The sequence below is a fragment of the Apteryx mantelli genome, chromosome 2, assembly GCF_036417845.1.
Source record: "Apteryx mantelli isolate bAptMan1 chromosome 2, bAptMan1.hap1, whole genome shotgun sequence".
In the NCBI taxonomy this organism is placed as follows: domain Eukaryota; kingdom Metazoa; phylum Chordata; class Aves; order Apterygiformes; family Apterygidae; genus Apteryx; species Apteryx mantelli.
This window is the reverse complement of record NC_089979.1, coordinates 153,348,765-153,632,754: the sequence shown is the minus strand read 5'-3', so window position 1 is coordinate 153,632,754 and position 283,990 is coordinate 153,348,765. Positions and strand designations below refer to the sequence as shown.

General features: G+C 41.0%; 1 protein-coding gene and 1 long non-coding RNA gene across 3 annotated transcripts; one reads left to right on the top strand and one right to left on the bottom strand.

Moving 5' to 3' along the window:
* Positions 1–74,740: 74,740 nt before the first annotated feature.
* On the bottom strand, positions 74,741–206,824 carry ZEB1 (zinc finger E-box binding homeobox 1). The gene is made up of 9 exons (XM_067291855.1): positions 206,716–206,824; positions 102,342–102,542; positions 96,266–96,328; positions 94,335–94,496; positions 90,550–90,752; positions 84,686–84,791; positions 81,413–83,220; positions 79,763–79,943; positions 74,741–77,201 (listed from the first exon to the last, which is right to left on the bottom strand). The coding sequence occupies exons 1-9, from the start codon at positions 206,771–206,773 to the stop codon at positions 76,663–76,665; spliced, it is 3,321 nt and encodes a 1,106-aa protein (XP_067147956.1). The 5' UTR covers positions 206,774–206,824; the 3' UTR covers positions 74,741–76,662.
* On the top strand, positions 205,690–207,992 carry LOC136991301 (uncharacterized). Of its 2 annotated transcripts, none has more exons than XR_010883525.1 (3): positions 205,690–205,758; positions 206,907–206,993; positions 207,650–207,992. It is a non-coding gene; the product is annotated as an uncharacterized lncRNA (long non-coding RNA). The 2 variants fall into 2 exon arrangements; XR_010883524.1 differs by lacking the exon at positions 205,690–205,758 and adding an exon at positions 206,187–206,273.
* The last annotated feature ends 75,998 nt before the right edge of the window (positions 207,993–283,990 follow it).

Below are 283,990 nucleotides of genomic sequence, written 5' to 3'. Positions count from 1 at the left end.
GAGTTACATTCCTCCCATGTAATCGTGAAGGCACTCCAAAGGGTCCTTCCCAAAAGTGCACTGGTCTTGAGTGTGGCTTAAAAAAAATTTTGCTAAACTTCTGGTATTGCAACTAGGACGGACAAACTGAGCCTGGAAGAGGCTCAGGCCTAGGGTCATTTTAAGTGTTGTTTTGTCAAGCAGTTTGATGCTATTGCTCCTGAGGACTTCCTGCATGATCTTCTACACAGCACATTTAACCTTTCCTCTGATGAGGGGTCTTGTGATTCAGTTAATTTGCAAATATGGCAATTTTCTGTGTACAGTGTTAACCCCCAAAATAGAAAACTAGCCACCTCAGTTTTAGCTGAGGTGAATTTAATTCACAGTAGTCACATCAGTGTTCACTTCAGATCTACAGACCTTCGACAACCATCCCACAGGATATATTGTTTTCTAATATAAGAGTCATTCTTTTGCTATTCCTTCCATCCTCTTATTACAGTAGCAGCCAGTGCACAACTGGTATTTGTGTGGTATAAAAATAAAACTTTTAGATTTTCATGTATAGTGCAAATCTGCTTAGTCAGAATGGACTGGTAATCTGTAGTGTCCAAGACAGAGCTGTCCTCTTTAAAAAATCTATATATATACCCACAGGACAATTAAAAACTTTCATTTTTTAGATCAGACAATGGAAGAGAAATGCTAAACATTGATTCATCTAATTTGATGAGTTCATCACGTAGTGCAGCCAAATAGATGATATCAAACTGTTAAAGGTGAATTACCTGTCAGACCAATTTATCTGTACTCTGCGTTTTCTGTGCCAAGAACGCGATGCTGCACTGGCTGGGGGGCAGGTCTGCGTCTTACGTGTGGGGTTCTTGAATGCTTTGCCAGGTAAAAGGAAGTATCCCACCTAGAAACAGAACTGAAAAATTCAAGGCCTTGTGTTTCCAGGTGCCCCTCTCGCACCAGCCGGGGCTGGGCAGCGCCTGGCTCTCAGGCTCTTGCGGGGCCGGGCTCAGCGAGGCCCCGCCACGGTGCTGAGGGACCCCGCTCGCCTTCGCAGCGCTCCTCTGTGAAGCAAAAGGGAGAGACGTCTGTGCAGGAGGTAGAGGGTCTCCTCCGGCCTCCCTTAAAGCCCTCTGTGTGCCTGAGGCTGTGGCCACCTTTCCCCTTGCCAGATACCTGTTTCACAGCTGAAGTGCTCTTCTCACTGATACACCAGTCCTGCGCAGCGTTTGCTCTTTGAAGCTTTACAGTTAAGGCTTCTTTTCCTATTAATCTCTCCTTTTCCTGTATCCACCCACCTGCTCTTTCAGCTGTACCGAAAGTCAGTGCGACGAGGCCCGTTTGCTTCCTTATTTGTGCACTGCCGCTGAGCCCGGGGCTGGAACGCGCCCGCGCGGCGGCAGCGCCTCTCCGCCTGTGGAGCCTCAGCTGCCTGCGAGCCAGCCCTGAGACACTTTGTCAAAAAGAAGCCATCAGTGCTAATGCTAAATGGTAATGTAGATTAAAAACAAACAAACAAAAAAGCAGGGACCAGGAGGATAGGAGAGTGGTCCCTCCCACGTAACAGAGCAGGCTGCCAGCTGCTCCCCTCTTTCCCAGAGCGCCTGTTCTTCTCCTGAATTGCAGAAATGTATATAAACTAAGCAATTAGGCATTATATTTGGCGTGATACTGAGGCAAAGCGATGTAATTCCATGTTACCGTTTAATCACTGTCTGTATCATTTGTGCGTAGGCTGATCTGTGAGCCAGCTGTCAGTGGCCTGCGCGGTCTTCAGGCTTGCATTAAAACGCTGCAGCTATAGATGGGATCCTACTTTCCCCCTTTTTCTGCCTCCTCATTCAAATGCACAAGGCTAAATAACTTTCTGTCCGCCTGTCCTATTAATTTCATGGAGTACAACAGCTCTCTGCAGTTGGCCAAGTGCTCCATGTGTCCACGGGTACAGCTTCTTTCCCTGTGTATACACAATTTTGTTAAGAGGGAATAAAAATAGTTTATAATAAACAATGAGCAGTGGGCGGTATCATTAGCTCTTAAAAATCATAACTAACTCCCCAGGCGGTTGTCCTAATGGATTCTGGGCTTTCTTTGCATCCCTAGGGTAAAAAGAGAGCTCGAGCGTGCGAGGCAAGGATGCAGCGCACACCGCAGGCTCCCTTTTGCCAGCACCAGTCTTTTGCCGTAGGAGAGGGATTATTGGTGCGCGGGCGCGAGGTGGGGACCGCCGCGTTTCCTTCCTTCCTACTTCCCTTGCAGTTTGCTAGGTGATGAGCTAAGGCTTGTGGTATGCTGCAGGCCAGACAGGATGATTGTAATGGTCCTCGCTGGTCTTAAAATCTGTGAATGAAGCTGGCATTTAGCCTTCCGTTTAGACATTGACTTCCTTGTTCCCACTTAGTCATTCATGCCCTATACCGAATGAAAGTAGTTCTCCTGGCCAAAGTTTAATTCCCATTTCCCTCTTAAAGTAATGGTGTTCAGTGGAGTAAATCCCTCCTAAAGTAGCGGTGCTTAATGGAGTAAACCTGCGTCTTCGCCGCGGCCGCGCTCGCAGCCCTGCTCCGGGGTCCCTGGGAAGGGGATGGATGCGGCGGCACCGTGTAACGTAATTTGCTCTGTGAAGCAAAGGGGAGAGACGTCTGTGCAGGAGGTAGAGGGTCTCCTCCGGCCTCCCTTAAAGCCCTCTGTGTGCCTGAGGCTGTGGCCACCTTTCCCCTTGCCAGATACCTGTTTCACAGCTGAAGTGCTCTTCTCACTGATACACCAGTCCTGCGCAGCGTTTGCTCTTTGAAGCTTTACAGTTAAGGCTTCTTTTCCTATTAATCTCTCCTTTTCCTGTATCCAGCACAGGGCGAGCGCTGTGCACATTGCCACAGCCGGCGCTGCGCAAGTTGTGCGTTCATAGCCGCGCAGGCTGCCCTCTCCGAAATGCTTCGCGCCGGCTAGCGAGGCATCCCAGCACCAGGAGCGGCTGCCAGGGCTCTGTCGCTCCGCGCCCAGTGCAGACCTGGCTCGGCACCGGCTCGCGGCGGGACGGCTCCGCGCGGCGCTGATGCCCCCGCTCCGTGCCGCCACGTGGGGAAGGACGTCTGTGGGGAAGAACCGCACAGCGGGGGCCCGGGCAGCTTGCCGGCGCCCCGGCATGCCGGCTGCTCTCCGGCCGCGTCCAAGGCAGCGTTGGGCTCGCGGACACCCGGCCTGGGAACGGCAGAGCCATGTGGCTCCCAGGCCCAGCAGCAGTTTGTCTAGTCTGCTCTTAAAAACCTCCGCTGGCAGAGACATAGGCTCTCCCAGACAGTCCAACCGAGCACGTAACTCTCTTCTGCTTAGGAAGTGTTTCTTTTTGCCCACCTAAGAAGCCCTTGCTGCAATTTACTGCAGTCCTTTTCCCCACTTTGTCCTTATCCTAGTCCCCAATGTATACGCAGAGCTATTTTTTCCTTTCCCCTTTATGCACGCAATAACAGCCTACAAAACTGTGAAAGGTTGCCACGTCTCGGTTTTTCCCTGCTCTAGACTAAGCAAACTCAATCTCTGTAATCTTCCCTTGGATGTCATGCAGCCTGCTGATGAGGGCACGGGGCCGGGAAGCAGGAGTTCACGTTCCCCTCGAGGAGACGCCTTTGGCGCCGACCCATTAAATAAAGGCAAGTCGCGGGATATTCTTCCCTTGCCCTTCGCCCTGTGATGCCGCCGTCCACCTCGGCGCTGTCCTCTGCTCCGTGGGGTGCCCCAGCCCCGCCGGCAGGAGGAGCAGAAGTTGTGGTCTGTGAATCCTGGCAGGATTTCGATACTGATTTGCAGTCGCTCCTGGGACTACAGCCCGCAGCACCCCCGGAGCCGGGCAGCAATCAGCGCCGGTTTCGAGGCACTGAATCGCGCTTCCCAGGGCCATTAGGCAGCGCTTAGGCACCTCCGTCCTTGTCGATGCAGCAGCGTGCGGTGAGGCCAAGTGCCGCAGCTACAGCACCTACGTGCTCCCCACAGGCAGTGGGCTCAGCGCTCGCCCTGGCAGGGGTTTGGGCGAGAAGGGGGTGCAGATCGAGTGGCCTCTGCTTGCTGCCTGAGGGCACCCTCTGGGTGGAAGATCCCCCTGAAAGCAAAAGCCCTGGGTTAAGAGCCGATGTATCAAAGTGCTCCAAAATTTACATGGGGAAGGGACCGCTGGTGCGAGGTGCTGCTCCAGGGACCGGGCCTTGGGCACGGGCATCCCTGGCTGCCGCAGCGCTGGCGAGCGCCTCTCCGCTGTGCCCGTGGCACTGCAAAGGCATGGCTTGCAAAATTCCTGGAATTTCAGAACTTCTGGAAAAGCAAAGAATTGCTTTCAAATCTGCCACTGCAAACAGAAGCCCCAGCACAACCTGCTGCTTCCCCCCATAGCACACGCAAAGCCCTGCAAACATCCAGGCAGGACCAGTGCCCCAAACTGGGCAGGCTGGCCAGCAGGTCCCCTGAGCCTGCAGTGCCCCTTGCTCCTCGCTGCCTGCACAGCGTCCCTCTGCAGCAGCTGCTCCCCGGCCCCCGCCGGTTCATCCTGCCCCAACCTGTACCTCCATGAATCCCACCGTACACTAGGAGCAGCATCGCCAGCTGCGCTCCAGCATGACAAAGGAAAGCTGGAATAACTTTTCTACTTATGGCATGAATGTCAACACTTGAGGGACGGTGCCACCAGCTAAGCTGTGGCAGCTGGGAGAGGTTTTTGGAGACAGGAAACACTGTTTGAACGCATTTAGGCATAGCTTCGTTATCATTTTCAAGATAAAGCTTGTTGTGACAATGAATTATTTAGCTTGGATAGGTTCTCAGCAGCTTAAATTTATGTACAAAAAAAATCAAGGCACTGAATATTAGGAACTGAGATTAAAGAAAAACTAAGGTATTAACTAGTCTAGCAGATTTGTTTGACAAATTAAAACAAAGTACCTGCCAGGCTCTGTACCAATGTATTATTCTACCCCGAACTGGTGGTCGGCACCACATCTGGGTACCCCTGGTATCACCAGGGAGAATGTAGCTAACCACGAATTTCCTTTCATTTCCAAGCACCCAAGAAAATGCTGCACACTACCTAAAAGCTACCACTTAAACCCTGAAAGGAAAATATTTTAAAACCATGCAATGGTCAATTGTGACTGATTTCCACTCAGTACACTGTTGTATGGAAGATTTTTCCCAGGCACCTTCCTGATAAACAGCTCAATGCCTGCAAAGCAGCGCCTTTGGAGTCCCTTTTTGCTCAGCCAAGGTGTTCCCTAGTTGAGCCACAAAACCCTGGGAGGAGTCGCAAGAGCTGGAGATCGCAGCCACGGCACAGCAGATGGTGGAGTGGTGGAGACTGAGCTGTTGGTCCTCTGGCAGCACCATATGTCCCCCTCCCAACCGCCCTGCAAAAAGACCCCAGCAAAGTTTTTAGCTCTCCCACAAAGACTTGTTTCACCCCAGGTAGGTAGATGGCCTCTTGCACTAATGCACAGTGTCACATTTTATATCTAAAGCACTGAAAAGAGAGGGAACAGGTGATTAGGAGGACTCTGGTCCTCTTTTTGCAACCCTTCCTCTGCCCCAGCCCAACCTGGCAGAACAGTGCTGTAACCTTGCCCCAGGATAACGAACCTGGCTCTGTCACACGCTTTCCAAGGGAGGTGAAGTATCTAGTCAGTTCTGGTCTGTGTTACCCGTTAAGCACAAATTGCTTCAGAATTGCCTTGACCCTGATCGCATCACTTGTCCTTGATGCTGGCCATCATCTGCATTGCCTTGCCTCGGCAGAGCAGAGCCACGGATGCTAGCGGGCTGCAACCCCCCCCCCCCCCCCCCCCCGCTCCTTTCTTTGCAAAAGGGATGCCGTGCAGCATGGAAAGCAGCACCCCGGCTCCTCGCCGAGGAAGCCGCACGGGCTGCGACGAGGCTCCCTGGCAGCCCTGCGGGAGAGTTAGAGCCCCTTGGACCGGCGAGCGCCTGCCTGGGCAAAGGCCCCGCGGGGGGCCAGAGGAGAGGCCCGGCCGCATCCCGGCTCCGGGTGGAAAACCGCGGCGCGCCGCGCCAGGCACCACAGGCCGTCCCCGGCTGAGCCCGCGCGCCCCTTCCTCTGCCTGGCTGTCCCGCAGGGCTCGGCTCCCAGCAGGATTTACACCACGACTCAGTGTATCAAAAATAATCATCCAGTTTTCTGTTGGGCCATGTTTATCCTCCTGCCGTAAGTTTATTTTCCAGGCTGCGAGGACCCCTGGAAGCGAGCAGGCTGAGCACGTGGAGAAGGCAGCAGCTCACGGTCTCTTAGTTTCCCCAGCTTTCTCCCCAAAAGCGCTGCGAGAGGGCTCCGCTCTCCTTTTTACAGGGTTTTTGTAGCCTTTCCCTTTGAGAGCGCTGTGCGGTCTCAGGCACGAAGCAATCTGTTCACAGCATAATTATTCTCCTTTAAGGCCTCAGAAACTGAGAGGTTCCCGGCATTTTTCATTGTCTGGACAGGTGTAATTTTTCATTGCTTTCTTGAGGACTCTTGCACTCCACAACAGTAATGGAGCAGCTCAGCTCAGTCTGCAGTTTATTTTTATCTCTTGATGGACATCAGCTGAAGGTGTTCCAGCTCAGATAGGGAAAATGGGAATGGGTAAGCAAAGCTAACAGGCAAATTGTTGCAGACGCCAATAGCAAATCTAACATATAGTCTTATGGATGGATATACTGGCTATAACAGGATTTATGGTGGCTATAACGTGATTTTGAAAGTCTACAATATTGAAAAAATTGTAAAGAATTGTACAAAAAAGTGCAAATAATTGTACATAAATTTACAAAAAAAGTACATAAAATGTACATAAACGTACAAAAAATTGTAAATAATTGTACAATAGAAATATAGACTTTATCAAATACTAAGATATAAATAAAAGTAACAGGAGAGAAGGGATCACAAGTTACACTAAAATGCATAAACCCTCAAATCAGTAATCTCATGTATGCCTCTAACTTTATTTGCCTCCAGCTACAGATCTCGAAGCCAGATCTCCCCATAGATGGTCCGCAATGGTGTCAGCTGACCTGCTGATGGAGGAAAGGAAGAACTTCATCTCTGGGCTGCACACTAAGAAAACAGAGCCCAGAAATGGTTGGCAGGATCTGCACATATCCAGCCGGTTACTGCTTTTTTTCATGTAGTCAGTTTAAAAGAAAAGTAATTGTAACACAAAACACTCTTGTGAGCATCTGGCAAACAAAAAGAACTGCAAAGGGCTGAAATTTTATTTCAAATTGGAAATGCATGCAAGTTAACTGAAAAAGAAATGTTTTCAAATACTTCTGAGATCTAGCATCCAATTTAAGTTATCAGAACAAATGACCAACAGTCTATAAGCCTGGAAAAATAAAAACATCTGAGTTTTGCCAACCCTCTCTGGTGATTTGACAAAGAATCAGTATTCTAGTTGCAAGCTCTTAAAGGAAAGGGAATTAGCTATGAGAATAAAAGATCCTATGTTGGAAGACAAAAATTAAATTCTCCTTTTATTTATTTTTCTGGTAGCCTTCCCAGTGGAGTTTGGGAAAGGAAGGCGGGACGCCGGCCTTCCCCCCCTTCCTGCTCACCCTTTCCCCTCCACAGCGAGAAACCGAGGGGACACACACTGGTTGCAACGGTGCAGCCATGCGGGGGAAACGGTGCTGTGCAGGGGAGCGCAAATCCCCACTCCAGAGTCACCCAAGTGCCTTCCTACTTGCAATTACTGCTCCCTTGTATTAGACAAACTGCACCTAGGTTGCAGAGTAAAAGTCAATTGATTTTCTTCAGCACAGTCTAGGGCAAAAAAATTAGTACGGTGCTGCTTTGCTCCAGACAGAGTTTTTTTTTTTTTTTTTTAACCCAACCCTAAAATTCAAATTAGCCTCCAACTCAAAGCCTTTACCACCAGGGCATGAATGCTAAACAGCCTGCTCCCAGTCCAATCTGTTCACTGCCTGGCTAATGATTATTCTCCATAGAAACCCTACCGGAGTCAGTTATTATTCTCTCCTCATGCACTTGTATCTCTCTTGTATTTATATAAGATTAAGTAGCCCTGTTAGGTTTTCACCTCTCTGATTGGAGCTTATTTTAACCTCAATTAAGCCATCAGCCCAGCTTTCTGAAGGCAGAGCAATAGCAAAGCCATTATAATTCTCTCCACCTTTTGTATGAAAATGATGTTGAGGATTGGTTGCTTTGGGGATTGCTCGGTGGCAGGTAACCAGCGCGCGGAGTCAGGGAGGATAAATGGTGCCAGACTCCCAGAGGTGCCGTGGCACTGTGTAATTATTGTTCCAGACAGCTGAAAGCAGCAGGGTTTCTGGTTCCCCTGCTTAGTTTCAGTCTGCCATGATTGCTGGCACAGAAAGATGCTGATTATAAGTAAACATTAATTATGCCCTGCTACCCCACTGCTAGCATCGTTGTGCCTGCAACCAGCAGAACTACAGGGCTGCGCTTGGCGCGCGCTGCCGAAAAATCATCTCCACAGATTTCAAGGGCCGCATTTTCATCTCGCCTGGACAGAGGACACCACTTCTGCGTATTAGCCTCGTGCATAGCTAGAGTTATGCACTTTTTGTTCCACTGGTTATGGACAGTACTTCAATGCAGTTGCTGCAATAATGTATAAAGTACTTATTGTTCTTTGATGAGGGTAAGCTCAGGTGATGCAGCAAGCAATTCACTTACCCGTTCCTGAATAGAGGAAACATTTTAGTGTCTTTAAAGGAAAAAAAAAACATGAACAAAAAAGCAGATAGGACTTATCAACCATCCTATATATCAGGGCAGTTTTTTTAGGTGATGTGTTTTTTTTTAAAAGACAGCCTATTCCATAGTCTTTTTTTTATTTGGCTTTGGGTTTTGTTTTTTTGATTCTTTGTTAAAAGACATTTAAAAATGCAGAGCCCACAGCGTCGCAGACAGTAACGGCGGCTTCTCAAGTTCTGTGGACAGTTACAAAGTGATTTCCGTGGCGCTCGCAATGCAGCCTCCGACGCTGATGGAATTTCACTACGCTGTGATTGCGCCGCACTGCAGTGAAATAGGTTCAGTTTGATTATCCGGCTATTCCATTTCGCCTATATTTACAACCTGCCTGACCTCTGGGGAAAGGGGAGGACAGCCAGCCAATCATGCTGGAGACATTTCAAAAGGTCAAAGCAATACAGCATTTACTACTATAATTCACAGACTCTACAATTCTGAGACCGTGTTCTCATGACAAAAATTGGCAGAAGAACATAGATAACATGAAATATTTGCCCATTCCTAGGGCAAACATGAAGAATAGAGAATGTTTTAAAAATTAGCCCCCTTCTCCTTTTGGTGCACGAGATGCATGTTATGAGCAAGTGCATAAAACGAGTGTGTGGACAACACCACACTTTTTTAGAAGTTGCCCTTAGCAGGTGCTGAGGGGTTTATATTGGACTGACTGCCTGGGACCTGCCCTCCCCTCCTGCACAGCCCTAGCTCTGACACAAACACGTTCATAGCCCCACAGTGATGCTTTTGCGCATGCTGCCATGGCCACGGCAAGGCGGTTTTGCCCTCCGTGTCTCATTTCACCATCCTCCGGCAGCAGAGAGGTCGCCCAGGCCCTCCCGCATGGGGCGACCTCGGGCCAAAAGCCCCCAGTGCCCCCACCACTGCAGGAAAATGTGTGCAAATCTGTGAGTGCATGTGCCTGTGTGTTTGCATGTGTGTGCACGCATGGTCCTTGGGATGGGCGCAAACAAGGCCATGCCCATGTGCTGAGGCTTCATGCCGTCTGCTGAGCGCCCGTCCAGGAGGTGCCGGAAGGGAATTTGTTGCTGAATGTTGCTGATTAGGTTGCTCTCTACCCTGAAGACACAATCTGCCCCTTTCAAAACACAAGGAAAATAAACTCCAATAAATTCTTTCCAGCACCTTTCTGAAAAGTTTTAATTAAGCTTCATATGCAGTCCTCCTGTTCTTAAGAATGAGTTCATTAATGTCGTAAGCAACCACCACACTTTTCAAGCAGTTAGCTTATAAAATCCAGTATGGTGACTCCAAAGCACTATTTTAAAAGTCTTGCACAGATTCAAGACCCCCAAAATCTGGAAGGAAATAGAGTATCTTCAGGTTCATTGCACTCAGTACAGCTACGCAATCTGTATTTGGCAGTCCCTCCAAGCTTGGATGCTGGGTCTGGAAGGCCACACAATCCAATTTTGCACCTCTTGTCCATTTGTATTTAGACACTGTTTAGTCTTAAATCTCTGCTGAAGTTAAGCTGCCAGAACTCCTGAAGCCAGAGACAGTATGAGTTATGACAGTTTCATTTTTAAAACTGGACTGGTTTTTGTTTGTTTTAAAGTGAACACTTTGTATGACATCTCATGAGAATTCCCATCTATCATCCTACACATTATTGGCTTAATACAGGAGAGAGTGGAGTTTGAAAGGCAGCCATAAGATCTACTTCTCATAATCTTTTACCTTTGCAGGAAAGATCTATTTGAAAGGCAGACTAATAAAACATACCTGGTTGAAATAAGGAATTGCATCAGATCCATGAGCAAGCACCGATCAGACATACTAAGTGGTTCTTTTTCAGAATCATCTGATTTAGATGCTGCATCGAGCTCAAAAAGGATCACTTGAGGTTGAGGTTGCCTCTTCCGAGGTCATCCCAAGCTGCAGATGGTCGTGGTGGCTGGCGGAGGTGTCTCATCTCTGCTGTGCCCGTCCTATGAGCCCACCCGGGGCAGGCGAGGTCTCGGGCCAGGATAGAGGCGAGCGTTGCACTGGCTGGTGCTGGCTAGACTGTTTTGGGCAGAATATAGCTTCCTCCCCTCCAAATGTCAGAAACCCACCCCACCACTACCTTCTACCCAGTCTTTGCAGAGATATTTGCTGATACACCGAAATTATACCAGCTTGCAGGAAGGGGAAGAAGAGGAAGTAAGACCAGTGTGCCTTTGAAGATAACAAGCCAAAATAACAAAGATGAAAAAAGGAGCAGGCCAAGAGACATGACCATGCCCATCCAAGCATGTCCAAGCCTGACACACACACGCGTATGTAAAACCACATGCAAAACACACAGCATCTTCTCTGCAGCCCAGCTCACCCTCTCAGAAGAAAATACCCAGCTCAGGCCAAGGAGCAGGTATGTGGTTAGGAGCTGCTTGAACGTAACCAAGCAGCTTCTGCTCACACACAGCTTCAAATAAGCTTTGCATTAGAGGAGGTAAATACTGATTTAATAGCGCAGCACCTGGCACCAGCTGTATGGGCTGCAAGACCAGGGAGCGGGACGCTGCTAGGCAAGGGGCTGAGGGGCATTTCACACAACCTTAACGCTTGGCACAGGTTTGGCTTTTTCCTAAGCAGAAATGACTACAATTCGCTTTCACTTTTAGTTCTTTTTAATGGTTCCATTTTTGCTCCATCTCCTTCCATTTCTTTTTCCTCGCTCTTCATTTTGTGTTTCTGATCCTTCAGCAAGAAACACTCACCTCCCCCCACCCCTTTCCCGAATCATCTCTATATTTATAACTATCTACAGTTCAAGCCGTCCAAAATTCCTTAATACAAGACTCTTTTCCAGTGGATTATAAAACCATATAAAGCTGAAAAGCTTGGCAAGTTTTTCTATGCGGGATTTCTGCTCTGGTTCGTAATCTTTGAGAGGAGCCATTGCAAAATCTGCCTAGACAAGCCTCCGAAGGAGGTCAGGGGAAGGCAACTTATAGACACTTCATTAGAAAGCATTAGCACATCTGTTGTTTGAGGCAGAAATTTAGAAACCTGCAGTGAGATCAGCTCATGTTAGTGATGGGCCTTTGCCATCTCCACAAGCCCTGACCAAATTTGGCCAATTTGAGCCTCTGAAACATCTCGGATTGTGCACAGGCACTAAACGCCAGCTAAGTTTGCTCTTGCACTGACCGTGCTGGAGCCAAGGGCCGGGGAGGCAAGAGCCGAGCTGCCCACCGTTTCCTCCGCAACACCCCGGCAGCGAGAGGGGATGTCGGGAGGGCAGCCCCCCCCACCTCCCCGGGGAGGCGCGACATGACACGGGGACACGCGGGAAGGGGCTGCAGGCTTGGAGCGCTCAGCTCTGCAGCCTTACTTAAAAGCCGTACATATATACAAGATAAAGATTTCCACCATAACTGGGCCATTGGAGAAGTCCAATATTAACTATATTTACAGTTGGAGTATGCAAAAATTATGGCTGCTATAAGAAACATGGTTCACGTCAGCAAAAATGTCAGAAGTGTGTCATTCTCGTTCAAAATAATCGCTTAATTTGTAACACAGTGTTGCATTGCCAAGGTTTGCACACCTGTTCAAATAACAGAGCTGCCTGGAAGAGTGAGAAGACATCTTTATAGAGAAAGCTTGTGCGACTGGCATAACCTCATCTTGGCTGGTCTTTATCATAGATTGTCTATAATATTAAATTACCAGGATACGGAGTAAATAGGAGATTAAGCCCAGCAGGCTAATGCTGGGGGTGGGGATGTGAAGAAGGGCAAGACCAAACATCTGCAGAGAGGGGCGAGCAGAGCAGTCTGCATACAGGGCTCAGCAAAACCCTTTCTAAAAAGGAAGCAAAAGATAAAAATAGCAAGGCAAAAAATGAAAACAAAACAAAAATACCCACACAAGGAAACAAATGCATCTCCAAGGCAGGATGAGAGAGTAATTCAGGAAATGCTTCTGAAGATAAGACAGCTCAGTAAAAAAACAAAAAAACCAAACTCATGCATTGATCACGGGAGGATTTCATTTACCATGATGTCAGCTGCAGCTAACCAAGGTGAGGGAAGGGCACCATGTTGCTTTTACAGCTTACAAAGGCAGCGGCTCTTGCAGAAATCAGCCTGCAAAAAGGGGGAGATTGTGACCAGGACAAACAAAACTCCGTGAAAGCGGTTGCCTGCAATGCTGGGCACATGCACCCAGAGCCATGCTGGCGAACTTGGCCTGGGGGGCATCCAGGGGAGCGGGGGGCTGGCCGGCCACAGCCCCTCACGCTGCTCTCCTCCCCAAACCAGTGATGTCCAGAAGCAACATGAAGAAACTTTATACGGTTAACACAAGGTTATTTATAGAAAGCCTACAAAGGAAAATATCCCCTTGTGCTTCTTGCTAGCAGGGAGCCTTTCCCAATTCATTTCTATCTAATTCAAAAGGTGAGCAAAGGGAAAAGCTTAAAAAAGGAAGAGAACAAACACATCCAAACCTCTAGGCCATTTACTGCCCTCTGAGTAACTACAGCTATACAGCCTTGACATTCCTGATCTTCTACAACAAGCTGGGCATTAAAACAAGATTTTCCATGTTTGCTTTCTTCATTTTACAAAAATTAGAAAGGAACAAAAAATCGTAGATGGTACCAAAACACGCAGACATACGCACAGAGCATCATTCCTGAAGATGCGTCCCGTGTCTAACCCAGGGCTGGCACTTGCAGCCCGAGCTGGTCGCAAAACGCCCGCCACGCTGGCAGCACCACGCGGCTCCCCAGCCACGGCCCCGGTTCGGGCAGCCGGGCAGGCGAAGAGCCGTGGGAGCATTCAGGCAGCCCTGCAGTCCTGTCCTGCGAACGGTGCCACAAGTGCTTGGAGGCACCCGCGTCCGCAGCGTTAGGGCTCCCGGGGCCTTGCCCAGTCGGAAACATCTCCCGCTGGACTCTGCCGAGCCCTGAGCCCTGCACGGTCAGACCCGAAGCCCAGCATTTGGCTGCCTCCCTCCAGCCCCTGCTCCTCAGGAGAGCTCACAGGAGGCTTGCTCTGTGCGCCCTTCAGACTCTGTAGAAAACACACCAGTATTCAAGAGTCCCCTTTCCCACCAAATACATGCTTTGTGGCAGCATCGATGCCGCTGAGCAGTGTCACCTTCCTCAGCTTTGCAGCAGTCAGAGGACATACCTGGCATGGATGAGACCTTGGAACATCCTAGTCTATAGGAAGCACATGCACATTATAGGGAAAGCATATTTAAACAAGGCTGGGGTTTCCATTTTGGATGGCTGAAGACTGGGCGTTGCAGTGACTGGCGTTGCAGCATCCAAATCTTTTTGGGCACCTTAGGGTCCTGCAAAGAAGCAGCAGCACAGGGGACTAAAAACCAAACTACAAGGGCTTTCTCAGTGGCTGGCGAGGGCTGAATCTCCAGCCTCACCCCTTCCCATCACAATTTTATCAGCTACTGGAATTGTGGCTGTACCCCCTGCCAAAACAAAATGCACATTCATGCTCAAATTATTAACAGATGTAGGGAACATCTCAGAAAATACATAAAGCCCTAAACTGGTCTTTCACTGAGAGATTAATATTACAATGTCATCCCAGCACAGTGCTGCTCACAGTAATCTGCTGAGCCAAAGAAAGTAATTAACAAAGTTAAGACTGTGCTGTAAGTCCAAACAAGGGAACAGGAAAATGGAAGTTTATCTTGAGCTATCCTTAGCTCACCTTATTTTGTCTAGACATGGCAGGTTGTCAGACAACCCTCTAAGTGCCTTGGGGGCAGGCATGCAGCAGACCAATGCCTTCAGCTCCCAGCTGAGCAAAATGCGACTGATGATTGCAGAATTTAGCTCAATATTAGCCTCAACAAAACATATATTTTAAGCCTGCATTCTTCAGTCTCTTGATGCATTAAGCCACAGGCCGAATTTGAAAACAAAACGAGCAGAACTGCAGACAGGCAGCGATCTGCTGCTGCTCTCTCACTGTCTGGCCTGGGCATTGCAGAAGGGTCTGACGAACAACCCGCTCAGGGACTGCCTCACTGCCTAGTAGCTGCTTTCTTAACGGGAAGTGTCCACTTACAGGCATTACAAAGCCCTTGAAATTTTGCCTTTACTATGATTTAGCACCACAAAAGCCTTATGCATACAAAGAAGCCAACCTCAGGAAGGAAGAGGGGAAGATGAATAATAGAGCTATGGACTCAACAGTTTCCATAGGAAAAGTGAACACAGAAGGAAAAGGGCTGCTAACACTGAACTAGCCAATGTACTACTTACCTAAGAAAGATTTTTGTCTTCTCCCATGTGCTGGTGCTCTTTGAAAGTATGTTGTTGCAGCAGAACTTGCTCAAGAAACTGGGTGCTGAAGAAAGGATTTGACATATTTTTACTTAGAAATTAGTATCTGAATTGCAGCAATAGAAGGACATCAAAGTGGGCAAGAGATGGTTACAAAGAAGAAAAAAGGCAGAAGCCAGATGGAGCTGTAAAGGGTCAATAAGTATGAGTGGAGTTTGAAGCAGACAATAGCAATTACATTGTCATTTTGCTCTTATACCAGTACTGTATTTTGAAAATACAGTGTTTTTCCTGTTCTCTGCTGCATAGTCCACAAAATATTCAGCTTGCTGTGCCAAAAGCCTTCAAGTTAACAAGCCATATACTTATATCATTAAAGAAATAAGAGGCCACTTCATTCATGGTATTTAAGCCTATATATTTTAAGGTCTAAACAGGTTTTGAGCGACAAGGCTTAGTAAGGTTATTCCATAATTACCTACTATGAAATTCCTCCAAAGCTTCTGACTGACTGCTGCTACAGACACATGCTGGCATAGCCAAACCATTCAGTACAGCAAATTGATCCTTCTGCAAGTCTCTGTATTTGCACACATCCTCACACTCACACCATCCCTATCTCAGATCAAAGGCAACTCTGGGTCCTGGTTCACAGCACTGCACGAGCTGAAACTAGAAGTGACATGTTTAGAGAGTGGTCATTTAGAGCTAGTACAGGTTTCATGAATTTCCACTCTCCTTGATATTAAACAGGTGTTAAACAGTAGGCAATTTTCTAAGTTTCCTTTAACTGGAAACTGTCTTGAAAGCAACAAAAACCTCACAGAAGAGGTTTTGCGAAATGTCAGAAGGAAACATCTGTTATTCCAAACTTAATAGGAAGGAAAGCACTCTAGTTAAAAATTTCTTTTTTGCACATTTTTTCACCGTGCTGGGAAGTGCTCCTCTGGGACTCTATTCTCACTCTCTACTGCTTGCAGCTTTGCTAGCCAAAAGCTTGCTTTGCAAGAGCATTAGGATCTAGAGCAGCTAAATACTCAGTCAGGACTGGAGCCTCCCAGGGAGCAGCCTGGCTGACACAGCCCAGCGTTACAGAGCGCTTGCCCAGGCTTGGCAGGTCATGCAACAGCTTAGCACCCTTTTTGCCTCCTTAATTTGCCACACTTCCAGCAAAACCTGACTTTTAAAAACCACCAGTGCGTGTCAAATCGTGTTGCTTAGGAAAAAATATCTCAGGGTCTGTCCCTTAACTGAAGTTTGCTGAGGCTATCAAGAAGGTTTCTAAAATATAGGGAACTGGGGGTAGGAATGAACAATGAGCATGTCCAGTAAAGATGGGTTCATCATGTTCCTTCTCAGCACCTACTACTGGCCACCAGCCATAGGCAATCGGCAAGTCAGACAATTGGTTTAACCCAGACTGGGGCTTTCCCAAGGGATGAAATTGAGACAACTCCTGAAAAGCCATCATTTCAGGTGCAGGAGCAGCCCTAGCTGCACAAGGGCACAAGGACAGTGAGGTTTTTACATCAGAGTATAGTGATAACCTAGTAAACCACCCCGGAGCTCTCTCAGGCTGCCAGTAATGTGATAGAAGAAAGAAGGGTTCAGTACTGTCCAGAGGTAAAGTGGTACTTAGCAGAGATTCATGGCACTGGTGTTTCAACTTCCTCTAATGCCCTTTCATTTGCTCCAGCTACCCCAGACTCACATGCTCAGAAACTCTTGCAAGAGCATTTCTGTGGTGAGGCATGGTCCTAGGAAGATGCAAAGGGGTTGCTTTTCTATCTAGACACAGGGCTTGGGGTATGAGTCTGATGTATGCCTTGGTATTATTCATATGCAAAAACAGATCTGAAATAGATCATCATGTGCAGGCAGACTCAGATCTTGTTTCTACAGTCATTTCTTTATTGTTCAACTTGACCTGAGAGCAGCAGGGGCTGGTAGGCTCTCACATAAGGGGGAAAAGGTTAGTAAGAGAAAATAAAAAGCTTTTCCTTTACATTCCATGAACAGGTCATGGCCAAAGCAGAAAACAAACTCAGTCCTGGGGGATTTTCTTGAACATCCTTTGGCTTAGGGCAAGCTCTCAGAGCCAGAGATGCTGGTTGTTCGCTGTTATGCTGTCAGCTTTAAGCCATTCAGTGTGACTCTTCTGGGTAGAGTAGATGATAGCTTTTGTTTCACTTCTCTGCTATCTTTGGCACCTGCATGTGCTAGTTTATTGGTTTAAAACATACAGATTAAGGGAATAAGCTAATCAACAGACATCAGACTCTGCGAGGCTGGACCAGATGGCTGTACAGTACTTACTGCCAGCTCAGCCATGACACCTGAGAACATATCCGTTCTCACAGACCATGGCAGCGTTGATGTAATGGCAAATTTGCCTAAGCCATCTCTGGAGCACCACACTCGCAGGCAAGCACCACTGCCCAGGCCGGGATGAGAAGTCAAAACCACGCTCCTATTCGGTTGGACCCACCTAGTTCTAGGTTCGCGCGGTTCCGTCTGGCCTCTCTCTGCACCTGCGTTGCGATGTCCTGACATACTTTTAGGCCTCAACCAAGTAGGCTTGCAATGTCTGTCCTGGCAGGAGCCTCAGGTGAATTCAGCCCAGTGTCTGTGACACAAACACCTATAAATAGGACATGCAGGCATTTGTTTTTCACACGTTTTCATGGGGCCCTATTTAGCCAACAACAGACAATTGGCACGGGACAGAGTTTAGGTATGAAACGAACCCTTAACGGGCATCGCTGCACTGGTTTACAGGGGCATGAAGACCATTTGCTACTGTGCAGGCTGCTGACAGAGTCAGGGGCACTGGCTGTTACTTACTTTTACAACCCCCCTCCCCCCCAACCTTTAAACAAAACAAAAAATCTTGTTTGTTCACTAGTTGCTTATTGATCTGGGGTTTGTGGGTGGAGTGGCCATGGTGCCCCTCTCCCTGTTAATGGGAGCAGGTTAATATACACTATAAAAGGCTCCCCGCTGCCCCTCAGTGAGAGGCGACATTCCCGCGCAGCCGCAGCTGCAGCTGCCAAGAGCCCGGACACGGGGCGTCTTGGCTGCTCGAGCAGCGCAGCGGCACTGCCAGCTTTGGCTGCGCTGTAGGAGCTGCCCAAGGCAGAGACTGCCGTGCATCGCTAATAGCTATTGAGCCCCGTCACTTCACTTCCTCAGGCCCACGCGCGTGAGGCGCGGAGGGCCCCTTCCACGTCGGTGGCTGGCCAGGTCCCGCAGCCCCTTGCCGGGTCAGGCCCCTGGGACACGCTGGGTCGGAGCTGGTTCGCAAAGCGAGGTGGGGGCAGCCTCACCTGCAGCCGGCCCTCGGCCCCGGGCAGACGGCGGCCAGGCTCTGGACGACGGCAGGAAGGAGCATGTGTGGGAGGGAAGGGAAAGAGTGACACATACATGCATTTTCTTTTCCAGGCGTGGGCTCAAGCAGATAAGGTCTTTTTCTTTTTTTTTCTCTGAGTAATCTCTGGAGACAGCACGCTCGAATTGTTCCAGTTCTTCACCCAGACTGTTGCCGTGCAAGATCCCAATGGTATTTGCTATGAGCTAGACTCCTGAAAGGCTTTGCGTGAAGTCCCTTTTCCCTTTTAAGAAAGTTATTCGACATTCATCTGATAGTCTGTTCCAGGAAGGCTTTGCTGGATAGACTGAAAGTTATTATGTAAATAAATGTAGTTTTACATTACAGAACTAACTCAGCTCTGCCTGAAGACCCACAGCTGAGCCTGCAGGGGAAACCCAGAAAGTGCCTCTGAAATGCAGCAAGTGCCTCTGTAACCCTCTTACAAGAGCTCTTCCCTCCCATGCAGAACTGAGACCACTATTTTGGAAGACCCTGTTTCTGAGACTGTCAAACCCTGCACCTCATGCTTCACGGTTGATGCCATGCCACAGCCACTTCCTTGCTGTGAGGTTCATGGCCATGTTTCAATGTAGCAATCGCATTCGATCTCTCCTTTCCTCTGCCTGCTCCATTGCAGCGCTGGTCTCCGCTTCCTCTCTTGAGCTGCTGTGGTTAGTGATGCTGTGCACTTCCATCCTTAAGCTGGCTGCGTTCCAATTGTAAAAGGAGTTTGCAGCCTCAGGCATCACGGATTAACTTCACAAGTTACAAAATAAGAATAACTATACCATTTTCATTCTTTTTCTAAAAATTCAGAGTGGAGCAGGAAACCTGTCCTCAGTAATTGCCTTCTCCTCTAGGGCAGAAATTATATATAAAAAAAAGGAGCCAGATTCTCACCCACAGCCAAGCTTTCAGCTTCCTATGAACACAAAAAGATGTTGCAAAAAGCCCATCTGCAAAATTTAGGTTGAGCACAAATACTACAGGCTGACCTGCCTGGGCATAAGCTCTAGAAACAGATGACATGTAACCTGAAATACTATTTCAGCATGTATTCCTATTAGAAATATGGCCAAAAGAGAAATACTAGCTGGAGCAATGGACAACTGCTTCAACTCAGAGGGAGGTCAAGCTTGTGCTTTCCATTGCCACCTGCCACTGTTCCACAAGCTTAAAAGCAACAACTCGTTCCTACCTGTGTTTCGCAAACCAGTTTCTCCTGCCTTCCCCCCCCCCTCCCCTAGGCTGTCTCATTTTGACTGCTTTGATTTTCTGGACCCTTTTGCAAGCGTGGCTGGCAGTAAATACTACTGAAACATGCAGTCGCTTACCTCAGGAGCATACTCCCTTACAAAACCCCAAGTCCTGAGCAGAGTCACTAGCTTTGCTGTGGATGGTCTGAAGTTCGAAGAAGTCGTCAAGCGTTAACCTTCACTAATTGGGAGCCCTCTTTTAAAGGATATGTTTTTTAGGCTATACTGACATCTGCAGGTGTACCCTAATGGATTTTGGAAATTAGACATGCTATGGTTGAAAAATCCGACTCCAGGTTTGCAAAGAAATGATTATTGTAGTGCTCTGTCCGAAGGAAGGACATGAGCAGTGCAAGTTTCCACGAGAGGGTGCTATGTATTTCAGTGGCTAAGCTTCGCTGCCAAACCTTTGCTAATACTGTAATAGCAGACTTAATTACTTCTTGCTGATGGAATTGTTCTCGGGCCAGAAAATCAGATTGAGCCAACAAAGTAAAGCATCTGCAAGCTGCAGCTCTTCAGGGTTATCAGAGTTATGTTTAGGTATATTTTTGCTAGTATGCAAACCTGTGTTGACCAATGTTTGCCTTAATTTATAGTTAAACTACAGCCAGAAAAATCTGCATTTGGAAAAATGCAAGGATTGTAGGTGAGAATGAGAATCAAATAAACTTAGATCATTATCATTTGAACTTAGAAACACCCATCAGAAATTGTATTTAACCAGAATGTAATGTTCTTGACAAATGTTTCCAAGTTTCCACAGTTCTGTTCTTACAATAAAGGAGTGTTACGTTTCTCTTTGCTTGCAAAACTGCAGCAAGATATCATACCTTCTTCAAAACCAAAAGGGATTCACAGTCTCTTTTCTTTAATGAAGTTGCATGTAAATAACTTAAAACAGTTGAAACATGCATAGAAAGCCAAGTGCCAAGACTGACCAGGGTTTCTGAACAGACCTGATTCGTGCCTAAAAGTTCCAGAACTAAAAGAAATTGGCTGAAGCCTCACTACCCATGACAGCAGTATAGCATAATATTTTTGCAGAGGTGAATTATTCTTAGAAAATTTCTTCATAAGGTAAACACACAGCAGTATCCTCATTTTCCTCCCAGAGATTTTTCTGGCTCATAAAAGTATCCTACTACCAATATAGGACTTTCTACTTCATCTTATCCTCGAAGTACTTCAAGGTATGGGGACTAGAGAGCCATTGTGTTACTTCTAGATATTCTTAAAGTATTAAAAAATACATCCATGAGAACAAAAAACACTCATAGTTTAAACACAGAAACTTACAGCATCTAAGCTGCAATTCATTCATCTCATGTCAGAGTAAAATCCAGGCTCTTTGTCCATTGCCTAAAGGGCCTCAGGAGGCACGCGGGAACACAGGAGCCCTGGGAGTCCCTGAACCCCCTGATGGGTCTGCAGTGGATTGCTCTGCACCTTCTCCTGTGCTCACTGCCCTCTTTGTGTTCTCTACCCAGGACCTGCTGTCACTAAACCCAAGCAACACCTTGCAACTCATGTCAGTGGCGACAGGAAGAGATCTTAGAAGAGGTTACTTTTTAAGATGAGATTGGCATGGTTTAGTTTTAATGCCCTGATATAAAAGGAATTACATGTCATACAAAATAACCCTGTCTGCCAACACACAGAACAGCAGGAGAAAGCAGGGAATTAAGACATCCCCCTATTACATCAAAGGCCAGATTCTGCCCACTTTGCCTTTACAGATACTCCCACTGAAGTCAATGAATCTATTGGGGCAAGTAAAAAGAAGGGCACTGGACTGCAGGTGTGCTAATGTTAGAAGCTCCCCCCCCCCCCCCCCCCCCAATCAGGCTGTTACATCTGAGCGTCGTCCCAGAGACAGTATTGATGCAGAGCTGCCTTTGACTGTACTGTCTCAGAGAGCTGATCAATCTGCAAGTGTCCACAGGGCACCAGAAGAGGAGGCATCTCCGTCATGAGCAGAAAGGGGAGGACTCCAGCAGCCTTCTCCTGTGCTAAGGACTAGGTGCCCCAAACATAGGTGTACAGGAGGAGGTGAGCCAGCTAATACAGATGTTGCCTGCACAGTCCTCAAAAGGAGCACATCTGAGGGACTGATGCCTTGGAACAGCTCTCAAATAATTGCAGCGGAGCTTAAAAATGATCCCAGAGCCCATTAGTACAGAGTTCTGGTTGCAACTGATCAGTAGTGTGTAAGCACGAAGAATGAACTCCTAGCAACACCATGTACTCAACAGCACATCTCTCAGGGCTAGATTCAAAAAAAGAAAAAAAAAGCATTTACGACCTCAGCTGCCACCTAGTACCCAATACCCTGAGTTAAGGCCCTAAGCTCTCTGCATAGTGTATGAATGCAGGGAGGGTCAAGCATCTACAAATAAGGAGCCATGAAAGCCAACCTGCAGGGTGGGGAGTTACCATGCACAGCAATTAGGAAACACTCAGGACAGGTCTGTCTTGTGCACCTCCCTGTATCCCAGAATAAGGTATGTATGTCCTGCAGTAAGAGCAGTGACTTATCTCCAGCTGAGATTCACAGACTTGGAGCTAAAAAGCCTATATACAGCCCAGCTCCTAGGTACAGGTCTCCCCCCTCACCCGATGGATTTGGACATGCCCCTCCCAGCCTTGGAGGGTTTTGCATTGAAGGTTCAAGGTTTGGGGCAGTGAGGCTCTTTTAGCCCCTCTAGCAAGAGCTGCCTTTTGCAGCTCAAGAACAGGACAAGGCTGGAGAGCTGGAGCCAAAGTGATCCAAAGGGACAGAACAGCTGACCCAGCAAATCAGGCACCACAGCTCTGCAGCTGGTTTTACAGAGTGCAAGCAGAGCTTCTGTCCTCAATTCATGCAACCACTATGATGAACAGCCTCAGCTGGAGAAACACTGGTCCTTCTCACTTGGTTGAGCTGAGGAGAGAGGCTTTCAAACAGGATGGAGGCTAAAACCCTTGACTATCAATAAACCTTCATGCCTTCTCTCAGTTCATCTTGGTTATCCTGACAGGCAGAGCTATTGTTTTAAGTGTGAGCTGTGGAGCAGCTCAGCAGCCTCTGGGACACGCCCCAGAAGTCCTCAGCAACATGAGGGTTCATCACTTGGCTGTAGCTCCGCAGTGTGGATGCTCATGTCCTTGTGCTCAAGTTCAGCAATACAACAAGCATACCCTCAAAACAAGCAGAGTCCACATTTCCATCACAGCTTTATACATCTAGAGAGGAAACAAATCTTCCGATCTCTTTATTTCCAGAGAAATGAAATGATTTCTCTTTCTTCCAAGAGAAGCCCTGCGGCAGGTAAGCCCTAGAGTATGCCTGCCATACATTGCATGCAGCACAGTCAACAACCATGAATATGAGGCAGCCAGGAAGCAGATGAGGAGGAGCAGATGGGTCCAGTTCTTATGCTAAAACTCCTTCAGACCATCCCAGCAATGTTAAAGACCTTGGAAAGGGACTGTGTTGAGAGGGTTGTAGTACAAACCACCTAAGAGAAGGAAGCAGGACTCCTAAGGCCATAAAAGTCAGGGAGAGCCTTCATTTTCTTCTATTATGAAGACCGGGCATTTAATGAAATGAGAAAAATTCACTACATGCAAGGTCCTCCCAAGCCACTGCAACATGAGAACAAGTAAAATCCTAATCCAAGCCCTATTTACTGAAACTGATGGGGAGAGGAGAAAGGAAAATGAATCTGAAAAACTTATGTTTTGGATTGTGTTTTCATGATGGTCTAAACCTGAAGTCTGATCTGAGGGCTTCTGAAATTCAGGGAATTCAAAACTGTGTCCAGACTTTGTATTTGGATCCATTCCAATTTAAATCATAAAGGAATAAGTCTTCTGCTGTCTGAAGATTAGACACCTTTATTTGCCAAACTGTCTGTCTGTTACCAAGTATATGTTTAGAACTATTAAAAAAAAAAAGAGAGAGAGGACAGTGGAATGCATTTATCTGTTTTTTTAAGCAACAATTAAACACTCCAGGACTGCAAATGCTAAAATGAGGAAATAAGATACCAGGCCGGCTTTGAAACTGGGAGTTTTCCAAACTATTAAAAAAACACCTAGCACATTGTCAAAACAAGCTATAGGTAAACAGCCATACAACAGGTGAAAAATGTGACTGCAAGGGGTGTGATGACAGTCCTACTTCCAAAATACATTAATTTCAATGTACTTGAGTATCTGTTATATATTTAGCTTTTTTCTGCTAAAGACAGTAAAGCAGGTGAGCATCACTTACACCTAAAAGACCATATGTTTGCAAGGGGCTGGGAGGTGCATTCAGCAGAGAGGGAAAGCCTCTCATTTCAGGGGAGGGCAAAGCAGACTGAATTTCTTCTTTGCACAAACTACTCTTTATAACCATAAAGTTATTAATGCAAGTGATTTTAAAATCCTTTATGCAGAACACACCACCTGGGCTCACTGCCTCCTCTGTCATCTTGCTCCAAAGAAGTCAGACAAGATTCTTGCTTTGACTTTCATGGACAAACAAGGTAAAGAAAGGAAAATTAAAGCTGCAGCTTTCTTCCACCCTTTGTACTGCATCCTCTCCTAAACTGTCAGGTGGGGAAACTGGAAATCCAAAGATGGCTCCCAGGCAGGTTTCTACTACTAACAAGATGATCCCAGGTGCTCAGCTGGAAGGCTAAAGTCTCAGCTGGAAACAGGCAAAGTAGAGATAACCTCCTTTTTGAAATTCCTGTTTGTGGTGTCCCCATGCCCAGAAGCACAATGATGGCTGCTTTTACTCCCACTGTCTGAGGTACATTCTCATGCTTTGAGGAAACGACAGACTGAGAAAGATGATTACTCCCCTCTGTTCAGCACATGTGAGATCACACTGGCAGTGCTGTGTCCAGTTTTGGACTCAGACATTGACATACTGGAGTAAGTAAGTCCAGTGGAGACCACCAAGATGGTTGGAGGCTGAAACACGGGATGTACCAAGAGAGGCCAAAGAGCTGGATTTGTACAGCCTGCTGTCAGGGTTCCTCTTGCTGTCTACAGCTACCTAGCGGGAAGGAACAGGGAAGATGGAGTCACACTTCTTGGTGCACAGCAATAGGGCAAGAGGCAACAGACACAAGCTGGCAAATGGAAAATTCCAATTAGATAGCAACCCTGCTTTGAGCAGGGTTTGGATGAGATTACCTCCAGAAGTCCCTGCCAGCCTAAATTATGATTCTAAAATTGGATACACTCACAATGAGGAACAACCCACCTGCTTCACGCACCAGGTTTTGATGGGAAAGGCAAAGAAAGCGAGAGAAAAAAGAGAAGATGCATTTTTATTTGACTACTCTGTTTCCAGGATAATTCAGCCAGAAAGGCCCAGAGCTGAGCTAGAACTCACCCACTTCTAACTGCAGCCATATGAAGTTTACCCCATTCAGAAAACAAAACAGCTGAGCGCATCCTCTCTTTGTTTATCACTGTACTGCTGAGCCAACCAGGCCTCAGCCTGGAGAGAGGTTATAAACGGAAGAGTTAAGTTCAGCTCTTGTGCATTAATCGGCCAAATGATTTGGTATTAGCATAGGTGTAAAAGCAATACTTCAAACTTGATTTTCACTACAGCTGAAGAGACTGGTTAAGTAGTAACAGAAAAATATTGCTGGTTGAGAAGGTTCCCAGACTGCTTGTTGAAAGGGTTTTGAAGTGTTTAGAAAATAAATGAGATGATGCTTTTCTTTTCCAAGTCTAAGGAATTCAGGTGCTACACTACAAATCATGGTCGCGCTGCAGACAGAAAAATTATCTCTGAAAAGCGTTCAGAGGGGACTGTGTTTATATGTATGTACTGAAGCACAGAAGTGTACATTGTAACCTTGCATTGCAAATATGTGTAATGGTAACAAAGGAGAAAATCTGTAACAGAAAAGCCAATGGATTTACTGCTTGAATGGGTTTTGTTTAGAAGTAAAGCACTGCTATTCCAAATAGCACTTAAAGTGTTTTTGTGTGTATTAAATGTTTGTTTATTAAGGAACCATACACTATTCTGTCTTTGATGTTAACTGGGAACTATTGACACTTTCAGTCAATACCTGATATCTGCGTAATGCTTTCTGGAAGGACAGCATTCAGGCCTGTGTCTCAGGAGGGAACTAAACGCGGATTCCTGGTGCGGGGCAGTGGGATGGCAGCCAGCAGCCAGCACCGAAGCAGCGTTACAGCAGCGGCCGAATGGAGGTGGCCATTAGCACAACTTAGCACTACCTCATTGCCTCAGTTTCCCCATTTCCAAATCAGGACTATGTGACTCAAGTTACGGATGCGCCTTTGCGGGCAGACAGGCATGGGGGTGCTGGGGGTGGGGGGCTTCTGCCCGCAGCATTGCCCACGGTGGAAGCACCCTGGTGAAGGTGCCGTGCGGACAGGACAGAAACGCCGGTCATGGTAAATCAGCTAACGCCCGAGGAGACCCCTCTCCCTGCCCTCCCTGTCCCTTGCACTAGTCTCATGAGAGGGGCTCGCCCGAGCAGGTCTGCGGGATGAATCCTCCTGTTCCCGCACAGCGAGGGAAGCGCCCGGGTGGCGCCGTTCAGGTCTCTCCGCATCTCTCCCAGCTGCAACCGCAGGGTCCCGCCAGCAGGGAGGGCAGAGGAAACGACCACCGGGGCCCGTGGAGCGGGAGGCCTCGCCGCTAAGCCAACCTGCCCTCGGTGCCCAGGGCGATTTGGGGGTGCCCGTTAGCACCACAGCCCTGCCCCACACCGTCCGGGGTACACCACGAGACGCGGCAGGCCTGGGGGCCATCTCCCCTGGCCAAGGGCTCCTGGCAGCCGCAGCGCCTCTGGAGAGGCGACCCATGGCAGCAGGGGGCCGCCGGGGCCACCAGCTGCCGGAGGGTCACGTCTCGACGGCCTCGTCCCCGGGGCGCCCGGCACTGCCCAGGGCCCCCGTGGCCACACTGGCCAGGCCGCGGTGGGACCCGTGGCCGCAGGGGAGGTCCCTCACCTCCTGGGCCGCCATCTCCAGCGGGGCCGGGCGCTGCGGGGCCTGCTCTCTGGAGCGGCGTGTCCCTGGGGGCTGAGCCGAGCTGCCCGCCTCCGGCCCGGCCATGGGGGACTCAGGGGCCCCCTGAGTAATTTGGGCTCCTCGTTCATGTCTCCGAGAGAGCGCTGGCAGCAGCCTGTGGTGGATCCTGTCCCGGCGCCTGCCCCACGGGTTTGCCCCTGCAGCTGCCGGCTGTGCCACCTGCCTCCCCGCACTCCCTTTGCCCCTCGGTTGCGCCCTGCCTCCATCCTTGCTCCCCTCGCTCACCTGGACGCTGTGCGGGGAGGTCACACCCTCTGCAGCCGCCACGGGCAGGAGGCTCCCGGCCGGGGCCCCCTCGGTGGCTCCCCGGGCCGCGCGCGCTGCCGCCGGGGTGCGAGGCACGGCTTTCCCTGCTGCCAGCCGGTCAGGGCCTGCCGCCGGGTCCACCTCCCACTGGTTACTCATTTCTCCCGCAAGGAAGAGCCTGGAGTGCTCTGCTTTTAAGCCTTTCCTGCGCCCTCAAGGGAGGAGGTAATGGAAGAGCTGGCAGGAGACGGGCCGGGCTCGTTGGCCGGGGTCCCCCTGCACCGCTGCCGCAGGGCCGGCTCGGCCCCCAGTGCGGGACCACACCAGCACCAATAAATATTTATCAGTGCTGCCACCACTAATCCATACGCTTCCTAAATAAAGAACATTAACATAAATAAAGCCAGGGAAAGCATACATATATATAAAAATAGCAGGAAACACTGGACACTTGCAGTAGCATCTCTCCTATACTGGGAGCTTTCCTTATGCTTAAACACAACAATAAATAATAAGCATTTCAACTAGCAGCTATAAATAGTGTCTCGTGCACTCTCTCACATGATTTACATGCTTGCCCCGGAATGAGTGGGCTGGGATGAGTTGCAGCCTGTTCCTCTTCCAACATGGCAGGAGTTCGCCCATTACCTAAGCGTCCTTGTTTTCATACTTTTTAGTCCAGGGCTTCACGCATGGCTTGTTTGCTCCTCAGTTCCTTCCTGTGTCCAGTCTGCCTCCTTGCCAGCATTTCCAGCGACAGAGATGACACCTGATGGTGAGCTGATCAATTACTGGTTTCCTTCCTCTGAACTCACCCCAACCCACACACACCACAGTGCATCAGCTTTGCAGATGTTCCTGCTTGTTTTGTTTTCATAGGATATTTGAAAACATTTCAAATCCGCAACTGCTGGATGAAAATAATTCAGGCCTCAAGCAACGGTGATTATTTTAATCATTATTTTCCCTTGAAGGGATCAAGGCCTAATGCTCCTTAGCGTGCACCCAGAGTATGCTCACTGAAGGCAAGCGGTACATGTTCATATATAACTGCTAGCGTCATATGCTCTGAATAGCACCTTTAACACTGTCAGATTCTGTTAAAGCCAAACACCACTTTTTGTCCGGTTCAGATGCCTCCTGTCAAAGAGGACACACACACACATACTGTATGCACTCTTTTGTCACACACATGCATTTCTAGGTGTTTTTCTCATGCAAATATCACGTTTCTTCTATTGGTTACTCTTGGTATAAAGCAAAACCTATTGAGACAGAGAGTATCACATAGCACCAACAAGAAATCGGTATTATTTAGATTGTTACAGCAAAGGCACTATTAGAAATTTCACCTGAGTTTTCCCCTTACATGCATGAACTTATATAAATGGGTCTTTGTTGTATGGGTGGCTAAATGAGAGGATTTAGTATAACTTTCCTTGCTGTCCTGAATTCATTGCTGTGGAGTAGCATTTGTCTTCTTTAAAGCTTTCCTGCTACCTCAACTAAATGGGAGGCCAGAAAAAGGGAACTACCTTAAGCAAATATTCCGTTATCCCAGAAAAGGGTTCACAGACTTTTTAATTTCATATGCCAACTCCCAGCCTTTTGAACTACATCTCCACAGATGAATGCCGTCTCTTCTGCAGCCCCTGTGTTGCTGGAGTTGGTTCAAAGACATATGGGGAGTGAGGGCCTGTTAGAAGGAGAGGACAGCACCGCTTCTGCTGAAGGCAGGAAACAAGCCAAATGAGCGCTTGTGATTTACAGATGGAGTCGAGACTGTGCCTGCTTAGCTCACTGCTCTGTCAGCCTTGGCAATTCCCACAGACAACTGTGGAGTCACAAACATTGGCTGAGAAATGTTGGCCTAGGAGAAGCCATCAGCTGCTTCGAGGTTTCATGTAGGGAAATATAGAAGCAGATCCCCAGTTTATCACAGCCACCCTTTGGAGCATTGAAGATTCAAGTTTCTCAAGCAGCAGTAACAATTGTAAAGAGGATATGTCTGTGCTGAGGCCTCCAAACAGCTGCAGGGTGCTGCAGAGGGGCTGGAGGCACTCCCACTCACGATGATTGTTCACTTGCAGCTGGATAATGCACATGGTTGCTTCCAATGTCCACAAAAGGTTGAAGAATACAGAGAAAACATCTCAGACAACTGTTTATTTGTGTTAAAAAAGGGAAAAAAGAGGATCTCAGTGGAGTGCATCAATTCATGGCCAATCACGTGTCTTTGGGACTGGAATAAGTGGTGCCTCCACCAAAGGAGGTGAAAACGGATATCTCCTTCCAGGCTGGGTCGTGACACCACCTCATGCTGCTGTCTCATGACAAATGACAGGACAGCCTCTCCTTGTACTGAGTTTAGCAGAATTAGGGTCTCAACCTCTTTGTGCATCTGTCAGTAGAGGGCAATGTAGTTACAAATAATTGACCTGCTCCTGGTCCCCACCCAGCAGAAGGCACAGACCTTACCTAGTACTTTATATTGCCATGTGTGACCTAACAGCATATCCTGCTGTTATGTGCCGTGTTTGACATACCAGTAACACTATGTCATACAGCTGATGCTAGAATGAAGGTCTAGGATATTTGTTTATGAAAGCAGGTTCCTTTGCAATCATTACTATTTGTGGCAGGGGGAAAGGAGGGGACATTGCATTGGAATGGGTTTCCAGTGGGCGTTTGTTTACTGTACTTTCGATGCACTGGTTTGTCAGCCCAGGGGATAAGTTATAGCTTCCCAGCCTGCCTGTCTGGTTACAAATTCCAGTCTGTTCCTCCAAGCTGAATATAGAGAGCAGCTGGCTGAAGCTAAATGAATAATACTGCCTCACAAAACAATAGTGCTGGGCTCAACGTGTTGCACAGACATCTATTTTGAGTTTGGATATTTAAAGACTAAGGAGACATGACAGGCACATTTATGGGGCAGCAATTACCAGCAGCCTGCAGACTGTGCCTTGGATGTGAACAGATTAACACCTTCATCCCTCCATGTGTCAAATGCTCTAATAAAAGAGTTCACCTCTACAAAGAAAGTGGCTCTGAAGAGTTGACAAGTCCTTCCACTTCTTGTATCTCCAGCATTTGCTAGCATGTAGGATAACTTAAAGTAGAAAGTCTCTGTGCTACAGTCAACTCTGTCTAGAATACAGAGATGAAATGTAATGCCGTTATTTTACTCCATCCTGTACCTTTTAGCAGTGGAAAAAAGGCAAAAAGATCTAACAGGCCTTTATGGCTTATAATTTTCTAATTTCAGGGCAAACTCTTATCTCTGGAAGAATGAAAGCACTGCTAAGGACATCCATAGCACACAAGGTACTTCAAGAGCAATTATTGCTTTTCCAAAGCTAATGGACAAGGGAGGTTATTTTCTGTTCCTCAGGGCAATCAGAACTAGGATATGAACAGATACGCGGGTTACTTCTGGAGATACTTTATCTCTTTCTCTTTTGCCATCTGACTGCAGCTACGAATTCCTGCAAATACAAAATGGGTGGTTACAGAAGGAGATTGGATTCGTATTTCGGGGCAAAATCTGCTAGCCTCTATTGATTTCAGATGGAGCTAAACATGTGCGGTTTGTATAACTGTGCTCTGAGACTGCAAGTATGTACTGAAAAGCATGGCTGTCAGGACACTGTCATGGCAGATAAAATGCACTCATGCAAGACAGTGATAGGATGAGGCCTTAAAATGTATTTGCTGTACAACACAGTGCCATAAAACTGGATATTAGCAGTCATGGGAATATGATCTCCCAGAGTTTTTATAAGCTTATAGTAATTTGGGTACCTGAAAGCTCCAAACCCTGATTTCCTTCTTCAGCGGGAGGAAAAACCACTCTCATATAAATGGTTTTAAAAGGAAAAGTTCAAGCTTTCTTAACAGGCCCACTGACCAGTGATCCTCGGCTCAGGGAAAGGCCCTGATCATAGTCCCAAATGACACCATAGCTCAGGTTTAGGATTTGAGATATAAATGAATGTAGGGTAAGAAGGCTTCTGGTCTAGACTTCAGCTAATTAGCAATGTAGCCTCGCCCTCAGATAGCCTGTGCACTGATGCATCAGTAGTTGCATGAAAAGTAATGCAAAATATCTAGTAAAAGAAAGTGAGATAGGTTAAAAAAAGAGAGCCAAGAAATCCAAAACAATTATGCATTCCTGCATTTGCAGTCTTTTCCGAAGTTTTGAAACCAGCACATTTCTAACAACTCATCATGTAGTTGTGCATGCAGCAAACACAACTAAAACAGTGAAAACAAGCAGTGGACAGAAAAATCCCAGTGAAAAATATATTATCACACACTTCTGCCTCTTGTTTCAAGATGGCACATAATACAAATGCTTTGATTGCACCAATAATGTCCACATTAATGAAGCTGATCATTGATTAAATGCTTTCCAATATGAGCAGGACTGTTTTCAATATTTGGCTTAGGCTTTTCGAAAGCTGAAAAGTAAGTATATAATAATTTTGTGAGAAACAAAAAGATTCAGTAGAGTGTGATTTCAAGAAAAAGCAGAATTAGCATTCAGCAGAATTAAACATTCACAGCTTTATTTGCGTTGTAAGGCTTAAAGCATTTCATTCAGATAATTAAGGAGCAATCCAACAACGCACACCTAATTTAGCAGGATAACCTCCCTAAGTTCCCCATAAAGAGAGAAAGGCTTCTTTAGTGAGCAAATCAAAGAACCTAGCCTTGAACTGTGCTCCAGAGCACTCTGTTCTCTGTCTTGACAGGTAAGAGACTTGAGGAGATTAGCTGGCCAGTTTAGCCAGGATATCCAGGGAATAATTTAGGCCGGAAGGGACCTCTGGAAGTCATCTTGTCCAACCTCCACTCAAAGCAGGGTCAACTAGACCAAGCTGCTCAGGCTCTTGACCAGTTGGGTTTTGTATATCTCCAAGGATACAGACTCCACAACCTATCTGGGCAACCTGTTCCAGTGTCAGATCCGCCCTCATGATGAAAAAAGTTTTCCTACTATCTGATTGGAATTTCCCATGTTCCACCTCATGGCTTCTCCAGGCTGAACAAACCTTGCTCTCTCAGCCTCTCCTCGTACATCATCTGCTCCAGCCCCTAACCATCTCGGTGGCCTCCACTGGACTCACTCCAGCATGTTGATGTACTGTGGAGTCCAAAAGAGGACACAGTGCTCCAGACGTGGTCTCACACATGCTGAATAGAGGGGAGGAATCATTTCCCTCAACCTTCTAGCTACTCTCATGCTAATACAGCCCAATATGCAGCTGGCTGCCTTTACCGCAATGGCACACTGCTGATTCATGTTCGATATGTTGTCCACCAGGACTTCCAGCTCCTTTTCTGCCAAGCTGTTGTCTGTCCATTCAATCCCTGCATGGGGTTATTCCATCCCAGGTGCAGGACTCTGCATTTGTCTTTGTTGAACTTCATGAAGTTTTTCTCAGTTCATTTCTTCAGCTTAAGGTACCTCTGAACAGCAGCTCTGCCCTCCAGCATATCGATCACTCCCCCCAGTTTGGCATCATCTGCAAACTTGCCAAGGATAGCTATAGGAACTAATTAGTGAGACAAAGCGCACCCAACCCCCTCAAACAAGCCATGCTCTGGGGCTTCTCTGCACAGTGCACTGTAGGTGGGGGTCACACACAGCTCTCATGGAAACCAGCCGGTAGTTCAGACATTCAGCACTTCGTAGTGCTGGCTCTGCTGGTGCAACCTGTCCTGCAGTTTGCAGATAGTCCTTCTAGGTGCCTGTCATTTTTCAGAAATGTAGGACAGGATTGCTGTGAGTCAGTGTCTAGGGTATGTGTTCTGCTCCATCCAGAGAATTTATTGTTGCAATAATGATAATACTAGGATGGTAAGCAGGAGACAAAATGTCATCATGTCTGTTATCAATCCTTTTACCATCAGCCTGCACTGCTAAATTTTTAACAACCAAGGGCATCAGAAGTAACTGAGAATCTCTAATTGAGCTGACAGTTTTCCCTGATTTCAGTAGCTTCCTATCCTGCTTTTTATCCTGATTTTAGGGCCCTTTTGCTGTGACTAGCTGTCTTCCACTGATTGCACTGACAAGATTTCAGCTAGTCCAAATCCTACAGGCTAAAATCTCTGTCTGTTTCTGTCTCTGATAATGTTTTACTACTCTGGTAACTTTGCCAGAGCCATGTCTCCAATTTGAATTTGATCTAATAAAAGTCACAGTGTCTAGACAGTGAAGCAAACTCTGCACTGGGAAAGCAAGAGTTCTGAACTCTATACTGTGACACAGCGCGATGCAGCACAGCTCCTCGCCATGGCCTCCTACATGAGCATTTGGAAACAGCTCTTTGTGTCCAGTGGAAGATACCAAAATCTCTTCTGTACAAGGGAGAGCCATCAAGCAAGAACAAACCACTTCGCCTTACCTCATGCTAATGTTATTCAGCACAAAGGGTTATGCTGTTTCCCAGGGATGTGATTACAAAGCCAAGGAGACGCACTCACACTGCCTATTAATAAACGTTCAGTTAGTCAGACAACTTAAATCTCCTCTTTATAGGCTGATTTTTGGCAGTGCTCGACACACAGGGCTCCAAGCTTTGCCCTGCAGGGCACAGACGAAACGTGGCATTGTGCACAGCAATCACTGACTCCACACTAAATCGGCTCCCACCTGCTGCAAGACCCAAGGATTCATTTGGTGTTGCTTGCTTATAAATAGCCTACACCTAATCCAAGTGCTAAATTAAATTAGACTTAAAATATTCGCACAGTCTACACCTGGTTCCCTGCTAATGGCAGCTAAGAGCTACGACATTAGTAAATGCTCTTTTTCTCCAGCAAATCTCTATCCCTTCCTAGGCAGCTCTACCCTGAGCGAGATATTCGGGGAGCTCTCATCCAGCGTGGTTTAAGAGAGGGATGCACTCTGCCTCTGCCTCTCGCTGATGCTAATTCTGCCATCCAAGGGGGCCACCCCTGAATTCTCTTGTCACTGTTTTCCCTCCAGAGATTTAAGTTTGCTATTTTTTATCACACACACAAAATGTACTGGGTACTTTAGATATTAAAAAAAGACATATCTTACATTTTCAGAGATGCTGAGAGCAATCCCCAGTAAGAGAGTGGTTACAGGGCACCTCTGAAAATGCAGGCCTGTTCTTATTCAAGGTGTATGGTAGGTCTTCCTCTTTTTGTTTTTCAGTAACGCACTGAATAAGGGCTTGATAATGTGGCCTTACAGTTTAAGCATTGCTGCATAATTGTCTCCATATAATAATATGATAAAAGGTGCTATATTTTTAGCATCTAACTTTGGCCTAAAAGGCAACTTGCCCTGCTAGCAAGAAAACTGCTGCAAGAGTAAACAGCTACTGCTGCATAAACTGTCCAAAAAGCAGCAGCTGTATCTGAGCAAGTTAAATACACCCCCAGTTCTAACTACTGTGACTGGTCTTACTGGTCTGGGAGTTCCAGAAATTCACAGAGCATCTGCTAGCAGAGTTGAACAGTGAATAGTTTTGGCCAAAATCAAATAAAAACCATTTCCCCAAACAGAAGGAAGATGTTGCAACTTCTAGAGAATTGATTTTTATATTTAAAAGAAGAAACAATTCCCATTCTTATTTTAACATTCATTTATGCTTATTGTAATGGTAAGGCCAGGTAATTCGGCAACAAAGCCTTGCACTCTGGCCTGAGCAAAATATTTGGGTTTTATTCTTTCATTACAGTTTTGGCTGCCAGACTGAAAAATAATCCATTATTCATACAGCTGTATTCAGGATCTCTCAGTCTACATGTCCCATATGGCAGGGTTTTCATGTTTAGGCTTTGAGAAGTAACGAGAATCAAATATTTTATGCAATTTTGGCATGGGGAGAGGAGAGAAAGCAAATGTTTATCATTCAGGTGCTGGTGAAACCCATGTTAAAAAAAGCCCTTGAAAGCCACTGTAGAGGTAGTGTTTAATGTGTTTAACTCAGGACTATATCTTCTAGCAAGGTGGAACTGAGTGAGAGGTGTTAAAAACAGCCTTTACAGACTCTGTAAAGTCCTGCATACAGTTTCTTTCTGCTGTTACTTATGAGCCTTGTTCTTTACAGTGTGGAAGCTGTGCCAAAAACTGTATCCCTGTAAACGGGACTTACGACTTGATCACTTTGGAAATGATAAAATACCAATAACACTTAGGGCACCCAAGTAAATGACAAGCAGAGTTATGAACAGCAAGTATAAAATATTAATGATTTTCAAGTTGCCTGTTATTTGCTGAGTATTGTACAAAAATAGAGACACTGCCTGTTCTGGCAAGCTTATAGACCTTGCTTTTTAACTAGTAGCGTGTAGCCAGACTGCTGCAGCTGAAAAGAGAATCATTGCTTTCACCTGCACTCTTCACCAGCAAACCTATGGATTAAAGATCTGCTGCCTAAACAGCAGAGCCATCCAGTAGGAAGGATGAAAGGGAAACCAGATTTCGAAGAATGTTTTTCTATTCCCTGCTTTACCTCAGAGAACATGGGCAAGCCAAAGTCTCATGTTCCCCGTTTCTAAAAGGCTTGTGACAGCATTTTGCTAACTTGCAAGGATGCTGAGGATAAATACATTAAAGATTGTGAGACTATCAGACACTAAAAAGGGAGAAATATCCTAGATAGACACAGAGTAGACAGGCTGCCCTGAAAAGCCCCGAGTGAGGAATATGTCTCACTACTTACAAATTATAGTTGACACTTTTGTTAGGAGTAAATATTTTCTAGCAATAACATTCTCAAAGGAGCAGACCCACAGTCTGTTGCAAATCATGCACTGGAGCAGGTGTCATATTTCCGATGCTTTGGTCCATCACATACATTTTTGGAACTCTTAAAACTCCCAGGTTCGCCAAATCTAGATTGAACACTCTATCTATATTGCGACATATATATATATATTTTATATATATATATGTATGTATATATATATATACACACATAGCTGAAACCCTGGTTATGTCTGTCAATACTAATTAGAAAATACTAATGTGCTTAAATTTAAGCCCACTTAATTTGTAGAAAACTATTCAGGTGCTGTCACGCAAGCTGGGAATTTGAAGAATATTTAACTTGTTGATTAAGTACTTAACATTACAGATTAATGGCAAATTGTCTGTCCTACATTTCTTGCAGTCACATGATGACCCATATAAATTTTTGAGTGCTGCCTCATACCTTCCACTGTGATCAGAATCATGTTATACCAAATTAGCTAGGACTAGAAGAGGTGCAAATGTGTATTCCCATGCCAGGTTACCCACTAGCAGCTTGCTTGTGCTGCTCACTTCCTCACACCGGTGAGATGAAGATGTTCACTAGTCATGCACACGAGATCCAAATCCAGTGGGAGGAAGAAATAGGAGCTCCACAGAACTGTTCCTCTCTCCTGGTCTTCAGTGAGGTCTCTGTGTGTGGTAAGAGAGCAGGAAGGCCAGGAACGACCTACATAGGAAAAGACAGGCTCTTCCAAGAGCCTGTGTCTTGTTAGAGCTCCCAGGTACTACGAGTCAAGGTGAAATTATCAACACTAGCTCCCTCTGTGCCCAAAATGTCTTCCAGCTCAGAAAATCCTTGCCCCAGCCTCATTTTGCACATAAAAGCAGAAAGGCGAAACCCTGTCCCCTTGAGGGCCTGAGGATTTGTGTGCAGGACAGCAGGGCAGTATCACAGAGCAGAACAGAGCATTTGCACTGCCAGCACCTGAGCTTTCATGGTGAGTTTTTGATTTTTTTTTCCCTACAAGTCTTAGGATCTGGAGTCAAGTGTTTGCAGATTTTCAGCATAAAACAAACAAAAATACACACAAGAACTCCCCACTGACTTTCTAACCCTTCTGAAAGAGAACTGCCAGAAAGATGATCCAAATGCAATGAAAAAAGCTTAAAATGCAGAAGCTCTCCCACCTTTGCCATGGGCTATTGTAAAATCTTAAGATTTCTAGGCCAGTGGAGATGCTGAATGTTGATGCTGTCAGTCTTGCTTTGTAGAGCACCACACAGGCCAGGGAAGGGAAGACTGGCCACCTCTCTTTCCTCAACAACTGCCTGCAATGAGGGCAGCAGGAACACCCCGAGGCTCTGCCTGTCCTTGCATGTCCCCAACTCTGTAGCAGAGCAGTTCTGTACTTCTCTAACCTAGACTTAACGGTGGAATTGGTCCAGTCTAGAAAGCAGAAGTAAAATAAGCCCCTTATGATGAATAACCCATGGAGTCTGGTATGCCATGAGGCGTATTTCTGTCCCCTAAGCCACTGTATTAACAGCACTGAGCTACAAAGCTCCTATCCAGCTGTGTTTTTTCTTGCAAACCTCGTTTAGGGAGGAGGAAACTGAAGACCTTAGATGCCCTCTGGCCTTACAGGTCTCACTTGATGTGTCTTAGGCCAGGAACAGTTCGTGTTTAACCCCTGCATTGTTTCAAAAGCTGGAAAAATCCAGTGTGGTGGTTGAAACTCATTAAGTGGTTGGAGCACATCTTAACGGCAGAGATCACCCACTGGAAATGTCCTCCACCTCCATGTACGGTCACAGAACCCATCTTGTCTCCTTCAGCTGCTGACATGCCATCCCCATAGCTGCTGCAATTACTTTGCTGTGTGACACCAGGGAAGAATATCATCGATTTTTGTTTGTTTTAATGGAATTTAGCAGCTAGAAAGAAGGTAGAACAAATACTGCATCATCAGCCAGTTCTCACAGAACAGCACTAAGTAGTCCTCAGACCATAACTGGGAAAATATCTGACACAGATGACATGTTCTGACATACGTAAGGACTCAGTGTGATGGAGGACCTCGTGGTTCTATTTAAGGATTAGGATTTTGGAGGTTAGCTACACCCACCTATGCATTTACTCAGTCAGCTTGTCTGCAATTAAGGAAATCAGATTACCGCCTGCTTATTTGACTGCTGGATTTTAAAAATGCAGTGCGTCATTAAAATAATGTGTTATTACAACATGATACACAGGTTTACAAATGACTAGAAATCTAAGTCTTGTGACAGTGACACATGGAGTATGTATGTGCTGTTGGATTGGTTTAGTCCTAAACACACGTGTGAACCGAGCCAGTATATTGTTTGCTGCAGTGTTAAAGAAAAATGCTCATCAGTTATTTCTAAGTGCTGATTCTAGTATGTGTTCACTTCACTGGGGGTTGTTTTTTTAACCGTATTCCCAGGGTATTCAGGATGTTGGTAAATATTCATTGGCAAAAACATCCCCACATGACTGGAATTCACTCCCAGCAGGCATTAAATTGGAACAGAGGAACAAAGGATATGCCAGACTTGATCAGACCATTGGTCTGTCAAGCCTGGTACCCTGCCTCTGGCAGTGGCCCATTCTTTACGCTTCAGACAAAAGAAAAAAGAAAAAAAGAAAAGAAAAAAAAAAAAAGCACCTGTCTGCAAATGCATCCCAAATACTTAACTCAGACTTGTTACCTCATCTTAAAGTAGTTGGGGCTGGAGTTAATGAGAACCAAATAACTATGCACAGTATTTCAGGGAATGATTGTTTTCACCTAATTTTTACTGCACTTTATTGATCATCTGATTAGGAGAGACCTTACTTTAATATCTATGCAGCTTCTGAGTTTCCCTGAAACCCTTGAAAATGACCTGTGGCTTCTCAGGGGTAATTCTGGTGGGTGAGCTTCTAAGAAATCAGTCAGATTTAACTCTGGCAGTTTGATACACAAAAGCAACCTTTCACTTACAGCTCGACAGTGTAAATCGCTGAGATAGGAGAGTGGGCAGTGCCCTGGGGTCAGTACATTGGATGGCTTTTGCAGAAATGGATTGGTAGGCTTAGTTTAATTCCAACAACTAGGCTCTGCTTTTATTATCATAGTTTATTCCAGATTAAGGCTTCTCTATGTCACCCCACTCAGGACCAACTGTGCTGGCCCATGTGGAAGCCTGCTTTGCATATGACAGTCTAGAAGAGAAACTGTGGCAAGTGACTGAAACTGGGAAGCAAGCAGGTAAGATGGAAGGTGGGCTAGTATATTCATCAGGACAAAATTAACAGGTTTCTCTCACACTGCAGCAATGAGATATATCTGCCTATTGAGTATATGGTTTTATTGGCAGTATCAGCAGAAAAGCTGAGACCTCAGTGACGTGGAAACAGAGTGATGTTCTCAGACCAGACGTACTGCCCTCTGGAGCAGGTCTGGGACATGCTGATGAGAAAGGCACTCAGCACCCAGGCTTGGTCTGTACATAAGGGCTCTAGAGAGCTCAGAGGCCTCCAAGGCTTTGTTCTTCATAGGCAATACATGAATAACACAAGTATGCAGCATCTTTGTGTGCACATGTGGAGGTCAAGCCTCTTTCATTTGTGAACAAGCAAAACACCTTTGTTTTCAGGTGAGGAAAAGGGGGCTTTAGACCTACTTACTTTCTTCAAAGTTTGAATCCCTCCTGCCTCAGGGCAGTCTCAAGCACTTCAGCTGGAAAACCTTTGATCCTAACTGCACTATATTACACAAGAAATAAGTGTGATGAAATCCTTGCTTCTGACCCTAATAAATTGTAAATGTGTATGGTGTGTGTCAGTGCTGTATGAAACTATTGAGTATGAAAAGTGATGCTCACAGAAGAGAAGAGTGCAGGGAATGTTACCGGCACTAAATGCCTGACTGCAAAGGGAGTAGGGCACTGTAAAAGGGACCAGTGCTTTGACCTTAAAAGCTGTTCTGAGCACATCCAGTTTGCATGGAAAACTCAGTCAAGAATGGACATCTGTGTTTTCGATCTGTTAACTTGTATTTGACAGATTGGATTTTGGCAGCTTTAAAAGATTTTAAAAAAAGCAGCCCAATCAGGGCAACTCCTTGATCTAAAGTAGATAGCTGTGAGAGGATTAGAGATGAAAGTGAGACTGAAACGCCAAGCAAAGTGCTGGAGGTGGATCCAAAGCTCTGCATACAGCATCAGTGCTCACTTTTCCTCAGCTGGTAGCTATTTCTTTGAAGACTTGGGCCACCTGGTGAAAATACAGTCAGCTCCATAAAGGTTGCTGTAGCCAGAATGACAGTTTGGTCTCAGAAGAGAGCGAAGGTCTAACTTCCACCATCTCTGGGTTTCCCTCTCCTCTCCAGCAGCTTAGCAATATTCAGTCTCAGCAGTATTTTCCCAGCCTCCATTTTGATCAAATGTGTGTAGCGGGGTGCCTTGCCTTCTCGCTGAGCGCTGGGAGAGACTGTCTGGCCTCTGTGAGGTTGTTTGCAACATGCTTCTGTGGAAAATATTTCCATCTGTGCTTCAGTTGCTGGATTGTGCTGTGTTCAGCTGCTTGAATGCAGGAACGTGACCTGGGAGAGATGGGGAAGTCCAGCAGCACGCTGTACCTCACCGCTCCCTGGGGCATGCCCAGGGCTGAATAGGTTCACTGGTGATTTCAAGCTCTTCCCTTTTGGCAGAGAGAGGCAGTTCTCACTTGTGCATAGCCTCCATTGACTTTAGGGAATGTTTACTTGCTGAAGGTAAGGAAAAAGAGGAGCACATATATCTGAGAATGATGTGGTGTAAAACTAGCTGAGAAGTCTGAGGAAAAGTGCTGCGCCTCCAACAGGTAACATAAACGTCCTAGACTGTACCTATTTCCCAGTGAAATTGGTTTGCTTCATTCTCTTAAGAAAGGACTCAAGATTTCTGCCTGACTGAGCCCGTAACAGGACAGCAGATTTAGAGAAAGGCACTTAACAACTTTTTGTTGTTAGGATGCTGAATGCCAAGAGAGAGATGTGTGCAGTACTCATGCCAAGACATTTATGAACATGGGCTACTGTTACCACCGAGCCAGGCAGAAATACTTATCATCATACTGGAACTTCTAATGGCGATATGCTGATGATAACAGTATGCTAATGACAAATGCTTTTGCAGACATTCTCCCTTCCTCCCGGCAGAAGCTGAGACCTCTGTGTCGGTTGTGAAAATACAAACATCCTGGTAAGCATGTACGCCTGTGCTCTGAAATGGGAGGTCAGAGTACTGCTGAATGTGATCCTGAAATATGTCAGTTTGGTGGAAGGGGCAACTGCTGTAACACCCAGTGGTATTGTCTTCCACCCGTGCAATGAAGGCCGGAGCCAGATGGGAGGCAAGGATTTGCAGGCTGCACTGTTCCAGCAAATCGCCCTGCAGCTGAGTGGCAGCAATGCTTGGGCCTTCCAGCCCTCTGACAGTCTGTGGCCATTCCAGTTCAGGGTAATTAAGCAATAATGACCGACAGAGAGGGCATTTCTTACAGGCTAGCATGTGATGGCAGATGTTTTGAGGCTGAAAAATAATCCAGTCAGTAAATAGCAATAGGAAATGCCAACTTGGTTGGTCATTGTAAGTAAACCATTTGTTTAAAATTGTGGCTGGTAAAAGGGCAGGATTACATTCCCAACATCTGTGATGCTTATAATGAAGTGAGGAGAAAGAAAAGCACCATACCAGTCCCGTTCTAGTCTTCAGCAAGGACAGAAATGCTGAACCTTTGGAATTATTTTTGATTACTTCTCTAGAACAGCATGCAATGCACAGCCCTAATGGAGTTTCCAAGCTGCCATGTGGCTTGTTCAGGTGAGCAGTGAATGTCTGAGCAGACATATGGTGAGGTGAAGAACCAGCCTGAGCAGGTTGAAGCAGACACTGCCAATTCACTTTCTGCCACTGCTGGGCAATTAGGCACATCAGGACTTCAGTGATTTTTTTTTTTTCCCCCTCTCCATGTCTGTGAGTGAAAAGACATGAAATATCTGCAGGGCCCATGATAACTTGCCCTGCCATTGTCTTCATCTGCTCCCCCCCCTCGCGCCCCAAACAGTCATTAAAAAATAAAACAAAAAAAATACTGTTTGAGCTGAATGTATCTCTGTACCAAGGGATCATGTAATGCCCTCTACAGTATTCAGGTCTTGCCTTGGGATTGCATATGGCTCATGGGTGAAGCAGCTACACAAAGAAGGCTGTTGTATTGACAAGTTCCTTTGGCACAATAAAAGTCTCTGCCATAGGAATAAAGCTCCTTTGTGCAGGCAACAGAGGGTTTTCAGGGGCCAGCACGACGTGGTGGAAGGAACATCCCTCGAGACTGGGCAGCATCAGGCATTCACCATCTTCCTCTCCCAGTGTAAGGCATCTTTCTCAGATGTTGCTTCCTCTAACTGAAATACATAGCTGTGTTGAGCTCAAAGAAACGAGCTACCGAAAGAGGCCTTCCTGTGCACGCCCCCCCCCAGGCACGAGGTGGGACTTCGTCAAGGCCACACATGTAGCTCATGCTGCTGCGGGAGGGAATTCAGAGGGTGCAGTGACACCCCCATGTGAGAGCGAATAGCCTGCAACAGCAAAGCTGAGTACCCACGTGGCTCGGTGCGTTTCAAGGCCGTGGTCGGGCATGCTCCTGCTCCCTGCCCACTGCACAGCACTGTAGCCTGGAAGCAGTCATGCTGCCAGCCAAGGCATGGCCAGGGTGCCTGCTGTGATATCCCATGGGAGGAGAACCCTGGTGAGCCTCTCCCCAGTCGTGTGACCTGTCCTCTCCACACATGGTGGCATGTGACAGGATGCACATGGAGGCCTTGCTGTGACAGGGTTATCTCTGGAAAAAAAGGGCGAGGGGAGGCTGGGAACTGATGCCAGCTGTTGTCCTGGGACCTTCTGGCAGGGATAAAGGCAGACCAGGACACCAGGAGTTTGTAATCCCAGCCACATGAACCCAGGGCCAGGGCTGCAATTCACATGATGGCTGGAGATCCTGAAAGCCCCAAGCAAGCGCTTACAGCCTTTGCAGAGATGCCTGTGCCTAAATGCTCTTCTGATGCTGCTCCAGATCCAGCTTATGAGCTGAGGGCGCCCCTGCTGCTTCTCCTTCCCCAATGAAAAGCACTCTGTAAAGACAGGAGCACTTGTGAGGCCTGTGCTCTAAACCACATCTAAAAACAGACCATGCCAGCAGAATATCAAACCAGGCATCGGCTACCTCTAAAACCACATATAAGACCTGAGTTTAAGCTGAATCTGCCAAATGTGCATGGCCAAATGGCTCATGTGACCACATTTCCTGTTGTTCCCTGGACCCAAGCGCTGCTGTGCCCTGAAGCAGAGCATTCATCGCTGAGAGCTCTGCCGTGAGGATAGCGCAGCCTCAGCTGCCTCTGTACAGTCCTGCCATCGCTGCACGTTTCCAGCAATGTGGCTGCTCCTTGGCAGCAGAGGAGGCACGGCACGGCTTATCCAAGCACCTGCGCAGTGAATGGAGAAGCGTGGCAAGGCCTGATGCCTGGCTGCTGTTGAGAACACAGGGCATTTTGCTGGCCCGTAAGGTAAAGGACAGAGAGGAATGGTCCAAAATGAGTGTGCTCAGCAGACGAGCTGAAGCATTTTAGCAAGAACTGCCCACCCTGGCTAATGGGAGCAGGCTCTGAGGGCATCTTGGCATCTTGATGAGCAGCACAGCAAACGGTTTTGTCTGGGTCAAATTACAGCAAGGCCCATGGTAGATGGGAGAACCCTTGAGAGGGGTTTCGGGGATGTTAGGGATGCAAGCAGAAGGAACAGGGTTGGATTTCAGGCTTCTCCTTCACATCATGGAGGTTCAGGGAAGGGAAGCTGAAGCTGGGGAAGCCAAGCTGAAAAAGGTCTCTTGGCCCACTGTGGTTGCTCGTGTCAACTTAGCATGACCTACTGCCTAATCGCCTCTCCTGGCTTCAGGAAAAGACTGCCATTTCCCAGATACCTCTGGGTGGCAACTGCCAGGGTTTTGTCTTTAAATGGTGGCATCTGTGCACCTCTGGAATGCCGGGGATTTTGTGCCTTAATAAAGACAGTGGCTCAAAAGCGATCAAGTGCGCGGGGGAGAGGGACCAATTAGAGGGACCCGTGGCAAGCGAGAGAAGCTGCAACGCTATTCACTCACTGACACCTCGAAAAGGGCTTCTTTTTTGTATGTTTAATATGCAAATATTTAATGGGGTGTATTAGAGCATAACAGCCATAACTTGAGACCTTTCAGTTGAGATTAAACAGGTGTGGAGGCTTTCTTTTTGGGGCCTGGAACAGCTGTGAGCCTTGCCTCCCTGGTACATGATTACAGTATATTGCTGAGGCCTTTTCCATGACCCTCCCTCATTATGTCGCACACTCCCTCAAAGATCCCTTTTTGTCTTTCTACAAGGTACCGTCCTAGCAATTCAAAAGGAGCAGGAAAAAAAAAAAAAGACTTGTGATTTATTAGCTCTGGCATAGAGGGCAAGGTTTCAACCTCAGGTGTGAATCTGAGAAAAATATTATTTTTCTGACAGCCAGCCCTCTCAGAGTGAATTAAAACTGCTATTGTGAGGAAATGTATTAAAGCCATTTCAGCTTTTATGACAACATCAACGCAGTTACTTTATAGAGCGTCTAGGATGTAGACTCGCCCCAAGGTGCTTTATAATCATTGGTTTAAAGGGAGAGAATTTGCCTGCAGAGATGAATCAATGGGTGTATTTTATGAAACATTAATGACTGCTTTTGTAGATGTAAATTTGGGGGTATGTTCCTGCATCTCTCAGTGCTGTCCTGCAGCTGCAACTTAAGCTCTTCTGCTGTTAGTGAGGATCATAATCCAGCAGCACAGTTTTGCTGGAGGAGCTTTACATCATCTTCTAATGTAAACAATATTGTAAGAGAGTCCGACAGCCCCACAGGATTTTCATTGAGCAATGATTGATGTGAAAAGGGATGGAACTGCAGTGATTCTGCATCAGTCACAGCTCTCGCTTGGCTCTAAAACTGACCCTGTTAGCACAGTCTGACTTGGATCATTTGTCTCAGAAGTACCAAGGGATTTTAAAACAGCTGTGGATTCAACCATTTCAAATGGGAACATATTTTTGGTTTGTGGTAAGAACAACATAAACCGTATGTGTTTCAGAGCCCAGGCCTCAGCATTCCTGGCTTGTTTTGTCAGTGCATCTTTGCTTTCCTCTTCAGCTTTCACACAAGCGGCTCCATGGCTGCTTCTTTTTTTTTCGGTTTTGTTTTTCCACTTCAGGTCTTCCTCCCTTCTTCTCTCCCTCCCCCGCCTGAAAAGAAAGAAAGAAAAACAGAGAGAAAGTAAATAATCTCTACTTTTTATAGCTAGGCGAGGGTTTAAGCTCCAGCGATGCTTAAGCAAAGGAAGTATTTGCTTTTCAGTCTTTGATGCATCTCCCATCTGATGCGTTTTCTCCTAAATGTTGTTGATCATACAAGTGTCCACTGGTAAAAGCAAGTACAAGACGTCATGGCAGAATCGTGTGCAGTAACTGTGCTCTGCCAGCCACCTCCGTGTGTCCAGATGGGTATCCCATTTCACTAATGCAAAATTACTCTGATTTTCTTTTCCTTTCTCCAGTCCTTTCCGCCACTCCTCCCCTTTTCCTTCTGCAGGTTCTTTCCCTAGTGACATCTGTTCCAAGGAATGATAGACTGAGATCTGGAGCAATTACTGCAGTTTGCATTGCCTGAACCAGCTTGCAGTGTGTATTAAAAACACAAGCACTAAAAGTCAACAGGGTGTAAAAGGTAACACAGCCCCCCACCTCAAAGCTAATGACGTTTTGCTGTATGAACAAGAGCTGTGGATCTTAATTTGCTGGGTCCTTTCTCATTTGTACAAATTTCAGCTGTTGCTTAATGAAGCCAGCCTGGTTCCCATAATGCGGTATTATATTATCACAGTGCTCGTGTTAAAGATCTTATATTTCACCCCAAGCACCTGTGGCTGCTCAGCAAGGAGGAAAGCTCTAATGTGCCAACTTGGATTCAGATTTTGTAGCAGGAAAACCCTGATTTTGGAAATGCTCCTCTACCTTCCTTGAGGCCAATTGCAGCATGGACTGGGGAGCCAGTGGCCTGCTCAGGGTACCTGCTGTCTGAGGCAGGAATGACAGTCTCTGGGCTACAGACAGCAGCTGTGGATTAATATCAGAGAGAGAGTGAGAGCCGAGTTATTTCCGCAATCCGTTCACATAATGGATGTGAATGTCAAGATGCCGCCATCTGAAGTATGAGCACCTTGGAACAAAACAAAAAATTACTGGCGGTGTCAGCTTTCAGGAATGTACGAGCAGAGGTGGTGGAAAGCTGCACACACAGCACTGCCTTTCCTCAGCAGCTTCCTTTCTGGATAAAGCATGACCTTAGGCCCTCTCCTCTTCCTTCACAGACAATCTCACAGTGATCGGTTATAAACTAAAGCCTTGCACACACTTTCTGCAATGTAAACGGTTTTTTGGCAGGTGCTTCTCAGACAGGCACTCTGCTCAAGGTGGGTTTGTGACTCAAATGAGTGAGGATTTGGCCGGAGACCTGTGAATAAATCACAGCATCTGCAAATCCTGTTTCAGGTTTTCTGCCTCTCTTTGCTGCAGACTACTTCAGCGCTCATGTCAGACATGGCACATGGACTAATTCGGCAGTATCCCCTGTACAAACACCACCTTTGGATCTGGAGCTTCAGGACCAAACTGAAGCTGGAGCATGGTTTAGAGCTAACCCTGAGATGACTCTAATCATGCTGGTACTGAACTGAACTCCTCTGTGTCCACCGGCTTCCTGGCTGGAGGTTTAAGTACTGTTTACATCATCACCACCATCAAAGTTGGTCTGAATAACTTTCTCTGACCGTGAACTTGGATTATATTGGAGAGCCATCTGCCCTCTACCTGTTAATGTACTTCTCTCTCAACCTGGGAGCACAGGTAGAGAAAGCTGCACTGCTTGCATAGCTCTTGGACGTGGCTAAACAGCAAGCATTGGTCCCCAGGGCTGTAACACTGGCTTGTGACATTAGTATGAAATTTCTATTTGTATTTCCCTAGGAAAGTGTTCCTGATTTTGCATTGGGTCGGTGTGTTGAAGAGTACTGCTCTCCATTTGGAAGGAGCCAGGCCCAGACGCTGTAAGAGTTTTGTTACAGGGCGATAGGACAGAAGCAGAGAGTTTTCCCAAGAGTTCCTATATTTGGTGCCTAGGACTGAACAGCAACTGATGTCTCAGAAACAAACCAGTCTGGCTGCAATGTCAAAAGAGCTGTGAAAATAACTGCTTCCTCCTTAGTAAGTGTTTTGTCAGTGGAGAACCCTCCAAGTTTGGATAAGTATATATCACTGCTTCCTCCCTCCCAAGTCAGCTATGAGGGATCACTGATAATGTAAACATTAGATGCAAAATAAGTATCATATCCTTGGATCAGACCCGAGGAGCTCATCCATGGCCTGTCAGGATACTTCAGGAGCTGAACGCTATTTCCAGTTTCCAGCCCTGTCACCAACATTCCCATCATGTAATGAAGTTTCACTTCCAGGAGAACAGGAACTCCCTGGCATTCAGATCTGATTTGAATTTAGGTTCAAGGTAGTAACAAGGTCTGGGATCAGGATTTGCTGGAATAATTTAGTAAACCATGTGAGGTCACTATTGCTTCTTATAAATACATCTTAAAGAAAACTTACCTGGCAGTAACTTGACCTGGAAGAGGGAGGTCTATCTTCTTGGCATGCTGTGTCTGGGTAGCTCGACCGTCTCTACAAAAATTTGAGATCTTTCATTCTCCAGCTGGTTGTTACTACTTATAATCTCTTAATGCAAAAAGTATTCCTTCCAGAGGCCCCTTTCCTTGCCTTTCTTATCTTTTTTTTTTTTAAAAAAAAAAGATTTATTGCATGTTGTTTTGTCTTAGGAGCTCAGGCCCACACCCTTGCAACCATCATAATTTGGTCAGTTCACCAAAAGCCTTGTTATGTTTTAGGTGCCTCTTCACTTCTAAATGTTGTGTTATATTATACCATCAGAACTTCAAACACTTGGGAAACATTGATTAAAGGATCAATGTTGAAAGCTTTTCCTCATGACCATGTCCTGTAGTATTGCTTTGAGTCACTTTTGCAGGGAGTTTACAAGTAGAACAGAGGAAGAAATGGGGAAAAATTGCTACGAGGATTCCTGAGCAGGGCTGGTCCCAGCCTCTCTCAGTGGTTGTTGTGTGGCTCTTTACTTTTCTGAAACCAGCCGTGGGTTGGTCTCTGCCCCCACTATAACTTTACTGCTTTTCTCAGTGCCATACATACATTCTCCATATCCCTTGTTGCCTTCCTTAGTATCAGAAGAGACTTAATGGCTCCTCTCATCATCACCTCAAACTCTTGCCAGCTGCTTCTCTCCGACATCTGAGGTGATGTCCCTTCTCCCACACCTACTTCTTGTGTTATCTGAAGCACCAGGGGATTTCTGCTGCTCTTTGAGCTTCTCTGGCTGCTGGGGCATGAAACACCGCCTCAGCATTTCCATGTGCTAGAAAGGATGGTTTCACTTCTCTTTTAGGTTTCTGGGTATTTTAACCTCTGGAGACTAGCTGACTGTAGGCTCCACTTCCTGCTCCTTTACCATAAAGAGCAAGCTCTGAAAAGATGCCCTGTCCTTGTGACCAAGCGCTGTGGGAAACACTGTACTGCCTTTACTGTGGTTAGGGGAGCGAGGGGAAGAAGCAGCCCAGCTAGAAGAAAGCAGTACCTCTGGTGTCCAGTGTCTGACCGTTATGGGCAAGACTGTGCTTACCTGTGATGTGCCCACTGCTTTGGTCGCCTGATGGTCCAGCGCAGAGGTCCAGCATCTGCTGAGCCCACAGCAGCCACCCCCATCTGTATGCCTGGGCTTCCCTCTGGAGGGGTTCTGGAGGCATGGAGGGGAGGGAGACGTCCCAGCCCCATGCCAGGGTGCATGCAGGATGAGTCCCAAGGGACCAGGATCCTGGGAGCACTGCACCATCACCTTCCCCTGCAGCACACCCTGTCCGCAGAAACTGGAAGACAGCAGATCTTTGGTGTTCAGGCTCAGCTTTACTGCCAGAAGGGAGGGTTGTTACCATGATGTTTCCATCACCAACACTGGATTTAAAGAACAGGCACCAAACACAAGTCACCCTAGAAAGCAAGGGAAGACTCTATGGGAACAGTACCGTTCATTTATCAGAATATATGGGCCTTCGATGAAGCATTTAGTGATGTAAACCTACTTTACAGTTCAATGCAGGGATTATGGTTGTCTGGATCTATGTGGTTTCTCTGAACAGTATTTTATCTTTTCTATTACGATAATCTGGACCCCAGTCGTTATCAGTGTCTCCTTTCCATTATCATTGTGCCTCTTTTTAGCAGCATGACAAACAGCCTCAGAAATGTCAATTTTAAAGAGTGATTAAACCTTCACCCACACTTTTAAATTGGGACAGCTGAGAAAGAGCTTTTACATAAGTTGAGGTAAAGCATTACAGACATCCTATCTTTTTTTTTTTCTCCTCTCTCTCCTCAAGAAGTTGCAGTATTAGCTTCTATTTGATTTTTTTTCCAGCTCATGACTCCACTTCTGACTGGAAGCGGCAGTCTTCAAGCGTGGCTCTGCTGATGTCTGTAACATTAGCACAACGCTGTCAGGGAGCAGACGGCATGTGATCGGAGAGGCTAAACTGGGATGCTGTGATTCAGTTAACTGGCTTCCCTATTTCTGGCTCTGCTTTGAGGTCCAGGCTCTGGAGTTCTTGTTCTTGGAGGCCATGATACAATGCTGGAGCAGCCCACCCTGGCCGGGGGGGAGGGGGGGGCATCTGAAGGACTGTTCAGAAGCAAACACCTGAAGCAGGGTGGCCAGTACAGAAGGGGAATCGGGGAGGGAACACACTGAAAACACCCCAGGGAACAAACTGGATTGTTTTACTAATTCCTTTGCAGAGTTGAAGAATTTCCTGCTTCTCTCAAAGTGAGGAGCACTCTGCCCCAGGAGCTGCTCCGTACCCGCCCCCCAGCTCTTCTCCCACTGTTCTTCCTTATTCTGTGCTTTTTGCAGTAACTTTCCCAACACACTGTCATCTCTAACTCTTCCTCCCACTGCTTCGTCAAATACTTGTAAGTGGTGGGAGGTGTGGGGGTGTCCTTAGTGCTCCTGGAGACTTTATTTAGCAACCTTTGAACTGTGAATATTGTAGAACTTCAGCAAAATTTTAATCTCCCCTTGGAAATTGTAGTTTATTTTCTACAGAAAGAGAGTTTTAACTGAAAATTCAGGGCTATGTCTCCTGTTGGGCTATTACTTATGATGAGTGCAATCACTTAAGTGAATTTTACTTTTAAATTATGGGACAATATCATAAGAAAGAAGCAAAATCTCACTTCTGTAAGAGAGTTGCCCACGTATGCCTGTGAACAAGTCTTCCTGTGCAGCCTGCCAGAGGCCTGAGTCTGAAGTGCACAAGAGACAGAAAGCAGAAACAAAACTGTTGCTCCCCAACCTGCATTGTGCAAAGTGCCAAGAAAAAAAGGCCACACTGTCCAAAACATGTATTTAAGTCTATTCTGCCATTGCAAATATTACTGCTGAAGACAAAAAGGAGTGGGGTTAAAGTCACTCTTGTTTGCTGTTCAGTGGGTGGCTCAGAGCACCACCGTAACCCTGAGATGGGCTTAGCAGGGAACGGGCAACTTTGCTTCAGTAGGAGGAATATGGGTGAGAAAGGACAGAGGGACCAAGGACCAAGGAAAGAGGCATATAGAGCTGCTTAAACTGGAAAGAGTCTCTCCTACCTTCCTTTCCCACCCCATCCTTGCAGCTGGGCACCACAAGGGGATGTGGTACACACATTGCTACCTACCTGTTATGGACCACAGGGGTTGTTTCTCCATCTCACCATGAGTAGTTCAGGTAACAGCATTGCCGGAAAAAGTAGTTGCTGGGAGCACATTCCTGCAGGTACGTGGTAAAACTTTAACAGGGAAACAAAAAATGACAGCCTTGAGCCGTGATATTGGTTGCAAGCAGCCTGTCCCTGAAACACACAGCGCGTGCCCACAGAGACGGGAGGGAGGGTGGCCTGTGGTGCCAGCAGGCCGTTGCTGTGTGACATCTGCCCAAACTTCACCGCATCCTCTGCCGTAAAGCCTGTGCTGAACCACCTCCCCAGCCGCCTTTCGTGTCTCAGGCCCCTCTCCCCTCTGGTCTCTCAGTCTGCAACTGCTCTTGCCACAGGGACAGTTCCTGGGCTTTTTCCCCCCTCTCCTTAGCAATGTGTGTATTTTCTTTTCTCTGTCCTGTGGATCTCTGTGTGTCTCTCACTTGCAGTCTGTACCCTGTGAGAGGGCCCATGGCCCTCTTCCCCCATCCCCATCCCAAATGCTGTGTCCCAGGAAATGGCACTGGCTGCTGCAGAGCCTTGACCTCCCAGACTGAAGTCCAGTCCCATCATTCAGGCCTGTCTCCCTAAATCTACTTTTCCTTCAGTGAAGCCTCCTGCTTTCTGGAGGACAGCATTAGATTCATGAGAAAATGTTATGATTTGGGTATTCCTCTTCCGCTATCTGCAGACTGGAAGAAACTCCTTAACTTGACCTGCTAGGACCCCTCCATTGTCTTAAGCCATGGACAACTGCCCTGGTTGCTCCCCTTGTACACATGGCTTTCTCTCCTGAATGCTTCGTCCTCCTGCTCTCCTTCCACCTTGCTCTTTGCCCATGGTTTGTCATATTCTTCTCTATGGGCCACCGTATGGTCTGACATTAACAGCATCAACTGAATTTCAGTCATAGTCATCATCGTTGCCTTCCGGTCATGGTCATGCTGTGTCCATGAGCATCCTCTGCACCTGCCCAGAACCACTCCATATCTGACACTCACATTTGCCTCCTCCTGTCACTCTTTCATTCACACCTGCTACAATGTCCCTAATAAGCAAGGCTGAAAGATGCCCAGATCTCTCCTTCCCACAACTGCCAGCACTCCCAGCAGAAACCCAAGGCTTTCCGCTGTTTCATGACTGTCTGTGCTTCTCCCTGGGGCAGTGAGCAGGGAGGTCTGGTGAGCAGCACCACCACTCTCCCCTGGGGAACATTCACCCTCAGCACAACCTGGGGCAAGATGGACAGGAACAGCGGCAATCAAACCTGGGCAGGGCATGCGACTGAAAGGAGAGTGGGTGGTTTTATAAAGGAAAGGGCACAGGGAAGAAAACCCAGTGCAGGGGGATTGGACTAATCAAGCTTTTGGCTAAGCAGTGGGAAACCAGGTCCCCTGGGCTCCATTTCCAGGAGTGTGACTGGTTCCTGTGTAGCCCTGGGGAAGTTTCAGCATCCTGCATGTCCGGTTATTCAGCTGAAAGAAGCAGGTCATGGTGAGGATTTCTTAGGAGGATACTCTAAGCTTGACAGCTCTCTCACTTGGATGGACAACACAGGTTTCCTGATCAAGGTGGTGGGACACTGCCAGGAAAATAGAAGGAAGTAGATTATCCTTAATCCCTTCCTGGCCTTCTGTTTACCAGGTTCTCCATTTGTTTTTCCCACCTTCCCTCCTTCCATCAAAAATTGTGTGTGTTAACATGACCCATTTTGCTTTTTCAATCAAAAAAAATCTGTTTTTCAATCACATTTTTTCAATGTGAGACACCTGGCAGGAGTTCGGTCCTCTTCTTGATCTGGACTGATTTTGTTTTCTTGGCAGCTTTCCCACCTTTTTAGAAACCTTTTCACCTCTCCCCAGCTAGTGCTTTTCAGTCCATCTCAGAGCTTGCGTTTTGAAGGACTCCCCCCGTATTCCTTTTCTCCCTGTCGCTATCCTGAGCTCACAGGCATCTTCAGATTAGAGGAAGCAGGGAGGTCTGTGTTGTTTAAATTTCAGCAATGCTCTGATCTCGGCAGATTTCAGTGAAAGCCGAAGCACTTCACCTGCACTCTGGGCCCTTCCCTCAGCTGTGACGTGCGCTCAGACTCGGTCATGCTTGGACGTAACTACTCTTTCCATATGACTGTCTGGGCTTATTGTCTACCTCATGCAAGATCCACTCTTATCTTTTTATTCTGATACTGACCACATCTCTACCATCATGCCCTCTCCCTTGCCCCCATGTCAGCAGATCATTCCAGTTCCTTTCCTAGCAGAAGCTGGTACTTCTCCAGAAGTCTCTGCCATCGTGCTTCTCTTTTCAGTCAAAAGAAAACAGAGGTGAAATGGAACTGTGAATTACTTTGGGTGTTTTCTTTTACATATTAGTGTTCTCATCCTGAAGAGCATTTCAAAAAAGTTACAGAAAAGTTTGTAATGACAAATATAAAGCAATCATGCAATTATCACTGTGCTCATTTAATAATCTAATCTTAGGAAAGAAATTGCCATTATAATCAAGAAAATGTATCAAGATAACAAAAGTACTAAGCACCCCAACATCAAGATATCAATTAATCTTGTTTTATTTTCAGTCATTTGCTATATAACCTAGGATATATGCAGCAAGTTCATGTGTGAGCTCTTTTTTTCTTCAAAAATAATAGCTTGCCACACTCATGCAGAATAATCCAGTCCAGGAGTGTTTCTCCAGGGGCAGCTAATGCTGGAAGTTTCAGAGGAAGTTCTAAACTTCACTTGCATGAAATAAGGCAAATTTTTCCTGCCTCTGCTGGGCAATGGAGTTGTATGCTTAAGGAAAAAGATTGTCTCTTATGTAATTTTACAGTCCCTCGTCCCTGACATTTCTGGTGCTGTGAGGCTTTCATCTAATTCCCTTTTTTTCCAGTGCAGTGTGGGCTGGGGCCTGCCCCTGCTGGGGGAGCGAGCTGGAAGCTTGCAGCAGTGCCTGGAGCAGTCAGGCAGGGAATATGGAAAAAGCATTTTTAATTCATCTTTCAACAGCTTGGTGGTGAGGAATCAATTGAAGCTGTATCAGGAATCAAAGTGATTTTTATATGCCATGACTCCAGAGGAGAAACACATGCTGCAGCAAGTAAAGGGTCTAAAATAATAGACACTAGGGGGAAATAAAAGCATGTCAGTGGGTAGACTGTTAAGCCCATACAGCCAAATCCTGAGAGGTCCTAAGCCCTTGCAAGCCACTCCTATCAACTTCAAGAGGACTTCAGGCACTCCTCTCCCCTCTGTATTTGGCCACAAGACTTTTAGTTAATGAAAAGGTCTCTGCTGACTGAGGGGAGATTAAAAGGTTTTTGAGCACAACGAAATGATTTTCTTGGATTTGTGCAGCAGGCAGCATGGATCGGGATTCATAACAGTAGTAACTGTTCCCCTGGAAATGGAGGTCATGATTCTTGGTATTGGGAATACGTTGCTGATTTTGGACTTGCTAGAGTGAAATGGTGTGCGATGTGAAGAATTAAAAGAGCCCACTGTCAGAAATGCTAGTAGGTAGCAGATGCCTGCATGGCTCTCTGGAGGGAGGCAAATCTCTTCATTCAGATGGCTTTGGACTTCTGCTTCTTGAACAAACTGCACATTGTACAAAACAAAACTTCCGTTTAAACTTGAGAGGTTTTTTTTTTTATTTCCATGTGGTGTGGAGGAGTTCCCATATGATTCTTCTCAGGGATGCAAAGTGGTCACTAATAAAAAAGCATTTCAGCACTCGTGAATCCCGCAGAGGGCAAATCTTTACCACAAGACTGTCTTAATATTATTATTACTTAAAGACACTGAACAGAAGTGCACTAACTCAGGGTATTATTTTCAGTAGTTCCACCAATGTCTGCAGCACACCTGCTTGCTGTGGTCATTTCAAGCCAGCTCCTGCTCTGTTGTTATTGGCTACGTACCAAGAGCCAGCAAAGCAAAAATTTTTTCACTTAAGCCCAAACTTACTGTTCTCCTGTCAGCTTCCCTGTAATGTATTACTTCACCATGTCCTATAACCCCTTGCATTTCTTTGTAGAGAAGTATAATTAATTGTGAGCCATAGCTTAGCTCCAGGGGTTCAAAATAGTTTAACGTGTTTACTGAAAACATTAACTTTTTTTTCCTCTTTAACTTCCAGGCAGAAAGGATGATAAGGGTTAAGCAAAGCACCTCTGCTTCCAAAAGCCCCGAACCCTACCGGGGCTGGAAGGAGCTGGGAGGAGGGACAGACAGGCAGGTTGCCCTGCTCAGCACCGAGGCTTTGTCTGGGAGCTCAGGAGGCAGCTGAGAAAGAGGGACATCTCTCATGCACAAATAGCCTCAGCCTTAGAGCAATAAAAAAGAAAAGAAGATGACTTTCCAGAAAAAAAGAAAAGAAAAGAAAACATGAAAACATGGCCCTCTAGAATACAACTGCCTAGGCTCTTGCAGGGCTATGGATACAAGGCTGTGGCCCTGCACCAAGCTCTCTCCACATGGGATGGATGGTGCAGTCTGAATTCCTACTGGTGAGGGCCCTGGGAGGCTGCGGCACACAGAGCAGAGCTCACCGTTTGGGTGCACAGCAGCAGCAAACCTGTCATCGGCGGCTCAGGGCACAGTATTTGCACCCTGGCTCCAGAGGTCTGTGAGCAAGAGACCCGAGACCAAGCCTGCAATCCAATATCATTATATTCATACTGCACAGTTAGGCTGAAGGCATCATCCCCAATTTCTGTGCTGGCCTGGCGAGCTGAAGACTGGGGGGGTGGGAGGAGACTGAGGGACCCGAACCGCTGATTTTCCTACTCTGTGTGATGGGGGTGTATGTGACAGTAGATCTCTGCAGATCTCTGTGTTTTGGCAGTATATTAAGTTTGATGTTGCCTTTTGTTCCATCAACATCTTCGGGTGCCCTTCTTGCACGGGCTCCCTCATGGTGAGGGCTTGCTTGTGTAGTGACATGTCTCAGGGGACCAGGCAAACAGAAGCATCTCACTGAGAGATCAGGACACAGAGGAGAAGTTAAAGTGACCTGCCACTTTTCTTCTTCACACATTAATTCATGAGGATTTGTCAATTAAATGAGGACAAATCTCATTGCTGGAGGAAGGTATTACTTACTCTTCACACCAGTAGGGCTTCTGCAGGTAATTCTACCAGTGCTGCAAAATCCCCCTTCATTTGTGTATTATTTTCAGAAGATCCAAGGTGCCTCCAGAAGGCATCAGCCCTGAAGGATGCAGTTAAGTCACCTTTTCCATCCCCCTTCTGCTGCAGAATCACTTCTTACATTGCAGAACATGCTCCCAGCCCATGTGAGGGCAGCTGCCACCCATCTGGCAGGCGGCTGCTGTTAATCCACAGGAATTCTCTTAGGAGATAGGGGAGGAGAAGGAAATTGCATATAGATGCAGAAATAAATAAAAACTCTTCAAAGCACCAGCATATTGCTACTTTTCAGGCACCCAGAGCCTTTCAGCCTTGTAAGCAACCAGTAACTGCAGAATTATGGATATATATATATACATAGAGAGAGAAACAGACAGACAGACAGGCAGACAGACAGACACACTTAGGGTTACACTTTCAAAGGCATGTGAGGTTTTCTGTCCTTGTGAGCTTAACAGTAGTCCTATAGCTGACGTGCCACGGGAAGCCCTGCTAACCTTATACAAGTCCAGTCAGCACCTCTGAAGTCAATGACAGCTTTGCCCCAGCAATAGCTCTGAAGAGCCACGTTGGCTCTTACGTTGCTGGAAGACAGTCCATTTCATACCGTTCAGGTTCTTTGAACTAACACCAGTCCCCAGACTTAGAGCGCCTGAAATATCTGCCATCAAGCTTCTTTATTTCTTTCTTACTTTTCCCAAGTGAACTCTTCTATAACTTCATTTTTAAATTGTTTTTAATGGAAAAATCTGGTTCCGTAATAAACTTGAAGTCTAACTTTGCTGGAATGTTATACAACCAGTCCTGCTGGGATTGAAGTAACAACAAATCGATAGAGATTAATGGTTGCATTTCCTCATACTTAAATTCCTCTTCTGGTGCAGGCCAGAAAACATTCTCACATGCATACTAGGAGGAAAAAGGTCTAGATTAAATAGCAAGAAAGGTGCACAGCTAGTTGGAAAAAAGATTGGGGATTTTTTAAATCCATATGACATTTCATTGTCGCAGGAGGAGGATCAAGTAATGTACCTAAGAGTTTTGTCACAAATCTGGTGCAGAGCAGGCAAAGGCAGAGCCTGCAAAGACAGGCAGACCAAACGGTATTAGAAAAGGCAAAGCTGGAGTATAACAGGTTGCGTCAGCTAAGAAAACACAAAACCTCACAGCTCAGCTGTGATCTAATGACAATACAGTTGACAGCTGGATGTGAGACAGTTGGTTGCAGCTTAGGTAGCAGCATGAGGGAGTATGGAAATGGAGGAAAAAACGCCCTGCCTGGCACAGCAGCTGCGCAGGAGTGGGCTGTGGGGCCCCAGATCTTGTGCTTGATGTTTTCTATGCACACATAACGAGAACCAGTGTGCACAGCCCCGAGATTCCAGCTGCTGGATCCGACTGCACCGTTTTTTTAGCAGGACTGGAGTTTTGCTCACCGCCTATGATATTGCCCCAATAACTTGAATGCAAACCTGATGTACTGAAACGAGCTTTGTGGCCAAGCCGAGTCTGATCCTTAGCAGGGGTGAAAGGAGGAGCAGCATGAAAGGCAGTAAATGTCCCCTACAGTTTTCTTAACTGGGAATTGCCTGCTAAACATCCAAATCATTATGCCATCTAACAGGGAGGGGATAGTAAGCAATTTATCTAAAAGACCATGTTGTTTCACCTAAACTAATTCATCCTGCCTCTCAAACACAACACCCTGTAGCCAGTGTAGACTGGCAACCCTTTAGTACACAAACTAAGATAAACGATCCTCTTGTCCATTAGTCATCTACGCTGTTCCCCTTAGGAGGACAAATTTTGGAATCGAAGTGATCCTGAACAACCTAAGGAATGGTCAAAAATCAAATAGATGATAGGACAAAGCGCTTAAGAGGGAAATGTCAAGTCGCCAACAAATGAGCACAACCTGCAGCTCTCACAAACAGTGACCTGCCAGGCAGCAGCGTGCAGAGACAGACCCATGGCCTTGAGAGGACCGGCAGCTGTGGGAGTCCTTAATATTGTGTGTCCACAAAACAAGAAAAAGCAAGTGCCATCCTGGGACATACCTGCAAGTGTTTTATGTAAGACAGAAGAAATTATTGTGCTCTGCTTGGCACTGGCACAGTCTCAGCTGGAGATCGGTATCCAGTTCGTGGTACCATGCTTTAAGGACAATGGAAGTGGGAGAAGGTCCAAAGGAGCTCTCCAGAATGACAAAAGTTTTAGAGGGTGCAGCCTGTGACAAAAGGCTGATGGAACAGGGATCTTAGGTGTGGATTAGGGAGGATGGGAAAAACCTGACAACAGTCTTAAATGCATCACATTTGTCATCTAGAGGACAGAGAGCTTTCTTCTTTTCCCTTCCATTAACTTTGGACATGAAGAATGAAAACCACCTAACCTAATTTCCAGGAAAAAAGAAGGAAGAATGATCTAAGATTAACACTGGAACAGGGTCCCTGGGGAGGCTGTGAAATCTGCCACTGAGGGACATAGGAGCAACTTGGAACACATGTTGGGGTGGGATACTTGGGTCTGTCTAGCCCATCCTCTGCCATGGGAGTCTATCTTGTGAAAAGCCTCCTGGCCCCGTGGTTCTATAATCTGTCATTTTCAGTAAGTCATACTAAATCCTGCTGTTCACGTGAGTTCTTTCACACATCTCCCAGACCAAAATCTCCCACAACAACACAGATTTCTTTCCGCCCATTATAAACTGGGGATGGGAGGTGTAATGTCTTCCGCTCTCTGCCTTTATTTGATGGAGTGGGTACAGCAGGACTGCTTTTTGTAGTGCTAACTTAGACCACCTGTTAGAGCATTTTCAGAGCTTTAATTTCTCCTTGGACCAGAGGACCAGATCTTCCTCATGTCAAAGTCCCTCAAGCTCCCCCTCAGGATCAGGTTTTGGGACCAAGATTCAAAACCAACTGCTTTTAAAAACAGCCAGTTATCTGGGAGATTGTACAGTTTATTCATGCAATGGTGTGATTTGGCTGAGACGAACTCTAAGACACTATGGCTCTTGCTCTGCAGCACCAGTATGGCTTATGAATACTTACTCTAGGAAATGCAAACTAGACATGCAGAGCTTGATTCACTTGCAATGTGGGCATCTCATATGGCACACCTAAGGCACCTGCCTAGGGCTGGCAGATACTATACAGGACCTACAGAAGATACACATGTTTCTGGACCGGCAGTTGGAGGTCAGGTGGGACTTTGTAGGGCAAAACAGCAACTCATCTGTGCTCAGGCAGCTAAACTGAGCCTATAGTCTAATCAGAGAGAAGTATTGGAACAGCAATGCATTTATGGGATCATTTATAGTGGGGTTCTTGGTGCATGGAAAAAAAATAACACAGTGCCATAGCAGTGACACTGCCGAGCAGAGAAGGGGGTTCCTGTCCATCCTGCAATGCAGGGGCTCCCAAACCGAAGGCTGCAGCATGCAGGCGCTACTTGTACCGAGACCAACTGCAATGCAGTGCCTGGTGGGACTCGCAGCAGGGTGCACGTGTCAAAGCTGAGGAAGGCAGCAGGCCAAGGGGATGGCTGGGATGGAGGCTAGTTCCCCAGCACGTTACTGCATCCAGATATCCTCATGGGCACTGCCTCCCCTTTCCTTGCTAAATCCATTGCTCCCAGACCCTCTGTTTTCCCTGGGTATGGAGCTGGCACAGCTCTGCATGGCCCCCAGATCCTGCTTCTGTACCACAATGATCGAGAGCACAATCAGGCACACTTCCTTCCACATTTATGCTAAAAGCACCCACCCCACACATATTTCCACTGTATTTGAGGCCTTGTGTAGTCTTGGCAGAAGTGGATGGATTTTGCCCAGAATACACAATTTAGTGCTAATTATCTCTTCCTGCTGGGCTTTAGAGCATAGAGCTTTCAGCTGAAGAACAACAGCTACAAGAGCTAATGGATTGCCCTGTTACCAGGAAGCAAACCCCTTACATAGCATGGAGAATCCTGCCCAAGGCAGGGAGAAAACCCAGTTCAGCAACAATAGAAGGACGGAACTCGTTAATTCTTCAGGGAAGAAGAGAGCATAATTAGACCTATAATAACCTTCCGTTAGTACTGCTCTGGGGATACCCCAACATAAAAGATCATCTCACCCCTCCCAAGGCATAACAAATTATTTTGTGAAAGTAAGAAAATAAAACTCACCTCTCAGAGTCAGTAAGGGGCTGCAGTGCAGAAAAGGAAGAAATAACTGTGGCTGAGATTCATTCCCATCCATTTCACATAGAGAAAAATTCCATACTTTCTGTTCTCATTTGAGGTGAGTATATAGTACATGAATTAAACCTTTGTTTTCTAAATGCCACTTCTCACATACATTTATCCCACATCTCAAATGGCCTCTAGGCCTCTGCAAAGGATCCATGGACAAACCACCTCTTTTTTCTGGAGATGTTCCCTGAGATGAGAAAGAGCTTTGCACCACTCTGCTGGCAATTCAGTCACAGGTAATGAATTAACAGCATATGGGAGTCACGCTTGGAGCCAATAATAATTTAATTCACCTGCACTGGTGCTCAACCATCTTGCAATAACTGTTGCAGAGCTGCTCTCTACCCAGCTGATTTAGGAAGCTTTATAGACCTACATGTGGTGATCATTTGATTCTAACACTGACATGTTACCTGAAGGAGAGTTCATAGTACCTCCTAGAATAGCAAGTATTTTGGCTGGTGGTGACCACATCTTAGCTTCTCTTTCAAATGCAGTTTTTTAGGCAAGGATGCTCACCTACTTGAAAATCCTTACAAGTGTAAGAAATAAAATACTGAAATATATAGCAGATGCTTCAGTACCTTGGATTAGGTCCATTATTGACACAGAACCAACTTTATAACCTTCTCAAAGACACTTTCTCACTTGCTCATATGGTGCACAGATGTAGGCTGCTGGCAGCAATCTGTGAGGCAGGGCGGGCAACTTCCAGATTTTCAGCTACCCTTTGTCTCCATTTCTAGTGTGAAATTTCTGGAAAGTTTATTCTCGTTTGTGGCTCTGTAGTTATCACACTAAAATAGGCTCATTATTGCTGTATTTTGGCTCCCCTTTGAAAACAGAAGAAGGCAAATGCAGCTTGATGAATGGAACAACACCGGGAGTTGGAGGCAAGGGGAGGTGTCTGGCCCCGGGAGCGTTGCTGCAGGCCAGTGAGATAATCCCGTGGCCTGATTGCCAAAGTGCAGAGGTTTTAGTGGAAGCTCTTTCAGCGAGCATGTTACTGCCAGTGGCAAAGGTCTTTACGGCTTGGAATTTCAACTACCGGCACTGAAAAGTAAAAGACTACAAGGAGTGAGATTTTTTTCTTCATGAATCACTTAAGGAAACAGCTGTACAAAGAGCTTGACACTCCTTTGCTGTGACCATCGCAAGCATGCTCCATCACTTTCAAAAGCAGTTTCCTGCCTATAGAACAAGTTGTCCAGTGGTGACTCACTGGGAAACGCTATCAGAATAAGAGAAATACCAGTTTGATTCCAGGGCAGATTTTCTTTTGTGTAACAATGGTAAATAATTCTGCTGCTTTATGACTAGTGATATTACTATGATGTATTGTGCAACAGGCTCAAATTATTCCAAAGTATAACTGCCTCCAGTTTTATCTGGCTGTAATATTTATCCTTAACTCGTTGTTTCTCGGAGAATGTTGGTTATCAGGAACAAAAAGCACTTTCAGGGCTGCAGTCTGCTTGCTTATAAACCCTTCTCACCCAAACACAGTAATAAGCATGTAAAATATATATTGAAGTCATTCTTCATAATGTTTTGTCCCATAACATCTGGAATTGAAGTCAACTTTGACATTGAAGTCAACTTTTTACTTTTACAAGCAATGCTTACTGAGCTAGTTGTATTAATAACCATACATTTGGTTTAATAAAATGGCAGAACGTACTCTTCCCATGTCACATGTGGACAGCCCCAGTTTCCAGGTGGGAGGTGGCTCCGCGGGCGATGCATGGGCAGGCACCGGGGGGCACCAGTGACCGGACACCCCGTCCCCAAGCCCCTGTTTGCCCCAGCCTTGGGGCTGCAGTGCCGGCATCACTGTCCCTCTGGCTTGGTTGGTCTACCCCTACTTCTTGCACATTTTCCACAGGATTCACGATGCCTCTTTTTGGTGCAGTCTCTACCTTAGCACTGTCCCAAGAGCCAGGAGAGACCCAACCCGACTGCTGCCCCCTTTGCTTGGTACAGGAGGAAGGAGCCTGGCAGCAGCCACCTGTGAGAGATGAGCACCACATCTGCCTCTTGTCAGGTAATACTGAGGATGCTCCTCAAACTCCTACCCTACCCATCTCCTCCAGGGACACCACACTTTTTTCCCCTCCCTTACTCTTTTTCTGGTAAAAAAAAGTCAATTGAAAAAGTAATCCAGAGGCAACGCCCACATAGAAAATATAGCTTTTGCAAAAATGATAAGCGACTCAAAACAGATCTGGCTGGTGAAGAATCAGGCAAGGTTGCTGGGCTGTAAAGGCTGACCAGGCCCAGAAACACAAGTATGGTTTTGTGCAGGATCATCAAGTCCAAAGCACTGGGCTTGCTGCAGGCACAGGGAGAGTTGCATAGCGCATGTGTGATTTAACTTGTTGCAGCAAACATGCAGCAAAGTCATGCCCTGTATGCTTTTCAGATGAGGTTTGGGATTTGAGCATTAAGTACAGATAGTCCATATAGCACAGGGCATCTGGCAATTCAACGGCAGATGACCTCCGTGCCGGACACGATGCTCCAGTCTCATCTGCACTGCAAGAGCTTTGCTCTTCCAGGGCTCCTACGCTTTACCGTGTAGGCATTACTGAAATTAAATCTCACAGCATGCCTTCAGGTAATGATTTGTATTTATCTTTCCTCTATAGATGGGGAAACTGGAGCAGAGAAAGAGATTTTTTTTTCTTCTGTAGAGAAATTTCAATTTTTTTTGTACTTAAATGTGATGTTCGTGGTCCAGGATTTCTGCCTCCCATTCCAATTATTCCAGCACTTGGTTAGAATACAGATAGAAAGCTATCCCCATTCTGCCACCTGGCTTTGAAAAAAAAAAGAGAAAAGGTAAGAAGGAAGACCCACTTGAAGTCCCAGTTCACAAAAATAAATGAACAGAAAAACAAAGCCCCCTGCGTGAAAACCGAAGTATATTCTCCAGTAGGGCAGCACACTGCAGAGCCAGGAAATATATAAAGATACCAAATAAAAATTGCACAGAGCAAAACACTGCAAGAGATTGAATGCTTAGGTTAAACCGTTAGAAATCTGCAATTATAGGGAGCTGAGAGGCCTATTCGCTAAGAGAACTGTGCATTTAAAAAGCAGAAATGACTGTATTTTCTGTTGGAACTTACTAAGGCTGAGACAGGCTGAGAGCTCTTTAAAGAGGGTCCCTCCTCCCTTCTTTCAGAGTTTGTCTGCAATTCAGATGAAATGGAGATACAGTGGTTTTCTTTGTGCCATAAATTAAATTTTATTTTGTTTTTCCGAATAACAAGGAAGACTCCAAGAAAATTTTTTAAGGGCAGTTTGATTACAGGATCAGATTTTACCACTTGGGTTTGCTGCGGAGCACCTACAAAGCCAGCCACTGCAAAGCTGGGACAACAAATACTGGCCGCATGTAAGGCAGGCCAGTTTCTTTGGTCCGTGGAAGAGTCGACACACCCAAGCCTCTTCCAGGCAGAACATTTTTCCTGAATGTCTAAAACTTCATCAAAGTATTGAAGAGGAGAGGGCAGCAGGGCCACCCCCACACCAGCCACATTGTTTCTCTCCTGCTGTTTCAGAAACACCTGATCCGTGCCCGACAGGACCGAGAAAGCACAGACAGCTGGCCCTAGCCTCTTGGCCCTTGAAGGGGCAGACCAGCTGCTCACTGGCAACCAGGCAGCCTGGCCATATACGAGTTTGTAAGGCCTCAGCACAGACTGCTCAACTCATGCTAAGGCAGAGACAGTGAGGCTGGGCTTTGACCTGGGATTGTTAGAAGGTGTGGTGGCAGTCAGCTGATAGCTATAAAAAACATTAACGTGGATTCAGGTCTGAAAACACTGCAGGGCCATCCTCTTTACAGAAGATATTTCATGTAGAGATTGGGTGAAGACCAGTGAGGACAATGACTATGGATACCTTTCTCTTTTGTTGTCATGGCTGATGGAAACAGTGAGTTCATGTATTCACTGGTATGATTTAGATAACAAAGGCCAGATCTAACGTAACAGTAAGTGCCTGTAATAGGTCTCAGCTGGATCTCAGATATGTAAGTCCAAAACTGAGACCTAACAGTATTCTTTAAGATTACCTTGGGTTTACCTGTGCTGAGCCCTATCTGTTGAGCTCTTATAACCCTCAGGCACTTAAGGACCCTGCTGCCATGGGGGCCAGGACCACTCCATTGCAAGTGGTCCAACGCTTCTTTCCTGCTCAAGCCAACGAGGTGAAGGACACCTGCTTTCTTGATCCCAAAACCTCCAGAGAGGCCTGACCTGCTGACGTACGCTGATGATTTCCACCTCCTTGTGGAACACAGCCACAACCACTGTTTTCCTTTAAAATTTGGGTGAAGAAGGTATCTGTCCCTCATTCAACAGGTTGTAGCTAGCATGCTCCCCAAGGAGGCTGTCTCCTATGCCCAGGGTTTCTGAAGTTGCACAGACTGGTCCTTCGGACACTGGGCAGTGCACAGGCATCTTCACTACCAAGGACTGCTCTTCCTGTAGAATTGGAGACATGTTCTCTCTAGTGCTTGAGCTTGTTCATCTTGCTCTTTTCTCCCTTCCTCATGCTCCCCTTTCGCCCAAATCCTGAATTACTTTCTACAGAGAAAAATGCCCTCAATGAAAGGAAAGAGAGTGCCCAAGCCCTGCCCTGAAAGAGCCTGGGTCAGCTGGGGTACAGTTTTAGTCACTAAGGTGATGGACAGATTTAATAGGGTGTTGGCTTCCTCCTAATGACAGGAATAGTCTTACCTTTTGGATATGGGCAGCAGTAGGCGCTGTCGTTGGAAAAAAAAAGCTGTGAGCCCTGTGGGAAAAGCAGAGTTTCTCAGGGAGAAACCTGGATTTTGGACCATGAGCGGGCAGAGGAATCCAAGTGCACCCTGACCCCAGAAAGCACTAGCTGTTTTGGGTCATGTGCCAGTGCACCTGATTTTCCCTTTGCACCGTGTAGCTTCCCAGCAGAGATCTTCAGACTTTATTCCAGGGTCAGACCCTGCAGTCTTTATTGTGTCTGGCCTTTTGGCTCAGTGTGATGACATCCTGCTGCCAACAGCTCATTTGTAAGCAGGCGAAAACCAACTTATTCTAATTCTGATTATGCTAAATGACTAATAGCACTAATTGTGGCCTCTGCTCTTGTAAGAGCTTGAAAGTGAAAGAAAGATGTTGACGCAATAGGGCAAAGGACACTTTCTAGCTCTGACAATAACTCAACAGCCTGGACCAAACCAGCCCTGTGTGCTTGTGGAGACTACTGACAGAAAGTGCAGCTCTGCCTGCAGACCACTTTGTCTATGGTCTTGCTGGCCTTTGTCATTTACTTTAGTTTTTGGCTATCAATATAATCTTAAGCATCATCCTGCATGGCTTGACTGAGCTTGTACCTCATCAGAGCGTACAGAAACCCTGTGGTGGATGAAACAAAACCAGAAAGGTTTAATGTCATTAATCGAGCCCTCCTATTTATTATTTTGACCCAAAGAAGTATCGTACAGAGTACAGACATAGGGCTGAGGAGCAGGGAAGCCCTGTTTCAAGTCAGCCAGCACAGGAGGTGATTCTCAACTCTGCTCAAAACCAGAATGACCTGTGTGCACCATAAAAGAAATAAAGAAGTTCTGAGCAAGAGCTGGAAACCTATGCAGCTACATGTACAGGAAACAAAGAAAAGTTTGTTTACTGGTTACACTGCACCTCAGAGAATCAAATGTCGACACAGAACTAAAAGCAGAGCAAACCCAACAGTTTAGGTTTTAACTGTGCACTGTTACTACTACGGTCTGCAATGAAAGAGTCTCTCTCCCTAGTTTTCCCAATGCGATTGCTGGGCTACATGCCTTGGCCAAATAAAGCCTGTACGGGTTGTCACTTCTGGCCAAGCCTGCTTTAAATTAAAGTAGCAGAACATTTCGTAGAGACAAAATCAAAGGCCAATGAATGTTATCAGTAAATATAAAACAGCTTTAAAAAGTGTTTCAGCTAGATCTACTAAATTGCTCTGTTTGAACTAATTCTTACTTTCAGCAGCTGTATAAAAAAATTGCAATCCCAAGACCACCATGCAGGCACTGCCTTCCCTGGAGGCACAGAAACCCTCAGCAGCTTGGGCTGTAGCTCAACACATGCTTGGCAGCCCTGCCGGTTTATGCCAGCTGCAAAGGAGCAGTCTCACTCCCTAAGCTCCCTTTCTCTTGCCCCAGCAAAAGCTTTAGTGTTACAAAGCGAACTGATCCAGTTGAAAAATAACCCAGGAAAGATGGCTGGTCTCTCGTTGGCTGGCTCAATCCTGACCCAGCTGTACCAGCCTGAGATATGCACAGTGTGCAGAGGGGCAGCCCAACAGCTGGGAAGGCAGGAGACCCTCCTCCAGCAGCAGCACTTGCTAAGGCTGACTACACGTGGTTGTTGTTACAGTGTGTGGTAATACAGGCCTCCGGATGTTTAAACATCTGCTTCTAGGCGTTCCCAGAAGTCCTCCAGCATCTATGTGCCAACTAATCCATCTGAGTGCACAAACCAGGTGTTTCGCCTGCATCACTTGGAGAGCACGGTGAGACTAAACCCACTCAAACCATTTGCACCAAGCTGCACGCTAGTGGGGGAATAACAGGATGATCCAGGAGTATATCCGTGTTACAGCACTCCTGAGGGATATTTGAAACTTGCACTCAGTCTTTCCATCTACATGAGAAGGTTTAAACCCTTCTGGAGGACACAAAGACTCTGTTGTTGGGTTAGTTCTACTTTGCATGAGAGAATTTCATATTTGTTGGGCTAGAGAGTGAACAAATAAACATAATTCTTAGCTTGTGATGGAGACCAAGGTGTCAGTTCTGCTGGCAAGGTCCCCTGTGTATAATGGCCCGACATTAGAACAAGGACCATATTTCAAGTTTCCCTTTTAAGGAGAGTGCACTAACCCACTACTAATTAGATATTCGTATTTGCTCTTGTGCAGTTTTTCTTTTCACTTTTTTCCTCTCAAATCAGCAAGAGAGCAACAGAACTGACAAAATCCTCAATCATCTTCCCTGCCTTTCTTGGCTGGACAAGCAGTGGCACATGTTGTGGGTGGTTCAGAACTGCACTTAGGATACTAAGGGATTGAATAATACCTGTCTTTGCCTAGCAGGGGCATTGATTTGGTCCTCTGCCCTAAGCAACCAACTTCCAAGTCATACAAGGACATGCAAAGACATGCAAGAACTTTGTCTTTGACACATTTCCTCCTCTGTCAAATTTGGTCAGGAATAGTCAGCAGGTTCAAAACGTATTGTAAAGTGAGCAAAGGGAACACATAGCACAGGCTCACAACTTGAATTTGCTTAGGAGACCAAGGCCAGAAACAAGGTAGGTTACAAGCCAGTGATAGCAAGGGAATGCTATTTTGCAAGGATATTTAATTTATTACTGCCCTTTTTTGACTGAGGAATATGCCATTACCCCAAATTCAGAGCAGCCCACAGACCATACAGAAGAATTATTTCACCCCTTGCAACAGCTTGTAATTCAGCAGAGCATCTCTGTGCACAGCTCTACCCTGCCAGCATTGTGTGCCTGCCAGGGGAGCGAAGGTCCTGCTTTCTGCAAAGAGACCTGGAGTACTGCAGGCAGGCAGAAAACTCCATGACAGGTAACAAACATCACATGGGTAATGGAGAAAGACCTAATGAGAACTGAGGGCAAAGCACAGTTCAGAAGCTGTGGAAGACAGCTAATTTAGTAGAATTCCAAGAAAAATTAGCATGTAAAATACGAAGTTATTAAGTATGAGAAATCTCATATAAGTTTAAAATTTGTATTTGGAAGGATTCTATGAATAGGCTATGGTGAATTAGATGCAATGGTTTGGTTGACTGCATAGGACAGTTCTGCTGTGACAATTAAGCTAGGCTATCTCCTATTTTGAGGTTTAAAGTGCTTTCTTCTCAAGCAGTAGCAGTATTTATTAGAGCATAGCAGATTCACATATAGACTTTTATTTACGTAGAGCAGTGGCAAAGGGCGCACACTTGTTTGGGCGCACTGCGCCCACACCCAAAACTGAGAGGCAACTGGATAGAAACTAGGTAGGAGCAGAGGATGGACTTAAACAGTGCTTTTAAACACACAGCTTAAAATTAAGAAATGTAAATGACATTTGACCTATATGTGGTTCTGTTTTTGGCATCAGATTCTCCAGCTATTTTCAATTATTTTTAGATACAGTGAGCTGAACAGGTTCAGATTTAAATGAACCCAATACATTTTCATTATTACAGAGTAAGTAATGTAGTGCTGTCAGTCTTAAATAGAGATGGTGGGGCCACAGAAAGGAACTAGATGAAATGCTTCCATAAATTACAGTAAAGCAGCGATTAAATATTTGTTTCCCCTAATGTTAAATAGCATCAGATTATTCTTACTGCAAAGGAGAACAGGCAGATCCTACAAGGATTTTACTTACATGAGTAAGCAATTACTTACATGAATTGAGCTGTTTCTGTAAAGAAGGATTATTCATACATGGAACATACAGGATTATTCATATGTGGAACAATTTGTTGCACTGAGATTTGTTTTTTCCTTCACTCCTCCTCCCTTCCCCCCCCCCCCCCGAGGATACAGCTCGAACCCTTAATGGGGAGTCACTAGGACCCAGAAAATGTCTCCCTGACTTGTGGCCTGCATGAAGAACTATGATGAACAAGACAATGATTTGGGCAATAGGACCACGTAGAGAATCAACAAAGCTTTTATTCTTTCACCTCTGTAAGAGCCATTGGTAGAACCCAAACTCACCTTCAGCCTGGCAGGACATTTGCTATCATGCTTATGGCAGCAATCCCTGCATCAGACCATGCAGGGAGCAATAAAGCACAAAGATTACTGGTTTCTGAAAATAGTTCTGGAAGTAAATTGCTAGTGGTCACTGATGATCTGGCCAAATGTCCCACCATCTCTCTTGGCATCTGATGGACCTGAATCAAGCACTTACTTGTTTACAAAGTCTGAGTCTCTGCTGCTTGAGCTGAAGAACCAACCTCTTGACTGCAGTGTAACAGGATAAGCTTGTCAAGTGTATAGCTGCTAAGCGGTGAGCTCTGCTGTGCCAGTGAAAACTGCAGGAAGGCTCAGCTTGTCATATGCTTTCAGAACAAACTGCATGCTAAAGTAGAAGGCAGCTCACCTGGTCATGTTAGAGACCTGGGTCTGTTCCCAGCTGAACCTGCAACAACCTTGTGCAAGCTATATTATCATTCATCAATTAAACTATTACCCATTTTCACCTAAGCCAGGAAAACTGGCCTCATAATCAGGGTTGGGAAAGGTACAGAAATTTAACAGTCATTACAAATGCTAGAATTCCTTGTTGCTTGGTTTACAAAGTGCCTCTCGCTAAGCTTCAGGACATACCAAGAGCACTTTACACAATATATCATCTTGGAAACCAAAATGCCAATATGAAAATTCCTGTTAAAAAAAAAAAAAGACAATGCTATGTTCTGGGGAACTTGAGTCACTATATCAGGAAATTACAATTGGCAAAGTGGGAATTCACAGATTGAGGGGTCACTGTTCTCCTACACCAGGTGGTGCAAGCTAGGAGCTCCTACAAAACATGACTGCTGGCTCCTACCAAAGGAATCTTTGGAGCTAAGTGGGAAAGAAAGCTGACTTGAGGTCAGCTTAGTCAGCTTGTCTTGATTGAGATCCCCGTTATCTCTGCAACCTCAGCTGAGATTGCTTGACCTGGTCAGGCTGTAACCATGACCACTTCAAACAACCTACAGCCATTAGCAGCAGCAGCAGCGGGCTGAGAGGTGCTGCAGGCGGCACTGCCAGTTCAAACAATCTCAAAGGTTAAACCTTCCTCCCCCTCACTCCAACACTTACTGCTCACAGGGACTCCAAATAAAGCATGGGGAAGTGAGATAGCTGTTCTGCTCCTGGTTTGGAGGAGACCAGGGACAGAATTACATTTAGCCTGAGTGAAAGGAACTGAGGGCAGCTGTCCTTAATTGGGCTAATTTGATTGAGGGGAAAAAAAGAAAACCAAACAATTCCAAGTACCCTTTTTGTGTATAGAGACATGACCTTCCAGAGCTGTTTAACTGGCAGCCATTGTTATTTTCAGAATTTTGCATGATTTTCCAGTGAACTATTTCTTGAACAATCTGGTCCAACACACAGATTTTATTCTTACACACTGAAAGAGCAAAATGCTTACTGTATACCTCTGTCATTACTTACATGTCATTAAACACAAGGGAAGTGCTTCACCAGCCACATGTAAAAAGTTTCATTGAATTCAAGTGTTTGACTGATATTCATCAACAGGCATGCAGGATTTGGCCTAAAGAAAGAGCTCCTAAAGAATAAGAGAATGAAACAGAACCCCTGTCATTTAAACTGCTGTCAAATGTGCTCTGTAGCAGCTCACGCACACATCTGTCTTGTCTTTGGGCCCAGGGCTGCTAAAAGAGAGCAGACTTCTGGGTGTAAGAGGAACAGAAACTCATGAGGAATCAAGCAAAGTTAGTGTATGTGTATTTCTTTTTTTCTTTTTTTTTTTTTTAAGGTTTAACTCATTTACCTCCTTAATTCCTGAATCAATATGCAATACAAAGCTCATGATCACTACACACATTCTAGTTTACACAAAGCTGAACAAAAAACAAGGACAAGCCCCATTACAGAAAGGTTAAAATCCAAAAGCAGAATCAGAGAATTCGAGACTCACTGAGAAAATCGAAAGGAAAGACCAACATGGCATTCTCATATATTTATTATATGAAGATTGCTTCCTATTGTTGTCATCATTTGTAGAGATCTTTTGGGGGATTTGCAAGGGTAGAAGTGGTGTCTTGGAGAATTTTACATAGCTGTAGGTTAATACTACAGGATGTTCAGATTCAGCATAGTATAGGACCAAATCTTGCCATGAAATGGACTCCTGAAATCAGCATATTCTGTGTTTAATCCCAACAATCAGACTACTCTCTAATTACAGTTTAAAAGAAAAATGGATTTTTTTGTGAAATAATGGAATATCTCATAATATATGGTTTCCAGTAGAGATAAAATATATACAATATGTGTAAGAAGCATAGCAACACAGTTCAGAAGATTGTGTGACAGATTAGTGACCACAGATTGATAAAGAGCAGAGGTATAAAAGCAGAGATTTGTAAATATTTGCTGAAATTTGAGAGTTCCTTTGGTCATCACCCTTTTGTATTCATTTTTGTGAAAATCAAACTGTGTGAATAGTATTAGAACAAATGCCCACGAAAAATATGAAGAATAAATGATCAAATAAAGACTCAAAAGGTTCTAATTTTGAATTTCCACATGAAATTTAGAGATTATTATAGTGATAATGAAACAAGCTATTCTCCCAAGGAAAGAGGAAAAAAAGTAATTTGTATATTTAAATACCAGAATGTGAATTGCAAAACATACTCAGAAAAAAACTCTTTCTGAACAAAGAATTGTATGCAGACATATAAATTGCTAGCAAATAAATTAAGAATACCACACTTTCAGGAAGTGCTCAGGTCTGCACGTATTAAGTTCTTTTACCTTTTCTACTCTGTGCTCAGAAATCATCCTCTATCTTCACTACTGTCTCCATGAGCAAAATGGACTTTTCTCATCTTCAAATTATCTTAAACTCGAATGGTCTTCTGGACCCTAGAAAGTATTTTCATTATGGCCATTTCTGCACTATAGACTTCTATGCTGGTTTGGAGTGTGAAGCCCTGATCTTCATAGCTTTGATGATAAAAGCCCCTAATGGAGCATTTTGCAGTGGCAAAAACCGTGCTTTTAGTAGTGTCATATTTTCTCTTGTGTAAATGGCTTTGCTTTCAAATTGCAGGTATGTGTTGTAGCCACTACCATCCTAGGCACCCTTTGCTACTACGAGTATCAGCAAAGCGCGCCTTGTAGAGCTGACGACTGGGTGTCATTGTCCGCAGCCCCTGCAGGAACTGCATTAGCATAACTATACTTGAGAGTGTGCACATAACACTTTGGTTGTCAGTTTAAGCAATTTTTACTCAATCTCTCAGAAGAATACTGCTCTTTAGGATAATTATGTTGCATTCTGGACAGATATACCATGGTGCATTCTTCTTGTACTAAAATTTAAAATAGCTATTGAAACATACTGGAACTCTGAAATTAGCCAAACTAACAAAACTTCTTGATTCCCTTTTTTGGTATCCACTAATTCATCTGATTACTTGTAATCCAATACCATTTTCAAAATGCTTTCAAGCTCATGCATAAGATACTGCTGAGCATCTCTATGTCGCCAATTACACATATGACTGCTCCAGATGACTGGCAATCAGGCAGAGACATCCCTATGGAGAATTAGAGAAAAAGCCACCAGAATTACCACTGGGATGACATACAGATACTACTAGAAGAGGACAAACCAGTCACCTCTCTCCAGAGTATTTTCTACTCTTCTCTGTAGCCTTAAGATCCTTTTTCAACTCCTGTTTTCTCAGGATCTCAGAACTGTGTTCTCTATCCTAGGCCGCGAAAGTTAATACTTAGTTCTTCTGTAACATTTTTCCTATAGTTATTCTATAATATTTTTCCTATTCTCAAACTATGTGATAAAAGGGGACAAATAACCATGTCACAATTTTGCAACTGTAATTCTGAAGCATAGCAATTAATTATAACCTGGAGCCATAAAATGGGTCAGCAGCTGAACCCAAAGCAGAGCACGAGTCTCAGGTTCCTGCTCTATTCCACATCGTATCCAAAGGCCACTTCTCTTTTAGTCAGTACGGGCTGGAGACTGTCCTTTGCCTGGTGTCTGCTTAGCTGAGACAAGCCGTGAGTGGTGGGTACGAGGAAGGCAAAGGCACAGACCATAGCCTAGGCACACAGGGTGGCTGATGAGCTTTTCAATTTCTGACCACAGAAGAGGTCACAGGACAAGGGAGCTTTATTAAAAATATTGTCACTTCTCTTTTCTAACTTTTATTTATTTATTTTTTAGGACAGAATACAAAGGCCTCTCACTTTTACTTCCACATTTTCTCATGTGTGAGACCTTTTCTCCTTGGAACTGCTGTGTCATTAATTTATAGGGAAGCTCTGCGTTGCTGCCGCTAGATTGCTTCCAGTACCGCAGTGGTTGCCCCTACAGCCATCTTGGATCTCTCTGCACTACACTGTAGGCATCTCACTGATGGAGCTGGGAATAACATCTTGGGTCTCTTAGCACATCTTTGTTCCAGATGAATTTACTTGCCTAAATAAAGATGGATCAGTTTTTGTGTTTTTCAAGAGGATAATATATGATGTTTTAAGGTCACAAACATCAGAGGCATCTCTGAGTTTAACAGATGCAAAATTCAATACACCAATCCATTTTGAAGATACAAATGTTCATAATGGTTTCATAGTCTAAGTAATGAATATAAACTTTCTCCACAAAAACAATGACACTTCCTGAATCAAAACCGCTCGGACTTTGTTCTCTATCAAAGCATAGTTTTCTGTTGCTTCATTTAAGGTTTTGGCAATCGAAGGTACTGACCTCTCACATGCAGCTTGCATTTATGCGAGTGACCTTACATTTGCTCAAATCCTTTGCTCTGTTTCTAAACAGAGCACAGATTTTCCTTCCATCACATTTTCAACAAATGTTTCAGTAGGTTTATTACTATAGACAAGTAAGATGCGCCTTGGTTATGAAAAATATCTCCATCTGAAAATAGGTTTAAAAAGGGCATTTAATTACATAGAACAGAGACAGTTTTACCTGCGACAAATCCTGAACCACCTGATCAATTTGTTATAATAATAAGCAAAGGGCAGACTTACTGATGTAATCTAAATAGTTATTTTTTTCAAAACAGCTGTCTTACTTTTACCTCAGTGGTATACTACTGAGTTAGGAGCTTACTCCATTTAACTGGTACTGTACTGCAAAATACAGATAAAGTGAAATATTTAATATATCAGATAAATCTTTTATATGTATCAATGTTGAAGAGAGAATAAGATTGAGAAGTATTCAAAACTTAAGATATTTGAATATAAAACAACTTATAAGATGTTCATGAAAAAACAAAAGTTAACTGTTAACCCCTTTTAGGGATCATTAAAAGAGCAGAACTTTGTTTAAAGAACATTTTCTAAACTTTGTGTAAACTGCAAAACATTTAAAAAGCTATTTCTAATACAACCTTAAGACCTTTGTATTTACATTACTGAAATTACATATATCAGTAATATTGGTGCCATATCTTTAGAAAGTTCAACAGCAATATATACATCAACTTTTTCATTAGCTTATTGCTAAATCAAAAAAAACACTTATAGAATTAATTCCTTTAAAAGCAGTCTGACTGAAATAGAACATTATAATATATATTAGGCAGATGCAAGAGAAAAAAAAGTAATCACAAAAACACATGGTTTGTTTTGAAAGCTTAGCTGCTCTTCTAATGTTTGTAGAAGCAACAACCCAAGGTAGCAGGGATCTTCACCTGCACACAGTCAAACCTTTCTTTCACTTACATGCTCCTTACATACAACTGAAAGTGAGTATCTCTACTGAAGCAAGAACCAGGCCTGAAAACATCTCATAGAAATAATTTAAAATACATTTTTAAAATTACTAGAATAATGACAGTAAGTCAGACTTGTTGACGCATTTTATTGTGAGATGGGGAGTCTGGTAAAAAACTAGAAAATGACCATGATGTAACAAGGAACTTAAAAATGAAGTTTCAGATTTGTAACATACATACATGAATACAGGAACAAATTGGCACAAAAATGTTAAACATTGTTCCCAACACTGTTTATAAGATTATTCTAATTTGGCTTACTAAGGAAATGAGAGTTTTATGGTTAGGCTAATCTCTTAATAAAACTGCAGAGCATCATGCTATTAGTCACACAGTGAATTTTAAAATTTAAGAGCTTTATATTAAAAACTGGGTAAAGGTAAAATGAATTGATTGCAATTGTAAAATTAATACATTCCCATTTTAATTCTTCTGTTCTACAGTCCAAGGCAAGTATAAATGTTAACATAACACTGTTAAATCAAATCTCAATGCAAGAGAACCAATTGCATCTCTACTTTAAATCTTATCAACTTTCCAAATTTTCATACTAAAATATATTATTGTATTAATACAAACTACAGTATTATACACTACACTGTGTAATAAATAAAGAAATATAAAAATAAGACACATAAATATAAAAGTTTTCTAAAACTAAAAAGGTACATATGTCAGTAAGAAGGGTATTAATACTGCCAGGTTTGAAGACATACAGTACAAAATGTTGCACAGATCTATAAACTAAAAGAAATAAAATAATACTGATAGGTAAAAATCAGCTAACATTGTTAATAAATGGGGTCCATAATAACTAACATTTGAAAGTACTTATGAGCCAGATAACATTTCATGTATGTGTCTGAAATTAAAGTAAACCAATAAAGCAATAAAGCAGATTAGAAAATTTCCCTTGTAATTATTGTAGAGAAATTCTGCAAGTCAGGTATTAACCAAAAATACCACCAAATAATTAAATAATGAAATATACCAGTGTTCTTACTTCTCTGATGGCTGAGTGTTTTTTCCCCATGATTAGTTTAGAAGTTTGATACAAATCAACAAATGCTAGTTATCGTAGGCCACACATTGGATAAAGGCTGGTTAGAGCCTTTATAATACTGATAAATGGCACTTACAGCACACAGGTCTTGCATAAGGCCAAAGGAGATACAAAGCTTCATATCATATCCTTCATATTGTTACTACATACTCAAAACACAATTACAAACACTGATTTTGACAACTTTGCTGTCCTTTCCAGTATTAACACTGTTAGTCCCTGCAATCAGAACTCAACAACAATCTTTTCAACTACATTTTTAACCACATGAGTAAGAAACTTCAGTTCTTCTATCATCTCTGCTTTCTTAAGGCTAACAATACACTTTAAATGATAATATGCTCTACTACAACATCTAATGTTATAAACCGCTACCTTCTAGGTTGAATTTACAAAGGTAGCCAAGCACTGTTTGCAACTGCATTATGGGTTTCTGCAAAAGGGAATTCTGTAGTGCAGAAGTTCTCACATTTTAAAAACATAATAAAATACTGAAGCGGATTTAAGAAATGTTTTACCATAAAAAAAAAATCATATAAACCTCTCCCAATTGTACAGCTTAAAAATTAATCAACTTAAGAATGAAAATTAATACTGATAAAACAAACAATGCCAGATGCTTGTCTAATAAATCAGGCTTCCTACAACCTGGTAAATCTTTGCTTCCAGAGTCACTGTATTTTTCTAATCTGCTTCATGTTACAAACTTGTTCCTAACTTTGAAAGCTGTGTGAAAAATTACTAAGTTTGAGGTTCAGGCACACCTGGATTTCTTTTTTTTTTTTTCTTTTTTATATATATATTTTTTTACACAGTAGTGAACAGAAATCACAGTATGCAGGCTACTGCGTTTCCATGAATAGCATGTATAATATAGAATGAACTTCATTACCAATTTTTTTTTCCTTATAGAAAAAACTATCATTTAAGCTTTATTTGTTTTTTCTTCTGATACCTGCCCATTATTCTGTATAACTTCTGGTTCTGCATTGCTTCCTTGATTTACAGCTTCATCATTCTTGTTACCTTCAGTTTTCCCTTCTTCTTCTTCATCCTCTACTTCTTGTAGTTTTCTACATTCTTTTTCTTCCTGAAGTCCTTCCAACTCTTTTTCTTCCTCCTCCTCTTCCTCTTTTTCACTGTCTTCCTCTTCTTCCCTGGTTAGACTCTCTCTCTCATCTGAGTCGATCTGCGATGGAGATGCCCTGGCGCCAACGTGCTCGTTATTGAGGACCTCTTGTCCCGTCTCTTCCTGTTCTGTGCTATCGCGCTCTTCTGCCTCTCGTTTGCAATAGGAGTAGCGATGATTCATGTGCTGAGAGTAAGACCCCGAGTGTGAAAAACGCTTTCCACATTTGTCACATTGGTAGGGCTTTTCCCCAGAATGCAGTCGCATGTGTTCAATCAAATGGTGTTTATGTTTAAACGCTTTTTTACAGATTCCACACTCATGAGGTCTTTTACCTAAAAAATAAACCATAGACATTTGGAGCTTTTGTATCTTAAGTTTTAAAATTTATACTGTTGTTTTCCATATAAAATGCTACTGGTAAATGTATTGCCAGTAATTAATAATTTTATTTAACCAGATGGTCTACTCCTACCATTATCAGGCTGGGATTCTCACATGAGACCAAAGGAGAACAAGGGTAACTTGTGAGCTTTTTAGGAAAGCTGTACATCAAAGGATAAGCAGATTCTCAGATGCAACTTTTAGCACAAAAAATGTGTGAATATGTATGAATTAGAAAGGGAGACATTTTTTCTTGCAGTAAAAGTCATTCAAATTCAAAATCATTTTAACTCTTTTTTTTCTACATTGACGAAAATTTTAAATCAAGTAAACTTTTATATTATTTTTTGTGCACAAAGCCCTTGCACCGTGTTAGAGGTAAAAGGAAAATCATCCTAAAATCTAGGCTGGCACAGATGAGTGCCTCATGTACAAAACCTACTGAGTACACGTATATTAAACAGAAAAATCTCTGAATTTGTTTAATTCTTTTTCTGCTTTGTTTCTCAGCTTTCTTCCTTTTGCCTTTCTGTTGCTGTTTTTAGAGTCTCTTGTAAACACAGCAGGAACCCAGTTATGTTATTTTGCTTTCAACACTCAAAATTGTTAGGCAAAACAATTTTGCATAGTCTCAGCCCAGACATAAAAGATACAGACAATGAGACAGCAGCTTTCTGGTTGCTCTATACAGAAGAGCAATACTTCCATGTCTAACTTTATCAAACAAACATTACATCTGAACATGATACTTAATCTAAAAGTAGAACGGAAAGAACAATTGTGTTATGAAAATAAGGAGTTAAGAGAGTTTCAGAACAGGAAAGATATGAAAATAGATACTCTTAACAAAAACAATGTGAGAAATTTGATCAAATGGTAAAGAAAAGGGGATTCTGTATCTTTTGAATTCTGTATTTAAATGAGATGAAACAGAACAACATTAATATGCAGAAATATTATGTAGACAACAAACCAAGAAAAAGAGAAAATTCTTTGAAGATATCTCAGAAAAGATTTTTTTAAAAAATACATAAGGCAGCAATGGCTATTCAAGAAAGACTGAAGATACCAGTCTGGAGCCAAAAGGAAAAATTAGGTGAAATTAAAAATAAATATCAAAGCTGAAATGGTGTTCTTCTGGGGCTAGATTCTAAGTCTAATGAATGTCCCTTAATTTCAGATGATTGCCAATTTGGCTCAAATTGAAAATCCTTCATGCTAGATACACTATCTTTCATGTAAAGTGTCATACGTGTAGATGTTCCTTTTCTCTTAATTATTGTTTATAGTTCAACAAAGTAAGTTACAGAATCACAGAATGGTTGAGGTTGGAAGGGACCTCTGGAGATCATCTAGTCCAACCCCCACTGCTCAAGCAGGGTCACCTAGAGCACATTGTACAGGATCGCATCCAGGTGGGTTTTGAATATCTCCAGAGAAGGAGACTCCACAACCTCTGTTGGGCAACCTGTGCCAGTGCACAGTCACCCTCACTTCAGTAAAGAAGCTTTTCCTCATGTTCAGATGTAACTGCCTATGTTTCAGTTTGTGCCCGTTGTCTCTCATCCTATCGCTGGGCACCACCGAGAAGAATCTGGCCCCATCCACTCTACACCCTCCCTTCAGATACTTATACACATTGATAAGATCTCCTCTCAGCCTTCTCTTCTCCAGGCTGAACAGGCCCAGCTCTCTCAGCCTTTCCTCATATGAGATGCTCCAGTCCCTTAAACATCTGAGTAGCCCTTTGCTGGACTCGCTCCTGTAGCTCCATGTCTCTCTTGTACTGGGGAGCCCAGAACTGGACACAGTACTCCAGATGTGGCCTCACCAGGGCTGAGTAGAGGGGGAGGATCACTTCCCTCGACCTGCTGGCAACGCTATTCCTAATGCACCCCAGGATACCATTGGCCTTCTTGGTCACAAGGGCACGTTGCTGGCTCATGGTGGACTTCTTGTCCACCAGGATGCCCAGGTCCTTCTCTGCAGAGCTGCCTTCCATGAGGGCAGCCCCCAGTCTGTACTGGTGCATGGGGTTATTCCTCCTTAGGTGCAGGACTCTGCGCTTCCCTTTGTTGAACTTCATGAGGTTCCTCTCTGCCCACCTCTCCAGCCTGTCCAGGTCCCTCTGAATGGCAGCACAGTCCTCTGGGTTGTGAGTAAAGTAAAGGGTACTCCCTTTACTTTAGAAAGTAAATTAGAAATAAGAAATCCCTGTTTACAGGTCATGGCTCACAGCTGACTGTCCAAGAGCCAGATGGAAGAAAAATACCATATTCCAATTCAGGATTTAGTTCTTAAAAATGGAAAGAAGAAACATGGAATAGCATTGTTTGTCAAATAAATATACAAAACACACCCTTCTGAAGAACTTTGAGTCCAAATGATAATAAGGACTATTACATTTCGTTCTGCTCTCCCAACACATTCTGAGAATTGGATTCCAGTTGAGGTTATCAGTTACCCACTACCACTACACTAATGATTTGAAACTCCATTTCCTACTACCTACCTGTGTGTTCATACTTATGTCTCAATAAAGAACTGCTCTTCTGGAATATTTTGTCGCATAAGTCACACGCATACATCCCATTTTCTGTCTTTCTCATCTTTTTCTTTGGGGGTGTTGAATCAGAATCATTCTGATCTTCTACGTTCGATACTCCTTCTGAGCTAGTGTCTTGCCTTTCATCCTTAAAAAAAATTACAGAAAAGGTTGAGCTCAAAAAAAAAAAAAAAAAGCACTGTTACAGTAGAAAAGTTTATAAGATGTGACCTGGAGCTGTATTGTTATTTTCAAACAATTCAGTAAATGGACAAACAAATTTTTTAGACTTACATAGCCAAGAAAAGTCTCCTGCCTGTTCTGGTCCCTGCCACCATGTGCACACAGAACTCTCAGTGGGACTGACTTTAATCATACTCAAATTTGACTGTTGGCCAGATCTAAACTATACTGATACATCATGTTTTCAGGTCCAGAAAATAAGTGTGATGTTCAGGAGGGAAGGAAGATTATAAAGTACTTCAAGCAGTGTTAGGAACTTCAAAGATCAAATTAAATATTTAGCTGTATTTTTAAACTAATGTTTATCACCCACATCTTGCTATTTCACATGAGTTAAGGCTTTTTTGAGGATGTTTTCACATAAAACTATTTAAATCATCAATCAGATTTGCAAAATCAACCACCTTCTTCCTCATAAATTTACCACAGATCCTACTTAAATGAAAAATCTGGAGATTTCAAATGTTTCATGACTGAAAACAGTTTTTTCAAAAATTATAACTGTAATCTGTTTCTAACCATTTCAAGGGCTGAGATTCACCTACAGGAAGCATAAAATTATTTTCTACTGATATCAGCAATATCAAAACACACAGAATTAATTCTATCACATATCAAATTTGAATATAACAAGGCTTCTCAGTCTCTAGCTATAAAGAAGTCTGTGTAACATGCTGAACAGCCCATTTCTAAGTTTCAGTTAAAAACACTACACCTTTGCATGAGTCACTTTTATATTCTGCTCTGTCCCTACCTCGATATGCATAGGGAATTCTCAGCAGAATGAACTCTGATCAGATCACATCTGAAAGTACCCAGGAAGGAACAGAACAAGACACAGGAATGGAGAAGATAAATACCTGTCCTATTTCCAATTGAAAATGCATCTGAATTTTGTTTACAGTGTCATTATTGTATGGGATGAGTTCAGTTACTCTTCAAACCCAGAAAGCAATATGAGAAAGTATCACAGCAGGGAGAACAGCAAGAAGTTCCAAATTTTCTGGATGTGGGGAAAAGGAGGAGATATGGAGCCAGCAAGAAGTGAAAGCAATGGCTTTACTTTGCTTTTGATTAGGATTGAACTGGCTTTAAAATACTGAGCAGTAATGTTCCAGAAGACACTTTGGAATGACTGAATACAGTGAAGAACTGACCTGTGTAGGCACAAAACTATAGTTTGTGTCAGTCTGAACTCAAGCTGACTAGCTTTGCAGAGGAGTTAGCAGTAACATCCATTACTCAACAACCAAGCCAAATAAACATGCTAGTTTATTGTATTTAATTAATCTTGACATTCTTCCATTAGCTTAGTAAGGATACTGAATGAACATGCCAAATACAACATCCAGGAATACACAGAAACTTAAGTACCTGATTTCCATTGGCTTGAGTCTGTTTTGGTGGTGTTTCTTGAACTGCAGGACTAACTGTAGTAGAGTATGTATAAGCCACCTGTGGAATCAAAATGGTTTGCTTATTGGCAGCGAGAGCTCTTAAGCATGGAACACTGTTCTGGTCAGTAATGGCAACAATTGTAGGTAACTGGGCAGTGACTGTAGGTATAGCAATATTTATGGGATTGGCACTTGGTGGGATTACATTTACAATAGGATCAGAGTCTGTAATACTGTTGTCCTTTTGTGGTTCTTTTTTTGCACAAGTTAAGTTCAAAGGTTCTTCTTGGACAGAATAAACACTGTTCTGGTAAACACTAGTTATGGTAGATCTTTCCAATAATTCTCCATGTTGCTTTGGTAGCGAAAGGTCAAGAGGTTCTATTTGTGGCTCTTCTTGTACACCTTCTGCCGTGTACGTATAACCCTGTGAATTTCTTGATGAAGAAAGGTTTAGTGGCGATGGGGATGGTGTGCAACTGCGTGAACCATTTTGAGTTGATCCCTCTGATAAAGTCTGAGATTTTATACTGACAGGATTTTGTGAATTACTTGTGCTGTCCTGGGGTTCGCTCACATTTGTAGGTCCTGCTTGATCATCGTTATCTGCGGGACTGCTTAATTTAACTTGTTCAGGAGAAGATGGTCCAGAAGACTGCACAGAAATTTGTCCAGCTTGCATTTTTTCAAACCACTTTTTTACCACATCTAGTGGTAGGTTTACTGAATCAGCTATTTTTGAAAGCTCTTCTGCGCTTGGTTGTGCATTTAATGCATAATATGCTTTTAGGAGCGATAAAAGGTTCTTTAAAGGTGGCTGACCAGGAGATAAGTTGCTCTCCCCAGTGTCTGATGGGATAGGGGATTCGGACTTCTCAGCTTCTGTTCCACTGGACTGAGGAAGCTGAGGAGGATTTTTCGGTTCATAGTGCTTTAATTCTTGAAGTGCATTAAGATCTCCTGGACAGTCATCACAAAGAAGACAAGTGCTATCATTGGTCTCTCCTTCAAAGTTCTTATCTTTCTCAGACTTCACTGTAAGATCTTCTGGTAATTTTTCATTTTTGCAACTGTTTGTAGGAACGGGGTTTTCCTTTTTTAGATTTTGTGGAACAACCTGAAGTTGACTTGGCTGCTCCAAGCTGTAGTTGATGATAATTTTGGTTGTCCCATCCTGGTCAACCAAAGGAAGACTGATAGCTGAAATGAGGGAATGGCCAGCTTGTTGTATAGATGCATTGCTGATTGTTTCTTGTTCTTTGGATGCAAGATTAGCATGATTGTTTTCCAATACTTGCCTTATTACATTACCATCCACTGCCACTTTAAGTACATTTTGAATGTCACTTAAGTTGATGCTTATGGGAGACACCAGACCTACTGTTGGTAGAACAACAGCTTGCACCACACCCTGAGGAGAACTGGTTGCCTGCAATGGGCTACCACTACTAAAAACCCCATTCTGCAATGGGGTTGAACAATTAATTCCTGAAGCAACCACTATGGGCTTGAATTCATAATCCACAGGTTCAGTTTTAATTTGGTTAACAGGAAGTTGCTCTTGCAAGGGTTTATTTTCTATCTTTTGTCGTATCTGTGGTCTTGCTGGGCTACCTGGTGATGCGGAAAGGGAAGGGGAGGAGCACTGAGACGTCTTGAGCCCTGACCGAGCTCGACCATTCACGGGCATCAAACCAATACACTTCTTACTGCTTATATGTGAACTGTATGAACCAGAATGAGAAAAACGTTTCTTGCAGTTTGGGCACTCATATGGCTTCTCTCCTAAAAACAAAAAAGAGAAAAAAGAAAGAAATGGATATGCAAATAGTTTACCAGGTTACAGTGTAATTTTATCAAGTGATAGTAACTAGAAGAGAATACATCAAATTGACCCCTCAAAGAGCTCTAGAGAAAAAAAATCCTTTACAATGAATTGAACAGATCGAGTAATTATGTCCTCTATAGCTCTGATCTTAGGATTCTTTCTTAAGTTTCATCATGATCCAATAGTAAATATAGGATGGGACCCAACAATCATGATAAATTCTTCTATTTCCCAGTACTGTCTACACTATCATATAAATGAGCTCTGTATTATACTTGTGGATTTCATTAAACTCCATTCAAGTAGTAACACTACAACTCCAGAAGTAGCATAAACTACTGCATTATAAGCTACTGCAGAAAGGAAAGAAATTAGGCTATGATTAACCAAAGTAAAAATATAAATGGCATAAATGCAAATGATAAAAGTATGAGAAGCTATGCATATTTTATTGCAGTAAACTCAAATACAGTATATCCAGTATAATATCTTCCTATAGTAACCACCAGCTGAATAAAAACAAGCAAAGTTTAAAGGGAAGCCAGACATGCAGAAGACAGATGTATGTTTGCCTTCAGAGATAAATCTTGGGTTAAACTATCAGGAAGCTGCATACAACTATGCAATTGTTACACCTATAGGCAGTGCTGGCTTTTCAGAGCATCTGTGTTATGGAGGAAAAGGAAAAAGGCAGAACAACTGGCTTTCTTCAGACTGAAAAGTATGTTGACTGTGGCTTCTCCACTCACAGACACAGATGCCACTGCCCTATGGAAATGAAGATGATGTTTGCTGAAGTAGAACATCCAAACGAAGTATACTTAATTGCTACTACCATGGCTGAGCAACAGATAAGAAAGGAAAAGATGGCCTAAAACCTTGTTTTTGGACTTACTGTTAATGGGTAAATTCAGGTTGAGAAAAACTGAGAACCTCTTTTAAGTGACTAAACTTAACTGTTAGATTTTCTTATAAATTGAAACATATACTGTTGTGACATCCTTAATGCGATTTAGTCTTGAATGATGAAAATCACAGCCACAGTTGGAAGTACAGTTGCTGCATACTTACTATTATCAACTAAAATTTTCTGACAAGAGTCATAACATGCTGAGTGCTCTGCAAACAATTGGGAAAGAACAGACGAGTGAAAAAGGACTGGAAAGATGCCTCCATTCCTTCTGCTACAAGGGAAGCTTTCTGTAAGTATCAGATCTTAAGCCACAGCTGTAAATCCTCTTGAGTTATCCTATGTATTTCCTGCAGTCAGCTGAAGGCTTTGTCACTAGTTACAGAGTCTCAGAGGAAGAAAAAGGAAAGCACTAGTATTTTAAACTTAGACTTACAAGTGATATCAAACCAAAGTTATAAAGAGTACAAATCACAGTATTAGCTACATAATCCAATGCTTGGTTTATTTACCACTGTGGATTCGTAGGTGCTCCTTTAGATGATGTTTATATTTAAAAGCTTTTCCACATTCAGTGCACTTGAATTTTCGATTACCACTGGACTGCGTCACATGTCTCTGTAAGAAAGAATTCATAATTATTGCGCAGAACAGCATAGCATATTAGAACAAAACCTTCTATTTTCACATTGCAACAAAGATGATACAACACAAAATTGAATATATTAATCACAATTTTATGGGTGTGAAGATGGTATGTGTTATGCATAAAAGAGCAACAAAACTGAGCCAGGTGTATCTTCTGAATAAATCTGGTACTGTAAAAAGACCCTTATCCTAACTTCAGATGAGGGTTGCACTAACATGTTATGCGAGTAAGAAGTTCCCAAATACATACTAATTCTACCTGTGAAAACAAAAAAACAAAAAAGCCCCCTAAACCACCAAATATGCCAAAGCATATGGCACTCAGGACAAAGAAACATTAAAGCATAAAATAGCCTGTTTAAAGTTTAATCAGTTCACTTCATTTTTCCATTTGCATGCTTCCAGCTCTTACTGTTGGCCTTAGATCCCATTAGGTAATGGTGGCACATGATTGCTCAAAAGATGGCTCAGTAACAACAAAGGCATTCTCAGTCACAATTAATTCTCAAAATAAATGCAAAAAACTAAATTAAAATAAATAACAATATTGAGAGATTTCTCAAGTACATAACATCAAACTATTTCACTATTTGTATTGAAGCTCTGAAATTATTTTTGCTATATTTTGCCTTGTGAGAGCTTTTATTGCTAAGTTCCAACTTATTTTTAATTTAGCTTTAGAATTATACTAGCTTTAAAAAATAGCAAAAGCTAAGAAAGACACATTTAAATTTATGCTGCTGTATTTTATTACAAATTGCATAAATCTATGAATATGTACTTTTAAAGTCAAAAATAACATACTTTTTAAAAGATGGAGCTGCTTAGTTTCCAGTATGAAATGGAGGTTCAAACTCCGTTTTAAGTAGAGCTAACTTTGCAAAAGGATACACTACCATCATTTGGATGCAGCTGCAGATTTTTGGTAATTGTGGCAAATATTTTCATAAACTCATTAATAGAGCTATTCATGTACTCTGGGGAAACGGTTTGCATATAGGCAGTTACCACATATCAGCTGATGTATGTGAACTTCCTTGTATGTGGAACTGTGGCCTGGAGCTCCCACACCTACTGCTGTGGTGGGCAGCACTGAACAGAAACCTAGTGCTGAGACTATTCTCTGAGTGAAGGCATGGCAACTTGGGACCGAGATCTGTGTTGGAGAAGTGGGGCTGAGTAAAAAGGCAGGATGATGCTCATATTCTGATTTATGACTTTTGATCTTAAGAATATTTTGCTGTACAGTTTGCTGGATCAGAAAGCTTGAGCACTCTGGTATGAGATACGCTATCCAAATTATCAACCCCCCTGCTCTATACTCTGTCCTCCTTTATACGTTACAGATGCTAGCAGATGACATAAATTGAAACAAGATGATCTAAACTGTTTCTAACTACTCTAAATGTAATAGTCATTACAATGACACAGGCTGGTAGGGTTAGTAAACAGCATCATCCAAATCCCAAGTCAGTTCAACAATAGCTCACTCGGTCACCTTTAGCAAATGTCCACTTCCCACTGATTTTAAATACGGGGCAGCAAAGCACACTGCAGGAGAGAAAGTAACTTGGCAAAAGGTCCCACTGTTTTTCTCCAGCATCTTTTCTATTCCTGTTTCTGCTTCTGCCTATGTCTAACAATATTCATTTAGCAAATGGAATTTTACAAAGGACTATTAAATAGGTGATTGATCTTTGCATCTTCAAAGTTTTGCATAATTATTCAGTATTTAGCAGATATTTTTATTATTTTCATAAAAGATTTCATGATATTTCCTGCACAGACCATATTTGAAGATGTAACAAATGGCCTTTTTTGCCATTACTGGTCTGAATCTTTTTCAGCAAAGGTCAATGTACGGTGCTTTTCCATAGAAAATCCAATGCAGAACTGTTTATTTTTAAAATGGTCCATTTCTCGTTGATCTTAACTGTGGGGAACCACACGGCTTGTCTGCATTTGTTTCTTCTGTGTAACAAAGGGGCCCAGAGGATAGCTTATTTTCCACTGGGGGCTATAAGGAATAGCAGACATTTTGAAAGAAGATGCTAAGTAGCAGCAACAGTGGTATTGGTGCTCCTAAGGACAGTAATATATCTGATTCTTTGTAGAATCAAAGCCATTATACTGATCTAAATATTGACCTTAATATTGATGTTACCCCAATGAAAATGTAGTTATGGCTCCCCAAAACATTAATAACTCCCTGAGAGAAAAACAGAAGAAAAAATAAATTCTTAAAAGTAATTTTAAAACTGATGAACTGGAAATTGTATTTTAGTCAGTGTTTCTAATTAGAAACTGTATTGCAGATCATAATGACAGGACAAAGATAAGACTGTATGTCACTTAAACTACAATTTACCATGATCTGGATTACTTTTAAGTTCAATCTTAACTTTGACTTGAATTTTTTTATTCTTCTTTCTGAAATATGTACATTTCTATAACATTTTCACACATTAGTTACTGAGATGCATTGAACCGTAATTCTAATTTAACATTTTTTCACTATATAACAAATAAGGCAGGGAGATATTCTGCTACTTCATACTAGCTATTTTTCTAAGCAGAAAATTCCTTGTGTGGAGTGCAGTAGTGTCTCAAAGAACATCCCTAGCCCAGCACACTCTTCCTTGTTTCTAACACAACACCTTGTCCTCACTCCCAAATACTGCCAATACAAATACAGTAGTATTTCCTTTTCCTCTAGTCAAATGCACTAAGCCCCTAAACAGAACAGGCACATTTGCAAAACTCCTCGGTGGGTGAAAGAAATCTACATCCCTTGGGACGAGCATTTGTTCAAGTTGGTAATTTCACCTCCCAGCAGCTCCTGTCCCTGTCCGTACAGCAGCTCCTGTCCCTGTCCGTACAGTCTTCTCCCTATCTTCCTTCAAATCTCTGCAGTGAGCTCTCCACTCTCACTTTTCCTGATTAGCGCTTGACTCTTACTGCCTGGTTTATCAGCTGTCTTTTGTTAGTCTGCATATCTTCTGAGCTTTGTTTAACTAAGTACCTTGAAGATGACGTTCTAGAAGATTGTGCCTGTCTGAGTGCGTTTTCCTTTTATGAGCTAACTTCACTGAGTCTAGACCACCATGTCAGGATTTACTTAAGCCTGCAGAGAATCAGGTACTACTGTTTGACTTGAGATTATACAGTTAAGGGATCTCAGCATACAGCTACTGCAGATGATGGACTAGATAAATAGTAATACTAAATATTATTGTATGCTTTCCATCTCTCAAAAATGTTTCTATCCCAGTCTCAAAATTCCAAATTTCTGATTCCAATGCCTGGAAGCTCACACTACTCTTATCAAATTTTGAATGAATTTTTCCATTTTCCTGGTCATAGCTATAAGCTGTCTTGAGCTTTCTGCTGGATAGCATTTGCATATATTTTGCCTTATCTTATTATATTTGTAATTCTTTATTCAGCTTTCTTTAATTGTTGTCTCTCTTACAGTTTGTGGGTTGTTGTATATTTTTTTAATCAGGGACATCCTCAGAGTCACTCTTCAGGATTTTTTTTTTTAAATAATTGAGAAATGACTCTTCTCTAAAGTATCATCTTTTGTATTCTTTCATTTCTTTTTCTCAGTTTCAATTTTTTTCCCCTTTTCTTAAATCCATATTTTTTGTGCCTCTGATGTGCGACATATTTTTAATGCACCTTATATAACTGTTGTTTTCTGCTCATTAAAGAATTAACCTCAGCATTCACAGAATAATACTCTATATTACTTTTAGGACTGAAATAACAAATATCAGCATTAAGATCTGTTACTAGCCACTAACACTGCTCCGCATCAAATGTTCATTTTGTTTTCGACTGAAGTCCACTCTTTTCATACTAGAGAATGGTAACTAATGAACGGTAATCCTGCAAAGTTTTTTTGAAAAACAGGAATTACAAGTACCAAGGTCTTGAAGACCCATCATTTCTCAGCTATGTCCATGGCAATGTAAAATTTTAATAGACTAGCTACAGATCATTCACTGATTGTTGATTAAAAAAACTAAAACAAATATAAGAACAGTTATTCAGTGCTTTCAAAAGTATAAAGGCCATTAATATATCTGAAACATCTCCTGCAGCAATAAAATTTAAGTATCCCTTTATAACTAATTTTTCTGAGTTTGTTTATTTGCTAGATTTTTTTCTCCTTTCATTCAAATTATTTGCAAAAATAGCAATTCTCTTCTTTCCAACCTCTTTCTTCTTCTGGTTTTAGGCTTCTAGCTGAAAAAATTGAAAATAAATTATCCATATTACTAATTAAAATATATTTTGGTAGTTTAAAATGACCAGAATATATGAAAAGCATTTATAGATTTCATAGATAGAAATACATGCTATATATAAGATGAGAATACCTTTAAAGTGGAAGCCAAATCAGTAAGAGAATGAGATAGACATGGATGGGAAATACTTTTAAATAAACAAGAACTGCCTTGTCAGATAATACCCGGCTTGAGGTTATTCCAGACCTTGTGAGACAGTAATATCCTTGAAGCAGGACGGCTGGTACTTCTTGTAATAATTTTTCCTATTTAATTTACCTGTGAGTGTGAACACTCAGGTATAAAAATGCACAACACATTTTTAACCCTGTTAAAATTGGCTTCATGATAATTTGTAGAACAGAGGTTAACATGCAAGATGTAAAAGAGTATTGCCTGTATTCTAAATTATAGCTTTTCAGTTTAATGAAAGTTCTGCTCTTCTGCAAGAAATAGTAAAGGAACTCCCCATTTACTTTCTTTTCACTATTCATTGTTTTTTATGTTCTTCAGCGTTTATCTCCTGTCTCTTCTCTGAAGAGTCTCCATCTTTTCAGTCCATCATCAGAAGGGATCACACTTCCATGTCCCTATCTCTCTAAAGCGGTGGTGGACCATATAATCTTTTTTTTTTCTAGGATAATTCCTGGCTGTTTCAATGAGTTTCAGTTGGTTCCTGAGCCTGAGAGTGCCTCAGATAAGCTATGGAAGCATGTAATGGAGATGGATAATGGGAAATAATGGAGATAAAAGAAGAAAAGAAAAATAAGGAGAGGGGAACAGAACCTCAGGACCTTCAGTAGTAATGAGCTGGCTAACTTAGGGAAGGAAGGTATTTCAGGGGACCATACCCTCAAGTCAACAAGCTCAGAATAACTTCAAGCCTTTTTGTTGCTTTATTTAGTATCGAAACGCTGTATTTTATTCACAAATAATTATAGCCTTATAACAAGGTTCGTATTTACAAACTACATCTCACAGTTCAAGCAAATGAATTGACACAATGTTTTGTCTCTTTAAGGCAAAAATGGACACATTTAATTCTGAATTTGCCAAATAGGATTTATGAAATAAAAATTTAGCTGTTTCAGTTAAGATCTAAGACTAAATTTGCAAGAGGCACAACTCATGTATTATTAGCCAATGCACAGAAAAAAAAAATCTATAAGTGCAATAAAGTACTTCCAAAAATAAAAATTTATACGCAACTGTGCTACTAAGATGAATGAAAGCACAGGAATTCAGACTTTATCCTTTGTTAGCTAGGGAAAAAGTCTGACTTCAGCAATAAGTTTGTTAAGTAAGTGCTACAGGTTTGGGACGTCAGCATATAGACAATCCAATATTAACATCTTACGTGCTCAGTATTTTGCTCACATACCAAATCGCAGTGTTGTTACACAGGACGATAAATACTTAATTCAAATGCCACTTACTTGATCTCTTCCTGATTTGTGTGATGTCATGTGGCGGTCAAGCTGTGTTCGATATGCAAACGTGTAACTGCATAAGGAGCAACTAAAGTTATCTTCATTTTTTTCATGGCGATATTTAATGTGTTCCTTCAGAGAGGTAAAACGTTTGTACCCTCTATCACAATACGGGCAAGTAAGCAGTTGTGAAAATGCATCTGGTGTTCCTACACAGGAGAGACAACATACCATGTTTAAACAAACTGTAAGCTCCAAGTTTACTAACATCAACAAACATGCTTTACATAGACCTATATGACTGTAAGAAAGCTGCTGGAAGCTGCATATGTTTTAGGAAAGGAATAATGACTATTTAGATTTTTTTCACAGGTATTAAGTTACTACTTATGGTACAGTTGCCCCAGTGTACATTGGAGAATGCCAGCACAATATTATTACTCCAAACCACCACAGTTAGTCTACTGGACTGCCCTAAACAGCACTAGAGCATCTGCCTATGTATTTCTGATTAAAAAGTAGTCTGAGAATTGTAAAATACGGTTTCAGTCTTTCTAGATCTGATTAGCCCAGTCACTGGCAATCTTGGAATCATGCCTACAAAGTAATTTGTCACTGAAACATTTAATGGTCATCCTGTTTTCAACTCCTAAGGAATAAATAATATTTGCAAGCTGTAGAGAAGAATTTCTTTTCTCCCTACTCTTTTCCTAAATGGAATTATAAGAGAAAGGAAGACTTGAATAAATGAACAGAAACATGGCTTATAATTCTTATAATTATACGTAAACATGTACCAATTAGTAGGATGTACTGTCCACAGGAAAAGGGGATGAGTGACAGAAAGGACAGGTATCAAGTATGATGCTATAAATATGATTCTAATACAATCTGTGGAACTTATTCTAGTGGCTTTCATGAAGTTGCTTCTTTTTCAGTAGACAACAAAGTGAAATCATATTGAAGCTTATTATTAGTCTGACAAGAATATTTATGAAAAGCCACCGTTTATGAAATTTTGACTCATTTCTTCCCACCAACATATATTTATACTCCATATATAGTAACTCGTCCTATTCTTAGAAAAATAATTTTTAAAAGATTAAAAAAAAATCTTTCTTTACAGATTATAGGAGTATGCTATACCGATAATATTCTATACAGATAGAGAGTTCTATACAGATAACAAGAGTGTGCTTACATAAATGCAGGGTTTGCTATATTTGATCAGATTATCAGTCTATAAGGCGTGATACATTCCACTGACCCTTCTGATCTTTCACGCTTCAAGGGAAATGGAAGGCAAATTTTGCAATAATGCACCGATCCAACTGTGCTGAGTTAAGAGTAGGAGGGGAAGGTGGAATGTCTTCCCAGGTTATCACCTTATGCCCTGAAGCATAAGGTGCAAATTTGTATAGACTGTCATTTTAACTATAAGCATAAGTGTATAACTATAAGCACTATTAATACTAAAAAAATTAACCAGTACTTTAGAAAGTACTGAATTATTTATCTGGATCACCTCTTTCAGCAGTTATTACCATAGATTGACTATATGCTCCATAAAGTAGCAATTCCTTTTGTTTGTGTGGAATTTACTGACTTAATTTTTATTGAACATGCCATTGCTCTTGCAACAGTGGACAAGGCAAATGAGAAAAGTCAGATTAGTTTTCATTATTATTAAAAAATAACCCCTTCCCTTTCACACAGGTTCTTTTTCACTCTTCATAGTAACAGGTTAGGCAACGCTCCTATTTCTCTGTTTTCTGTGTTGTTCTGCCCCTTTAAGTCTCTGCTTTTCCTGGATTAGCTAGAATGCCCCAAAATTAACATGTCCCCAGATGTGTAGACAGAGTATGCTTCCCTCAATTCTTTTTTTTTTCACTTAACAATTCATTTCACATGACATAAAGAATATTTTACTTCAGCACAAATACACCTCGGTGCAAATTTCAAAAGCATGTTGGCTTGAGTTCTGTTTCCACTGAAGCAAATGAGGAAATGGCAGTTTCACGAAGCATGGTATTAAAGACCTTAATTCTCTGTTGCTGCACTTTACCAGTTCCCTGGTTTGGAAGTATATGACATTAGCAAATATCACTATTTTGTTGACATTTTCTATTCTAAATGATTAAAACACTGAACATCATTGTTCGACATCATGATTCTCAGAATTCCTCAGTGTGAACTGCCTGGCTGAGGTACAATTTAAATTATTAATATACATGTGTATTGTTAATGATTACATGGAAATCATATTGCAAGTCTGTAAAACTAATTTGACAATCTATGCCACTGCAATCATAGATTAAAATTTTAAATGATTTAAATTATAATTTTAAGAGGCCACTGTTGAGCATACATCTTACTTGAATTTTGGAAAACTTCTAATGGAAAACACAAAATATTAGGTTTTATTTCTGTATATAAATAGGCAGGTACACAGTTTAAATTTCACAATTTCAACGACTTAATTTTTTGCTAAAATCTCTAATAGCATAAAACCTCTGAAATAACAGAACAAATTTGTTAACATTACCCCATTCACTGTTCTCCCTTAGACTTCAAAACAATAATACAGTTACAATGACATTTTGTATTCCTTTATATACATTTTTTTTAACAATTAGAACACAAAGTATCCTATCCCTTTATGCAGGAAGTTATACTCTTTTGAAAAGCTTAAATCTATTCCTATATAGCAATGAACTCCAATCAAGTAACACAGTCTAGCTGAAACTCTGCAGTTTCTGTGTTTCAACACCTCAGAAAGCAGCGTAGTTTGCAAATGAACAGGTGTGTTTTCAAATTTGTGTCTCATGATGAAGAAATGAGTAAAGTATGACTCGTCTTCTCACTTTAAAAGAAGATTTTAAGCTTGAAATTTCCTTAGAGAAAAAGAGATTTCTATTTAAATCTAAAACCCTACTACTAAATTTGCTTCCTAATTGTTTAAAAATAATCAAATATAGAACAATGACTTGTAAAATACAAATACATAACACTGGAAGAATTAGCAAACTAAAAGTAAAGACAAGTCATCATAAAGTAAAAATGCTTATTTCATTATGAAATAATATTTTCAAAGTCTATTAGAAAGTCAGCATCTCATACCGGGCTACCATTAAGAAAAATAACAATTCATATTCTATTTCACATAAAGATTTTTGTATAAACAAAATTTATTCTTTCTCCTTTGCTGTCTTTTCAAGAAAATAACCAAGGATTGCCATAAACTAGCTAGCTAATAAAAGAACTTCTACCTGAAAGATTCACTTTGGCTTTTTGTTTAAAAATGTAAAAAAAAAAAAAAAAATAAAATACCATATAAAAACCCCTAAGTTATTCTTACAAAAGACCACATTCTCTTCATTCAGTCCAATTATATTTACTATGATGTTGCGTTCTGTTCTTTCATGTAATGCTGCTGAACGCATTTATGACAGTTTGATTTTATATTCCCCATTACTGAAGATTATCATTTAAGCATTTATATAACTGACCCAGTTACCAAATCAAACTTTCATTCTGGTTAAATATATCAAGCAATTCTGATGACTTAAATAAAAACAAAATACCAGATTTTAAATCTAATGTCCAATTTTAGAATATAAATAATATTTTTGAATGATGATCCCACCATCTCATAGTTATTGAAGTTAGAAGTTCATTTCTTTCAAAAGCTACATGTGTATGCATTCTTGTCTTTTAAAATAAAACAGAACTTACGGATCAAGTGCTTAGTGCAATTCATTGCTTAAAAACTGAACTGGTGACATTTTTACCATTTTCATCCTGACCGCTAGCTTCTGGTGTGCCTTGTCTCTGGTCCTCCTCAGGTGCTTCAGGGTAAATAACAGCTGTATCTTCTTGCTGAAGGAATTCTTCGACATTAGGGTCATGGTTTTGTTCATTTTCTGCATCAGAATCACATTCATCTTCTTTTACTAAGAGTAGAAAACAAGATACAAGACATCAAGTGAAACCTTTAAAATGTAATATATACATAATCTACAGTGATTCACGTTTGCAGATGATCCTCTATCCAAGGATTTCAAAACCCTTTACAAATACTAGTATAGTATTCCTAAGGTCAGGCCTTTTAAGCTGCAGCAATATGCCAAGTTTTAAAACAGAGATACTGTGGCATAACAACATTAGATAAACTCACTAAAATCATAGTTTGCCTCTTCAACTTAGTGCATTTATATCATTTTGGATTTATCTGTTCCCCTCAACTTCCCTACACATCTTGAATGTAATATTAATCATGATTCAGTCCTTGTATTTTGAAGGACAGCTTACAGTTTCAGCTCCTTTGGCCCCTATGTTTTTAAGAGTGAACTTTTGGCCTTCAAGACATATTTTTTGATGTTATTTAAGTCTTGTTCATTACTGCAAGCCCGGAGGACACATTTAAATATTGTGTAATGAGTTTGTTGGCTGAAATGCATCAAGCCTGAACTTTGAGCGGCTTGCTCTCCACAGCTAGAAATAGATATCAAAGAGGTTGCTTCAGACCAGGTTAACATCCTTCAAAATTTTCTAAATCAAAACTTAAAAAAAAAAAAAAAAAAAAAAAAAAAAAAAAAAAAAAATCAATGAACAACATTCTTTTGAACTGTATTTCAATGTTAACTAAGAAGTTAAATATTTTACTTAATGTTTCACATGACAAATACTTACTAGCAAGTATTTGCTTAAATACATTTTTCATAGAGTTTACTTTTAACCATCATGAAACATTCTGAGAGCTTTGTCTGTGGCACACTAAATCATGACAGATTTCCTCCCCTATTAATAATGTGAAATATATTTTTAATATGAAGGGGAAGCTTAACCATTCATCTCTCAGTGTGAAGTCGCATACTCAATTTGCAATTTGACACAATTGGGTGTTAGATTCTTTTTATGACATGAGACAGTCCTTCTCAGACTCTATCGTAACACAGTGTAGTTCTTTGTCCTCTTTTGTGGATACCTCACTTTAGAGCAACTAGAAAGAATCCGATAGTCTACAGTTGTGAATATATCTACCTACATTTTTTTAAATAGGGCTTACTCCTATAATATCTAACTATTTAGTGTCAAGAGGATTTAAAAAATAATGTATAACAACCTTTTAAAAGAGCTGCATGTAAGCGCTTAAGCTATATGATAAAAATTTTTTGAAAGTTATTGAGAAAAATATAACAAAATAACAAAGCATCTGTTTCGGCCTGATTCTGAAGCTAAGGATGCACATTTTATTTTACTTTCTGTGTAATATCAGCACAAATAGAGGAGGTGATAATAAGACACAGTATTAATTCAAGTTTATTTTGGTATATTCTTGGAGTAGTTTAAGACACTCTCTATTGACCTGCAGTGGTTTTCTAAACAACTATGCGTGAAGTCAGTGATGTTGCTCATTTTGCTCTTGTTCCTAAGCCATTAGCAGACGAGGGGCTGCAGGGGCACCGCAGCCAGCCTCTCGAGCAAGAGGGCTGCTTTGTGCCCTTCGCCAGCTATGCCTCCGGCTCGAGCAAGCCTCAAAGGAGTCCGGCCTCTTCTTTGTCAGCTAAAACAGTGCTGACAATTTAAAGCCTCAAGCATGCAAGAGCAAAGCAGTTTATAAAGAATAGTGGGAAAACCTCAAAGATTTCACAAGGATACTTACTTAGCCAAAATTCAATAGCACTTTATGCATAAGCGATGCAGATTAACAAACAAGTACCTGTACATCCAACTTCATCTGTCTGAGCTTCAGGCCCCAGGACTTCCTTTGTTTCTTTCCCAGCTGAAATATTAAATTTCACAAAAATAAGAACGAATGTTAAAAAAAAAAAAAATCTTAATACATTTGAGGAAGTGTCTCTTAAGCAATTGTTTCCTGTTCTGAACTCGAAGGACAACATTCTTTCAAAAATACAGATTCCTTATTATTACAACAGCATGTAATCAGCTGCCGTACAAAGATGTTCCATGGTCAAAGAAACAAAATTTTGAAAGGGAACAACAGTAAACACTGTTATTTGAAGACAGGCAAAAAAGACTGTCATGTTTCCAAATTTTGTAGTGTGTTTTTCCAGCAAATATGAAGTGAGCTACTTAAAAAAAAATCCTATCCACAAATGCAGCTACCTGATACACCAGAATATTATTTTCAGAAGCCAGAGTATCATAAGATTAGTACCTTTATTTTTTCAAATTAGCAGTTTTGGGAAACAATTGATAATTTGCTGGTACTGCCTGCAAACAGCTACGTAATACTTTCTCTTTCTTGAAATCTCTCTAGAAACGACCTATAGACTGTGGTGGTTTAAACAAACCTTGACTTTAAACACATGCTCCCTACTTCAGATCACCTGCGTACTAGAAAAAAGTTTCATAAAAGGGCATATAATGATTGCAATACCAAGGAAGAGTTTGCATGTTTTTATCAGACTTCCACGTAACGCTGAAGCTTTGCTAGCTCCCCACAACCGGAATGGTCAGGCATGGGACACACAAGTGTTACCTCACTACAGATTACTGGCTCACCTCAATAAATGACTAAAGCTGTCCCTAACTTGCAGTGCTGGGCAGCCTGTATCAGCAGGCTGATAGAAATGGGTAAATTTGTACTGGAAACGCCTCTGCTGCCATTTTTGTCAGTAACTGGCTTCTGGCAGAAGTGCGTAGGAAGGCTCTGGTGGCAATTTCATACTTCACTAGAATTGTAAAGAATATTGTTTTTTGACTCCTTTATTATTAGTATACTATGTCAGGGTATGTGCTTGCATTAATGGACAACAGCTATGCGTCAATGGAAATTAAAGCATTATATCATAGTTTCATTTTGAGGACTTCAGACGCTTCAGAGCAACACTGCAAAAAAAGGCCTCAAGTGAGAAAAGAAGTTAGAATACACTACTGGTGTGATCTGAAATGGCAGTCCTTATATATTTATATACCTTACTTCACAGTATTTCAGTACATTGTCATAGCCATAAAAAAACAATTGATAGAAAAATCATTTGGTATGGCTATTCAAAACCCCAGTTGCCAACTTTTTAGTTACAGGAGAAGCCAATTTCTCCTTAGTAAGTTAGATGATAAATTTTAGGACTACTTCAAGTTCTCAGTTAAAAATGTCTTCCTCAAAGGAAAAGACTGTTAATTCATCTACCCTGATAAAATCCAACAGACCCCACAAGGCGTGGAAGCTCTATCTGCAGATGCAATCATAAACAAGAAATATGCTTAAAAGGAAACTGTAATACTTAAATCTTAGTCTATTTTAATTACTGTCAAGAAAAAAAATCAGTACATATTCTATTGGTGAATGCTGGATTGTGAAGTAGTCATATTTTGGGCTCATAATTCCACAGATTTTGTTCAGAATCTGTAAGACGGTTGATTACATACAATGCAAATTTAAATCCAAACCTTAATTTCTTAGAAACAGTTATGACACAAGACCCACTATTTTTCTTCTTAAAAGGGGTTCGTGACTTTTCTCCCTTGTAAAATTGGTTCTGTGGAAGGGGGTGGGGGGAAATATCAGTAAGTTATAAATTACAGAAATTTAATTTATAGTCTTTATAGCAAACTCCTCTGGCTGCAGAACAAATAAAAGCTATACTTCCCATGATAATGTCAAGGAATTTATGGTATTCAAGATTTCATCTCAATAAAATTAAAAACAATCTCAGATCTAATAATCATAAATTCTTTGTTTGGTACTCTCTTGTCCTACGACCTAAAAGTGGGGTATAAGACAGGGCAGAGACCTTCTAGAGCGGGGTTATCTTCCTTAATGCTGTACGGATAATTAACAATAATAATAATAATAATTAGTTAATAATTCAATAACTGTCAAGTAAAGCTCCATCTGTACAGCAATGTATGTTCAGCTTAAGAAGTCAACTTCGCATTTATGTACTCAGAAGCCAATTACCATGCTGTAAACACAGCTCCTGTGAAGCGACCTGGTGGTAGGGGAATAGATTTTAAGACATTCTTCCATCAAACAGAAGTCAAAGCTCTGAATTGAGAAATACTTTGAGCTTTCTGCTGAATGATCACTTAAATGCAGCTCTCCACCTAGTAGCATTTGGGGCATGAATATCCATCTCCATATTTCATCTGGACATAGATCATCGTAACACATGTTCTTGGACTTGTTCTATTTGTTCTTCTTAATTCCCATAAAGTACATATGAATAGTAGTGGCAATGCTGAAAAAGCCCCTCTTGCTATTTGGAAATAAGGACAAATAGCCATATTCTTAAAAATCTCTATAGGACCTGTTATGGTCACGAAATCAGAACCATCCAGCCATTCAGAAACTCTGAAATCACATAAGGCAAGGCCTCACTTTGAGGATGAGTGCCTGGACCTTCAATAGCTAATTCTTGAACTGTAGTACTACTCAAATCTGTTCTTTTCTGTATCTAATCATGACTTATGAACAGCTGCTTAGAGATATGGTGGGACTACCTAGGGTCAAATGCTAATAATTTTCAGATGACAGTGTACTAAGAGTGAATATGAATGACACTACCACTGTGTCATAGGCTGACTGTAAAGATCTATGCATGGATAAGATACCTGACCAAATTTTAACTGCTTGCAAAATGGAAGTTTTGATTGGAGGCAGAAAAATAAACTTTATTAAAGTTTCTGCCACAATGTTATCTTCAGAGATGGGAATAAATTCCAAAGCCCATCAAGAGTTTCCAATTTTAATTCTTTCAAGCTAATTGCCTGATACAGAACTTGCATGTAGCAAATGCTGTTTACTGTTATGCCTGCTTTGTTGTTCCTGTGAGTAAAAACTTGGCCAAGAAGATGACACACTTTTTTAGCCTTTCTCCCCACCCCCTGCCTCAAGGTAATTAATATATAAAAGTGCAGCAACCTTCCTCAGCAACCCAGGACACTGAGGGAACACAATCCATCTGTACCACCTCGGCTCAATCTAAAATTTTATGAGCTAAAGGAATTCTTGAGCTCCAAAAGGAGCTTACACCAAAAATATAACTTCACTAAGTTTTTAAAGTTTACTACAGTGTTTGGACAATTTTTCTAAATATTTAATTTTTCAAAACTATCTTAGCTCAAGGTCTAAGATCTCTTGTTTTCCTAAATATTTACAATTTATAAATGGTAATATACTTGAAAAATTATTATAAGAAGTCAATAGGCATTTAGCTTTTGCTTTCTTAATTGCAGCATAGGCTTTAGTTTAAGCTAAAGAGAAAAAAGAGCATGTTATAGAATCATTACACGCACGAATGCTGGCACACCGCCAAGCACTTGTGCAGGATACACGTGGTTTACTTCTTCAAACTTGTATGACTGTTTCAGTTAAACCTCCTGAGATACACACCTTATATTTAAAACACCTGTTCTGAAGGTCTTTTAGAAATTCAGTTAGAATGACTGGAAACGGAAGGAAACTAATCTGATAAAGAAATTTTACGTATGTTGTTTCTATTTCTGTGCATTTCTGAACAGAATAAATATGTAAAAAGCCCACTCTGTCGAGTCCAGCTAAAACCAGTAACTTTCAGTACTACTTTAGTCACGAAACACAACTTATTAAAATTATTGTACTATACGTTTTCTAAAAATAATCACCCATCTTTGAGGGTAGTAATGCTGCACTAGCATCTGCCCCAGTTTCTTTCCCTTTAAGACAAAGATCATGTATACAAACACCCTTTTCTTAAGGTTTCTAATGTACAACTGAGACTGATGACACGCTTTTGAGCTAACATGTTTCCTTCTATGAAAGGCATACAAAAAATGAACAGAACTTTGCGAGCAGATAAAACAAAGTACCACGAATCCTAATTTAGCCTTTATTTTTCTCACATAGCCATTGCCAGAAAATCAAACATTCAAAAAAAAATTGTTATCAAATGAAAAATCCCCAGACTGCTACAAAGAGAAGTTTCAGAATAAACATATTTTTTACATATGAAATTACGCTATTTTCAGCAAGTATGTATAACAATGTTTAAATTTTTTGTCTGACCAAACACTGACGAAAGCCTGTTGTAATAAACAATGACCAAGGCAGAGAAAAGCATTTGGTAAGTGCTTAACGCTATGGATTATAATAGCTATATGAAGAGAAATTACCACATAATGCCCAGTATGAAGTCAGGACTTCCCATAAGTTTATATATTTAGAAATATACACAGTCAGGTCACCTGACTTTCTGGCAAAACTTTCACAAAAAAAGGCTGACATCTTCTGGCATCGTTTTCTCAGAATAAGGTTGCCTGATGCTCTCAACAGAATTAAAGTAGAATTTAGTTGAAATGCTTCACTTTACCAAATAGATTTTAAAAGGTTAAAATCATACATTCGAAATAAGAAGTCAAAAAACATGCCATTACACGTCTGGAATTCTGAAAAACTCCAAAGAGTTGTCTCAGGCAAGATGCAGGGTTGTGACTAGCTGTGGGTATGTCTCCGAGAAATGTTTAGCCTAGACTTGCACACAAGGGTGTCCAGCACCTCCGTTACCCACCGCTGTGTCCAGATGCGTATTTCAGATTTCCCAAACCCATGGCTGTGCGGTTCAAGAAATAGCCTACGTTCAGCCAATTTTTATGTAACTGTAATTCCCAATATACACCCTGTAGTAGAACAAAGATTTTGTAGGTGAACTAAGAAAATTACCCACCTAACTAATAATTTAGTTCCAAAGGTTCATTTTACTGCACAGTATACCTTGGCAGTAGCAGCTACATAAAGAATGGCTGACTTGAAGCTATTCTTTGAACTCTCATCTGCTCTCTCTCAGCTGGACTGTAGTTATTGAACATATGAATGCTTTCAGTTTGTTTTGATGTGCAGTCATGCAATTTGTCTTAAATCACCAGTTTTAACAAGGTGGACGGTAAAGAACTGTGGTTTGAGTTCAGACACAAACAGGGACATACTTCAAAACATTCTGTTTGTTTCGTGGGATAAAGGCATTCCATAAATTTATGCTTTTACCCCAATTTAGCTCAAATGTAAGCATGCTGTGTGATATTATTAAACTCAGTATTAGAACCCATAGAAAAATGGCCAATTTCCTGATTGCTTCAAATTTGCTGCCTCTTAGGCTGCCATATAAGATGTACATTTGCCTTCCTTCCAGTGCTTTCAAAATACAGATTCATTATGAATGAGATATCCAATTCTAAAACTAATAATCTAAAAATTTAATAAATATGAATGATGCTTTCTACCTCAAACAGTATCATTATGTTCTTCAATGTCTTTTTCCATCATCTCTACTCTCCTTTTTCTTTTTCAGCTATTGTTTACTTTAATCTGGCTTTGTTTGGCAAGTGAAAAAGCAGAAACAGCCCCCAGGTAGAACATTACATCTGAGTGCTATTTTGTTTTGTGTTTTTGGCTTACTGCTTACTCCCCAAGATACACCTGAACAAATCTTGAATCTTATTGGAAGCTATGGCAGAGGCCTGCCATGTAAAGGACATGGAAAAACCGAAAGAAAGTAACTATTATCTGATCACACTTGAGAATGCTGTATCCATAGATTTGGATCATTTGATTAACAACAAAAATGGAATGAACACATCTTGGAATCTGCCTCAAACATTAAATAAAGAACTTATAATAAATATGGTAGAAAATTTGACTCTTATTTGGTTGTGAATATTAGATGCTTATTGCTTTGATGCATTTTAGTAACAAAGTGAGCAAAAAATTCTATGGAATCTTTCCTTTTTAGGAAAAAAATATATAAATAAAATATATAGGAAATGCTATACAGCATCATCAGAGAAAATGAACACACCTTCATCTTCCCAGCAACTGTTTGTACTCCCATCTCTTTCACTGTTTTCTGGTAATACCGCATGGTCTGTTGGCAAGTCATCTTCTGGCACGCTAGCATCACAGTCTGCTGCATCAGTTACACTTTCTTCTTCCACTATATGCAATTTATCTTCATCATCTGAATCTGAGTTGGCTTCTACCACATTATTGTAATTGGTAACTGTGGAGAGACAAAAAGCAAAATGCAGATCAATATACTGTTAATTTACAGCTGGGAGGTTCAAACTTTTTAGTACTGTGACAGATGCTCTGAGGCATCTCTGGAGCCACATGATTATTTCTTCTTCCCATGTGGGCATAGCAGTGGCTTATGAGCAACTTGGACATATGGTGGCACACTGGGAGACGTGGTGGCACACCAGAAGACATCTGACAGCTGTTGGGCTTCCAGTACTGCTAGGAACCACCATTCCTCTCACATCTCCATGGCAAGCATAAGGCTGCGCAAGAAAAGACAGTGGACAACTCTTTAGTTGTCCCAGAAGACATTCTGGGCCACATTTAGGCATCTGGCTTCCATTTGGATCATTCCAATTTGGGTAACAGCATTACTATATGATTCTTTTAAGAATATTATGGTTTGCCCAAAAGTCTATGAAATACTTGATACTGATAATCAACAATTAAATACATTTTGTTACAGACTGATGTGTATAATGAGCATGGACTATAGTTGCATAGCCTGCAGTACGGTGCAGCAGGAACAGAGCTGTAGAGTGAAACAACTGGTACTGAAGAGCAAGCGACCCCACGCTGAACACGTGGCAGAGATCGCTAGCTCTTTCGCTCTAATCTGGACCCACAGAGTGAGCACACGTTAGCAGTTAAGCGTGTTAGCTGTGCTCCTGCAGCTTGCTTCTCCTTTAGCTTTGCCCCAAAGGATCCCCACAGCTGTGCTTCGGGTATGTGAACCAAGGAGCAAGAAACAGGGACAAGAAGCAGAGCTGATTCACAAATGCTAAAATGCTCCTGATCCAAGCTAAAATGCTCACATAGATACACCCAGAGATCCCACCAAAGACTCAACAGAATTAATATGAAATGAGAAATCTCACAGTTGACTTAGAAAGGAACATTTGCGAAACATTTTCCCCATTTACCATGAAAAGGTAATAACTATATTTTTTCAGCATCAAGGACATATTTTAAGTCTGTGGATAAAGGATTACATAATGCTATATATATTTCTGTCATATGGGAGCAGATTATTATTAAAACAGTCTTAATTTGTAAGCACAAAAGATCAGTTATAACTGTTTCAATTTAAACTGTAAGCATTATGTATTAAGAAAAAATCATTATCACAATCCATTGAAATATCTTGTTACTCATACTGAAGTTACTTTAAAAAACTATTTAACATTTACGTAAGATCTATAAGTGTATTACTTATTTACGTCAAATTTGAACTTCTTATTGAAATCCTTCAAAATACAGCTTAAGATATTAAACTAAAAAGACTTGTCTTGGCTGCAGTATTCCTTCAGTGGTTATAAGTGGTTATAAGAATCATATCTGTGACGCACATAACCACATTACTTTATGATATTTTCATACTGTTACTGTTAGCACACCAGAAGATAGATTGATTCTTTCATGTAAAATCCTGCCTATTAAGGTAGATAAATAGGAAACTGTATTTCCGCTCTTCTGAAGTCAGCTTCTTCTTTTTTTCTTTTCTTAAGTAGGTATTCGAATAATTTAAAAAATGCATTTAAGCAGGGAAAGTGAGTAACATTACGAATTGGCAAGCTACTATCTCATTTCCTCCCAATTCAGGAGGAAAATGTCCCATGTAAAATATGCATAAGCATGACAAAAGAGCCTTTTGAATTTAAAACGATCACTCCATGTTTCCGTATTTTATATACACACACTGTTATTTGAAAAATGTAATATGCCCCACTATTCATGATATCAACCTTTTCTAAGGCAACAAATTTAGGAGGATTGCATAAATACTAGTATTTGGTCCATTTCAATTGAAAAAATGATATTCACTTAATATTCTGTAACAAATTTTGCAAAGTAAAATAGTTACTGTAAGCACTGCTGTAACTTTGTGCAAAAGATAGCATAAAGCCAGGACGTGTAAGCATTCCCTCCCCTGCACAGAAGCAACTTTTGAATTTATTTGCCTGAAAACTTTTTTCTTTTAACTTACATTTACAGTTTACAGACACAAAATAGGATGAAATGGAATAACTATTTTAGTCTGTTGTCTTAACCAGGTTTTACTGTGCTCAGATGTAGAGGAATACTAATATAAAACACCACTGTACCTACCTCAGTAACATGCAGAGGAGCTCACTATGAGCAGGGGTCAAGATTCAACCACAATACATAAATGCATTTTTTTTTTTAAATACATAAAGTTCAGATTTCAGTTGCTCAAATAATTAACACTTTTTATATATAAATTACTCTCTGCTTAGATTGGGTAGTTAAGTGGAATCCCTGATATTAAAGTATTTCATATGGGAAATGCAAAAAAATCAGAAAGTTTGTCCTGAAGACTTAGAGTTACAGAGAAAAACTAACTCTGCTTTTTTTCGTGGTTTTTTTTTTTTTTTTAATTTTAAATATAATCCACTCATGATAATGCTATTTACCTTGAAGCATGTTCATACATTTTCACTACACTCACGGGCTGATCCAGTGCAAACTTAAAAACTCATCCTCGAATATTTGAACAGTTTAACAAAGATCCCTAAAAAGTCAGAAAGAAACAGTCTTCGGGATTTAACTTCCTTCCACTGAAGACCAGTTGTCAACAAGGCAACAAAAGAAAAATCATAAAGAAATTTAGCTTTAACATTCTTGTTTCCTTTTTTTTTTTTTTTTTTTGAGACAGCGCTTTGGGTAATCTGGGGGAAATAAACTGCAAAACTTGCATCGAGAAGGGCTCAGCACATTTTGGATGATGAGGCAACAACAAACACAGGAGAAAGTCAAGCAGTTAAAACTAGAGGAACATTCATATGTCTGTATACTACTCTAACTAAATAATTATGTTGTTTTTCCTCTAAAGGATCCTTGCCTCATTTAGTGCAGTGATAGCTAATGTGCAGTGAACACAGTTTTATGGAGTGAACAAACGTGTTTGCAGGATCCTGTGCCATTTTTTTAGATTACGAAGTTATTAAGCATTCCTTTCTATCCTCATCAGCCAGCAGTGTTCTCAAAGCCTCATTTATAGGAAGTTAGCCAAAATCAGATTCCTGAATACAAGCTACTCATTTCCCTATATGGTGTTCGACTTGAATACTTCAAAACATTCAATTAATTTAACTGTAGCAAGGTGATGGTATTTCCATTTTACAGAGAACAAACTGGCTACTTAAAAAACTGAAGATTCTTTTGGCAATTTTGGCATTACCATGTCAGTGTATGGTGTTTAGGGCCTTACTTTTCAGAGGACTTTGCATTTTTATAGCATTTTATATATTCAAAGCACACTTGTGTTCATTCCAAATGCAGCTGTGTTCAGAGCTCAGGTATCTCAGATTGCATGCCATAGCAACTAGCAACATACAGAGAGAAATAAGTGACCTTCCAAAATCATATAAAAACTCTGTGGAAAAAACAATAAAATCCAGCTTTTCAGTGGTGCTTTCAACATGCCTTAGAACGTGGGCTTTTGATTCCTGCAGTCCTCTGCTTAAATTACTACACTTTCCAACAATTAAGGCAAGGGTTCTGGAGGCAACCTCCCTGATTCATTCTCTGGGCAGCATTCATTCTGGTAAAAACTATGTGATCACATAATTAAAGATCTTATCATTATGTGTACCTACAAGGGACAAATTCAATCTTAATTCTGACATCTTCCAACTTTTTCTGAGTGCCTGACTTTCCAGCTCAAGTGTTTGATTTCAAAGAGTATTTTGATATTTCTTAATGGAAATGATGGTTAAAAACATTCAAACCCTGTAATTTATTATATTTTTAGCTAAAAAAATCCCATTACATGATACCATACCGATGTCTGCAAAAGTTTGCAAAAGTTGCAAAGTTTAGATTAGCAATGCAGATCCCTTCCTGTGGCAGTCTGAGACTAAGCGACGGTAGTAGCAGATTGCCATCTTTCACTTGCTTCAGATCCATTCTGGCAACAAGTTCCCCAACTTGGTGAGACATCAAAGGCACATGGGAGCTAGGGCAACCCACATTCACTTGCAGGGGTCACCGCACGCCCTCTCTCTGCTCTTGCCTCTTCTTTCATTCAATCCTATTGCCAAATTTAGGCCTTTCCTATCCGCACTCCATTTTGGGTGTTTCCTCCTTTCGTCCTCTATGTTGAATAGATACCACTAAGAGAAGAGGACAACAATCTCACTTGCCTCATGTTAATGCCTGGCACCCCAGCAGCTGCTGGCAGCTGCGGGGGGTGGGGTACATTTTACTTAAATCTTCTTTGGATGGAGACTAGAGAATGCTCAGTACAAAAGCAATATTTAGAGACTGTTTACAACCTCTGTAACAAGTTCAACTGAATATCAATGATGATTTCAAGAGACTTCTAATTGGGCCAAATGTCCCATACAAAAAATAAAATCCAGATCCCAGAAGAAACCCTTGCTCTGAACAGTAGAACAGTTGCAGCTTTTCAATGAAACAACTACAAGTACTTCTTGTAGTTGTTTCAATGAAACAAATTGTTTCATTGAAACCAATTCAGAACTTTAGCAATATGTACCAGCTAATGACACTTAGAAGCAGTAACTGCCTAAGCAAAATAATTCAGCCTGAATCATAAAAAACCCAGCACAAGTAGCAATCAATGACTCTAATATACACTGATCTGCGGAAAGCAACAACTGATGGAGAGGCTACGTCACCCTCTCCCACCACCGCTACGTGGTGGTTAGCAGCAGCAGGCAAGCAGCAGTAGGCAACTGAAGGCAATCTTCTCTTAAACTGTAAAGGCTGCGTCTGACTCAGATCATGAACCAGGGCTGTAACTTCTCAGAAAAGGTCGCAGGAGAAGCACCTACTATGTAAATGGCCATACAAGCCTATTCCATTCACCTGATAGTATGTGCACCTTAACACAAAAAATTTTCACTGCTATTTTAATTAAACATGCAGTTTCATTATTAATTTCAGCTTTGCTTTCACACATGAATAGAAAACAAGTCCCCATTTTCCACATGACATATATTACACAGGGCACTGAAGACTAAATATGTATATAATAAAAATCAATTTTAATGTCATCACTATATATCTTCTGAAATAAAGATGAAATAATAATTAAAGAGTACATGAAAAATATATCTTATGAACTGTAATTACAATTTTTTTCTGTTTATCACTTTCTTGCTACAGTATCCCAATACTTAAACAATAGGCGAGTATCTGTAGTTGCAGCTTTCATTGCTCTTAGAGCAACTGCCAAACAGATTGCAGAAAAAGGCCTTCACTTTTTCATTTTTTACAGTCCTAATTGCAGAAAAGATGTACAATGTTGCATAATTCTAATTAAAAAGAAATATGTTCAAATGGAATATTGATTAAGGTGCTAAGTAGGGAAATGTATTATTTGGTTGGCTGAATATAGCTAGGAAACCAAAATACATTTGTTTAGTCAAACTCAAACATGATACTTAAAATGAGAGGAAATTTTAGTTCTCTGGTCGAAAAAAGAATGTTTTGGAAAAGTTTCTCAAAAAGCTGGCAGCAGGTACCTGCTCACCACTCCCCCATCCCAGCTTGCCCTCTGAATCATCAAACAGTATGTATGTTAACAGTCAGCCTACTTTACCATCCCCAACATGAGGAATGACCAGTCACACCCAAATTCTGCTAAGCACACACTCATCCCAGCAAGGAGGAGAGCAGGCAGCAGCACGTGTCTGGCAACAATTTGAGATCACGTAGCAATGGCACAGAACTGCACTAGAAAAGAGGAGGACAGATTTCAACAGAACTAAACCATAATCCTTAATTTGCTTTTTACTGGGATCTGGGAGAGTATATAGAGAAGGAGCACTCTGAACCTGACCTGTTACAATTTTTTCTTAAACACTTACCTGTGGTCACTGTCTTTTTATGTAGAATCTGATCAAACATTCTTACCATCTGCCTCTTTTCTACCGCTCCATACTTACTAATCTGAAATTCCATCTACTTTCATAGAAAAGATAAGTTTTCGGTATTTGAGAGTTAACACAAACACCCTAGAATCTTTAAAGAAGTTGGATATATGTAACCAACACATTTGAGCTGTCTGGGCTCAGTATCCCAGCACTGAAAAGAACTGAGATTATTAACAAGCTAGAAGAGGTGTGCATGATTCTGATCTTTCAGAAATACTGACTTCCAAAAGCTCTTTCAAGTTGTAATAATACATTTTCAAAACTCATACAGAGATACCACCGTATCACTGTTCAGATGGGGGATGATAACGGCCTAGAACTGCCCACAGTATGCTGGATGCACATGCATCATGGATTAATACAGCAGCATAACAATATGCCATTTTCTTCTCTATCCCTTCTAAAAATACAAATAAAATGCCAGGAAATTTCTTAACTACTATTGGTTATGAAATTGATAGTACTATAGGTTTATTTTCTGTAACCCCAAAAGCCCTGTTCCTGAATGGTAACAAATTGCTAAGAACCATCACAGGATTCTGCTCCTCCCTCCACATACATTACTCTGTTTTTATCTACCTTGAATGTTATCTGCCATACTACTGCTTGGTTACTGGGAAACATTGTCTTTATAAGCCAAACAAGTGCAAGCTTCGCTTAGTGAAAATATTCACTGTTTCCCAGGCACGCCACAGCTTCCATTAGGCAGCAGGGTGACTTGCTATACTACCAGGGCAGACAGCAGCATTGCAGAGAGGAGTGGGGGCAGCAGACACCATTGCATTAGGCAGCTTGTTGAACTCCATAAGAACAGATTTCAATGAGATCTAGTTATGTAGAAAGCGTGAAGAAACTGTATTATTCTGTTAATTACATCATTCAAGAAAAAAAAAATCTACCAGAGATTAGTTTCTGATGTAATTCTTGTTAAATTTAATTTAAAAACATACTTGCAATTTTCAGAAAAATCGTTCTGCTTTTTAAAATAGTACATGCGCAATAACTTTGTGTAGAAGCAAACTATATTTGTAGAGAAATACAGAACTATAAAGAAAAGGTTGAGTCAGCTTTTATATATATATATAAATATATATATATACATATACACACACACACACACATATAAACCACATACCTATAGATACATATAAACTGAATGAATGAAAAGGCTGTTTCTATTTGCAGTAAGTTTGAGGGCTGTTTTGTTTTTTGGGGCTTTTTTGGCTGTGGTGCTGCCACAACAAAAATATATTTCCAAATCCGCCATAGGTATTAGTAAAACAAGAAAATAAGCTAGATGCTTGGACAAGATCCTAAAAAGCATATAGAAGCCAAAATTTAAGAAAGAAATTCCGAAGTTGCCTTTCACCACCCTCTCCTCCTGCTGTCTTGGGAACCTGGGAAAATGTAAGAATCTGGGTTTTCCACAGAGAATGTAGTTGTGTGTCTAAAATCTGTTTCTGCAGCTATCCAGAAGCACATCTTTTCTCATCTGAGCTTGATACCTAGTTCTCTGTCTACATCTGAAAAACATAAATTAAACATCCTAACACCTAACACCCCCCGAGATAAGCTCTGAACACACTTCAGAGTGCGCATGCTCGCCAACAGCACTGACTTTTAGCACAAAGTACAACAACCATGGCTGCTTTCATTTCAAACTGCTTCCAAATGAAGAGCTGCCAGCTACCTTCTGAATACTAACTCAGAGACGAGTGTGCTCGCCCAGGGAAAGGGGAAGCGATTCAGCTCCTTCCTCTGCCTGAACAGATCAGACTTGCATCTCCCACATGGGTTTATATAAATATATGAATATTCCTAAAAATGTAAGTCTAAATATTGAGTCCATTCCTAGTAATTTTGTTCAACTAATAAAAATCTATTTCAAAATGAGGTTTTTACATCTGTTAATTGAATGCCAGTTTCCAGTCAAATGTAGCTTGACATATATTTTCAGTGAATATTCTGACACAACAACAAATGTAAAAGAATCTCAATATGCACTAAAGTACATATATCTTCTCAATACATGTGTGCTGGATTATTTGGTTTTCAGGTCAACTCAAAGAAACTTTGAGTTTAGAATAAACACTTTGCAACTAGACTGCATACTAAAATGTGCTCTGTTATACCAAAAATTAGACTGAATGTCTGGGCTGTGCTTATGCAACACACATTAAAATTGATGGCTTAAACAACAATTTTCTGCTTGTCAATTTTAAATTGTGGTTTTAAAAATCAATGAATACTTGACATTAAAAGCAAACCAACTCCGAGTGTGGAATTTTTCTATCAATATGGCAAAAACTGGAACAAAGCCTGATGATCTAAGTCGCAAACAGTTCCTCCGAGTTATGCTAATGGCTAGAGCTCTGGCAGTAGACTCTGTGATGACATAAGCTATACTTAGAGCAAATCTGGCAAATATTCCAGTCCCAGTGATTCAATTCCATGCTGCTTGCCTTTGTTCATCTGGTCATTAGTTCAATTTAGGGTTAACTTAGTCCCATATGCATAATTATATTGGAACAGGACAGTTTGGTACTTTACTATTTAGAAATCCAGAAGCAGAAGCAGCTCTAGGCTTCTCAGTGGGACAGAAAGAGTGGAATCTCTGCCATCAAGGTGAATAAAAGCAGCTATCCAGCAAGCCAGGTCTGCTGCTGCCACGTCCTCCCCACTACTTTGGCGAGAGCAATCAGAGAATCTCTGCTTCTTCAGCTGCTCCTGGCTCTCGGCTCCCTTAGTCAACTACCTACTTTGATAACTAGGATAACTACGATGAGTTCTGGGCAGAATATACTCCCTCTGTCCCTCCCAGATTACTCAAACTGCATACCACAGACATCAAATGTTACTTTTGTATTATTGCTGGGATGCCAAAACCAGGAGAGGGATGCTAAAACAAACTGAATCCCACTGATGGTAAAGGATTTGTAAGAATCCCTCTCTGGTCCTGATGGTAAGGACAATGAGGTTGTGTCTATATCCACAGGAGGGGTGGTGGAATAGAAGCAGAAATATGGTGAAACTGTTGACATTGAGGACCTAATGATCGCACTCTTTGTGTTTCAGAGCAGTCTCTTAATTAAAACTAGCTCTATTCTGGTCTTGTGGACCAAATTTTCATTAGTGGCTGGAACACCTGGAGGGCTCCCAGAGCATATCTTTTCATTTAGTTTAAACAAAGGACACACTCTCTGATGAATCAAAGCACAGTGAGGATGATCAACAGATTCACTTCAAAAACCCACTCCTGATCTGAACTAAGACATTAAAGGATGTGTGCCTCCAGTCAAACATTCTTGGAGGGGACATATGGCCCTTCAGAGTCTGAAGGATAAAACTTTCCACCACCTATTCCATGGTAAAATTGATTAAATGCAACTGGCACCAGAATCTCTATCTGTAGAGGGGAGGGATCTCTTGGGCCATCTACCCCAGTCCCCCACTACTGCAAGCAACCAGATCACATACAGCCATTCACAATTTATTTTTTGAAGGTATCAAGCAAATTCTTGACTGACTCCTGAGTGTAGGACATACCAGCAATTGAAAGGAAAGCTACAGACTGTATTTCCAGACAGATATGAGCTTGTGGTGAAAGATGCCAGTCTGAACTAGTAACTACTGTATGTTAGAGATGAAACTGGATACAGTTGCGTGGCAAGTTCTACAGACTGAATCCTGTTCTCCTCAAAAATAGGCTAGATTTATACTGCTAACAAACATTGTTATAGAAATGCTGCAGTAGCAGCATAGCCAAAGCTTGAAAGGAATCTTTGGAGATGGCAGAATGATGGTGCAAAAGACATGCATGCCAATGAGTATCCGAATCAGTCAGCACTACAGCGCGAGGTTAAAGATGTGTGCATGGCAATGGAACACCAAAACTGATAAGAGGTTCCATAAGTACTATGCATAGCAGAATAAAAGAAAGAATGATACTACCTCCTTCCTTTACACTGCTTTTTGAGTGAAAACCTTTTTTCTTATGCTCTCTTGAAATATTGGTCTTAAGATCATATGCATGGTTCTCATTTGCAGTATTGATTGTCATCAACTCTGAACGTTACCAAGGATCATCCAGTAACATGGTCTGATCATGGCAATCATATGTGTTAAAATAACCTCTGAGGTTGCAGATGAGAAGCTCAATTGGGGAGACTGATTTCACACTCAGTAGGAAGGATTATCAATACTGTGAAGGCAGACCTCTCAACAAGAGGCCTCTCAGAGGACTGTTCCGGTCACCCAATGGGAGTTCCTAGGGTAGCCCACATACTTTATGTGGGTTTGAACTAGCTGTCCATCATCTGAGCTATACAGACACAGCAACTGGACACTGTACACACACATATTTTCCTACATGTATTCAGGTGTGATGCCTAAACTTAGATTCTGAAATGTATACTTATACCATTATATTAAAAAAACTACTTTTCAAATATTTCCCTTATTAGGGTTACTTCAGAAGACTAAGAAATATAATTTTAAACACACTGCTTTGAGAATTCTCTCCTCATTACTCTGCAGCTCTTTCCAGCTAAAAATGGGAACTTTTTAACTTTGCAAATGGAAGACTTTCAGTTTTTCAGTGAGACAGAAAGACTTGCAATAGTAATTTCTCTACTGAATTTGTAAATGATGGTCTTTTTCCTAATGAAAAAGCTAACTATTGTCTGAATATTCTCTCCTTGTAGTCTCTGGATTCATGTAAATTCTACATGCAAATAAGAAAATTCTCAGTGGCAGCATAATTTGAAAAAATGGTATTATTACAAGGTGCTTTTAGGTTTGGAAATATTAGAAATGATCCCAATAGAAAAAAAATTAACATTCAGAAACAAGACAGCTGAAGGTGTATTAGAAAATTAAATGTATCCTTTGCCAGTTACCACCATTGTATAACCCAGGGTTATACAATGCTTTCTACAAATATGAACTTACTTTTGTATGTATAATTCCATGTCAACTCCTGCTGTCAAAAAATAAGATATTTATAAGAACTTACAGTGAACAGAAAGAATCAAATCTCGTCTCCCTCATGACATTTTTTTTTCCTTCCTTTCTTTTCTTTAATCTACTGGAAAAAAACAGTGTCCAATAATTTCACTGCTGCTTTAAATATTGAGCAGAAGAGAGGCCATACTTTGCTTTGTTTTTCTGCCTCTCAGCTTCCCCATTTTATATGCTCTCCCTCAGGTAGTCTCATAAACAGTAGAAAACTGTTTGCTCATTATAGGTGACAACAATCCTCCTGCGCAACAAGGAAGCTTTTACAAGTATTCATATTTGTGAATACATGTGCACAAAATAAATACCAAATACGAGGTGGTGGCATCCATGTGACTTACAAGGCAGGAACTTCTGACTTAAACCTTCTGTTCTCTGACCATTATGCTTCTCTTAAAGAACATGCATAATTTCCCCATAAAATTACACTAACATAAATATGAAAAAGAGAAAATCCTGTTGTTTATGATTTTTTTTTTAATCTGAATTTTCAAAGACTATCCTATGGGGAACAATTCTGTGTCGACAGCAGTGATCTAATCATTCTCTGCTCCAAATTAAAGAGCCAAAAAGTACAAATCTTTCCCTCATGCCCTATTTTATCCCAGGTTAGTTTGCCTTTCAATCACTAGTATTAGTTTTATAGTGTATCATTTTATTCAGAAGGGAGGAAATCTATTCTTCACATTTGCTTATTGTCCCTCACAGCCAAGTACAATCTGAGGTCGGCGATGGTTTACTACCTCAGAGGCAACTGAGCACGGTGATCATTAAAATTTAGCATGAGATATATAAATATCTGACGAGACTTCATTTTTTAGTACCTCCAGTTACCGAAAAACTGGAAACAATTAACCAAACTGAGGAGAGGCTGAGAGGAAGGAATATTTCCATTGAGTTATATCCTCATGTAGTCTGTTTTACTTTTCAAAAATTATCTACCCCCGGTAATTGTACCATTTTGTAGTATATTCAGAATCCTCTGGATGATGACCATACTCTTTCTACACAGTTCCTACTGAAGATGCTTGAATTTTTTTTCTTTATAAAACTGCTCACATATAGAAGAAAGTTTAATTTTAAAAAAGTATTTCAAAGGCAAAGATTATGAATCACTTTCTCACACACACACTCCATAGACTATTCATTCTTATTTGAACTGGCCTTTGATTGGCATTCATTCAGGTAAAATTAGTTCAGGTTAATTTTTCAGGGAAGGCATAGGTTAAAGGTTTACAGAAAACATACATTTAATATTACTGGTGATTTTATATAATATATTTCACCATTACCTAGGTTTATATACAATAAATATTTACTTCACAGATAATTAAAAAATTGCAATACAGGATCATCAGTCTGGCTCCTCAAGTTCTTGCAATTTAAGTAATTCTCTTAGATATAAAGCAGACGAATGATACTGCATGTGCCACATTTTATATATAAGAATAACCTATTATGGCAATTCTCCCTTGCTCCAAAGTTATGTGACTGCCATAAAGTGACATTAGTAAAGTCTGCTATGTATATACTTCTGTTAACATTGAAGAGATAGCACTGTAATGAATCACACTTTTTATGAAGCTCTGACCTTTTTGTTTATCCTCTCACTCATTCCTAAATTAACAGAATGCTGAATCACGTACCAACTTCAAACAGTTGTTGCATAATAAATATCTAACAATTTTTCTTAACCTCTTGAATGTAGTACTCTCCATATGGAAAGAAAGTCAGTTCGTCACATGTATAATGGTCAGTAATCTATTCAGGTCCATTTACAGGCTTAAGCACCCAAAGCAGGACACAGGAGAAGGGAAATTTTGGTGGTTCTTTTTTTTTTTTTTTTTTTTTTTTTAAGTTGTCTTTCAAGATGACAACCCACATTTTGTCTTTCACTCTGAATCCTGACAATAACAAAAGAACATTTTTATTGGTGTTCTAGATTTCAAATTTCAATATACAGATCCTGATTGTTGGATTAACGGTAACTAATTTGTACAGATTATGTTAATATCAAGGCAAACTATTATGCCAAACATTCCTAATTCACTTTCCTGAAAATAAAGAATACAAAGAGATGTAGAATACCCAAATGTATATGAACACGGTTTTCAGAAGTATTCTGGAGTTAAATCTAGTTTTCTTAATGTAGCTTTGCATCTTAAATAACATGACGTTATTCAGAATATTGATATATGACACGTGCATTTAAATTCTCAGCTAATCAACCAAAACATTTGCAGCAGAAAATTACTGTCTGGGAGTGGCATGACAAGTTACAAGTCTTTCCAATTTTTAATTATCTATTGTATTTTTACAATACTGATTTTTCAATTACAGATTTTTCATATTACTGACTTTCAATTCTTTTAAAATATTAAATCACAGGTCATTAATATAACCAATTTGTGTGAAGTAGCAAATCAAACTCTACTGAAATTCTAAGTGTGACTTTTTCATTTTGCAACATAATGAACAGCTATCATTTCCAGAAACCTATTGCAGTGTAAGAGCATGAATAAAAAGACAGTCAAAAAATATGCAAAGGATTTACAGTATTTTACTGGATTTCAAGGGCAGACATTCCCTGGTGTTCTATTTAAACAGGTGGATACCTGAGATTATGAAAGGTCTCATTTATCCTGTTTAAATGGAACAGTACGAAGCTTAAAGAAAAGCTTAATACTCCAAAGATGCATTCCTTAAGGAAAACATACATTGCTAAAAAGAATATTGGAAATTATATGTTACTGTAATTTTACATTTTTAAATTAAACTTGGTATATTTATACAAATCAGAATGAAGCCTAATCTATAGCTCTGACATTATTCTAAGGACATAAACATATTTTTGCCATGCTTTGCTTCAAAAGGTTGCAAATCTAAGCCCAGAGCACATTTTATCAAGTTTTTATTTTTTCTTGGCAGACCAGCAGACCGAGTTCTGATAGATGCTCTGAAAGGCAAGTTCTTTTTTTCAGGCTTTTTAAAAGCTGTAATCTGAATATACACTGCCACATTCTTGTACACAGATTGTTCACACATAGCGTCTGAATCTATCCGCAAAGGCAGCCATACTCAGATTTTTGGACTGAGAGGTGAATATTTAAAACGTAGAGAACTGGAAAATCTAGCTTAGCAGACTCCATACTGAAGCACAATCACTCAACTATCTATTAAAAAATTTCATGGATACAGTTAAAATATTCTTCAGAATAAGTCCTTTTTGCCAAAAAGGTATGATAAGAGGACACTGTGAACTTTCAAGATTGCACAGAGAGCTGATGCTGTGATAGTGCATCTGCTCCCCATCAGAGAGATCTGAAGATCCAAAACAGCACTGATAAAGTACTGCAAGAGTAAAGAGGAAAATATTCAAGACCTTTCTGTTAGGAAGAACAGAAATGCACAAATGCACACCAACACAAAGAAATATTAAATTTAGGCACAAGCCATAAATGAAAAAATTCTCATTCACTTTTCAATAGAGTAACTATTTGGACTAACTGTGTCATAGCAAACTACTTCAGACTGTCACTTTCCTTACAGAGTGGGATAATGCCCTGAGAAACCAGCACTGCTGCCCTTGAAGAAGAATAGCCTATTTCTCAAAAAAAGTCTTCATAAATAAGACAATACCTGGCAAAGCCAGAAACTTCAGAGCAGACATAACATGATGACATTATATTACCTCTTTCTGAACTCTGAACTACTTACATAGTAGCAAATTTTATTATTAAGGAAAATAGATCTTACTTATAATTTTAAAACTATTTGCTATTGAACGTATATATGATCCCTACTAAAGCAGGCATGCAACGAGAGAGGTGTGAAAGTCTACCCAAACATTGTTAATACTTTGGGAACGACTCACTATAGGCTTTAGGCCAATGCATAGAGTTATGGCAAGGATAGCATTAATAGGTCATCTCCTTTGCCAAAGGGCTACATATGCATATTCATCTTGGTATATCTGCCAACAGCATATGATCTGTCCAATCACAGTTTCATTATCCTGACGGGGGTGTTGCAGGGAACTCAAAATTCTATGATTTCAGTCATTTCACATAGATTCCTTCCTGGAATCAAGGCAGATAACTTCTTGGCTTCCACTAGAACCATTTTCTTCCCCAACTTGCTCAACGTCTACCTGAAATCATATTGAGAGACTATGAAACAGCACAGACCAGATCTGCAACAATACACACATGACACCCATCAGACTTCCTATCTCATTGGTGTCCCAGGTCCTGGTTAAGGTCATTAGTTGCCTGAAGGTAGTACTCTTGTTCTAGAGACAACTTAAATGAAACAAAATGAAATACTCCCAAACAACAACTTCCCTCCCCTCCAATCCATTAGAAGATTTTATCTTCAAACCACAGAACTACAGAAATACTGCTTGGAAGACATCTCCACAGGTCATCTTTACCAGATCCAATTTTGTGCTAGAAGTAGAACTATTGCCAATACTAGTTGAGGAGTACTTTGCCCACAGCTGGCGTCTCAGCCAGGTCTCCTGGACACCCTGCTCTTTCATGGCTTCTTTCCAGAGGTTTCTATCTAACAATTCCATTAATTATACAAAGTATAGTCTTCCAAAATACAGAATCTTAACTGCAGCTTACCTTTCCAGACTTCCTTTGAATCCTCAATCATCTCGTGGTCACTGCAATCCAAGCTGTCATTTATGACATTTGCCAACTTTTCCCTGTTTGTGAGCATCAGGTCAAGCAGAACATTAATCCTGGTCAGCTAAATGACTTACAGCATTTGTCACCAATGCAGTCTAGGAAGCTCCTGGATTGTCTGCATAATACAGTATTGCTTCCTCATGAGCTGTCTGGATGGCTGAAATCTCACATGAGGATAAAAGACTGAAAGCAAGAGACTTCTGCTAGGTGTCTGTAGAAAGCCTCATTTATGACCTCCTCTTGACTGAGAGGTCTTTTACAGACCACCACAACACCATCTCCAGTGTTCCTTCTCCCCATGATCTTGACCCAGAGTCTACCAAAAGGCATGTCTCCAGTATCACACCACAGCTCTGCAGAGTCAGGAGTTCCTTAACACAAATAAAGACATTCTAAATCTTTAGCATGTGCTTGAACTCCTCATCACTGCTTCTTGAAGCCAAAGCAAGTGTACCCCTTTCCCCTTCTCTAAAAGCTATACCCATGTATAGATAGCATAAAATACATTTTCATGTAAACTTTGATGATCTGTCTATGAAACTTGATGAGTTTAATTCTTTGAGCCTGAGTATTATATGATTGAATTTAAGAACAAATCCAGAGTTGGACCAGAATGCCATAGCCTATCTGTTCAGCAGTACACAATGCCAACAGCAAGTACCGCTGATATCGCTCCAACTTTTCCCTGGTTCCCTTTTTGAACATTAAGTCACTATCGGAATTTCAAGCCTTGTCTTTAAGCCTTATATTACACTGGTTCAAGTTCTCTCTCTCCATATTTATGAATCCCACCATCAACCAAAACCCTTATCAACTACTGAAAACTCATATATTAATCAATGATTTAGGAAAAAAATCTCTGTCTCTGTCAAGAATGCCACAGAAATTCATACAGAAAACCAGTAGAGGAACAAGGGATTATAAATGGCATAAGAGCGAGGATTCTCAACATTTTTATCTAATGAGACATAAATATCCAGCTACTGATTAAAGAAGTAACTGCCATGAAGGCATTTTTCCAATCAGAAGAGAAATAGCTTTCCTCACTGAACAAAACAACAGTAATTATTTCTGTAATTTGTGATGGAGTTTTAAAAAAATCTAATCTGTCCATCAGCCTCTGCTGTGCCTTTGGTGAGTTCCATTGGTGGCTTTGTTTTGCAGCCTCACATCTGTTTCCTTATGAGCTCCAAAGTGAAATATTCCTTGTAATATTCCAGATTTTCTTTAGTCTTACCTGTTACAAAACAACACAGACAAAAATACTTCTAAATGGTTGATTAGTTTGCTGCTTCCTTTTCTTTAAGACATAGACTGAAGATGATCTATAATTATTATTTGAAGTGTAAAATAAAGTGTTGGTATGACATCATGGAAGTGAGAAATGAGCTTTGAATGCTTTTTTGCTTTTCTTCAGCTAGCATAACATTACTATAATATGAGCTGAATGAATACTAGTTAATAACCAAACGCTAAAACATTTATTGAATATTCTTCATTACTTTTTATGGTACGCAGCCCCATGATATACTGAATTTCCAAGAAAGCATACACTTATGTTTGTACAGGATCAACATACAACACATTAAAGACTGTAAAAGGTCAACAAACAAATATGCTAAAAAATGGTCTAGCAAATGAAAAAAGGATTTAAAATATCAGTGAATAAAAGATAACTGGGAGATTTTAACTGTGATATTGGAATTTATTGTACAGCAAATATGTCCCAAGACTTGTTAATGGTGATGAATAACTGTATTCAATTCAGTCCAACATCTCTGAATTCTCACCACCTACACAAGGATGAAGTTAAATATTTTGAGACTTTAATTTAAAGGAGCTTATCTGTTCCATTCGACACTGAAATTCATATGTAAGGTGAATGAACAGTGATAAGAAGAATCTAACAAAGGATCAACTAAGGTATATCTTAAATAAAGAGACCAGTTTCTCCCCTCCCCCAACCAAATAAAAAGAGAGAAAGAGGAAAATATCCAAACTTATATTTATTCATATAAATGAGCTCATCTGCATTACAGGCAGTCTAAAATTTAATTCTGCCACCCTTTTTGTAAATGAATGTGAAAGACAGTAGGAAGGTATCAAAGACATGTCTGATTTCAGATTAATACTGAGGAGGATGGTAAGAAACATCTGACAGTCACAGACAGACTTTCTGCTTGTTAAAAGTATGAGTGTTTGGCTTAAAAAAAACACTCAAAACTTGTTTTATTTAGAAGGCAAATCATGTTCAAGCTTACTGTATATGCTATGGCTGTGCTATCTATTTCACTGAACCATTTTCTTAGGTTGGAGCCTTATTCTAAGGAAGAATTCCATTACTTAGATCAGACAATGAAATCAAATAATTTGCCCTGAAAGGAAGTTGAACCTTCTTTCACCCATGGAAACGATGAAAAAACTTTCTATTATGTTCTTTTGGGTAGATTCCTCCATTGTACACTCCTTTGTTGGCAGTCACACTGTGAATAGGAAGCTCAGTCCAAAGACAAGGGATATTCCACAGAAACTGCATGGGTTTGGATCACGTTATGAAGAGACAGAACATTCTAAGAAGAAAGAAACTTTTCCAAATACCTTGTGAATTGTTTTTAGCACTTCACAGCAGTATTTTAGAAATTTTCCAAGAGCTGCCTGGTTAAAATTACAAGCCAGAGAGATACTGAAGACAACAAAGGCATGGTGTTACCTGTAGCTATTTGAGCATATGGAATACTTTAATTTTATACGTGTTATTTTCTATAGGAGATTTTAATTTTTAAGTCTCATGTGCTCAATCAGATCAGTCCAACTGCATTTCACTGACATGCTACAAGAAGGAATAAAGGAAATAACAGCAATGCTAATTAATATAAAAATCTTTGACCTAATTATTCTATTTTTGAAGCTTAATAACAGATAGTTGCCCATTAGTATCTCAGATATTAAGCATATCTAGGCTTACAACCCTTTATCACCTAAGGGAAAAAAAGCAAGGAAACCTTGCACTTGAAAGATGGCTGAAGCACTGAAATGTGATCACACCTGACTTTTGGCACTTTTGAAATATAAGAAATATGTTTTCCCATCTCTGATAATTTTTCCAACAAGATACACACACTCATTTTTAAGATGTATCTCTGTTTCTCCTACAAATAGTTGAGACAACTTTATGGTTACGAGCCTGTTTAAGTAGGACCAGGCAACAGCATGTCCTAAAATGACTATGATCTCCTAAAACGATCAGGATCAGGGAAGGGGCTAAGTCATCCACTGACTACTTTTGGAGGGGAATTCAGATTTCAGAATGCCACAGTGCTATTAGAGGAAGGGAAGTGTACTGAGCATTACTACATAAGCACAGGGTATTGAAGTGAGCAGGTGAGAGGAGTCCAGTGAGCGGGCTACGGAGAAGTAGTCACTGAACAGGAAATCAATAGGTCCATGAAAGACAAACTGCCAAAACAAAGGTGAGAAGAGTGAGATGAGCAAGGTTAAAAACATGAAAAAATGGCACTGCTGGGAAAGGCAGAGGCAAATGGAAAAAGATCAGTTTGTACCACGCTAAGGATCGTATGGGAAAGACTCCATGTCTAACAGTCATCCTAGCTCTCCTTTACAGCACACAGCGTAACTCAAACATATTACAGCCCGTTTGAATTGCTGGCCAGTAAAAAGTCTCATGAAACAGTTGGAAATACTATGGCAAATATCAGCAATAACCAAACACATCCGTACTGCTTCTGGGATCCAAAGTCACATCAACAACTTCTCTCAACTCCTGGATTTTTATGAAAGAGAAATACTAGGATGAAAATTTGTGATTAAAGACACTGTTGAAAAGTTTGAGGCATCTGTTTTGGACTGGTAAGAACTGAAAGAGACTCCTATGGAAATTTCTTCCCACATTATTTTTTAAAGCCTTCACATACTTTTATAAAAATATGGATTAGTAAATTTAACCTTGTCTTCAGAACACCCATCTTTTTACAAGCTGTAATAAATGACATATGATTCTTCCTGGAAACTAGGAAACTAGGGAGATTGAGCAAAAAATTAAGAACAGACTCACAAGGCAATGCCTAATGCATATTACAGTTTAAATACTGCATGACTTCGAAAACTCTTCAGTGTAAAAGCAAAAACCAACTTTGTTTTACCAGCTAAATTTAGATCAATTAGGTAACCACTGTACTCTAATAGGAAGCAACCAGTTTTGGCCACTGCAGGTAATCACTGTTCTCCGGAAACCAGCAGCTGTAAAAAGGTACTGTAACAATACATCATCTGGCTCACTTATGAGGTCTGTTGATTAACAAACTCAAGGCCACACAAGTATTCAGTAAGGAAAGAAAAAAAAATAAGAGAGAGTAGAGCGAGTAATTAAACTTTTCCAACCTCAACATCACTACACAGTGCAGAGAAACACATGTGAACATTCCTCTCGTTGGCTTTAGTCCAAAATTCTTTGACTTATTGAAATGTTGTATTACCATTCATATTAACTTAAAACTTGTTAAAATTGGAAAAGGATCTGAGCATTCTTAATACAAAATTGATTTTAAATTATCTGTGATTAGGAGTTTTGAACAATCATAAACTATAAATATAGAAAAATCAGACTGACTTTCAATGGCAGGTGACTTTCGAGATACAAAATTCTCAGGCTGCCTAGGATCATGAAGAATTTGAGGTAAATTTGCTCACTAGTTAGTCAAATTACAATATGTCTGCTGAACATCATTAAATGGCGTAGTGAAAGGACAGCAGTAGCACATTCAGAAGTAACACAGAAGCAAGTGAGGTCAAACACACAAGAGGAGGTCAGGAAAGAAGGGACCTTGAAGAAGTGAAAAAAAGACGTAAGAGTATACTACCAAAACCTTACACAGTTCCAGAATTTTGTTATTCCAAAGATTATTTTTTAATTGAAATGTTGTGTATTTTGCAGAGCTAGATACATTTTCCTTTAAGCCACATTATATTCAGATTCCTTTCTCCAAAAGAATTCCCAGGCATTTTGACTGACTACTTAAACCAGAAACACTCAACGCTACAAAATAATCAACTCAAGAGTGGAATGTGACTTTCATTTTGGGCCAGCTACAGTAGAGCAGCATTTTGAGGAAGTTGAGTGAAGAGTGTCATAATCAGCTAGAACAGCTGAAAGAATATATTGCTGTAATCTGAATACACCTAGAAAACAGCATCTCTACTCTGTAAAAGTACAATTAACTTCTTAAGAACAGAAGTAATGTAGGTTAATTTTACAGTAATTCAATTTAATAACTAGATCCTATAGCAGTCCATTAACTCAGGGCACTCAGAATACAAATTCTGTAGTCTCTCATTTTAGTGCTACCTGGGGTAAATCCTGTGAAATTATGAGCTAACATTTAAGGAGAGATACCTCGTATGATAGACAGCATTTTGTTAGTAGCTGCTTATTCTATTACAAATGTTTTAAGGATCTAGTGAAAGTTATAAATTCTTTCTATAATGCCACTGCGATTTGTACCATTAAATATGATAGTTCAGTAGTATTAGTAACATATTTTTAGTAATAGATCAGTATTAAAATATGAAACAAGATAAATTTCTGCACCACACATTAAACATCTTGAATAAACCGTTCTGATGTACATAGCAAGATTTTAAATTTTGTTCAGGTTATTGATAAAGAAAAGTATAGAAAGTGAATAAAAACGACCCATTTGGGGTTGCAAGAAACTCGGGATCCACATGAAAGTCCTCGCAAAGTTCTAACATGTCCTCTCCAAAATCACTTAAATGTCATAGGTTTTATACTGTCACCATGGTGGCTACAGACCTACAAGGAACTACTTATCCCACAAACCAAGACACAAGACTGAGTAGGGGGCTTTAACTACTGTTCATCCTTATAATGGGTTCACTAGGTCAAATGAGATACTAGTAATAGTTAGAGTACAAGGTTTAAGAAGCTATCTGTGCTTATCAGCTGTATGGATATACACAAAGTATTATCTGATTATTAATCTTATCTATGAGCTTACTGATATCTGTGTATATTGTTATAAAAACTGAATTACTTAAACAAGATTTTTGACTAAAATAAATCATTGCCATCCTAGAGTTATTTAAAATCCTACTCTAAGATCAAAAATATCAGAGACCACTCTGAAAAGTATTACTTTTATCAGAAAAACAGATTTCTGACTGCTGGACTGAATTTGTTTGGAGCAACTATTTCTATTTGGAAAGAACAATGTCTGTTTTTACTTGGCAAAAACAGATTTGTTCACTCTTATTTTAATAATACACTAGAGAGAGATCATTAGACACAAAGTAAGCATTTAATTAACCTTATGCAGTTAAAGAAATAAAAATCAAATGCTTTCTTTTTTGCTTTTTAATAAAAATGTCAGCCACATATACCTGTTCTATGCACTTGTCAAAATACAGCTTTCCCTTAGAAAAATGAGGTACAACTGAGCAGCATAAATGTTCTAACAGTGGTTTAGCAAACAAGGAGCTGTCAACTTCCAATAAGCTATTATTCACACCTCTTTAATCACTGCCACAGAGTCGATTATAAATAGCCTCATACATTTTTAAATAAGGTCATTCTGAAATGAAACAACAAAGAGGGTAGTAAATATTCCAGTACATAAGCAATTTAAATTCTACAGCATAACAGCACTGTGCATTCTCAAACATTCAGTTTAAAGAAAGCCAACAAAACCTTTTATTAACTGGTGCAAAGTGTCAGATGTGTAATCTCTGTGAGATCAATAAACCAGCCCAATTATGTGATAGTTTGCAAACAGAGATCTGAAAGAAGTCAAACTATTAAAACTCACTCATAAAATCCGGTTCCAAAAGCATTATTTACAAATACATAGTAATACAAATAAAGTTAATGCAATACATGCATTACCTGAGCAAATCTAATAGCAAAGATTTTATGCAAGTATGAAACAGCTCCTCTGTGCTTGCCCAAAAGCAGAGCTCTGACTCATGTAAGACCTTTATGTATACAGAAAGCAAAATCAGAAGAAATTACACAGGTAGGAATTAGTTCTTATTTTTCCCCCTTTTCCCAATTTTTCTTGAGTTCAAGAACACTTGATAAAAGGATATGCCAAAATAATGATAATACCTAATCTTTACAAATTTGATTAGGAAAAAAGAGATAAAGATTATAAATATATGTTGGATTTTTGTCATAATCAAATTATAGTAAATGCAGATGAAAAGTTCACAGCAATTTAAAGAGGCGAATTTAGCACTAAAGGAAAATGAGACAATGAAAGAATTAGAAAAAAAAATAACCAAATAGTTTCCATTTTAATGACACCATCCCAAGTTGTTACTGTGATAGGTATCGGAAAGCTCATCTCCATTAATTTTTGTTTTTGTAAAGTGATATTCATCTTTGTAGATATTTTCCAAATAATCACGAAACAAACTAGTACTGAAATATTGTGCAGTATCCTCCCAATTATCAATAGTACTTATTGCTCTATTATGGACAGTTCATTCCAGAAGAGAGGTTTGTGATTGGGGGAAGGGGAACCCCAACTCCATCCCCCCATCAAACTTTTACTAGGTATTTAATCCTGTTACAATCTATGCTTCACTAATTTCTTAGACTTAGCTCAAAGGCATTTTGAGGATGAAGCTTACCCCACTCTTTTGCATTTCCTATTAGCAAAGTTGGCAGCTTTCCTATTTAGTTTTCAGGCTTTTGTGCATCTGATTCTTAGAAAACTAACACTTCACATGAGCAGCATACACCCTTAAATCTTCCTGGCCAGCAACATACCTAAATAATACACATAACAATGTCAAGCTTAACCATTCATATATTTGGATGGATACAGGCAGGCACGAGTCCATTCCAACTACACTCTGAGTTGGCCACATCCAGGAGCTGTGTCTGCCAGGCTCAGTGCTTAATCTAATAGCTGTGCTGAGTTTTCTAGCCCGTCCACGTTGCCACCATGAAGCAAGACTGACCTCCCAGATAAACAGCATTCACATCAGTAAGAACTTCATAATTATCAAAACCTTCAGCTACACCCAGAAACATACTAAAAATAAGTATAAAGGATGAATTTGCATTGTGTTCTTAGTCCCACAATAAGACAGTTTTTGCATTCTACACAGCTATAGCTTCTAGATGGATTTCCATGTCTTAAATAAAGGATATTACAGCAGCTTACCTAGCAAAGGGATAAAATTGCGGCTGTACACAGCAAGATCTACATAAAAGCAAGGCATGAACTTAGGTAGAAAACTTTACTATTTCAGTTCCCCATAACCCAGAAGTAGCAAAGGTTTAGATGTCAGCAGGCATCTCAGGAACACGCCCATTTCCACATTAGGCATGCTACTTTTTCATCTAGTTCAGTGTCACCTCCCTCACAATAGCTCCTCCTGAATGCTTTAAAAAAGGACACACACCAACAAGTAGTTACAGCATACCCAAAGAAATGCTCCTTCTTAACCTTAACAGTACTGAAGTTTTGTTCATACCCTAAAGCTTGAACGAATCCCTTTTCTGAAGTGTATGCCCTTTGTCTATCTTGAGTTCCACAGTGTTTTTCCAATATGTTGGTTAGTATTTCTGATACCTTCCAGTTCAATTAATTGCCCTCTTTTTTAACCTGTGTCAGGAAAATTGATGAATGTTTGAATTAGAAATTCAAATTTTTTCTCCAAAAATATTCACTATCTTATATGCTTTAAGTACATCATCTTCTGTTGTTCTGCTTTCCTTGGTAAACCACTCCATTTTCCATTCTTTCGGCAGAAGAAACTTTTCTGTACTCCTATCCCAACAACTTATGCTGGTAACACCCAAACCTCTCGTATGTTGTTTAAAATATGTTCACAACCAGAGTTTTCTGGAAGAAACACAGAGCTAAAAAATAATGAGTTTTCAACACACACTTTTTTTACTTGTGGGAACATTTTTGGAAAGTTTTTTTCAAGCTCTTCTCAATATTGAAAGGATATCTTCACTGAACTATTTGCAGTAAAGCAGAAATCTTTCTTCTCATTCCATATAAAACGAGATTTATAACCTGTTAATTGTTAGAAACCAAAATTATTGCCTCTAGCATATAGTAATTTCAGTGGTTACTCCGAGTCTCACACTGGTGTGCTTTCAGATGCTTCACAACTTCAGAGAAGCAATAAAAGAAAACAAAGTTCTGATAAGCAAAATAAAGAATCATGACATATTTCCTGACAAACTGAAAGAGCATGGCTCAAATCCACAAAGCACAATGACCTGCGGAAGGGACGAGTTTGAACTGTCAAGATCTTGCAGGACACAGTTACTCAGCACCACCTTCGCAGATCAAGAATGTTGCAATCCCTTCACTGGCACTTCACTGGGAAGTATGAGAGGATCATGCCAATAAAGTTGGTCATATCATATGGTCTTTTAGTACCATTAAAATTGATATGTAATCCCAATACTGAAAAAGCAAGTTCAGCCTGGAAGTACAAAGGGGCCTAAAGCAGGATGAGCCTCAAAACCAACAAAAAATGGTAAGGGGAAAGGCACAAAACACTATAAATCTATACCTATTATTGGTATTCATTAGTATCAGAGGTGACCTTTATGAAGAGTAAAAAGAAAAATACAGTTCAGGTTTTATAAAACATATATATATATATATACTCTAGAAAAAAATATGTATATAGCAATAAAAGAATAGTATTTATGAAGCACATAACAGCCTTGGAAAAAGTGTTGTGACCTATCTGACAGTCAGGTTAGCGTAGAGGGAACACAGCATTATTGTGAAGCCTGCAAGGCAGAAGACCCCTCCTTGCTATGTTGGCATTCTGAACCATCAAGCTGCGACCGAATGGAAGCAGGAGAGGAAAAGGAAACAGAAACAGAAAAAAGCAATTCAGCTAAGAACCAAAAGAATTAAAAGAACCCACCCCACAGAAACCCAGCTCTCGCATGATAAAAGAACATTACTCAGCATGAACACCACACAGTAAGTAGAGAAGAATGCGATACACATGCACAGATGAAAGCAGCACAATGGCTACGCCTGTATGAACTGTAAATGAGAAAGAAAACCAATACTTTCTCATTAAAAACTTTAAAAACTAACAGGTGGGCAGCCCACAAGAGATGAAATCTCATCTAACTCAGCTTAAGTTCAGAGGTAACATTCCAAGAAAGATCTTGGGGCCCAAGAAAATAGGAATCTGTGCATGAACAAGAGTTCAATGAAAGAGAAGCATTGCCCCAAAGCAGAGCTCTCTTTTTATCATACTAAAATAAAATTATTTTTTATGTGTATAAAGCAGTGGTACTAAATTACCCTAACCTATTCAGGATAAAATATGCGAGCTGCTCTGCTGACTTGCCTAGGAAAAGCCCTGGTTCATTTCTCACTTCGGACTCTTCTTGCTTCAAACTTTTCCTAGTCATCCTTTTTGCTGATAGCTTAGGTAAAGCCAAGCTGGGTCTATATCATCAGCAACACTTACCTATGCTTTGCTAAACACCTAACTATTATTATAACTCATTTGGTACATTTACTGTACTACTGTAAATTACATGGAATATATTAAATAGACTAGGCAACTCTTAAAACTTGGGGACAGATCTGCATCTCCCAGGCAAGCTACAATCCCCAGACTGAGGCAGACCATGTTATCAGCTACAGCTGAGCATGCTCCCGCTCCACTGGTTATGACATCTGAGGAATCAGTGTTAAATATCTTGTAAAACAGCATTTTGTTGTTTTACTTTCCTCTTCAGTACCTATACCAACAAAGAATTTCACACTGTTATGATAGAATAAACTTGTTCTCTTCTTTAAGATTTTAGTCCTGAGGCAAATCTGAGGCATATTTTTTCTCCAGAAATAAGAACCCCCCCAAAGAGTAACAAATCACTGGATTTCAGAAAACTGGGATAAGTTTAGGAATCTTAGAAATAGATACTACAATTCTGGGGACAAACATCAAGAGCCATGATATAGAAAAAATCTTCCCTCACACATCCTTGCCCACATGGATCTCTGTGTTTAATCAGTAACTCTTGGGCAAGGAGGAAAGTAATGAGAACAAGTCCTCTGATCTCACCATCTATATTTTTAAAATAAATAAATAGATACTTACTGAATGTTCTGATAATATGGCCCCTATACATGGACATTTAATCCACATTTTTTCATTCTGAGATATAAACGGAACAAAACATTCAAGAACCATGTGAAATCAGAAGGATACTAAGACCAGTTTATCATTTTTAATATACTTCTGAAGAGACAAGCTAATTAACAAGTTTTTACTTTTTAAAAATATTTTCCTCTAAGGCATTTGATATTTACCATTCCTGTTAAAAATAAGTTCAATGCCTTTCTGTAGTAAAAGGTTTTTAATCTATAGTACAGATAAGAACAATCTTTCAGGAAAAGCTTTGGTGAGCAAACATAGCTGAGAAGCACCCAGTAAGACTGTTTTTGCCACCCATTTCTAATTTGAGATCACAAAAGTGATTAAATTGTCCCTACTTTTGAAACAAAAGCTTTTTAAAATAATGAAGAAACAAGCCCCATTTGGACATAAGTTGTAATTCTTGCTCAACTCTAAGGAGGATAATATACTATATTGTTTCCAGTACAACCATATGTCTAACGGAATATGAGAAAAAATCTAAGGAGTATATCTATGCATCAGAGGAAGATGCATATTTCTACAGGATAAAGAAATATACAGGATACAAGGAATAAAAAGGTTGTGTGAGACAGGAAAATAATGGAAGGAAAACAAGGGGAGAAAGGAAGTTCCACCACGGTGATAACTAGTAGTAGGAAGAAGGTAACAGAGACAGAAATGTAAGCAAATTATTTATGAGGACAAGAGGAAGAAAGAAGGGGAAAACTCCTCACCCCCAAAACTAGGTGTTCAGAGAGACCACCAGAACACATAATAAAGCAAAAGACACAGCCCAAAGGTGAAGAGAAAGATCATACCAGGATAGCTGTGGGAACACAACAGGAAGATTGGGGTTTAGCAGAAATTTGTACAGGACATACAGAATGATACAGAAGTGATGGTGCATATGAAGACCTAGAATTCACAGAAAATATGGTTATCAGGAAATAAGTAGGAGGATAAGGAAATAGTAATAAAAATAATAAAAAAGATTCAAGTCCAGAGTGACTATGCAAAGAATGAAGTTAGGATGAAGAGATAACAGCAGAATGTAATAGTAAGAAATACTGTAGAAAGTAGAAGTAGATGAAGAAAAAACAAATTTTGTGGGATAAGACTGATCATAAGAATGCAGATTGGAGGGAAGGGGAGCGAGAAAAGGTTTTATTAGCAAATTCCTCCACACATTTTTTTCAGCCTTTTTTCAGTCCACAGTAAGAAAGTCACTATCACAAGAATGCAATTTTTTTTCCACCTAACTTTAGATGTCTGAATCTGAGACAGTCACCACAGGTACCCTTGATAGCCTTTAGAGCAAAGCAGGGGCCTTGCATGGATGACTTGTGCTCTCGCAGGTGCCCACTTCAGGCGAGACGAGCTGCCCTCGAAAGCGCTTGTTTCCTTCTGGGACTGCAAGGGGAAGGGAGGTAGCAGGACTAGCTCAGACTTCAGCATCTAGAAGACTGACAACCAATTAGCACAGATGACTCTTGTCTAGTAGCTAAGGAAGAACATACACCGTAATCACTTGGAAGGAAACAGACACATTTTAGAGTAAAGCTGCACTTGAACTTTTGCCCAGAAGTCAGCAAGTAAACAACGTGAATTAGCAAGCTGAGGTAACTCCCCTTGCACAAAATCCACATGGCTTCAATTTTACCCTTGATTTTCTGGCTGGCTGGAGTTTATCATCATTATGGTACTTCCAATAGGTAGCTATTTATTAAACATAGCTACCTATCTTCTAAAGAGGTGATTCTACCCATATGTACTCTCCAAACGAATTGTAACATTCTAATTTAAATATATCTGGGAAGAGATGTCTGAACTTCCCTTAATTGTGCAGAGATTCTGCATGTAGTCTGCAGAAAGTGTGAGGGTGGACAACATTGCAGGAGTGCAATCCTGCATCATTTAAGGTATTAAGAACTACAGAAAGCTCACAATATTACTATCATTTAACTAGCTCATGGAAAACTAACAACGTTCAAGCTGGGTGTCCTGTATACCGCACAACAGGACCTCAGTTTGCATACAGACTATTCTGCAAGCAGATGCAAGCTCTATCTGCCTGCGTTCCAACTTGGCCTGATAAAGCCAACTTCAAATCAGACACTGCCTAGGTGTTGCAGTATTGTGCCAAGTCCAAGCAAACCTATCCTGCTATTTAGCCTGGCTTACTAGTTCAGGTGTGCTGCCATAGACACACAGAGCATCTATTTCAAACTAACTCAGAGCAGCAGTCCAGGCAAATTGAAATCCACAAAATAATTTGTAACTATCTAAGAGTAAGCTTTAAAAAAACAGAAAGCCAGAAAGGTCAGCTAGGAACCCCTAAAGCTACCAAACTCCTCTGCAGCAGGTGCTGCACTCTGAGCTCTTTTGGTAAAACAAGATTTGTCACTCCAAATCCTCTTCAGATAAACTTACAGCCTGAAAGAGATGAAACCAGCATCAAAGGAGTGCTCAATCTCCACCCCCCACCCTGAAAAAAGGATCGCTATTGTAGGAAGAACCTTAGTTTTGTCCACTGTTTTGTCCTCCATCATTCTTCATGAATATATTAACCAGTATGCTAGGGTTCCTAAACCGCCAAAGGACTGTTAACAAAAAAAGAAAGTGGGAGAAGCAATAAAAAGCCTAGAACATGTTTAAATTTGAAGGTTTGAGCATGCTAATGTGAACATAATACAGAAAAAACATTTGTCTCATTTTTCTTTGCTGCTGTTGTGGAACTATGAATGAAGATTTTAAAAGAAAATTTTTATTTAGAAATTACATCACTAAACAGAAACAATGTTCCTTGTAAAGCCAGTTTTCCTCATTTTGACAAGATCTCATAAACGTTAGTTTTACCATCCTATTACATATGACCAAACCGCAAAAGTGCTTTTCAGAAACACAGGCCTTGTTTTTAATATCTAGCTAGAATAAAAACAGAAGATAGATGTTTGGAACTTTTAATTTAGGTGAGTCATTGGTCCAAGTGTGACCTGTGAGATCACAGTCAGATCTATTACACAGACTTGCATGGCACAATCCTGGTAACTATAATTTCAGTTTTCCCACGCATGGAAAAAAGTTTCCTACGTCATCTGTCATTACCACTCAACATTTCTTATCAGGAAGTCTGTAGTGCTTCCTTATTGCAGTTTGCATCAATGATTCCAGGAATACTTGTGTATAGTGACATCTACCAAAGAGCCACAAGCAGAAAAACGTGGTGCAGGACAGCTGAAGAACTAGTTAGCAAAGGTGTCAAAGGAAAGTGATTCTTCTTAAGTCAGGAATACTGCCTTAACCACATTTTCTTGCTTCCTAAAATTTGTTTGGCTTGCTTTCAATGTTCCCTGCTGCAACTAACTAAAAACTGCTCTAATTCATTCTGGATTTACAGAGTACTGTGTTTCTTTCCCTGTTTTCTACACTGTTGAAGTCAGACACGCATACCAGGCACAACGCATGCTCTATCAAATCCCTGGGGAACCAAATCAGGTTACAATCAAATGATAACTTTCAGGCATGTATTTAATCTTACAATAACTTTTACTTGCCACTAGGTACAAAGAAACAAAAAGGCAGGACCTAATCTTCAATTCTGAATTTTGTTTCTCTACAATAGATACAAGCTAACCTGAGGTACTCAAAAGCCATCCTGTAAAACGGAAAGTCCCGTGTGCCCGTTTGGCCGTGTTCAGCTGTCCTGTCATATGGAGCAAAGGTTCTATCAATTTACCAGTGGGGTATTTCCACAAGAATTTGCAGTTTACCCTGCTGAGCAAAGGAATTAAAATGATGAAAAAAGGCTCAGTGACAGAATGGTTTAATGTGGTTCTTGCCAATCTGAAAAGATGAGCCAGTTGTCAGAAAGTATCTATGGAAAGGTCCATTTGGCTTTCTAAAGTCATTCTGAATTAGCTACACACTGGTGCAGTTGGTAGGTCTGTTGAGAGGGAATATTACAAAACAGTTTTTTCCTAATCTTTATCTTAGAATTTATGTATGCTCAGATTTGTATTTCAATCATCTTCAATGCACAATACCAAAACATATCAAAGGGTGATTTCTGCATGCATTTTATTTTATTTTTTAAACCATTACGATCTCCTACGCTGAAGACAGCTTATCATTAGTAACAAAATGTCAGTGAACTAATACAATACTCCTGAATTTAATGTATAGCTTACCAGAGAGAAACTGAGCAATGTAAGCAAGTCTGTTAGGATTCATACATTGTGAACGCACCAGAAACACGAAACTTTCCCAACGTGCTACACATTGCTATGAATAGCAAACTGCAAAATAAAAGTAGTTTCTTTAGGCAAAGATTTCCCCCACACACACCTATGCCAGGGCCTCAACTAACCAATCCAAAAAAAAAAAAAAAAAAAACAACCCACAAACAAAAAACCCAAATCTGTTCATTAAACCTAATTAAATATTTCAAACAGTAAACCTGGAGTGCCATCTTTTAAACAACCAACTACATTTGAAACTACTTCATACCAGTAGAACTTCACAGGCTCCCTCCGTGTTATTTTTACACCGTGTCCGGGGCTTGCAAGCCATAATGATAACCTGCATTTATTTTCAGAACATAGGAAAAAATGTGTTTCAGAGGAAGACAACTTTTCCCATTCTCATTTTTGAAAAGCGATTTTAACATATGCAAGTTATCTCCTTTGAATAACGAGAAAGGGAGTGGGCAATGAGTCCACGACCTCTCTTTGCTGCTGGCACGTGCCCAGCGCAAGGGCAGGCAGCGAGGGCGGGAGGCAGAACGTGGGGTGGCAGCCCCTCCAAGGCGGGGGCTGCCGAAAGCCGTGGCATCTCCACTTTTGTTGGGTGTATGCGAGCCAGAAGTGGGAGTGGGAAGTGGGCGGCTTTCCCAATTAAATGAAGAGCCTGGGAAATCCCAGGGCAGCATAGAGCTGGCAGTGTCAGATAGACTCAGGTTAAAAAAAACAGTCTGGAAGCCACTTCTGTAGAGGTATATTTATGTTTACTTTATTAATTAGCAGCTTACAGTTTGTTTTGTACACATTTGGTAGCCTTGTATACTTCACCTCTCAATCTTTTACGTGTTCTGATGTAATTTTTCATGAAGTGTCCCCCCTTGCCCCAAGTTACTTAACCAAAATCTGTATTTAAGTCAAATACAGAAAAACCTCACTTGAAATGTTCTTTAAAAGCAACTTTGAAATATTCATATTTAAGTAAATGACAAATACACTGGTGTGATGGTAAGAAAAAAATCCCCGTAACACAAAGTCAACTTTAAACAATGAACTACAAACTAATCTTAAGAGATTGAAAAAGAGCCAGTGGAAAGGTAAAGGAGAAGTAATTTTTGTACCGGACTATCTGAAATTAAAGGTGTTATTTAAGAAACACTTACAAATTAACTTCTGCTCTTAAAAATGAATATTTTCCAACTTCAGAAAATTTCTACAAATAGATTAATAAGCAATGCCAAAAAATAATTTCTTCCTCCAGAATCGAAGTGACAAGCAGGTAACAGATCAGTAGTCAGAAATGTGCCTGCTGTACGCTGTGCCAAGTAGATTATTTCAGGTAAAGTATTATCCACTATACTCCAACCTTTAGCTCTTTTGTTACTTCATCTAACTTTGCATAGTATCTAAATAACACATTATAATCACACAGCAACGTTGACTCCATGATAGGGAGCTTCTTTCGAGTTGTGGCTGATAGATCCCACATTCTCTCCTCACATGAGAGGCTACTGCAAGAGCAGTGCGAGCCACCTACCAACTCCGCAATACAGGTGTGCACGGGTGTGCCTGCAAATTTAGAAAACAAACCATGCTGGTAGCTACAATTCTCTAATCACAGTTAATAGAAACACACAAGAAATTTTTAAACTTTTAACAGTAAGGAAAACAAATCCCTTCACACTACAGCTCTTAAGATGTGATAGCAATTTTAAATCAGCAGAAGACAGTTATAACAGTAGCTTCAACTGATAAAGATACAGTCTTTGCCCTACTTGCTAAGAGCAACATTGTACATTTAGTATCAGAGAAGTTATTTCAACACTGAAAAAAGTGATCTGGCAAGAGTAAAGGAGCAAAAAAAAAAAAAAAAAAAAAAAAAAAGTAAAGCATGAGCATGACTAAAATCCAGACTAAAAATCCAGAAATCCTACATTTTGCCAAGGACATCTTTATGCTTCAAGCAGACCAGGAGACTGAGTCTCAAAAACAAAATGACACAGAAGCGACTGCGCCCTTCTCTGCTAGCTACACTTGGCAAAATGATGCATCTCAGACATGTGAATAAAGTACAGCAGTTGAAAGGTAGGCATTTACATTGCCAAGATTTATGGTATAAAGAAAAATGACCAGGTATTTATACTTGTGCAGTACTTTCAAAAATGCTGTATTTATATGAAAGTCTTATAATACTCACCATATTTAGTTATATTAAAAACACATTCATGGACTTCAAAAAAATTAATTTAATTTCTTATGGAATCTTACACCTTTAATCTTACACCTTCTGCTCTAATGTTAAATTGTGAGCAACACTTTGTTAATGTTAATAGAACAATTTTGGTTGCAGTGAGATGTAACTACTCGCTATGCTGAAGCCATTAGGTGAACAAGCTATACCTCAAAAGGACATGAAAAGATCTGAAATTTCAAAAGTTAAAACAGTTTGTAATTTAAAACAAAAATTAAAAATTAATTGTATTAAACATTTTTTAGTTTGTGAAGAAGAAACCTTTCATATCTCAAAAACTGTATTTTTATTTTGATAGCGTACTAAACTACCAATTTTAAAAGAAGTGTGATAAGGCGTAATTGCTAGTTTTGGAGATAAAAAGCACAAAACCATGTGCAAGAAATGAAAAAGTTAAAGGAAATTAAGTTTTTGTTTAAAAAAGGATTTGAATTCTACTTTATTTAAAATAGGTTCTCTTTTGGTCAGTGCTTCATTTCTTGTCTTAAGAACTCTTTAGAAACTGATTTTTTGAGCTTTTTTGCAGGACAGATTAAATTAATGCTTTCAACGAAAGAAAACTGTTTCTACGAGTGCAGAATTTACAAGGTGTATAACAAAGCTCGTAGCATGGAAACAAGGCAATTATGAGTAAAGTCATTCATTTTTATTTTACAGATCAATAACATTTTCAAGAATTCGGCTAACAGAACCTCAGAAAATATTTCAATGAGCTTAAATCCATAGTTCAGTGGTCTGCATTGTCCCTGGAAAAGTTTTAGGATCTGCAAATTGAACATAGAAAGCCACCAGCAGATACAGACTCAACAGCATACTATACAAGAGCATTCTGAGTAATATGTCACCATAAATGTTATCTAAAAATATTGAGACTTGCAGAAGAGACAATAGTGGACCCAAAATATAAAAACTACAGCATTGTACAGATTACATCCAGAAAAAAAACAGAAATAAAGCAAGAAGATTGCACAGTCAAGTCAGCTGATGGGAAAATAAAGGCTACCTATGCAATTTCAGTGCGAGTCCCTAATACATGTTACTACTGGGAGATTTCACTTACACGATCACCTCGTACTTACATGATCACCTGGTATTTTTCCACCTGACTTGTGCCTCATTCAGTGCACAGGAGAGGCCATGCTCACTCACTAGGCAGTTATTTAATTTTCTTTTCACATGCATCACTCAGCGTGCTCACTCACTTCATCTACTGCAAAATTTCTCACCCTCCCTTCCTGTATCTGTTTACTTAAACAATAATCTTCAAAACACCCCTCTGACAATAGGAAGAATGGTCTCCCATTTTACAAAGAAACTGAGACCAGATCCAAAAAACTAAGCGCCCACTAATTTGGAAGATCAATCCGAGATACCCAGGTCCAAGATCTTGAGAGCATTTGTCATTTTTTTACAGCCAGGTATATGCTCAAATAAAAAATTCAACAAAGTTTAGTTACTCCTATAAACAGTAGGGCTTCTGCTCATGGACCTAAGCAGCAGCTACACAACTCTCATTCATTACCAGAACAACTGCTGTTTGCTGGGCACTGACTGAGGCACAGATTCCATGGAAATTACATGACTGTAATTAAAGATCATCATAACATTATTGTCCACAGTGTGGAGTGGCCATACTTCACATATCGTTACGTAGGCTCTACTCTTTTGGCTGGTGACCAGACTGATTTCTTGGATCTTGGCTGCTTTGGATAATAACTAGAATAACTTAGACTGGATCTCCAAGTTGCACCTTTCCTTTCTTCTCAACAATGTTGGTAACACTGGCAATTTTATTTTGGCAGTCAATAGTTTCCAATCAGAAACCTGAAATAATCTTGCACTGACATCTTCAAAAGACACTATTAATTAATTTCTCAAGAGGTATGTGAACCAAAGCAAAAGTTTACAAGACAAGGCTTTACGCGTACAAGATTTTCTTATACCTTAAAAGCTTCTTTTGCCAATGTTTATGATTCTCCTGTCCACCCAAGCTCACCTGATACCAGCCGAGGCAAGGAGAAGCAGCCTAATTGCTTGTTTCCTTAGAGCCTTATCTTTGCCATTGCTTAGTTTGCAGTAGGTTTCCTCTTTACAGCTGCTTTTAATTTAACCCATGGAATTCAAACAAGTTAATGTAGTCTTAAAATCACAGAAGTAACCTAGTGGCATACAAAATTTAATATTAAATTTAAAAAAAGTACTATGCAAAGCCTTCTCTCTTCTTGAGTATATGCATCATTGGACTGAATTAAGCCCAATTAAGGTTTTGCAAGCAGGTTTTGACAACTTTTGAAACCATTACTAATTATTTTTCTTCTTAAGATTATAAAGAAGTTAAGGAAATCATGTTAAATAGTACCACACTCGTGTCTAAGTGTCAGCAGCAGGATTTTGCCAAGCGTTTTTTCACCCATGAATTAGATGTGAGAGATAAAGACACCTGAAAATGTTCATTTTGGGGGACACCTTCAATTACAAGAGCTATTCTGCTTAGTACCAAAAATCTCTTCCATTTAACTACGCAGCACGGAACATATCCTAGTTCATAACTCACTGATGACAACTGAATCTTAACAACAGTATACATTTTTAGATTGTAATTGAGGACCCCAAGTTTCAAAGATAGCTTCATCAGGGCAGTGCATCTTCCTAGCCAGTTTAGTACCTTCTTTCCTGATCTTATCTTTTCCTTCTTTTTATAACATATCCTTCCTTTTGCTCTTTAGACTTCTACACTCAAGTCAGGATGCCCCAGAGTCTTTTGGGAGTCAGAAGGGAGAAAGGGTTCAATGAAAATACCAGTGAAACAGTTTCTAAGCTCGCAATTCTGGCGTCAGGCATTACAGCAACTTCAGGAGCTATGATCAACTACAACTGATGAGAAAGTCTTCTTCAGTGCAGGCAGATTCTTTAGAGACTTCTAGTTAAAAAACAAATGAAAATCCTTAATCAAACGTTACAGATCATTATTTTCAGAACTTAAGACAAATGAGTTGCCCAAATTTCATTTAATTTCCATCAAACTCTGCCAAGTTGTTCCACAACAGTAAGCCTTAAGAATTTTCAAAGGTGATGTTACATCTATTTTGACTGAAAACAGTTCCAGGAATTTTTAATACTGAAACATTCATAATAAGATGGATATGTGGCATAAACTCCAGTGTGAAAAAACAAAGTTTTTGGCAAAGTATTAAGTAACAACAACAACAACAAAATCTATCTTTAACAAGGTAAGGTATTATACAGGTGCTGCATATATTTAACACATTTTAAAATATTATTCAGAAGTTGGTTCTAAGAGTCAGCTACGGCTAGAAATCTCGGAGTTTGGAATTGAGCTGTTATGAAGACAAGCCAGTTAAGTGGATATTTCAGAATTGAAAGCAAAAGAACAGATGAGGGCAGTATAGATTTTTGTCAATTAATACTTGAGAAGATAAGGAAATATTTACAGCTATTTTTAGGAACTGCTTCCTGCTGTTTTCCATACTTGTAATGTTTAAATCAAAGTGCCACTTGCAGGGTAAGGCTGCAACTTTCGCAGGTTAAAACTGTTCCAAAATCAAGACCAAACAGGATCCCTGTAACCCCTTTTGCCCAAGTGGTCTATGTCATACAAGCTCATACTAGCCAGGAAGGATCTAAAAGGGTCATGTATTGTAAAATTAAACATCGAAAAAATAGAGGAAAAGGAATATCAGTTTCTACGGGTTAAATGATGAGCAAAAAAGGAAAAAATAAGCAGTGTGAAGAAAAATATAAATTAGCAAAGTTTCCAAACAACTAAATGGATTAAGCTGGCTAGCCACCACAACAGTCAGTTAAAAATGCTCTATATTTTCTCTAAGTGCACCAAAATATATTGCATTTCAGCTTTACAGGTATGTCTAATTTAAAACAGCATGAAACTGGTAAATGGCAAACTCAAGTAATCAGTTTCCTTAAGACTTTTTGTTACATCAGTTGTCACATCCAATCCCAGCCAGAAAGCGTATCACATTATAAAATCCTAAATTACTACCATCAAGACATTTCTTTTCAGAGCCGAAAAGAGATAATGCATTTTTTGTTGTACAGTTTTAAGAAGAATGCAGAGCAGTCCAGAAGGGGAACAATTCTTATATATCTAATCAAAGCTGGAATATACAAAGTTTTGACAAGGTATTTTCTGTGTACAGGTTGTTTACTTCAATCATAGGATGACTGTCTTACTTATGGAAATTAGGTATTTGAAGTGTCACAATTATAAAAAAAACACTGTACATACACATACACGTGTGTGTGTGCGTAAGGAAATAACCTAAAAATCAGCATACTGAAATGCTAAACTACTTCTATGCATAGTGAAACCTGGGCAAAGTAAGTGTAATTCCAATAAAGGTTTACAGAAAAAACCACATCAAATACCTTTCAAGTATTGATTTGGTCTTTTGGTAAAAAGCAAAACTACGCTAAAGAAGTTTCTAAAACAAAAGGTTAGACATGGAAATCAACTTTCACACACCCACATTAATATAGAAAATGAAAATTTTTGCAAGCATCCAAATACTCAGTGCTTAATTCTTTGGGAATGTTTTTAGTGCATTTCATAATGGCTGTTTCACATTCACAGAACTGTAAGTGAAAACAGATGTAAAAATCACTGTATTATTTTTTCATACTAAACAAAACAATTACGAAGTGTGTGACAGTTCAGGTGGACTATCAGCTGGTATCTGTTATAAACAAAGCAGCTTTCCAGATAATTTACTACTATACAAAATAGCTGTTATTACTGCTGTTTTGCTAATACAAAAGCTCCCTCTCTCCTGGCAAAATCCAACAATTCAGAAAAAGCAAAGTGAAATACAGAGAAAAGACTGGAAGATGCAAATAAAATGACAACATCTTTACACAGGCATGATGAGAAAGCATCACAGAGTGACCTAATACAGCATACAGGATCATGCAGGCGACATACCGTAGAGTTGAAATACATAAAATTAGACTAGAAGGATTTATATATGTAGATGTTTTGATTCAGGAAACTACTGGAGCCATGCACTGCTGAATTTGAACAGTTTGTCGTTTAAATCATTAGACGTTTCTCCTTTTTTTCATGCTGTTCCTTCAGCATCTGCTAGTAGCTACTATCTTTCTTGGTTTTCATCCTTTTATGGCTGACTATTAGCCCCAAACCTAACAAAACCTAACAGCTCACCCTGGGAAGGGAGAGCAAAAGGAAGACACACACAGACGCACACAGAGAAAGGTCGAGGAAAAGGTGCGGAGAGCCAGAAAAAAGTCAACTGATACTGGGGAACAACAAACAGATCAGAACTGGAAAGAGACGCCAAGCAGAGTGGCCCTGACAACACCTACTCCTTGAAGGTGTCCAAGGAGATGGTGACGATGCTCAGTGGTGCTCAGCTCAGAGATGTGAGAGAATGGCAACAGGCCCAACGGTTGCCAAGACTAGCATATAAGGCTTCTTCCCCCTGATGGATATGAATGGCCAGCTTAGCCAGGGCCAGAAGGAGATCTTGGGACTTTGGGGGCTTTTGATGGAAAGGACATTTGGATAGGGGACCTTTGTGCTTGCACATAGAAGCAGGGACAGTGCAGCAAGGACTCAGATAGGACATTCCCCCCACCCTCTTGATGATTAAGGGGGACCCAGTTGCTCTGTAAAGTTTCCAGGTTCTGAAAAGGTTTTGGTAGAAAAACAACAGTCCAGAGAAATCTGGAGAAGATCTTTTGCTTTGGTGGTACAGAGCTGCCAGTCATATTGGAGCTCTCAGAAATGATGGAGGAAGGCCCGTGCCAGAATGCTCCAGGCTGAAAAAACCTGCACCATACAGGAATATCTGCAGAGCCTGAAGACAGAAGGTATGAATGTGCATTCAGACCAGGTCCTGTTCCCATCCTCTGTTCAGGAGTCGTCCCTGCAAAGAACCAGGGGAGAAGACTCACTAGCTGGAGTCTTAGTCTGACTCAGTACAGCCCTTATAATCAGATTTGATGATTGAGTTGCAGGGGGAAAAAAAGAAAAAGAGGAGGAAGTTTTGAAGAATAATTTTTGTCTTAGGAAACTTTTTCCATGACTGAAAATCTGAGTTCTAGAGCAGGATTTACTAGTTTGACTGGTTGAATTGTACTCTCTCACCATTAAGAGTGCAAGAAGAAAAGAAGAGTTGAGGTCAAGATGCAGAATAGAGGCTTTAATTATCCTATCATCATGGTTGTGGGATAGCTCCCTCTCCTAACAGACCAGGGGGAACTAAGGCATTTTTTGGTACTTCAAGATTACCTTGCAGGATAGAAGGAAATTTAAAGATTGCTCAGTACTCAAAGTTGCTATTGAAATACCCTATTTTTAGTTGTTTATAACAGTAATATCAGCCAACTCTGTTAAGAGTTCTGACATAATTCAATTTGAGGCAAGCACTCAACATGGAGGTTATCTGACATAAAACAGCTTCAACCATTTCAAGAAGTGTGTCTATGGACACCCTCCCCACCCCCACCAAAAAATCTCATCTTTGAGCATGGTGGCATATCTACATTTAGCATAGAGAACCTGATATGTTTAACAGTGTGCAATTTATATGGTAGGAATTTGCTTTTTGCTGTCTCTGCCCCAAAATTTGTCCCAATAGTACACCTTTGAGGGAGTGTGGGAAGAGGAACTTTGTACTTACCAATGGCATAAAAATAGCTGTACTGGGTCAGACCAAAGATCCATCCTACCCAGTAGGACTGCCAACTGCAGGTAAGAAAAGGCAGCAAGTAGAGTGCTGTCTGTCCTGGATACCAGCTGAGCTTTCAGCTACCTGTAGTTTATGGATGTTATGAGTCAGAGTTGTCACCTGCATTTAACAGTCCTAAATACTTTTTTTTCAAGGAATTTGCCTCATTTCATTTTGAGCCCATGTAAACTTCTGATATCCACAATATCCTGTAAGAAGTCTCAGCAGGTTTCTTGGATTTTACCACCTGAAATTACAAAAAACTGTGAAGCCTCAGCACACTCCAGTAATGACAGTGCTCCATTTTCCCCAAAGTTTCCAAGCTACAGTATCCAAACAGTTATACAGTATGCAGACACTGCTCCAATGACTGAGTATCTTTTTTGTAATCACATGATCTGGAAGACCAATGCCATGGTGGTATTTAACTAAAAAAAGTTTTAGAATCCTATCTTTAAAAAACTTGACTGTAAGGATAAAGCTGGTCTTTTTAAAAATGTATTTTCCTCACTGTTTTAGTCCTTTGGTCAGGTTAGCACTGAAAATACAACCCAGAAACCAGCTTCTCCTGTGCTTTCAACTACCATGTGCTGACATCTAGGCAACATAGAAAGGAGAATGTGACTAGAATGTAAAGGGCATGAATGAAGTAAGGAAAAGGAAAGAAGTAGATTGTAACAGATCTGGTGAGTGGGAAGCTGCAGGAAGTTGGCAGGGGAGGAATTTGAACCTACTTGGCAAGAGGAGTGGGAACTGCAAAAAGGGTCAGTAGAAAGCCAAATTATCTGGGCAAAGAGGATGGAAGACAGAAGAGAAGGAGACTGACTAGGAGTCAGTAAGAAAACAGCAAATAAAGGACTAGCAAGCAGCTGGCTTAAGAGTGAGAAAGGGGACATTGAGAAGGTGGGAAACTGGGAATAGAAGGAAAGGAATAAGGAGGCACTACCACTGGAGCTGAAAAGGTAGCAGGAAGGAGACAGATTTTATGTAGTTTTTGTCCAGTTTTAGTAGAGACATGTGAGGAGAGGGAGAATGAGAAGGAAAAGATCCAAAAAGGAAAAAAGAAAAAAAGAAAAAAGGGGGGGGGGAGTCAGTTTCCAGGGAAGAAAGTAAAGAACGGCAGTCAGAAAAAGGAGGGAAAGAAGGGAATCAGGTAAGTTTCCATTAAGCAGATACTGGGCAAGAAACGCATGATTGATACATGAAGTCTGAATAATACAATTGGGTAATCACGAACAAGACCAAGAGAAGCATCCAATGATGGGCGGGGGAGGGGGAAATCAAAGCAAGATATAAAGAAAAGTTTCACGCTCAGAGATGCAGGAAAACAAGCATCTGCGTTTGCTAGAAAGACTTACTCCCAAGGCCTGCCTGACTCCTAAGCCTTACCTTTCTTCTCTCTCAGCAAACATACACACAGCTTGCTAGAAAAACACTTCTACTCCTGTTCTGGGGTGAGCAAAGTAACTATTACCAATAGCTCAAGCCATAACATTTTGGGGGGGATTTAATGGTTCCAAACCTGCTAACAAACTGCACACAGGCTGACAGAATGAAAATGAAAGTGAAAAGATATCAGCTAGGGTTGTCAAACACCACTTCTCCCAAACCCCATGAAAGTAAAGTAACATGAAACTAATTTATTTGGCCCTTCCAGCTAAAACTATATTTATTATTCAGTAGAGAGGATGACCACCATTGTGAAAGAACAAGGATCTGCATGTGACTTGAGCACCTCCAGCTCATTTGTAAAACTTCTAAGTTGCGAATGACACAAAGGTTGCAGTAAGATAGTCTCTTTGCTGATGCAACTGCATGCTATTCCTGTCTGCCACAGAGTCTCTGTTAATGCCAAGCAGGCCATACAAATCAAATCTCGTAGACCTTGTTATTTATCCTACTTTCTCCGTTTTCCAGACATCCAACTTAATTTTATAGAGCTCCTAAAGCAAACAGATACTAAATAATCAGCTGCAGTTACAGGGAGCTGTTCTTGGTAATACATGGCATTTTGTGCTTAAGTAATAAGTTAAGCTGGTTAAAGTATCCAAAAGTTTAAGTATGTAAAAAGGTCATCCAAAATTGATGGAAAACCTCTTTACAATCTCATATCCAAGAAGCATCATGAAAACAGACAAGACCTGTGAAGTCTGATGAATATCCATGAAGAAATAAATAACTTTTATTTCAAAATAAGGCTAAACAGCATACTGTGAGACACAAGACAACACACTGAACAATATGGTGGAAAACAGATGCGACTAGCTGCCTATTAATTACGCATCACACATCTGCACGGAGACAGCAGTCCTGTGGAAAAATACAAGTAACCATGAAGTTGACTGTAATTACACAGATGCATACAAACACACGCAAGCAGGAGAATAGGGGCGCCTGTGGAGGAGAAAGACAGAATGGAGGGGAAAAGAAGTGGGATAAAAATTGAATGTGGACTTTGCCACTTCTTAAGTGTTGAATACTCACTTAAAAAAAACCCTAAAGATGTTCAAGACATAGATGTTCAAGGCATGTATATCAAAAAGGACAGGAATTTAGATGAGTCTTGTTTAAGGAGTTTTCTTTTTAATAGAACATGGCTTCCAAGTCCTAGAATACAATCTCCAGGTACTCCATTTGCTGCAATGTTTCTTTCAAAGCAAATTATATTTGACAAGATTTGGATATCAACAATTAGTTAAACCCAAAGTAGTAAGTTTGCTCACAGCCCACTCAAAACATTAAAAGCTTCTTTTGCTGTTGAAGTTTAGTAAGTAAAATCTCACAGGAAAAAAGCCATAGATTTGAAGAGCAATCCTTTTCTGGTCGGATGCAAGTGTTTGTTCCTTGATTAGAATATACACAGATCTGCCAGAGACCGAGAAGAGATAATACCACATGGGGAATAGGTCATGTCCTCTACCTCTACACTGTGAATAAAGAACTGGTGATAGTGACTCACTTTATATGCATATCTAAGGCATGACTAAGTTTGAATCTCCCAGCAAAATGTAGTAACCCTTTGTTCAAAATAAACTTCAACAACTGTCAATCATTTGGGGGGACTAAATATAAATTAAGAGAATTGCTGACAGGTTCTCTCCTTTGCTACTTGCATTCTTTTGAACTGTATTACAAAGACTTGGTCTTAGAGGTTTGAACTAGCATAAAAAAGAAATCCAGACTGGAATACAACTTGCAGTACATATTTAGAGTAGAGCAGGCATGCTTCGTTTAAAACAAAAAATTCTCATTCCTGTAGTTGTCTACAGGAGATGAAAAAAAAAAAGTCTTCTCATGTAAGATGTAATAAAAATGGGAAATTTGAAGAAGAGAATAGGCGTACCTCTTACTGGTCTTGAAAAAGAAAACTTTTTGTGGAAACTAGATGGACTCGGGAGTCAGCAGTACTCTGGTTCAGATGAAGAGCTGCTAAAAATCCATTGTTCCCATTTTTAACATTATGTGTAATCGCAAGGGGAAAATTTGATTCAACAGTGAATTAATCTCTTTTTTTGCCTCTTCTTGCAAGTCAAATAATTCTGTGGTAGCAGCAACTCTGTAAAGCAACTATCTCCCAGGTTTTTTCTTGCTTCTCACATTCCACTTGCCTCCTAGATTGCATTTTTTTTCCTTTTATTGTTCCTTCTTGTTCTGCCTTTTTTTTTTTTTTTTAATATCATGCTTATTTTAAATTAGATTATGCTGGCTACAGTCTTCATCAATAGAATGAAATACTGTTGATATTTTCCCTTTAGGTAATTTGGTAAATACGATCATTTGTTATACATTAAACTAGAAAACCCTTTTCTGGATGCCTTATTACAGTCTTGGCTTAGTTTCATGGTATCTGTGCTGTTGGAGATGGAGAATAATCACAACCATAGTAATCAAGAATTATTTGCCCCAAGTAGACGCTTAAAACACACATTAAGACATTATGAGAAGTGTTTACCTATCAGAATTTCTTCCCTATTTCGCTCCAGTTCCCTCTGATTCTACAGTTCGAACTTTCTGTGCTTATGGAACTTTTCTTAAAAGCAGCTTGCAGACTGCCAGCAAATGTGCTGGTAACTGCTATACAACTTACATGAGCCGATTTCATATTTTTGAAAATAGATTTTGCACACTTGATCTCACAATAACTGTTAGAATGCAGTAATTATTAGTTTCAAGTCGAGAGAGAAAAAACAAAAACAAAACAACTTTGCTGAAAGCTCAATCTTGCTTGGGCCTAAGGCCAACTGTTTTCAAATTCTGCTTTCTACTTTCGTCTATATCTGTAGTCTATTTGCCATTTCCAATTTTCAGATTGTCATTCTACCTCTTTCAAACTATAATTCCTCTTCTCAGATAGGTCTTGCTTAAAATAGTACCTAATTTGTAAGGAAATAAAACATGTTTTAATATAACTACCACATTCAATATTTATTTTCTTGATTAATTGCTACAGCAGTTGGCTCACCCTTCTTTATTACATGAAGGTCTGTTGGTAAATGTGGTATTTACCATGTTAGATTTTAGTCTCCCTGAAAGAGGAGACAACTACCTTTTCTTTTGATGCTCATATCTGGATTCACAGATCAGCTGCTCCCCTGTATAACAGGGCAAGTACTCTGCTTTGGTATCATAATTTTTAAATACACTGAATTTCAGCTGTCATTTTTGTCTTTCTAGCACGAAATCTCTCTGCAACTCTTAGTCACCCTTGTTTCTACGACCCTGAATAACTTTGTATCATTATTTGAAGTTAATCACTTTGCTATTCACTCCCTTCTCCAGATCATTTATTACATTAACTATACATTGAATAGCATAGATTCCATAAGGGGCACTCACCCAAATGCAGAAAACTATTTATCAACACCCCCTTTCTTCTGGTCCCCTCAACTTTCAACCAGTTTATCTACCCAAAGACCTTCCTTTCTTTTATTACTGAGGATTAGGTTTTAAGAGCCTTTAACAAGAGTCTTTGTTTAAACTGTATTAACTGCAACACCCTTGTCCACCTGCTCCTTGGCTCTTTCATAGAAAACAGGAGTTCTCTATCAACCTTCCAGTCTGAAGCTCCCTGGACTTCCCCTGGAACTGTACACCACTCAGCAGTTGTCTCATACTGAAGCAGTTCTAGGCAATACATCATATGCTGCAGCCAGTAGTTCAGACATTTCATTCTCATGTCATTCAAGAAGACAACAACATTAATCTGACAGCATGCTATTGTTTATTTTCGCTCATTCCCCCCCACCCCCACAAAACTGTTTTAACATTTTATTTTAGGACAATTTCTTTTTTGCAAGGGAGAAAAGACACACTGAAATGGACTGTTCCAACCTCCTTCACAGTGCACATACCAAAAAGCACTGTTTTTTCTTCTATGAACCTTATTTTCTTCAAGTGCTGCTTCTGTCCATTAATCAGTTTCTGCATACTACAGTAAACTTCTTGTTTCTGATGTTTAGAAGATGATATATTAAAAAAAAAAGTTTCACTAGTTTTCATTCTTTTTGCAAGTTGTTCCCAAAGTTTTGCAGGGCTCATTTCCTGTGTTTTTAGATTTGGCCTACCAGAATTTAAGATACTTTCTATTCCCTATATTAGGCACCATTTCAACGTTGTGAAAGAAGGGTATCTTCCTATTTCTGTAGTTCCACTTACTGCACCATATAATCATGCAGGCTTTTGTATTTTGATCTTTCACAAAGGTCAAGCACTTGCAAGTAATATGGACAGGTCAGGGTTCAGTGAAAATGCACACCACTAATGGCTGCCCTTTTTAATTTCTTTTTAGAAATAAGGTATTATTTCTTACAGATTTCCCATTTAGAGGGCCTCAACACTACTAGAGAGAACTTGTTTTGCAGGGTTTCAACATCCCTGCAGGAACAGAGTAGAGCATGATCACTGTCCGAATGATTATAGCAGCGTTTTGAGTATCTTATCTCAGGTGCAGCATGTTGCTGCTCAGCAACAAGTCAAGAACTGGCTTCCTTGCAAGAAGCCCCAACTATCTGGTCCACAATACCTTAGCAGTTTGATGAGAAAAAGAAGTGTCAAATTATATACTGGGATACTGAAGACTTCTTGTACAAACTTGTCACTCTAGAAAGAAGGACAAGTGTGTCCATGGTTTTTATGGAATCTGAGTCAGATTGCAATCTAAGTAAGGCAGCTCCAGATCCTCCAAATTATATTATTTATGAGTAAAAAGGATAAAAAAATCACCACGGGCAATAATTTTATTGTGACCTTGTGGGCACAAGAAAGTTTGACTGAGGAAAATGTTATTGTGTGCATGTGTATATATTTACATATTAATGTCAGTGTATGACAGCCACCTGAACTGAAAGCTCTATCACCCCCCCCTTCAGCAATCACAGCTTTTATTTTTGTACTTCTGCAACTCACTTATGTGCTAAATTCTACACTGTAAGTACCTAATTAAATACAAAATATTTTTCCCCACACACACACTATATACTGTGCTAAAACAAGATTGCCAAAAGATTGCTAGGTCCTCATGTACTGAAAAATGTTTGCAATCAAATGAAATATTACTTCTGAAAACAAATTCTGATTTGGGTCAAGTTTGGGCATTAACAACTTATTCTTTTTATTTAATAACAGCCTGGAAAAATGTATGAATAAGATGACTCTGCTGTCTTAATACAGCTTTTTTGTTTTGTTTTGTTAAGTCTCCTACGAGATATGCAACTATAGTTAACCTTCAGATTAGATATATCCATGAAAAGGTCCATCTCCTTTCAATATCATCCAAGACAGCATTGACTGTTGCAAAGACACAATGATTGAAATTTAATTTTTTTAAGCAATAGGCCTACAACAGTTGCATTATCATATACACAACTTTATGCCTGATTTCAAGATCAACACATTGCAAATATGTGCTTAACATGAATCCTACAAGGATCAGGCTGTACTGTTAAAAAAAGTATAAGGTCACATCAGCTAGTAGGGACAATACATAAGTTTCCACGTATACATGAAAAAAAATTCTTTAGGGACAACTATATTAAAGAAAAATGCTTAGCAGTTGCTGTAGTCTTAAAACAAGAATCACTTGTATATGTCTCAGTAGCACTCACTGAGACATTGAATTGTAACTAAAATAGCCTGCTAGCTTTCCTTCTATTTATTTAAACTTTTAAAAATAATAATTAAAAAAAAATCAGCATTACTGCTATTTTTACAGGGTTTTTTTTCCAGGTTTTCTTAGCCTGAAACATTTGATTTGTTTCCTTATTTCCTTTGGTTTCTTCAAGCCAGGAGGTTAAAGATGGACACTCCCCTCACCCCTAAATGGGGTGTGTGGGGGGGAAATCACATCTTAATGCAATTTTAAGGCAATCATCACTAAAATTATTCAGATCTGAATCTTGACATTTGTTATACACCAAAGGTGTATTAATAAATGAATATTTTACAGCCATTTTGACAGGATATAGTGAAGCTGAAGAACCTCTGAATTTGAGATTTTCAAATATCTGGTCTGAATCATGAAGATTTAAATACTGTACTGAATTCTCAAAGACAAGGAAATATTGTCGGGAGCCATATGAATGTATAAATATGAAGAAATTGATTGTGTTCATTAAGCCCCATATTCTCCATCAGAACTACTAGCATTCAACAGTCCCATATTAGCAGCAGGAAACGCTTATCATACAGGGAACATTAACATGACTTCCAAGCCAAGAAAAGAATTTAACTAGTAAACATTTTAGGAGAATATTTTTCTATTAGCTTTTTCAGGTTGACTTGATTATAACGAGTTGCACTACTTTTTTCCTCCCACCTCTGAAATGTGCATTTTAATTTAGGGTGTTTATAAATGTGAGTGGTTAAAAGAACAGTCCATTGAACTTATAGCTAAGGCACTAAATAAGAAAGCTGATTCTGCTTGACAACAAACACTGGTAGTTACATCAATCTAAATGGAAATTACAAGCATTCTCCATCCATGAAAACTGGAGCGTAGCTTTGGAGCGCGCACGCGCGCACACACACACACACACGCAAGCTTGAAAGTTGATCAAAGTTTATTAATCGTGTTGTATGTCTCCATTTGCTTTGCTTTAGAAGGATCCTGCCACTCATGTTATCTTTTATTCTCTTTCCCTGTCAGCATAAAGATAGAATTTCTTCATTTTAGACCAATATTTTAATCTAAGTTTACTGTGTATCCTTCAAATGTGACATTCAAGAGTTCAGTAACTATTGCCATGATAGAATATAAAGGCTGCCAAAGATGGTTAATTGGAAATTACTAAGCATCAGGTCTGTTTTGGGGCATTAGAGGGACGGGAAGGGACAAGGATAAGAGATCCATCTGTGATTGAAGGAAAAAAAAAAGTCGGAGTGACTAATTAGTAGCAGATCAATGAATACCTCATTCTGACACAGTTGCATTTCAGAACAGCAAGTCAATACCAAAACGAGAAGACAACAGAGAACTTTTGGATAGGTCCAAGATTTTGCCTCAAATGCCTATACAAAACTATTTCGTGGCCTTTCTGCACAAGTAATCAAAAGGTCCCAGCTCTAAGGTTTTGAATTTAGGCCAAAGGACATTTGAAATAGCACTAACAGGCAAAAGTATTTATAACCCCTCCCCCAAACCCTAAACAAACAACCCCCCCCTCCCCCCAAGTAGACTGCACCAGATTCATGCACTCAAGAGAGTTAGCTAGACCTTGTATTTCTGGACAGAAGAGTGAAAGATTGTTGTAGACCTGCCACTTAATCTTGATAGCCCTAAGTGTAGTATTTAGCACTATCAAAAAAATAGAATTATACAAGAACACAAACTGGAATTTAGGATACAGGAGTAAATGTTAATTTTGTTAACATTTGTTAACTTTGCTGTACTGCAGGGGTTAAATAACCATGGAACAGCGGAGATACAGGACAAAGTCAGAAGAACTCCTCTTGCTCACAAATAGGCAATAAATGTGCATTTTGCCTTATAATCATACATTACATGACCATCTTATTAAGACAGTAAGATCATATTCTATGGCCTTAATTCTTTATATAAAATATCCTGAAGAGTTTGGCACTGAACCTTTGCTCTTTCCCAGATGTTCCAAACCCTCCTTTAAAATTTTGTCTTCAAGTTCAGAGGAACAGGCCAGCTCCTCTTTAATAATAATAATAATAAAACCCACAACACACCCTTACTTTTGACTTCAGTATCTCTTCTTCCTCACCATTTATATTTTGTTTTCATTTAGCAGCTACACAGCTGCATACAGTCATATCATTGGAAAAAGTCATGCAATGCGTGTCCCATTTGTATTGTTCATGATCACTCATTATAGTGCATGTATAGTGCACATGTGTATATATGTATTTAGTTTACTCTTCCTACCTACTGTCAAGAACACCTAGTCTCTTTGATAATGGCTTCCTTTAACTCTGTTAATTCCTATCTAAACACCTGGAAGCTCTGCAGAGTTACTTTTCATCTTTAACCTGAAAACAAGAAGGAAATAAAAACATTGTGGTTAAAATCAAAGTTGTTAGTTCTCAGGATCTGTTCTGGATGAAATTGAGGGAAGAGGAAAAAGAATGATCAGGCCAGTTCTACTTTGGGTCCCCCTGCAGCCTTTCAAACTGCATGAAGGTAATGAAGAGATCTTTTTCAAGTATCTGTAGTAGTAACTGAACATTTTATAAAAGTGTTCTTATTAAGATCTAAAAACAAGTCAATAATAGTTAAGTATTTTACATCCACAGAGTTGGAACAATTTCAGAAAGGGCATAGGAGAGAGGGAAAAGGGTAGGAAATAAAATCAGAAATGCTTTAAGAAGAAATGCATTTGGCTAAGAGGACTAAAAAACATGTAGCTGCTACAGTGAACTCTGCATTTACATAAGCGTATGAAAGGACCTTTGACATTCTAGCATTCTTTGCCTATAGAGTATGGTAAGTCCCATCCTCTAGCTGACCTTTCTAATTTCCTCCAAATTGCTTATTTTAAGTTTCTATAGTCTCTACAAAAATTTGTGTGGGGGGCAGTATGTAGGTCATAGAAACACACTGAAGTGTAACACCGATATTCAAATTTTTAGTTTACCTTTAATAATAAAATGTAGGACAATACTTAATTACAGTAAGAACTGTTCTTACTCCACATGTAAGTGACAGTTAAAATATAGGTACAATGTGTGTACAAGCTCTTCCTGTAAAGGCCTATATATTTGGCATCTGGAACACCAAGTGTGCAAGAATTTATAGGAAAAACAGAATACACAAAGTATTTTTTAAAAAACAGTGCATACAGTGATCTATTTGCAGAATTCAAGACTACAATATTTATTAAAAGATTTCATAGAAGTTCAAAGAAACCATACAGACAACATCTGTGACTTCCCAATTGTAACACAGCAATTGCTAATTCATGATAGTAAAACTGCATCCCATATAAGGTAAACATATTAGATATTGGTCTCAATAGCTTAGCTCTTGAAACTGCACTATTGTACAAACAGTATCAAGTGTATTTCCAAGAGGTTGAAGTCTTAGGAAAAAATTTTTTTTTTTTTTTTTAGTTTTTAGTTTTTTAATATTAGAGCTCAGCCAGGGCCTGATCAGTTTAAATGCTTTTCTGATGTGAGTATGAGAAATTGCTGAATTACCTAACATAAACATCATCAGCTAAAAAAATTGCCTTACTTAAATGATACCACAGACAAGAAGCATCCTAACATTTGTTGCTACATTTGTTCATTTAATGCAGATGCTTCACAAGGCTGCACAAAGAGGGACAAGATGGACCTGTTCTTTAGTTCTAGTCTGTAGGCTTCACTTACAATGACAAGAAAAATAAAAGTCTTCCATGATTCGAAACAAGACAGCCACGGGTTACACAAAACGGCAAGACGTGCTGTTTAGGTGTACTATTCCTAGCTGTTAAGCATTTCACACTGCTCATGTAATCAAAACTGAAAGAGTCTCATCACCAAATTTTTCTCAAAGATAAAAGAATTATTTGGTGTAAAAAAATCCAGACTATTAGTGACAGATGAGACTAAAATATTTCTTTTTAAACCACATACTGAATTTGGAAAAAAGTTAAATATTAAAAAAATAAATTAAAGGAGGAAATAATTTGTTCAGCATGCAATGAAAAGGGCCAACACAAGAAAGAGAAGTTCCCAAGAGCAACATGCCACAAAACGTCTCACCGCCAATACAAACCTGTACAAGGGCACCGCTGGCTGCACCTTTACGTAGGCTGAGGAAAGAATCGCACATACATATTTCCGTACAATTCTCTAAGTAGGTCAAAGACAGACAGATTTCTGATCAATTAGTGTACAATTATGGTTGGAAACAGCTTAAAACTTAAGAATCAGATTTTTTTGAAGAAGAAGAATTTTAAACTGAACACAACTTGCAACCAAACCAAATTAAGGGAACAAAACAAAACAAAACTGAAAATAGGCCACAAAACGTTTAAGATAATTACATTCAAGCAAGCTGTTGACCAGTGAGGCCCCATCTGGAGTACTGCATCCAGTTCTGGGCTCCCCAGTACAAGAGGGATGTGGCACTACTGGAGCAAGTTCAGTGAAGGGCTACAAAGATGATTAAGGGACTGGAGCATCTCTCTTATGAGGAAAGACTGAGAGAGCTTGGCCTGTTTAGCCTGGAGAAGAGAAGGCTGAGAGGAGATCTTATCAATGTATACAAATATCTAAAGGGAGGGTATCAAGAGGATGGGACCAGACTCTTCTCAGTGGTGCCGAGCGATAGGATGAGAGACAACGGGCACAAACTGAAACACAGGCAGTTCCGTCTGAACATGAGGAAAAGCTTCTTTACTGAAGTGAGGGTGACTGTGCACTGGCACAGGTTGCCCAACAGAGGTTGTGGAGTCTCCTTCTCTGGAGATGTTCAAAACCCGCCTGGATGCGATCCTGTACAATGTGCTCTAGGTGACCCTGCTTGAGCAGGGGGGTTGGACTAGATGATCTCCAGAGGTCCCTTCCAACCTTAACCATTCTGTGATTCTGTGACTAACAAAAAACAACCCAAAGCCCGCACAAACATCACAACTTTTCCTTCACCGTATAAGCAGCATGGAAACACTTCTGCAATTTTGCATCTCTGAATCTGGATCAAAATAGGTAAGTCATCTTCCTCTTCTCCCACCAAATTGTTTGTATTGCACAGCCTAAACTTTGTTCATGATTTAGTGTAAAGATAAAGACTATAGCATTTGAAAGTTTAAAATACTGTTTACCAAAAAACTACTTGACAAGTGATGTAGGAGATATTTTAGTTCTAATCTAATGTGTCTAAAACAGCTCACTGAAGATAAGGTGAGCAGCATAAAAATACCTTAACAATACATTGTCAACTTATTCCTGTGGCTAAGAAATGGCTTTGAACTTGGTAATGCAAGAGCATAAGCATCTCAGATAACATGCTTAGAAAATTATATTGCACTACCAGAGTTCTTTTTGACTACAGAGAAATTTTATGAACATATCCCATTGGCAGGTCTTCTTGAAAAACAGTATTTTTGAAAAAAAACCTTCAAATTTATCTTTCTTTTGAAGGAATAGAAAGTAAATAGGACTTTGCAGTTTGGAGAGTCCTAATAATTTAATATAATTTATTCTTGCCATACTCTTTGCTATATAGGAGTTCCATACTTTCTGTTAGGTTGCCAGAAAACAGACATCCAAAAAGGGGGTCAGCAAAGACTATTCTGCATAGCAAGTTCCTACAGTGGTTTCACAGATGAAGCCTTCACCACAGAGAAGGCTCAGGCACAGAGCTGTAGAAGTTTTGAATTCATCTTTAAAAATAGGTTTTTTTTGTTTTTTTTTTTTAAACATGTCATCCATGCAGACAAATTAATGTGCAAAATGAAGACACAGGGAAAGCTACAGAGTTTTTTTATGTAAGTGGGGGGGAGGAGGGGAGAAGGAGCAGAGCACAAAAGATGTTATTTTGATGTAAATCTGGAGAATGTTATGTCAGACTCTGATCAGACAAAAAAGGTATAAACATCACTAACACTAACAAGATTCTTCCATTTAAATGGACGAAGCAAAGACACAGCATTATACTTGAGAAGTTCTTAGACTGGAAAACAAGTTGTTTGGTGTCTATTCCAGTTCCAGTCACTATTCCCAAGACCTGTTTAAGGAGTGTATTGTTTGGATCAGACTTACTGTAGTCAATTCATACCTGTAAGAATATGGGTAAAAGAGGTGTAGATAAAGAATTTTATCTACGGATTAAAATAAAAGTCAACCTAGGATTTTCTCACAAGCAGAAAGATTTTAAGCAACGGATATTGCAACAAGTAACAGGAGAAAAAGAAAAAGGAAGTAAAAAAAAAGCCAAGCAATAGTGAACTTACTTTGAATAAAGGGATAAATGGTATGCATTCTTGTTACAGAATCTTTCCGTCTTTTGAAAATGAAGATGCTCATAGTACTAAGTTAAAAGACTGAGGAAGTACTAAATCTCTAATCCTCATTTAAATTACATCCCAAAATGTTATTCCTTGATGCAAGTTTATCCCTCAGTAACTTTCCCATCACAAGAAGTACAAAGAGCATCAAGAGCTATGCTCTTTATACAACTCCAGAAGAAACTCCAGCTCATAGTCACTAATAGCTTAGTTGTGCACTGAATGCAGATGCCAGTTTCTTACGATACTTACTGCTGAAACTTAGAAAGTAGATACTCCAGGATACCCTAAAATGACATTTTTGAGGTTTATTTTATTTGACTCAAGATTAGACAAGCTTGAACTCTGATGTTCTTTATTAATAAAGAAAAAGTGAATAGCAAGAAAACTTTTTTGGTGAAGAGTGTGTGTGTGCATGTGTGCACACGTAAATCAATTCATGTAAACATGCACCTGCACAAACAGCAAATCACAGGATCTGTATCTTCTAATCTACCTCCCAAGAAACGTATTTTCAGCAGTCTGTCTTCTGCCCTGTCCTCAGCTGTCTTTCAGCCTTCCAAGGAAAATGATTTTTCTCTACCTGTCTATCCAAATACAGCTGAAATAGTCTCACTGAATGTTTCGTCTATAAAATGCCAAGTAAGATTGTATTTATGATACTTAAGTCTAGACAGTTGTGAGAATATTAACACTGAGGCTAATTAGTGTACCACTGATGATTTTGGTAATGCTGGTAAGATTTCTCAATATAAATCTGTTTCCAGTTTGTGATGTCTCAAATGTTGAGCATAAAAATTCAAGATTTGTACTTCATTGTTTGTTTTTAGTATGCATTTTTGTAACAAGCATAGTTTACTTTTGTTCTTAAAGGCATAAAAGTAGACAGCAGTTGCGGGTAAAAGTTCGAGTGGCATAGCTTAAAAGAATGGTATGCTAACAAGATGCACACAGACCCACAGAATACAGACAAACTTCATTCACAAGGAAATTACGGCCAGAAAAAGATAACAGAAAGCTGACGCTTTACAGCTACATTTTGGAAAGCTGCATATTATGAAATGGTCTTAAGGAAAAGTGATATTCCCTTACAAGACCTTACAGATGAAATGACCAAAAGGGAGAAACAAAAAGTAAAAAAATATATAAATATACATATATGTTGACAGTTTGTAGCAGAAAGGCCTCCATCGATTCTCTGACAAGTTTAAGACCTCTCAGAAACCATTCCAGACAAGAATGGAGCCTTTTTAATCAGAAAAGAAACTGGTTACAGAGGTTGCTCACGGTCTTTTTCCTTCACAGTCTTCTGGCTTAATAGGCACACGCAACCTTCTGGCAAATCTGTTTATTACATTTGTACATGAGCTTTATAAATTTCAAATCTTCTCATGTTCAGTAATATGGCTCTATCCATGTGTTCTCCTACTTTGCTCTCTAGAAGAGAAAACAAACCCAAAAATCTCTTGAACCTTTATTCCAGCAAAGAACAGTAAAGTATTTTAGAAGTTTCTTTAAGCAACAGCTTCATTGGAAATTTTCTTAGAAATACAGTAGCCTTCCTAAGGGCCTATATATGTATTTTATTATATGACTGACAACACAGTATGGAGGTCTGATTTAGAGTGCAAGTTGTTTTGTGACAAAAGGTAGAATGATTTCTTGCACTAGCTTCGCAGTATGACTCAAGACTACAGACTTCATACAGGGTTTTTTAACCTCTTCAGAGTGACAGTAGAAAACTGGAAGACCAGAGTGAGAAGATCACAGCTCATCATTCAGATAGATCACAGGCCTTCTCCAAAAGAGACAATATTTCACTGCGATGAAACAACAAGGACACTGCTCCTTGCCACATATTTATGAAACAAATAATTTTTGCTATGCAGTCAGTCAGAATCTATTATTCCCAAGGAAAGATGGATTGCTTATAATTTGAACGGCAGTAACATGGGAGAAGGTCCAGCCTCCCTGACTAGTGCACTGCTGCCTGCCACTGACATGCTGTCCCCATCCCAGAGGTATTTGTCTGGGGTTGGAAGATGTAGATAGAAGAGCATTAAATAGGAGGAAGAACAGGGGAGACTTCAGGACAGGCACAGGGGAACTGTGACCCGTTCATTTTTCTGATTGTTCTCCCTACCCAATAACCGAGAGTTTTAATCTGAAATGATCCTGGTTCCAAGCCTTTTATAAACCCATAAAAATTACCAATTAAGGCTGATATTTGGGCAAGAAAGGAGAAGCCATCAAAACAATGTTAATATGAAAAATGATGGAGGAATTACGGTTTTTAAATGCAGCCTTTTCAGTTTATCGTCTGGCTTAAAATGTTCAATATGCAACCTAAAGAGTCCTTGGGATCACAAAATATTCACTGGGTAAACTACACTGAGCAGGTATATCAAAGATTATAGGCATGTCTACAGGAATTGGAGTAGACGCTTCATGTTGTCAAGGTGAGCATTATCCCAAACATGCATAAACATACTCTCAGAACAAGAACGGGTTAGGAACTGTTGGACTCCAAACAAAAAGAAATGAAGTTATAATCTGAAACATCATCAACAACACTACTAAGAAAGCAGATGTCCTCTCAAAGTCCGTGTATTTTTAAGACAAGAATGACACGGACTCATGCTTGTAACACAAAAGCACTATAGTGAGTAAGACCAGCAGAAATGCATTTTGCCAAGCTATACAATTCGCTCTCAACCTCTTCTGCTTTTCTCTCACCAACCCGCTAGCCTTTTGAGTCCATCCAGCTGAAGTCAGCCATCAACATCTGAACGTACCCATTCTTTTTTCCCTTATGAAAACTGAAAATTTTCATGGTAGGCTTTATTTCTGAATTAGAACAAAACAGATTTTCCAGGTTACCAAACAGAACAGCGTTGTTGATCATACCTACTAATATTAAATCATAAAAGTGCTAGCCAAAGAGCTGTGTACATTTTAGCAGTGAGCTATATATGAAAAATTGATGCTTCTTCTCTCTCTCTTCACATGGTGCCTATTTTCATGTTATTCCCATGGGATAGTGTCAAAAGAGAAATTATTCCTACACAGCGAGACATAGACTACAAGAATGTTGGTTCTTTTTTCATTAGACAAAAATAATTGAAAAATAAGGTTTCTATTTAACATAATTAGATATCTACAAAATAGGCTCACATAATGTATAATTTTAGAAGTGGATGTTAGATTATGCTGTCAAACAATTGAAAACATTAAAGGTAAGTCGTGGCATCAAGTCATATTAACATAGCATTTAAAGAAGATAAGACCTTGCTCAGACTCTTCTATTTTTTGATTGTAGAACTGTATAACCCTATCATCAAAAGTCTTCCACGATTTTTAGTACAGGTATTTTGTTCTTTATAGGACAAAAAGTTCTGTCAAGATGACGACAACCACCAAGAACAGATGGAAATGGACATAACATACACTAACAAAAATTTAAGATAAAAAACTCTTCTCAAGTTTTCACTTGTTTTTTAATACAAGATATTGCACTAAACTATTATCATAACCAGCACTATATAAAAGTCTGCTTTCTGACCCTCTTCTGTGTAACCTAACATTACATAACGGCACTAGAGTAACAAAAGGAATCAATCCCTCTCTTTTATAGGAACACTGGCCAATTTTATAACTGTTAGCTCAATAAATATCTGAAACAGAGCTGGAAAGATACGCTAACAGCCTTACATTCTTCCCCATCCTTTTGTCCCTCCCAAATAGGGCAGATTGGCAGGGTTTATTGTTGTCCTGCATAGTAGAGCAATGGGAATTAATGCCATCACTGAGCTGGACTTGAAACAACTTTATTTCAACACACTTTAACCTCAGTATGGCAAGAGCATTACAGAGTGTCTCTAGCTAACGTATAAAAATTCAATCAAATATTCTCATTTATTACCCTCAGCTATTTAAAACTGTGAACCACTTAAGCCACAGATAACCAACACAAATTTCTGCCTCACTATAGACATTGAATTTAGAACTTTACTTCTAAAAATTAATGTATTTAAATAATCCTGTGTGCCAAACATGGGTGCAAGCCTGTTCCATGGAAGAATAAATAGTTTGTTACAAGTGTTCACAAGTTTAATGAAAAATAAGTAGGTTTTAATAACTCACTATACATAGGTGGCACTTTGAGATTAAGTTCTTCTAAGATAATGTGTTCAAAGAGGATATTTGATCTACTCCCAGGAACACCCAACTGCACAAAAAAAAATCCACAAGCAGAAATTCAGCAACCTGCTCCTGCAGAAGTCCCACAGCAAGGGACCATTTACAAAGTCAAGCCTAAGAACCACCCTGCCCGGTTATGCATGGAAGAAAGCATGATGCAGCAGTTTCCATCAGCGCCAATGCTTGCACACAGCTTGCACAGCAGAGCCTCTTTAAATAGTTTACAAGGACATTCCGTAACTTGTGAAGCAACTGAGACACATCCAACTTCCTTTCCTCCTCCTTCCTCCTGTTGTTCAATACACTGAAGAGGAAGAAGCAAACATGGGCTAGTACAAGGGATGGTAGTTTACACTGAGAAATATATTTCAGAGGCTGAAAGGATTTTTAAATCCCTCATTGTACCAAACTGGTAGTGAACATACCTAATACAGACTTATGTCACTGATTTAGAGCAAAATGCAGTTGTAGTCTTCAACTGTTACATAAAGGAGTAAGTTTACTGAAATCCAAGAGAACTCAGTGTTTTAACCTTGCTCACTAGCTTTACACACTTTGTACTAATAATATTGACACAAACTGAAAAGCACTGAACAGTTAAATCTGTATTAGACCTCCAATTAACTTTTTGTGCCCCTTAAAATGAAGAATGTGAAGTTACATACAAGCAAAAGAACATGTGCCATTTTTCTTAAAATTTGCTCCTCATTCTTAACTCAAATCTCATTATTCCTTTTTAGTTATTTAATTGTAACTTTTAATAGTAACTTTAACTGTAACTCTGTAATTTTAATTGTAACTTTTTAACTTTTGCTTCTTTAAACTCATCTTTTACCAGTTCTTCTAAAAAAATCTGTTTTGTTTAGTGCAGCTGCTCATTAGTAACTAGACAGTATCTGCAAAGGTTTCAGGCGTGCAGTAGCTTATGTCGGAAAAGGCACAAGCATGAGGATGAGGAAAGATTATAACACAAGCAGCTGAAGAGTAGAAAAAGACACTGACTTTCAAAAAAAGCTGTTAAAAAAAGAATCTAACCATACAAGTATGTTTACAAGGTGTGGGGCAACATATTGCACCAATATAAAGTGTTCAAAGTTTAAATAGCCACTTCATGTTATGCTTTATCACCCATCTACACTTCATTGAAAATAAAGCGATCCTTGTAAAATTTAGTCGACTGCACTTGTTCTACGTTTTTCTGTTATGGTGGGAACTAGTCATGCTTTTCTCAAATAACAGTTTTGAGTAATTTCAACTTGTTTTCCATTCAAGTGATAGAAGGGCAACAGCATTTGTTTGTGTACTGTGGGTTCAACTGCTCAGAAGGCATACCAAAGTTTGTGTTCTGCACTGGTTTTAAAATTTTTGACTAGAGTATAAACACTTTTTGTAGTTTGTAACATATTCTTCAGGAAGCTGATTCACAACTATTATCTGTCATAAACATGCAGCTCTACACTCCTCTCTGCAAGAGCAACTGCCTTTTAAGAGGTTAAATTCTTGCATCAGGCTACAGGAGACCCACTGTTCTCATCATGATGCTCTTAGCTTTAAATGGCTGTAAAAAGACACTCAAAAGTACCACTTTGCAAGAACACATACAGAAAAGGCTGAGTGGTTAGAGGGTGTGGGTATCCTAAACCAAGAAGATGCCTAGAGGGATGGTGAAAGGCAATATGCATTACATATATAATCCTGCAATAAAACAACCTTCCCTTTGAACAACTTCCCCAAATACACCACGTAATTTAGCTTTGCTGACCAAAATTTGACACCAGTTGCCAACAAGTACCATCACATGAAGATCAAAACCCCATTCTGAACTGATTAAATGTTGGAATTATCTTTTATCCTGTTAATTCTTAATTTCCCTGTGGGCAATACAACTTACTTAATATCTGGACAGATATTTCTAAATGTACAAATGGGCATATCAAGTTAAACACTAACTCCATTTATATCAAGAGAAATATCACAGACAGCGTTTGACAAGTATTAACTGAGATGAGGGAAGATTTGTAGAGAATCCAGTACCATTTTTACAGAAACTCTCACCCTTCCCCCCTGCAAAAAAGAGAGGTCAGATATCAGTCTGAATTTCAGTATCTAAATTTAAGTATCAACCTTCATTCTACCCTCTCATTCCTGCATGTCATCTAAATTAGGAGATACTGGTCATCACTATTTAAATGGAGCTACCAAGTCCAAAACATTTAATTATTTCAGACTGCAAAACACATGCTCTTCTGCACTAGCTAAATAGCATGAAGGACTCCCTTACTGGCATTTACACGTAACCTTATCAGTTACCAGACTCCTTGGTACAACATCCAGGACAATCCAGTTGGAGATGTGATGTCATTTCCACGTGTAACCAGAACGGCAGTCCAACACTACGCTTTCATGAGTCAAACTGCAAATTTCTCACATTTTCAGTATGATGCAAAATAGTCACCATTTGGCCAACAGGGATCCAGCATCATCATAAACAAAACATTTTCAGTCAGAGTGGCTGTTATTAGGGTCCTTGAACCAACGAAAGAGGATAAGCAAGGACAAGGAGGGACAGAGCTAGTACTGATGCTGGGAGGCTTCTTCCCTAATGGAACCCTCCCCTCAGAAAGATAGCTTTCTCACTAGTTCTTAAAGTCAGACCCTCTCTTCCTTCAAACTTACCTCATGCAACATCATCACAAGATCTACAGAATGCTATTTTAATTTTATTGGTGGATCTATCTTCCCAGAACACACAAAGTAAAGAGCCTTTACATAGTAGGACACAGATTAGTGTAGTAGAGTTCAACAGCCCCCATACCCCCTCAGCATAGGGAACGTGGCCTATCATGTCCTGCATCCCAGCTCCACTCCCATCCTAGATGGGCACTGCACTCCATATGCCTTCTGCCTCTCGTGTCAATAAAAAGCCCCTTACCCTGTGGAAACTATTACTTAGCCTACTGTTCACCCAGAATTTGAAAAGCAGATTCCCAAACACAACTGCAACTTCTGTGAGGAGAAGGCCAACAGGCAGAAAATTCATGAACTTCTAGTTTGGATCTTCCTTGACAACTGCCACCATTCATTAACTTCATAAGCTGGAGCCTTAAGGACAAACAAGAGGTGCGGGACATGAAGGCCCAGGGAACCCATGCAGATACCTGTGCTAGCAGCACATCAGACGAACATGATTGTCGTGAGACTACGCAGCCTACTGTGGAAGCCTTTTTCTTTCCTGCAGTGAAGCGCCTAGCACGGTGGCACTTGAAAACTTCACAAACACAGACTATTACAGCTTGAGAAACTTGGATAAGCTGATTATTCTGTGTAACTTTCCTAACTACACTGCTCAGCTTTTAATGACTTTTGCATGTACTAAAAGCTGCTTTATAGATGCCAGACTGGATAGCACAAGTATCTAAAGTTCTGTTCACCATTATTTCAAGAATTTGTCTATTTGGGTAGGCTGTCATTATCTGACACCCTGCACAGTGTGAGATGACGTTATTAACACACAACATTCTTGCATACCCTTCCTGAAGTAGATCAGAGTTACAACAAGTCCTATGAATTTGCTCAGAACCTCAAACTAGGATACTTGTACACTGAGGAGGAATCAGGGTAGCCTAGAAAAAGCAGTTCACCAAAAACAAGTTTCAGCTTCTGATTCTGTGTTTTCCTAAAAGCATTCTCCTAAAAGGAGCCTGAATGGAAATTACAAATAAATAAATAAAAAGGTATCAGGAACTAAGTGCTGTTAAGAAGTTACCAACTATTTCTGACACTCTTGACAGAAGGATATTTGGGCCATACTACCTCTAACATTGCAGTCACAACATTCGTTATTGTCATAGCCCATGAAACAGAAAAGCAGCAGAGTCAAAGTGAGCTACTTAGGAGGCTACTAACCCAAATGCAAGTTAATGCAGAGAATGTTTAGTGCTAAATGAAACACCTTTGGATCAAGCCATAGAAGAGCGCTCTGTGTATATCTACGGGAAGTTCCTAAACTCGACCTTAAATAGATCACATGCTACATCCTTAATCATTTATACTAAGGCAAGAAACTGGTGACCATCAACAACAGAACAAACAACAGAAGAAACAAGTGAGTCCATATCAATCTACTTTATACTTCTAAAGATTACAGAAATAGCAGTCAAAAGCAGTAAGAAAGATCCTAAACACTACCCAGACTGTACATTCTTGATAAATACAGACAGCAGAGAATCACTAGCGTATAGAATTTGCCATAGTAACTTAGTGCCCAATACCAACCTGCTGGAAGGGGGGGGTTGAAGTTGCTGACAATACGCAGGGGCAGCAAAGTACCTAAATGACTCTTTAGTTACAATGTTATAACTTCAGAAACAGTAAATGGGAAATACTTTACATAAAGGTGAAGCCAAAACAGAAATATGCTTTTCATTTACCATCACGCAACCGTAAGGCCAGTGTCTACCATTTTCCTGGTAAGTCATTCAGAGGAAGAAGAGACGAGACTGCAATAACAGATTATGAAAGCTCAAGGGCACCACAAAACAAACAAAAACCCCCACACCACATACCTTAACAAAATTACTCTATTTGAATCTGGTGGCACCATACAAGCCAAAGAAATGAAGAAAAATTAAGCAGAAAATAAGATTTATTTTTTGATCCACAAGACAGATGCTTCCTATTTCCTCACTGCTGTTCTTAAAGGAGAGTAAGAGAGCAAGTATCTGTAATTTGTGAGGAAACAATGCTTATAATAAAAAGGACTCATACAAAACCTTAACTCCTTCAAACTAGACAGTTCCAGCAAGGTTAAAAACAGTCACCTGTTTCACTTTGTCACCAAATTCTTTACCTGCACTCACGTTAGCAGAGAAAGAAAAGAAAAAATGTGGAAAAATGACTATAAGAAACAGCAGTGAGATTTGGTGTGGAAATACTGAAGCAGTTAGTAGAAAAAGCTAGACTTCTTTACAGCTATTTGAGCTCAGCTTGCACACCTTGCAAAATTTCTTGATAAAAACATATCAGACCGGCATTCATGTCTTCCACCAGGTAGATCAAAGTTACTCAAAGCCAGGTTTGGTTAAGGCTAATTTAAAAGAACACTCGTCCTTCAGCTCCCTGAGGCGGGGCTGCACAAAAAACCCAAACCCACCAAGTTTTCTTCATGATTTAACCATGCATTACATTTGATGCTTTCACAAAACTGTAGCTTTAAAAGGCCAATTTAATCTATAGATTTGATTTGGCCATGGCATGCTTCATTCTTAAAACTATAGCAGTTTTTGTTGTTCAATGATAGGGTTTGTTTTCAATATTAGAAAGGGCAATTCATGGATAACTAGCTTATTTCTTTCAACTTGAGAACAAAGGTGACTTAACCGAGGATTTTCTGAAAGGTGGCCACTTCTTTCACATATGCTTGCTCATGATGCAAAGGCTTCTCTGCTTGGCGTATTTGAATGAGTGCTGTATGCCACTGGGAATCTAAACTCCCATGTATGCGGCTGTCCAACTCAACTCAGGGACTGGCTTCTGAACAAAGCAGAGGCTAACGAATGATAAAAGAGTTTTTCTCCATCCTCAGGAGCATACTGAGGAGCAGCAACAGCCTGGCCAGCTGAAAGAATTATGAGTAGCACAGAGGAGCAGACACTCAGATGAGAGCCATACCATCCCTTCCCAAACAAGCGCACACAGAGCCCCACCTCTAGGCCCATACATAAGGGGAGATTCATATACAACATCCTCAGGCTACAGGTAGCCCTCAAAAATCGATGCTCGCAATTATTCAGTCCCAGAAAAACCTGTTGGACTGTAGGAACATGTGAGAAAAAAAAACAAGAACTCCAAGAAAAAGTTAAGTCTAGTTTTAGCCTGACATAGAAGACCAAGTTCTTAAGTGCAATTGAAATCAGTTTTTCTAAACAGGATTAAACTACTTTAACTACTATTGGAGGGCTCTACATTGTATGCTTTTTACATCTCATGTGGTAGAAGTAATAAATAGAACACATGTGCATACTTCAATTATTTACTGAAAGAAAAATGCTGGTTTAGTCCAAAAACTCAGTCAAGCTGTACTGCAAGAACAGTTCACCTGATTAATTAAAATATCTTCATCACTGTAGAAAGTGTTGGATATCCGGACTGGTAGGAACAATGTACCTGTACCCCTTTTAATTCACAATCAAAACCTATTTAAAACACAAATACACTGTACGCGAAATTCCCCTTCTCAACAGCTTAGTATATTTGCACAGTTTGAATGCACTTTTTACCACAAGTTGTTCAGAAAACATAAGAGTTGCTCCATAATATTTTCCCAAATTCAGCCCTAAAACTTAAAGGTCCAGAACGCAAGTTTGAAATCTACCTGAAAGGTAAAATTACTATCAGGTTCACTTTTGCAGCTGGTGTGTGAAGAGGTGTCTAGATAAAGGACTGTATCTTATATTTAAGTACAGATCTTATGCTTAAGTATAAATGAGTTTTTAGATATCAGTTTTCTTCTGATGAGAAATTCAGAACTAAATGGGAAGGAAAAACAAACAAGAAAACCCAACTCTGGTTGTCTGAAGATGCCAGTCTTTGCCTGCCAGATGTGGGTTCCTAAACTAAATTTCTTCCCTCACTGCATTTGTTTAGATAGGTTTGAGGAGACAAAGATGTAGTTAACACACAAAAAGACAAACGTTTGTTTCTGGATTTCTTATTCATGACCTCCTGTGAAACTTTAAACCAAGCCACTTCTTCAGGAAATGTTGTAACAACTCAGCACATGAAAAAGTGGTTCTGGACGCATCCCATGCCTTTCACGGAAATCACTGCTCTAAAGCGACAAGCTTTCAGCAAGGTGTGAGTAGTCAATGGCCCCGCTAAAGGCTCCTAACACAACATGGATCCAACAGTGGCAGCCAAAAGAGCTTAACTTGCCTAACAAATAGCCTTCCAATCTCAGTTTTATGTAGTCAATAGTGCTCTGGAACTGCATTGCCTCTCTCAGCTTTTTCCTATAGCAATCAGAGAACACTGACCCACTTCTTGTAAATCTATGGCACAGCTTCTAGATCTTAAATGACAAGCAAATATACAAAAGACTGTAAGTTAAAGAGAAAAGTCCCAGCTTCCTCAAGGTGCGCTGCTATCTTAAATTTACCTTGTCAGCCTGAAGATACTAGTCTTGAGAGTTTAAAATACAGCAGAAGCCAGAGAACCCCCCCCCACACACACACCTTTACAAAGTTTCTAACTATTTTCTTGGGTTAACCCAAATAGGGGACTGATATCTAACAGAAATGATCTCCCTTTTATTATATATGTGTAGTCTCATAAGTAATTTTCTCCACTGCCCTTGCTTCCAAATTCTTGGACACTTTGCATGGTTTTGTTCATAGATATTAAAAAGTACATTAATCCCCAGCATTCATGAGGAAGAAGTGTGCTCTTCTAGACCTCTAGGCTTCCAGATCTTATGTTTTGTTATAAGATGCAAGATGAGGCCTTGCAATATTCCCTGGGAGAGAACAAAAGATTCAACATGAAATCTATCACAAGCTGAACAGAAGGATTACATTAGTGAGGAGTCACAAGGGGTACAAATGCCCCATATACTTAATTTTCCTGTCATGATTTGTTTTGCTATACAAGGATCCTCAGTGCAATGGAAAATACAAAAGTCCTTTGTGCAGAGGGCAAGTGTAGCTGAATTAGTGCCAAAAAGACTGACATGCTTTTTGCTCCATCTGCCTGCTAAAGAACACACGAGCAATAAGCCAGCTGTCTGTACTGTCGATCTCTAATATAGAGAAGTTCCTGAAAGACACAAAAGTCCCCAGCCCCCCGCTTAAACCAAAGCAAAGAGAACGTAACACTATTCCCAAGATGACGACTGGAAGATAAAAGAACAACAAGAAAATTGCCAGGAACTTCAAGCAACTAAAGTTTTCCTATTGTTCAGAATTCTTAAAAAGAGGAGTGGGAGCCTTACATCATGTTACAATGGCAAAGTAATGATCCCAGCAATAACCCCCTTCAACTAGCAACAGCAGTACTCTCACATAAGAGATACATCATGACTCTAGTGTGACATTAAGGAAACAATACATGCAAGCCACTATTTTAAGAGCCAATAAACTCACTGGCTTTTGGTAAATGCTACCATTCTATTGGTAAACCCCAGAATCAAAAAAACATACTGGGGACGTGGGGAGAGCTGCCTGCTGCAAAAAACACTACTGCCACCTTTTTCTTTTGCAATACAACAGAGCATTAAATAGGATAAGGTCTAAACAGAGATGAACTTCAGGAAAATGTTAATTTATTTAGTCCCACACCTATAAATCAGTAATCCACAGTGTTTTTATCTGCATAAAGGAGAGATATACTTAGCCACTGGAGGGCTCTTAAATCTTTAGAGATGTAGATATTTGTACTTCAAGTATCTTTTACTTACCATTTCAGATTTGACAAGCGCAATCAAACTGTGACCCTTCATCACATCCTCAAAATAAATGCTTTAAAATGATTTTTATCCAAAACAGAATTCACACAGTTATATGCCATGACATCACGATTTGTGTGCTTTACTTGAAACAGGAGTAGAAGCATGATCTAAGGTGCTGCATATTAAGTTAGAATTAAGTCTCAACACTAGGAAAAAATAGCTTTACTTTTTCCAAAGTTCTGTTCATTTCTTGGCAGAACAAGATTTAAAAGGAAACACCAAGATATAACCGAGCCCGTTTTCTTCATCCCCTCAGATTTGCCAATTTGCAGCTGGAGTGGCTTGAGACTCACTTTCTTCACTTAGCCACCCAGTTATGGGAAATAAGACTTCTTGGCAGTATGTGCCACAACTACATGTTCCAGAACATAAAGCAGACTGGGCTTGCCTACTAATACTAGCAATTAGAATTGACTCTTCAATATTTAGTATAGAAAGATAGCTTAGGAAAGCCCTAAAACCCTCACAAAAAGCTCTATTCTTAATTGCATGTCCCTAACAGGTCTTGACACAGGGGAAAGAAGAGTTAAGACATCCTTTATGTTGATACTACAATATTCAGGCTTTCAGCAGGCAAAGGATTGCTCAAAAGGAAAGAATGACATTTTTAAATAACGAAACTGAAGGTATATATTTTAAATGCTGCTCCTAAAATGTAATGCACGACTTGTAAAACTGATCAATACAACAAATAAGAAGTCAACATAGAAGTTGAAACTACAGCTGATGTAGTCCAGTTTTAAATTTGGTAAGAATATTTCCCTTACTTTTTGCTCCAAATTAAGTCTCCTTACGCCACCAGATGTTATGAAAATCCTTACTTGACTACAGAACGGTGTGTCCAAACTAGCAGCATAACTTGAAGTAATTTTTTTTTTTTTTAATACTTTCCTTTCTCTTCCTCTCTTCCAAGCTCTTTGCTTAAAGGTAGGTATTTTGGGGCAACTTGGTTATGATTCACCTATCAAATAATTTAGAAGTTTTCAAAAGATTTTTACAAATTTAACTGTTCCATAGAAGAATTATTCAGCACAAAGGGATCATTCCTAATCATATGTTTAAAACAACTGAGTGCAACCTTCTCAGATATATGGCTTTGGAACAAATGTGGGTAGTTAATACCATTTTCTTTTTAATTCCTTTTTATAGAAATCACATCTAAGTCATTTACACAGAAGTATGGAGGGTTTATATAAAATCCCGCTGTTTACAGTTTAAGCCTTTTGACCTTAGGTAGGAATGAGAATTTTATTCTGGACATGAATTAGGAGACAGCACTGTATATGCTTCTGCCCCTCCACACGTGCTGCTGTACCCATTCCTCCCATGGTAGAATGTAATAGTGTATTTTATTGTGGCTGGCTGCCACCGAGAAAAAAGGATGAATGAAATAGCAGAGGAAAGTACAGGGTGTTGGTTTTACACTTCTGATTCAGAGGTAAATTTTTCTGAAGTGGACTAAAGTTTAGTACAGGTCAATTTAGTTCCTGCTGAAGTTTTTTTTGTTGTTGTTGTTCAAAGTCAAAACTCATAACTTGCTTCCAACAAGCATGTCACGTTAATTAAACAGGTCATAAAAAGCCATAGTTCACATATAAAGCAATCTAACCATTCACTAAAATCCTATTCAATAGGCAATGAAGCTTAACAAATGGCTTCTTCAGAAGGTCCAGCAAAGACAAGTTCCAGACTCTCTTCAAGTGAAAATGTATCCACTGACCTTTGCTATCAAACAGATTCAGCGTGCAACTTCCAGCCAAACTGATCTCCCTCCCCCCCCTCCACCCTGCAACTGGAGCATTAAAATCACTTTTGGGAAACTTAAGTGATTTTTTCCACAAATTGCCCAGGCTTAAATTGTATTTGCAGGAGGAGGAAGACATTGTTAAGAGTTAACATTTATACTCAGATTTGCAGTAATTTTTTATATTAAGCCAACCTCAAATACATGTTACATATTAAAAAAAAAAATGTTTAAAGATGAAAAGATTTAAGTACAGACATACAGGAAGAGCTTCCCTTGAACATAATAGCCAGTTTTTAGATTTTGAATCATACAAATCCAGCTACTTTAATAAACCTGACTATGCTAAGTGTTAGTTGTGCTAAAATTTAAGTTTGTAGATGCTCGCTGAAAACGTTATTTTAATAAATTTTATTCTGTTATATAATGCCTCATTTGCACAGAGCTAAGTTCCAGAATTTTATAACTTTATGTAAAACAGTGCTTAGAATCCCCCTCCACAACCTGCCCCCACACTTCACATTAGATTAAGATAAAAGCAGCGCACCTCATCTCTCCTCTCACGGGACACAAAGTCTGACATGTCTCCTTTCGTACTTACTTCCTGGGCACCGATCCCATTACAACCCACCTTCCCAGAAGAAGTGCAGAAGCTCTGAAACCTACTTAAGGCCGCTCCTGGCTGAATCTACCCCTAAATACTGGGAAATCTTCATGCTGTTCTTCTTCACCCATAAAAGAAGATACAGGATACAGAAGGACATAAGGAGTTGAGGAGAAAGTCCACTTTGGATGGTAGGGGATGAGCTTGCCACGAGTCAGGAGTTATAATAAATAAATAATAATAACTTCAGCCCAGGTAAGTGTAAAAGAAACAGTTGTAAAATGCACCTAATGAATGTTTTTGAGACCATGGCTCCTTCTTCCAGTGCTGCTCTTCTCACAGTGCTTTTTGTGGTCACACCCTAATAAAAGTCAGCCAGTTCACTGCTCTTTGACTAGAACGATGGCAAACAAGGTTGCCAGAGGAAAAACTAAGACTTTAATAAAGCCTTCAGCCTCTCAAAATAGTGTTCGATGATAACTATATACATATTTTCCTTTAGGTTTTTATGTTGCCATAATGCCTGGAATCATTTCTTTAATGCATCACAGAGGCAGGAGATCTTACATGAGACATTACCTGCATTAACCTTCTTGGCTTGAATTTATTTTGCTACTAGTCGAAAACAAATGACGCAATACTCAAATATTAAACTATGAGGTTTATTGGGGAAAAGAATACAAAAAAACAAATCAGGCCAAGAATCAGGGGAACGAACATCTTATTTCAACACTTTTACCTACTTCTCATTCAGAGCTGTTTTTCCACATTCAAGCTTTAAAGTGTATGTTTAAATATCAGTTAGAGTTCCTCAACTTCTGTGAGTGTTTTAATTTTACTTTTATGACCTGTTACTCCCTCAGAAAAAACACCATGCCAACAACCTGTACTTAGCAAAGTACAATTTCTGATCATTTTTCTTGTTTTAAAAACTCAGAATTGATTTTTCTCCCTTTGAATCAAAGCAAAGCCTTAAGTCCTATCAGCTCTCTAGTGACTAGGCAGGTTTCCAGAAGCCTGAAGCTTCAGACCTGGAACACTTTTATTACTCAACTCCACAAACCACCTTATATTAGTTATGTATGCCAGCTGCTCTTCTCTTTTCATACATAAAATAATCTTTAAGCAGCATATGGCCCTGACTATGCGTGTATGTTCTGGCAGGTTCAGCCTAAAAGGGTTACAGTCCATTTGTCAAGCTATATCACATTTCCTCCACACCCTTCCTCTCATGAGTAACCAAACGCTGCTAACAGCTAACTAGAGCTAGATACAGAAGTACAACCATGACGGATTCAAGACGATTATTTTAATTTAGCAAAATATTCTGGTGTGTATATACTGAAACACAGCTACCAAGATTACAGGCATGACATAGCAAAAGTTAAATTGACAGAAATTAGCATTTAATTAAATCAAGAAGAGAAAACTTGTTTTTCCAAAACAAAAGTTTAAATCAAACTGCAGCCTTTAATTATTATTTTCAGGGAGCCTGTTAGATAACCACTAGAACCTGAGATTGGTTTGGGTCCCCCGCCTTCCCCCCCCCATATCAGCACAGAAAGTGAGGTCAAACTACGCCATCCTTCAAATGCACGGACAAGGAATCATGTACTTTATGCTCCCAAGAATCCTGTTCCACTTTTTGTAAGGCAAGATTTACAACCAAAAGGCTTTGTCAGTATAATATAATCAGCAAAGTGATGAGCTGTAGAGTCCACTTAAGTATTAGTAGAATTGTCCTTTCCTTATTAGTTTATCTTAGCACCTCCAAATTTACAGTAAAGTCAAAGTTTTGTCCATATAAACTCAGAGTTCATTTAAGGAACTTTTACTGCCCTAGCTGTATCAGTCACAAGTCACACTGCCACACATCTTACCAGCATAGCTGAAGTCACTGTAACCAGAAAGTTTTTAGCCCACTAGTATCTTGGTTTTGGTGTCCTGCTTTCTCTCAAATACAGTAGAGCTTTGGGACGAGAAATCAGAGGATGGCTGGAATGTTGACTTCACTTCTGCCCCGCAGAGCTTCAGAGACAAGCTTTCTGTACTTCACAACTCAGCGCCCCAAACTCTTCCCTTCTAAATGGTGCATTTAAAGCGAGTTAATTGCATATAACAGCAGAAATATCTTATTCAAAAACATTCAACATACAAAATAACTCTGTATTAACAAAATAGATGCCAATCATGAGATGAAAGAGAACTGTTCACACCAAAAGCGTAACTGAAAGAACCATTTTGTTTCACACAGGTCAGTGAGTATGTGCTTCACAATAACTACTTTGGTAACAGGATATGAACTTTTTCATCTCAAGCCCAGACACCTTTAGAGAAGAAAAATAAATGACCAGACTTCTTGGCATTACAGGATTTCTTAGTAATTATGATTCAGGAAAGTTTACAGGGGTGTCTATATTGGAAAAAGGCCATAAGTTTCAGAACTTAAGTCTACAGGTATTGCAGCAGTACAGGAATACAGAAATTCACCTAGAGATGACCAAATTCAGAGACAAGAAGTAAATGAAATGAGGTACAGAAACACTGACTGAATGCCAAGCTCATCATAATAATTAAGTAAACACATTATAAGAATAGGCTGTACATAGATCTGCTTAAATGACTACATGTATAAATATGAAATATTGGTTTCATAAAGCAACCTGCGAACAGGTGGCAGGGTTTCAAAGCTTTTGTCCAAACACAGCGGTGGTCTAAAGCTTGAAAGACAGAGTTAAGTGTAATACGTTAACAGCTTCAGAATACAAATCTACTTGAGATCATAATGCATATGGTAATATAAATGCTAAAAAATGAGCTATTTCAGTATGCAGCAGTAGATTCTGGATTTACAACCTATTTCGCCAACTCCTTTTTTTATCTCTTATTCCAAGCAACTGTATAACACTACTTGGACACTGAGACTATATTATAGTGTCTCCGCTTTGTTGATCTTGCTGAAAGTTAGTTCTGCGATGAGGAGATCACAGAACAGATGGTTCCTCGCTAGACACAAGAGTGAGCAGTTATCTGTAGAAAAGGACTCTCAGCTTGGGATATAGGCTAAGCAATCCCAAGAGTAGCTGTGTCTAGGGGAAAGCTTTGAGCTGAACTAACAAAAATAATGAAACTAAGCTTCTGAAGAGATTTCTGCATAGTAGTTTGTCACCAGTTGCTAAGTATTCCATTAAAAACATTTAGAGAAAAATAAAAGGACTGCAGAAGTGGCCATCCAGCAACTAGCACTATCAAAGATAAGGCTAAGTAGCATCTCTATATGCCAAGAAGTTAAAAGATTAACAGTTAAAGAAGAAATAGTTCAGCTTTGCTGCCACCCATTCCCCCTCCCTGCCCTTAACATTCTTAAAAGTGGAAGAAGGTGGGGGAAGAGCAGAAAAAGTCTAAGACAATCCCCATGTCCAGATTAGTATCATCTTGAAAATATAGTCCTTCAATATCTTCTGTGCAAGCAGGAAAGGTATCCATACAAACTCTGCAGAAGTGCCAAAATATAACCATAGCAGCTTTCTCAGTATTGTAACTACCATTGCAGTAGCCCCCTGTGCTGAAACTAATCAGTGGCACAGTACCATAGAACACAAGTACTGGTTTTGCCTGCTGTCAGTACAGGGGGAGAGCGGAAGGAGGGGAAGGAGACAGCACAACGTGTTCACATAGTAAAGCGATTTAGGAGCATCACAGCATTTCAAGAATTTTGGCCATTTTACATGCAACTTACTAGCATGCTGCATTGCAGTTCCAACAAACTTGCTAACTCAACAAGGTAACACTTTTCAGGTTTGGATTACTGAAAGTACAGAGGCAAAGACCAAAACACAAATTGATCTCTTATGACTCATCTCCATGGATAATAAAGGAAATACATTAAGTATAAGAGGCACTATTAAAGAAAGTTGGCTGAGATATTTAGTAAAACAACAATACCATGTAGTAACCTAGAATCAGAAATAGCAAAACTAATATCAGCAATGTTTACTTCTAAATGTAAATACCTAGATTCAGAAACCTATAAACTGAGCCTGAACAGTGGGGGGGTTTTTTGTTGTTGTTTTTTAAAAACACCAGCTAAATACCACACATTTTCAATGGAAATGAGCTGCAAAACAGATTTCAAACATCTTTGCATTAGATTTCTTAGTGGTTAGTTTCATCTATCCCAACCACATTTTAAGGTGAGGTTTTATTTTTTGTTTTGTTTTTTGAAGGTCAAAACTATAGAAATACTCTTTATGGGACTTTTTCCAAAGTCCTATATATTGTAAGCTCAGGGCAAAACTTATGTATTTGTTTCATGCTTCTTATACTAGTTATAAAGGGGTTTGGATCTATGGTGGTGCCAAAAGTTTTAGGATGAGAGATTCTTATCCGAAGAGAATTTTTTGCCCCTTTTTCCTCTCTCCTTAACATCCATTAACTTTCTGAACAGTGTCTGGCACTTTGATTGCACTCTACACTGCAAAGCTGTTCTGGCTCAGGATCTGAAAAACGTTGCCAAGAATAAGAATAAATAAATAAAATACAGGTGATCAACATCTCAATGCTACAAAGTATTACCAACAGAGATTGCTAGTATATATTCAGTTTAACTACTATTATAAGCTACTGCAATGAAAACACAGTGGAACAACCACACCCCGAACAAAGGCGGCAAGTCTAATCAATATGCAAATAATTTTTTTTCCTGTCATCTATGTCCCTAAACTGGGGACAGAACATAAAGATATAGATACCTTATGGGATCCAGAATTTGAAGATATTTTTGGTTTATACTGTTGAAAGTGCTTATTTTTATCAGAAAAGCTAAAAGAACACTCTTCAGAAGTATACAAATTCAAGTTAGATACTTCTAAAGAGATGCACACCAATTTAAACAAGACATAGTTGTGGCAAGCCTATAGCATATATTGTGTAAATCAGACTAGATCTCAAGAAATCCCTCATTTTCAATAGTTTATGAAGTTGAGAAAGAAGAACTAGATCTCCTGAACCAAATGAAATATAACTCTGTTTTCTTGTGGCAAAGTAAAATTCCTGGAGGTGCAACCAGCAATTGAGACTGCAGAATTTGATGAAGAGTTACAAAAAGCTAACATTCCTACATTAAATGGAATCATACTACATGTGGATATCCCTCATGAGGTAACACTCCCTCCTAAAAACTCTGCTCTATTTCATTTATAAAAGGATATTATTAAGTAGAAGTAATGAAATGTTACTACTTCATATCCAGTAAAGCAGACATTCGTTGATCTGTGGGGAGCAATCTCACATAGCATTACTGTTAGCAAGTCTGTCACAAAGTCAAGTCCCCCAGACAACTCCTGCACGATACATAAAGCAGACAGCTTCTTGGGGCTGGCAGCATTTCAAGGCTGATCCTGGCCAATACCAGTGCCACTTGCCAGATGTGCAGTTATAGGGTCAGGATGAGCTGTGCCTCCAGAAGGCTAGGGATGTTAGACAAGCTGATGCACATGGTACATAATTGAAGAGCACACATGTTCAGCAGAAGACCAGCTCAAAGAAAACATATTTGATCTACTGCATTGCAGAAGTTGACACCATTGGTTACCTCCATTATACTGGCAGCTGACTGTACTAGCGGCAGACCACAGATAGGGCACTGAAGAGGGGAATTGGAAGAGATTATGATTTCACTTCATAATCATTTTGCAATATAGTTGGCAATTACAGAAGTGCAAGGATGCTGGCTACCAACATACTCCCTTCTTTCCTTATTGATATGTTTGAAGCACAGCAGCTGCTACTCTTCCCTTCTGGAAGATGCAGTATCTAACCAATACATCGTGTTGCTGTTGTTTTTAAAACACAAGTACCGGATCTGCACAATGCTATAAAAAGTAAAATTGCAGCCTATCTCAATAGCTGCAGAGGTTTAAAAGGTGCACATTGGCAAAAATGAAACAACCACCCGCATCAGTTATTCCAGCAGCAGAAATAAGCAGCAGAAAAAAAAAACCAGCTGCAGCATTATCAATGCATTCCCCTTCTCCCCATCAACAGCATGCCATGTATAAGCCTGGCTTTAGAAAAATACTCAGAAACATCTTCCCAAAAAACTCACGAGATGACTGAGGAACATTAACACTACACTCGCTCCTTTCTGAGTTTTTACGCAACCATTAGTCAGTAAAACATTGCCTTAAGAAGCACACAGTGATCATTTTCATCCCAATACTACAACTTGGTTGTAAGAAAATTGAGATACCATGTGTAGACCAAAAGCATCTCCAAGTGACTGAGGGCAGTCTGCTGGACACTGTGACAGAGAAAATGAATCTGGCAGCTCTCTAGCCTACAGAGGACAGTTTGACCAGAATTCTTATTCAAAACTCTGAGATCTAATACTTGAAAAAATAAGGAACGCAATTATTTTACATATACAGTTCTACGTGAGTAAAAGTTTTATTTGCTGCCCTCCTGACATAACCCAAAGAAAACAGGTAGCCCCCTACAAACATGTTAGACAACACACAACTTGAGCACACACAGTTTAAGAATCAGCCAGCAATTCACTTCCCAATCTGCCTGTCAAGAAACTTGGAGTGGGTGTAGAAAAGAAAGGAAGAAAAATGAAGTTAGGGACCCTCTTCTTAACAGATGATGGTTTTCTGAAAATGAAGACATTGACACCCACTCAGACTTCCCCAGTACTATCTACTTAAAGCTATCAGAGACACCAAGCTATCGGAGTAGACTCAGGCATTCTTTCATGGCAAAGTACTTTTATCATGGGAGAAGGATACAGGCATTCTCATTTTAAGGAAAGACAAAGCATAGAAGAGCTACACTCAAGTTATCTAAAGGAATATTTAGGAACAAGGCTGCATGTATTCTCCAAACTTAGAGATGTATTATGCATGTGCTACCTTTAAAAAAATGTATTACTCAGATACAGATTTTTTTTTTTTTAATCTTAAGAAATCAGTATTTGGAAAAGTTTCTCAGAACGCAAATACCGGAAATTCTGAATCTCAAATGTAATTTATTCACACATGTAGAAAGACTGGTGTGCTCCTCCCTCCCCCCCCAAAAATCAGATGTCATGATGATTATCTAGTCTGATCTCCAGAGTAGCACAGACCATAGAAGTTTCACCCACTAACTCCAGAAGGCCACAGTTTCTGGTTAATCTGGAACCTACTGTTTAGAAAGGCATTATAAGCTGATTTAAGACATTCAATCATGAATATTGCAAGACAGCTTTTGAAAAACTATCCAACTGTAACCGTCTTTCAAGATCTGGCACATAGGTTCAGCACAGCTTCTGCTTCCAGCTACTGAGCTGCAGAGCATGTCTGTGTGTACATAGTGTTGCCTGCTAGAACCACCACACTTGAACTTTCAGATTGTTCTTCCTTTGTGCTATTGAGACTTCCCACATCATTTCCTAGCCTTCTTTTAGATAAACTCAATAAACTAATCTCAGCACTTATAGTTTTACTGAACCTTTTACACAACTTTTTTTTAAAATGCACAGCCTCTCCTGAATGTTCCCCTATGCTGGCAGCCATTCTGAAGGGCTGGCACAAGCAGCAGATGTGCTATTCTAGCTGTGGTCTTAACTAGTGACAGCGACAATTGCAGCACCATTTTCTTAGCATTTTCATGTGAACAAGCAGTCATTTCTGAGAGTCCTGGAAGCTCATGCTCAGTAGGCTACCACAAACCTTAATATTTTTCAGAACCACTCCTTTCTAAGGTATGCACATATTAACCCGAGTGAGCGACTGTAGTCCAAAGGACTACGTAGAGTTTTCTGTATTTATAAACTCTAGCAATTGAAGCCAGCAAGTCAATACCTAAATTCTATAAAAGTCAAAATGAAAAGCAACTTTTAGTGAGTGAAGATTCCTTCTGAGCAGATAATCTCATATAGTTATGCTACATACTGGATAAATTATTTTCAAGACACCGGTTTCTCTTACAGACAGCATCTTACATTTAGTAAGTTTAGCTATCAAGGATGTTGATTTATGCTTCCAAAGGATATTAATACATTTGGAACAGCTAAAATGAGTTTGTGAAAGAAAAAAGAAAACATTTCTTAAAGGCTTCTTAAAATTTACATTAACATAAAAAGATCAGAAGAGAACACTGCATAAGCCATTTTCATTCAAACATATTTTCAGATTACTGAAGAAATGCAGTGACTTTAACTGATCTTTTCATATAATCTTAAGAGATCCGATTTCAACAGAAATAGTTTAGACTAACAGAAGATAATGTTTAAGTCCATGAAATTAAACTGCAGTTCTTTACATTTGTATCTCCAAATTGCCACTGAAAACTCAGAAGTTCTGATGTAGTTCTGCAAAGTAAGCAAATACCTTTAGCTTCTCAATGATTTTAATCACCAGAGAATTCTCAAATAAAAGCCACAAAGTAAAAACCAGATACAAACTGCTTTTTGAAGGTCAGAAGACACTACTCTGATACAGCTATAGGATGGAAGAGAAGGAAGCACACAGATATACATTCATGCAACATGATGAGTATCTACTGCACAAAACACTGCAAAAAAGCATAAAGTTTGAGAGAAGAGGGAGTTAGAGTCCCCTTTTAGTCTCCTCACTGGTGAGTCTACCTCTGAAGGAATGGTTCAAACAATCCAATCACTTCACTTCAGAATCTAAATTTTACAAGAGACTTACAAACTGAATTCCTACTACATACCTAGTGTGTATTTCACTGGTCCACTAATTTATTGTAATGGTACAAACCTATTCCTGTTCTGTCATAAGTCTCTTCATCTCCATAAATAAAATCACAAAGGCTATAAAAACACTTTTACGATCTGAACATTAATGTGGAGGAATTTTGACTGAAGCTTTGCATAGTGAGAGCCTTAACTAAAGCCATCTAATTGTGTAAACGCCATTCTTCAGGGTTTTGTTTGCAATTTTTTCTCCCCCAACTTAACTTATTCAGTACAGAATGTATCCTGTGGTTAGCAAACACTCTCAGTATTGAGGTCATAGTAAAATCCAAGCTGTCTGCATATCCAGAGAGATCTCTTCGGCTATGAAGAAACCTTTAAAAGGGAAGTATTAATATAATATAAAGAAAAGAAGAGAGAGTAAGAAAAGACATTTTTGTGTCCAAGTTACTCATTTATACAATTAACTCTTCCTTGATCTGAAACAACCATCAATTATTGTAACCACATTGAACTCAAGGCCACTGCACTGAAAAATTCACTGCTATTTAACAAACTCCTACTTCATAGTGACACCTCACACTTCAAAGCAGCTCTTATTACCTCTCCCCCATAAAAACCCCAGCCCCCAAAAGCCCCACACACCAATTTCAGCTGTGATCATCAGTTCAGTAGGAGACCAGTGCATCATCTAATCCTTAAACAAATAAATGGAAAAGAACCCAAGTTTTCCTCACCAAAGCTCTTCTGAAAAAGTCCTCTTCACCTCAGAATCTTAAATGCAGCCAGACTATATCTCTTGCATGCAAGATTACATACTGTTGGACCAACTGTGCTTTCAGGCAGCTCTTTCATCCAACACTTTCCATCCATTGACACACACTGTTTATGGAAGCAAACTAATCAACAGAAATTAACATTTTAAGTTAAAAACTAGTTACAGCCAACTCTGATAGCACATTCAAATGAAATAGAGAGAACAGTTTCAATACCATTTTCTAACAAGACTTCAAGACAGCATACCGATTGCAAGAAGCCCATTCATTTTTATTTCCCATTAAGAGATAGCATAAACATCACTTCAGTCAGATGCATCTCCATATGCAGATCAACACCTAAATGTTTTGAAGGCAGGTACATGGGTTAAGAGAAGAGGAAGATGCCTACTTTCCAGCTGATATCAGTCTATGAGGCCCAGAGAATTGAAAGAGGCTTGATTTGGACCATTAGATGGACATGATCTCTGTCTCTCAACTCTTTCTCCAAGGTGTAGTTTGTAACATTCAGTAATTTCAACCATCATCTTTTTAAAGAGAAAGTAACACAGGCGAAAAGTCATAAAGGAGTTTTAATAGCAGAAACATCATCAAATAAATATTCAAAACCTGGCATTTGTCTGCGATAGAAGATAAAGAGAGCATTAGGGTGGAATATAGCACATACATTACAACAACCAGATTTATGAATTTACAAATAAGCTAGCTGCCTAAGTTCCTATTATAATCAATGGTGTCTAAAGAACTATTCTGCTTATCCTAAAGTAGATACCTAAGTTTAGTCAGCTGAACAGCTCTTCAGGTCCACTAGGCCTGACTAGGTCCCCACTGACTATAATGGGAGCACAAGCAATGAGCTCACACATTGGCATCTAAATTTAGGTGCTTCAGGCTGTGAGCCAACCCTACAGTTTATAAAGCCAAAGTACATAGGTATGTTGATAGGCCAAACATACACATGCTGTAAGCACCTGTTTTCCAAACAAGTATTCTCATGTGAAAATAACAAATCAGTATGAGGAAATCTGCTAACAGGGAACTAGCTGAATTCCTAAACTATGTTTCATACAAGTTTCACTTAGCATGAAAAGCAAATGGTTTCTAGATATACTTAAGGAAGAAGAGATTCTACCCTATAAAAGCTCTCTTTAAAAATAGCAAAACATCCTAATAATTTCCAGCACACAACTGGTCAGGAAAAAATATCCCTCATTCATGAGCTGTGTGAGCAGGGAAGGGCTGACAAGGATTCCTCTTTTTAATAAGTTAGCATTAGAAGTGTGCCACATTTCTCACCAGCTTCCGCACATACATATGTGGCCCTGTACTTAAGCTAAAAAATAAAACAGAGTTTGGGAGAAAGAAAATAGTCCATTTTTAAAAAAGAAAAAACTGCACCACAGAATCCAGGAGAATTTGAGTTAGGGCATGCTCAGACACTACAGTATTTGACATCTGAAGAAAGGTATCACTTCCCTGAATTGCTCTAAGTTGACCACATGTTCTTAATCTGTCCCAATTGAGAGATAATATAAAAATAGAGTATAACCTCCATATTCTGCACCTTCCAGAGACCCACTAGTTTACAGAGCCAAGGATTGCAGCATTGTTTGGCTACAGAATAATGCTGGGACATACTCAACAACTATACAGCTTAACATCCATCTCTCTCTGTCCCTTGGGATCACACCTTTTCAGAATAGGACAGAAGACCATAAGCACAGGCTACAGTCTTGTTCCTTCAGGTGTCAACAGCTGGCCTGTTTAGCTGTTCATCTATGTCCCACTTTCTCAGTGATCAGGATTCTCCAGTGTAACTGATGCAACCCTCTTTACAATTCATTAGTTCTTCCATCTTTGGGTTGTCCGCAAACTTGACCAAGAGTTATTTTTAATCAAAGACCAGGATGTAAAAGCATAAACTTCAAAAAGCAGTTATAGGGGGATCTGAAAAAAGTGTTATAAGGTAAGCAACATTGATTCTGCAATATTCTGTCTTCTTGAAGCCTCCCAAAAGTTATCATTTCCCCACTTCTGCTAAGATTTCATCAAGACGACCAGAGTTAATCTGTTTTCCATAAGCCTACATTTAATGGAATTGTATTTCCTTCATCTAATTCTTTATTAAGTCATTCCCAGTAGCAACCTTTCCATTATTTTGCCAGAGCAGATAAATTTGTGATTATCTTGATTGCTATGTATCCCCCTCTTAACTATTGGGACAATACTGGTTCTAAGGAAAAACAAATAACCCAAAAAACAATTCCACAATAGCAGTGCAGAGCTCATCAGTCAGCTCTTAATAGTCTTTAGTAGTTATTGTTTAAATAGGATCAAATTCCATCTTAAATCAACATGTTATCTAACCTCCTAGTTCTACTTTTGGAGTGGAAGAGTGTTTTACAATATGAACACACGATAATATTTAGCTTAAACTCAAAGTCAGAACAAAAAACTTGGTCTGTCACTAGCCAGACATGGCAGCGTGGTCAACTCCATTCCCCAGACAAAGGGAAACCTGAGGTCACAACCACACCATTGCATTTTAAGATTAGGCCGTTAACATGTTCAACACAGTTACATTCTTTAAGAACTTAAAGCCATAGCAGGTACATAGTGACTTACTACAAATACAGTTTTCACTACAGATTAAACAAATGCTCTACATCTGTAGATTGCAGGTCTTGGTAGGTGGGCTTTCTAAATTAGTAAAGAAGTTCCTGTAATGTGGCAAGTCACCAGGCAGGTGAGCTGAAAGACCCTGACATAGCAGGCTTCTGGTCAGCTATTCCGCAACGAATTGTGGCTTTGAATTCACTTCTGTCCATGCCTTTATGGTCTGAACTATTCTGAATCAGACAGCCTTCAAGGCACATTACAGTTCATTTATTGCATCCCCAGGCACTTGTGCTTAGGACAGCAAAAGAAATGTAAGATCAGACATGTTACATTAACATTCCTGAATCATCAGCTGTTGGTATTACCAAAGTATATAGCTGCCCCTTTAAATGGCACTTGTGATCAACTGTTAAATTACATCAGTAGCACACAGCTAGATTGTTTTGTTGTTTCTGTGACGGATTTTTAGCATTGCGTAGGTTCCAAAAATGAGAGCTCTTACTCCCTTAGTATTCACAGCACTTAGAGGAAATGTTGCTTAATAGCTATTTTACAGACTATTCCCTGCTCTCCCACTAGTTTACTTCCTAGCTTCTTCTCTCTATTGCATGTTTTCCCACCTGAATCTGACAGAGGGGGAACAGTTATTTTGACCAACTAGTTAAGTACTATTTATCAACTAGATATGTAACAGCAGGTTTGTTCCCATCAGCGTTCCTCCTCCTCCAGTCCAGCCTTTTCTCTTCACAGCTAGTAGAATTGCTTCTCCAAATCCTGCCTTCACATCACTGGAAGCTGAAGACAAGAGAGCACACCAGATTTGGCTGCCATGAGGACTAGCCATGGGAGCATTAGCTACTGGAAATCCTTCCTTGGCATCTCAAAATTGGAACAGTCTGGACAAAGGAAACAAAGAGAGAAACTCTTATACAGAGTGTAGCTTTATAGCTTGACAGAAGAGGCAGAAGAGAAAATCTGCCACTAAATAACAGTATATGTGGCATTTTAAGAAAGGGAGATTTATTTAGCAATTTAAAATGCACTCGATATTGCAAAAGAGAACATTTGACCATTGACTTTTAGTTCTGAGTAATACAAGCAAAGGATTTTCTGGTATTATTTAGAAGTAATAAGTACCCAAGATTAAGAGAGGAGAGCTCAAACAGCTCTGAAAAGTATGTATCAGTTGCATGCAACTGTGGTGGAATTTTTCCGAGTTTAGCTATAGCGTGAAACAGAAAAAATTATGGCAAATCTCAAGAATATCCAGATGAAAATACTGTAACTTGCTAGTTTACATCCTGTAAGAGTAATGAGTTTTAATACGCAAGTTCTTGCTGTAAACATTACAATCATTAACACTATACAACTCAATCATGCCTGGAACAAAGACACTACATTCCAGTAAGCAGGAGGAAGCAGGTTTGTGAAGCTGAGGTATATAAATGTCGGATCCAAAAAAGAGAAAGAGAATGGCAGGTTGCAATTGGAAGGGGAAGAGTGAACAACCAGGGTGGGGGGGATGGGGACGGGGGGTTCCACAGTGCTAGACCTGTCTTGAGATACTGACTAAAATTGGTTTGACAGTGTTTAAAAGAGGCTCTAAACTTATTCCTTAAGCTATCAAGAGGAGATCGTTAAGAGCAGGTTCCCCAGAATTACTCCCTTAGAGTAGGTATTGGTACTACCAAGCAGATTTGAGGCTGAAAATTTCTCCAGCACACACAAAACTCAAAAGGATGCAGCTAACAAGGAATGAAGGCCATTTCCGAAATCCTATCAGACTGCTTACTAACCCCAGATGCCTGTTCTGCCCTTCCGCCAGAGGCTACTGCCTTCACAGCACAGACAGCTAATGAGGGCCCAGCTCCAGTGCTCAGTTTCTTCAGTTCAAAATTCCTGTGTCGGGCCGTGGCCTGCTGATTTCAGTTTATACGCCAGGCTGTATCCTGAAAGGCTGCAGGCCCAGTCCATTGCTCGTGGGATGGAGGCAGTAGCCTGCTGTGGGTAATAACGTCCACCAGAGGAGCAGAGCAGACAAATAAAGTCCCTCATCTCTTCAGCTACCAAGGCTAGACCTGGACATGGTTAGAGAGTCAGAATCTCCCCAGAGTCCTCATCTTTCCCCCTTCCTAGGTGGACTTGAACAACGCCTCCCCACCTCAAACAAAACAAAACACACTCCACTCAGCTGCAAATATTGGTGCAAAAGTGTTTTAAAACTGAAAATTGGGTGTTTCAAGTGAAGCATGTTTGTTTTCAAACACAATGAACAGGTTTTTAAGTACTTGCCTGATAAAAGGAAACAGCTTTTTTTTTTTCTTTTTTTCCCTGAAGCACATTTAAGTACCCTGATATCATACTGAAATACATGAAAGAAACTGAAGGGAACTGCAGATTTAGCACAAAAACATCAAGTTTCAAAGTCTAGTTCAAAAAAAATAAAATGCACATTATTGCTTTCAGAATCAACCTTATTAGATTCTTTAGTTAAAGAAAAGAACAACAACAAAATCTGGTGGCTTACTGTTGCTTTAAAACTCTAGAATTAATGAAGGCAAGTTATTTCCTAATTTGGAAGCCCTTAAAAATAAAAAAAAACACCAAAAATCACCCCTTCACTAAAATAAACTTTGCAAAGTTTTATTAAAAAGTAAACAGGAAAAAAACCAAAACAAGCGCACATGTAAAGTGCAAAATACTGGTCAAAGTGTCAGGTTCAGAAATGCTCACCCTAAGAGGTTTTTTTTTTTTTTTTTTTTTTTTTTTTTTTTTTTTTTTTTTAAATGTAGAAGTGCTAAACTGTTCCAGGCAAAGCCTCAGAACATGCCCGGTAAACCTACACAAGCTGAAAATCTACAAGCTGGAGAGAAATTTCCCACAAGCCTTCTGTGAAAGCCTGCCTCCTTCCACTCAAGCCTTTGAATAGTGTTTTTCTTCTGAAACAAAGTGTATGAGGTACAGCGAACAAACTGTAAAGGTAACTAGGCCTTTTGTCATATAGTTCCTCCACCCACTTGTACTTTACCACACAATAGTTCGTTTACAGGATTCAGACCACTCTAGCTCCACACAGAAACAATCCTTTATTGTGAAGTGAATCTAGCACAGGAGTAAAATCTAAAAATACTGCAAAAACTATATAATAATTTAGTAGAACTCTACTATTCTTTCCTTAGAGACAAAGGTTTTCCCAATTTGAATGTGTAATAAAAGACTTAGTCACTCCTTGGTTGAGTATGACTAACAGCCTGCAAAAGCAAGCAACACAGCTATCATGCAGTAAATACATATAAAGTCGTTCATCTCTTAAAAAAAAATAAAATCATTTGCATTGAAACAAAAGTAGTTGTAGTATAAAAATACTAGTATTTCCCCTCCCACTTCCAGTGCTCAGAACCAGTGATACCTACCAGAGATCCATTTCTGCATGTTATCCAAGACAAGCTCTACACGTTTGTTTACATCGGCCAAAAGGTGCAGCAGCTACAAAACAGTGATGTGTAGAACAAACAGCAAATCACATGGATCAACCAGCAATCTGCCTAGTCAGCCGTGCGTTAATGCAAGTAAATCACGAGAAACCAGCTAGGCTGTTGGGAAAGTCTAGAAGAAAAGACGGATAGCCTACCTACACTCTACTTGCACTTTCACCTCAGGAAGAATAGTTACTCCATCCCCCACAAGCCACTATAATAGAATAAAGATAAATGCATGGATTATGCCAAGTTGACCCCAGGCTTTGTTCTCCCCCTCCAAGCACATTCAGTGAAAAGGTCTAAACACACATCTGATTTGACAAGCATTCAGATTCACAAAGAACGTGCTGAAAGTGAAATCATACTTGGGGCATTCATGGGTCCTATGTCAAAGGTCATTTAGCAGCATTTCAGTTGCTGCTTGCTAAGATTTAAAATGAACTAGTTTAACCCCCCCCCCCCAAACACGCACACACAGTACAGACACTGACATGTACTTTGTGCCAGCCAAGAATACTCCATAGCACGTGGAGCAACATTTAGCTCAGAAAATATCATTTCTGGACAAACATTTAATTCTCACAACTGGCACAATCTCTAAACTACTCTTCAGAAAAGCCAAATAATTTTGCTTTTTAGCAGGAGTCTTGATGTCAGCTAACAATTTATCTGCAGAATATTAAGTTATTATTTGATAGAAAGAAACTCTGTATAAAGCATTTATACAGCTTCCTCCTTTTAAAAGTACATATTTTTCTGCCTAATTAAAGGTTGGTCAGTTGATTCAAGTATTAAAAACAACAAAAAACCCAACACATTTAAATCACTTTGCTACACCAAAGAGCTCAAAAAGCCTTATTTAATAACTTTTCATTGATTTGCTCTGTTTATCAAATATTGTTTGAGTCTTCAAACATTCATTAAGGATGTCTGAAGCAAGCGTGTTAGAAACCAGCATGAATCAGTAGCAGGCTGGACAGCTTCAGAGCTAGAGAAAGTGGGGGAGTAGCAACTGAAAACCTGCTGAGAAATAACAGCAGTGCAGGAAAACAAATGTATTCTTCTAAAGCCTTTGTGAAGGGCGCTCACAACTACAAGCAGCACAGTGGCAAGCCCAGCTGTCGATTCAGCAAGCTGCAAGACCGTCCCTCCGAAACAGGTCACGGCACAGCAAATAAGTTATTTGTTTTTATTCCAGATGAAGAGTTCTATTTACTAAAAAAGTAGCATTTCTAAGGCAATGTATTCCTAAGAACAAATATATGCCTGTAGGTATTATACATAATATAGCATATTGCTACCAGCAGACTATCAGTAAGTGGTATTCTTTACCACGAATAAGTCTCAGACCTCACTTTACTACAGAAGGTGATTTTACATAAGGATGGTGGTTTTCTGTACCTGGCAAATACACAGGTTGCTGTAGCTTTGCTAGCAACACCTGGGTTTGCTTCTCAACCCAGACTTCTGTAAACCTGAATGATATGGCATCACCCTCTCTTACTACCACCCTCAACTCCTATGCTGAGGCATTTTAAGTGCATCTGCCAAAAAGCAGCTTTTATTCCTTGAGGTTTCCACCTCGGTGTACAATTTGGTAACAACACGCACAGAACCCACAGTCGGCTGCTCCTCAAGGAAGCAGCAAGACTGCACGTGTTTAGTGGGATGTGCTCCATTAGCTGACACAAATTAGTTGCATTGAGTTCTCTCATCTAACATACTCAGACATCAATTTAAATAATCTTTGGGCAGAAAACACAGCCTTTATCCATTTCACAAATAGGGAAAAAATGTCTCAAGGAAGCACAAAACCTGCTTGTTCTTTTTGGCTAGAGAAACAGGTCCTCATGAACATCCAGATGTTTAATAGAGTTTATCTACACCCTTCCCCCATGGATAAAGAAGAGTCCAATTTAAATAGGAGACTGATGTCATCTGAAGACTGAATATTTTGTTCCAGAGCCCTCATGCCTAAATAGAAACCCATATGTAACAGGCTTTCCATGAGCGTCCAACTTGCAGAAAAGGAAAAAAAACAAACATTAAATGCAAGGACACAATGCTAAAAGGTTTGGGACAGGAGGTGATGGGGGCGGGGGGGGAGACAAAAAACACCACAAACCCTGTTCTTCCTCATGATATTATTAGGATGAGGACACAGAAATCAAAAGGCAAGACAGGCCTCACTTCTCTCCAAATCCCTTCCCTCTCCACTGGGAACAAAGCTCGCTACTAAACTACCTGGCAGCCAGAGACAGCTACAAAACTCAAAATATTCCAAAACTAATAGACAACTGCATCAACATGATGAATCTTTTCACTTACATACCTTGATAGAATAGGTGGGACTTTTATAATATCCTGAACATGATCTCACACTCATTAAGAAAATAGTCCATAAAGTATGGAGGAATAAGATACGATACAAAGTAACATCACAGGTATTGACTAAAAGTTATCAATAGCATCAAAGGCAGTAATATCAAGATGCTTTTGGCTGTGCTATCCAGTTTTCCAGCACACCCTTATGAATGAAAAGGAAATCTAATGGCAAACACATATTAGTTCAGAGAACATATGAATGGATCTGAAAGATTGCGTACACAAGCTTCCTCTGAAAGAGAGCTTGATACTCCTTGTTCTCATTCATTACAGACCAGCATGCTGACAGATTACCTTACAGTCTTTGCAAGTTACCCAAATTAGAGAGTTCCTGACTACAGAATATGGACAGGATGTCCACTGATGTGCTCTGCAAAATTCACATAGGTTTTCCAGACTTGCACAAACTGCTCCAAGAAACCTAACCCCCCTATTATTACAGCAGAGATAATCATATGCCTTATTTAAACTTTTTTTTTTTTCCTAAAAGTCTTGCTTGAGAGAGGAGGAGAAGGGAAGGAAGGGGATGAAAATACATTATAACTCTGCATATCTTAATTCCTTCCTTCAGCCCAGCATGAGGGGCGGGGGGGGACTTAAAATCCACATCAGCATGGGGTAAGTTAGTCTGCACACAGATTAGCTTACACCACATTATTTTACAATACTAGACATTTTTCATAGCTGTAACCATCTGATAAGTATTTTACTTCTACAGATGACAGAGAGAAGCATAGTAAGTCGCTAGACAGAGTCCAATGCCACCTGAGATGCCCCTGGATATCAGACAAGGATCTCCACGACACAGGTACTTCATGACATAGATATGAAAAAGGAAGCCACATCCTTTTAAAGCAGCAGCTGGAGGTGATGTGGATCTGGATTCCCTCCACTGCTTAAAGGGACAGTAAACACGAATGCTTAGGCAACTGAATCACATCTAAAGTCTCAAGTTTTTGGCTGAGTCTGGCAGCAGCCACCTCAGCTTCAGAGAAGGCAGTCTCTTGGCAAACCTGGTATGGCTTTATTAACAGGAAGAAGCATCTTCCTGGCAATAGAGCACAAAATATGATTTAAACTAAGTTACCACTGTAGGATAAGGAGATCTGGACACTTAATTCCTTGAAGTTCTCAGTCAGCTGGATTAGCCAGCATGACAGAGATAGCTACTGCATCCAAGAGAGACAGCAATGTGGCACTGGTGCCTTTTAGCTTCTCATAAGAACTACTCAGTTCAAAGATAATGAAGAAACATATGAGGCTTTGCAATGTTTGCCTCTGAAGCACATCTAAGAGAACCTTCTTTCTATATACAGAAAAGAAATCCCACAAGATTGGGGTCCCCAGGATGCATATAGGCCCAGCAGCACATTGAGGAAAAAAAAAAAAAGGAAAAAAAAAAGAAGAAACACAGAATGTGCAACTCAGATGACAAAAATCAAATTGATACCTCAACCAAAGCAGAAGAGACCTTTCAGGAATAAAGAGGGATCCAGATTCATTCTGGATCTGAAGAGTCTGAAGAGAACTTGGAGCATTCCAACTTGGGAGGGAAAAAAAAAAAAGTTACAGACTAGGTGCTTGGATGTAACGTAAGCCCAAAAGTGCTGAAGGCTGTAGACACTTTCACCTGAACCTCTAGCTTAGCTGAAACTAAAGAGGACCTGATTTCCCTCAAATTATGAATGACATCTGTCAGTACAGTCTGTTATCCACAAAGAATACAAGTGATAGCTTGACCGGAACAATTATGTGTCCTGACAAGAGTGCCATTAGGCCACAATGACATTTGATCATCTCCTTGACTAAAGTTCTTAAGCATCAGTCTGTCTTTCATAAAAGATTTCACATAGGAATAAACCTATTTCTTCTAGTGTAGGCACAAACTTGCAACCACCCTGTTTGTAAAGCAGGTCTGGAACTAACGTATGGTTGGCAGGTGCCTGTGGGGAAAGTACCCAACCTTCCCCCACCGCAGTCACACAGGCTAACTACAGTGCACCGTAATTCTTCTACGGTACAAACACGTGCAAGTGTTTTACCCATGGAAAATAGTAGACAAATAAAACAAAGATAATTACATGATTCTGGACTGAACCAGGGGCCACTGGCAGATCACCATAAAACCCAAGACTTTCCACACATTAACAAGACCACATTTGCAAAAGCTCAGGGTAAGGTTTGCCCAACAGGATTTCACATATAATCTTGGTATAGAGAATAGCAAGTTATGAGTGCATGTAATAGGAAAAAAACTGTTTTTGCTTTTTCTTTAAAAAAAGAAAACTGAGTAGTAGAAAGATGTAGCATACAGAAGAAAGAACAGGGTGGGGAGAGGGGAACACGACACAGGAAAGGATACCAAACATCTCATTTTGTGTCAAGTGTTGCACCTTCTCTTGTACAAGGCCTTCTGTATTTTGATAATCTATACGTTACATACTTTACACAAGAGATACTAAGATCTTGCCTCCTTTTTCTAAGTACAGTGAGCAAAGGACACACAATTTGTTCATGTAAAGTTTTAAAATGCATTGTACTTCAAATTAAATCCAATGATAAATATCTCGGTTAGATATCTTTTAAACCCATAAATATGATCTCTAAATCTGAGATTTCTGCCCCATGTTATCTCAGACATACCAGAGCTCTATATCTAGTAGCCATAACTATGTTGTCCTAAACTTGGGATCCTCTGTCTGCTCTATCAATATCAAAACTCTGCTCTATCAATACTTAACTGATGAAAATTGAGAGAGTGATTTTAAGTATCAGTCCAAAAGCTGTTCAGATTGAAAGGTAATCCTATCTATTCGGACCAGGAAGATATTTTACTAGTGTTCTTTAGTAAAAGAACTTCAACGGGATTTGTTTGAAAATAACCATTTAGTTAAGCAGTGTGGACAAAGACTCAGTTAAAACTCTCAATCTTTTCCGATTGCAGTGAATTTGTCCGAAAGGGACATTTGTAAGTAGACTACAGTTTGGTCAAATGACACAGACTGACACACTGTATCACTTACATCAGATAACAGCAATCATGCAACTTTAAGAAGCAAGAACAATAAAAGTTTTCTCTTCCATAGGATATAACCCATCATAAGACTTCTTTATGAATATTTGGAATGATGCAACAGATACAGGTTTATTCAACAGATCCTCTCAAACCTGCAAACTTTTCTAGACACTGTATTTTAACCAGCTACTCCACTGTTGATATTAGCTGTTTAAGCAAGAGTTCTTTCTAGCCTAAATACCATATTTTTAGACTTAAAAGAAGGTAGCAAGTAAAACTATCTGCCAAAGGAATAACTTCTTCTTCTACTATCTAAATATTTTTAAGATAATGAAAACCATGTTTCCTACTTTTCACCTGGAAAAGTGAACTGAGCTTTCAATTGCTTTACCATTCTTTGTGTTTGGAATTCTGTAACTTCCCCATATCTGTTCAAAAACCACCTACCCTCGTGGCACAACAAAAGTTGCCCTGCAAGCAGGCTTTAGCCATCTTCTAACCCTAACTCTAATCTCAGGCGGCACCTGACCCAGAATCGACCAGCCCCATTCCAGGCCCCTAACCCAAAGTTGCCCTGCAAGGAGACTTGGTGCAGCCCCACATGGCCTTTGGCAAGCCCTTTGCAGCCCCACTCCACGTGGGGCTCTAGGCTTTATCCATCTCCTAACCCTAAACCTAACCCTAAACCTAATCTCAGGCAGGGTCTGAACCTGAAACCACGAGCCCTCTTCGAAGCCCTGAAGCAAAAGTTACCCTGCGAGGAGACTTGGTGCAGCCCCGCATGGCCTTTGGCAAGCCCTTTGCAGCCCCACTCCACGTGCAGCTCTAGGCTTTAGCTACCTCTTAACCCTAATCTCAGGCTGGGAAAGAACGAGTACCCACGAGCCACATTCCAGGCCCCCAAGCAAAAGTTGCCCTGCGAGCAGACTTGGTGCAGCCCCACATGGCCTTTGGCAAGCCCTTTGCAGCACCACTCCACGTGCAGCTCTAGGCTTTAGCCACCTCCTAACACTAACCCTAATCTCAGGCGGGGCCTGAACTTGATCCCACAAGCCCCATTCGAAGCCCCGAAGCAAAAGTTACCCTGCGAGCAGACTTGGTGCAGCCCTGTATGTTCTTTGGCAAGCCCTTTGCAGCCCCACTCCACATGGGGCTCTAGGCTTTAGCCATCTCCTAACCCTAACCTTAATCTTAGGTGGGGCACAACATCATAGCAAAAGGCCATGCGGGGCTGCACCAAGTCTGCTCGCATGGCAACATTTGATTTCGGGCAGGGAATGGGGTTGATAGACTTAACTTGCCTGTCCAGGGCAGCAACATCTTTCTCTACAAGATGTGAGATTATAAAGATCATACGGAAAACAAGAATAGTTCAAGAATTTCTATTCACATTCATTAATGCATCTTAGGGAAGCTGCACTTATGTGCAATATGCTCTTTTTGATAGTGCCAATTAAATCACAGATGTTGGAGATTTTGTAAAATATGTAATTACGCCCTTCCCCCATAACCAAGTTGACTTTCATATTTTTACTCAAATGTCTTTTCAGTACCTATATTCAAAGCTTTATGACCTATCAGAGACTACTTCCACTTGTGACTGCAAAAACTAGTCACTTCCCAGTGTAAACCACAGCAACTGCACAGTGCAGGGGAAGTGGAGAGGGGAAGAGGAAAAAGACCTCACAGATCCTTGCTATTAATAAACTAGCCTTAGAATGGATTTTAGTTGTTTCCATCTACAGACTATCCATTATTAGAGATGGTAACCAAGCTTTTGTTTTATTACCAGCTTCGTTCAAAAGCAGCCATGGTTTTCAGTGCCATAAAAAGTGCAAGTGATCATAGAAGTAATTCTAAACTGCAAAATAAAAATGCATACAAAATGAATTAATACTGCTGTCAAGGGACCAGCACCTCCCAAACTGTAATAATAATCTCAGTTAATTCCTTGTTGGGTTTGTGGGTTCTTTTTGGGGGGTGGGAGGTATTTCATCTGGAAAGGGGAAGAAAGCAGCACACAACATTTTGAGGAAGGCTCCCCCTTAAACAAGGATCCAAAAGATCAGGGAAGAGTTGTTGTGGAAATACAAGTGCAGCTAAAAAGGAGATCTTCAAGGGACACAGTCCATAGGCACATGCAAGTACACCTCCAGAACAGCCACAGTTAGCTCAGGCAGAAGCAGACAGAATGAGAAAAAACAAAGATTATTCAATTGGTACTTCCATTTTTATCTATTGTAGTTGTGGACTGTACGTTAAGTTGCTCAAGTAAAGTGTAGATGACCAGAGTTAGTTTAGGCAAATTATTCTATCCACAGGGATATACTGAAAAGATGAATCCAACAGGCAAGACAAAGACTAAAACAAGTGTCAGGTAAAGGGTTTCTGTAAAATTAAACATTTTAGGACAAATTTTTTATAAGTTTTAACAATTCCTCCATCTTCTACATACTGATATGTTTTTATGCTGACTTCCTAGTTAGTTTGGAAGCCCAGGGTGGTTTCAGAAACTGTCCTCATTTCCTGAGCAGATGCAATCCCGGAAGACCCTCTGTTTAGAGCAAATAGAGCACTTTTTTTGTGGCAGCATGCTTGCCACAGAATAAAGAAAATCCCCTTCCCGAGACCTGTAACTGGAAGCAAAGAGGGCAACAGTGGCTCCTGCTACTTGTGGACAGAGGAAACTGCGGAAAACAGAGTCCTTTTAAACAGCAGATTTTTATAGTGGGGTAAAGTAAAGCTGTCAAAACCTTGATAGGAATCCTAGCTATTTTTCCTGCTACTGTGCTTCTGCACATAGTCTTGTGCCTCTGCTCTACTCAGCTACTACAACTTTGTATTTTCTATCCTCCTCCAATATCTGGATTCTCTCTATCTCATTTAGCCATGTTTCTGGCCCAGTTTCCTTCAAATTGGTATTAGCACATCTTCCAAAAGACTTAATAAACCCAACACATTTCTGCAGAGTAGATTATATAACCCTGTAACTAATCAAAACACTAGAAATAAAAATTGAAGAGAGACACTTGCATGGTGCAAATGAAATTGAACTGTCATGCTACACCCTTCCTTCCCCCACATGCACATACAAATAAGGAATAACAAGAAGTACATCATCCACTCAGCTCACAGGTATTATCCTGTTAGAAGGATCTTCAGCACTAGTCTGTAAAGCATACCGGAATACTTGTGACAGTTGGGAGGAAAAAAAAGAAAAAAAGTTTATTCTACAGCTATTAACATGATCACAAACCAAAGACTATTCTCTCCATCTCCCCAATATAGATATACTACATGGCAGGCTTGTCATTTTTTGCTTTGTAATGGAGTCATTTTATTGCATGCAAGAAGCCTCAGGCATTTTGCTCTGCCCATTACTCTTTGCTGCCCACATTCAGATGGCTAATCTGCTATCAGCCAGAAGCTTGACAGACAAAAGGAAAAGGCAGGAAAACAGCACACATGGTTGCGCATGCGTGCACACACACACTTTCCCCACACACGCTTCAGCTACTAAATATTTTGACAGTAGGCCCAAGAACCAACAAGACTTACACACAGACATTTGACTGCAGTCCTACTTAAGGCTTCTGTGGTTGAAGGAAGACATAACCGGGCTTTAAAGGTGACTGGGCTGGGCAGACTTTAAAAATAATAATAATAATAAAATAAAGTGCTTTAGTGCTTCCAGGCTTTAGTGAAATGCCTGTTAAGTTTACATTAAGGTACAAACTTGGAAGGCTTTACTCTACAAGTTATCAGCTTACTTACAAAGATAATGTTTGTGACTTTTTATTTTGAGAATTTACTACACATGACCTTCAAAATGCTTAAAAAAATATTGGCTGCAATTAGAAAGATGAAATATGAGAGCTAAATATAAGTAATAGTAACCTACTAGAACAAGATATTTGGCAAGTTTTCAGTTTCATCACTTTCTTTTCTTACCTACTTAGGGAAGAACTCAAATTTTTTAAAAAAATTTGTAAGTTTTTTCCTATATCCCAAAGTGATGCGAGAACACACAGGCAAACCATTAATTCCATTTGTTTTTGCATATCATACTGCACAAATGGGGACACTCATTTTCTGGAAGGGGTTGGGGGAAATGGAGAAGGCTTGCCATTTCATACCAGAATGAAGAAAATGCCCATACTTGCTGGAGTTCAGAAGTATTTTGCTCTCTTCTTTTGAAAGGAAAGCTTCAGAGTCAAAGGTAGTACTGGCAAAAGGAGTATTTTTTGGAACAGCAGACCTGCAAGTGACAGTTTGCACCAAACACCTTGTAAGAATTCCCCACCAGGATCACAAGCTTCTGTTGATCATCATGATTTTTATTCAAATAAGTCTATTTGTATCCTTTGCAATTGGAAAGCTAAAATTGTCACTCTTGTGTGGACTGGCTTAGCTCACAGAAAATATGCCACTAGTTTTATGTGCCACTAGACTCACATGCTTAAGTGTTAACCTGGTTCATTTTTCAAGAAGTCCCTCTTCATCATGCAACTGCCATATCAGCTATGCAGACCGACCATTTAAGGATTAAACACACATGGTGAACTACAGAAAACTATATCATGTCATACTGCATTATGTGTCACTGGAACTATTTCCTTCTTTCTATGCTACAACTACCAATTCAATTCTGCTTCTTATTTCTGTTCAAGTAATTTTTCCACTTTTGTGCAGAAACAGTTTCCCATTATTTTGATTGCAATATATACCTGATTCTGTCTTATTTGCACTGTTTTTTTTGTACGACATATTAGAGTGCTGGGAATATGATGTGTTATTCAATTTAAAAACCTGGAAAAATGGCAAGGTAAGTCTTACTATGAAGAACTGAAGTTGTTAGAATAGTCTTTTACATGGAATATAGTCTCCATGTATTTAGTATCATTATTGTTACGAATCACAGAAGTTTACCTTATGTTACTACAGGGAGTATTTAAGCCAACCTAATAGATTAAGATACAGAATATAATTTAAAAATATATATAAATATATATACATATCTCTACAAAAGGAATTCCTAAGGTAAACACAAATTCACTTTCAACATTTAAAATAGCTAATGTCTCAAAAACACATTATTATAACAAGTAATCCAAAAATCTGCTCAATTCAAGAGTTTAAAGTAGGCAAGAACTGTGTTTTCTAGGTATCTTTGAGGCAAAGAAGTTCTGAAATCCCCCTTCAGGACAAAAGTCACAGAAGAAGAGTACTCCTCTACTTTTACAGCCATCTGTAGCACCTCCTCAACAGCAGCACCATCCCTGGTGGTACTCTGCCACCTTATCTTTCCCACATGTACAAGGTAAGAGAAAAAAAAAAATACTGTATTTGCATACGCAATTATGGCATAGCTCAGCAGTTAGCAAAAAAAATTACTGGAAGTCCAGAACAGATACGCCTGATGACCACACCTTAGTTTTTCAAATGAAATGCTGTGGAAGGAAAGGGAAGGGACAAGAGCAGGGAAAGAAAGTGGTCATTAAAACGTCAAACCTGCCTTAAAGTCCTTATTCACCACCTCACTCTTTGCAGGGCCAACCATATCTAGGTCTGTGAACAGTAATATAAGAATGAATCTAGCAGCATGTCACTAGTTCTGTTTTGCTTTAATTCCCAATATGGCTCTTTGGTAAATACTAATAACAGAGGAAAATCTATGGAAAGACATCAGCAGAACTGGATGGAAGATTAAACAGCTTACAGATTCTGAATAGTATCTTCCTTTCAAGGCTGAAACTTTACATCGCTTACTGTAAATACCATGCAGGAGCTTGAAAGAAAGAATAAAATGGAACAGGAGGTAGGAAGAAGGAAAATCTGAAATATACCTGAAAAAACAGAAATTCTTAAAGACATTGAGAAAAAGTGTTCAAGTACAAGTGTATTTAGGAATAGGTAAAGAGGGACAACTCATCTCCCTAATGTCTTTGGACATTAAATAAAAACATATTAGATTAAGTGGGAGGAGGAGGGGGAAGGGGTATTTGTTTTTTGATTTTTCTTTTAAACTGCTCCTTTACGTCAACTCCACCAGTTTAGTGGAAAGCAATCTAAGCTGTGTAATTAAGCTGTAAGTTTTGTTCTTTAGTTTGCACTTTTTTCAGATGAAATGGATTTCCCCAGGCCTTTTTCAATCATGCCACATTTGCAATGTTTTGTAATTTCATTTTGCTCTCTCCCGTATATATTCTGTGGACAGATGTCTCTACAAAACGGAACAGACAAAACTGCCCTCAGTGCCTGTCAGCTGTCAGGATGAAAAGGGATGTTTGCTGAAATAATAAAATCATTTCCTATCACAATAACTGAGAGTGCTATCTAGCATCACTGGCCCAAGTAGCGTTTGATCCTAACAAGGAGAGTACTTATACCTATCTCCACTACATCAGAGTCTTTTAACCGCTTCATTCCAGGAAAGTCACTCTCAGGAGCACAGTGAAAGGCCAGGTTTGAGCCATTTCTCTCCAGCGCTCTTGCCAGCTCCTCCAGTGCTCCTGCTCTAACACTTGACTTGTGACAAGCTAAAAAACAGAAGAACTTTCACAAAGACACAGGATACCTGCATCAAGTCCAAAAACATACTTAAACAAAGCACATAAGAGACAGTTAAGGAAGAAGAGTTGTTTCTCTTCCTTCTGATACACTTCATACAAGTTTGTTCCATGAAGATATATGGGTTACTCAGTGTTTAGAGAACTAGTTTTACATGTCCTTCTACTCAAGGACTGCTAATCATACTCAGAAATCCTAATTTGAGAAAATGGAGTGATACCTAAGCACAAGATAGAATACTCCTCGTCATAATTGAAGCCCCTAAACTTCAGGGAGAATATATTCATCATTAGACATGTCCATTTGCCCTACATAGGTCTCTAAAAGTAGAGCAGGTGGAATACATTGAAGGCAGAGGAACGAGGGAGATGATACCAAACAGAAAGCAAACATTCATAGGGAAAGCAACAAAGGATACCAGTTTTCAGGTTTTAAACTTTGGGTGACAGCAGTTGTTAACCAAACTGCTTTGCAACAACAGGGGTAAAGTCCTTTCATGATGGAGATTGTGACAGCTGGGAATGACAGCTGAAAAGCAGAGAACTGAAGAAGGCTGCTTTCAAACAGTATTAACATCTCAAAGATGAGAATGTATATTCTGTTGAACTGAAAAAAGCGTGTTAAAATAAAAGATATAGTTACAATACAGTAATGGCATCAGAAAAACACAAAAAGAGGAAAAATTAAAAAGCATTCTTCCCTCTCTGTTCAGGGTTCCTTTTGGGACAGACCTACAATTCCAACAACTTTGGTTCATATGTTTAGCATTAAACATCTAAAACATTGGAATCACTGCCCAGCTGGTCCATATGTAAAGATTCAAATTTAACAAGTTTCCTCTTTCAGCTCTATCATCTATTTCCATAACATGTGAAAGTAAGCTGTCGTGCAAGACATTTACACAAAGAATCAGATGTACAGACACAGTTACAAGAAGATAAGACTCAGTACATATATTTTTACTAACTGAAAGGTGCTTAGATACTGTGGTGATGGGGGTAGCATTTTCCTCAGGAGTACTGAAATAGATTTATAAAGCTGTGCTGCATTTCACTGCAGTCAGTATTTTATCAGTCAAGTCTCACTCTTCTTGACTGGGCTTTCTGTCTTCCTGGGCTGTCATGCAAGAATTCTACTAATCTAGACAAGAAGGGCCAAACAGATTATTAAATAAGCAAACTGAAGCTCAATACGAAAGGAAAACTTAAAATAATTGTAGTCTTTCTTTAAGAGAGGACAGCAAGCAAGGATAAAGAGCTACAATATACAACAGTGAACAGTTTTATAAATAATCAAACTTCTGTTACTCTTTCCAATAACTTAAAAATAAGACACTAGAAATACAACAGCCAAAAAAAGCAAATAAAGGCCGATGAGAAATTTCTATGCATCTGACAACGAGCTCCAGAAACTGGCTAACTCAGAAAAGCCCCAATCCACCAATTCTGGAGTTTCAAGGCATAAATTGGTCAACTGAAATCAAAGCTACTTTCCACCATGATCTTCTCATTCAGCCAACCAGGGACCAGATCCATCTTTCCTTGAAAGATCAACAAGATGTGTCAGAAACAAGGTATCAGGCCTTCAGTGAGAACTAGGCTACTTCCTTCCCTATCCCATTCTCCCTTCCTCCCACGCATGTTCTCTGGGTAACCATTTATACAGACATTCCTTTCCTCTCTGTCTGTTTTTCTTAATTTCAAACAGCAATTCTCTAAACAAGAAACAGTCTCTATCATAACTACTACTACACATTACCTAGACTGCTGTAATCTCTCTACACACACACTTTGCCTCTCACTCCCCAGACTCCTTCAGGTAGGAGTCACCACCTGCACTAGAAGCCCCTACCGAGTCTTAACAGCAGCAGCCCCAACGACAAACAGTAACAGAGGTAAAAACTTAGATGTGTCACGTTTGTTCTACGCAAGCAGCTCTTCTAACCTGACATTTGTTTACATGTTTTTAGGAAATTTCTGTTTTAAGGAGGAGTTCTGCTTTTTTATTTACCTAGCAATCAGCTTCAAGTGTTAGAAATACCAGCCATACATCGAGGCTCTCCTTTAGCCGTTATTGTCCCAACAAAACCAATGGCTGGTCAAATTGTCTCTGCCCACTCTAAAACAGTCTCTTCTAAACACCTCGTACATCAGAATAGGGATCTTCATGTTAACAATGTAGGTCTTGATGAGTAAGTTCTCTCCTATTTTATTTTACCTGTGTCCACGTCCACATTATTCCACTTAAGTTTTGGGAATACAAAAAATACCAAAAGACAAAATTCTACTTCTCTGGCTCATCATTACTTCCACGCTAACTAAACATAGGAAACATCACTACCAAAGATACTATTTTCAATTTCTCTTTAGTCATTTTTCGATGGTATTGAGTTTTGATACTGCTGCTTGATTGCTGAAAGTACAAGTATTTCAAGAGGATAAATATGAACAAGTTAAAAACATTTAAACTGAAAGGAACAATAACTGCTTAAGTAACAAACCTGTTCCTTAAGGCTGTAGATCAAGCCAAATAAAAGGGTAGTCCTGATGATTAAAAACGGACTGAGATTCAGTTCTTGCTGTAAACTTCCTGCGTGACCTTGGGTAAGTCACTTGGGAATTTAGTTCTTGAAAATTCCAGGCCTATTATAGCTGCCAGGATGAAGTACCAAAGTTTTGAGATCATAGCTGTGAACCAGGTCCTGCTTATCTGTCCATAACTGGGAAGATCCTCGCTGGTGAGCACTTTTGAAAACGTAGGTAAGCAGGACCAGAACTTCAAGAATTTGGCTTCCCTCGTTAATATTAAGCACTTGGAAGTTCATATGGAGTTGTATTTGAAAATCAGTACGAAAGTCTGTGTAAATCAAGAATTCATCTGTTTTCCAAGCTCTCGTTTTATGCATTTGTGTGAAACTTATCACAGATAGAATCTCTGCAACCTCCAGAGATGCAGTATGTACTGTCAAATAGTGGATTTACAGTCAACAAAACACACTCTACACTAATCAGCTTGTTAAAAAAAATCAATTAATTGGTTTCAGTTTTTGAAGTGACTCAAAACAGCTAATTAGTTGAAAGCAATGAGCTTGTATTTTTGATAAATAAGAATAATGACTGAATTTAGAAGTAGAAATTCTTAAGAGCCATGTGGCTAGATACTGTAGTTCTAGCAGTTTCTCCTGCAACAGAGAGCAGTTGCTCAAAATCAGTAAAAAACAGTTTCTATCAGGTTTCAGTTTACCATAGCAATATAGTCCTATGCACGTTAAAAACCTCTACCTTCCCTTGCTGGCATTTTATACCCTATTAAAACAAATGTTTCCACGTGAAGAAAGGCAGTGCATAGATATTTTTACTTTAAATTACTCTAAGCCTCCCCTCCACACACTGTACGACTTCCACAAGAATAAACTGTTAATACCACCACTCCACTCACGACTGGGAAGAGGACAGATAACTGAAATGTAGGCCGCAGAACTCATTTCTCCTTGCATTATGAAGGAAAAGATCTCAGTTACAGAAAGTCAAAGGCCTAGCAAGACCTGTTATAAAGCCCAGAAGAGTCAGAAAGATTTAATAGAAATGCCCAATAAACTTTCTGCTGAAAGTTTCCTGTTCTGAGCCAAGTTCACTGAAGTACAATCCTCAGACTTCCCTCCAATATCATGCTAAGAAAATTCTTCTGAATGACTTCTGTGATACAGAAGTCCATATTCCAAGCAGAAGTTTCATCTACTCACTATTTTTCATCAACTGTCTCAGTAGCACATTTATCGGAAGTCCTGTAAGTAAGGAAGACTGTTTCAGGTAGCTAATTATCTTAAAGCACCCTGCTTCAGAACCATTAAAATAACAAGCACTGATTACTGAGAGAAAAATGAAAAGAAGATGACATTTTTAAATGTACTCCCATTATATTTCACTGGTTAAAATTAAAAAACAAGTATTACTGGCTTCTATGAGAGACAAGATTTCCTTGGATTCAAACAGTTAATTCAGTTGTCCATGTAGACCTGTTCACTGTGCCTGGAATTTTAACTTGAGCTACATTCTTCAATTCCCAAATTGCAAGTTTAAATTAATGCTGGAGTGAAAAACACGATACCTAGTGAAAAGAAAGGGAGGGGGACAAGAGAAGAAAGGCATGACATGGAATGTTATATCCCTGGTGCCACTAACACCTGACATCCTGCCAGTAGTTAACACCTTGGAGCTAACAGAAATACGCCATACTTTTGGTTTATTCAAAGGCACTTACGATCTTCTTACAGCCATTAGCTTTGTAGCAGAAGTATACATTAAATGATTATATAGTAAAAATTTAAAGAGAGAAAATCCAACTGTAAAGTAACTAAACAGCACTCTACCTTGAACAAGTTAACCTAAATAACCTTTCAGTAATGAACTTCTTATTACCGGGGTGGGGGGGATACACCCTACCCCAAACCCTCTCCTCACACATATCCGTGAGTGTGCAGCATTCACTCCTTTTCATACATTCTTCTTTTTACCATTAAAATGCATCTGAAGAACTGAAGACATATTTAAGATATTTTCAAAATGTCAATATATCAAGTTGATAGTCTCTCTTTGAATATGGGAAGTTTTAAACATTTTGCTTGTTTTATACTGTGAGTATTGCTCACAGTATTGCTCAATAGCAAGATGTGTTTAGTTTTGCTGTGTTTAATAAGAGCTAAGACAATCAAATAATACATATGGAAAATACTAAGAAAGCAACGATTTTCCTGATCCTGAAAGCCAATCCATAATTAGGAAGACAAAAAAAGTTTGCTGATATAGAATCTATTAGGTTCACAAGGAATTTGCAGTGTGACAACGCATATGACTAGCAAGCCCGTCCCTCTTTTCTCCTCCCCATTTCTCCATCAAAAAAAGTGGGGAGAATGGTAGAGGGGAAGAGACAGACTCCCTAAAAGTGCTATTTTTCTGCTTTATCAGAATGCTGCTGTCTTAACACTTCACTAACTCCATCAGCGTACTGGACATTTTCATATATTGGCCAAAATTTAGAACGATGACCTAGAATAGTTTTCTTTAGATATGAATTGAAGTGCCAGATTTTCTTGTAAGTGAAGGCTTGAATGGTAGCACCAATCAGCTCTTTTGCTGGTCTCCTATAGTGGCCAATAAAGAAGGTAGAAAAGGAACCAGCTCTGGACTTAAGACTGTCTTTCCACCTACAATTAATGTATTAGGATGGCAGCCGTAAGTTCTGGCTCCCAAACATGCGGGGGGGGGGGGGGGCACAGGGGAGAGAGGGAAGGAGGGAAGAAATACAAGTTTGCACTACAAGAATAGCTGTGTTAAGTTGGTTATCAACACATAAACAGCAGTATTAGAGTTTACTTGATGCCATAGCCCAGTACTATTAAACTGGTTTATTGGAAGCCGAGTACAGTGTCTCTTTAATAATCTCCCACTCTGTATAAAGGGAGGGAAAAAAAGGCAATTTGAACAGAATAAAATTAGTGTAGACTATGAGCAAGACAGTTGCTGAAGCATCTACTGTACGCTGATCTTTGATTAACAGAAAATATTCATCTGTAAGAGCAAAGTGAATTTCGAGATTTAGAAGCAAAATAAGTCTCTTACCTATTTATTTTAAAGGTGAAAGGGTTAACATTTTTCTAGCAATTTTCTTCAGTAAACATTTGCAAGTCAAACATAAACCCACTGCTGAGAAATCTCTATTATCCAGAATCTATTATCTAACCGATCCTGATGCTTCAATGCACAATGACTTAAGTTGGTTTTAATTCCTGAAGAAAAGAACCAAAACCAGCCTAAAACAAGACACGCATTCTGTGTAGCAGAACTAGTTGATAAACTCAAAGGCTTTTTATAATAAAAAGGGTGCAATGACGAAGTCCAAAAGTGATGAAGATGAAAGATACCTGGAACGATACCATGTCTTATACACCTTTTGTTTTCTGTGAGTGATACATGCCGCAGACAAAATGTTTTGTGCTAAACGGTCTCAAATCCATTTTTCTAATATTAAGCACATAGGAAAAACACTGACAGCAAGCATGGTAAATAAATCCCTCCCTTGAGAACGAAAGCAGCAGACAGGAGGGGGCTGACATGCATGCAGGAGAAAACTAAACACCATCTTTTTTTTTCTACCTGCATAAGTTGCCATTTGCTGCAGCGATCAAGAATCTCTTTTTCCCGTTGATTTCAAAAGCTAGATTTTCAGAAAATTTCTCTCTCAAGTCATCTGTTGATATGTTTTAAGAGTATGATATTCATATCACTGGATCTTTAAAGAGAAAAATCCATTTTCTTTCCTGTTCAGGTAAACATGTTTACAGCTCCTGCACAGACACTGGGTGGTTCAGACTCACATGTCACACACATGTCGTCAGCAACAAGAAAAGCCCCTTTCTCTGATCATCAACATTTTAAATAAGGTAAAGAGAAAAGCACTTTCCAAACTTACCTTTAACAGAGTCAAATCACCAGCAAAATATAAATATTTACACTAGAACAAGAAATTAATAATGCGATCGCATAAACAAAAATAATTGCTACAAAATGCACACAGCGAAAAAAAAAATAATAAGGAAACCCTCCCAAGTTCCAAGCAATCAAATAAAGTCGTTAGTCCCTGGAAAGGCCGCTATTTATAAACATTTTACGCCCCAACAGTTAGAATTAGCAAGCAGAAACATTAATCGCGACTCGAATATATTTCGGAGACCGTGCACTACGTAGAAAACATCTCGGATCGCAGGCGAAAGCCTTCCTATCTGTGACCCTGCACAGGAAATGCCACATAAAACCTAAAATTGCCAAGGAAGGTTACAAAATCTCCTGCTCTACATCCTATTACGAAGAGTTGCTACGAGAAGCGAACTACTTCTCTATTTTCCAGAAAACAAGTACGGAGTAGGTGTTGTGAGCGTGTATTCCCCCCGCCATGTACCTTCAAAACGCATCTTAAAGTAACGCACGTACCCCAAACCCAGCCCTTAAGTCTGAAATGTAAATGTAATTCCTTATATAGACTGCAGCAGTTGGTCTCACGCACACACAGGGAGCGGCGAGGGGCCCCCGGCCAAGCCGCTACCGCCCGTTATTATACAAACAGGTACCTCCGCAGCCAAAGGGAAGGGAAGAAACTTCGCCGCTCGCGCTCCCACCCCGCCGCCCGGGCGCAGCCCGCCCTTCCCCGCCGCGCCGTCGCGGCGGCCGCGGGGCTCCCTCCGGCCGAGCCCGGCGCGCCGCAGCGGCAGGAAGGCGGCGGGGCGCCCCCCCGCCGGCCCGGGGCGGCCCTGCCCGGGGCGGGCGCCGGGCCTGTCCCCCGCGCCCGCGCGGATCGATGCGCGCTGCAGCACGCGACGGTGCCCCCCCCGCGCCGCGCCGCGCCGCTCCGTCCCCGCCGCGGCCCCCTCCCGCCCAACTAGTTGCGCCCCCCGCCAGCCGGAGCGCCCCGGGCGCGGCGGAGGCAGCGCGGGGCCGAGCCCGGGGAAGTCCGGCGCGGCGCGGGGCGGGGAGGCGCGGCGCTCCCGGGCAGGGCAGCGGCACCGCCGCCGCAGCCCGCCCCCGGGCCGGCGGCTCGCGGGGGACGCGGCCGGCGAGGCCCCGCTCCGCCGCGGCGCGCAGGTAACAAGTTTCGGAGTTTGCGCTGCCGAGGCCGGGCGGGCGGCGGAGCCCCCGCGGCCGCTCCCCGCGGGGCTCGGCGTCCCCGCCCGGGCCGGCGGGCGCCGGCGTGCCCGGGGGGCCCGAGCCCGCTGCCCGGGGCGGGCGGGCGGGCGGCGGCGCCGCGGCGGGTGTGTGGGGGAGGCAGCGTGTAACGGTCCCGGACAGGCGGCGGAGTGAGGAGGCACCGCTAGGCGGAGGAGGGAGGCAGGGAGCGAGGGAGGCACCAGGTAGCGGATATAACGGTGCGGAGGGAGCCAGGCTCCCGGCGAGGAGCGGCAGGGAAATTACTTTCTACTTCTCCCGACCTCCCCCCTTCGCACTCGAGACAGCTCTGCCCGGCCCCCGTCCCGGCCCCGGGGCCGCCCCGGCGCGGAGCGGGCCGCTGCCCGGCGGGCTGACTGACCGTTATTGCGCCTCGGGTTCGCCTGCTTCCTGCGCTTACACCTGGGGCCATCCGCCATGATCCTCTCGCTTGTGTCTAAATGCTCCAGTCACCTCCTCCCCCTCCCTCCCCCCTCCCTCCCATCCCCTCCCCCCCGGACCTGGTTTACGACACTGGGTGGTTTTACTTTTACATCACCTTCCTACACCTAGTTCTCGGCCGGAACCTTGTTGCCAGGGGAGACGGGCGCTTTACGGCAGGACGTTTGAACGGCGGCGAGGGAAAAGTTGCTGCCGCAGGTACCAGCGGAGGCGGCCGCGGCCGGGGGGCGGCGGCGCTGGGCGGGGGCCGGGCAGCGCCCCCCGCCGCCGCGGGGGCGCCGCCCCCGGCCCGCGGCGGCGGGGGGATCCCCGCGGGGGCGGGGCCGCGGCGGCGGGGGGGATCCCGCGGCGGGGCGGGGCGGGGGGGGGAGGCCGCGGCCCGACCCTCCGCGCCCGCGGGGCTGCCGCGGCGGCGCCGCCCGGCAGGACCCCCGGCTGGCTGCCTGCCTGCCTGCCTCCGCCGCGGGCCGACCCTGCCGCGGCCGCTTCCGCCGTGCCCCGCTCGGCAGGGGCAACCCGGCAGCCCCGGTGCAGCGCGGGGGGCCGCAAGGCCGCGGAGGGGGGCGGGGGGGGCCGCTGCGTGCGGCGCTCAGGTGGCGAGTTTGAGGCCGGGTCCGCCGAGGGGGTTACGAGCCCCCCCCCGGGGCAGGGAGTACCGGGGGGGGGGGGGCACCTGCCTCCCGCTGCCGAGCAGCGCCGGGTCTGCGTCGCCCCGGCGGCGCCGGTCCCTCGGCGCCTCTGCAGTGCCACCTCCCTCTCGGGCTCCGCCACCGTGGCCCCGGGAAGCGCGGGGGGCAGAGTGCTCGCCCACCCGAAAGGTGATTTGCATGTGTGATGTTAATCTTACGTTGCAGGTCTAATCAAGAAAGAAACCTCTGGAAGAGAGGGATGCTATTCCCGGAGTCTGCGAAATCGGTCATTCCTGTGTTTTCAGAAATTATACTTACTACTTTTATGAAGAGGTATATGTGAAGAGGTATACAATTACATATTCTAAAAAATTAAAGAGGGAAGGGAGCCCTTTTTACAGATATTAGCTATTTAATAAACCGACAGCCCCCATGTCATTTGGGTTTAATAAACTTTTAATGTATCTAAGATGAAAATATTAAATACTTATCTATCATCAAACATTTGTGCTTTCTATTTACTCTTGCATTTTGCTTAACTAGGCAATAAAATAATTTAGTAAGTTTCCATCTGTTCCTTGTCCTTCTTACGTCCATGTTTTATCCTATCCTGGGATGATTCTATAGCATTTCCAGTTCCTTGCTTCTTGGGAATGCTTTTATCCAAATAAATTTCAGGGAGAATGTTTCTGTTAATATGATATTTTTAATAAGTAATTGATGAACACTACTAAATTTGAGACCTCTAACTATCCTACATTGTCTCTCTGTATATGCTGTATGCTCATAGTGTAATATATCACCTCATTTCAGAGAAACAGCATAGCATGTGTCTAGAAAATGAACTATTAAAAATACCAGCAGTTTGCAGAAGTGCCCTATATCTGAAGCTTCTCTGGAAACCAGCAAAATCAGAAATGCTTAACGCAAATAACCGAATCACAAGCTCAAAGTATACAATTGTATGATTGGTTCCAGATAAATAGTGACATGAGCCCTAGAAAAAGCAGTATAGTGTTAAAATGAATACAGACTTAGGTAAAGATCTAGAGGTGGGTTTTTTTTTTTTTTCAAAATTAATTGTATTCTCAATAATGTGCATAAGTCATGGATTTGGGTATTCACATGAACATGTTCACAACATGAGCTGTTGCCCATCTTTACAGGTATAAATCACTTCTGTAACAGTTCTGAAAATAAGGTAAATTTAGGCTCAGTGTTTAGATACATCTCTTTAGCCAGTATAAATTGGCTCCTGACTTCCCCAATTTGATGAAGATCTACCTGATGCTTTTTAAAGAAGAGTAACAAATCAAACAGTGGAACTGTTCTCATGGACTGATAGTACTCTTTGAAGTGTTTGATTTGGCATCAGCTGGGAGTTCTGAACTCCAAATACTTAGAAGGACTTAGTAGCTTAGAAGAAGAACGTAGTAGCTTAGAACCACATGTGAAACCAGCTATGAGATAAAAACAAAACTTGTCAGTAAAATTTTCTTAAGTGATTTAATTGCAAAGTGGAAAGCAGCATAAATGGTGAAATGTAAGGCAGAATGTTACTTTTGTCCTGCTTTAATAGCAATATCCTGGTTTGTCAAGTTTTTATATAACAGATATCCATGCCTATGAAACTGCTGCAAGTGAGAGTTTAAGGTGTTTTGTAATTCTGTGGATGAATTTATCCAAAATATCATGCACAAGTTTTCATGCTTAATTTTCAGTTCCTTAAAACATGATGTTTTAGACTGTCATCACAAAAATAAAGATAATTGATCTGTAAATATATTAGCAGATTTATAACAATTGTCCCCTGCATGCACACACAATTTCGAGACTCCTCTTTAAGCAACTTTCAGAGAGCTTATTTTTATTCAGTTTTGTCACTTTTCACCTCTGGATAGCAAATCTTGTCTCTTCATTTTGAGCAGGCTGGGTTTCCTAGCAGAATGAGGAGAGAAACAGTCTCCTGGTGTTTGTTATTGCTGTCTTCCAAATAGCTGTAGTGTCTGCTTGAGTGTTAGTCTCTTGAGATTTCCATGCAGCTAGAAGAAACCAGTGACAACTCTTACTGCCCACTAGTTTGTGAGAAGCAGAAATGAAACTGGCAGGAGTATTCCTAGCACTGCACTGCTATGGTTTTGATAAATGAGAAGAGGAAACCGAAGCAATCTCTGTATATGTTATCTTTGATACCAAGGAAGTCTAGAAACCAAAAAAAGCAGAGGATAGCATTTTGCATCAGTTACCGATTACCTCCGACACTATGCCTGTGGAAAACTTCTCATTCACAACTTGCAAATAGATCAGTGGATTTTTTGCACTGTGATATATTTATTCTATGCACCTAGGCACCTTGCATCTTTGTGTAAAAAGTTCCCTTTATCTACTGTACTAAAAAGTATCATAAATAAAGGATTCAGTCACTGTCCAATACAGTGTTGGCCTAATAAATTCTTCTAATCCAGATGCAAACCAACTAGTTAAAATTATTGCTATCTTTGTAGTGTTCTGCAATATATGAACACAACATATATGATTTGAAATGGTTTGCGCTGCAAATAAGAATAAAAAATTCTATTTTCTGTGTTGGGCAGAGCTTTCAGTCTGACTTTTCAGGCAAGGACATAGAAATTAATTATTGCAGTAATATGTGAAATCTAGGCAAAGTGGTATATTTTGTATGTGCTAAATGTGGCAGTCCTGGAAATATATTTCTTTAAAGGAAGAGTTCTAAGGCAGTGCTTATTCATGAGAATTAGCTTGTCTCTAGTGACATAATTTCTGTAGGAATTTAGGCTATTTAAATAGGCATAATGTAGTTGAAATGTTAGATTGCATATCTGCTATACTTTACCTTTTTGAAATTTATTTACATTGTCTGAGGAAATTAAAATAGTTTAATAGTCGCACTGGAGTATGGATGCTGGAAAACCACATCATCCTGGAATATTTTCTGCTAATGATTGTTGCAGATGGTTTTTGCCATTTTAAAAGTAGTCATGTATGTTGTATTATGGTTTATAGTCTCTTCAAAATATAAATAAACAGTCCTCTCTTCATATGCCTACTCTTTATGCATGTTTATGAAATGAAGTTTAATTCATGAGTATTCTAGATTTAATGGTTTTGCCTTGTTGAATCCCTTCAGAATTGCAGTGGGAAATGACTCAGTGAATTGTTTCTTGTTTTTGGAGATTTTCTTTTTTTTTCTAATTTTCTTTAGAGAAACTATTTTCACTTCCATTCATTTTCTTGGAATTTAAATTCCCTAAATTTTACTTTTTCTATTAATTGGCAATTTTTTTCTTTTTTGGAAATATGTTTTTGCTTCTTTATAGAACTTGTTATTGGAAGAATTACTAGGAGAACAACGACCCATAAATATGCTGCTTGACTGCAAATATCTGAAGAACTAATCTTGAGAAATGGAATTTCAGAGCTATAAACATACAGTTTTAGTGTCTTTCCAAAATACTTTTTGATTTCTATTTTTGCTTTCAAATGAATCTGGTAAGTTAGAAAGGTGTATCCTGGAATGTTATACAGTGTTCTAAAATGGTAAAGCCCCTTGAAATTTGCATATTTATTTAGAGCAGAATTTGTAAATATTTATTGAGAGAAATGATCCTTTTTTAACTCTCAGATTACAGTGTTTTCTGTCTCTGTACTTAACCGTGAATTTATCTGTTAATTTAAAACCTGAAGCTTTGTTTCCTGATGATAAATTGTCATATATCTTATGTAACTTGAAAAAGCTATCTCTTGAAAGATCCTAAGTATAGGGATGTTGACTGCCATCAAGCGTCAATGTGTACATAGCTATATATAGCTGTAATGACTTGCATGTATGTATTTGCCTTTCAGAAATCTTCCTGGTTAACAAAAAGTAGTTTTGAAGATCACAAAGGCTTTCAAAACCATTTTGTTTCTCTTGTTCTCCTTTTGCCTTACGTGTCACATATTGTTTTTCTTTTGAGAGCAATTAACCTGTGCTAATACTTTATGTCACTTTGGTATGCTTTATAAAGTAAATATATGAAAACATAAGCAGGACCTACAAATTGATTTTCTTATGCCAGTTTTAATCTTGGATGTGTTTTGTGGGGTTTAGAGCAAATATGGAAGCAGCCTTCACACACTCACACAAATATTTTGGAAGAGGAAAAATTTGAAAAGGCCATTCCACATTCTTCATCCAAAACACCTCTTTTGGGTGTTCAAAATGAAATTGGAATGTAATTTGGGGTATGAGCATCAGATTGCAAACAGTTGTGGGGTTTTTGTGTCTATTTTCAAGGCACCTGGAACTTCAGCTGAGAGCATCTACTTTAATAGTTTCTTTCCTACTACTAAATGCAGTAGCAAAATACTGTATCAAAATATTATTTTTTGTTTTAAATTACATCTGAGTTTGTGATGATCAAATTACAGTTGTAGTTCAGATAGATTACCCGGTTTTATTAGTAGCACATTCTTATTCATCTTTGTTTATGATGACTTTGCATAGGTGCCCTTATCCATTATATTATCTAATTAAACGCTAATGTGTTGTGAATATTTTTCCATATGGTTCATGTTTGTTTCCTGCTGTAACTTACATTCTGTTTCTGATTTAGTTCTATTCCCCACCCCTCTCTTGCTATTTGCTGTCTCACAGTATTGTGCTATTGCTCATTTGGCTCTCATTTGGAGTTATTCTCTTCGTTATGATATCTGTACAGCTGGCTCACTCAGCTTTTTAAATCCCAACTTCAAATTCATTTCTTAATTATTTCATTGCATAGTCTCATTTATGTTTGTTTTTTATTGCTGGAACGTATTTTAATGTTAGATGTTATTCATTTGTTATCTCTTGTTTGTCATTTGTTTTTTCTTGCTGTAAAGTGCATAATACTTCTGCAGGAAATGTTTATTAACACATAAAGGAAAGCTGTTGTTTCTGAGCTGTAACAGATTTGGAGTTTGCAGTCTGTATTCTGAATGTACAGAATTAGTGGAAGGAGAACCCCCCCAAAAATATAAACCTCTACCAAAACACATAAATACAACTAGAAATGTGATTTAACTTAAGAAATCTCAGCAAATCATCATCAATACTATAAGGAGAAACAGATACTATAATGGTTGTTTTCTGAGATGCAAGCTGAAGCACTGATGTACTGAACGTAGTTGGTCTGATTCTCTCATGTGGCAATACAAGGATCTGTCTGGGAGATACAAACATATGGTATTAAATAGACAACATTGTAATTGCAAGTCAGGTGCACAGATCAAATATGTTGGCATTATAGAGCTGTCTAAAATCTAGTGTAAAGCATCTGTGAGTTTAGTTGACTGGATCAGGGAACAGCATTTCAGTGCAAGAATGGATCATGTGTGGAAGGGATTTTTTCACTCCATGTAGATCCTGGTGCTGCTATAGGATTGGAAAGGACCACATCAGACCAGTATGAGGTGTTTTCCTGTCATGAAGTTGTCAGAGTTTATGGAGTCAACTTTCTTCATCCCTCTGTGTCATGAAATTAGCTGTAACTTTTACTCCCAGCTTTGCAGGGTAAAAAGTCCTAGAATTTGTTGCCTGACTTGCAACTGGTGTCATTTTTGCTGAGTGCTTTTGAACACCATTTCCTGAAAAGGTAATACCAGCTCTCTGGATTTTCCTATAATATGCTATAAAACCCACAACTCCTTATGAAAAAAACCCACTTGTCATGCCATGAAAAAAATTTGCTCTTTTGTTTTATATTTGTAATTCAGCCAAATGTTTATAAAAGTACAGGCGTTCTTAGCATAGAGAGGTTAACTGCAAAAGCCTTGTTCTGCAAAGATGTATTATTCAAAAGCTTGAGGTTTGCTCCTGCAACAGCCAGGCTTGTATTTGGATTCATCATTGCAGCATCTTGAAGAAGAGGACAGAAGAAATGGCTTAATTGTTATTAATAATAGTACTTTGATACAATGCCATCTATTCTAAATAATGACAAGAAATTCATGGGTTTCATTGCTAATTTTAGGTGTAAGATTAATTTGCAAAGTGAAAAAGCTCTTCACTACAATAGCATTCTTCACCATGAATTCAGGACTACTACACTTACTTGCATATTTAACCTTAGACTGCTTTATTTTTAGTTGATGATTATTTCACAAGGACTACTTTGCTCCTAAACAGTATTTATAGGTTCTTTGGCATTTTTATCTTAACATTGTTCCTTGACTAAATGTTTGTCCCAGAAGGTCTGAAAAATTACGTTTGCAACTACTTGTTAATTTCTCCTATAAAAAAGGAACTTATGTGCAACATCTATTTTTCAGAGACTATTTCAAGATGTTTTAACTACAGTGTAGTCTTAATCTGAGTCAGACTAAATCACAGTCACATTTTCTCTTTAATGGTAAGGTACTACATTCGTTTTACAGCATCTGAAACTGCGTTTTAAGAACATAGGTACTGCTTGGATCTCCATTTTCCCTAAACTGATGCATACTGGTATGAATCCTAAACAAATGTTTTTGGCACTGTTTTCCCAGCCACTTTCCTGTGGCGTAGTGATAGATTACCCTTTCTGTTGACTTGGGCAAGACTGGAGAAAAAAAATCAAACAGACAGACCTGTCCATCCCTGTAGACTACCTAGACTTAAATGCCAAATTCAGCAAACAGGCCATTCTTCATACATACAAGAACACACTAGACAGAGCATCCACCAACGAGGGATCACCAAATGGGCCACAGCAAAGCACATTAACTAAGCTGAAATGGAAATATTTTATGTAAATTCAGCTGTGTGTTCTTCTTGCTACTCGATGCTGCCTCTCATGTGCTACTGTGCAAGAGCTCAGTACCTTCACTAGCTTTTCTTGCATTTCAGAACATTACAAAATATGCAAAACAATTTCATATAACATTTATAGTGTAGATCTGTTATTACATAGCATATGTTTGTGTATACACGCACACACGTGCATAAAGGTATTTTTAAAGATTAGGAAGGTCACAAAGTCATAGATTTGGCTGAGATTCATAATCTCTTGGTTATACCGACATCTGCCTGCCCCATCCCTCCCCAAGAGATTACCACCACCGCAGCAGAGACTGCAGTTCAAATCCCGGTATATTAGCAAACTGAAAACAGAAGTAGTTCAAATTAAAGTACTACGCCGGACCAGGAACTGAGGACTCTGTCTTTTTCCCATTTATTTGAAGTGGCTGAAGAAGTTACCATTTCCAGTTGTACAATCAATGTTGTTTTCGGAAGTTACACCTAGATCCAGCAGGGATGGCAGCATTACAAAATGAAAACATAAGTGCTTCCCTTTTCAGCCATAGAGTTTTAATTTTGATCCCATATCATTTTGTCTACCTTACCTTCATGTCTTGCTGTGCCTTTAGCAGCTGTGTATTCAGTGATTTATTAATTTATTTCTTCCTGCCTGGCCAAATATTTCCCAATTATGCAAGCTCTATGAACCCCACTCTGAAGACAATCTTAGAATTTTCACAAAAGAAAATTCTAGGCAGACACTTACTTTTGATTTTGACTTATTTAACATCCAATATACGGGAGGTCATGCATCATGTTGGAGACTTCTGATTCATCAGAGTTAGCCTAAATGCCTTGAGAAACTAGCCAAAATCACAACATGGCAAATTCCTTATTCAGGAAGAGAATTTGTGGATTCATTTGGACATTTCTGTTCAAACAGCATCTACTATAATGATAATTACCATCTAGGGGTATAAATCTTTGAATCTCTGGGGTGGAGTAATACAGGGAGGTGGGTAACTAGAAAAGCTTTTAATACTTTTATTCCACTTTACTGCTGGGAAAAAGATTCAGATTTCTCCAAACCTTTCATTCCTCCCTCCCCATCAGAATCTCAGCGAACTCATCAGGAAGCTCTATCTTTCTTCCTCGGTCAAAAGAATGCCAAAGACACTAATTTCCCTTCTGCAGTCCTACTCGCATCTAAATCTGCATTTGACATTTCATGCTACGCTCAGTTCCAGCAGATGTAGGGTCTGCAGCCTTACAGCTAGGTACTATGTTAAGTGGTATCTAATTTTAGGAGATGCCTCCTTAAGCCATATGGTTTTTCCTGTATTTTCCTAGATAGTTTATGGAAGGTAAATGTGCTGATCCATCACTTCCTAGGAGTCATGGGAAAGCTCATGCTTCCTTGCGAGCATCCAGTCCTCCTTGGACTGCAAAGTATCAATCAGTAGACTTCCTAAAAATAGTTATAAATATATTCTCAAAAGGCAAACATAGAAATTCATAAAAGGACACTGATAAGAAGCCTGAGCACATAAGTTTCAGATGACCATGTAGCAGTCATTTTTGCATCTTTCCCATTAGAAGATGCCATTTGATTTCAGACACTAGTAATCTCCCACTTTTAAATTTCTATTCATTTCAGTGTAAGAGACCTCTCTTCTGATGTCTGACCATCTGGGATCCTTTTATAAGAAAAACATCATTCCAGTGTTAGAAGGAATATTTCAACTTGCCATATTGAATCAGGATATATTGAAGCTAGATGCAAAGTGGCATGAGATGAAAGCTAAACTCCTGTGTTAGACACTAAGTGAGTATAACCTTCCTGTCTAAAGAGAGTCAAAGAGTCTAAGAAAATACTGGGTTAGTGTTATGCACAACATAATAAGGAGCTTTCATTTGCCTCACAAAGATTAGGTGGGTTAAGGTATGTGTTGAAAAGAGCTTCAGGTTTGTCCCTGTGCCTCTCTCATTAAAGATTAGATCACATTGTACAAGTATAGAGGCAATCTCCTTGCTATCATTTTCCATTATGAAATTCTCAGGGCTGCTGTGTAGAGCTCTAGCCATGTCTTTCCTCAACAGAGTACAGCACATCTGACCAGTTGTCAGCTGCTGTGACAGTGCTACATCCGTCAGTCCAAGAGTAGTCCCCCTTCACCTGACGGTGCTGCTTATCGAACTGTTCCCTGAGTGGGAATGTGCAGAAGGCACTTAAAGAGCAGCAAAGAGGAAGCTGCAGCCTGAAAGCACTGCTCTTTGCAAGGAGTGGAAGGGGATGTTTGGCTGCTACCTCACCACATTGTGCTGAGTCAGATCAGCATTAAGTGAATACAGATTTTCCCTTGGGAGTCCTAATTACAGTTGAGGAGCTGAGGAAGCTGTGGAAGGAAACAAGAGGGCAGGAGTGCTTTCATAGCCTCTTCCTTTGAATATTCAGGAAAATGAAAGGGGAGACTCATGACTCATGGTACCTGAGAGCTGCAATTGCAGGCAAAATCCACCTTCACTCCTATTGCTTACATCTGGAGGATTTCTAGTGGAGAAAGAGTTTTAGAGTGACCTGTTAATCATTAGCAAGTCTCTGCTGAGCTGTCTGTATTGGGCTTTACGATAAAATTCACCAGCATCAGTGCCACATCTCTTGTACACCCAATTACTGGTGACTAACTTCCATTTATCCTTACTTAAATTGCCATGCATAGCATCTGATTATTTTTGAGTGCATATTTTGTAGTATTTTATATCATCCTGAGACTGACTCAATGAAACTCATTGAAAGCCTGTATTTGCATTTCATTCATTTAAGGGCAGTAAAAATGAAAAGCACTTAAATTCTATTCTTGGAGTGACACAGCTGAAACAAATTGGTCACCAAAACTTAACCATAGGCGATACTGTTGGGAGTGAGCTGTGTAGATGAAAGGAGAGAGATGTGGAAGTGTATGTAGCTGACAGATAGCCTGTCAAGCATCTTTTAAAAAGGCAGAGAACAGCAAACTGAGAGTCCAAAAGCCAACAAGAGAAGTAAAAATGTGATTCGGGGAGAAAGTCCAGAGCTTTTCGGCAAAATGCTGGCTAAAAACAGGCTTGAAATTGCAAGCAAAGAAACTGCCTCCTAGTGTGTAATTCCTGCTTGGTTAAAGGAACCACAAACCAGAAGTTTCTGAAAACCGTTCTCATTTGCATTTGACAGCCAACAGCTTCAAGAACTGATTAGCGCGTCAAGGGGTTTGGGTTAGGGAGCGGCCCGGCTCGTGGCGGAGCGCTTTCCCACGCCTTCCCCTGCGCTGCCTCTGCCCCTCGCTCTCCGGCGCTGCGCTGGCCCCGCCGGGGCGCCTCTGCGCGCTGGGGAAGTTTCCCTCTGTGCTGCTAGTGAGCAGAACAAAGGAGCGAGAGCAGGCTGGAAGACCTGCTAAAGCATCAGTTGACAATTGAGGATCTCCTGCAGTTAGGAGGAGTCTTCAAGCAGGAAGATGGCCTACGTCTAGGAAGAAGAGGCTGGACTTTAAATCACTTTCAGTAGCTTGAGAACTCTTTTTTCTTTTTCTTTTTTTATTTTGAATGCCCTTAATTTATGTTTCTTAGTGTTTTGGAATGAAGTGTTCCAGAATAATGAAGCACAGAAAAAGAACAAGAGAATTTCAATATATTTTAACTAGATTTGAACTAGAAAATTGAAAAAGAATTTTTATGATAGTTTTACAGAAAATAAAACTACCTGTAGTGTGACATCATCAGTGAGAGTTCCCAGAAAATTCTCTAAAAATGAGCAGTGCTTTGAATCGATTGAAGTTAAAGTCCAATAGAATATGATCTTCATTTTTCTGTTATAAACCGGCTTGGTTTCAGCCATTTTTTTACACTTCATCTTTGTCTATCCACTTTCCGACATAACTAATCTCCCCTGGGTGGTAGTTCCAGCATTGCTGCAGAAACCATCACATTGCACATTCTGTAATAAAAGTACTACACAACAGGTTATATTTAACAAGGGAAAAGAGGAATAGAAAGTGGTACATCTGCACAATGAATATAATATAGCATTGACTTGGAATTTCCTGACTTCAGCAGTTCCTCCAAAATCATAATGCATTAATAGAATTACACTTAATTTTCTGCTTTCTAAAGGAAAATACTTGAAAGTAAAAGTCTTTTCATCTTCCAAGTTCTTCTGGCTCTGTATGTGAGATAGTGGAAATAACACAGGACTGTGTAACCACAGCAAACAAGTGGGGTGGAAATTCTGTAGCTGTGGGGCTGGCTCAAAGATAGAGCAGTAGTGAAGGAACAGCCTAGATTTTGGATGTAATAGGTGGATTTTTTTTCCTAAACTCCATTCATTTCTATGGGTGAAAATAAAATCACTCTCTTGCAGACAGAACTGGTGGTGACCTATAATTAAGGATGTCTGACATTTCCATTATAAGAGGCAGGTTTTGGTTGGCTATAATTTCAGCTGTTGGTTTAAATTTTAACTGTTTAGATAGAAGTTTCTTTTTTCTGGCTATCATCTCTTGCAATTTGACTTTTTTGGGAGGGATGCATTAGAGAAAGGGTGAGAAGTTCGGCAAATTGTCCAATTTCCATAAAGGCATTAAGCAAAAATACATTATCTTGACCATATAAAAAAGCTCTAATCTCCTTGCTTAAAATTTGTCAAAGAAGTCTCCCTCCTGTCAGGATATCTTTTCTGGTTTCTGTAAAAAATCTCAGTTGATGCATAGTAGAAATTTGTTAAAATTTAGCACAAGGATGTGTAAAAAGATTCCATTTACTTTGAACATGTTCTAAAGCCCCGTGGCAGGGACAGAATTAGCTTACTGAGAAACACTTTTGATTGATCCACCAGTAAAAATGCTGAAAGGCAGCAGAAATATGTACATATTTAACTTCCCAGCAATTTTAACTTCAGGGTGCTTAGCTGGTGGATGTTTAAAGTTATTTTGCCTTCCAGTTTTATCAGTAAGATTCCCTAATATAGACAAGATTTCAGTGGTGTAGATTTTTATACCTCTTACAAGTGAATTTTGTCTTTAGCATCATTGTAGAAACAAAAATACGACCCTCTGATTCACTGACTTCTTCCTAGGTGTGTTTCTAGAAGGCTTTACCAAATGCTCTTTGGGTCCTGACGTTTTTAATCATATCAATAAAAATACATATGATGTGTAAAGGTGTAAAAATTTTTGGATATTGATCATTGGAGATCAATCAACATTATTGGTATATAGCTATACATTTTAGTTCCATTCTCGATTAACTCTCATTTTAGTCTCTAGCCTGCTTCTACCAAACATGGATGTTTTTGATGTGCTACACTCAGAGGCTCTACCAAAGTAAAAATCCCTTCTGCTCTTAATTATGCATGTTCCTTCCAGATACCCTCCCTCTGTTAGTTTTTCTGTCATCAGTAAACTCTTCTAGGAAAAAAGGGTGAAATCTGCATTACTACTATTAACCACCCCCCCCCCCCCCAAAACTCCATATCATTATTTACAGCAACAGTGACAACCTTTTGTTTTCATGGTAGGAGAGCAAATCTGTTCGTTTTCCTTTGCAGGATACTCTGTATGTCAATCACTTAAGGTGCTGGGTTATGACACATCAGTGTTTTCCTGTGGGAGTATTTGGAGATAAGTTCACAAATCAACAGGTTTTAAATGAGACATACTACTTCTGTTTTGGAAGTAGCTCTTAGATCTGAGTATATGATACAGTGAAGACCGAGGGGCCTGACTGACAGCCAAAATAAATCCTTACAGAGACTCCCAGAGACTTTGGTGGCTATTGGATCAGGCCCGGGATGTTATCTGTCTCCTTCCTTTTAGCCGCAGGCTTAGAACAAGCCTTTGAGCTTTTCCTGCGGTGAGCTAAAGCGTGTGATCAGTGCAAACAGGCATGTCTGCGTGGCTCCACTGGACTTAGAAAATATGATGGGAATATGTATGCAACTCACTTGTAATTGCTGCAAGCTGTGAGCATGACCAGGGATATTGTGGAGCTTCAAAACCTTTTTGAAGGCTATGTTAAGGTTAATGACAATGGATATTCAAATAATTTACAGTGTGCTGAAATCATCCCTCTTATGTAAGCCATAGTAGAATTAACAATGAGAACTGGGACATTTTTGATGTGCAGGTTTAATCACGTTTCTTCATATTGGATTGATCTTAAAATCAGCTAAGAAGTTCTCTTTGCAGACTAGAGATATAATACTGATTTTCAGTAATTAAAATGACAACGTATACGGTGCTTACAAGTTATAGAAGCTATTGAAGATTTTGTCTACTTCTTATTTGATAGATACCTACCGTATTTCCTATTACTTAACTTAAGAAAAAAAAACTGTGCTGGCATTATTTTTCCGTCTGTTCCATAACCTCTGATATTAGGTTCTAAAAAGCTGAAAGCAGACTAAACAGGTCATAGTCAAAACAATCAGGTTGTCTTTCATACATTCTTAAAATCAGATGTTTTAATTATATATTTTTAGTTTGTTCTCTAATTAGAAAACAGGTTCACACTATGGTATCTATCTTCTTCCATTTGAATCAATAAACAGAGAAGTCATGAGAAAGGGACCTCTTCCCTTCAGGGAGTCTTTTCTTGTTAATGTTGACTCAGGTTGTAAGTGCTTATTCTTGTCTGCTTTCCTCTTCTGCCTACAGCCCAGTCTTTTCTCTTTCAGTTCCCCCTCTTGTTTCCCAATGTAATGTACATTGCCTTACACATACAATGTATGCATTTTCCCTTCATATTTACCTGCTGTGTTATGAATGCATTATATTTTTCATTCTGCATTGTGAAAGCAAACTTTTTAACCAGGCCAAATAATGCTTTTTAAGCCTATAAAAATTTCAACCATCACTTCCATTGAAAGTGAAACAAGAGAAATGCTTCAGTTCTAAATAATGTATGCTGCACTTTTAAATATCCTGTGAAACCTATCTGGAATTGTCTTGAAGGCTTGACTTCCATGTGGAAACCACAGTGCTGTCTGAGAAATTTAGTACTTGATGCTCTTATAAGTAAGTTGGTGAAATTGAAATAAGTTACTAAATAGTCTCCCTGTTTTGGTCTGCTCTGTGCTTTGGACAGTATAGTCCGTTTTTATAACTTCTCTTTTATGGTTAGTTAAGCCTGATTCCTGCAAAGACTTAACGTGTATTTGACTTTATTTTGGTTAACTGCCTGTGTAAAGACTTTTTAGATTTGGGGCCTTGATTAGTTTCTTCCTTGCTGAAAAGACCGCTGTAAATTTCAATAGGGAAACAGAAAAGTCCCTTACAATTTTTAAGGAAGCTTCTAAAACAATAATTTGAGGATGTACTGTTTAAAGTGAATTGCATCAGATACCAGACTGTTTTGAAATAAAAAGTGTCCAAATATCACTGATGTGCTTTTTGTGTGTTCGAGCTTGCTACTGTATACTAGCAGATTCAGAAGCTACTTGTAAGGGGGTGCATCATCAGGAACTGCAGTGTGACCCCGTCCTGTGGGGTCCCAAGAGCTGCCATTCGCACATGTTTAGCCAGGAGTGCAGGATATACTGCGTCCTTGCAGATTCTAGACAGCACATCTTGCCTGTACTCCAAAGTGCTCCTATGTGTGAGCTCAGAACCGCTTCCACTGTGATCTAGAAATAAATGTTAGTAAAAATAAATACCATAAAAGGACACAATAGGGTTTTTCAAATTTTAGAGACATTATCTAGCTTCAAATCCCCTCACAAGACCTACATTAAAATAATGATCGCAGACCAAATATAGAACACTTGACCTGTCCTTTTCAAGGCCAGATGTGGTATGTTATGTAATACCATTTTAGGGTGATTGCTGGAGCTTGGAGTAAAAGGAAAATGAGCATATTGTAGATATCGTTCCAAAGAGCAAACGTCATAGAAAAATGTTATAAAACTCAAGGCCTTGAGCAAAAAATTCTAGCAAAAAGAAGTTCTGCACAGGCTTGCCTACACCCAAACTGAAATCTCCAGCAAGGTACAATCCAGCCAGAGGCCCCAGAAATTATGATAAAACGAGAGTCCAAATACACGTCCCTACACCAGGACAGTCTATAGAGATACACAAGCATTGTAACTCCTAAAAGCTTATTCCTCCAGGCACAACACATTTCTAAGTTAAATGTACCAGAGTAGAAATTTTCTCCATATGCCTTTCAAAACCCTATTAAATAAAAACCATCCAACCAAGTAGTTGTTGGTACGTATGTGCAACAGGCTTCCCAGAAATTCTTTGTAAATAGAACATCAGTGTTTTCCACTGTTTGCAGGGAGGAAATCTGCTGAGTTCAGAACGCTGTAATCAAATCCACATTGCAAAGTCACAAATAAAGAAACAAAGGACAATCACTGTCCATTTCTTGTACTGCAGATGTATTAATCAGACCACATTTTCTTCCCTGCTTTGGATTCCATTTTTGCTGTGACATGCATGCCTGGTGCCCCAGCTGGTCAGGCATCTCATCACCTACTTCACTGCAGCCAAAGCTGGGGACAGTTACACTTGCTAAGCATTTTGTGGCAGTGTGACTCCAGGCAGAAGGGTTTAAGAGGCCCAGTTCTGCACAGGGCAATGCGGAGGCACATATATCAGGAGGAAGACCTGGACCATCTACATCAAGCATCTAAAAATGTATGGCGAGGATGCCACTATAGTCACCAAGCTCAGTAGACTCAGGGAGTATTTCTTCTCTTTCGAATTTGTTTTCACTCTGAAGAAAATGTTCTTCCTTTTCTGGCACACTGTAGCAAAAGCAAAATTAGGGACCAGATTATCTCTGGCCTCTTTGAAGGGAAGTAAGAGCAGGTAAGGACACAGGGTGCTCTGCTGAACTGCTCAGGGAAAAACCTGTGCAGGAATGCACAGTCCCCTGTGAGAAACGTGACCTTTAGCAACTTGTTTTTTCCACTGAGGGGCTAGTAGAGCAAGAAAAATTTGCAGGAGCAGCAGGAAAGCAGTATTTGGGCTTCCTCTACTCCCTGAAGGGCTAGGGCTTGGGATGTTTATATTTGATGCACCCTTTACCTCTGCCTCTTGAAATCATTGTGCAAGACAGGATAAATAGTCCTTGCCAGGGCTATTTAAGAGAACCCCCGCTTGCCTCTGGAAGAGGGTCTCGGCAGCACCTGGATCACATTGGTACACTATAATAGAGCCCCCGTGACTTCAGACTCTATTGGACTGGAAGACTGATTAAGGGGGAGGAATAGAAAGGGATGGTGGGGAGTTCAGGCGCAGCAGGCACTGGATATCTACCAGCTGTTTTTTCCATATGCTGTGCCTCTAGACCCAGCTAACAGGGCCTATCTGCACACTGCAGCAGAGTGAACTAGGCAGGTTCAAAGATTTCTGACTTGGCATTTAAAGGGTTGGTGTGTCTGTGTAGCCCGAAAACCTTGTGCAGAAAAACTGGTGTGGGTTTTCAAACACAGTTAGTTCTGCAAATGTGTTTCATTGCTACTGTAATTCTAGATTTGTGACGGTTTCTTTCTTTAGGATCAATAGCTTTTCTCTTTTTCTAATGTTTACCCTCTGATTTAAAGAAAGCAACCATATCTCCTCTGGCTTTATTTCGCTAGGTTTTCGAGTCTCGTAAGGGAGTCTACACATAACATAAACTGCTTAACCTCGTAGTCTTCATCTGCACCTGTTCCAGTTTGACTTTTTCTTTCCTGAACTTGAGTGATCCAGTTATTTAAAGAATTTCAGGTGAGGTTTCAGCAACACCCTGTACAATGGCCTTAATCCTTCCTGTGCTCACCCGGCACTTCACTTATTGCATCTTATGATCATGTTTGTTTTTCTTCAGGACCACATTGCCTGGTAGGCCATGGTAATCCTGTGATGACCTAGCACAGTCATGTTTTTCTCCCCTCCTCTGTCGTTTCCATTTCATTCCTGTTAGCTGAAGCTCTTGGTCTTGCTCTTTCTACTTTTAAGTTCCAGCTCATTTCTATTGCTTCACTCCTTCCTTCTGATTCTTTCTGAAAAAAATATGCTTTGTTGATGATGTCACATTACCCTCATTATTGTCTATTCATTTGCTTCTAGGCATGGGTATTTTATCACAGAATCACAGAATGGCCAAGGCTGGAAGGCACCTCTGGAGATTGTCTGGTGCAACCCGCCCTGCTCAAGCACAGTCACCTAGAGCAGGTGACCCAGGGCCATGTCCAGACAGCTTCTGAATATCTCCAAGAGTGGAGACTCCACAACCTCTCAGGCAACCTCTTCCAGTGCTCATTCACCCTCACAGTAAAAAAAGATTTTTCTTATATTTTATGTCAATAATAATGGAAAATTCTAAATAGAACTAGGAGAGTCAGGTTGCCATGTGTTTTTCTTGGGTTATGTCAATTTAGACCATCTTAGAGTGTGCTGGCATGTTGCAGAGGTGCTCGTAGGTTCTGGAAAGCAAGCACTGCTGAAGTCTGCAATGCACGCTACAGTCCGAGTTTTGAGTCCACGACTTGCAGGGAATCACTGTAGTTTTTTCATGCGATTGACTACATGATCCAGTGCACAGTGCTCAAAAATACAGTTTCATATCTGTAATTATGTGCTTTGCTATAACCTTTACTTGCTTAATATCAGCAGAACATCTATTCCTAGATAAAATAAATGCAAATGGATAGAACTGTGAGCCTAAGTTATCCAATTTTGCAACTGATGGAAGTAAGTTGAGAGAATATAAATTCCCCACCCTGTTCCTGAGAAAACATGAAAAATAAAATCACAGGTGGAGGATTTGTTATTTGGCTCTGCTTATGGGGCCGGTACAAGCAAGTCTCCTTGTGGTCATGCAGCAGAAACAACAGTGATAATTTTGTCCCCACAGAGGTGGTTTGGAGGAAGCAGTAGATTTCATAGTAGCTGAAATATAAATAAAGAAGAAAGGCAAATGTCTGACGATGAGTCAGCCAAGAGGTGAATGCATTTTCTCATAAGTGGGCTGTTTTGTAGATCACACTGAGACTTAAAAACCAATATAAGGCTGCAGATTCTATGCTTCACCTTTTTAGAAATCTTTGATTAATTGCTAGAGGATGACATCTAAAATGTCCCTGCTCTTCTCCTCCCCTTCTTTTGTTCAGCTCCTGTTTCTTTAGCTTTCTCTTCCATTGCCTTTTCCTTTTTCTAATTTTTTCTCTAATTAAATATAAATAAAAAGGACTGCATGTTCTGTGCTGTCACTTACAATGTATAACTTCTCACCAGTGATTCCAGATTTAGTAATGATTTTAATTGACAGTTTGTAATTAAATGAAAATAGAAGGCTTATGGCTTTCAACTGTGTATCTGCATTTCTCGTCTTGCAGGTGTTTTTTCAAGCTTATTAGTGGATTTTGTTACATGCGTACATGTATAAATATTTCTGCTTTTTATCTGATCAGATTAGTATTATTTAGGTCACCTCTAGTCTAGAAGGCTGTGCTGGTAAAGCAGTATCAGCTAGGGGAGTGATTGTTTTTTTTTTTCTTTCTCACTGGGGAAAATGTGCAGTTAAACTAGAAAGATCCCTGCCAGAACATCAACAGAAATGCATGCTTTTTGCTGGAAGAGCTTATTTTTCTTCGGGTAAAGCTCTACAGGTAAAATGACTTTTTTTTTTTTTTTTTTTTTTTTTAATCTGCTGTGCGCTGCTTCTAAATTAGGAAAGGTTGCCAGCCCGGCTGTAGCAACACAGCCCTATCAGCAAACTTCCTGCCAGAGCCCGAGCCCGAGCCCGCTCTCCGCTAGCGCGCCGCTGAGCCGCGGTGGCCCTGCGGCGGGAGCCGAGCTCTGCCGCGGCGCCTCAGCCCGCCGCTGCCGGGCACCGGGCACCGGGCACCGGGCACCGGGCACCGCGCTCCGGGGGCGGCTCCGCGCCCCGGGCCGGGCACCGCGCCGCCGGCCCCGGCATCGCGCTCCCCGCGCGGCCGCCCGCGCCGGGGCCGCCCGGCCTCCGGCAGCGCCTCAGGCTCGCTGGCAGGAGCCGCGGCCTTGGCGGCGAAGCGTCTCCCTGCCTCCTGCCAGCCGCCGCAGCAGCGAGAGCAGCTGCAGAGCAGGAAGCGAATCCGGCAAGAGCTGAAACTCCTCAGCAGCAGCGTGCGGCACCGGGCTGCCTGGTGCAGCTGCTCGCTCGGGGCGCACGGCTTGCTCCCGGGAGGAGAGGTTGTGTTCCCCGCTGGGGAGCGGGCAGCCCCTGCGCGCCGCTTGATTTGAGGCTTTTCTGTGTAACAGGCTCACTGCGGGACAGTGCGTGCAGCACGATGGCATCAGTACATAGGCATGGGAACACTTCTGTGGGAAACATCCAGAAACAACCATTAATGTATTCACCTGTAGTAAATAGGTGAAAAACACTTTTGGCACCTCATATCATATTTCTAAAGGTAGTACTATTATTTTTACAACACCTGTTAAAATTCAGTGATGATCTGAAGTTGAAACTATTTTTTTCTTTAGCCCTGTCAAATGAAGTGAGTTGGCTTTGCGAGGAGAGGCCTCTTCTTTTATGAGCGTTCTCGAGCAACATAGGTAGCATTTCTGTACCGAGGTGATCTGCATGCCTCCCTAGGAGGGCCGAAACCACCCCGCACAATTCCTTTTGGAAAGCCCTGCTGCAAAACACTCTCAGCTCCCAATATAATTTCTATAAAAGAGAATGCAGTGAAACAGGAAAATTAATTCTATCTTGAGTCCTAGCCACAACCAACTTGGCAACCCTGGTTGATGTTAATGTCACTAAAGAGTGGGGAAACTTAGTTTACACTATCCTTACATAGATCTCACTGCAACCTACCTATTTTATCTGTATTTATTCACTTTTAGTATTGGTAGTGCTCACTGGGAATTTGTTCTGAAGTAAAAGCCTAAATGAAAACTACTTCCCAGACCAGTAAGAAATATTTAAACACTTCAGGCATTCAGTCTGTGATTCAGAGATTTATTTATAAAGCTGTTGATTTTGGGACACTAAACCATTGCATTTAAACTGCAGAAGTGACTCATATTTGTGGGAGGTAATTACTACCAGAAAGTACAACCAACTTTTGTAGGTTTCTTTGTAAAATGTCCACTTGTAATCTGCAACTACTAAAAATAACATGCTTTGTTAAATTCCAGCATAAGTTATCTTTACAGAGTTATGTGGCTTTATACATATATTCTGTGTTCGATAAAATAAATGACTCATGTGCCTGAGAATGCATTTGGGTGTTTTATGTGGACAATCCTGACCAGGTAATTTATTCAGCTTATATGCACTTCATGGAGAACCAAAGACTTTGTTCTAGAGAAAAGCCATTTAAGTGGTGAACAATGATTATAGCTAGCATTTACAAACCTGGTGTTTATTAGTCATAAAGTTCTCTGGATTTCTTGTATCACCCAAATTCTGTCTTGGTAAAAACACAATAATCTACTCCATCCATTCTCTTCTCTGTAGTTAACAGGTCTTGGGAGCTGAGGGAATTCCAGATGTCCAACACCTGCAGAAGCTGCTTGCAGGGCTAGGAGGGAACTTTCCTCATTATCCCTCAGTCATGACTGAGGAATGCAAGTTTATTTAAGTTGTGGTCACATAGCAGCACTTCCTACCAACAGATGAGTCAGATGTGATGCCACCTATCCCAAGGGTACATGCTGCAATTGGGTTCCGAAAAATAATGTCATCCATCCTGGCATACTAGGCACTGAACAGTTTTTCCCATGTCAATCAGGGAGAACTTAAGGTGCACCATAGACCCAAGTGACCTTTCATTGCTAGCAGACCAGCAATCATTGGTAGCAGACCAAAAATGGCATTACTGTCCAGAAGTTAAGCCACAGGCCTCTGAAGATCTCCTTCCCCTCCAATATTTGCAGTTATGGAAGTGGCCTTCCTTGAAAAACAGCAATTACCTCTGTCAGTGGATTTGCCAGGAATCAGGTAGGCTCTGCCACAGTTCCCTGGGAATCTTGTAACCTGATCACAGTCAGGAAGTCTCTCTTCTGTTTGCCCTGCTCTTCCAAAGTGAATCCAGCTCCCACAGACTGCATAGCCTTGGTGAAGTGAGGGGAAAAATCAGAGCTGGGCAGGATGGGACTTGCAATTGCCTTTTCATAGCTTTCTAAGGTAGAGAACCAAATATTATCATCCTTAACTTTGCCTCTGTGAGCAACTCCACTCTATTCTACCCATAGTTCTCTGACAAACAAGCACTTAGTTTATTTTTCCTGGCTTTTATTCTTTTTCCTAGGGTCGGGTTTTAATTACTAGCTGGCTGTGGGTAAATCTGCTGCTCTTGGCCATACCTTTTAGTTCTCTTCCTCTTGCAGGCTGTTGGCTCTTGGCAGAGGGTTTGTCCACACCATGGGAGCTCCCCCTGCTGTTGGGATGCTCTTCTGATGTGCCCACTCAGGAAGAGGACTTGGGCATTGCCAGCCCATGCCTTGAGCACCCACACGTAGCGAAATTTTATCCAGTCATCAGGAAAGGCCAGGACTGTCTTTCACCAGCAAGTGATGTGGGTGTGAAGTGGATGTGGGTTTACTCTGCATTCAGTTACAGAGGGCATCTTTGAAGTGTAGTGTCAGTACTACATGCTACTAAAGAGTATGGCTGGAAGGTCAAATTGTGTTTTCCCTTGAATTCGCTGTACAGGAAGGTAAAAATTATGATCTCAATCTGACTAATGGCTCACTTGGTCTAGTGTCTTCAGCCAAGGATCAACAGTTCCCAAAGCTTCAGAGAAGGATTTCAGAAGATAAAACCTGGTAATATTTATGTAATAGCATGTTTTTAGGCAAATTTCTTCCTAATATCAAAGTTATTTTAACATGAAAGGTTAAGATGAGTAGAAATCATTTCTTCTGATGACTTCTTTGGTGGCTTTAAAAAAAGGAAACAGTTGCATTTCTCTGAAGAAAATGCAGTGATGGCCTTGACATCAGAAAAATATTTCACAAGATAATCATATGTTATGACTATTATTTCACTGAATAGTCACTATCAAAATGAGTTAAAGATTTAGACATCTTAAAGAGCTAAGCATAGGTTTTTCTCCTTCCACTGACATTTCAGAATTTTCAATGTCTGTGTTAGATGGAGGCTTGAACCTAATGGTGCTTACCATACAATTGACAAAGCAGATTGATCTCTGTCATCCTTTAGAAATCCATGTATTAAGGATTCAGTAGTCATGTGTAATTACGTTAAACACACTTTCACCAAGATGAAGCATTTCTTAAATTTCATTTAACTTAATAATCTCAAATCAGATCATTTTTGTCAATTATTTTTAAACTTTCTGATTTTACAAGTTCAGCTTGATTGTACATCTTGCATATTTGGAGCCTGGTGGGTGGAAGGAGGGGTGTCTCTGTTAATTCCTCAGCAAATCAAGTTGTTCAGAAACCCTCAGAATGGCTGTGGGCTTTTAGTAAAGATGGTGGTCACCACTGAATTTTAGTCTGCATTGTGAGCTAAATGATTTCAGGTGGGCTATGTCTTTGTTAAAATGGGTATATTTCTATGACTCATAACTTTTACTGCAGGAGTGAAAAAGTGGTATATTCTGCTTCTTTTATGCATTTAGATATGCCCAACAATTGCCTAGAGCTGAGCTCATCTATTTGCGAAGTATGGCTCTCCCTGTGTCCCGCTGGAAGGGTGTCCCCCTGGAGGAGCCGTCTCCCAGGCGCGTTTCCTTGAGTGCTCCTCCACCATATAGTCAGCATTTGCTGTTATTTCACAGGGGAGAGCAATGCTGGGGAAGGGAATCATATTCAGATCGTTCATGCTTCCTCAGCCTGAGACAAACCCCTTTAAAATATGTTACAGTTACCTAGTCTTTTTTGTGATATCACTGTTATTTCAAGTAAATAAAGAGCTGAAATGTTGCTGTTGCTTCTCTGCTAGGCCTTGATCACTAGCAGTGAGGCCAAGTATGGTTTCTTGGGGATGTTTGCTAAAATACCAGGCTCAGCTCCCATCTTGAGTAGGGGGATGCCAAGCCAGACTGGCTGAGCACCAGTGCCTCTATTTCTCCAGGCATAAAAGACAAATCAAACACAAAGTGTAATCCTTCTGTCAGGACTTGACTGGAAGCAACGAGGGCTCACATCTAATTTAAAGGGGTTGCCAATAAAATGCTGCTGCAGATCCTGCCCAGAGGCATGAGCAAATTAAGGGGTGCAGGGCAGTGGCAGTGGCATGCTGGTGCTGGAGAGCAGCGTGGCAGCTGAGTACCGGGGCTTCTTGCACAGCCTCTGCCTACCCCATCGCTCTGTTTGGACCGTGTTGCCAGCCAGTCCATTGGTCTTTCTCATTTCTTTCTCCATCTCTCTACCATGTCCCTAGAGCACCATCCTCGTTGAGCTGCCACAGCCCCCAGCTTTGCGGGGGAAAGGGGGTGTTCAGCCTCTGCCAGTGATGTTACAGTGGGTTTTATTAGAGGGAGGAAGAAAAGGATGTAAAAGGGAAGGAAAGCAAAATAATGTATAAAACCAATAAATGGCTATCTTTTTCCCAGGATGAACAGCGAATTAAGACCTCCTCTTCCAGTGACAGACTGCCAAGGAGCCGGCTGCTAGCCTTGCACCACCATGGGCCGCGTGGTGGCCTTCAGAGAGCATCCAGCGGCGTGGGGTCCCTGACGCCTCCTCTGCGCCAGCCATCCCTCCTCGCCGCCGGCTGTCACCCCTCCCGGCACGCCGACCACCGGCTCCGCCTGTGCAACGCTCCTCAGCACTTCTGCAGGACTACCAGCCCAGCCCTGACACCAAGGCAGTTACTACGTGCCTTCTTGCTTCTCTGCCATCCCTACTTTGTTAAGGACTCTCCAAATTTTATCTTTTTCTGAGAGATTTTTCTGTGATGTGGACAAGCATAAGAAAGGTTATCTGCAGACAGGCTGACAGCCAGCCAGAAACATAACTGGATTTTAGTACAGAGTTTGGGCTCTGCAATCACTTGATTTAAGTATTTGTAAGTGGAGTCAGCAGCAGTTTCAAGCCCATTGCTTCCAGTGAGTCACCTCCAGGAGACCTAGAAGTGTAGTGGGGATTGCAGAGATAAAAACCAGTCATAGATTATTCATAAAAAGCAAGAAATTTTAGTAAAACAATTTAAATGCTAGCTGACAATTTGTTTGCCAAGTTTTAGTCCAGGAGAGTTGAAATGGCCAAGTTTTTAATGCCAACAATTGAGGTTTGTAAAGGAAATACCAAACAAACCCTGGCGGAAAAAGAGGCAGACATTAAATTACAGAGCAGAGAATGCTTTTGCTTTGTAGGCGGAGAAATAAACAAGCTACAAAAAAGAAAATAAGTTTGGCTTTTTCAGTTTGATTCCTGTGCATAAGCAAAATGGGGCTGAGGCAGAAATGTGCAAGATTTATCAGTAACTGTTGAGCTCGAGCAAACACTCAGTAAGCTGTATAAAATTGTTGGCGAGGGGAGCAGGGAAGGTGACTGATACTGGGAAGTGCTGCAGAAATGCTCAGAAACTGTTGCTCTGTCTCATCAAACTAAGATTTTGAAAATCTGAGACCACAAATTCTTGACTCTTCTCATTTCAGCAAGTGCCAAAAAGACATTCTTTAATGCATGCAATAGTTTTTCTTGGATATACTGTAGAGAATATACACTTGTTATTGGACATATTTTTGTAATTTTTCCTTTGTAAAGCATGCTCCTGAATTCCTGCAGCAGAGGACTAGCTAAATTCACCACGAACAGTGTCTTCCATCCAAGAGGCATTCCACTGAACTTGGAGAAACTATTCATAAAGTGGGGACTGCCAAGGCACACTGGAGTAAGGATATCAAAATCGTGTCTTGAAATATTATTTCAGAGTCATTCCAGTTTTATAAAGGACAGAAAAAAAAGTTACACATTACATGGGTAGACTTACTTGTCTACTCTACAAGATTGAACGTATTTCATCCAGAAGTGACAGCTACGCCTGAAAAACCACTTCTCAGAATTAGTAGGTTTATTTTGTAGTGCAGCTGGTCAAACCCAGGTTTGTAATGAACTATCAGAGTGGTCACAGTACTGAAATGCCTAAGTATAAGTGCTGGTTCTTCTACAGGACCAGCCTAGAGAGAACTGGATCAAACAAATCTGCACCATTTACACCCACTACACACATGGGTTGTATGTGCAGTGGCAAAGACTGGCAGTCAGTGGCAACAATTTCCAGGCTGTTCTCTTCAGATTACCTGTGAATGACTGTCTTACTGTTTTTAACTTGCTAGCTCAATGCAACGCTTTCCTGTTCAGTTATGCAGATGCCATGCTACAGCAGGGTATTTCTGGGGTTTGCACTGTAAATTATTCAAATACAAAAAAGAAGCAGCACCTCTACGTCCCATTCATAACGGCTGTAGTCATTTGTAATAAGTTGCTGCAGTTCTGCTTATTCTGTGCTGTGGCTTTCAGTTGTTTCTGGATTGTCCTTTTCTATAAAATACTGTTTAATAAGTTTTTATTTTTAAATAACTGCAGGAGAGCTTTATCACCTACAAATTTATAAATCTCATGATGCATGGAATCATACAGACTATTGCTACTCTTCCTTAATCAATGCACGAACTTAGCAGTTTTAACCTACCAAATAAAATTAGAGATAAGTTTCACTGATGAAATGACCTGTAAAAGCCTGAATACATTATTCAACTTTCCTTATATGCTGCCCTTGCGAGAGGTAAATAAGATATCACAGCAATACCATTCACTCTGTTATAGCTCTGGCTGTGTCAGCATTTATGTTATAAACCTCTTCTTTCAGGGGTTTATAACTCAGCCATAAAATGTACTCTAGTCTGAAACTTGGCACACAAGGTCTCAGTCTGGCAATGAATTTATTTTACAGAATGTGAGAACAATGCAATATCTGTTTTACCATATTAAAGTTAAAATTGTTTAGGTTCTTGGTGGAGTATACCTACATAGGGAAGCCTGCAAAGTATCCTCGTGCCTGATCCATTTCTCTTGCCTCTTACTTTTAAGGTCACCAAATGAGTAAAATCCAAGTGTGTTAAAGCTTAAAACGTTTCATGAGGTTTTGCACGTGTGCAGTAAGGGCAATGCGAAGGGCAGAATGTCGGACGGGGTCTGCATTGGGCTTATTCCCACCACGCTCCCAGTGACTGCAGTGAGGGCAGAAGCCAATTAAGCTTTGAAACAACTTTGGATCATTTTATAAGCAAAACTTCAGGATTTATTCTGATGGTTAGGAATGATGCTGGGTTTTATTTATATGTACATCCCCAAGCGTGAGCGTGGCCTGCTCCGGCACGTTTCAGAGCTGGTTCTTCCCTCATTTCTACTTGTACCCATGGGGGTAACTGCGCTGTGACATCCAGCGGGTGGCGGGTGCCAGCGGGAGCCCAGCCGAGAGCGCGGCCGCCTTTCGTCCTGCGACAGCGGCAGCGGCGCAGGGCCCTCGCACACGGGGCCTGCCTTTGATTTCCTAGCGGTCCCGGAGAAAAGGGCTCCATAAACAGCAGAGCTGTTAAGTCGTCAGGTTTCACGTTTAGGAACTAAATTTGCCATGTCCTCCCCTTGGACTTGTTGAGAATTTATAACTTTATAGCGCCGTAGTCCAGGTGGCCTTGCTCAGAGCGAGCCCGCGAGAGGCGGTCAGGGAAGCGGTGCCTTGGTGACAGAGCCACAAAACTTTCCTTTCGCAGCTGTTGCTTGCTCTGAGTCCTCGCTCTGCATTTCCGAGCGGCTGCCCGGTGTTATCACAAGCCTTCCCTCGTTGCGCTGACACTGGAATAGAACTCGGATAAGTTTACATCTTTAGATTTGCCACAAAAATTATCGTTTCGGAGGATGTTACTGTGTTAAACTGTGAGTGCTGGTAGAAAAGCAAGTATACCACCTTTTCATTAAGTACATTACTGCCTGCTCTTATTCAGCATCATGCCTGAGTCTTTCTACTCTAGTTTCAAGAACGTGTTTTGGCTCTCTTGTAATCCCCAGTCCAACTGAGGAACTGAGTTAGCACTAGCTGAGTTTGCCAGACTTGATATAGAATCACCAAGAGGCAATTATAAAAACAATTTAGAGCATATAATATATAATAAAAATAATACATAGACTCTGAGAGATACTTTTATTAACCATTAAAGAACATACTTTCTTTAAATCAAAACAGAAAGAATAATAAGATTTTGTCTAGGATCCTCCTTCTATTTACCATCTCTAGGGCAAAGATACTAGATGTAAAGTTTCCAAAGATTAATTTGCTCTCATCTTATGACATTTCCTTTTGGAATTAAAAAGCCTCAACCCTCCAGGTTCTCTCTTGTTTCTGCATTGCAGATGGTTGAAGATCATGATACTCATTCTGTGTGTTTAAAAATGAACTGTTTGCTCCCATATCTTTAATCCAAATAATAGAAAAATATGCTTAGGAAACAAATGATGAGTGCGGTTTTAAGGATATGCATGCAACATAGTAATGTTAATAATACCATCATCTTAATATTTAACTTGAATAGACACCTAGCATTCTATAAAATTCAATTTAAAGAAAAACAGACACGGTGTGATGACTTGTTTAAGCCAAAGGCTGCATTTGGATGTACATTCAGGGCATATTTTGCCTGTGTTGTTCAGTTATTTATGTCACTCGGAAGAAGATTATTTCCAGTCTCCAGCAGTATAACTGATCTTCCAAATTCACTGACAATCTGTATCACAGGAATAAAACCCCCAGCAATTAGGTGATTAAGTCACTGACACAACCAATTCAATTAAATATTTGGACTCTATTTTAAAATTATTGTTAGCTGATAGTCAAGTCATTTTGCTGTCTTTGGGGAACATTAAGAAATGGGAATGAAATCAGTCTTGGTATTCAAATATGCAAGTTGTCACAACAAGAATTTGGGGAGAAAAATGGGCAAAGAAAAAAATATGATTTTTTTTTTAAAGGAAGAAAAACATTGAACCAGAACTGTACATTGCACACTTACAGAACTCAAGAGAATTACAATGATGTACAACCTCCTGAGTGCAGGATTACACTTTGTTTTATTTTTTATTTTTCTTAGCAGTGAAGGCATATACATCTTGTGAGCACAATCCAGACAATTATTAAGCAAGTGTGTTTATCTTTACATTTGAAAAACAAGACCACTTCTCCTGAAATGCTACATTTTTGAAAAACATATGTAGCTAAAGTGACAACTGTCACCACATTTTGTTCCTGAAGGAAAAAGATGACAGAAGCATCCACCTAGCAGATCCTGACTGAAAGGTAACGTTAGCAGAAATATTGAACTGGTGGATCTAAATAGAAAAATGCTTTCGCGGCAGCAAAAGCTAAAAACAAATCACTCAGAAATCTTATTAAAAGTGCTGATAAATTGTTAGACTGAGTCCGAAATTGGAAGAGATATCTGCTTTGTTGTGATGTTATTTGTTTGTGGTTATGGAGACAAGATGTTTTTCTTGGTGCTGAAACCCTGGAAATGACTGGCAAAATTCAAAGAATGAGAATATAGGTCTCAAGTGACAAACCGTATAAAAAACTCTCATCAGCATTCTTGGAATTTTTTCTTTAAATACATGAGCTAAGGATCTGGTTTGACATTTTGAAGAAAATAGATTGACTGTACAATATTTCTTTTTGTACCTGGGGCTTTCCCCCCTCTGGACTTAGTGGGCCTGTACAATTGCTGGAAAGCGTGCTCGGGAAAGCAGAGTTTTCTGCCGAGCAGCCGCAGCTGGGGCCCAGCCTTTCCTCACTGGCCCCCAAATGACGCATCTGCTCCAGGCCAGAGACCAGTTCTGCCGGGATGGAGGCTTCATGCCTTTCATGGCCTGGTAAATCTCTGGTTTCATCCAGAAGGATATCCAAAAAGGACACCATCTGGGCTGTGCTTGCTGCCATTTGCACACTTGTGTTTGCGTGTGCCATCAAACACAGCACTGAAGAGCCCTCGGCTGAGAACAGCTTTTGATTGTTACCAGGCGCCTGTAAGTGAACGGCTACCTCCTGCCTTAACACCCTCTCCCGAGCCAGGCAATTCTTCCGCTTTGTCTTTGGGTGGGGAAGATATATGTAAACTAAATTAATTCATCTTACAGAGACTGACTCACTCCCTAACATCCTCTGCAGATTCAGAGTCACACTTTTAAGATCACATTAGCTAGCTGTGAGTGGCTTTACCAGGATCAAAAGCTAGCACGGTTTTGCAACACACTTTCATCCATCACCTACGTATGATCTTTCATTTGCTTTCTGGTTCATGATTTCAGAGTTTTGTTTGTTATGGAGCTGCTGTCTGAACCATGGTTCAACACGGCCAAGAGACAGCACTATTTTACAAATAATTTTATGCAAAGCAAATAAGCATTGGTCAGAGAAGGGAAGAGAGCTTCCAATTATTATTTTCAAAGTTGACAAAAAGTTTTGAGGTCTAAGTGAGCAAATATGCAGTTTTTATTTTAAAAGCAGCCTCAGCTAAAGACTGCCTTGTAGCAATGTTCAGCAAAACAAACTTAAACAGCCCCTTTGTGGTGTGGATCATCTAAATCATTAGCATGTTCTTTGAAAAAATTTGGGTCATCAGCTAGCTCAAGGTAATAAGCGTATCTACCAAAGAGATATTATCAGCAGAATTCACTTAGATTTAGACCAGAGTGAATTAAGCTGCATTTGAATGCACGTTGGCAAACACAAAGGGTAGCACTTCCACCTCGGCGAGGAGGCTGGGAAAGGGCATAGTGAAGAGGCAGGGTGGCACGGGGGCCAGCAATCTGCCCTCCTCTTCCTCCACACCTCCTTCCTCGCACCTCCAGGCTGGCTGTAGTCTGTGTGGTTGCTTCTTGACCATGACGACATTCACATGGTTGTATATGAAGCAGCCACCCATCTATAGCTCTCTTAAGAACATAAAAAAGAGCAAATTGGATCAGAAGCAGCCCATTTAGCCTGCTGTTCTGTCTCTAGTGAGCTTAAAAGACATGTTAGAGCCCAGAGTAGAAAGGGGTGGCTTTAGAATGAGACATCCCTGGTACCCTCCCAGTTTATAACTATCAGTGTTTTAAAGACTTACAGCAGGAAAATCAGTGTGGAGTGCTGTGTTTATGACCCACAGATGGACACCTCTATGACTGTTTTTAATTATTTCTCTGAACTCAGCTATGCTTTTGGCTATATCCTGTGGCAATGAATGGCAGAGATTAATTATGAATCACAAGAAGAAGGACATATTTTTGTTTGTTTTAAATTTACTGTTGGATAATAACATTGGTTGCTCCCAATTCTATTGTGAGATATCATGACTAATCATCCCTTTTTCTTTTTTTTTTTCACAAACCATTCATAATTTCACAGACTTCTATCACAGCCCTCTGTGATAGGAGTTATCTCCTTTCTAAACTTTAAAATTGTAGTTACTGTAGATCCCTTGTATAAAAGCTGGTCCATACTTCTGATCCTCATCACTCTCTTTTTATCTGTTGTAATTCCCCTGTATGCAATGAGGTGACCAGAGCTGCGTGCAGTATTTATGGTGTATGGTTTACGCGCAGTGGACTGACGCAGCGGCACACTGTCTTCTGTTCAGTTTGCTGTTTCTTTCCTAATAACTCTTTCATGCTGTTTGTCTTTTTGGCTGTTGCGGAGCATTAAGCTGGTGTGTTCAGATTCAGCTGTCTTGGAAACATCCCTGGTTTTGACAAACACACGCCTGTTTTTTCTAGACTGTGGAGAGCTTTTTTGCATGTAAACCTGCCCTTATACCTACTGTGATTGCTAATTTTAACCAAAAAACATGAGCCTTATTCAGCAGACAATATATTGCTGCAAATACTGTTCTCCACTGTCATATTTAGACTAGAGCAGGCTTCTTGCTAATATAGTTGTGGGTGAAATACACAGCTGTCACAATTAATCCCTGTGCAATAGGGGGTAATTCTGACCTTTGTGGGTGAGACATGCCCCTTGCATGGGAGAGAAGTATCCCAAAGATTTGAAGGGAAAGTCCCATTAAAGCTTTTATATCAGTGGGCTGTTGTACTGTAAAGCAAGTGAATTATAGTAGTTCTCACTTGTTTTAACAAGTAAACATGTTTTCTGGGAGAAATGTCTTCAGGTTACAATGAGAATTTGATCCTATGAAAACATTTTCTTCATTCTGTTTGTTCAGAGAGCTTTGAAAAGGTGATAGAGCCTGTATTCTTGACCCAATCAGCCTATCGTTAACCAAGTTTAACCCTTCACCCCAGTAAAAAAAGAAATGGTAATATAAATATTGCTTAGTCTCATTTTCCATGTTCCCAGTGTTATTATTTCAGTGTCACATGGGCCCTTCACATATATTTAAAGCATATATGTTGAGAGGAGCCTTTTGATTCTGCCCTTTTTGTTATTTCAATGTCCAGAAATGAAATATACTGTTTATGTGACTCTAGGCTTTGCACTTGTTCATATGCTGTGTATACTGTTCATACGCTGGGTTTATAAGATGGAATGACCTCAGCCACCTAGTTTTCAAGCCCCAGGTCCAGATGTTGACACAAATCCTTCAGTCTGAAGTTCATTTCTTTCTTTAGGTTATTGTTGCTTTTTATTTTATTTTTTTCTTGCTACTTAGAAAAATACAAAATTCAAATTAAAGAATCTCTGTATGCAGCCTTCTCCTTCACTGAAAATTTAAAACTCCCTTAGAGGCCACAACTTCTTCCTTCGTTATTTATTTACTTTTCCAATATATGCTTATAAGAAGTTGTGGTTTCTCCTCATTGCAGAAGACAGATAGAACTCTATTAGTTCAAGATACCAGACCAAATTCTGCCCTAATATAAGACATGCAGTACACTTTGAGTTGGAGCTGCAAGCACCTGTATTGCCAAGGTGGGGCAATACACGCAGTGGAAATAGTTTTTACTCTACAAAATGCTTTATATTTACCAAAGCCAAATTTCATGAAATCTCAGAATTTCCCCCCCCCCCCAAATAAAGACATGTTATTATCCTTGTTAGTTATTAAGATATTTATACTAGGATATTTGTTTTTTGCTTGGGATGAACTAGAAATTGGAAATGTCTGACTTGCTACTCTGCTATTGCACCAGGCCATCTATTGCTTTCTCTTCTCTGCTCTTATACTGGTATATAAGAGTAAAAACACTCTCTGCCTCTTTTTTACTGCTTGCTTTTATTCAAATAAACATTTTTAGTTTCATTTTTTCTGAGAAAAGAGTTGAACTCTTAGAGTTTTTGGTTAACCAGTCATGAAATAGACCCAGAATACCTCGGAGGAAGGTTTTTAATAAAATGAGGGATTTCTAGGTAGGAGGTCATCCTGGTAGGAGGTCTTGAGCTCTGGATATATGAACCTGCACGGAAGCCGGAGGCAGAAAAAAAGCCTGCAAGGCAGAATATTTTGAAGAACGCACTAAAAGGTCAGTCTGTGTGCACATGGCTCAGTGTTAGCCACAGGTGCAACATCTTTGTATATCATTCCCTCTATTTTCCCAACTTTGGCCCCAATGCTTGATACATGAAACATGCTGTTACTGTGTCGTGTAGTTAACAAACAGATTCCAGAAGTAGATAAAAAAGTATAAATAGGCAGGGAGAGAGTCAGGACACATAAATGGTGGTTTTCCAGGCAAAAGATACTTAGAGTATGCAGTGAGTGGGAGCAAGAACTAAATCTATGTACTGAACCATGCCCACAGTCATGAAAAGAATAAACCAAAAGTAAAGCTTTTTAAATTTTCTTTCTTTCTATTTCTTTACCTCTTGCTCTTAACGCACACACAAAATGACAAGAAGTGAGTGAGACTTCAGAATAAGGCCCAAAACACAGCAGGAGTGGATAGCAGCATTGGATGAATAGCCAGACACCAGGCAGACGAGACTGCCCAGTAGAAAATAGAGATATACACTAGGCAGATAAGAAATCTGACATCCTACATGAATTTGGAGCTATTAAAGATTCCTCAGTTAATGACAGGGTCATTTGTGAGATGTGTGGTTCCAGTTTATCAGAGTGATAACTGAGAGAAACAGTTCTAAACTGTTTCATAATAATAAATGTCTCAAAACTGTCCTGGGGAAAAAAACAAAACCAAAACATTAATCAGTATGTAGTCTAATCCTAAAGGACTCCAGGAATCAGTGAGGAGACAGACTGGGACTGTAAGTATTACAGGTCCAGGATATTTGCTGTGGGAAGCAACAACGAGAACAAAACTAATGCCTAGCTATTAAGTAAAGGTGAAAGGGCTGGAGAGAACATACCGCTTTATATCATGTTGCAGCAAATGTCCCAGGGAAAAAGAAGTGAAAAGCCACTGGAGAGGGAGCTGTTGGCACTGTGGCACTGGGCGCTGGGGAAAGCTGCCTGCCCCTCTCCTGCGCCGTCGGAAAGACCTGCCGGTCGTGGCTACCCGTGCAGCCCGCTGAGCTGGGCACTGCTGAACAGCAGGAGTAGACGGAAAAAAGTGACCAAGAGCCAGACTGTGCAATAAAGCTGTTCTGGGGCTGATAGGAAATGCAGGTGGCAGTTAAGAAATCGAGAGCCGGCGCTGTTGTCAGCAGGAAGTTGGCACACCTGGCACCTGGGAGCTGGGAGAGAGGCCGCAGCGATCGCTGGGCAGCGTCAAAGCGGCTCCTCGGAAGAGGAGGTCCCTGGGACAGCGGTCTCCCGAGAGCCTGAGCTGTGTGCTGAAGCTATGGATAGCCTCCCCGCACTCCACAGGGTGCGACGGTGCCTCCCAGGCTGCAGGCCATTTGTTTTGGCGAGACAGTGAAAAAGGACACGCAGGCCTGCAAAAACAGGCATCATCCATCCTCTAAACCTAGCAGAGAATGGATGGTGAGAAGGCTCTCAGGGAAACAGAGCATCTCCTCTGGCCAAAAGCAGGGAAACTGAATACTGAAAAGCAGTATTAATGACTGAGGAAAGGCTACCTAATAGTCAGTGGACTAGTGTTCACTGCTTGCTGCACAATGGAGGGGTTTGGCCTCCGGACGCAGATGAGCCGTGCAGCTACCCACCGGCTCTGCGCGCGGCTCCTGGCAAGCAGCGCTGGCAGCAGTGCCCCGGGCAGCCGGCCAGGCTCGGAGGTGGTGCAGCACGGACTGACCCCGCACCCGTGGCTCCCAGGCCTCATGGCAAGATCCTCATTACAGCCGACGCCGCTGTGCCAGCGGAAGCAGTCAGGAATGTGTCACCGCACTCGGACACCTCAGTGCCAGAGTCAGAAGAGGAATATTAGGATGAACTGGGCTTAGCCCAGTGCTAATCCCCTGCATTTGGTGTCTGTTACACCTTGGAGTGAAGCAGAACAAAATCCAGCAGCACTGGGCATTTTCCGGCAGAGTCCCAGCAAACCCAGGAATAGAGCCAGTGAGAGAGAAGAGCCTCTCCTGGCTGCTTCCTTTGGGCCCATTAGCTCAGCTTTGGGCATGGGGTAGGCGGGTAGCATGGTCATCAGACACCTGGCTGAATCCCGGAGAAGTCCTGATGACACCCTTAGCACCAAGCAACTAAGTGTAGCTCTAGTACTACAGTGGAAAATAAGGTCCTGCTCTGGGAAGCCAGGACCTGTAGCATACAACAACATTGAAACTGCTTTTCTCTGAGGAAAAGAAATAGTATTTAACATATGATGACAATGTGTTGGGGATGGTGAGGCATCTGACAAAGCCCTGAAGAACCCAGGGTGCTACAGATAGTAAAGCCACTCATGGACAGTTGCAAGGGGATACTGCTGAAGAAATTACCCCTACTGTCTGGTAAGAAACCATCTGTGACCATGGACAAGAGACAGAGCAGTGGTCCCAGCACACTGTCATCAGGAGATGGTCAAGCCAGTGAGTATCTCTGCTGGCCAGACTAGGGTGCTCAGCTGATGCACATCAAACAGTATGAGGTGTGCAAGCACTGAGTGATCAGCCCAGGAAAATCTCAGCCCTAAAGAAGGGTCAGAACTGACTTGTTCCATCTTAAAGACAGGAACTACATGGGCATATTAATGTTACTCCTCTTTCTGAAAAATGGGCAGTGTGGAGGGCATTCAAGCATGAACCGAGATCATGAAACACAAGATACATACTCAGAGCCTGACACGCTATCCTCAGACAGGAGGTTGCAATGCACTGCATAAAATTCAAGTGATTCAGTACCACATGGGAATCTGAGCACAAGACTTCTTCCCCTGGCTACCTACAAAACAAGTGAAAGGCAGGAATGACAGTAAATAGCCAGGAGCAAAAACTGCACAGACAAGAAGAGATCTCAGCTTGGAAATGCCTTGCTACTGCAGCAACCCTCCCAGGGACCAAACTCTATTTCAGCAAGAGACTGGTGAGCAGGAGAGTCAAAACATGAGGACAAGTGACAGGCAGGATGTCAGCGGGCACAGTGGGACGTGCAGGCACAACGGGGCTGGGATGAACTGGCACCTTGCCACAAGAAATGGAGCTGAGGGTATGAAGCCACTGCAAGTCTGTGACTGGGTGTAAAACCAGTCGCCAGGCAAAAGTCAATGGTACGATCTGCAGCAAGACATGGGGCATAGCTAGATCCTCGGGGCAGCAGTGGAAACAAAACTGAAGACAGATGAGCTGAAGGCAGCTGGCGAGCACAGTAAACAAGGAAGGCATAGCAAGATCTCAGGCATTAACGGACTTGACATAGGAATGCTAAAGAAATGGGGTGTCCGAGGAAGCCAGAGGAGCAACAGGGCACCGGCAGACTACAAGCAGCCAAAGAGGCTTGTAAATCCCCATCAGCAGCAATAACACAAACAAGATGTGGAAGCCTGGATTGAAGGGGAGCGCACTTGGAAGACAACAAGGCTCTAGATACTGCAGCATGGCAGTAGTAACAGTCAGACCCTGGTTCAGACTCTGCAGAAGTAACTAGGCACTCAGCAAGAGCTGGCAACATGGCAACAATAAACAGCTAAAAGTAGAGATTAACGATCTTCACAGGTCTTGGAGGGAGCATGCGTTGGAGCGGGGAGGGGCTGGAGTGGGCACTAGGAGCTCCATCTGTATTTGCTTGGCTTGAATGGCTGCAGCAGTTCATGTTTTACAAGTGTGGAGTCTTTTTGTGTTGTTGTCCAGCGCCCAGAACATGAAACACTTGAGGTGAAATCCTACCCCCACCAAAGTTAATGGGAATTTTGCCTTGAGTCTGGTTTCTCTCTGCTCACACTACCTGGTATAAGGAAAGACAAATCCCACCCCAGGAGAGAGACGGAAGAAAAAGGAGAAGGAGGCAAAGAAAAGAATCAGTGCAACTTTGCCACTGAGCGTGTGCTGGGGGCAGGGGAGCAGGGCTGGTGTCCCTTAGAGCCAGAGACGAGGCAGGCCCAGGGCTTGCTGAGCTGAACGGAGACAGTGAGCAGGGCTGGGGGGGCTGGAAAAGCTCCAGCCTAGAGCAGAGGAGATGAAGGGGGGAGATGGCGCAAGAACAAAAGACCAAACTCAATTAAAAGCTGCAGCAAGGAGCTCTCAAACAGCAAGGGAGTGACCGTCTCCATAGGGCAGGGGAGCAGACCAGAGCACAGGTGGGAGCAGGCCACCCAAAAGGCATCCAAGCCGTAAAGGCATAACAGAGTTGGGAAATGAATGGGGACAGGTCTCCTGCAGTGCCTCGCTGATGCTTTAGTTTTGCTGCTAAATCAGCAAGGCAAACATACTCCTGCTGCACTGGCTCGGCTGGAGTAACGTCAGGGCTTTGCAAATTGAGAAATGGGTAAGTTTATTTCTTTACGCTCATCAAGGGAAGGAAGGCAGACAAGACTGTGGTTGGGTGCTTCAGCAGGAGGCCTGAATACTGCAGGTCAGTAAAAAACAAGTGGCAGAAGCAAGGAGATAGGAAGATCACGCGCAAAAGGTAGTGCAGTGTCTGGAAACTGTGTAAGAAGCCACTAGAGGAAAAGTTACAGCTGCATGCATTTAAACTGTGCCAATTTCTTTGATTCAAGAAAATAGTTTTCATGGTGTCTTTGGAAGAGAGACTATAGAAGACACAAAGAAAGACCTTGCAGAAGAGGTCTTTTCCTTTAGCTGAAAGCCACAATTGTGATACATACAATTCCTGATTGTGACACTGCTGCAAGTGCTACAAAAAAATCAGAGAGAAAGGAAATTCCCACAGTTAAACTGCCAGTGATAGATGACAGCAGTGCTGAGAAAGGTAGAAAAAGCGCCAGAGAAAAAGCCTGCAGTCAAACCTGCCTGGGACTTTTTTCGTTCTTTGGCTATGATGTTCTTTGTTGGGAAATGCCCATTTAACTAAACTGAAAGCCCCCCCCCCCGACACACACCTTTTTTATTTCCTTGAAAAATGCGTGTTTGAAGCTGGTCACCTAGACATAGGAACACAGGTCCGGACCTCACAGTCTGCACAAGGACCACGCTTCTTCCTGGTGAAAAGCAAATTAGCTGGATATGAATGAAAACATCCTAAAAACAAAATCTGACTGGGCCCCAGATCAGCTCACAGTGGGTTTTTAGGGGCTGCAGGGAGACGGAAAGGGGTTTTCTGCTGCTTAGTGGGATGTGAGGCCGTCGTGCTGGTGTGCGTGCAGCTGGCAGCCCGAGCCTGGGAGGTTTTTGCTGCTTTCTTACTGCTTGACTCTAAGCAGCCTCAGCTTATCCTTCTGCGCAACTGGGAAGAATTGTTCCTTGCTCATCGGGCTGTCATGAGGCCTAATTACTTTGTATTTATGAAGAACCTCATTCATTAGAGGAGCTTGAGCTATGTAAGTGCATATTATCATTTAGGATACTTCAAGATGAAAGGCACTTAAGTGCTTGACAAACTGAGAAAGCAAATGTATACAGGAATCACACCGTTTGCCTCTGAAATGAAGCATCTGGGCTGAAATGTAACAACTGTTTCAGACGGCGCAGCATGACTGCATGGGGGCTTCGAGCAGCAAGGCACGAGCAGCGAAACGACGGCTTCCTAGGAAAACCAAGCATGCGGCAGGGCAGGCAGGACACTGCCTAGGTTAACTCTCTAGCCATGTCCAGGCTGCCTGAGGCTCTAGGACATGCTTCTTCCCCTATCACTCCACCCACAAAGAAGTCAGAAACGTGCTCGGCAGGCTGTGTGAATGCAGGTGATTGTAAACTTGCAGCACTTCAGGCACAATATAATGGACGTGATGTCAAAATGATGAAAGAGCATCCACCAGTCCAGAGACAAACACACGCTCCATGAACAGGGTAGATAAGTAGGCAACGATTCCCCACCTCTCTCTCTCCCTGCCCCCTCTCCCTTTGAGCACCATATGTTGTCGTGTTTATCACAGCTGCTGGGTACATGAGTGCATCCCTGAATCCGCCAGAAGTACCTGTAGTTTTCAGCAGAAAGCTGGGATCACAAATTCACATCTCCGTCAAAATGTGTCCCCTGCGCCTCCTCCAGAGAGTGCGTCTGTGGTGGCCCAGGCAAACTTCTGACTTCCTGGTGCCCCTTCCTGCAAAGATTTGGGGCCCACAGCAATGCCTTGGGCACTGCTGTTTCACTTGTGGAGGGTGACCAGATGACAGCGCAGCCTGTCCCACTGTCAGGTTCATGTACTCCACAAGTTTTGCACATCTGTTAGGTGGTGGCACATCTGGGCAAGCAGCAGCCTGTGTTCTTCGTGGCTGCTGTTGGGCATCCCCCATTTCTGAGGCACTTTTCAAAATTCCCAGTAATTCAGAGCTTTCTGGTTCTCATTTCTGCACCTCCCCACCTGGTGCAGTGACCCATCTGACCCATCTTCTCAAGCCCTACAAGAGTGAGGCACTTGCCTCTCTCCTGAGTTTACCTCTGCCACTCGCCTGCACAAGGAATTGGAAGAGCCGATTCAAAGCAGCACCCGGGAGCCTTCCAGAGATGCCTTCTGGTCCAGGCCCTGCAGTTAGACTGCTCTTGGGTTTTTTTTCTCTGATTTGGTAATCCAGATCCTATGGCTCTGACCTTGTACATTCCCTACGGACTCAGGTAACAGACTCTTGAAGCAAAAATTGCCATTGCTAATCACAAAGTAAAGAGGAAGTTAGGGGTATTTACAAAACTCATAGAAAATGCTCAAACAGTTGCCATTCTCCAATTTCAGCTAAATATCCTGAAGTAGCAGCAATGACCCTGTTGTGGGGACTCGGCTGGTGCAGAACTGCCAAAGGGCCCTGCAGCACTGGAGCTGGAGCAGCCACGAAGCAGGAGGCTGAGCTGTGGAGAGGGCCTCTGCTCTGCCCGAAAGCTACTGGATCGCTGATTCGCTTCCAGAGGGTTGCGCAAGCAGAAATCTTGAAGGATGCGGCCAGCAGCTCTGCAACCAAAACCTTCCACTCGTCATTCTTTCCCCAGGAGAACAGGAGAGAGAGCAGGACAGGGAAAGGAGAAGTTATGCATCAAATGTTTTCACTAAGGGCTCATGTTTGAGTTGCACAGTTATTCCAGTCTTAACTTCCACTCCAAAGCAGATCACTTAGGAGGGAAAGGAAAAAAAGTCTCTAGTGCAAGTTCAGTGCAGAAAAGTTTCATCAAGCCACCATTTTTTATGGCTATTTTGCATGCATAACTTTCAGCTGAAATAAATACCAATGGATGATTAACTCCCCTCCAACAGGTTCTGCAGCCTTTCAGAGGCATTCACAGTGTCTCTTCAATAAGGAGTGCTCTGTTTTTCTGTGATAAATCCATGCTACACCATACCTCCCACATACAGAAGTACTCGATCTCTGCAGCCAGTGGAGATAGCAATGAAGAGGCCTGGAAGGAAACCAGAAAGTAGATTACTGAGCACTACAGACCATTTAAATACACTCTGTAGTGACAACAAAGCTTTTTAGAGTGTCTTCATGAGCTACATCCTTGGTTTTGATTTGGCCAAGTTAGGAATCTTTAAAAGCATATATTCAATAGCATTTTTGCTAAGCTCCTAAACAGTGCAAGATTAGTATGTATTATTAAATTCCATTTTCTGTTAAGTTTCTTAAACTGTGTACTACAACTTGGTGTTAAAGGACTGAGTGAAAAATACACTGGGCTATATTTTGAAAATGCATCAGGGGAAATAAAAGGAAGGCTTCTTACACACTTTGTAAGCTGCTGAGCCCTAAAGTGTGTATTTGTGGTAGTACACAAAGGCTGAATCAAAGGACTCCAGCTCAGCTCATTTTGTGTATAGTTTCTTGAGATATGGGACAAACTGCTCCATATTTGTCACCTAATAGTCACCAGGGTCTTTATTTTCCAAAGGTCAGTGCTCCAATTTATGTTTTAATTCACAGTTCATTTATTCTTCTCTCACTAATTGCAGTCTTAGTAGAGATTTTACATTTGCGCTGTCTACCTGTGCACAGTTTTTTCCATCCTCTGCTCTGCTCTGCTCTGCTCTCCTCTCTTCTCCTCATACTCTTGATCTGAGTCACATTATTACCTTATCTTGTAAGAACATGTGTAATTAAATCCAAAAAACGTCATTAGCCATTTTAGCCAGGCTACCATGCATCTTGGACTATGTCTTCAACCTTTTTCGCTAAAGATTTTCTTTAGCAAGAAGAGCACAATGTAAGTTATTCAAGACATTTTGGTAGGGTCTAGTCCTAACCTTTTTGTTTGGGAGTTATAAGTAATCAAATCCTGTTGCCAAAATTTTGTAAGTCAGTAGAGTTTCATGATCTTGGAAAGGATCTTGAGGGCTTTTCCGCTTGAAAGAACCCCAAGCTTTATGGAGCACCACACAGGAAAAAGAGAATAACCCGAGTTTTTGCCAAGTTTTGGGAAGCTTGGTGGGTGGGAAAGGCATGGGGATCACACACCCTGGTGCCAGGAACAGTCGGAGGTCTCCTCCCCGGATCCCACCTTGCCCCGTGGCAGTGCAGCAGGCAAGAAGGCCATCTGTCAGGACTCACCCCAAGGATGAGCTGTCCTCATGGCCCAGTGTGAGAACTTGGCCTTGGCCAGCAAGGAAAGAGCCCAGCTCTGCCTACTTCCAGGGCTTCCCAGGGGCATGCCCTGGAGGTGTGGACACCTTTCTTGGTGTCCCAAGAAATCACAAAATGGGGGTGGGGCTTCAGCCTTTGGCTCTTGCGTCCCACACTTTTATCTTTCTTGCGGCGTCATCTGCTCCCTCTGACATCGTAGTCAACCAGCCACCGCTCTTATCTTCCTTTATACACGTAGCACTAAGGGGCTCTGTTTCTGCTTTCTGTACACAGCGTCCCTGGCAGTTAATTATCTACAGGACCATACGTGAGCAAGACAGCAGTTATCAGCAGGTTGCCTTGCAGCTCGGCAGCAAAGTAGAAATTGAGCCTTAAATAACAGTTAACATTTGCTGGAGTCTGTAGTCCGCTTGCATTCATCTGTCTTGAAAGAGCCATTCAACAGGGAACACAGAGAGTCTTAGAACTCCCTGAGCCCTTGTATTGCTGGACATCTCCACTCCAGGGGACTCCCAGGAGAGGCATTTTGTTCTCTGCACCTCTGAAAGTGAAACTGTTTTTATTCATATTGTTGCATTTAGGAACAAAAGCATTGGCCCTTGCTAATAAAGATACATTGAACTGTTCTGATACTGAGATGGCAGTATATATAACAGTAAGAAATCAATACTACAGAATGCCACTATGTACATGAATTTAAGTTTGCAGAAAAAGTAAGCCAACCTTATGCTGTTTTGTATAAAAACAGACTATTATCGTATAATTAAACTGTAGCATAATGCACAAGGAGGGAGAGTATTGTCTAACTTGCACAAGCTTAAGGATGTATCTTTTATATTTTATTCATTTTTTTTATATAAAAAAATGAGTGATTTAGAGGATCTGTAATAAAAAGGATCCTGTGATGTGATCTGTACTGTCAGCTCCCTGCAGCAGAATTGGAGGTTGTGGGCATGCAGCACCTCTCGCAGCAGTGCCCTACACAGGGAGGGCCCTGTGCTGAAGAAGACTGAACTCCCTCCGATGTTTTTGACTTTGAGCTTAATTCAGCAGGTTTCTCAGATAAAGTTAAATTTCAGCAGCACAGGATTTCTCCTAGTCCAAGGCTGAAGCTTTTGAGAATTTCAGCATCTTGTAGAATGGTTCTTGAACATGTATAAGGTGACATATGATATTTCCCCCTTCTCCCCAAATATGTAGACATTAGCAAGCAGGTGTCCTTGAACAAAGAAGGAAGTGAAAGAAGGAAGGAAGGGAAAATTAGACATAAAGCAAAACCTGGACAGGTCAAATAGGGCCAAGCCAAACTTAAAATTTGTGTATGATGCAACATTGAACCCCTAAAACTTTATAAGCTCTGAAAAGTCCAGGAAGCTAAATGTATACGCCTAAATGCATAGACTGAGGGGACTCTTGTTACCACTGCTGAAATTAGAAGATATCTAACTCAGCCTTTAAATGTTGACTATTTTGAAACAAACTTTATCTAACACAGAGCTTGATCTGATATGCCAGCTTCAAAAGACCAGCTACTGCAAGTGTGTTTCCTAAGAGCTGATTAAACACTGGAAGGAAATTTCCAGAGTCAAAATTTACTTTTTGTAGAAGTATCTTTAAAAATAGAATACAGCCTAAGTTTGACAGAGTGTTTCTGTTAATTTCTGTAGAAAATTTTCTGTTTTCAGCAGAAAAAAAATTCTTAACAATATTTTCAATACCGTGCTATTGCATAAGAAAAGGAAAGGGATCTTAAGTAGACAGAAAGTCAAAATGATGTAGTCTCATTCTTCATCCAGGTTCACAGACGCACAAGTAGGAACCCCCCCCCCCACCACCAAAAACTGGTAACGAGTAAAGAAATGTTCAAATCTTTTTCACGAGTGATAATAAAAGAAGTGTTATTCTAGGCTTGTCATAGGAGGAGAGGTAAGGAAAGAGGAAAATGGGAAGTGATGAATAAAAAAGCCATCTCCCTTCCCTTCAGAGAAATGAGGAAGAACAAAAGAAATCCGGAAGTGGCAATGGGGCTAGAGCTATCAATGAGGGCAAGGAGGCATCATGTCCTGGGGAAGGGAGGGATGGAGAAGGGAACTTCGTCATACTGCACTCTCTGAAGCTTCTCCCCTTTGCCAGGGGCATCAGGCCTGGTTGAGAGACCCATGGCCAAACTGAGACCTCATGTGCAAGATGGTGAAAATTCCATCCCTTTTGGGTTCACTTCAATCCACCTTTGTCTACTTCATTTTATATGGTTTTACATTTGCATATATCTTATATGCTGAGAGGCTGAAAGAAGGTCCAAGTCAAAGCAGCATGTAAATCACAGCAATTTAATTTGTTTTTGTCAGGAGAGCCCAAGTAGTAAGAAGAAGGGGGCTAACTGAGTGTAATGGGGTCTAAGCTACACCACTGTCATACACAGAAGTTCTAACTCTGCCCAGCATTTCTCCAGGTAGCACTGGTACGCAGCTCTCCCCAGGCACCTCTCAACAGGACCAAGGCTGATAGGGTTTAAAAGCAATGGAAAGGGGCACTTTTTCTAAAAAAAATATATATTTTTTTTAACCTTTCCTGAAAAATCTGCTCCAGTTTACTGCATTAGAAAACATGGTTTGTCTATTCAGTGAAAGTAGGAACAAGAAGCCAGCCTCCCTTTAACTTGAATGAGATTCTTTTCTAGTAGATTAGCAGAAGAGTTTGCTTTTCTACCACAGGGTCAGAGTATGTCAACTCATTTATAGAGTGATTCTAGGAAAACAGACCTTTCTGGCTCACACACACACACAGAAAAAGAGGAAAAAAAAGAAAAGGGGGGGGGGAAATGAAATAAAAGATAAAAGCCTGTGTTTAAGGGCAGGCCATTTTCTACACTGTAGCTCCCTTCTACCCTGAGAGCGTGCAAAAGCTTCAGTCATGGCAGAAAAGAGTAACAGACTTCTGACTAAAGGCAAAGGGACTGGCAGAGCTTATTTTTTCCCTCCCTCCCTCCCAGAAAGAAAGACTTTTCCAGGGAAACTCTGCAAGCAGGCTGTGAGCCATGCCCGCTCTCTGGAAAGCGGTCAACGTTGTGTTTCCATTCGGAGGGGCTCCACCTTCCACCTGCCGGGTAAGTGGAGCATGCCGAGCCCTTCTCGCGCCTGCCGCTTCCCTCTGCACCCCGGCCCTGCCAGGAATGCAGCTTCCACGGGGCGCCAGCATGGGCTACGTGTGGGAGGTAGAAGCACTTTAGCAGCTGTTCCTGAGTCAGGGAACAAAATTTAATTGTCTTGAGTCAGTAAGTGGAGTTAGTTCAGAGGTGCTCAGAAAAGAGCAGAAAAAGATTTTGCAGAGTCCAGTTTGCAGACCAGTGGATTCATCGTTGGTTTGTTCAGCTAAGAAAATGTGTGGGATTTTCTATACAACTAGGAGAAGCTCAGGCGTATTAGGTGGAAAGCCACGTTGGGATGTTTCCCAACATTTCTTAGAACCTACTCAGCAAATAAAGCTATTATTGTGATGGAAAAGGTTATACTAACAGTGTAACTCATTCCTTCAGGAAAACACTGGGAATTTTCCTGTGTATCTCAGAGAAGAATTTTAAGGCCTGTGCTGAATAAAAAGTGTATCGAATCTATCCGTTCAGTTTTATGATGAATTGAAAAGCCTTTCACAGTCCAAATCTGCAGCAAAAGGGAACTGGGATTATTTACCATATGGAAGATGTCCTTAGCATCTTACATGGTTAGGTTCAAATATTCCATATTGCACTATCTTTCAAAGATTAGTAAAAACCTTTGAACTTTATTCTTTTCCCGCTTACTTTGGGTGTGAATAAAGAGTAACTTCATTAAAGTCAGTGAATTATGCTGATAATAATTACCAGTGTGAGAGAAGAATAGGCTCTTTGGATAGACTCCAGGGCTTCATCATACTGGTTTGCAGTCTGTTTTCTTACTGTGATCCTTTTCTAGTTATTTTGTCAAGTCAGGCTGAGAGAGATTAAATCCTAGCTCCAATAACTGTTCAATAGTTTAAGGTCTATAAAATATTTATGCACTCAGCAGTTTGCTCCTGCATAATAACTTTTAGAGATTGGTAATGTTCCATCTCTGAGGTTTTTGACTGATTGTGTTAACTTTTAACACACACTTATTTACTGCCCCTAATGCTTTTCTTCTCTTTGGCTATACCCAGCCTCGCAAAGCCTGTGCCACTGACACATTGCAGGGAGAGGTGGAGAGTAGGATGAAGAAAGGGATCCTGAGGAAAGCATAGCTGAAGGTAATGTTTCTTGCTGTTGTTTTGGTCACTGGGAAGACAGAGCCCAGAGGGGCCTCGCCTGAAAGGCTGTGGACGCCGGCTCTGTTCACAGGCGGGTGGCAAGCCACCTGCCGCCACAGACCACCGCCAGCTCTGTCAAGGAGGGGGAGCGTGAGATTTTCCTTTTGCTTCACGAGCTTCCTGCCCCCAGAGTTTCAGAGCACCCGGGTTTCCTTTCACGCTTGAAAACAAATCAACGTCACATACGACCTCAAAGCACAGTCAGGAAAATAGCAGCTCCCCTATTTTCAGGGAAACGAAACAACAATGCGCTCAGCAAGTCGTTTGTGGTCTGCTTGGCAGGATTCAGCTCACTTTTCTTCCTCGGCTCTGTGCAGTGATAGATGCAGGGCTGCAGCACTTAAGGCCTTGGCACCGTCGGCTCGGTTAGAATTTGGAGTTACTCCAAGAGGCCCAAGAAACCTGCACCTCAGGCCAAAAACTTGAGGCTGGGAGTACACAGCTCTAGAGGCTGGATGATTTAAGGTAGATAGCAGTAATTTGAAAATGCCTATTGCCTGGCTACCCCTTCGGCCTTTGAAAATGTTTTTGGATGGTTCCAAGGTTTCAGTTGCTGAAACAATGCAGTTACTTCCCTTTAGGAGCCTTGTTTTTCCCAGGAAACACTTCCATTTTCTGATATCGGGAAAAGATCAAATTAAAAAATGACTAAACAGTAAATTCATAGGAAAATCTGCAGAGGCATTTTGCCCTATCAGTTAGGAAGGACTATGAAAGCTCCTCACTCAAATCATTTGTTCTGACAAATTCATTGTACTGGTTAGACAATTTCATGCTGGGATAATGAGAAGATCAATAAAGGACAGGAATATCTTCAACCCATTTCCAGTAACAAAGCCTGTAAAGCACAGCTATGTCCTTGGACTCACACGGTACCGTGTCTTGTTTGTCAGTGTGGTTTCATGGTCATAGCAGGACTGTTTGAATTAGGTTCAAGACTGATGGAAAGTGTTTAACATCAGGTGGCTACTAGCAAAAGTGCTGTGCTTGAGGTATTTGCTCATGCAGATTACTCGTCCTGGGTTGCTTATTCCCAGAAAATTATGAATCATTATGGGTCACTTTGCAGTCAACACATTAACTTTTAGAATTGCATAGTGTTTTTTGAAAGGATGGGAACATCCTCCTCCTGGTGAGCCCTACAGAGGAACAACCACATTGACTGGTGTATTCTTCAAGCGGTAAGTGAATTCGTCTAGTTGAACAATGCTTTCTCATACAAAATTCCCACTACTGCTGTAATTTATAAATAATCTCCAACGTTTGGAAGACTATGTGAACATCTTCAAGATTAAGGTTTACTTTCTTAAAATTGAAAGCTAAAAAGTATAGAGTTCTGTTTGCAAATATCAAGAGTCACAGTGTCTTGAAAAGCAAAGCAGGTAAGGTAGCAGGATAGTCTCCCTGACATATTCTGATTATGTTCTACTGATTCAGAGAAGCTCAAGTCTGATGTCTGGCCATATAGCTAGGATGGTCTTCAATGAAAAGCCTAAGAAAATCCCTTGTGGAGAAATGTGCTGATGTTGATATTCCCTTGATGGAGAAATTACAAGGACTGTTTAAAATCACCCCATGTCAGGGCAACGTTGATGTTCAAAGATGGCAACAGAGAGCTTATGAAAGGAAGACATGATGGAAAGGGACGATGTGAGGCATAGTGAAAGCTACGACATCAAGAATGCAGAGCTCATGTGCTTACAGGGAAGATCTTGATGTCTGGATCTGTCTGCTTAGTCCTCTGCATTTACCATCGGCTCTTCTGTCTGCAATCACACATTCCAGATAAATCCTGGACTTTCCAATCCCCTGAAAACATTCTGCTCAGTGCTTAAACTGTGAGATAAAAATGATCTTCTTCAGATACAAAGTACGGCATTATACTAATGGAGTGCCTTAGAAGGCAAGGAATTAAGCATGGTGGCTGGTAGTGCTGATATTGATGTTGTCAATGCACGGAAATCCCACTCTGGTACTAGGAGGAGATCTATGTCTCAGCCTGAATGCCTCTGGGGATATATCTTATCTGGGATATCTTCTATTACAGTGAATGAGGTTCACTAAAGAGGCTGTCAGTCTTCTGCTGCAAGCTCCATGTCCATCTTCATTCACTGCAAGCACTCGAGTCAGTGCTCAGCAAATCAGAACCTCTTCTTGCCTGTTTCCAGTCCAACATTTTTATAGTTCTAGGCAATTTCTATGCTCTCATTTATTACACTATAATTTGCTTGACATTCATACAAATGTGTGTGCACGAAGGAAAAACAGAAAGAGAATGGGGAATACTTCTCTGCTGACAACACTGCCATGCAGCTCCCATCAAAAAAAGGGAAAACATATGATATGTATAAGCCATGGATACTGTAAACAGCCTATTTTATGTACTGTGTAAAAAAATCTTAAATGTAGATAGCTCAATAATAAAATTCCTACTAAATTCAAAGGTGCAGAATCATGCCCCAAGGAGAATCTCATGCAGATTTTTGTGGTTAAGTGAAAAGAACTACAGAGTTCAGGATAATATTCTAACATGCACTGGAAAAATAAGTCTTCAGAGAATCACTTCAATAATTTGAGGATTAGCATTTGGACAAGCTCTTTAGAACGAGGGGACTCTGCACTGGTGGGGAAAGTGTGATGTTCATACATGGACAAGACAAACAGATGTTCAGCCAGAGAGATGAGAGAAGTTTGCTTCAAGTGACTCTCAAAACTCCCAGCGAATTGTGCTTTTCAAATCCTACCAGACTCTTCCAGCAGCTTTAATTTCAGCCACAGCATCTTTAAGGATTTTGCAAAATAATTCAAGATGCAGCAAACTTCAGGAAACAGTTATTTTCACTGAGAGATCTATACAGTAGCAACACCACTGAACTCTGGAAAATCTTCTAGAAGGATGGTTGCACTGAAGAGTATCACCATATCTGTCAAGGACACATGGCCCTCATGCTCAAGAGAGAATTAACTGAAGCCCAAGGAAAAGTTACATGCTGTTCCACAAAAAAACTGATTATCCTGAACACAAAACAGACATTTATTGTGTTAAGAGATACCTGTAACTGCAACTAAAGAACATAGCTCCGGTTCAAATAATCCTTGAAAGTGGGTGTAGGAGCTGAGTTCAGTTCCTCCAAGGGAAATGAAACATTGGTAGATGCAAAGTGCTATGGGGCGCAGTGAGGTGTTATGGTGAGATCAAGAGAAGCTATTTTAAGTGGCCCCAATTCAGGCAATTCTTTAAAATAAGGTGTTTGGGGCTGGGAAAATGATGCAGAAGCAGGAGCTAGATATCTACCTAGCCTGCTTAAACATATAGAGAGTGTGTGGGAGGGTTAGGTCCTCAGAAAATCCTGGCTGCTGCTGAAGCAGCAATCTAGAACAAGGCAATAGAAAATAGTAGAGGTGCCACTGCTCTCTAGAGGTTAGTGCCTAAGTAGAGACTTCATATCAGGAGTCTCTGCCCAAGCATGGTCCAGAGACTGGAGTCTTCTCCTGAGACTCAGCACCCAGTTAGGCAGGGCTTGAAAATCAGGTGGTTGGGTTGCCCTGTGACACCTGATTTCACCTGATGTTTTAGTGGTTGGAAGCCCTGCCAGAAAGGATAAATCTGGTTTCAGATGCTGTCTCTGTCTGAAGGGCTTCTGGACATCATCTCCTGTTTTGAATTTACCTGGTTGCCTAACTCAGGGTGACAGGTCATAGAGAGTATCAGGGTGCCTGCAGAGGAGATGCAGGGTGCTGAGCACTGCAAAAACAATACTCCATTGTGGATCTATCCCTCTACCCACAGAGATCCTAGCTTCAGTTTGGGGAAGGAAGGTTGTTGAAAATATTATCATGTCAAGCCTATTAGAAGTTAGTAGAGTTAGTCCTCTACCTGTATTTGTTTGAACAACGTGGGAATCTAGCCTTCTGGCAGTGAGAGATTGTTCCCTGCAGGATATGTTCTGGAACTAATGCAATTTTCCTGCATGTTTGAATGAGACTCTATTAATATGTATTGACTGCTCACTTAGCAATAATTGTATCTACTTCATTACTAATGACAGTGACATTGCCATTTATGAATTTTATTAAAAATTTGCAGCTGAGAGGGGATCCCGATTTAAAGATTAGATTCCTGTTAAGAGAGCTTAGATCAGAGATAGCCACATTAATGATCCTTGAATGCAATGAAGGAGCTTGGATGCTCACAAATCATTAAAATTAACCTTTGAAAATCCCATCCACCCTGCTTTAATGATTCATCCAAAAATTAAAACAGCTATATTAAAGGTGAAACCCTTTTTGTAATCCTGTGTGTTGACTTGGCTGTTCCACAGAGCTCCATCTAAACTGCAGGATCAAGGGCATTTCCTACCTCCCATGCCTAGCTACAGCCTGTTGGTATCCTGATCCTATTCGGGGGTGAGACCTGGATACATGCAAGCCCTCTCTGCCTTGGTTTCCAAGGAAGGAAAAGACAAAAGAGAATGGTGGCTCTGAGCACTTTGGTGCTCCAAGTGCACCAAGAGTGCACCAAGGAGCAAATCTGCCTCATCTAGGTGTAGTGGCCAACCTGCAACCACTGAGGTCTGCAGGTGGGGGCCCAACCTTATGAGTGAAAGATCAAACTGTTAGTGTGCTACTTTTCTTATCTTCTCCAGAGATATATGGTCTGATATGGTCTGGTCTGGTCTGGTCTGGAGTTGGCCTGACTGTGTGATCACTAGAAGTAAAGCAGAAAAAAACCCTCAAACCCTGGTAGACTATTCTCTGGGAATCATATCTTCTCTTATTTATTTGGTTCCTTCTTTGTTGAGATTAGCTACAGGATCTCTCTGCCAGAGCTGCAAGAAGGTGCTGCTGAATGCCCACTTGGTCCTTCCCATGAAGAGCGGCCAGTCCCACCTGAGCCTCATGGCCCTCTATCCTTCGAAAAGCATCCCCTGTCCTGCTAATATAGCCTTCCTCTAGCTGACAGAGCCTCACGGTGTGCTCTGAAATTTTAACTAACATCTCACATGCCTATTAATCTCTTGACAAATCAAATAAATTAATGGTGAAATGAAATCTTGTGCCATAAGTGGATGGGTCTTGAAAGGCTTAACTCAGCAAAAATACATTGAGATGTCACTCAGGCAGGCATTGCCAGGATAATAGGAGACTTTCTAGCAGGATTTCTCTCCCTCTTCAGAGTTTCCTCCAACGCTGGAGTAAGCATTTTATTGTTTTTGCTGACTCACACCTTTAATTAGAAAAGAGCAATGTTTTCTGTTCTCTGAATAATATACTTAAATAAAATGTTACAAGTACTCAAATGTATTAAAATATTTAACAAAATATTCCATAATTTAATGTCATATATATTTCTTGGCAGCAGTGAATTCCAAGAGCCTGAAGCTGTAATTGAACAATAAATTTAAACCATGATTTCAGCCGATGTATTATAGATGTGTTTGGGGTCTTTATCAAGCTCCTCGCTGATATCATGTCATCAGAATTCCTGTTTTTCAGACAAACTCTCACTGTGCATTTTTCATAGACAAGTCTTGGTATTGCAGCAGTAATGCCTGTGAAGTCATATGTGACTGTAATTTTGAGATCTTAAAATGTGGAAAATGGATAGAGCTATGATGCCCTTTCCTTCAAAGCAGAAAAATATCTACTATATTTATTTTTCTGACCTGAGAAATTTTTTGGTGGGTTATTTTCTGACTTTTTACAAATCCCTTAATAGTTTATTCATGTATGGAGCTGGCCCTACACATGCCTTGCTAGAAGTTGATATTTACGGTATTTATCTTTTTAATCCTTCAGACGTCTTTATCCACTGCTTATAAATTCAGATTTACTCATTAAAGATGCTCTATAACAATTATTTAGAATACTATCCAGTGACTATTAGCAAGTAAAAATGAGGTTCTTTTTCCTCTACCCTACTCAGTGCAAAGGCCCAAATTCTGGATCTGTGGTGAATCTATAGCCAAGTTAATCCAAACTGCCTCCATTCAGTTTATGCAAAGTATCTCTAGCTCTGGGAAATGCATTTGTTACTTTGCAAACACATTTGCTTAGATCTGGATTCAATGGCTTGCCTCTGTGGTGGCAGAGCAATATGTCAATGGAACAAATTCAAAGTCTGCTTCTACCTGAGTTTTGGCTAGTGCTTCTCCTTGAGGCTCTGCAGGGCCAGAGAAACTGCTCCACAAAATACGATCTGTGTCCATGCCCTCCATGGCACACAAAAACTGGCAAAAACAAAGTGCCAAGCAATGAAGGTTGCTATGTCCACTTTAGGGAAAAAAACAGCTGCTGCTATTTCTTATTGAGGGATTTGGGAGAGCTCTTCTCCAAAATCTGTCCCTTGAGGTTGACCATCTGCTCAGTTACCGAACCTGTTCCAAACCCCCTATTCCTGGGCAATGACTTCTGAGAAACCTGTGGCAAGACAGTCCTTGTGATACCCAACACCCTGAGGTCTCTCGTGACCCCACACTGCTTGCTCCCTGGCCTGTGAGGGTGCAAGACTATCCTGTTTTGGTGCTTCAGTAGTCGATGGCTGTGCCCCTGCCAGTACATGCAGCTCCAGTGGCCATACTGGTCCTTCTTTCAGCTGCCTTTGATGCCGTAATCCACAGGAGGCTTTAATGAAACCACTTGACAACAGCACATGGCAAGAGATCACGGAAGGCTCTGCTGCTGCTGGGGTGTCTGTTTGCCCTGGAGCACAGGGCCACATGTTCCCTCTTCTTGCTTTACCTGTGCATCATGCACATGAGGGCCTGGGAAAAACACTGGATTTTGATGTCAGTCTGCTTTATGCTCTATATGTTTAAGAGTATTTCGGGGACTCCATCCTGCTCATATCAATGAGAATTAGGTAACTCTTGTGTTAGGCTGGCATGACTGAACAAGACCCTCTGTTTAAGGCTAGCACTGGGTCTGTATGAAGATTTTTTTGAGGAATTAGATCCCAAGTGCATGACCTCATTATTGGTACAATAGGATTTCATCCCCTTCCTTTACTTCAGCCCCTGGGGTTATTCACTTCTTTTTGGTATGGTATTCTGCTATTCCTTTGTATTCATGATATTCCCTCACATTAGGTCACCAGCTAATTTATCAGCACAATTCTAATGGTTTTGACAAGGTCATTATCAAAATATTAAGCCTTTGGAGTCTCATCTAGTAACCTCCCTCCAGCCACATACTTCTTGCAGGATTACTCATTGCCTCCTTTTCCTTCCACATGCCTATCTCTAAGCCAGCTTCTTACTCAACTTTTACTTTCTCAGTTGACCCCAGCCTTTCCGGTTCCATATGATCCATAGCAAAATATCCTACTAAAGACCAGAAAGTTTGCCTGGATCATTTTCTTTGTTAGGTAAATTTGGTGTCTTTTCAAAGGCAATCTGGCAGAAGCTACCTTAAAAGCACTCCTGTTGTGCTTTATCACATTTTCCCTTCACATTCACGTCTTTAATTATGATATTCTTCAGAATCTGTTTTAAACCTTGAATACCACTGAGACAGGCTAATGAGTCTAGACTTGATCTGAGCACTTTATTTTCCTTCTGAAGTGCCCGTCTTGCCATTTTTTGTGCCAGTTTTTTTTCAGAATGCGGGGATGAGATCACCCAGTTTCTCTGAACCAACTGTATTGAACTCCTTGAGTTTTGTTTCCACCATGATTTCCAGCTCTTGCTCCCATCTGCTGTCTTTTGCTCTCATGACTGAAATCATCACCCTTGTGGGAAACTGAGGCAAAATCTGGATCAGTTTGGGACTGTGTTAGAATACGGTCATCCTTGGCTCCATCCTCACTCCATAGTGCCTCACTTCTATTTTCCCTGTGTTTTGTGCTGCTGAAGAACTTTTTGCTCTTTAGTCTATAGTTCTGTGAGATCAATCTCAGTTTGCCTTTGGTAGTACTTAGATTACCTCTATTCCTCTCTCTCTACATATCTGTCCTCTTTCCCTTCTTTGTACAGCTTTGTTATCTTTCTTAAGGATCTTCCTCCCATCTGATCTCTCCTTTTGGATTTTACTCTGATTGGGATACAGATTTCTGATCTATATAGTCTTTTAACATGTTTGTCCTGAAAGAATTTCCAGGCTCATGCACATGCAAGCCTCAACTTTTAGGCCTAGTGCATCATCCTGCTGGAGGACGTAGGATGCAGCTGCAGGTGACAGTGGTGAGTGTCTCCACCCTGGCTGCTGAGTACCCGCATTTCTCGGGCAGGACTGCCAGCTGCAGGCCTGAGGATCGTGGGCAGTAGCTGGTGAACGAGGCAACTGCTGCAACTATGAACATGTTCTGCCATCTGCCCCCGGTCAAAACGTGTGATAGCTTTTCAAGGTCACTGATCCAGGTGCTGAGCATTGCAGATACTCCCACAGTGCATTTGGAAACAGAAGCAGAGTAGACTCTACTGTCAATTTATTAAACATAGTTTCACACAAAAAGCCCTTGCCACAGTGAATCACACTGACTGTGTATTAGAGCCTAAGGAGCTGAAAGTGCTGGGTTTTACAGACAGAGAGCATTTGTGTATGTTCATATATAGCACAGAAAAGCAGTTCTATAGATGAAGCCACTTGTGCAGCTGGCTGCTGGAGGAATCAGCCCTTGCTCTGTGATTCTGCCACACTCCCAGGCTCACAGACACCATCCTTGTCTGCCCTTTGCTTTAAAACAAGCGTAGAGGCTCTGGCAGAGCATTTTCACAGCCCTTGGTGCTCCGTGTTTGGGCGTGAGAGAAAGTGAGAACTGGGCAGAGCACACAAGGTTCATCTAACTGTGGCATGGGCATGAGGCGCAAAACAGTCATGAAATAGGCTTTTATGCCATACTGTGTGCAAGAATTGTTGCAGATGATCATCTTGGGCTTCTCATCAGAGAAGACAGCAGGAGTTCCTGGTTTGGCAGGCTGCAGGCCAAAACTCAGCAGTGGCCAAGGTGCACCCAGTGTAGCCCAAGACAAGGAAGAAAATATGCATGTCCATTTCAGAGCCTGGTGCCATTCTTGGTGCATGTAAAAGTAGTCCTGAGACTGTCTTACTGCAGCTTTGAATGTCCCGAGGACAGTGGTTGGGGCAGGACATTGGAGGGATTATAAAAAAATTCTCATGACCTCTTTTCCTTGATCATGATCCCTCTTTTGGGACTGGGAGCAGAGGTTGTAAAGAAGCGGCTTTTACTACTAAATAACTCCTCTACAGAAGGGCGTGCTGGGGAGACTTAAGGAAAGGACTGGGGGGAAAGTTTTTCTGGTAAAGCAGCATGACCTATCCCCGTAGTGTGATGGATCTGAGCCTTTACTGGATTTCTGTTCCAGCATTTGAGTCATTTATTCTGCAGCTGAGGGCTGGGATAACTTTAATTCTGGGGTTTTGGACTGTCTAGCAGTGTACAGTAACTAATGGCTGGAGGAATAGAGGTGGGAGAGGGGAGGCAGGCGCTGCATGGTGGAGGCTGCAGATGCCGCGGCGCTGCGCCGTGCTCAGACGCTCTGCAGCCAGCACCTGTCACTGCCCTCAATGGAGCCCTTGTTAGTTTAGCAATGAGAAATAGTTTCCCATTGAAGCAGTGACACTTGAGCATGCGGGAGCTTTTGCAGAATCGCTGGTTGTGTCACTTGGCATAAATACACAGTTTTACTGGATTTTACACATTTGGATTTACTTACACATGTTGCTGGGTCATTCTGGTGCCACAGATGGGGTTGCTGTGCCATTTCCCCTGTAGATCCAGGATGGCATTCCCGAATCCTGCACTCTGTCAGGAGAGCTACTCCTGAGTAAGCAAGTGGGACGATTGCTTCCCATTTTGCACCGGGAAAAGCTTATGCAGGGAGCAAGACAGGGAACGCTCGGGCCCCAAATATGAGATGGGGCTTAGGCACTCCCAGAAAACTGGCTCTCAGGAAAGCAAAACAGCCATAGTCTGTCAGCCCGCAGTGGGTCACTGTGGTGGCCAAGTGTGTGGGGGGGCATCTACTCTGTAGACACCACACCTGTGTCTCAAGGTCAGGCACTTGGGAAACATGAAAAATACTTCTAATCTGTAACTTATTGTACGGTACTTATGGAGGCTTCATTAAAGTATTGAAAGCTAAAGTGCCAACCGATATCAACTGATGTTGAAGCTAGTGGGGCCATGCTGACCTACACCAGGTAGGAGTCTGGCCCTAGAGCCTTTAAAACATGCGACAGGGTCTACGTCTGGGAGCTGTGCAGCACTGTGCGCTTCTTTCTCTGTATCTGAATTTTCATAAAAAGGCATCTTTCTTCAAAGACTGTGTTGGCAAAAGGAGTAAAAAAAGTACAGCATGACATTCTTAATAAGAAAAATCTTACATTAGGCCCTTAAAATAATACATATCTTCTGTGATCTTTGGATGCATATTTACTGATCGGGTAATTCCCAGCTTATTGTTGCGATATCCCCTGATGGAAAGTGGAATGTTTTTATTAAAGTGTTCGTGTTTTTCTTTCAGCAAATGAAACTGTGTGTGTCATTGGTATGTTTTGATCACAGGATCATTTTTGTAGCACAGTGGAAAGTCTGATTTTTTTATGTGAAAAAAAATCTCAAAGAAAAATGAATGATAAAATTATAAAAAATGTATATAAGAGAGAAAACATAAAATCCACAGCAGTGGATTTAGTGGATAAAGTAGCAGCAGGAAATTCCAGGACAGTTTCCCCTGGAGGGAGAAGTGAACAAAATCCAGTTGCATAAAACTGTTTTGCTGTTTATTAGGTCATTATTTCTTTGTCTAATGCAATATCAGGTCCCATTTATAACTAACACAAACTGAGAGCATGAAGATGACAGAGTTGAAATTCTCTAAAGCAGAAACCAAATAAGATTCTTCAGTTATTCTGAGCCATTGGACTAGAACATCATAGTACAGAATATTCCATTTTATCACAATTTATCCACCTTTTAAGCAAATTTATTGTTCTGTTTATAAAAAAAAAAGTCCTCTACTTGTCATACTTGATCATACACTGCATTCTTTAATGCCAAGAGCATTGCTGTGAGTGCCTGTAATTTGCCATCATCCCTGAAGATGTTCTTGAAAATGAGATGTTTCATCTCAGTGGTCATATCGTACTGACATTTAAAAATAAATAAATTACCAGTTCTGTAGTATTGTTATCAAGGTTTAAGAGGAATTTACATAGAATGCTGTGCTTCTGAGGGAATTGTCAAATCTTAATCTTCCAGCAAGCTACAAAACTATTATTAACATATCTCTAGGTAATGTTGTTTAGTGTTAATACCCAGTGGAATATACTTTTCATTAAAATATGAAAGGGGTCAAAATATGTTTTACCCTCAGGCGTAATATTAGTTATGCTGTTTCTTGGAATAGCTGCAATATAAAAATTAATCTAGGCTTACTTTAAATGACTTTTGTGTCACTGTATAAACTCTGGATTCTTTTCTGGGAGACATGATGAGTGGAGACTGGAGAAAAATCTGGCAAGTGAAGTCAATAAAAATGTACATGAAAGTCAGAAGTTTCAAAGCAATGAGGTCTTACCAAGGATGCGCAATGGCTCCTTTGCTTTCCAAAACACTTTTGATCTGATCTAGAGCTGCTCTCCAACACATCCTTTTTGGTGACTGTTTATCTCAGCCTCATCACATGAAGAAGCTACACAAGTATAAATATGAAGATAAAGCTGGCCCTCAGACAGGGCAGCAGGGTTCCCACTTTGAAAAAAGCAGGCACTAGATTTGGTGGCGTATAACACATGGTCCAGCGCTGGGCCCTGCAGCTACCTCTACCAGATGGCTAAACAGAAATGCTGAAGAGGTTGTTTGAGCCAGCCACGTATTCTTTAGAAAATGGGAAACTCTCCTTCATGAATCCACAAGAAAGAAATGAACTGTGTTGGATAAAAAAATGCAGTAAATATGAAATGATTCTAGGGAGTGTTTGCAGCATTTGTAGCCCTAGAAATAAAAAACAAAAAAAAGTTTCAGTGTGTTAGCAACAGGCTGCCTTCAAGAGATTTAGTGAATCTACTGAGAAGCTAACAAGTGAGCTTATTACTATGTGCTCAGGGGAGGCAGAAATTCCAGTATCAGCCACCTTAATGTCAGTATAAATAGGTCCGCACTAGGGCTTCTACTCAGATGACTGTACCTGTGAAAAGACTTTCTTTCTAACTAACAGATATATCAATGTAACACTGGTATGTCTGAATTCAGCAAATTGAAAATAATAAATGGGAATAAATAGTTAATGTTCACCCTGTCAAAAGTTTAATTGTTGGAGTAAGTGAAGATACAGCAATAGAAAAAGGGATGATTAAAATGTGTATTAATGATGTGACCAGGGAGATGGCAAAAATAAAAAGCAGACAGGGTTTTAGATGAGATTGCAAGGAGCTTGAAATAATGCAAAATAGCTAATGGGCAGCTCAACAGCGGAGATGAGTTGTTCCTGATAAAACCAAGGCCGAGCAGTGTTGACAAGGGGAGCTCATGGCTAGGTTCTTGGTCCACCATAATCAGTCAGGAAATAAAACCTGCAGTAGGGGAAAAGCTGTGAAATCTGTATGGGAAGACGAAATTTACGGGGAAGTGTGGTTTTCAATGTCCTGAAACTATGAGTTCAGCTTGAAGCACCCAAATGGTTTCGCCTTGGTTCTTTCTTTTTAGGCAGAAGGAAGGAAGGAAGAGGCCAGAGGGGAAGGTGGTGATTTCATTCTCCTTCCTCCTCTATCTCACCTTGGCCATTGTCTGGGACATGGGAGACCCAGTCTCAAATCCCTTCCCCTTCTGAAAGGACCAGAACCTCTCAGAACTGCCCAAAGAGATGGCCATAAAGTACCCCAGGGAGCTCTCAGTTTCCCTTATTAAAAGAGAAATGAAGCCTCAGGAGGTGTCTGACCAGAGGGCTAGCGAGTTCTTCTTATGTTGTCTCAGTGACAATTTAAGCATTTTGCACCAAGCAGAGCCATTCCAGCGGCAGAGTAGCCCTGGGCACGGCTATAGCCCACAAGATAGGAGACCTCCTTCATGTTCCTCCTCTAGATCAGGTTGGGAGCTGACCTGATGCAGGTCTTCCTCCTCCTCTGTGATCACCCTCCTCTCTGCCCAGAGGATGGCTTGGGCAGGGTGCTATCACCCCACTGGGTTGGTCAATTCACTCAGTGCAAAATACACAAACAACTGTGCCTCCTGGTGGGAGGACACATCAGTGCCTATCATCTTCTGACAAGAGTTTATTTGTGTGTGGTGGGAAATGGTGCAAATGGCATTGCTCATCTTTTGTAAGCTGCATGTGAAGGAGTTTATAGGACTAAATAATAAATATAGCCTTTGGGCAGCTCCAGAAAGAGAACCAGGATGACCATGACACTAAGTGATGATTCTGAGGAAGGTCTAACCAGAAGTGACAGGAAATGGCCTGGGGTGAGTTGCTGAGGCTCAAGGTTCTTGATAACTCAGGGTCCTCTGTATGATTTGCACTGTCCAGAGCCAGGTGAGGTGCAGAGAGGTTACTGAATTTCTGACACTTTGGTGCTACTGGGCATCTCTCTGGGAGGTGAGGACTCAGATCCCAGGTGGAGTACAGGACTGCTCAGCGACTGCCTCGGCACTGCCCGACTGCTGCATACCCAGGGGCATTGAGAAAATACAGTTTTGTGTTCTGTGGGATGAAAGTGAGGGAGAGGGAAGGGAGTCCACTTCAGCAGGGGGGAAAAATTAGGTGTCTGAGCACTAACTTAGCTCCCAGACTCTCGAAGGTGCAGTTCCCTGAATGGACTAGATTTCCTCATAGTCTTTGGGAAGGAGATCACTATCCTCAGATGTTGATCAATATCTTTGCAAAACTAACCTAGAATACAAACTAGCTATTTGACAGAGGAAAATACCAGACATCCTTTTTCCTTATTTTTCCCCTACTGCAGTGAACACTTTCAACTTTTCTTTTTAAATCTCACAGCCTACAGCAAGCAGTAATAGCTCATTCATTATTTAAGTTACTGTTTCTATAACTGGGTTAATAAAAGTCCTCACAGCTAAGTACAGTACACTCTAGATGGTAGAGTTAAAGTTCCCACAGAGCTTTTGTTTTTCTCAGTTTGCAATAATGTTCCCAATACAGCCTGTTTATGAAAATGACTGTGCCACAATAGCCTGTGCATAACACCAGGTGAATTATTGTAATAAGATTTGTTAACACTGTGGAGAACATTTGTAGTAAAATAGTTATCCATAAATGATCTTCTAAAAAAATATTGAAAGGTCTCATTACAAGATATGAGGCTTTCTCTACCAGAGTGAGTTCCAAGTGTTGACCAGGGATTGTAATATCTGAAGGCAGTTTGTGATTAAAAAGCTGAGAGAGAGAATTTTCTTTCATACTAAGTAGAAGCTAAGGCACTAATAAAAGTAGAAGAAACACTCAATATGGAGCCCATATTTAAAAGAGGAACTAAGGATAATTCTGTGAATCAGGTACTTCAGTGCACAGAAGATTGAAAAAATCATTAGAGTAATAAAATGCAAGAATCCTTATAATTTGATAAGGACATATCAGCATGACATACATAAAAGTAAATTATGCTTCTCTAAACTCCTAGAATTCTTTGAGTTAAAAAATAGTACATTAAGGTGAGATGATGGATATAATTTATTTAGAGTGTTGAAAAGCTTTTGATAGAATTCTGCCCATGAGATTCCGAAAGAAATTTGCTAACAAGAAGGTGAAGTAAAGTCTTGTCCTGGTTTAACAACTGGTGAAGAGACAAGCTGGCAGTGGGAATAAATGTCTGAAGCTTAAGGTCAAAAAATATTAAGAGTGAAGTGCCCTAAAGATGTCTGTGAGGACTATCTTATATCCCTCCATGGGTGGGTGCCTGTGTTGTACACGTGTACAACATAGTGATTTTCTTCAGTTGCTGTGAGGATCTCTTCACAACAGAGAGGTTACAAATAGGGCCTTTCAGATAAGGAACATACATACACACTTGCTTTTTTTAGAGATTTTTAGAATTATTTCCTAAGTCTTAAAACTGTGCTCATAGTTACTGTGGATTCACTTAAGTATTGCATTTACTAATAACTCTAAGAATTAGCTGAACAATGAAATGTCAAAATATGCTGTTGAGAAAAGCTTGATTAGAAAAGGAAAAGCTGAAAAGAATTGTTTGAAACACCAGACAACTCTAATACCTCCAGTGGTTGTCCTAACATGACAGCAGATGAACTTGAAATAAAAGGTAATGCATTTGAAAGAAATAATTTAAACTACTGTGACACACTGATGGCTTCTGAATTAACTGTAATCTCTGGGGAAAAGAACTAAGCATTATTGTGAACAGCTCAGTGAAGATACTAAGCAGCAGTAGCAAAAAATGTACCTGAGATGCTGAAGTGGAGGATGTGTTAAGAAGAGAATAAGAATTTATCTACCCTTGCACATAGATTTGGCTGCACATGTAGCCACATGTGCACATATAGTCATGGCTCTTCAGCTTCCTTATTGCATGTGACTTTAGATAATGGATGTAAAATGTGATCTTGTCAAAAGAATATCTGAATTATTCACCTTTCCCAAGGGAGCAAATGTTCTGAGGATGATGAAGTTGGTCACTTGCATCTTAGGAGCCCGTCAGTCCCTCTGGCAATGAGCCACAAGTCATGAGCCTGGAAAGACCTGGGTTGGCATAAGGGGTACCTGAACACTCAGACTTATCATTAGCATTGGCCCTGCTTCTCCTTTTCAGGATATTTCCTATTGCTTCAGCCAGAATTTCCCCCTCTGTCATTTTCCAGCCAGGATCATGGACTATCTTGCCTCTCATATTTACTAATTAATGTCATATTTGTGGTCTGGTTTCATAACCCCTAGGGAAAAGTGAAACTGTGGCAGCCAGGGTTCATGAAGAAACCAGAGATGGCCAAGGGGTGAAGATGGAGGAGAGCGATACCAGTGAAGAATGAAGAGCAAAGAGGAGGCAGGCAGCGGCAGACGCACATGGGGCCCCTGGCCAGGCTGGCCAACCTCTCAGTCAGCTTCTCTTCAGCCAAAAAGTTGTTCTCTGTCTCCAGGTCTGTGGTCCCTGACACGCTGTCTTACAGTTAGCTCTCTATTAAGATGAATAGAGGAAGCTCATAACTCAGTGGTTTTGTTGCAGTTTCTCTGGCTTTGACGCAGCAAGATAACCTCCACAAAATGCAAACTGAAGCATTGTTATCTTTGCAACCAGAAGGGCTAAATACTTCATTAGCTTTTTAAATGAAAGCTTAGATTCTGGAGAAAGCAGTCAAACCTGCAGAAAGAACCTAATTCCTCCATATTTTCATAAGCACAGAGGATCAGCATCTTTGCCAGTCAGGCACTCCTGTTCATCCTGTCCTAGAAAACAAGGAAAAGGGGACAATCATATTTAAAAGGCAACACATTTAATGCAAAGAAAGCAAATCATTATGAAGTGAGGTATAACAAATCTATGGAATTCACTGGTGAATGTTATTACTGGGAGAAAGACTTCTGCAAGATTAGAAAAGAACCAGCCATTTACACAAATAACGTTTGCAGCTGCACTAGGTACCAGTGGCTGCAAATGATGTTAAGAGCAAAAATGCTTTCCCTCAAGGACAACATGGTCCTGGTCTGGCCTGGCCTAATGGGTTGGGTTCTGTTCAAGCCAGGGGAGCAGTAGGAGGTACGCTTTGCTGTAAGACATTCTTCATTTTATTATGAACCTCATCCCCCTGTCTTTTGTTGTGGCCTGTGCCAGCAGTGATAATACTGTGTGAGAATTGAAGTTTTCATTAAAAGAAGGAAATAAATTGCTAGCTTTCATACCTGTGGAAGAAAGCTTGAAAAACTAACTCCAGAAGTCTCAAAAAAGCAGAGAGAAAATCTAGCAAAATCTGCATGTGTTTGGTTTTGATAGCTCATGATTTGTAAAAGGTTGGTGTTGGCTATACTGAGAATAGCTCCTGAAGCTGACAGGAGTTGCAAGGAGTGTTTCCATGGCATGAAGAGGTATGAATAGCCGATAAGGCCAAGGAGAGACTTAGAAGGAGGGAAGAGCTAGGAAAGACAGAGTAGCTCTGCATCTCCCTGTTCTCAAACTCTTTAAGGAAGGCAGAGGAAAGGCTCAGGAAGAAGCTCGGATATCCTACCAGACAACAAGGGAAGACTCACCGGAGAGAGTATCACTTTGTGCCAGAGAATAACAGCCAGGTCCCTAGAGGACATCTGAGAAACAGTGACAGAACAGAGAAATTGATATTAGCTCAATTTTCGGGCCAGATATATGGAGCAGCCACTGTCTCCCCCCACTTCTTGTACGCTAAAGCTGGACCTCAGGGGATTGCTGCCTGACAGGAACAAAGATCAATAGCTCCAAGAAGGAGGGCTCAGCCCTGCAGAAGGACAAGTGAAGGCTTTAGCACCCTGGATTAATTCATTTTTTGAACTTATGTTCACTAGAAGGGCATGGAGTTTCTGATTTAGTGGGACAGCTGAAATATCTGATTAGCGAGAAGAAAATAGTGGCCAAGTTACCGTGATGGGAGTATCTTTCTCTAAAGGTTATGATCTATTCTGTTCCAGAATTGCCACAGAGGAACCAGCAATATGTGGTTCTTCATTACTAATATAAGCAATAAGGGACTGCTGGAGACAGTGTGTTAGGTTAGAGGGACTTATGTCTCTACATCATCAACAAGAATATCTGAGACCTTTGAAATCTGAAACATCATAACTCAGGAGCTGGATGTGTCCTTTCCTAGTCCAAGAGAAGACTGAGGGGAAACCGCTTCCTTCAAGTTCCTCAGCAAAAACCTAATGAGGAATTGAAATAGGACCCCATTCTGAAGCGTCACGCAGATAAAATCCTGTAATTGAAGCTGAGTCAATGGGAAATGTCATGCTGGCTTTCATAATGCAAACCATGCACCTGTCTCTATAATGCCATACCCCATCAGAAGATACAGTGCTGGAGTCTGATAATGAGCCAACATCACACAGCCACATTGCTGCTGGATGCACCACACGAGGTGTCAGCATCCTGCCAGAGTTATTCCCTGAATAGACGTGGCTGATGTTTCCAGGAGCTGTAAGACATCTAGGAGACTCGCCAAAGGGGAGCAAAACCAGTGGTGCCAGTAGCAGGATGGGATAGTGCCAAATTAGTACAGAAGTTCCTGTATGTGCCAAATAGCTTTCTAATTACATTGCGATCAGCAAGACAAAACTGTGTCTCTTTAAAAACATATGTCTGTACTTACAGAGGGGCTAGAATGCAGAAGGGGAATTTAGAGGCAAAATGGCAAACAAGAAAGGCTTGTTTGTTTTTAGATATGTCTGTGTTTCCAGGACCCTGATCAACTGGACTGACCCCCTCTGCTCCAAGGAGAAGAAAAAGAGGACAAAGAGGAGCTGGGGTTGAGCAGATCAGAATATGGCAGGACTAATTCAGTGTATGGGCATATGTTGAAACATACGTAATTCTGGCAGATACCTTCTGCCTTCAGGCAAAACAAAAACATTAGGATTCTGTTCTGCTGCTTTTAGGATGAATAGCATCTTACTCCAAAAATGGCACTAGACCTATGGGCCCATAGTTTCTTTTTTGTGCTTGTGATTACTGTGTCATTTTCTCCCCAAATGAATGTAGAACACATTCCTAAGAGCTGGGCTGCAGCAGCCCAAACTTGAATGAACTAGTCCAAATTACAGGGATGCGTGTGATACTCATTAAAAAGAGGATGCTGAAGTTTTTGGAACAGATAGTAGACTCCTAGGAGTACATCATGGAGGAATTTACAGGGAATGAAAAGTGAGTCATGTTTCTGTACAAATAATTGTTCAAATATGTTGTAAGTAAAATTTCATCTTGCTCCTTTGCACTCTCTCAGACCCTCCTTGAGTTCCTCTAACTGGTAATGAAGCTGCCATGCAAAAGAGTAATGATGGGATTGAAGTGCACATGGGCATAAGCATCTACCTTCTCTCCAGGCCATTACCATTGATCCATTTGCATTTTGTGCCTAGCAGAAAAATTAACAAGAAGAGATAATGTGAATATTGAATACACTGTTGATTTGACATGTGGCCATACTGCTTTGGATTTGGGGAAATTAAAGCACAGTGAGCTACTGTGCAGATCTACACTACAGTAGCTATTCTGCACTTCCTTTCCAGACCCTTGGAGGTCACACAAAGACAGAGCAGCTTTCTCCATTTTCTCCATTTTCTCCATTTTCAGTGCCCTGTAAACTCCCACAGGACAAGCCCAAATAGAGCTGTGGTCTATTTGGGGATACAGAGCTGGGTAGCTTCTCCTGCCCCCGTGCCCCTGTGTGTTTCCGGGCAGTGTTGACCAGCAGGGTTACAGCATATGGGTGCCTCCCTGAGATTATCACGCAGCCTCACCCTGTGAACGTGAGTCCTTGAGCGGGCAGTAACTAACTGTCCTGGAACTTCAGCCCTTTCCCCGCCCTCCCCACATCCTTGGTTGAAGTGGTCTGGCCCCCCTTGTCATGTAAAATGTTTATACTATGCCCTCCCCAAACCTCATTCAGAGCAGGGCTGTGTTCACCCCCAAATTTAGAGGTGCAGTCCTTATGGGCCGAAGCATCAAACATGCAGGTGTGGAGTGCACAACAGTGGGTTTTGTTAAGAAAAAGCAATTGAGGGTTTAGAAATAATAGTAACAAATGCCTTGAGTATGGCCATTGTTATTTCTGGGCACAAAGACTTTGTGCAGGACTGCTCAGAGGTAGGTATCACTTACCATATCCAAAGCAACAGTTCCCCGGTTTCCAGTGTGACGTTTGTTCTGCAAGAGGTCTATGTAGAGCCAGCACCTTGCAGGAGATCCAGGCATACAAAACAGCTGACAGTTAATTTTATTTTATTTGCTTTCTGTGGGTTTTGTTGAATTTATCCCTAACAGTTATTGTGAACCTGCAGTACGAAGTTCTGGGTCCTCCGTAATTAGGGAGGACTAATGCAGCGGGCCACCGCTTTCCAGACCCAACACAGTGCCCTGATAACCTGTTTTCCTTGAGATTTCAGGCATTCCAATATCTCTGGCAATTTATCATAGAAGTCTCCTGGCTTCTGTTTGAGAAAAAAACCCAATTTACTTCAACAGGAGGTAGTCCCTTATGAGATACATCCAGCTGGCCACAGCAGGGGCTGGCCTTGTTGTCTTTACAAGCAGGATATGTTCACATCCAAAGTCAGCAGAAGCAAAATAGATGACACATCCACAGTCTGAAGGTTTGCATTCCCAACAAACCTAAGCAGAAATAAGACAGGATGGGGAGCCAGGTCCAAATCAAGCATTTAGTTCAAACATTTACATGCCTGAGATCAAACTCTTGGATTATGGATTATATCCATAAATGTGTAGGAAGGCAGGAGGTGCAGGCGAATCATCTCTTAGACATGTCTGGGGACGTTTTGTGACATCTGTTGTACAAGCTTGGGGTTGTAAAACCTGCCTGTGAAACAGTGGGTTTAGACCAAACTGCTGATAACTGAAATTTTCACTCTGCTTGATACAATGCACTGCCAAATCTCTTGCAGTGTCTGCATCTCAGGCTCTTTTTCCTCTCATCCCAAACACCTTGAGGTGACTGTTACTTGTGCAACCTCTTGCTCTTGATACTTTGGGAGCCATTTATGAAGGAGAGACTTGTCTGGGAGGAGAGAGAAGGGATTCTGTCTGTCCCTTGACCATTAATGAAGTTTTCAGCTTGGGGTGATTTAAGTTTTTCTGTTCAAAAAGTTTGACATTAGTTGTGCATTCTCAGCCATATGGGCTTTCTGAAAGTTTATAGCTTTCTTTTGTTTGCTCATTCATTCTGGGGTAGTTTTGTTAGGATGAGTTTTTACTGCTGTGATTCGGGGATACTTTTGGCTCTCTCCTTTTCTTGGGATTTGCCTGTCCCCGTGCAGCAGAAAGAAGAGCCCTGTAGCTCAACAGCACTTTGCAGAACATGCTCCCAGAACATGCTGGTGAGATTGCTACAGAGCCTCAAGGACTTCCCTGTCTTCCCCTGAGTATTTTTGATTACGAATGTGAGCTGGCTCCTTGCAGGTAATTCCAGAATTTCTTGCAACTTTGTGGAGCACTGACCAGAGAAAGCCCTTGCAAGGCTTATGCTGCTGACAGGTGCCCTCCTGCAGGGCTTGTCCAGACCCTTCCTCCTGCCCCGCCACAGCTCGCTCCCCCGGTTTGGGCAGCCGGAGGGGAACAGTCCTGAGGGCGCTACCCTGCACAGCGCCGGGAGGAGGTGGCTGGTCTGAGCAGCACCTTGAAGAGCCAGGGTTATTTGTAAGTCACTGCTAAGGGTGGTTTGTTCTTTCTGCTTTGAACTAATTGGAGCGGACTTTTACCACACTTCGATTTGAGAAGGAACTATCATCAGTTGCTGTCGGTCACTGATAGACAGAAAGCGCCAGATCAGGCCCTAAAATGGACCTCTATGCAAACCTGGCATTTCAGCTCTGAATTCAGTGGGAGACAATTCTTATCTTCTGTACACTTAGCAAAATAGCGTGCAGCAAAAGAAAAGATGGCCTGGCCAAGGCAATTGGAGGGGTCAGTGCCATTTTAAAATTGGCTTGCAGTGAGTTTATATCTTTCAGAGCAGTTATGCACCTTTGGGAAATCTCGTGTGATATAAAAATCCAGAGGGGAGAAAATATTAAACTGTTATTGTTGGGGGACTGGAGGAAGGCTGCTTGTGACAACCATTAAAGACATCTCTGTGCTGTACTGATAGAGACAGCTCCCTAACCACACAAACTCGCTGAAAACAAGGCGACTTGAGGCTAGGAGGTGCAGAGCTCCTGAACACAGTTTCATTGCTTGGAAATAAAAAGACTGTTGATTAAAGAGACCTATTTTATATGTTTTTGACAGGTTGAGCTCCTGCTTTTTTTCTGTGCTTGCTGTTTTTTTCTCCTTAACCATATACACTTCAAGTATTTGTTACCACTTTTTTCTTTGGATTAGTTATCAATAAAATCTCTTTATCAAATTGCCCCAGAAATATATGTAGTTGTAGTCTTCCTTGACTTGATAGAGCTCTAAGACAGCATCCCACAGATAACTTACAATATGTGGCTGGGTGCATATGTATACGTACAGATGTGTAGTGTATGAGGTGTCATCTATAAAGGCAGGACTGTATACATTAGAGCTGTTTAGCATCAACTTCAACTTGGGCAACAGATTTTTTTCATTTCATTATCTGCCTCCCTTCTTCACCAGAAGGAGACTAAGTACAAATTGCTCATATGAGCAAGTTTCATCTCTGTTGAATCAATTCTTTGTTCTGCTCTGGAACTGCAAATGAGAGCTCAGAGCTGAGTTTACTGCATTTGTGTAAATTAGGCAACATGTGCAAGACAGCCAAAATCCCAGGCCAACCGGACTGCGTGGTGATCTCCAGCAGAAGCACAGAAAGTTGGCTAAGGCTGAACTGCTTCGAACAGGGGGCTGCAGGCAAGACCCAAGCAGAAGTGGCATCTCCGTGGCTGCACTCTGCCAGTAGCTGGGAATAGGTGCTAGGGGTGCAATGCCTGCCTACATCCCATGTCCGGGCAGTGCCCTACCGGAGGCAGGATGAGGCTGGCTGGTCTCCTCCAGGAGGTACAGGTCTGCAATACTTCTCTGCTCTTCTGGGCCTGGGCACTCACAAGCACAGAGAAGAGTTTGCAGCAGAGATCTTTCTCTTCCAGTTAAAAAAAAGGGCAGCCAATAGCCTCAGCAAAGCCAGTGAATTCTCTCACGCACCTCTCAGCTCTAACTATTTTTCAAAGACTTACAACTGTTCTCTGCGCACAGCCCTGAAGCTGCCTTCTGCCACCTTCCCTCCCCCTTCCCCACTCTCTAAAGGTTTCTCTCTCCTTTGCAGCAGAGCCAGCCAAGTCCGGCATCTGCACTGTGGTCACCCAGAGGCCTCACCAGCTCAGGTGCAGCCCAGCCACCGGCTGAGACCCCTGCTCAGCTGAGCTGCATGGAGCTGGCTCGGCTGGCTCAGGCCTGGGATGCAGCTTATCTGCCAGCGGAGAAGCCACCCATGGCTAATGGAAAGTGACTGTAGCAATGGAACGTGTTGTAAAACTCCTACTGACTTTGCAGGAGCAGGCCAGCAGCAATCACTGCGCACTTACACTAGGGAAGCAGTCTGGGACACTAAATTAATCTCAGCAGTCTTACCTTCAGGGGTTCTTGAAGCTATTTTGTGCAGTTCTGGTTTGCATGGATTTGTTCCCTTTTAAGGTCATAAGGATGGAGCCAAACTTGCCTCCAACAGCTGAGTTATGCGTTGTTTTGGGGTATTGGAAAAAAAAAGACAAAACCAGAGTTTTGTCTGACTCCTACCTGGAAGCAGAAATTGGCCCGGTCCTCTGAAAGGCTTGTGACTCTCTGCAAACTTAAGTCAAATTTGGCCTGGGCTCCACACTTGTATTCACCTGGCTTTGTGTCTCATTACAAAAGACTGACCCAGCTGTAGTTCAGGGCTAGAACAAGTCAGGTTTCATGTATGGGCTGGACCACCCATGATAACAGTTGAGTCAAAACAAGAAAATAATAGCCATAATCATAACAAATAGCAAAAATTCTGTATTTTCCTCTTAAAATAGATCTGTGAAATTCAGGAGGGAAAGGGTAGCGTGTCTGTGCGCTACAGGGAAGATGTATTTATTCATTTTATTTTTCACAGCTAAAAATGGGCCCAGCTCAGGCATCTCTAGGGAAGATCAGATTTGTGTCCAGACCCATCTTGGTGATTCCATTTTTAAAAGTGAGTAGAACTGAAAACATTGTTTTTATTCTGCTGCCTAACTTCCAGCTGCGGGGCTGCAGGGAGCAGCGCGGTGGCAAGGGAGCGAGGCGGGAGGAAGTCCCTGGCGTTGCTGTGGATTATGGCGTGGTGCGGGAGGAAGCGGATGAATGCCCCCTTTATGAAGGTGCCTGTCCCTGGGGGGAAGCTGCAGCCCTTCTGTGGGTACGGGGTCTGTCTTCACTGCAGTGCTAGCTGGCCTTTTTCTTAGGAGTTGCCCCTCATCTCCTTCCTGCCAGCACACACCGACCTCTCACCTGAGGTAACCCCTAGCCCAGCAGGGAACACAGGTTAGCGAAAAGATGCTGCTTTCCTTCCAGACTGCCTGCTTCCCAGCAGGGACCTGGTTCAAGCTAATGCTGCTTTGGAGCGCCCATTAGTGATAGCTGCCAGAGCCCCTTCCCCGCGGCCACCTGTGGGAGCACCCGGCGCGTGGACACCCACATGATCCTGGCTCTCCCGCTCGGCCCTTCCTCTGCCCGGCTGGTGCCTCTGCAGTGCCAGCCTGGCGACGGCCCTGGCTCCTGCAGGGGCTCTGCGGAGAGCCCTCTCCATACCAGCACTCTCAGGAACGCAGCTGTTCAGCAAGCTGACAAAGAAACAACAAATTCATTATGCCTGTTTTATATTTTTATTGGCACCAGGAGTTCTGTGCCAGGAGAAAGGGAAGGTCATATCTTTTTAAGAGACTGAGAAGTTAAGGACATACTCATATATTGTCGCTGCTAGCCATGGACAACAGCCACAAGAAGGGTCCTCACTTGCTGCGCCGCAGCCCTGTAACTGCAGAGGAAACAAAATGCACTCTGCGGGAAACTCCTGTTTGCTTTTGCTGGGGAACTAACAGCAAGGCAAAGATCACGCTCAGTCAGGTGTGCTTTTGCCTCAGTACAGGTCTAGCTTTATTGCCTGTAGAGTTAAATAAAGGTTTCTGATTACTTTTCTTAAAGTAACCTTTCCCTTCCTACTTTCTTAGTTGCTCTCAGAATGGTGCTGCTGGACGGATGTACATATTACTGCATATGGAGCTGCTTGCTCACTGGATTGTCAGCCTGAAACATCCAGAGCTGGCCTGTTCTACAGGCATGAAGGTCTGTAACCTTCCAAGCACCAAGAGACTCTCTTTTCCCTTCAAAAGTTCCCACACCCGCTTTCCTGTAGCTTCCTCTCTGTATTCCCATTCCAGTGAGTCACTTCCCTGTCTACCTCCAGTCCAGGTGCTGACGGCCTCGCTGGGTTGTTAAGCACATAACCCAAGTGATTTGCTGAATCAAGACTGTGTTGAAGTATTTCCTTTTTGTTGACTTTTTCAAAGATTTCCTGTCTCTTTTTCTTTTCCCGTCTCTCTTTTTTTAATGATTCAGCACATCTACAAATTAGCTTGGTCTGCAGACTCTGTATTTGTCTTCCATTCTTGGCCAGCCCAAGGAGAGGTGCTTGCAAATAGATTTTTTTTCCCTGCTCTGCAATGGAGAGAGGGATGTTAGTTCCCTCTAGGGAATATATAGGTCCAGGAGGGCCATATGGAAATCACTGCGGGGAAGAAACTCATTTGATCAGGGTTATAAAGATGTTATCAAAAGCCTACATTTGGAAACAGATCATTGTGAAGTAAGGTCCAAACCTGAACACTTTTGATGCATTTACATTTGTGTTTTACTTTGAATCAGGAGTCCACTTGCAAAGCAGATATCCCAATTGCTTGCACTTACCGAGCTATGTTTTGAATTGTGGAGCAGATCTGAAAGGCCTGAACCTGATGCCCTTCAGATGAAACACAAGTTTGCAAACGTGCTCCAGGAGCCTGCCTGGTGCATGCTGGCTACAATTGGGTGTTCAATCCATGCAACCAAATGGGACCAGTATAAAGTAAACCCCGCTGTGCACAGCACACATGACAGTTCCTCAGGACCAGCTGTTTGGCCCTGCTGATCCGCTCCTATCAGTCAACGCCACTCACTAACGCGGATGTAGCCTTTGCTTCCAAACATCTCCAGAAGAGTGTTCTAGGGTGAAGGTGAAGCCTCAGCTGGTGCATTATGTCTGTGGGGAGGCTGCCGAGGGCACTGAATTTTAGGCTTGTAACAAGAGAAAAACAAACCTTCAGCATGAACTAACAACTACTATTGCTGCACTGTGCATCGTTGACAGAACACCTAAAAGTATTTGGGAATGAGAACAGCTACGGTCAGTAAGTGTGTTAAAAACAAAAAACTTGTGAGGTGACATATCACTCAGATGAGAGAGTTACCAGTACAGAGCTTTCTGAAAGATGCTACGTATGTTGTATACGGAGCCCTCCTGCACATTTTAGAACCCCTTTAGTCTCCCTGTACGTATATGTATATATACACACGCATACATACAGACACACTTATATATGCACACACACATACATATATAAAATATTAATATCTAATATTATGTATTAACTTATAATATAGGTTTAATATAGACATAATATTTAGATAATGCATATTTTACATATATATATGAGTTTCCCTATATATGTTGTGAGTTTCAACACAGTCGATCTACTCTTTACTCATGCCTGACTCTGTGAAGGGAATACATAGATTCTTTAACATATTGTTTTGGTCCCGGTTCTTCCTTTGTATACAGAAACTCTGTAAAGTTACTGATGTATAACCTGAAAGCAAATAAATATTAATATTTGCAACATAAACTCTGCTGCTCCTGCTGTATCCTGCTTTACAGGATACAAGGACCATGAAAAGCAGTTATAGTAGTGAAAGCTTAATTATTCTTTACTGATTACTGGCTGAAATAAATTAAATGGCAAGGGTGTCTGTAATAAAAATGACATCATGTGTGATATAATTAAATACACAAAACTATGTTTAAATAGCTGTAAGTGCCTGGCTAAACCAAATCAACAAAAAATTCAAAGACAATATTGACACTTTGCCCTTACATCACACTGTTGTGAATAAAAGTTTGTCACAGAAATCATGTTAGTTTTAATTACGAATACCTGGGACATTTAGATTTATTTTGGATTTTTATGATTATTTATTTTAATTTTCATTGTAATAAAAATCCATGAGAATGTTATCATGGGAGCTGGCATATTTGGGGGGGGGAACAAAAATGAGTTGATCAATGTGTAATATCACCTTTTAATGTTTCTGGGTTTTTTATGTTGCTAGTTACCTTCAGGCTCCAGGAAGAGCTGTCTAAATCTGGTGTGACTGCTATGAAATGTTTTGTCTTCAGCATTTTTGTCTTGATGTGATCACAACAAAATACCTTAAAATGAACATTACTGATGTCAGCATGACTTTAAAATGACCACGCAGTGTGACCACAGATCTATGGCAGGACAGAAATTTGCACAGGCTCCAGGGATGAATCGGATGATCAGCTGGGACTTTCCATTTCTACAGGTGCAAAGAATTTCAGGATTGTTCTTACTGACACCTTTTATGCTAGGCTGTGGCACAAAGCAGATGTTTCTGGCATTAAAAGAGGAACTTACATAGCATAAATGCTGACAGAGACCAAATGGGAGCAGCATGAGTGGTAACTGTAATGAAAACACTTTAAAACCTGTGCAGCTATTCCATATTATTTAATAGCACAAAACTTGCTTAGCTTTTCCTAGCCATTGATAAATTCCTTTTTTAATATCAGCTGCTTGCAGCTCAGCTGCGATGAGCAGCTCAGCTGCCGGCCGAGGCTGCGGCAGCGGTGGTGGGGAGGCCGCGTGGCGGCGGCCGATGTGCGGGGGCCGTGCACTTGCCAGCCGCTACCTTTGTTCCTTTGCTGCCTTTTGTCCTAGCTTCCCCATCCAGCCGACGTCCGCGGAGCTTTGTCACCGCTTTTTTTTCTTCCTGCTCACCTGCAGTCTCCGTTCATATTGTATTATGGTACTTTAGACATTGGGTTTTAACAGCTAAACATAAAAGCCACTGAAAGCATAAACAGGAAACTTGTGTTTAGGTGGGAGTGCCTAGGAATTTTCTACTGCTGACCACAGAGGCCATGGGAGAAAGGAAATAGGAAAAACACTGTAAATACCTGGGTGACTAATGACTTGTGCTGTTCATCTGGCTTTTCGGAACATGAAAAGTTCAGTGTCTTCCAGGCAAAATACCACAAGGAAGGCAAGACGATTTCTCCCTGTGCCACCCTGCTGCTTGTTTCCCTGCTGCATCGCTACACTCCCACCACATTTTACAGAAAGAGTGGCTTGTTTCTATAAAGTCAGAGCGTGAAATGGCCAAATAAACCTACCATAAATTGTCACCCCGCCTGTGAGACTAACCGTACTGATGGCAAAGCGAGGGAGCGCAAAGCAAAAGGGTGAACACCCACTATATGCATTCACACTGCCTAAGAGGATTAGATGAAAGTAACCAAATTTGCACTCCCTTGTTGTGTGCCGAAGCAGCAGCTGGAGTTTGGGGGCAGCGTGCGCCTTTGTCAGGCGTTTCGGCGCTGGCTCCCTAAAGGATTTCCATTGTGGCCGAGGGGCCCTCCGCAGGGCCGCTCGCTCCCGCGCTCCCTTTTATCGCCAGGCGCGTGACTTGGAAGAGGTTTTGTCCCTTGCTGATTGCAGCAGACTGTGCTGATCAGCATCTCCCACGCGATGGAGGCGGGGCGGGATTTCCAAGTCGGCCATCTGTGCAGAGGGAGATTGGCGGCGTGGGGCATTTCGGTGTCCTGATGGCTCACCTCCCAACGCCAGCACTGCCTGGCTCAGCCACGACATCTGCTCACCTTATTTAGAGCACGGGGTCTAATTTCACTCAAAAGCCCAGGCAGCTTTCTCGCATTAAAACTCTAATTTGGCAGAGGAGGGGTAAAAGCAGATGACGAAGCTCTCTGAGTTTCATGTTTCTGCAGAGGGAGCTTGGCCGCCTCGGGGAAGGGCACCAGGTGCCGAACAGCTCAGCTGGGGCAGGGAGTGGGGACATGGCTCCTGTGGCCGGCAGTGGCCAGCCGCAGCCCCGGCCCGTGCACTTCTCCTGTGGCACTGGTGCCAGGCCAGGTGGGTTGGGTGCCATGGGCAGCAGGAGTGACAGCATGCCATGCGGCAGCAGGGCCGTGGGCGCTGAGCAGGGCCCCCAGCTGCAGGAGGAAGGGAGATCCTTAATGTGAAGGAAAGCACTTGAACCGGATTGCACCAGGTTTGATCCTTGATGTTTCTGTCTCCCATAGCTTTTTGTTGAGCTTCAATATAAAATCAAGAATCTAAAAGTAGTGCTGATGTGCCCAGACTGCTTCAGAGGAAGACCAGAACAGGGACGTGGGTCCTGCTTCAGCCACTGAGTCCTGCTGATATCGAGTGTGTTACTAAGTGGGGATGGGATGCCACACATGGAAAGTTAAGCACATCTCTGAATCCAGGCTGTGGTTTCATCCATAATGAACTTGTAATCTAATTGCTGAAGCAGTGAGATGAACCATAGAAATTTTTGCTATGGAGAGCTTTATTAACATCCAGGCATGTTCATTTCTAGACTGCATTTATACCAAAGTTTCCATTAATACAGATATACATATGCATATGTATATATCTATATATTACAGAGATAGAGATAGTTATAATTTGACTCAGTCTTCATAATAATTTAGTTACCTTTTTCTATACAGCTATAAAAATACAAAGGGAAGGTTGCTGTGAAGATAGAACAAGAGGCCAAACTTCTACAATTATATTTCTTTCTTTTTCCATTAACACTGTAGTGATGAAAGATGCTGGGTCATCTGAAGTATCCTCTTCTCCTAGTGGCAGATACAGTCCAAGAAACAGCAACACAAGCTGACCAACATTATGTTACCATGCTGATCTGAGAGGACCCGCTCAGGCTCTGTCTTTTCAGCAAGCATTGCATTACCTGAAGCAAGCAAGCAGTCTCACTGATGTCAAAGGAAATAGCTAAACACCTGTCACGTAGGTGCAAAACTACCTTGTGAAGTGGCTGCCCCAAAGCAAAAGTCACAGAAGGACTTAGCTGTTGCAGGATCACAGTTTTGAAGTTTTAGCTCCCCTCCACACCTTATGCAATGCAGAGCCCCGAGTGAGTGCCACACGTTTCTTATACATGGCCTGAAGAGAAGCACTGTGCTCAGACACTGGCAGAGTAACCAAGGAACTGCCTAAGTGAGCCAACAGGAGACACACATTGCACATCTAATTCTGGGTGGGAAGGATATCCCTCCTTCCACTCAGCTGAGGACTTAAGCCAATGCATTAGCTCACATAGCTGCAACAAAGTTGTGTCCAGAAGAGTTTGGTGGTCAAAATGCTTTTTAGGATTTTGCTTCTAAATCCCTTCCCCTGTGTAATATTGAAAGGGGCTCCAATCCAAGACTCTCATCTGTTAAATACCCAGGCTGCCAAGCTACAAATTTCAGGGATTCCTTTTGAAATCCTTCCACTTTGTATGAAGTGATTAAATATTCATTGGAGCGGGGACTAGACGCAGGCCTCCTGGATGAACACCCCCACCTCAAGCTGCAGAGTCCTTTTCACTCAGATCCACTGAATATTTAATTAGCTCACACAAAGCAGAGCAGTTTCAGCAGGGAAGTCTGAGAAACACCTGGACAGTAAGACCTACTGATTAGGGTATGCCGTTGAGGGACCTGATCCCAGGCCCCTGCTCCAAAACAGGCAGAAGAAGGATTTAAACATTCATCTCAGCATGGCTGCTAGTGTTTTAGCTATTCACAGTGGAGGATGTGACACTTCCTTTCTGTTCTCTCCTCCACTCAATCTTTTATGCTGGTTAGATGTGGTTTAACCACCGTAGAGTCCAGCAGGAAGACAGAATGAGGAATGCTTCATTTGTGTCCTGAAAACTGTACAAAATGAATGGATGAAAATTTGATGAGAAGTTTTTCAGCCATTCAAGCACCTCTCTTAATAATTCAGATGTTTGATTTTTTTCTTCAGCATGCAGTATGGATTAGCACACTTTTGAGACAATATAGAAACTTTGGTTTTCAGAAAAGTAAAAAAGCTGAAGATTTTAAAACAAAAACAGCCTGTAAGTGTACTCCAATATTACGTGAGCTTCTATTCTCCTGATTTTCTTAACTGGTGACTGGCACAGGCTTTGCACTGAAATTTCAGCATATAGGGAATTTTTGCAGCCAACCTCTAATAACCAAAGTTCACAATGGAAATGCTGACAGGCTGTGATCAAAGCAGCACCCTCAGGTGTTGCTGTGATATACTGCCTGCTTACTAAAACACAGCAGTTCAAACAGCCTGGCTGTATTTAATTGGGATGTACAATATTCCCACCTTGTAGAGCTCAACACCAAAGAAGGGATTTCTTAGATCTTTCACTCTGCCATTGCTCTGCTATTTGCTCAGAAAAAGACATTTAGGACACCAAGTTTTGGTATTTCATCTGGAACAAAGATTCTAGGACTATCCATAACATGTACTTCAGCTTTATAGGGAGGCTGCTCTATGAACACTCATCCTCTTTTCGCCCTCAGAAGACTATCCTCTCCTCTTCACAACTGCATGGAGCACCTCTTCCCCAGTGGTGGCTGAACATAGTGACTGAACTCCAGTAACATCACTTGCCTATATGAAGAAGTAACACTGACAGTAGACCATAACATAGTTTTGGTATCTTTAAAGCAATACAACATCCAGCCAGTGAATTCTTGGATTTACCAGTGTAGGCTCTACCAGTCACCATTTATGACCTGCTCA

Coding starts and splice junctions, on each gene's coding strand:
- ZEB1 (XM_067291855.1), bottom strand. CDS start 206,773: ATGGCGGATGGCCCCAGGTGTAAGCGCAGGAAGCAGGCGAACCCGAGG. Junction 94,497..96,265: donor AGATGAAGTTGGATGTACAG/GTACTTGTTTGT, acceptor TTCTACTCTTAG/TAAAAGAAGATGAATGTGAT. Junction 84,792..90,549: donor ACAAATCAGGAAGAGATCAA/GTAAGTGGCATT, acceptor TCTTTCTTACAG/AGACATGTGACGCAGTCCAG.